The sequence below is a fragment of the Aphis gossypii genome, chromosome 1, assembly GCF_020184175.1.
Source record: "Aphis gossypii isolate Hap1 chromosome 1, ASM2018417v2, whole genome shotgun sequence".
In the NCBI taxonomy this organism is placed as follows: Eukaryota; Metazoa; Arthropoda; class Insecta; order Hemiptera; family Aphididae; genus Aphis; species Aphis gossypii.
In genome coordinates this window covers 26,048,146-26,288,213 of record NC_065530.1, presented here as the reverse complement: position 1 = coordinate 26,288,213, position 240,068 = coordinate 26,048,146, and the positions used below count along the sequence as shown (strand labels likewise).

Sequence of the window (240,068 nt, the reverse complement as noted above, 5' to 3'; positions counted from 1 at the left end):
TTTGTCCAAAGACAAATACCTAATATTTATTTTTAAAATATAATTATATATTTAATTATACAATAAATACAGATATTTTAAACCCGTAATAGGTATGTATATAGTATATATAAAGTTTTAATTATTATTTTAAAAAACTGTTTTGTTTTAAACAAACAAAGAGTAAACCTATTACCTATTTATATTTACTATAGCTCAAATCTGAAAAATATTTATAATACCTAAGTGATATAAAATGGTACTTAATCATTAATAATAATGGTTTTATAAATACTTAATACTTATAAATTATATCGCAAATTCCTATAATAAAACAATTTTACAACCAAATTAATTTTTTACCTAAATTAACCTGGAACAGTGTCTATAGGCCTACAAACTTATAAGCCGTGTCTGTATGTGGTCGTAGAGGAGAGAAAAGCCCAACATTTATAAAATATTGTCATACAACTACTATATTTTGAGTTTCCTTGAAAAAAAAATAACAATATATTTTGTATTTACTAATTAGTCATACATTAAATAATATTTAAGTAAATAATAAAATTTTATAGTATAATCATTACTCATTAGTTATTAAGCAAATTTTATACTTAAAACTGAAATGTGTATATTTATACCGATTAAATTTATTTGTCTTTTATAAGTTTGTATTATAATTGTTGACATCAACACAAAACATACACTAATGAGTATTTTCGATTTAAACTTCATTCAACGTTACACTAATGTCACTTAAAATTAGTCTTTTTAAGTACTTGAGTAAAATTATTCAAAAACTTTTTAAATACACACTCAAATAGGCATTTTAAATACTTTTGAATAAAGTACTTAGACAAGGTATTTAAAAAAAAATTATCAAAGTATCTGTGCCTGTTTAAAATATATTACTAATTTTTAAAAACGTGTTCTTTACAGTTCATATATTTTATTAAATAAGAATCTTTTCTTTTCTTTTTTTTTTTATTGAACTTAAAATTTAACAAAAAGAAATTTCCGCTTCAATGACTAGGGCCATTAGGGTTTTATTTTACATTTACAAAAAAGGAATTAATTAATTTTATACAATTTAAGTATATATATATATTAAATATATTTATTTTAATAGATTTTAAGCAATTTGTATCTTATAAAGTTGTATAACAATATTGTTAGTTTTTTTTTTATAATAATTTCAATATTTTGGATGTTTTGAAAATATTAATTGTGTTTGTTTCATTTTCAGGGTTTGGACCTAGACTTGTTCCGAATGTATAATACATTATATTGAAAATATACATATATTTGCACTCAAATATTTTTTAACTGAGTAATCGAGTACATATTTTAAATGCTTTTCAAAATAAGTTCCTGAACTTGAATACTTTCATAAAATATCTTTCACAAGACTGCTTAAAACCAATAATGTTTTTATAAAAATATAATAATATTCACTTACAAAAACTGATCAAAATAATACCCAATGATTTAAATAAATTTAAAAAAGACAATCTAATGTTAAGGATATAATATGATATTATTATTATTATATTATACAGTCGAGTCTCGATAACTCGAAAACCTCGATAATTCGAATTTCTTTTTGTCCCTATGGAGTTCTTATACACTTAATGCAATATTTGTAACTCGAAAAATACATAAGTCGAATTAATTTTTACCTCTCTTGATATTCGAGTTATCGAGACTCGACTGTATTATACTTTTCGATTATCCCGACTACCACGAGTCTCAATCCCATTATCTTGACTACCTCCTCAAAGTCTCGACTAACATGAATTTGTCATTTATATAATTAATATAATGCATATTATAATATAACCCTTAATAGGTATCACAATATAATCGCGACTACCTTTCTTTTTACGAAATAATTTTAAAAAATGAACTAAAAATTATTAAAACTATAGTAGGTACAAAAACTAGAAATAACATTCAAAATTAGTAACTAACTAGAGTAGAAAAATATTCAGCCATTCAATTTAAAACACTTATAAATGGATTATCGTGCTTTTGACACCACATGAATTTAACCAAATAACTATCTTAGAAAGTGAGAATTAGGGGCCAGAGTTGCTCCTCCTCGCTTGCTCGGAAATTCAAAACGAAAATATCCCTCAATTTGCTATACAACACCACCCAAGGTAGGTCACAGCTGGCCATAGGGCATAGGCACGGGTTAATCCGTGGTCACATGGTTAAAAGACGATGTCCATCATTCTGCTAACAGCGGTTCAGCGGTTGGTATAATAATTATTAAATATTAGTTATTTTGTTAGGTAGTAGAGCGATTGACTGAAGACGGCTGTTAGACCAGTAGAAGTCGCGGCATCCGCCGGTAGATAGTATAACCGAAAAGTACCTATTGCTTTATTTTATCATACTTTTGTAAATTTAATACATATTTTTTAATAATAACAAAATAAAAATGTATTTAAATTTTAATGATAACCTACATTGTATTATTATTATATAAATAGATTATGTTTAGATTAGTTTTTTAAGATCTTCGAATTTATTGAGTATAGGCCCTATACTCAACTATGCTATATTTAACCCTAAACCATAGGGTTCTTAAAAATAATACTTCAGGGGTATTTGATGTACAAGTCTGACATGAAATATATAAATATATAAATATATATTAATACATAATATAAATAAATAAATGGAAACATATTTATTATTTATACTATCAATATATACATAGGTAATGCGCGTGCGTGTGTGCATCGATTGATATATTTATACGTATACGCAATTATGCAATAAATTTCCCAACACTTATTAATTAGATAGTTAATAATCTAAAATATAAATTTATGCCTTTAAAACGTTTAATTACGTTTAATATTATATCATTTATTAAACAATTATAGTATTGCAATTATTCAGTGAAAACTATGACTAAACATGATTCATATACATAAATATTACTATATACAAATTAAAAATGTACGTAATTATTTTTAATTTATTAAATATTTGTTTGATGCTGTATTATCGCTGTCTATATTTTTTATAATTATAATTGACCTTGATTGATCTCAAGTAATTAGAAACCCATTACTATTGAGTATTGATAATATATTATTAAATTTATTTTGAAATAAATCATTCAATAGTGGCATCATCTATGGTTTATTTAATATTATGTTATCAATAGGTCATCCATTAACTCAATTCAAAGTTTAAATCTAGTTCAATACTTCATTTTAATTAAAAAATAATAATAATTTACAGACAACCTATTAAAATTAAACACTAAAGGTATCTATTGTCTGATTGTCTGTATAGTTAACTTAAATCGTTAAAAAATGGTAAGTTAAAAACTTTCCACATTTAGTTAATAATTTTTTTATATTGTAGTATTTGGTTACCTTACCTACATAAAATATTTTATGATATTTTGTCATAATTATTATTTGAATCAATAGTATTAGAACATAAATACTAAATATTTTAGTAGGAATAAAAGGTAAATATTTATTACATTATAATTTTTATCGGATATTATAATACACTTAATTACTCATGCAGTCATACGTATTTAGAATATATATATTATATAATAATTATATATTGTATCGTTTTATACAATTGTGTTTTGAAGTTTCTTTAACTTTATAAAACATTTGACCTACATTGTATTTTTAAAAGATCATATTTATATAAATGATTATATTAGGTATACCACTATTGTTAAGGAGCAGGGGCGGCACCAGACATTTATTTCTGGGGGAGGAGCAGGATCCGGGCAAAAAAATTTTCGGCGGGGCAAATATATATTTGTATATTATTATTTATTGCTCTATACTTGGATTTTCCATAATACTTTTATTAATGGGATTGATATTTTGGTTTATCAGCTGTTAAAGGAATTTAGTGTAATCATATAAATTAGACATTAATGTAAAAGAGAGTAAACTGAGAAAAATAAATTTTAAATAATAATAATAATAATAATAATAATAATATGATTGCGAATAGACTTATGTAAAACTTTAAATACTATTATAGTGTTGAAAAATAAGGTTTTAACATTTTACACTCAATTTATTAATTATTATGAATATGATTTTGATTCTTAATAATTTGAAAATTGTCTATGAAGTATGAATCTGAATACTTTTTTACTATTCACCCAAGATTTATTAAAATTTAGATTTTAGAAGGTAGGTATATAAATAACTATAGCAATACTTCCAGCTTAACTCTTCTCCTAGTCTAAAAATCAAATGTCTGTTTTTACTATGTGGTTACAGCAGTATATGCCTACTATATATATATATATATATATATATATAGTATCATCTAATCAAATAAATCATGATTACCAATATATTATCCAATATATAATTATATTAAAAATAAATTTTGTGAACTATAAATCATGAAATTATCTAGTATAATAAGAAGTACAAATAAAACTATGTATAATAATAATGAAATTTAAAAATATGTTATAAATTAATATTCTTTATTAGTTATTAGTACAATCATTGCAACATATTCATATTTGAGTAGGTACTTGTGGATCATTTATTTAAAATAATATAAAACCGAAATCCATGCTGTATTTGCTTAAAATAAAAAGTAAAAATTCAGTTAGGTACTGTCTCTATAACTTAAATGTCTTAATTGGTTTAATGATCCTTATAAATTATAATGAATATTATATTATTACAATGATATTATTTGATTTATCAAAATTCAATGATTGTGAATAATTGTGGTGTAAATATACTTATAAGTTATAAAGTTATAAAGCATTTATTTAAAGCACCTGTATTTAAACGTTTTCATGAATATTTTATCTAAAATTTCAAATGATTATTACAATATGTTGCAACATAATACTTAAAGTTGGTGTTATAAATTATCCATTGCAGATGTATTTTTACTTGCATGTAGAATAAATTAATCAATATAGTTTTAATGAACAAATTACACAATTATTGTAACAGTGTTAAATGGGTATTTTAAATTTAATAGGTAGTCATACAGAAAGGAATATACCGTGTGCTATATACTAGTAGGTATATCTACTGGCAATTACCAGTTAACATGGAACAATTCATTAATTAAGTAAATGATAATAACAAAATACTAGTTAAATAAAATTAAGATTAAAATATATGTACAATATACGCTAACCAATATTGGCGAATTATGACTTGAAACTTCAAAGATATAGGAGTGTAGAAAATAATAAAATGATATTATATTTCAACGCAAATGCAACACCTGCTATGTTAGTTTATTTAAATATAATTTGAAATATTTATGATTAATTACTATTGGTCGATTATTCGTACTAAAATAATTGTAGGAAATTCTACATAATTTACAGTTTACCAGCGCTCATTAACTTAATATTTATTATTAATAAATAATTAAAAATGAAATGAAATAATAATGAAATGAATTAGGTATGTATTATATGTATCGTGTATAAAAATTATTAAAAGTATTTTAAAGTTTAGTTTTAGACGTTTTAGTACATACTAATTATTCAATCAATATATATTGTCAATATATTATAAATTGTTTTTTTCAACATTTTACTAATTAAGTCTATACTCTATAGATATACATGTATACATTTTCTCCTAGTAAAATTGTAAAAATATTGATGGTTTAAAATTAATAATTTAAGTGCAATTGTACAATAAATCACCAATATAAGGAGCAATAACAGCTAAAATTATAAACTTATGAGTTATGACATATTATTGGTTTTTATCATGATGCCCAAAATAAAACTATTTTCTGAAGGTAACTATCTATTTTAATATACTAATGCCGGATTGCATGAATAATCATTCAAAACATAATGAAACAATAGTAATGAGGTCCCTTAAATATGATTTAATGGGGCTCATGATTGATCCATTAGATTTTTTTGAACCATTAAATAATAAATCAATTTTTTATACAGTTTTGTATATATTATATACCTATTTTGGAAATCAGAAATAAAATGTATATTTTATTTTAAATTTTATATATCTATATAGAACGATTGCATGGTAAGAGTAATTTTTATGATTAAAAAAAAGTAATTTATTAAATAAAATTTATTTCTCAATTATTAGTCGTATTTTTTGATTTGAACCGTTCTTATTAGAGTAAGCGAGTTATTAGTAATTATACTTATAACTTTATAAGTCTTACAATAAATATAATTTGACATTTGTTTTACTTATTTTTTCTAATATCCGATTAGGTTGGGACATGCGAGTTTAAAAAGCATTACATAACACCTTTCCCGTTGTTAGAATTTAAACACATTGCCACTTTTGACGTTCGAATTTCTCGGTAATTTTCGAGAAAATTTCGAAGAACTGTAATACATTGTATGAGATAATAATGTGAAATAATTATTTATAGCCTACACGTGATAGACACAGTCTACTACTAAAAAAATACCCGCTATAATCAGTGAGTATACCTATATAAATTAACAAAATAATAGTAGATCGCAAAAGAATTATTTAGTTAAATAAATATTATATAAACAATAAAGCAATATATTTAAGACAACTGATTACTTTTAGAAGTGTAAGGAGTAGGGAAAATATAATATCAAATTAGCAATGGGATATACACAATATACAATAAAAAAGAACTATGATAACTAAAATCTGTGACTATAGTAAGGAAACAATTAATTTTTCAATTTTACGTACGTATGTAGGTGGTATAGACTATGGTACTCTGTTACAGGTAATTTAACGAATATCGAATTGTAAGTTAAAATTATATAATATCATTAGTGAAACATAAATTTATAGAAGTTTTACTAAGAATTTGTCTAGTCTAGTTCCTAGAATAATAAAAAAAAATCATAAAAAATGACAGTAAAATAATTTACGGGTGAACATCCGTTTTTAACGATATAGCATACAAAAATTTGGGATTTTTTTCTATAATAAATGTAAAAATCTTAAAAACTAAAAATGTTCCACTTATAATTTATAAATCATAACATTACTAATCATTACAGCTGTATAAAACAATTTATATTTACATCATACAAATAATTAAACAAATTTATCTTAATGCTGCAGTGCCTAATAAACTATAAAAATTAACAAATACAATTTTAAAACTCAAATCTTATAGTTTAAATATAAAAAGGTAAGTAATTTATTTATATTTTATGTTTTTAATAATTAAAAAATAAAATAAGAAGGAGATTTAGGAGCATAATAAATTAAAAGTCTTTTAAAACCTTAATAACCAAAGCAATAAACATGCATTTGTTTCAAATTTTGGCACAGAGACAAAATCAGATTAAAAAAAAAAAAAATCAGGGAACACCTTCTACTTCATATTAGATGTCTAGTTCAATTATTGTAGGTACCATTTCACTGAGTTTAGGTCACTAAGTGTATTAGATGGGATGTGTAAAATTTGAAAAGAATTCATCTATACGATGAAAAATGTTTTTGAGCGAAAATCTAAATATTTTGATATAATTTACATTGTTCATAGTAAACAATAGTATACAAATCGTTGAAAAAAGTTTCCAGTACATACGATATACAAATCATATTTTTTTGTATTGCAACAAAATAACTAAAAACCTTATTTTTTGCTTAAACATCCAATTATGTCAAAATTTGAACTTAAAATGTACATTAAATAAAATTATACATAAGTAATATACTAATATGTATTTTTAAGGTTTTTAACTTCAAATTAATTTGAAAATGTTTGTGAGTTTATTGAATTCTGTTTAAATAGCTATAAGAATAACTTATGTGAGATCGTGTATTACATTATCAAGCTTCTTGATCGATCATAAAAATGTGTATCAAAACTTCAAAGGAGATTTAAATAATTGGAAATATTAATTGCTTAGTTATAAAGATAAATATTATACTAAATATTTTGTAAATTTTATTTTGAATAGAGGTAATAGCGATCAGAAGAATATTTCAAGTTTCTACGATAAATAAATTTAAATAATTTGAATAATAAAAATCGATAGAGAACAAATCGTTATCATATATTATCTATGGGTTTGAAATTTGAATATCCCATGTTGACAAAATTTTTTATTGTACACATAAAAAGTATTATTATTTTTCTATGGTTTCAGTTAGAAACAAAATACACGTTATTGTAAAAACAACGCATACAATGGTCAGCTTAAAATCTAAAATGTTATTTTCAATCTAAAAATTATCAATTTTTTTTTTTTAAAGTTGTTTAAATAATTATATTTCCAGTTTTTAATTAGAACATTATCTTCTGAAGTTTTGAAGCTCAATAAAACAACATTAATTGATTTTATTATTACTATTTTTTAACTAGTTTAAATTAGTTAACTTTATAAATTTATTTACTGCAATTATTTATCATTAATTTTTCATTATGATATACAAGACACTACTTTTTCAAGGAGCATTAAATAGGCAATTACTATATCACCTAAAGTATACGGTACTTTGCTACCAGTAATAGTAGTTATTACAAAAATCAAATATTTTGGAAAATAAAGTTTTATGTTTTTGTTTCTTTCTAAAATAACTAAATATTTCAAGTATACCTTTTAATTAAAATCGATGGGAAATCACTCCAAAAATTAAAAAAAAACTGTTAATTATGGAATCATTAAATTATTTTTAAAATTTTTCTAATAATAAAAAAGTTACTCTCTAGCATTACCCACTTATTAATATTAATTAACATACAATTATGAAATGTAGCATCGTAAATTTTGCATTTTTAATAGAAAATGCAGGTAACTACAGTAACCAAATATCCAAATAAATGTAATATATTTATGAATTATTAAACAATAATTAATAGTAATAATTATTAAGATGTTTTTTATAGTTACTTTTTTATGTTTTTTTATAATATTTTCCATGACAATAAGTGAAATTGTTATTCTTTAATATATCAATAGATATTGCAATATAATTAAAAACTATTATGGTGTATTATTAATATAGGAGAAAATTCAGTAAAAGCATTGTTATTATTTATTTATCAATATTTAATCAAAATCTCATTTTTGATATTTTTATAGTTACTGCTCTTTTTCAATAACAGTTGTTATTTTAGTTTATAGCAATGTACTTATACAAAACGAATATTGTAATTTATTATTGCTGAGTATCTTTTAAACTTGCTACTCGCTATAGCAAAGTAGCTAGTCAAATTAGGTATACACACAAAAATATTTTAGCTCTGATTCTGTTTAAACAGTATATAAATAAGTACTGAAAAAGAGAAAAAACATAATTTTGTTACAATTTACTATTTATTAATTTCAAAAAATATATTTGAGTTCGTTTTTTAGATTTGTTTGGAAATAGATTTCCTATTTTATTTTTAATTAACATAGTAAGTATACTTGTATAGTTTAACGCATATTAAGTGTATATTTTTCTTTAGACATTCTTAACTTGACTAATATTTAAAATAGTCACGAAGTGAAAAAATATAAACAAATTTCTGAGCAAACATAAAAAATAAGCGTATTATACAAATTCAAATCGAATTGCTGGAACTGACGGAAGTCAATTTATTTTTCTAGTCTAATGTCTTAACTCTATAAATACATGAAAAATACAGGTTTCTCATGCCTACTTAATATAATAGGAAAATCAAAGTTACCTTCTTAAAGAACCAACAAGTCTTAGATAACATTTTCAAATGATATAATGTATAGGGTCAAATAATCAATATTATTGAAATTATTGAAGCGCTACCTACACTCTTATTAGAAACAATGATATCAGATGAAACTATAAAATAAAACAATCTATATCACTATATAACCAATGTATATTTGTCGCTTCACGTGGAAATAAAAAATAACTTTTTAGATTATTCTATCTTTTTGGGCCTCTTCATCGCTCATCGATCGGCAATACAATTTTATCTTTTATCGTAGTTATATCTCCGCACGTTCGCACACTTGATTACCTTTAACGTGCACCTACTTATGCCCAATTATAAAGCGTTTGACATAGTTATAGACTCATTGTATTGAAATTTGAAGGTTCGTGGTATAGATGCGTCATATATGTTTGTTTTTTAGTCCCTACTTAAAAAAAATTCGATAGTATCTACAAACAATTACAGTGCACTCGTGACTCGTGTCTCGTTTAATAATTATTAAACGTGCTATTCTCGTTTGTCATACTTGAGTACAATACATGTATATAATTCCTAATTCCAGGAATCTATAAATTTAATTCCGATAGTTGAGTCACAGCTTGATATGTCTTTCATTCATTCAACCTCTTAATAATAATTCATTAAAACGATTAAACGAACTGTTATAAAAACAACAATCAAACATTAATTATCGGTTTATAAAAAAAATACCTCTAATTCCATTCTTTACGCACGTCATTAGACATCAACACCTAATCTTTCGACTCTAACCACGAGGAAACATTTGTAACAATAGGTTTTACATCAAGTAGTTTATGTACATAATATATTTGCTATATTTTAATACTATAATATAAGTATTTATTATCATTTTTCACTAATCCAAACAATAATCAAACGTGGTAGGAAACCATTTTTTTTTTTGGAGCATAAATATTATAGTACAACACGCATCATAATCACATTGATGATTAAAAACAATGACATTTGTGAAAAAATATTTTATCTTTATAAACATAATATATGTATTTATTTAATTAGCTATAAGTGATACTACACAGTAGTTTAACAATGCCAATAACTTAAAAAAATTCAAATACAAACATGAACATTGCCTTTTCAACTAAAAAAAATGTATATGTAGTATCTACTGATTGTAATTTAACAGTGAAAATCTAATAACTGTCTTATTACATTAACAACTATAGTTATCATACTGTATTATTATAGTGTTATAATACCTAAGTAGTCTCAGAATCTCTTATTACATTATATTATGCATTGTTAATTAAACTACCTACTTATTCATTTTAAATATTTGCTTTATTTAATATGAATTATCAATAATTATAATCAAAGATTATAGAATAAATGGACTTTACCCTTTCACTAAATTATAATTAATATATAATACATAGCTAGATAGACAGATAGTAGATTAACGTAGACATGTAATATATTGGTCCGTGTTTAAGACCAGACGTTGGAAAGACCTATATTTTATACTTGTATGGTTTAGTTCGAAACATGAAAATACATGTACGTTCCGGTCGAAACGGATGATTGTTCTTTGATATTATCATACACATATAATTACATAAAATATACGTAATATTATGTTATGTTACGATATTGTTAACTAAAATAAAGTAATTAAATTTTGAATAGGTACCTACCGGCTACCTCCAACCTAAATAATCATATTATCTATAAAAATTATACTTAAACAGAAGCATAATTTGGTGATGCGAAGACAAGGTAAATGTCCACCTTGTTTGATTTAAAAAACTAAATCTAGACAGATTTTTGATGAAAACCATAATTACAGATTATTATAGTTTTTGGAATATTTAATAGGTATTGAGTTGGTACTAGCCACTAGGAAATTATTGCCACAATAATAATTAACATTTAATTTTTTTTAGTTTGAATATATTATAAACACGTGTGCAACATGTTACATGTTCCTTTTAGGTATACTTGTACGATTTTATTCAAGTACTAAGAAGTGTGTATGTCTGTTGTGTGAGTTACATAATTATAAAATATTAATTACCAATTGTATTGTTATTATTATTATTACACATTTGCAAAAAATTGTACATAAATATGTACAACAATTTATTGTGCTATAGTCTATAATCCTATAATATAAATGTATTTATTTTTTTATTTTATACCTCAATTTACTTTTTTCATTCCGACGGTATTTTTATCAGTTGTACAATTTAAATTATATAAACCTATGAAAGTAGGTGTTTTATAATTTTCATTTTTTCAGTACCTACCATTTTTTTTTTGTAGCAGTTAGTAGGTACATTAGTACATAATATATAATATTAATTTTGTGGCTTTTTTTTTTTGGGGGGGGGGGGGGCTGAACTCTACAAAAAAATCTGAAATGACAGTAGGCACTTACATAGATAGGTACCTAAGTATTATTGTTGTTTAGCTCCCTGAGTGTTTTTTTTAAATTTAATTTGGCTATTTTGTCATGATAATACATATAAAATTATTAAGATTTGTAATATTGTAATAAGATGAAATGTAGAAACCAGGTTGCGAGCGAAGAGATTTATTCCAATTAAGTACATACCTTTGTACCTACCTATGTAATATGAGTTAGACAAAGCTATGGCAGCCTTCTCTATTACAAAAATATTACCTCATTGTATTTAAATCAGAACTAAGTACTCGCTCTTAGCGACGCTCTATAATATAGTTTCATATCGTAAGTACACAATATTTTCTTATTTAATCTACCTAGATAATATGTGAATTTATGATAAACGCGACTTAATGCGTGGATAAGTATAGGTACCTACCTACCTACATAATGCGTCGTCACTTTATCTCAGACAAATCTTTATGTTGTCGCAATACAAGACTACATGACTTATTATACGTTTTATTTATTTATTGAAAAATAAAATTTATGACATTAATCTAAAGTATAACATGTATTTGTTTTTTTAAGTAAAAATAATTTTTGTTTAAGTATTGCTTTAATTTATTGTATTATTACCTTTATCAATTAACTGTTGTTTATGAATTTAAAATACAGAAAATCAGTAAATGTATTAATATTTAATATAATATTAAATATATTATGTTCAACCATCGCAACACATTACATCATTGCAAAGCTGTTGTAAATGAGGACCGAAGTGGTAGTTTATGACATGATCATAATATAACTAGTATAAGGGGGGCTAATACTTTGGTGAGACCTTTTTACACAAAACAATATCTGAGTAAATTTGTTCGCATTATGGCTCCTTTCAACTTATCCAGAGTTATGACCCCCCTTTTGGACCTTATTGATTTAGCCCTGACTGTAACATCCACAAGTTTCAACTATATCTGTACTAGTTGTGGTACTTTAGTTACAGCTAATATGGTATGTCTACGAGAAAATATTATTTCTATTCCCTTATCGCGTTGATGTGTTAATGTAAATATGTAATATACAATATTATAAAACATTATAAATATTGACGCGGTGTGACATAAAATTAACTGGAAAGTGGAAACAGTAAAAACAGTCTCTAAAAATGTGTCAACTCAACACGTATGCAAATAAAATACGCAGTTGGAACTGGGATCTCTGCCCATGTGCAGAATTGTACCGATACATACTTGATTTTACACGAAATAGATTAATTAATAAATTTATACACGGAACCCACTCATACCGTTCTATGGTTGGTAATTTGTTTTTGGTAAAAATTAATACAACCTATCCGTATATCTACTTTCGTAGGTAGCCAGGTAGGTACTTAAAAAAAAAAATAATAAATTATATTAAATTATATTATATAATAGTAATACCTACATAAAATGTAACCTTAGAAAATATTCCGTCAAAAACTTTTTTGCAATTCAGTATTTTATCATAAATTAAAATTAAACGTATCTTTACAGGGGACCTTCACATCTTGAATCTACTCAATAGCTAATGACGAAGTGCGCTTGAATTTTAAAATAGGTACATGGGGAGAGGGGGTACCGGGTAATACTCCCCGGAAAAAAATGTACCTATACGATATTTTTAATTCCTTTCATTATTCATTCTTATGGCATACATCACCCTTGCAAATTTACGATAACCTCCCCGGGATAGAAGGTCTGAAATAAACACTGGCAGAGAGACTTCTCCGGTTTTTGTTGTTGTTAATAAATAATAATTTAACTGGCATTGGGATAATAATATTATATTTCATAGTTAATCATAATCCGTGGGTTTTTATCATAACCATAAGTTTCAGATTTCAACTTCCTACCTATGAAGAGACTATTAAGATTGTAGTTTTATTTCTATAGATTACACCACTGTGATAGTCATTAGTCATAACTCGTAAGTAATAAGTAAATAAACTAATAACTCATAGATACGACCAAGATACTAAGTACAATAGTACAGTACAATACAAGTACAGAACGCAATCTCTGGTGCGTTCGGCTTTGTATTATTGTATTAGTATATACTATATACCTACCTATATGTACTTAAAATTATGTAGCTCGCCCCTTTACGGTTATATTACATATATTTTCAGTTGTAATTATATGAGTTGATAATGATTATAAATCGTTGTTCAAAATGCGTTTTAGACAAATTATTACAATAATGTAGTAGAATAATATGTTGATACTTGAGTATAATCTTATCTGTACTGCCAGTCACAACACGCACGTGTAAACTATCGTTTTCTAAGTTAAAACGTATAAAAGCATACCTAAGGCTAAGGAATAAGAAGTATGCTACAATAGGGAAAATTCGTTTAAATGGATTGGCAATGCATTGCTTAATATTCACATTGGAATTAATGTAATACCTACCATCAGACCTAACCTAACCCAGTCGTTGCCTTCCCTAAAAATATTAAAAAGACATTGTTTTTATATATAATGGCATACACATAATGCCCTCCCCAAAAGTTTACTTTGCCCCGCCTGAAAATTTGGTCCGGCTACGGGCCTGCATACCAGGAGTCATGTTTTAGATCTCTTTTTCAAACAACATACAATAACTTAGCCATCTAGGCGTTTAGTGTTTACAGTTTTCCCTACAAATTGTAGGGAAAAAAACAACATAACAATAACATATTATAAACTAAATTAATACATTCTAAGGAGTGGTGTATTGTAAAAATACTAGTGAATATACGCCTTCTTCATGCTGTCAGATCTTAGGTATCAATGATATATCTCATCAATAATTAAAAAAAAAATGTTCACTTTGCTCGAATACATTCTTTTCGACCCTTGTTAGTTGTTTTAACAATCAGATTAAAACTATATATTTTTCAACACTAATTGAAAAACTATTATACGACTAATATTGAGTTTCTTCCCCATGTTGCTACACGAGTTAAAAATAGATAAAATATATTTATATTGGTAGGTATCTGATACTGGGTAGGTACCTATTTCAAATTTTTGTGGTTTGATGACAAAATTGATCCTTAAAATTTTTTTTTAATAATTGGCTAATAATATTATATACTAAGATTAAATGGTAAATTCTATGTAAGAAATGAAAATTACAAAAAAAATTAGAACATTTAGTTTTCATTAAATTTTAACTGTACTTTATTTGATACTTTTTATTAAATCCTAAATATTGTGTTTACAAAATCAATATGAAAAATGTTGCCCCCTCCCCCCCCCAAAAAAAAAATCATAGATTCACAACTGTATACTACAAGTATGATTAACATTGAAGTTTTGAGCGTCAAGAGTGTAAGTTGTGTAACATCTTCAAGTTAGAATGGATGGTTTTTTATTAATACAGAAAATACATTTTTAATTCCCAAATTTCAAAAACATAATAATATGTAGTAAATAATAATCAATAGTGGTTATGATTTTGGACACATAAAGTGAAAAGAGGTAACATACAAAACTAGAGCAATTATTATTCAATGGCAACTAGAAGGAAAGAAACCAAAAATATGATAGATTTATGACATACAGCATGAAATACCTTAAGAAATTGTAAGGATCTAGGACTGTGGAAGTTGTGTGCTGGCGCCTGGCAGTGAGGACAACAACTATTACAGAGTTATGAGGCCATATACATAGCCAATTATTGGTAATTTTAGCCTTTAGGTAAACAGTATTAAATTTAAAACTAATATTAAATTATATTATTTTAATTAATTAAAAAATATAATTATTTTACAAATTCAAAATTTTGTTTAACAATATTTACATTTATACATTAACTAATTCAGAAAACAAGTTAGCAACTAGGTCATCATCTTCACGCTGAACAATAGTTTTTGATGTTTCATTAGTTTTATCATAATTTCTTGAGTCTTGTGGGATAGTTATTAAATCTTCAATATTATTTTTAATATTCAAAGAATGCAACCAATTTCTAGGAATTTGTTTTAATGAACATTTTCTAAATATCATACAATGAATATGAGTAAGTTTTTCATATTTGATACGCCAAAATCCTAAATTGCTTAATGATATTTTCCAATTTTTCATTATTATGGAATTATATGATGCATGACTAGAATCAGGGGTTGCAATAACTAACAAACCACCTGGTTTAAGAACATTATAAGCTTTTTCACAACATTTATATCTTTGTTTTGGTAATGGAAAATATTCAAGAAATAAAGAAAATACAACTATATCAAAATTGGAAATTGGTAATGTTTGGCAAACATTATCGACAATATTTAACTCTATATCTAAAGGTACTGTAAGAAAATCACATTTAACAACATTTTCTATAGCTGGCGCTATATCAATAGGCAATACATTAAATGAAGAATACTTTTGAAAAGGATTATAACAGCTTCCTACATCAAGTAAATAAAAAGGATTTTTAGGTATACTGGTTAAATCATTAATGTCCCAAACTACATTAAATTTTTGAGCTAAAGATTTTTCTCGGATTATTTCATGTAAATAATCTTCTTGAAAATATTTTAATGTATTGTTTGAAATCCATGAGATTCTACAACTTGAAGGATCGTTTTTATTATTTGTATCCCAAAACTGTGAAGCAAGCTTGTGCATTGTATTTGAATAATTCTGAAATAAATAATATAAATAAACAAATTTTAAATGTTTAAAGTAATTTTTTGAGTAATAAATTAAATATAATAATTTAGTATTAATTTAAAGCATACAAAACAACTGTTTTACTTTTAGAAGTGAATCATCTGAGCAGTGATTCTGCCATGCTTTGTCTGCACCTATTTTCATAGAGTTTAATCTTAATTTTAGATGACAATTTTTTATGAACTCTGCATGTTGAATGTGCTCATTATCCACTGGTTTACGAGTATTTTTTTTCGTTTCTTATCATCCCTAGAACACATTTTTTTTTTCATTCAAATGTTAATGTTTGCTTTTTAAATTAGTAGACAGTGATAAATATTTACAACTTTACAAGAGGTAAAGGGGTTTATGTGTTAAAACAGATACACTATCTAACTGGGTTTATTTTTCATTATAATATCTAACAATACGAGATGCTGATTGATCATCCATTCAACTATTAGCGTATATAATATCTATAATAATTTTTAAAACTATAATATAGTCTAAATTTTATAATCACTAATGTTGTTGATTTAATTTAAATAACAGAAAATAAGAAATGAATTACAAAACATTTTTATAATGATTGTTTTTAATTAATTAGGATAAAATCTATAAAAACTAAATTATACAATTTTTAAGTTGACACAAGTATTAGATTATTTTATATTTTCATACATGGATTTTTTTCTAATATACCTCACTCCCTCATTGAATATTATTTTAATGTATACTATTTTTTTTTTAGGTATTTATCGTGAAAAATAACTAGTACAATAAAAGAATTTGATAATATAAGGTATTAATTTCATACTAATGTTATACAAACATTAAAAACAAAACAATTTGCATAAAATCAGAACAATAGAATAAATTAAATATATTTAATTCAAGATGTGGTAGAATCAGATAAGCATGTATCAAAGGGTAGAACTACATATATATATATAATAATATATTATAGACAGAGCTTTGATAATACTCTAATATAATCATAGACCTAGGTCTATGAATATAATAATAATAATAATATTACCAAGGTTCTCTAAGTAGAAGTGGTAGAACCATTTATTATAGATTAGAATAGTCAATTCACTTAACCTATTCTATAAAATAAGTTCATCACACAGTTTAATAAAATTGTTATTTGACAAATATGGGTACTGGTTAAGCAACATTATTCAAGATATCTTTAATCATAATAGGTTTAAAAATTATTATTGTGTACACAAAATATTTGTCTTAGTATGTATACTTACAGAAAAGACATGTTTAAAACACGTTATTTACTACTGTTTATCATTAAAAAGATAAAAAAAACATAAATTAATCTAGAATTATCCAAAAACAACTAGTTAACACATATTATAACAAATTAAAAAATCATAGGTATTGAATGTTGTTTGATAAAAATAAGATAGATGGTAGACAATTGTATAATAACTATGAAAAACAAAGATTCCAATTCGGTTTAAAATTTTTTTGATCTTTCGTATGAATCTATTTTGATATGTATTAAGAATGGTATTGGGAATTCAAAACCACAATTTAAGATTATTTTAAATTACGAACAGAACACAGCAGGATCGAGGAATCGAGAATTAACTTATCAACCGAATCAAGCTTCAAGATGTAACTGATGTAAGGTCGTAAAGATTTAGAATATTTACTGTTTGGATATTTAGAAAAGAAATACAATTTTCATAATATATTATAAGTGCAACTGGCAATAGCAATATCATCCAAACACAATATTATGGAGTGTCGATAACTGATAACCCCGGTGGCTGGTGCTTGATATAATTAGAGTGATAATCAGAGTATTGATATGGTTAAAATTCGTAGCTCGGTTCAGAACTTCAAGTTTTAGACTTTAGCACGCAACCACAATCCTTTAAACCTAATGCTCACAAAAAAGGTCCTCTTATTGTGGTACTCGGATACATTAAACTAAAATTATCATAAACATCATAAAAACGAGCACTTGTATACAAAACCATTTTAAAATATTTGTGGAAAGTGTTAAATCTTTTGTGGTATTGGTATGAATGGAATATTGGTAATACAATCATGTGCACGTTTCATACTTCAATCATACCGGAACGTTATCCAATGAGATTTCGCCAAGTCGTGTTTGGATAATATGCTAAAACAGTAGGATACTATTATACATGTATTTGATAAGTTTAAAATATAATATTTGTGAAATTGTGATGTGTCTTTTAACTGTGTTACAGCTTCAATAAAAATCAAAAGTATTTGTCGTTTACGATTTTTCTTTAAAGTACTAAAAAACTACAATCAAATAATTCGAACCCCGTGACTATCTATTTATCTATTTAATTTATTTATAAAAATAAGCAACTTAATATAATTCTGAATATTGTATAACAAAATCCTATTTAACAATGGATAAACACATATTGTTCGTATGTGTGTTTTTCATTGTTAATGTATTTCAAGCACAATCCCGAACATTTACTGAAGAAGATTGTCCAGGTATGTAACGGTCAATATTATTTTAAATATGATTATGTTAAAAATAATAATTTATTATTGTGTTTATGTTTATAGTTTGTGTCAGTACAATAGAAAAGTTTTCAAAAACACTTGAAGATGAAAAAAATCCAAAAAATATCGAAGAACAATTCAAAAAATATTGTTTGTCTACTAAAATTGATAAGGAAAAAAGACTGGTAAGTTCCTATGTGGCTATTTAAATAAAATATGTTTCTTTTTTTATATAAAATGAGTCAAACGTGTTTAGTATAGGGTAATCAGTTTGAAGTAATATTTTCTAAGAAAATTGAATTATTTATCTCTTAATAACATTATTTTTGGGGGAGGGATTACATTTTAGGTATAATATTATCAGTAAAGAAAACACCTTACTATGAACAACCTTTTTAAATTAAAATTAGTGTTAAGCTTGAAAACCATTTGTTTAATCACAACCTTACTGTTCCATATGCTGACTGTACATGACACTAAGATTACGAAGACTCCGTATTCTTACGCCAGAATTTGATTGTAGGAGTCAATTAATGTTAGTTATGAGAATTCTCCCAGTTTTCTCAAAGAAAATTGTATTGCCATTTATAGTAAAAATTCTCAGGTTTTAATGTCATTAATGAATAACGAGTGATTCCTTTTCTCTAGACTACGTATAGGAATTTATCACTAAAATCTGATACTTCTTGAAAATATTTAAATCGTATATTGTTTACAATTAAAGATTTTGTGTAATTTTTTCCTGTAATGTAAAAGATAAAAAAATGCTTTATCTAATTATAATTTAAAACACTTAATTTACATTATTTCATGATATATTAATCATTAATCAACATTCTAGTGTTATTACTTGGGTGGATTAGAAGATTCTGCAACTGGTATATTAAGTGAAATGTCCAAACCTTTATCGTGGTCCATGCCAGCACTTAAAATCTGTGAACGTTTGAAGAAAATGGATGCTCAAGTGTGCGATATTAAATATGGTAAGTTGAGAAAAATTTAGTTTTTATATTTATAAATCAAAAATTTTAACTACTGATAAGTTATATAGTCAATTAAGCATTAAATACAAATTTAATTTAATTTTAGACAAAGAAATCGATTGGAAGACAGTCAATTTAAAGAAAATGAAAGTGAAAGATTTGAAGAAAATATTGGATAACTGGGGAGAAATTTGTGATGGTTGCTTAGAAAAGACAGATTATATCAAAAGAGTTGAAGAATTAAAACCCTCTTTCGTCAAAGATGAGTTATAAATAACTAAATTTATTATCCCATTGTATAAATTTGATAATTTTTTTTGATACAATATTGTTTTTTGTATTGTGTTCCATAATTTATTTAAGGTATAAAATAAAGGGCTGAAGTTATTTAACAAAACCAAACAAATTGAATAAAAAACGTCTTTATTTTATTTCAACTTTAAATTAATTGCTTTTATATTTATTACACGATTAACACTTTTTTATTTTATTTTCTTATAAAATTCATTACTTAGAAAAAAATATTGATATTAAAATAGATGAGATATTGGTTCAGTCAATTTACAATACTTCCATTGGACTTTGACTAAGGCTGTTGTCTGCATGGGAAGATAACAAAGAAGACACTTCTTCATCCATTTCTTGTAGATTTGAATCTTCATTTTCGTGACAGGTAGTTTGTATTCCATTACTAGTGGTAGGTTGTTCAGAGTCGTCCCAATTAATCTTAAACCTCGTTACTCTAGGTTCAGTACCCAATATATTTCTTGTCATCTAAAGTGAATAAAATTACTTTTTAGTTTTGAAAAATACGTTATATATATAAACAGCATCACTTAGTAAACAAAAACATTTTTTCAAATAAAAAATAATAGAAACGTATAGACAATACTCAAGTTTTAAAATCAAATAAAGGACTTATGCCTCATGATTTTTATGTAATAGGTAGTGATTAAAATTATGTACATAACTTAATCCGTCCACATTATTAGAGCTTAATATTGTTTAACTGCAATTTAAATATTCAATTAATGAGTAACTAAATATGCCAACTATTTTTAGTTAAAAATTAATTGTTTATTAATTTCTATTTGAATAAATATATACTGACATTCATAATAAATTGATAAAATTACTCAAAACAAATATTAATTCCATGCGTAATTGAAATATATTAAATCACTATTTTAAAATGTAAGTTATTAATAGCATAAAGTGTACCTAGTGTTTATTGTTTTATTATTATTATTATTATTAATGTAACTGTAAATAAATCAATTTATTTAAATAACCTTTAATCCAATAATTAATATTAAATTTTTAAATCATTCAAGTATATAACAATATTTCAAATGTTAAAGAACTATACTTGCATAAAGATTAAAAATTATACATTTAAATATATTCCACTAGTAATTATTTAGTATTAATTTAAAATAAATTATTATAATTATTAAGTATCTAAACAATTTAGATTTTCTACTTGAAAATAAATTTAAGTGAAATTGAATTATTTTTTTTTAATTCTAAAATCAGTGCATGATAAAATAATAAGTTATATGTAAAATATTAGCTTATTTAAATATCAAGCACTACATTATGTTATTGATCAATCATTTAAACTAAGTAGTAGTTTACAAAATACTATAACTTATAATAATTTAATACAAAAATATAAATTTTTTAAAAAATTATTTCTAAATGCACCAAAATAGGTACATTGATTTGCCAAGGTGCTCGTCCCTATATATTTTTTATTTAATAAAACATATTATATTATAATTCTGATAAAAAAAAAGACTATAAGAATTAAAATTAAGAGAACAGGAGTCAATTTATTAGAAGTGTGCCTTCATTGATGTGTACTATATATTATTATACCTAATAATATGTAAAATACTTATATTTTTTAAACATATTAATATAAAGACCTTTTGGTCGTTTAAAGAATAGTCTTAAGATAATAATAAAAAAAAAGAAGTGTTGAGTATAATATAAACATTTCGAATAATATAGTCTCTAAGTATATTTAAAAATTATAAAAACTGAGTTTAAATAAATTTATTATTAATTTTCCAGCATTCAAAAAAAGTTATTATATATATAAACAGTGTTCTAATAACGATTACCATGAAAATTCAAAATAATTTAAAGCTTTCTTACTGTTAACTAATAGTAAAAATAAGTTAAATTTTTTATGTAATAATAATGGGTATACATTTTTAATAAATAATTATAATAATTTAAATAAAAACAAATTTGTTAACGTACTGTATATTGCATTACTGTTAGTAATAGTAAATTCAGATTTATAAAACAATAAATGTATTAATATTTGATAAGTGTACAATTATCACAACATATTAGGAAAATTTACAATGCTTGCCTACTCTTGTTTTAGATAATAGTGCGACCACTCGAAGGTTAAAGAAAAAAATGAGTTAACATGTTTGTGTTTAAAGAAAGAAATAAAAAGATAATAAAAAAGAAAATGTAGTTTAGCTAAAAGAGCATAATAATAAAATAGGAGGTAAAAGGTGTATGAGCAATTTTACCACAAACATTTTCTTAGCAGGAAAAAAGTACAGAGTACCATGAAAAATTAAAATTTCAATAATATTAAAAAGTAGTATTGAACACCAATTTAAAAAACTTCTTATTCAGAAATTTAAAAAAAAAATCTAATTTATCACAAACTTTCAGTACTTTTCTAGCATTATTTATAATGAATTCAATAATCAGAGTTCAATACAATCTAAATAATTTTTTTGTTCTAAAAAAATTAAAAAACTAACTTAACTATTTTCTAGTTATCGTTTTCCCCTATAGTGTTTTAATCGGTTTTAAAATGGTTTATTTAAAATTTTTCTTTATAAAAATTATTAGATAACAGAAAAATGTGATTAATAATCATACATAATATTTAATTGGCATTACATTATAATATATTCAATATATTAAATAATGATTTTACTAATATACAGTTTTCTTACATTTAAATTATTTTTTTAATATATATTAATTATACTATACATAAATTTAAATATTTTAAAATACATACCTTATCAAATTGAGGTGTAGCTGGAGGATTTTCTTGCAGCTCTGGATCTGTATATTCATTATTTATGAAGTATCCAACTCTAACAAATTCCTGATTTCGATAACAACAAGTTAATAATACAACAGTTACACCAACAGCATCTTCTACAGGAATTTTGGAAACATCGGGAGGATTTGCCTAAAATTATAAACATTTATGTTACATCATAGATTTAAAAAATTAAATATTAATATATGATTAATACCTCAAAAACAAACATATGTCTTCCTTCAGGAACAGGACCAACATAAATAGTATCTAATATTTGATCGTGTTCTTCACTTTCAGCAGATCCAACATAAATCATTTTCCATTCCAAATCTAAAAAAAACATAACACATGTAAAAATTCATCTGAAATAAATAGATGTATTTATTTTTTAAAAATACCTTCATTTAAATCTTCAATACACTCAAACGTCAGTTCAAATTGAAAAGGGTTTAAAAATGGAGATGGATTGTCTAAGACAACGACGTTTGACAGTTGTACTTTAGCCATTCTGTTATGTATATCTGCATAAGAAAAAACAAATATTTATATTTACCTATAGGAGTGATATAATTATTTATAATTTATTGATAATATTAAATAATATTTTTAATAATCGTTAATTTCATATTCTGAATATTGTGATAATTATATAAAAAAAATATCAATATTAATCCAACAGTTAATTACGAGGTTGATTATTAATAGGCAATTTAAGTTTAAACAAGTAGCTAGCAGATTAGTTGTGCACCAGATATCTACTTATTGAAACTAAAGATACCTAGGTACTTATTTAGAACGGCCCACCTTGGGTGAAGTGGCCTTCCCCCCTGTATTGCCGTGATACCGTCACAAAAAAAAAAAAAGAAGAGGACTAAATATGGAAAAATTGATGAAAAATACAGTTTATAGATGATACCTACTTTCAGTTTAATCTTATTTTTACATAACTCATACAAACATTTATTAGGAATTTAATTTACAGTTATACATATGGGAATTTAAGAATATATTGTTCTATATAGGTAGAGATGAGTAGCAGTGACCAATTTTGTTCTTTCTTGAACAAGGTACAAAAAAGTTTCAAATAAAAGGATTCTAATGGAAAATTATTTGGATATAGAATTTTTAATAAAAAACATTATGGATTTTTCATGAAGATATCTTGGCGCGTATTATGTAATAGTGTATAATTTGCGACCTGAATAGCTTAAGACTGTAATTCAATATATTATGAAGGACCATTCATTTTTTTTTTTTTTTTTACCAATGTTATGGAAGATTTGATTTTTTGCATTTCCCAAGAATTAATTGCAATATTTGCAGATCATTTAATTAAACAAGTATATGTATGTAAGAAGCTTAATTATGATGTTTGTATGACTCTTATCGGTGATTTTCAATTGTGTTTGGAATGTACAGGTATAATTTCAACCATGCATAAATGTATGCAATATGTATAATTATGCATATATTATAATATATATAATAGATTTCATTCCAATGCATAAATTCCATACAGAAATCTAAAATATAAGTAATAGGTATATTTACAGAATATAACATAACAATATTAAGAAATAATAAACAAAAAAAAAATAGGTACAGTAAAATACTCATAAAATATACAGAATATAAAAGATATCTTTAATAAATATCACGTACCTAAAAAGATAGTAATAAAATATAATAAATGTGATTATCAATTAAAATAATAATACTTTTAACGATGCATAAAGGCCGTTGAAAATGTTTATAATTAGATTGATAAAAAAAATATAAATCAACCATGTAAAAAAATTAACAGTGAACATTGAAAACTATTGACAAATCTCTGCTTAAAATAGTGTTAATAGGTGATAACTATTTGTACAAACATGGTTATACTTACATACTTTTAACTACCTACTTACCATAGGTATATATTGAAACTAAAATAAGTACAGAATAATTATCTAATAATTTTTCAAAATTAACATATTACGGTAAATACATTTGAAGTAATATGTTGCTTACCCTTAATTACGTCTTATATGAATAGATACTGGAATGCAATTTATCTGTAAACGTCAGATACGAATTACAATGTATAAATAAAATTAAATAATAATGATTTAAAAAATAACTATTGAATAGGTTCAAGTATAGAATTATAATACACAAACACAAAACGTTTAAATTTGTACTGCGGAAAAACACTTAATGAGTATTTTCAAGTTTCAACGGAAGACTCAAAGCACTAAGGCACACAGAAAATAACTGAAAAAGCGATTAGTAACTTCTAACTGGGTATTTGTGTACAATGTACATTACGGCAATAGAGCATTATTGCCCATAATCCATTCTGTTAACAATAAGCAAAATAATTTTTCCCTCCAATCAGCCATTTTTTTTTATCAATTAAGACAGCTGTTTTTCTTAATAAACATCAAGGACATTGTATTTATTGCAGTGATGTTCTTTGGTTATGGCGTTTATATGCCATGGTTTAAACACTGATATCATGAAGTTTGACGCTAAATCATGGGGAAATTTGAATGTGAAGTTATTTATAGTTATTAGTTATCTAAATTATTAAACTGAACTTTAAATTCTAGTTTCTTGTAGTCTTGTCTCTGTATTCTGTAAGGCATACGCGCATAATGGCCATAGCCTATTATGTGCTATTGTGTTTTCTATAAGTGCTTTTGTCTTTTTAGTTTTTTCCGTTGTTTTTTTTTTCGGGATTCATCTTAAACAGTTCTAAGACATTTTAGTCGATCAATCCGTAATCAATACCTTTATAGTATATACGTATTATAGTAGGTAAATAAAACGCGGCGCCGACCTCTGAATTCCGAATCTTCCGTTGGAATACTTGAAAATACGCTGGAAAAATATTGTTTAATTTTAGTTTAAAAATGCTCAAAATATTGAATTTTGATTTTTGAACGATTGACGCGAAGTTCGTAATGTTTGAATTGCATATTCGCATAGTGTGTAAGTGCAATCCTCTAATAGTTAAAGGTAATGGTAACGATAATAATAAAAATTATATACGATTCTCATCGATTTGATTTCTTAATCAAAAAAATAAGCTTGTTCGACATAAGTGGTTTACTATATCATTTATAAATCAATATTTTTTGTTTTGCTTTAATATCAGGTCAGGATGATACATGGAAATAAGAAAGCGGAATCTGCAGCTTACGAGATACACTTTCCATAAAAATAATACAGTATTCGGACTATTGATTCCCGACGGTTTTGTCAATATTGGCCTTTTTACTACTTAGCATTATTAAAAAAGGTACCTAAATTAATATATATAATATAATATATATATATACTTTTTTTAATTTAAATATTTATTTTTATAGGATGATCTTATTATATAATATGATATTTTTTCACATAATAATGATGTAGATGATATTTTCACATCGATGTAACATGTTAATACAAGTTAATTAACAGTAAGCAAATGATGTATGATGTGCCGTCTTCAAAAAAGAGCCCATTTATGTGGAACGTGCACAATGCCACAATGCAACTAAATTAGGATTTAGTAAGACTGTTAGACTAATAATATATCAGAAATTCAGTAGGTTGGAACAATAAATTCTAACATTTAATTAGATTTAGACATTCACATATGACATATATGTATATATATTGAAGCTTTGCAGATGAACTCCATAACCTCAATGGATATTTTAAAATTAAACTGGTAGGTAGGTACTAGGTATTCAAATAAATTGTAAAAATAAAACAAATGAAGAAAGGCTTAAACATAAGTAGGTATGTAACATGTGTAAAACTTCTCAATACAAAACAGAACTGAAAATATTAGTTATTAAAAAAAACGTATTGTATGTAATTAAACATGAATTTTGAATATTTTATTTTTATTTTTTATTACCTATTATATTTTATGTTATTATGTTATTAATAAATATATGTATATTAATTAATATTTACAACATCTTGTCATTTTATTAGAATAAACTTTTCAATTATTTTATTATAATCTTAGACACTGATTATTCAGGATTAATGATACTAGTGAGTGTGAATTGTCCTATTATTGGGTGTCAAACTGTCAAATGTCTTTGATTCAAATAATACAACTTAGGCAAAAAAAATTAATAATTATTAAAGCCCTAGGTGGCTGATTTTGAGAATTGAGAGGATGGCTAATTTTTTTAATACTTTAATTAAATTTGGTATAAGGAGGCGGTTTTTTTGTAGTTGCCCCAGGATGACAAATTCCTTAGTACAACAGTAGATGTAATCACCCATATTTTTATCCGCAGTGGAAAATATTGATGAGTCCGTGTTTTGGCGGGCAAACATGGTTATAAAAACAATAATTCAACAAATTATGATTAAAAAATCAACATTAACTAATTATTTTTTTTTTATATAGTAAATTTATCTCCATCTGAATTAACCGACTTGTGTGGTGTGTGCATAGACAATAGTATTTTATTGTATTCTTATGGAGGGGGGATGTTTACAATTGTTTAAAATTTAAAAAAAAACGCCATGATTCAAATAAGAAATTTATCAATTTTATTAATCGCAGCATATCCAGTACAAGGTCACTACCAAATATAAAAGGCGATTAAGTGATTGGTATTAAGGTGCAAATCAAGTATTAACCACTATAAAGTATAGTGAAATGAATCATTAATTAAGATACATATTACACATAGCTTAATTTGTGAATCAAACCAAATTTAATAGATATATCGATCAAGGAGTGGTTAGACTAAATTAAATAGTAGGCACCTCTACTAGAAGGACTATTTTAGGAATATGTATAAGATATTCTGTGGTGAAGTACTCTCTCCTTTTATTTTCTTAACATACCTGATACCTACATATTCTCAATTTAGTTTCACAGGAACATTTTTAAATCTTTGATTTGATTGAATGTTCCAAAATTGTATTAATATTTTGTTAGGTTTATATATTTTTAATAATTTAACTAATATTGATAACTAATAATTAAACATTAAGAATTTAATTTTTAAACAACTGTATTTCAATTAGCATAACACATAATGTAATAATAACTACAAATAATATAGTAAAATTTTTCTTTTTAATAAAATAAACAAAACATTTATTTACAAACTACCTATTTTAACTTAAATTAATAGTTGAACTTATGAAATACATAAATTTATAATCGGGTTGGTGTTTTAAATTGACCCATCAGTTTTTTATCTGGTGGTTTAGTATGAACAATATTTAATGGTGGTGTTTTTCCATAAGCATTCAGCATTTTTATTCTTTTTTGAACAGGAGAAAATTCAGATTGAGGTGTATTAGAAGTTCTCACAACAGTGACAGGTAATTCACCATAAGATCTATGCAATGCATTTCTTGATTTATTTAAACATTGCTCATTATTTATCATTGTTGTTTCTCCATGTCCGTTACAAATTTCATTAAGTTTAGTTTGACAGCTTACTAAAAAATCTTGATTCTGTAAATTGATTATTTTATTTAATATTAATCCATATATATTAAATAATCCTATATTTACAATTTATAAGTTCATAGTTTAAAGCCAGTTTTAATTAAATGACTAAAAAATTTCAAAATATTATTTATTATTTTATTTTAAATTCATTTATTAAATTAACAGTTATGAAAAAAAAACTATTAACAAATGTACTGCGGATGACATCAAATGGAGTCTATTAACGTTTGCGTGAGATGAATGAAGCCAATTTGCATCATGAACTGTGTTATTGAATCTACTACAATTTGATTAGCGTTATGATTAAGCTATTGGTTTTCTGTTAGTATTTTTTTTTAAAAGGGGTGTTTTAAATAAATATTTAAATAGAACTTAATGCATTATGGAGTCATATGCTCACATTAATAAATTATAAAATAAGTTTAACTTTTCAATATTTCATTAAACAAAATTTATAAAAAATTAATATAATCCATATTAAGCTAACCTGAAACATTTTTAACATTTTATATTATAATATTACAGGGTTGCCAGATTTTAATATCCCCAAACAGGGACATTTATCGATTTTTTATTTATTTTTTTGACACAATGCCTAGAGTAAACTTGTTTAACAAAAAATAAACCTAAGATAATGCTGATTAGATTTAGTCATTTTAGAAGATAATTGTAAAACGATACAATGTATAATATTATTAAATAATACAACATTAAATGTTATTTTCTCTTAGATTCTATTAACTAGGACAAACTGAATGACCGATCGGGACAAATAGTAAGCGTATTATATTATACAACATTTTCCCTATACATGGCTACACACCTGATATAATATAAAGTTATTTGTTTTTGTAGAATATGTACATGCAGTAATAGTTAAAAAATTTAAACATAGGTACTTATGCGGTTATATAATATTATTACATAATGAAATAAAAAATGTAATTTCTTATACTTCTTACTTCAGGCATTTTAATGAACATTTTATAATCATTAAAAATGTTTAAAATATAATCAGTCTTCGGATTTGTTGTAAATAAAGATTGCTCCGTAGTATACAACTTTGGTATAGAAGACATAGGATTGAAACCTTTAAATTGAATATTAATTCCAGATAATATACTGCCTGGGTATATCATGTCATCATATCCATATTCCTAAACAATATTCAAATAAATTCTAATTTATAAGTATAATTTTTAGTGCTGATAATTTACCTTAATATTGCCTCGGAACAAAATACTGATTATATTCATTTCTTTATCTGATACGTAGACTTCATTAAAAGCATTATTTTTATTAACATTTGATATAACAATACCAACAAAATCTAATTCACCAAATAGTGGTAAAAATGTACCAGACCAAATATTTTTAAAGCTTACTACATCACGTTTCGCATATTCATTTGTACACTCTTGAAAATTGAAACGAGTATTTTTGTTGGCTGATAATTGTAGTTCACCATTCCTAAACAAAGCATTATAAAAATTATTTAAGTTTAGTCTATACTACCATACAATATTGATTTTTTTTTAAATTATAAGTTTTCATACATAAATCCATTAGCAGTAATATGATGGAATGTACAACATTGACCTTCAGTAGATTTATTCAAAATATCAGTGACATCCTCTGATGGATTCCAAATTGTAAGTAAAGCAGCTTTAACGCCAGTAGAAGCATACTTTTTATCAACAACACGTAACTATAATTTTAAAAGTAAAATCGTGTAAATATTAAAAGTAATTAAAAGTATTCTATGATAAATGTATGTCCAAAGTTCAATAAAAAAAAAAAAAATATATATACATATAAATTATATTGTTTACCTTTATCATAGGTATTACTTTACGAGCATCTTTAAATTGATCATTAAATACTTTATTGACCCTATTTTGAAGTTCATTATAGAATCTTTCTTGCTCTGATTTTTTAAAATCTTCAAGGGCTTCTAACTTTTCTTGACTGAGCAAGGACTATAAATAAGTTTTAAGTATAATATTATGTACATTTTTATAATTTAAAGCTAAATAAATTACTTGAATTTCCAAAGGATCAGTGGAATTTTCTAAAATATTGCTCAATTCATCTATATTTAATGTATCTAAATTTTCTTTTTTCATATTCGAAATATATTTTTTTGATACACTATTAGTTTTAGAGGCCATTTCAGCAATTAATTCAGATTTTATGTTATTTGAAATTATTTCTAATGCCTTTTGTTGGTGTGCTTTATATTTTTCAGCTTCAATAATTTCCATTTTCTCATTCCTAAAAACTAAATAAATACAATTCTTAATTAAAATTATTATTAATACATTAAATTATACAAATTCAGTGGTAGGCCAAAACTGTCCACCAAATTCTTAAGTTACACTTCCTATATTCCATAATATAAAATTATTTATTAATATTTTCTAGGGAGCTTATCTGCATTTGTTTTAAATATAAATACAATAATGAATAAAATATATATTATACTAATTTGATTATAGTAATGGTTATATTATATAACAAAAATAAGATTTTATAAAGTATATATATATGCAGTCAATATAAACACAATAAGTATAAAAACAAGGAATAATATGATAATAACATTAAAAGTCTAAGTTAATTTTAAATTATTGAAATTGTATTTTAAATATATAATTATCGGTAGAAATTTAAGAGTCAACATTTAGCAAATAAACATAATCATAACTATGGGAAACCATATGACAAAATTGGAAGATGTTAAAGGAATGTAAAATATGTATGGATTGAGACAGTAATGTTGAAACATGGATAGTCATTCTAGAAATTTAATATACTTAATTTGATCAAAATGCACTTTTGAAGAAAAAAATTACTTAGACATCTCAAATTTTTTAAATATCAAGCTTAAATATTTTAATTTCTAAAATTATATTGTAATCTTGAAAGATGATGATTTATGCATTTTTATTACCTTGTCATTATGTTATATATGTAATAATCATGTAATCATTTTTGTCTCTATTATTTTAATAAATTGAGTATAAGAGGTTGTAAAAATCATCCAAAAATCATTTAGGGTACAATAAACAAACTGGCACCAGTAATTGGACACCCACCCAAGAAAAACATTTTGGCATCACTACTTTACATATTTACTTTACAAACAATATACGTACTAGATTTTGAACTTGTTTTCTTTTCAAGAAACATTATAGGATACTTTCTAAGTATTACAAGTGAAAGAGATCCTATTATTCCACCATGTGGTAGAACTGATTCCAATGTAATAGGTATAGGTAATGTAGAGTTTTTATAGAACCCTAATTTGGTATACCAACGTACTCTTCGTGTACTATTTGTCGATATCTTAAGTTTTACACCATTGTGAACCTTATATACAAACACACACAAAAAGAAAAAAAAATGAAATATTTTAATTTAAAGAAATTAAGGGTTAACAGTATTGAAATTATACAACATTATTATATTAAATGTATTAGTATGTCAATATTGAAGATTATATTCCATAATACAAATATTTAGTAATACCAATAAACTGCAGAATGAATATTATAAATACCAATTTGGTAGTATCGTAATATTCTTATAGCAGGCGCGGACCCAGAACATATTTATGGAGGGGGGGGGGTAACTTGAATAAAATTTCGCTAAAAACGCTATCGGCAAAACAATGCAGATATACATACAGATACAGTGTACACCAGAGTCTACGGAGGGGGCCATGGCCCCTTGCCCCTCCCCTGGATCCGTGTCTGTCTTATAGTTAAAGATGTTTCAGCTTATTAATACTATATGGCATAATACTAAAACAGTACCTACTAAGATGATTGGCTGTTTAAGAAATTGCTGATTAAATATTGATTAATTAATAATTGTATTTTAATAAGATGTAATTTTATAATAGAAAAAAAAAATAATATTCCCAAAAATCATAGGTAAGGACTGTAAAATATATCTGAACGTTATACAAATAATAATTTAAATAAGTAAATAAGTTCATTGAAGAAATATATGTATAATTATTTATTTGTAAAGATAAAATATTTACATCTAGAGGATCAATTCCTTCTCCAGCACCAATAAGTTCTGCATTGTATACTATAAGTTTAGTACCAACTTTTACAATGCCTTTATGTAAAAGCATATTCATTTCATAATCTATTATTCCTTGAACACTATACCAGCCATCAGTTAGTTCAATAGTATATGTTTCAGCTAAATTTGTCTAAAATATTTTAAAAATACAAAATGAGTTTTAAATAATGTATGTATTTATTAAAAAAAACTTAAATACCTAATAATAATACATTCAAAACAATTGGTAAGAGGGTATAGCGTTGCTGTACGGTAGTTATTGAGTAGAATCACTGTATAGATATGGAATATTGTTTATCAGACTATATCACTAAGTAAATTTCATGTTATGGGTTTTGATATTACAATTTATTAGCTTAAGTAATTTATTTTACTATTAGTAATATAGTGAATTGATAGGTAAGTTTTGTCAAAAAAATTGCATAAGTAAATATCATTGAGCATATAAAACATAATAATATATAAAAAAGTTTTATGTTCACAAAAAATATTTTCAAATTATAAAAAAATAATGAATATCAATTATTCATAGTTTAAATATTTAATTTGTCAAAATTTGAACTTAATATACCTAATATGTTTTTACAAATCTTATGCTTGTATAATTTTTAGATTTTTTAGTTTCAACTTGAACTACTTATAAAGCACTTTGAATTGATTTTTCAAGCCTTAGGTATAAAAATTGCACATTTTTTTCTGCAAAACAATTCATACATTTTATAGACTGACTAACTTTGTCAACATTTGAAGTTCAAATTAACAAAATTTAAAGAAAGAAGAAACATTTTTGAAACATTTAAAATTGAGTAGGTATTAAGTACTAGATAGTGTTTTTTCTATTATTATATAGTTGATAATTTTGTATATTATTAAAAAATATTATCGAAAAAAAAAAAATGTTATTAAATATGGGCGTACAATATATGTATATACAATATAATACGGGCATAGGGCGATAGGTACAAATTTGTTATGCCCCAATAGCCTGATCAATGTTACTGGGTTTCCCCCACTTTTTGACACAAATTAATACAATTGCTAGGCACAATCCAATTAAGCCCAGATTCTATTTTTATTATGGTTTACGAAATTTTTTTCGGTTTTATCATCTTTCTATTGCTATCGTCGACCATATATTTAAATGTTTTTATATACAAAAAATGAATTTTATTTTATTTAAAAAATCAACAGGAATTAGAAGTAAGTTCAAAGTTGTGATAGCGGAAAATGAGGGAAATATTTGTGCCTACATTCAATGAATCACACGAGCTGCCACTGATTGTAACCATGTTAATGGCCAATTATTTTACATATTTATAAGAATTTATATGGGCCCTTGTATTACATTTTCAAGCTGTTTGATTGAGTAAAAGATGTTTTATCTGCTGCATTTATAGAAATAAAACAAATTTTTTTTTAAATATTTCAAATATATAAATTAAATCAAAAAATCAAAATATTATGAAAAATTCATTATAATATGTACTATAAAAATTACAGATATAACAAAAAAAAAGTTTAGGTTAGAGTTAAGTTATAAAAACATTTGATGAAAAATAGTTATTTTATGAGTACATATAAATGTTGTAAGAATTAGAACTTCAAACACTCATATAAAAATTTATTTGAATATGCAGTAAATTTTCTTTTTTTCATAAAAGTAAAAATATATAAAGAACCTTCAATAAGATTTTTAAATCTTAGATATAAAAAGAAAATTTTTTATGAATTTTTAAAAACAGAATAATTTTAAACATTTTACATAAGTGTTAAATTAAATTAAATATGTTGACCATGATATAATATATATCACTAAAATATCTATATAGATTAATTTAATATTGAAAAAGGTATTGTTTTCATAAAAATATAATTGGTAAAATATTAAAAATACTTACTTTATTAACTTTTGAAACACATAAAACAATTCTTTTTGATGTAGCTTCATCTTTTTCAAGTATCTTTTTTAATGCAGATCTTTGGCATTTTTCTATTTCTCTATAATATCTATATAATAGTTGATGTATTATGTTTTTTGCTGTTAATAACCTAAAAATATTCAAATCAATTAATCTTTAGTTTAAAATAATAAAAATAGCAGTCATAATAATGACACTGGCTATAAAATTATTGAATGAAAATGTAAAAGTAAAGGTCTATTTTTTGAATGTCATTTGTCACTAAAATATAACTCAATAAATATAAAGCTTTTACATCAATATAGTCAATATGAGGATAAAAATTAAGAAAAAGTAGTAATATAAGTACTAGAATTTGTTGACATATTGAATGGACAAAAAAAATATTAATTGAAACCAATTTCTAAACAAGTGCTATCAGTGGTGTATTTTAATTAAATATCCACCATGCCTAAATACCCTTTGAGTTAAAAAAAAAAAATAGTCCAGTGTATGAGTATTTTACTCATGTTTATTTAAATATTTATATTCGAACTGCAAAAGTGAAATTAATTTTAATTGATCCAACAAAATAATTTGAGGTATATTTTTAAGCTAAGCTTACAGTTTATTTGAAATATTAAGGAATTATTTAAAATTAACCAGATTATTAAGGAATATTTTGGAAAAACTCCAAAAAATAAAGTGCAATAAAATTCATTGCTTTACGCTTAAATAATATTAGGAGATAAATCTAAGATATTATACTAGATAGTGAATACATCATGTGTTTAGAAAAATTTGGAAATTGTAAAAAAAATTAAATGAAAAAATTTATCATCAACAAAAATAACACAAATTTGAGTATATAGATAACATAGTATTATTTATAAAAATATTAAATAATAGTAGGTTTAACTTATGAATTATATGAAAAATATTAATATAATAAAAAAGCTAACATACAAGTATAGACAATATTCTTAAATTTAAGTTTAATAATTGATTAATTCACTTTAATGTTAGCTAATAACATAAGAATAGTTCTTCTAAATGCAAATTTACTATAAATAAAATAATGTTTAGTATAAATATTTTCAATAAAAAGCTAAGAAAATAAGGTTAACTTATTGACTATAATAAGTGTGATTTGGTAGAGATAGTAGATTTTTCTTTTATTAAGTTTAAAGTTATTTTTTAATAATCCATAACTTAAATAATTTCCTAAAAATGTTAAAACATAAATGTTGAGTATTGAATAAAAAGTATTTTAAGTACTTAAAATTTAGATGAGTGATAAGTGGATTTAAAATGTATGATGATAAAACTTTGACCCTAATATATTATGTTAAATCTATATATTATAAAAATGTACTTGTTTCCAAACTGATCGGGAAAAAAAATTTCAGTAGCAGCCAATTTCCATACTATAAAACGAAAATGGTTTTCTATCCATCTATTAGGAATGAGTTTGCCATCAACAAAATTGTGTAATAAAAAAAAATATTTTATATCTTGAAAATTGTACATTTTATTTTTATGACCATCAGATAATTTATAATTTCTGTAAAAAAAAATATGTCATTAGAATATTTTTAATTTAAGAGAATGCCACACCTGCATGAATCTGTCTTACATACTGCTATAAAACAAATTTACGTTCAGCGGAATTAATTTTATGCTGTAAGCATTAATAATAGACTAAGTTTACCTATTATCAAATTTAAAAATAAGAATATCTGAATATTATCTAGGTTATCGCACAGGCATATATTGATATTTTAATTTTGAAGTAAGTTATAGTTATGTAAAATATTTAAGCTTTTAAATGCCAGTAACTCATTTCAAAATTAAAATATCAATAAATGCATAAGTGATTATCTAGATAATATTCTTACTTTTAAAGTTTACTTACTCTATTATTAAAGCTAACAGTATAAAATTAATTCTGCTGAACGTAAATTTGCTATGTAGTATGTATATAAGATAGAGCAACATATTATGCAGGTGTGGTGTTCTCTTTAAACAAATGAAAATTAAAATATACTTTTCCCAATATAACTTCAAATTTGTTGCATTATCGATACCCAATTTGATTAATTCTTTTGCTATACCATTCTCAGGAAACTGAAATAATTTTCAAAGTGACTAATTAATATAATTTTATATTTATATGTGTGATTATTATAACAAAACAGGTAAAACTACTAATGGACTAAAAAAATGGTTTTAATATAATATTAAACAAAGTTCATAAAAAATATTTGTTATTTACTATAATAACTTTCATTACCTATATCTTTTGATCCTATATTTAGTAAACTGGAAATTTTCTTATTTCCTAACATCTGACACAGTCATGATATAAGTAATGAGATTGTAGGCTGTCTGTTGGATTAAATCAAAATAGTACTCGTCTAGACATTTGTTTTTAATTTTTTTTTTTCACAATTCATAAACAAGTTGGAATGTAAAAATGGAATTAATTAATTTGAACAAAAAATTACCCTCAAGTTGTATATTATAAAGGATTTTTGTTTAATTTCCACAAAGAATGTTCTAATTTTATTTATTAGGGGTGGTCAAAAAATAGCTTTATGAAGTATCTATGTTATATAAATTGTATAAATTGTATTATTATAATAATTATAAATATAATATGTATTATTGTATACATTATTTCATTATATCACTTATATCTAATCAAAAAAATTGTCAGTATATGTTCAACTGCTGCCAATCATTACACAAATAATAGATAATACTCAGAATCAAGTATATATTATTAAAAGTGGGACCTTTTACGTTGTGACTTTTATTCCACGATTCATACGTAATAAATACCTGTTTGGTTGTAGACATTTTTGGTAAGTTCCAATCAACTACTTCTGGTAATGATACTTTGGGTCCATATAATTTTTTTGACAAGTAATCATTAAATGAAATATTTAACTCATCAATTTCCCATCTTTCATTATGTACTGTTTTTTTAATCTTATAATCAATTTCATATTTATTTATAGGGCTTCCTGGACGTTTATTTCTCAGTACTGGCTTACAAACAATTTGATCTCTTTCAAATTTTTCCACTGTGTTAATTAAAGACAAATCATCTTCAAATGTATTCTCTTCTTCGTGTTTTAAAATTTCAAAACAGTTTGATTTAGTTTTTAGGTTGTTAATTGATTTTGAAGCTCTGTTCAAATTATTACAATCGTTTGGAATATCAATTGTTTTTAGTGAACTATCAAATAATTGTTTATCATCTTTATATGTTACTTGATCTTTTTGTAACAACATGTCTAATTTTTTAATAGATTTATCTTCAGCATTTAATAATTGATTAAAAATTTTAGTCTTTGAACTAGTTGTATCTTTTGTAACTGTTGATGATTCAGTTAGTTCATCTTTTAACATTGTTTGAACTTTTTGTAGGGCTGTATCTGATATTTTAATCGATTTTCCTCCTGCAGTTGAAAAACCTTTACAGGTATTGGTTTTTGTACTAGTTGTACCTTTTGGAACTGTTGATGATTCAGTTAGTTCATCTTTTAACAGTGTTTGAACTTTTTGTAAGGCTGTATCTGATATTTTAATCGATTTTCCTCCTGCAGTTGAAAAACCTTTACAGGTATTGGTTTTTGAACTAGTTGTACCTTTTGTAACTGTTGATGATTCAGTTAGTTCATCTTTTAACAGTGTTTGAACTTTTTGTAAGGCTGTATCTGATATTTTAATTGATTTTCCTCCTGCAGTTGAAAAACCTTTACAGGTATTGGTTTTTGAACTAGTTGTACCTTTTGTAACTGTTGATGATTCAGTTAGTTCATCTTTTAACAGTGTTTGAACTTTTTGTAGAGCAGTATCTGATATTTTAATCGATTTTCCTCCTGCAGTTGAAAAACCTTTACAGATATTGGTTTTTGTACTAGTTGTACCTTTTGGAACTGTTGATGATTCAGTTAGTTCATCTTTTAACAGTGTTTGAGCTTTTTGTAAGGCTGTATCTGATATTTTAATCGATTTTCCTCCTGCAGTTGAAAAACCTTTACAGGTATTGGTTTTTGTACTAGTTGTACTTTTTGGAACTGTTGATGATTCAGTTAGTTCATCTTTTAACAGTGTTTGTGCTTTTTGTAAGGCTGTATCTGATATTTTAATCGATTTTCCTCCTGCAGTTGAAAAACCTTTACAGGTATTGGTTTTTGAACTAGTTGTACCTTTTGTAACTGTTGATGATTCAGTTAGTTCATCTTTTAACAGTGTTTGTGCTTTTTGTAAGGCTGTATCTGATATTTTAATTGATTTTCCTCCTGCAGTTGAAAAACCTTTACAGGTATTGGTTTTTGAACTAGTTGTACCTTTTGTAACTGTTGATGATTCAGTTAGTTCATCTTTTAACAGTGTTTGTGCTTTTTGTAAGGCTGTATCTGATATTTTAATTGATTTTCCTCCTGCAGTTGAAAAACCTTTACAGGTATTGGTTTTTGTACTAGTTGTACCTTTTGGAACTGTTGATGATTCAGTTAGTTCATCTTTTAACAGTGTTTGAACTTTTTGTAGAGCAGTATCTGATATTTTAATCGATTTTCCTCCTGCAGTTGAAAAACCTTTACAGATATTGGTTTTTGAACTAGTTGTACCTTTTGTAACTGTTGATGATTCAGTTAGTTCATCTTTTAATAGTGTTTGAACTTTTTGTAGAGCTGTATCTGATATTTTAATTGATTTTCCTCCTGCAGTTGAAAAACCTTTACAGGTATTGGTTTTTGTACTAGTTGTACCTTTTGGAACTGTTGATGATTCAGTTAGTTCATCTTTTAACAGTGTTTGAACTTTTTGTAAGGCTGTATCTGATATTTTAATCGATTTTCCTCCTGCAGTTGAAAAACCTTTACAGGTACTGGTTTTTGTACTAGTTGTACCTTTTGTAACTGTTGATGATTCAGTTAGTTCATCTTTTAACAATGTTTGAACTTTTTGTAAGGCCTCATCTGATACTTTAATTAATTTGCCACCAGCAGTAAAAAAACCATTATATATACTATCATTTGTTATTATATCATCTGGAGTCACAATTCGAGATTCAATCAGTTCATTTTTAACAATTGATTGAAATATTTCTAACTTTTCATTTGTATTATCTAATAAGTTACATTTTTTTATATTTATTTTATCGCCAATAAAATCTATTGATGTGTTTATTACTTCATCAGAATTTTTATGGAAATGATTTTCTTTAACTTTACTGCTTAAATTAGATACATTACATGACGTATATTGTTGTGTCCATTGATCATCAAATGATTCTAATGGTTCAGTCATATCTGCTATTTCACACATCTGTGTATTTCCAATTTCATTTATATCTTCAGGATCAAAAAAGTTACACTTTGAATCACTTATATATGTGTTCAACTTATTACTTTTAGATTGTTCACTTCCATATTTAGATAAGTTAGTTTCTTTATTTTTAAGTTGATTTAGAGAGGTAAATTCTTTTTCAGAACATAATTTATTATTTGATCTAGATTCAGATAATACATTATCTTCCATACTTAATGCCCATTGTAATAATTTGTTTTCTTCCTCTGTATCTTCAAGTTTAGGTGTGCTATTGCCATAAAGAAAAAATGCTAATTTTTTTTTCTTTTTATCATTATCAACATTTATTTTTACTTCCTCGGTTAAACTATCATCCATTATTTCTGACATTTGACAAACTTGTTCTAATATGTCTAAAGAAATATTAAGTGAATCTTGATCTGTTTCCAAATTAGATATATTATTAACTGTCTTATTTTCTTCAAATAAGCATCTTTTAGCTTTTTCATTAATATTATCTTCATTTGTTTGTCTTGTATTTTCTGGTAAAATTGTTGAATTGATAATATTACTTTTGTGAGTTGTTCCAATTAAAGTTTTATTTGTTTTCCATTTGTTTAATTCGTGGTTTTTACAAAGATTTGATGAATTCTGGTATTTCAATGGATTCTATTTGAGAAAAATATAATATTATTTATTAGTAATATTTCAAAGTAAAAATATAAATAAAAGCATAAATAAATGTTTACTAATGAAAAATCAATGTCTGTATGTGATTTATGTTGATAAATATCTTTATGATTATATAAGTTTTGTTTTAATGTTGAGGTAGACATTATTGGACTGAGGCTGAAAAATAATATTAAATATTGATTATGACTAACAAGATTTATTTAGAAACAAATAATAAGAGACTATACTCTGTGACTCTGTCCAACAAGAAAACATGTCATGACCTGAACAAAATTGGTTCTAATTTGTATCACATGCAAGTGTTAATGGCAAGATATCACAAAGGGATCTAAAGAAATATTGTATTCACTTATTGGACAGAATAGATATTTTTAAAAATAGTAAATAAAAAATAATGTTACTTCATTATTATTCTTGAATCCATTTCTGATTTATTAAAATGGCGAGTATTTGGTGTTGATTGTAAATTACTTAATAAATTCAAATTTTTTAATGTTTTTGGTTGGTGGATAGTTGGAGTTGATACTGTTAAGACTTTCATTTCTTGATTTTCCTGAATTATATTCATATAAACATTATACAATAATATAAATATAATTATAATTAATTTTAATAATGATCCACAAGGTTTTTCAACTATGAGGCTTCCTCCCACAGTGTTTTTCTGTATTTAATTTCATTATTTATTTTGTAATTAAAGATTATTGTACATTATTGTAATATTCAAGTTACATATTTATTATTTTGAATCATAGAAAAAATATTCACAAAAAAGAAAACCCCAAAGAACATTATAAATTATTACCTAATATTAAAATGATAATTCTCCATATTTTCTTCTTTCAAATTGACTTCAAAGTTTAAATTATAAGAGTTTTTGTTTCTTTTTTGTTGTTAAAATTTAATTATATGTAATGGCTTAGATACAGATTGGTATGTATCCAACAATATAAATTAACTTTAATTTGCTCAAACTAGTCAAAATGTTAATATTGTTGTTTATAACTGGATAGTAAAAATTATGTGACACTCAGATTAACTTTTATTTTTTGTAGGCTATTTTTTGGGTAGGTAAAATTTTCTAACTATCATTTAGTATAAAGCTTTACATTTATACATTTTCCTAATCAGTGTAATTTTTCATGTTTTTTTTTTTTTTCATAATCTGATATTTAAATATAAAATATTTACCTAGCTAATATAGCAAACATTTAAAGTTTAGATAATGATAAATTAATTTAGAGATTTAATGTACCAATATTTTGAGGAATACTTCATTCTAAGTGTATAACACAAAATGTGGTACATTTCCATGACAGATTTAATTGTAGGTACTATTTATGATAAAAGTTCATAATAATATGCATGTTATAAATTCATAAATATTTTATGTAGGTTACATGTAATATATATATTTTTTACATCATACCTTTTTTATTGAATTTAAGTTATGAGGATTTGAAATATTTAGTATACTACAATCCTGTAAAGCTGATTTAACTGTAGGACTTTTAGCTCTTAAATTTTGTTTCATTTCATGGCTTTTATTTTGTTTTTCCATCTGTAAAATAAAATTTAAAAACTTATAGATAATAATAATTATAAATAAAATAGAGTTAATATTTATAACTTCTTTAACCCTTTATAATCTATAACCTAATATCTTCTAAATTATTAAGTACATTTTATTTTTATTTTTAAATTAGCAATACACCTGCCACATGGAAGTGCCATGAGGCATTACTTCAGGTACTAGGTAGTGATAATTATTAAGTACTTACAATTTTTAAATTACAATTTAAATAAAATTATTTCAATTTTACACTACAAATAAACTAGGCATTGAAATTACATGTATAAAAGCCACATAATAATTTGTAATCCAATCAAACTATAATTTTTTTTTTCATTTAAGAATTGGTCGTTTACAAATAACATTTTTTTTAAATAATTAATTTTACAAAATATTCATATTTTTTAACTAATAATTAACTATTGTTTTCATAGAAATAAAATTATACTAATAATTTTGTTATATTTTAATATTTAATTTACAAATTAAAATAAGTTAGAAAAAGTAATTTTTTTAACTAATAGTTTTTTTCAAGTGATCAACTTCAGTCTTAGTTACAACCTATATTTACATACTCATTTTTTCTCTCAAACTCTCATACAAATAAATATTTATAGTATCTTTATTTTTTTCAAAAAAAAAAAAATCACGGTCAATTATACAAAACTAATTCCAAATTTTCAAATTATCTCTCATAAGATTTTATTTTAAAAATTAATTAGATGCAGAATTTCAATGTAACTCAGTAGTTCTCAACCGGGGTGACACGAAAAGCAACGAGAAAAGGAAAAAAAAATATTATTATAGCTATTCATATTAAAAGGACATTGTCCCCGCATGTGTTGTCTCTGTCTTACACACGTATGACATAGCAAATTTTTTTTCGCTGTTTTCAAAAGTATGCTGTTAGTTTTGATATTAGAGTGAATTGACCTATTGTATAATTTAAAGGTAAGATGATTATGTAGGGCCCCACGTAGCCTTTTATTGATACTATTATTTTTAAGTAACTTATAATCAGGTTAAAATGTAGAGTTTCAAAAAGGTCATAACTTACTTAAAATAATAATATGAATAAAAGGCTACGTGGGACCCTAGATAATAATCTTGCCTTTAAATTATATAATAGGTCAATTCACTCTAATATCAAAACTAATAGCAAACTTTTGAAACTGGTGAATAAAAATTTGCTATATCGTATGTATGTGAGACGAAGACAACACATACAGGTACGACATCCTCTTAATATCAACGTTTTTATGTACTGTATTTTTTTTTTTTAAATAATAGGAGAATTTTTAGATATAAAACTAAGATTCTTTATTATTTTGATGTAGGGTAACACAGTGTTTAATTCTAATGGTTAAAGGTGACATGAATAAAAAAAGGTTGAGAACTACTAACTGATGTAACTAGTAACCAAGCAGTTACTAATTTATTGTAACTTATCAAATGAATTATTCATCACTAGTGTCACTATAGCCAAGTAGGTACTTAATATATTTGTCATTTTTATTTATACACTATACACATAAGGTTAGTAGTATCTGTACAGAATCTATATTAAAAACAATTACCTACCTTATTGAAATTATTTATGAATTATAACTTATAAGTAAATTATACAACAGCTACTATATTATATTATGTTTTTCTTTAAGTATTTAGGACTAATGACTATAAATAAAACATTTAAAAATGATTTGTAATTTTACTCTTTAACATTATCCTTAATAAATATTTACGTAATATTTATTAATTTTTTTATGACTTTGAAATATTGAGAGCTAGATAGACTTCTGAGTAATAAGAAATGAGAACTGAAATTGATCTAGTCTTTAAATTTAAATGTTTAGTATTAAAATTTGGTATTTACTATTTACTATTTACTATTAAGAATTGTAGTTGTCACAGACTTTAATTTAAATTCAATTCTGTGATAGTAGTGATAGTACTAACGTAAATCGAGATAAGCATGATGTAGAGAAGATAAGGAGACACCACTTGTAAATATTCCGGTCACAAATTATCCCGGCAGTTTGGTAGTACAATTAATGTCTCGTGCAGGTAGCGCCACCATTCGCCCAAAAGCTGGTTTTTATAATATTGTCTTAGAAGATACATCTTAAGAGTTAGGACTTAGACCATAGACGGCATAGACATATTAATATGTCTATGTCTTAGACCTATCTTCTAAGACCGTGGTGAATACTTTGTTTTTAATGTAAAATATCAAAAATTATATATATTTTTGTTGTTTTTGATATAATTACTTCAAAATTTAAAATACTAACCACGAAAGAATTATTTGTAATTATTCTATTCAATTAGATAACATTTAAAATAGTTTCAATTAAGGAAGTTTTATTATATAGTTATATATTTTAACAATATTACATACACAATTATAAGAGTAGACTGCTTCGCTAAATTTTTTGTTTTTTATTTTTTTCTCGTTTTGCTTTTTCTGCATCATATACAAAAAATATTCATAATTGTAAATAAAAAATAATTATATTTTTGGTTAACACATTTTTATGTTCATCATATCCAATTAAGATAATATTAAATTTGTCTGTCCTTAACTCATCTAATATTAAAAATAATAACATTTTTTGTACCTATTTAGTTTTTACAATAAGTGAGCAAATGGCATCTTCTATTATATATATTGTATCTTCTCTACATCATGCTTAATATTTAATTTTTTTTGTTATTATGTATTATATAGGTACCTGTATAAATAGAATAAATTATGATTTTTTATTTGGGTGTACTTGGGTCAGTAGGTAGTAGTATATTTGAGTTTTTATTAACACTCTAAACTCGTACCTTATACAGTTATACTTATTGTTGGTAAGAATTATTACTAATTTCATTTTTGTACATAATATAAGTGACAATGAATAAATAAACATATAAATATCATACGATAATGAATAAACAATAAATATGCATTTTATTTAAATCAATAAATTTGTACGATATAGCTACATAGTACAATTATAGTACATACCTAACATATTATAATATTATTACAATTTTTACATAATAATTGGTATATGATTCCAAAACATTAGTTTATTTTAATAATCTATACAATATAACATAAAATATATTTTGTTGACATGCAGATTATTGACATTTGTACAGCAATTAATAGATTTAAATAAAATTTAAATGTAAATCTCTATTACGACTCGTATATAAGTCGTATAGAGGGTGGTGTACTCTGGTGTTAAATTCTGAACTACCAAACTGCCGCGTTTTTTTGCGTCAATGATACGCACCCATGGACATTACAGTTATCCACGGTCTTAGAAGATCTTCTAATGAGAGTACTCTAATCTTTTTTCTATGACTCTTATGTTCATGATTGTACTATTAAAAGATACATAGACCTATTAACTAGTTAAATAACTTAGTTAATAGGTCTATGGAAAGATACGGGAGTGGTGTCACCTTATCTTCTCTACATTGTAGCCCCGATTTATGCGTTTATTCCATGAAAATTATTCTGCCTGTTATCTCGGGGCCAAACTGTACTAGCTCCGGTCCTAACTCCTAATGCGTTTCTGTGTACTGTGTTATGTGTTGTATAATAAATAATATAAATTAAAATTGTTAAATAGTAAATACCTACACCTATATTTAGTAGGTATAGAAAAGAACATAATCATAATATAGTTAAATGATATTTTGTGCATGCCTACAACTTTGTAATAAAATAAAAAAACTGAAGTGTGAAGGTACCTATTGTCGATTTAGATGTGCTTCGTATTGTGAATTGCAATCCATACTTAACGAAATCTAATTTTTTTATGTATATAATTTTGTTCTAATACATTCTTGAAATAAGACAACACTTCAAATAAAAATGTTTTTCTTATAATATATCCGTCATCGGACTAAGTTGAATTATGTCAAATTTTTCATTGTTCAATTGTACATTTATTTATGTAAGTATATATTAAAAAAAATATGTAGATAATAAATTTTTTGTACATGGGAATTTATTAGGGCTGGGCCATCATTCATTCTTTATATTTAATTAAAATTAATGTTAGTGATGGTAAAAATTATTATTCATTATGATTTGGACTAGTAGTTCTTAACCGGTGTTTCACAGTAGACAAACGATCCACAAATTTTAAGAAAGAATTCCACCAAAATTTGAAAATCGTTATTAAGAAGGTTTTTAATTTTTTCATTATGATTATGTTATATTTTATTGACTGTAAATTGTTATTTGTCTATGTAATTTTAAATATATTATTCAATTTAAATAATATAAACATAACTGCGGTATTATTTTATGGCTGTAGTTAGCAAAAATCTTAGAAAATTATGAGTTATTCTGAGTTATTCAGAGCACCTAGGTTAAGAACTATTGGTATAAACAATAAAATAGAAAAACTTTTTTTAAGAAGACGTTATACCTGCATGTGTAAAACGTAATAATAGAAAATTTGTGCGGAATCCATTATTTGTTGTTACCTTTAGTATTAGAGTTAACTTATGTATTATTAAACTTAAAAGTAAGAATATTATTCTGTGATTTTGTTGATATTTTTATTTTAAAGTTTTAATATTTTACTTAGGTAGCTAAAACTTCTTAAAAATAAAAGCCTATATGATACCTTAGATAGTATTTTACCTTTCACTTTGATAACATAGATATTATATTGACTAATATTATAGTCAACAGCATAAAATGGATTTTACTGTTTACAAATTTACTATATTTTATGTTCGTAAGATTGGGGACAACACATGTGAGTATATCATCCTCTTAATAGAAAATAGTAAATGTGTAAGTAGGTACTGATTATATATTTTTAAATTCATATAGGTAGGTAGATACTAGGTAATATTAAATCAATAAATACTTAATAAGCAGGGCTCAAATTTTATGACTGATTATAGACTGATATCTAAACCTAGTTAAGTAACTAGAAAATATTATTTCCAGTGAAGTTAATACATTTTATATTATTATATAACAATTATATCTTACATCAGCGGTTCTCAAACTGTGAGGCGCGCCTCCCTTAGGAGGCGCAAGCCGTGTTATTTTGTCATAACAAAAAAAATATTTATATATTTAAATACTATAAATTTGTTATTTATTTATTCATGGGAGGCGCAATTATTTTATTTTATTTTTAGGGTGGCGTAAACTAAAAAAGTTTGGGAACCGCTGTCTTATATAGTTATATGTGTATATATTTAAAACTTATATAACACATAAATCAATAATAAATAATAAATATATATAATTATAAATTAATTTTTTTATTCTCTAAATACTTATAAACTATTTGAGTGGTTTTAATAAAAGTTTTGTTAATAGATTTTTAAACAATTGAGGAGCGGTTTTAGCTAATTTTTCAATCTACAAGTTGCTATAGAGTGAATTATTCATAAACTTAGTTTAAGTGATCAAAAATTATATGTTTTTAGTTTTTAAATAGTTGGCATTGGTTACAGATTAAAATTGGTAAAAACATGACGTTTAAAATATTTAAAATTTTAAAATTAAATACTAGTGATCAAATTTACAAATATTACTATTTTTGATTAATTGTAATCATGATTTATTTTTTTAATTCTGATCATATTTTTGATTTAAACATTTAGAGAAATACAAACTGTAATAATAAAATATTGGGTTTACGTCAGCTTTTAACTTATAAGCATTTGTTGAATCAATTTCCAAATTTTTGAGCTAATATAAAAAAACTATCTAAAATTAAGAAGTAAAAAATAATTAATCTTTGTGATTGTGTTAATATTATATACTTCAACTGAAAAACGATAAAAAGATAAATTAATTTTAATCTAGAAATAATAGGGTAATATAGCTAGTACTTTATAAAAATGATCTTTGTTAACAGTTGAACTATTTAGGGTTTTACTTTAATGAAGTTTGATATCTGTATCATCATGAGTACTATATGTTTAAAAATATACTATTTTTGTTTAAATCTATTTATATTTAAATACTGAGAATAAAATTTGAACTATCCGGATTTCTAAATCTTAGTAATGAAAACAAATTAAATCTTTATTAATAGATTTCTTCATCATATTGTAAATGTTCTAAAAGTATATTAAAATAAATAATAACCTACTAAAAAATACATTTCTATATTTATAGAAATTGGCAAATAAATTCTACATTATTAAGGAAGTTTTATTTTAAAATCAAATAAAACTTAAAATACTAGTTATTTAATTTTTAATTTAAATATCCAGATATTTCCATATCTATCATTTGTACTTATGTTTATAAATGGTTAGTATCTATAAAAATAGTAATAGTAATTTAAAACTATATTGTTCAAATTTTTTATTAATAATTTGTAGTTGTTTCTATAAAACTAGGAGATAATAATTCAATAATTGTTTGTTAAATATACAAAGTAATATAGGTAAATATAAATTATTTGTTGTATTCACATAATACAAAATAACAAAAATAATGTAATACCTAAATGAAATTGGTCCATTTTAGTTATAGTCCATTGAACTGATTAAAACAGTATTCATTGACAATCTTTATTTCAAATAAAACAGTTGAAAATTGTTTTTATTTTTACTTAACTACTGTAGTATACATTTTTTTTTCACTCTTAGTATATATATATTATTTGTTGTTTCTTAGTATGACATAAAGTATTTTTTGACTTAACATATACTATAGCAATAGTTTTAAAAAAGTTCTTAACATAAAATAAAAATGTTTATATAGTATTTACCCTACCAACACTATATTTTTTTAAATTATTTATGTTTAATAATTCAAGCATAATTTTTTAATAGTTATTAAAATAGCAGTCTAATAGTCCAGCGGTTCCTAAACTGAGGCGGGCATCCTTTAAGAGGCGTGGGCTGTGTGGTAAATAATGATATTTTTAAATCAACAATAATCTCGCATACTAATTATATTCTAAGATTATACTTAGTTCGGTAATTTTTATAAAGTTACTACATCCAGCCAGCGTTTGACCTCATTGTTCACATTAAGATTAAATATTAATATTAATAGTTATTGTTTTTTTTTCATAAAAATTAAAAATGTTGTTATTGTTGATTTATTTTGTCATAACAATAAAAATGTTTGTATATTTGAATAGTATAAATTTTTTATTTATTTATTTATGAGAGGAGCAATTCATTTTTTTTATTTGTAGCTTGGCGTTGGCTAAAAAAAGTTTGGGAACTGCTGTAATAGTCTATACTTTATTCTTTCTCTGATTATGCTCAAAAATATATATGTATAATACTTTAAAATTTAGATAAATTTCTTTATATTTTATCACTAAGTGTACATTATTTAGCAGCCAAGTGGACTACAGTTCATTTAAACTAAAATTAATATTTTATATTTAGTAGAGTATTAAATTTATATTCATACCTTTATTAACCATATAGAATATAATGTGAAGTATAAATATTGGCTAAGTTCAAACCCAGCCCTAATTTAAAATTGAAATATAATTAAATGTGATAGGTATTTGTTCTATGAGAAATTATTTTTTAAATTTAAAATTATATAGTGATCTATATTATAAAAATAACGTACTATATATCTAGTGCTAAATGGAATCAGTAAACATCGAAACTAAAGATGACATTTTGCAAAGACATAGAAATGAGAAAAAAGACATGCAATGTAAGATTCAATCAATGAAGAAGTCGGTAGCAAAGGGTGATCGGAAAAAGAAGAAAGAAGTTGCTGAGCAAACAGCAGAAATTGAAGCCAAATTAAAGCATAAACATTTAGAAGAATTAAGTACATTTACAGAGGAAAATGAAGAACCTTCTCTGATTAAAAGTTTACAAGAAGTTAAAATTAATGATACTACTACTAAAGTTAGTAGAGCTGAAAAACGGCGATCAAAAAAAATCACTCAATTGAAGGAGAGACAAGCATTAATTGAAGAACATGATATTCAAAACATTGGTGGTACACGACATATAGAAACTCAAACTTTAGTTAAGAAACTCAAAAATCTGGGTTTTGTTATTTTTGATATTCCTTCAGATGGTAATTGCTTATACAGTGCTATTGTACACCAGCTTAAAGAAGTATGTGGACAAACTTTTACTGTATCTGAAATTCGACTTAAAACTTCTGACTTTATCAAATGCAACAAAGATGACTTTATCCCTTATTTAAGTCATCCAGATACTGGAGAAATGTTAACAGATCAACAATTTATTGAATATTGCTATCAAGTAGCAAATTCAGTTCAATGGGGTGGTGAAATTGAACTAAGAGCTTTATCCCATATATTCAAAATACCAATCAAAGTAATTCAAGCTGAAGGATCTGATATCACTATTGGAATAGAGTATACTAGTTGTAATAAAGTATTAACATTAGTGTTTCATCGGCATATGTATGGTTTAGGTGAACATTATAATTCTGTATGCTCAATTTAGTGTATTCATGTTGTATACTGAATGTTTCTAATATTGATTAAATATATAATTCATTTGAAAATTAATTGCATTTGTTAATCTAAAATTATTCTTATTCTATATTTAAAAAAATTATTTATTTTTATACTGATAAACACAAGGTTATATAATAAATTATCAGTATTTACTGCATACTAAGTGAAATTTATATATCTACAGTATGTCATAAAGATGACAATTTTACATTAAAATTATATTTAAATATCATTATTCTTGTGATACACTGTCTATATAGGTATGTGTATATATATAATCAAAAGTTATGTTAATATTTTATATATTAAACATGTATGTACAATGTACATCGATAACATTATAGTTATGTATAGATGTATAATACATATTTGATTTTAATGATTATCAGGAATGAAGTGAGAGTATGTAGAAAATTATTCACTAATATTCATAAAAAATCTAGATAACTGATGTGATTTTCTTGATCAGAAATATAAAATAATGAAGTATGAAATGTTTTAATTTGGGAATAAATACCATTTTAAAAGTTTAATCCCAATAATCTTTGTTAGTATTTTTGCAAGATAAATAGACTTTTAAACTATTAATATCAAATTAGTGGATTCTGAAAATTGCGGAATCAAAATCCTCAGAATAAAATCTATCGAAGAAGAAAATATTCCAATAATATTTTTAAAATATTGACTAAAACAAAATTACTACTTTTATGGCATATATATATATATATATATATATATACTTATAATTATTGATGTATAAAATTAAGTACTTTATAAGTCTTGTAATTATTAAATTTAAAATAAAGTATAGAAAACATAGCTATATTTTATGGTGAAAATAAACACCTATTAAATAAAATTTAACTTATTTTTAAAAGAATATGGTATATCATAAAAACTAAATAGAGTTTGTTAATTTTATAGAATTTTTTATCACAAAGAACTCTAAAACACCTCCCTTTCTGATAATATTTTTATTGAGTGAGAATTTTTTTTCAATTTCCGGGTCTGTGTACAGTGAAAATTATGCAAAATATTGTATAGAATGTAAAAATTATCTGCAATTTAAAATACTAAACTTAAAATTTCTTATTTATAACTTTATAAGTAATAAGTACCTGTTAAATTAAATATACTTAATACTTGATAATCAATATTTCTTAATATCATTAAAAAAATAAAAAATAAACTCAGATTTTAAATCTGAAAGTATTTAATATTTTCAAATCTAATTTATATTATAATTATTTATGAAGTAAAATTAAAAAAGACTATACATTTTTAATAATTTTACAAATTTGAAAATGTTTTCTATTAGTATATTTAAGTGTATTTTTTAAAATTAGTTTTGAATACTTATAGTTTTATGTAAATTTATATATTTTACAGATCTTAAAAAAAAAATCAGTATTTATAGTAGAAAATAACTTATTAAACATTTTTAATCAAAAATAAACTGTTTACCTACCTATATACTTTGTATTCCTTTTATGTTTAAGACTTATGTTGTGTAACTAGTATAATCAATATTTTGTAGTTATGCTTAACATTCTAGTTAGGAAACAAAAGAAAATTATTTGTTTTTCAGCTTTTAGTGTTGATATTAGTGTCGTCTACAAGTTCTTACCAGAACATTCTTCTACACTCAATCACTGGTATTGTTTCAAAGAATAATTTTTCATATTATACACTACAAAACAGAGGATATATTTCTATTATATTAATATCAGAGTAAGTGGTTCTTAACATGTTATACTAATATATTAGTATATTAAAATATATTTATTTTAATTTAGAGAAGGGGACGCTGATTTGTACGTATCACAGCCTCATATTTCACATCATCCTACTTTTGATCCAGATACATATTGCCTTCAATCTACTACATGTGGAATTGATATTCTTCATATACCTAAATGGTAATATTAACAATAAATACCTCATTTCATATGTATGTTAAGTTTGTAAATAGGATTGTAACTTAGTATGTTTAAAAATTATTTTTCTGAATTGTGTTTAACTTCTTGACAAACAATGCTTATTATAAATGTTTTTTTCAATGTTTGATCATGGGGAGCCATGTTGATGTAAATATAAGTATTAATGTTTTTTTCTTATTGTATAAAGTTTTATATTGTACCAATATATTTATCATACGCTTATTTATGACACATATCTTTTCACTAAAATTGTTGTCATAAAAATGAGAAATTTCTGATTTTTATTTTTTCCTTTTCCCAATCATAATCTGTTCCTATGAACTACATATTGTTAATTTGCTATTTTAAGTGAAAAGTAAGCAAAAAAACTAACGTGTTTTTATTTCTTCTATGTAAGTAAAAAACAATTAATTAACAACAATTATAAATTAAATTTTAAATTAGTGATTAATTTAGAGTAATAAAAATTATAAATAATTTATTTTTAAAGTTTTGTATAAAAAAATAAATCATTTCTTTAGATTATGCAATTCAATAATTTAAAACTGAATGAATTTTAATAATTTGCCAAGGCATTTATATTTAAATATTTAGTTCAAATTAATAGTTATATTCATAATTTTTTTATTTTTAATACTATTATAAATTGTATTAGCATCATTTTATAAATTAACAAGATTTATTTAAATTAATTGTATAATTTCAGAAGTTAGAATCTTAAATACAATTCAAATATAGATGTATATCATTATATTTTATTAATTTAATAAGTATTAAAAGGCATTAAATAATTAGTCAAATATCCTTTTATATTTTCTTAAAATATAAGATTTTATTAATTGAAATATAACAAATAAAATATCAAAATCTCATGTAACATTACCAAGTATTTGGGATCAATAGAATGTATTGTTATTATTTAATATAGTATTTTTTCTTGTTTCATAATAAATATCTTTGATAATAAAATACTTTTATTTTTTCATCTATTTTTATAAAATGTACATTAGTAATTAAATATAAATTTAATTAACTTATTTTTTACTTATTAAATTTATTTATTATAGGTTTAAGCGACCCATTTATCTTGGTATTTATGGTCACCCTTCTTATGAAATTACCAGCTATACATTAGACATAATTCAAAATTCAAACCCTGGTGAAGAATTTAACTTGAATTTGTTTGAATCAGAAGAAGGAAACGAAACTCAATCAATAAATAATGATGAAGACAATGATGTAAGAAATTAAATTGAATTAAATGTCTGTTGTATTATTTCAAAAAAAAAAAAACAACTATTGTAAATACTTGTTAAGATAAATTTTAATAATATTTCATATGTTTCATTAGAAATCAAAAATTTAATTTAATTAAAAAAAAAAATAGTTTTTGTTGTAAAATGTTCTTACTGAGTACTTAGTACAAATAATATATTAATTATTATCATTATTATTTAAGGAAATTAATGAAAAGGCTGAACAGGTGATCGATTTATTTGGTATACCTTTACAATCAATTTGGAATTTTATTAGTATCATCATACAAGTATTATTTTTATGAACATTAATAACTAAACAAAATGCTTCCTTATGAAAATCAAATGTTTCTGGATGTTTTACATGAGGATGGCCTAGTAATATGTGCTAAGTAAATTTAACATATGTTTTATATTTAATAATACAAATATATTATTTAATTATAAAATATTTGTGTAGGGGCCTTGGATTAGAAACTGTGATATTGAACATAATTAAAGTGTTCTGTGACCCTGGTAACTTAGTATTAGTTATTGGTTCATCTAGTCCTGAAGAAGATTTTTGGATTACTCAATTAAAAAAAGATGGTATTAAACCATTACCAAAAATATTATCTGCTGACACTTCAATAGCTGAAAGGTATTTCATTTATATATTATAACATTGATATACATTTATTTCATATCATTTTATATTAATTTTTTAGAGAAAAAATTTATCTTCAAGGTGGAGTATTATTTGTATCATCCAGAATATTAGTTGTGGATCTTTTAAAACATAGAATTCCTACGCCTCAAATAACTGGAATTTTGGTTTGCCGAGCTCATAATATTTTAGAATCTTGTCAAGAAGCATTTGCTTTAAGATTGTATCGTATGGAAAACAAAGTATATAAGTATAATTATGTATTAAGCTAGTAATTTTGGACTAAAATCACTGCACTTTTATTAATAGTTTAAAAACCAATTAACTGTTATTACTGTAATAATATTTATTTTAATACTCTTACTTAATTACAATATTATTGCATTTTAATATGCAAGTTTAATATCTTAGTAATTGATTAAAGGAATATTGTAGAAAAAAAATTGCATATTAAAGCATACATTAATATTATTTACTTATTGATTATTTTTTCCATATTTTTTAAATTTCTAAGAGAATATAATGTGAACATTTGAAGATTTTTTAGAGAGTATTAGCATCATATTGTATTTGTTTTAAGATAATATAAATCTGGGTATCTGGCCCTTACTTATAATTCGTTTTTAGAATAAAATGATTGAAAAATTAAATGTGGACATGTGGTTATGGTAACCCCTTAAATTCTAGGTAGTTTTATTATTCTTTATATTTATTGCTTAGCAAAAAAGCTGACTAAATTTGAGTATATTTGAATATCAAAAATTATTTTATAACTTACTAGAGCTTAGAAGCTTTATAAGTTGCATATTTTTCTGTACCTATGTTCTTAATTTATAGCAGACTAAACAATAAATCCTTTTAATCAATGATAAGTTCAAAAACACTAATTTAAAATACATATTTTTGCAAATTTTTAGGAAAAAATTATTTATTTATTTATTTTAATAAAATTGATGTTTCCTTCCTTCTAATATCTATAGTTTGACAGTGTAGTTTTCTCATGTCGGTTAATTTTTAAATATAATGTTATATAACTACATGTTATAAATATTTAAATTTTTTTGTATACTTATTACTCAGTACATTATCTTAAAATGAATACATTTTTTGCATATTTAATATTTTTTAATGGGTATGTTGTTATTTTTAGTTTCTATCATTTTCCGGCTATATTAACATTTAAATGTAAATTTTAATGATTTTTTTTCAGACTGGATTTATTAAAGCTTTTTCAGCTTCCTCGCAAACATTCACTTATGGGTTTACTAAAATTGAAAGAATTATGAAAACTTTGTTTGTTCCTAAATTATATCTTTGGCCCAGATTTCATCTTGCTGTTAAGTCAAGTTTAGATAAAATAAATGTAATATTTCAAAATTCTATTATAATTGATTATTTTTGATTTTTAATTTATTTATAATTTTAGCCTGAAGTCATTGAGTTACATGTAGAATTAACACCTGCAATGATGGAAATCCAAACATCTTTACTTGATCTTATAAATTATTCAATTAAAGAATTAAAGAGACTTAATCCTTCAGTGGGTATTTTTTCTGTTAAAGTTTTATTTTATTATTTTAATAGATACTTTTCACTTAATATTATTTTATGTATAGCTTGACACTGAAGAAATTACTGTTGAAAATAGTTTATCAAAATGTTTTCATAAAATATTACAAACACAATTAAACCCAATATGGCATAGATTAAGTAGCACAACAAAGCAATTAGTTTCTGACCTTAAACTTTTACGAAATTTAATGATGTAAGTGTACAAATATAAATATATATTCCAGGAATATTATTTTATATTATTTCTATCTATTTTTAAAATGATATGTTATTATTTTAAAAAATTTTGTTTACATTTTCATTATTTATATTAAAAATTGTTATTTAATATGCATGTTTTAGATCTGTCACATCATTAGATTCTGTTCGATTTCAATCCATGTTATCTAATTATTCTTCTGTTGATTATGTACATCGTAGTTCAGGATGGTTGTTACTTGATGCTGCAGAAACATTATTTATTACTGCTAAACGCCGTTTATTTAATTCTAAAAAAGGTATTTTACAATTTATTAATAAATGTTATTACCTACTGAATATTATTTTATTTAGAAATTTGTCCAGAACATAATCCCAAATGGGGAGGATTGACAGAAATTTTAAAAGAAATTGGACAAAGTTCAAAAGATAATGGTGAAATTGTATTAGTACTTGTACAATCTGCAAAAACATGTTGCCAGTTAAAAAATGTAATAGAATTAGTATTTATTTTTTACCAAATATATCATTAGTACAGTATACAAAATATTATGATTATAATGGATGACTTGATGTTTATATAGTTACTCGTCCAAGGAGCAGATGCTTTACTTTTAAATTTGTATAAAACACATATTAAAGATAAGCCAATAATATCCACACAAAAGGATACAACTAATGAAGAATTGGAAGTAAATGAAAATTCAAATAATGATGAGGAATTGGATGAAAATGATTTAAATAACTGTTTCACTTTAACTCAAAGTAAAAATGAAGATGGATTGACATTCACCGAATGTGCTAATGAAACTCAGGTATACAATAATTTTATTTTATTATTTTTTTTCTATATTGTTCATCTATTCAAATAAATAGTATGAAAAATGCCAAACTTATTAATTATTAATTTAATTATGTAATGCATACTTAACACATATTATATGATAAATATTTTTATTTTTATTTATTTAATAATATATTTTATGTATGAATAATTTGTATATGATTTACAATAAATTATCATCATAATAAAAAATATTATTTGTTTTAGAATGAAACGTTAAAAGAACCAATAATAGTATTACAGCAGTATAAAAAAGATGGAGATTTTTTATCTCTTCCTCGCACACTTAGAGAGTTACAACCTAAGTATATTGTTATGTATGATGCAAATATGACGGCAGTTAGACAAATTGAAGTAAAACTTATTATTTTTAGTATAATTATATTATTTTGATAAATAAATATTATTTTATAGGTTTTTCAAAATTCTGATGCAAAATATAAGTTAGTTGTTTATTTTTTAATATTTGGAGGATCCACCGAAGAACAAGCTTATTTAACAACTCTCAGAAGAGAAAAATTACTTTTTGATTTTCTAATCAAAGAAAAAGCAGTATGTGTGATTTAAATACTAAATATATTACATTATTATTATTATTATTCTACTCTGTTATATTTTTATTACTTTTATTTTAAATTTAGGTAATGGTTATTCCCAAAGGTCAAGATGGCAAAGATGAAGATTGTCCTGAACTAACTCGTGATTTAGGTGTTCATCCTTCAGAAATGTTGGATGATGATGATAAATCATATAAACCAGATGAAAAGCATATTAAAAAAGATACACCTAAAGTTATTGTTGATATGCGGGAATTTAGATCTGATTTGCCTGTGTTACTTCATCGCCGTGGCATTGACATAGATCCAGTCACTTTACAAGTAATTTATATCATGAAAATATTACATTTTTTTTTTGTGTATCAATTTAAATATTTTGTTTAGGTTGGTGATTACATTTTGACACCAGAAATGTGTGTAGAACGAAAAAGTATTGATGATTTGATTGGTTCTTTAAAATCTGGTAGATTATATCATCAAGCATTAATGATGTGTCGTTATTATACAAAGCCAATATTACTTATTGAGTTTGATCAAAACAAACCTTTTGATTTACAGGTAATTTTCTTTCTTTGTTATGTTTATATACTTAAATTATTAAACGGAATGATAAATGTATTGATTTTACCGTGATGTATGTTTTTTTATCTGTTTTCCCGTTTTTGTTCTGTAAAACTTTTCAATTTTTAACATAGAATAATTTCCAGTAGTAAATTAAATCTAGTTGGTACTTTTGGAAATTCAAAAATAAAATTTTCCAGTATTTTTCTTCATAAAGAGAAACAATTAAAAAAATTAGGAAAAACAAGAATTTTTACAATAAACCACTTTTTGAAAAAATTGATTTCTTCACTTTGTTATAATTTAAGAACGAATAATCACAGAAACTTGAAATATTCAGTGTTTATATTATAATTTTCTATGTATGATGTAATATATAAAGTATTTTTATTCTGAGTTATTTATAGATTTTAAAATGTCAATAAAAAAATTTAACTTCATCAAAATGTTTAAAAATGTATTGTAAGGTATAGGAACCTTATGTTGTATTAATAAAAAATAAAGTCGAACATAAATCCACAAACAATTTTTATTGGAATTTGAAGTTAGAATTAAAAAAATTGTTTTTAAATCACTAATAATATGATAAAATATATTACAAAACCATAAAAAAATACTGATTATATTTAACTTATAGGCCATGTGTTATCAATGGTAAACGGACGTTTTTCCCCCTCCGTTTCATCACCATAAAAAAAACCAGTTCATGGATGTTTCGTCACCAGCAATTATTAATCATCTTATTCACTTTTATGACATTTTGTGTTGACTTAATATTATATTGTATGATTATTGATTATGTATTTGTATATTTTGTAGTATTGTCATTTAAACATCTAATTGTCTTTAGATTATCAAAGTATGCCGTGGACCGAACGTCCTATGGCTTATAAATTGTTGTGAAAAAACTTTCTTTCTTAATAATTGCTAGGGACGAAACGTCCACTATTCGTTATCAACATATTAAGTATCTATATTAGACATAATAAGTTTTGAATGTCCCCAAAGATTTATTGTAAATTATAATTTGTAATGTTATAAACTATATTATTTTTATATTTATATCTAAATAAAATAATCTTAATATGTAAATAATAACTAAATTCAAGTATATTTTTCAGGGAAGATTTTATCTTAGCAAAGATATGACAACCAGTCATCGAAATGACATTACTTCTAAGTTGCAACTGTTAACTTTACATTTTCCAAAGCTTCGATTAGTATGGTCTCCTAGTCCTTTTGCTACAGCAGAACTTTTTCAAGAACTTAAGGTCATTTTTAGTGTCAAATTAAATATTTGTAATTTTAATTAAATTTATATTTTGTTTATCATGAGGAATAACTTATTTAATAATTTAAAATATTACCTTTGTCAACTCAGTTATTTAATTAGTGAATTTATTAGAGATCCGTAGTTTTATATATTTACTTATATTAATTGTTTTTATATAGGAAGGAAAAAGTCAGCCAATATCATCAGAAGCTGGTGCAGTTGGTTTAGAGGCCGGACAAAATTTTGATGAGGAAATATATAATGCAATTATTAAGGTTAATAATAAAAATAATAATTTATAATTATTAAACAAGTTAGGTTATGTAAATTGTATATTATAATATTGGTTATGATTTTTGATCAAGTATCCATCTATTGTTAGTATATACTTAATTTTTTTTAATCGACTCATTTGTTTATTTCACATACTTACTTTAATATACATATTAATGGTAGTGATTCCAAATTCAGTACTCTCGAAAATTAATATTTCCAGAAGCAACTAAAACAAATAATGTTGTTAGGTTTGAAGTACTTAATTAAAGAAATTAAATTTAATATAGACAATTTAAAATTTTAATTTAAAAGTTAAGATATTTATGTTGTTATTATAACTTTCTAAAATCTCAATTTCACTTTAGATGATGTAAATCAAATTGCTCCTTTTACCATTAAATTATTTAACTGGTACCTAATGTAGAAAATAGGGTATTTTACTAGCTGCTTTTTACTTTACTTGCTTCAATATTTTAATTTATAATAGATAAAAATTATATCATTTTATATAATTTATTAATAAGTAATATATTTATAAAAATTTAAAATTGTTTTTAGGATTTCATGAGTAAATTACCTGGTGTAACTACTCAAAATATATTAAACTTATTGAATAAAGGACAGTCACTTACACATATGTTGAAAATGTCATTACAAGAATTAAAAACAATCACTGGTAACTCTCAAGATGCAGAAACTTTGTACAATGCACTTCATAAAAAACTAAAATCAACTAATGAACAATCTAGTGCTAAACCTCAATCGAATAAAGGTTTTCGTGCAACAATGAATAAAAAACGATTTAAACATACAAATTCAAAATAGTCAAACAAATATGTATTTCTTATGCTTATATTTATCTATCTTTAATAAAAAAATTAAATTATAATATATCATACATCAACATTTTGTACATTTATTTAGAAAAAAGCTATAATTTGTTTATTTTTTTTTTCTATAACAATTGGTTAAGTATTTATTTAATAGCTACATAACTTTTAGTAGTGCCACATATTTGTATTATTTGTTGATATTATATTATGATATGTATATCTTAACATCTAAAAATACTGATTATAATATTATAATTCATTTTTTTCTTACCTTTTTTATTTCTTTAAAACTGCGACTGCCATCGGCGCAAAAATAGTAGAAGAGACTTGATAGGCTAATCCTCTTAACTGTTTCCCCCTTCCACAAACTAAAAAAAAAAAATTATATTTATAACATTTTTAATACTAGAAAATCTTTAAAATAGTCCAGTTCGAATCTAGAGCTCCAACTTCTTCCTCCCACTAAATTTTGAAGTATTTACCCCTATGGTAAATGTATGTATTTATAAGATATTGAGTATGACGTTTGATAATTTTTAAAATATCATTGATTTTTATATTCAATAAGCTCAATATTGTTGGTTATATTTTAAATATTTTTTTCTACACAATTACTTAAACTCATTATTAGACTAATGACTGTAGATGATAAATCTAAGTAATTTATAGTATTTATAATTTATATAGGTGTGTGGTTTGTCTATTAGCCATTAGTTTTTTTTTTATTTTTGGACAAAAAGCTTTTAAATTTAATACAATATTCCTCTTAAATGTTTCATGTCTTATTTAAAAATATTAAGAATACATACCTACTCCTAAAGTCTAATATATTTTTATACATATTTAATGTTAGAATTTTTGAAAATTATTTTCTTAATATTTATTGGAACATTTTATATCAAAATAATTGTTAGATACTTCTATTTGTTCCAATAAGTTTTTCTTACAATGTCTGTACCAAAACGTTTTGTTAAAATTCAATGAACTTCTTTTCTTATGGATAAATTATTACAAAAACGTCTTTCTTCACATTCCCTGAGTACCTTGGTTTAAACACAGAATAGATTAAATCACATTTGTCTCAACGAATATTTGTTCCGATAATCCGATGACTATTTGGAACAAGTATTTATTGGAATTAATATTCGTGTAACATAGTCATGAATGTTGCAGTGCTTAGCACTTACTAGTTATTACCATGACAAATTAAAAATATATATGGCTATGCTTGGTACTTAGACGAATAAAAATAAATAGAACTTTTTAACTTTTACTCGTGGGTACTTTACACAAATTGCATTAATTTGTCCATGGTTTTTCAATTTTTCTTCCATTGAAATCATAAACTTTGCTCTATCTCTCTCTAACAATGCATCACATTGATTGGTAGGAGGGGTGGTGTATGGGGAGGGGCTGTTCATACTTCATATCGTTATAGATCAGTTTGTGTTTATTACGTATGACGTCACCTAAACCAGAACCGCGAATATGTTAGTACCTTGTGCACTTTATTTTATAGTTTATGGAAGGGGTTTGAGGACCGTTTATCGTTTATGACATAAAAAACAACAATATATTTATTGAATTGTTTACTATAATAATAAATAATACTATTTAGTATTTAGTATTATTATACACCTAGTGTGTTGTTGTCTTTTAATTTATTATTTTACTTGTCAAAAATGTGTTATTCATATTGACTTAGGTATTTAGAGATATCATTGTCAGATTGTTCGTAATTTATATTTTGTTTGGTATATTTATAATGATCAATTATATATATATATATATTTTTTAGAACAAATTACTGAAATTGATTAACAATAAAATTATTAATTTTTCATCATAAATCGTTCATTGACTAGTTTGTACTTTATAGTTCGTATGCAGTTTATGCTGGTTAATTATTTATAGTCCTGTTGGATATAGTAATGTGACTGTTTTATTCGATATTATATTTTATGTTTATGTTGCACTGAATCTAAATATCTGCAAAAATGACTTGGGGTTTTGTTACTTGTGGTCCCAATGAGGCTCTTGTTATATCAGGTAATTTAAATATTTTTCAATTAATTGTATTTTGTTTGATTTTGTTATTTTATTATAATTTATATTTATTATTATTCTTTTATTAATTTATATAGTACCTAAATTTAGTGCTTATGGCTGCTTTTTTATTGATACTTTAAACATAATGTTAGTTTAAGATATGTTAATGTAGATACTTCAATTTAAGTTATATGAACAATAAAATACATTAAACCTTAATACTCTTTATTTACCCAACACATTAATTTTTTTAAACATGAGAATTATTTGAGATAAATATTGCAGATTAAAAATTAATGGATGTATGTGATTGCATAGAGTATAGAAATAGACCATTGTTAAAAGTATTTATTGTGTAGTTTTGGTTTTAGTGAGAACTTATACAATGGCATGGAGAAAAGGATGATAGGAATCATAAAAAAAAAAAGTTTTTTGTAATAGAACATAGTAGTAGTATACTGAACAATATTCAAACCTGAGGCAAACTACCATAGGCGCCGCCAGGAATTTAATCAGGGGGGTGCATTTTCCATAGTAGGTATACGGTGATTTCTAATTCTAATAATATGTATTATATACTATTAGCAATTATTTTATATTATATTATTATTGTTTGATATTATAAATATTATATTATAAAATATCATTCAATTTTTTAAATTTTTTTTTGAAAAGCCAGGGGGATGCAAATGCATCCCCTTGCAACCCCCTCGCGGCGCTCATGCAAACTACTAATTGATAATGCACTCACTGCTTTTAATTTATTTATAATTATTTTACTCAATTGTATACATATTATTATTATAAACATTTTATTACCTATATTAAATCCATCACTTACTATCCACCTAATCATTTTGTCTTGTGGAAATTGCCTTTAAAAAGCCTACTTTGGCACTGTATTGCAATATAGGACTTAAAACTAAAAAAATTGAAATAACAATTTATTTTTGTTTTTAGGATTTTGTTATGGTAAACCAAATTTGGTACCTGGTGGAAGAGCATTTGTTTGGCCCGTTATACAATATTGCCAGAGGTAAATATATTATTTATGTACATTTTATCTTTAGAAAAATATTTTTTGTCATGTACTCATGTCTTATAGGGCGAGTATTGGATGAAAAGTATGAATGAAATTAGTTACTATACAATACATTTATAGATAATACATAACATAATATTAAATTAAATTATTAAGATTTTAATTAAATATAAATGAAAATAAAGTGTTTTATTATATATAAAGTAAATTAAGTACATTAAAACATTAAGTAATTAAAGTATATTAGCTGAGTCTAAAAAATAATAATCTATATAATAAATCAAGAGTTCTCAACTTTTTGAGGTACATTTCATACTATTTTTTGACATCATGCACCTTTACTATAATAATATTGAATTATGTTTAATACACAAAAATTCCCAACAGTAATTTATAAATTATGGAAGATAACGTAACAATTAGTAATATATATATACATATTAAGGTCGTAATTAAATATAAATAAAAAAAAACTTGTTCATACCTCTCTTAGCTTTTTCTATTGATTTATTATTTTTTATTATTAAAATTTTGAAAGGATATTTATCTGCATCACGAGGTGACTTACGTCAAAATGTTATTTATTGATAAATATTAACATACATAGGTAATATATACCTAAATTCTCTTTACATCTCCCAACCACATATATATTTTTTATTATTATACTTATAGTTTGAGAATATTCATAAATTTATATTTATACCTTCTTTCAAAAACTCTGAGCATGCCACTGATTCTTCTATAGGAATAAAACTGTTAACTATAAAAAATGAATACATTTCCCCATTTATTCTTACTGAATGGACAAAAACTCTTTGACAAAATTTTCCAATTTATCCAGTATCCACATTCAATACTAAACATACATTTTCTATAGGTATTATTATAATTAATTTGCTAATATATAAATCTTAGTTTAGATAGTGTACAAAGATGAGAATATATTAGTTAATGTATTACTAATTTTTCAATGTATTTACTCAATTTTCAATTTAATGTAATGGTAATTGATATGTTATGATTTTAATATTGTTATGTGCTGATTGCTTTATTAATTCATTTTAAATATTTTTAGAATTTGTTTGAACACTATGACAATACAAGTTGATAGTCCCAAGGTATATACTATCCAAGGTGTGCCTTTATCTGTCACTGGTATAGCTCAGGTAATGTATATTTTTTTATTTTTATTATTTTTTTAGTTACTAGCATAAACTATTATAAGTTAAAAATTAAAACAAACAGTCCATAACAATTAAAATGTAGAAATACAATATAGATTATTAGGTAATAATAATATACAATTTATTAAAAATGTGCTGTGTGTGTGATTTTGTGTCGTACTATTTTTTTCTGATTTTACCAACAATGCCGAAAGAAGAAGTTTCCTATTTTTTATTTGAACTAAAATGTTTAAAAAGTCTTAATAAATTATGGATGCTTAGAAGATTTTAATTTTGAAAATGTTTGTTTTGTTAAATACTTAATTTTATTATCAGTAATATAATTGATTGAATTAAATTTTACCGAAAACATTGCATTGAAAATGTTTTTGCGTGTAAAATATAATAATATACATTAAATCAAACATTAATATACAAAATTTCAAGTATTTAAAAATTACAACAAAATAATTAAAATTGTTATTTTTCATTTAATTATCTAATTACAACCAAGTATGAACTAAAAATATTTATAAAAAAAATTACTAAGGTTTTGACTTAATAAAGTAAGATGTTTCTTTTTAATATAAGTGTACTTAAATCATTAATTACTTAAATGTTTTTAGGTAAAAATACAAGGGCAAAATGAAGAAATGCTTTTAACAGCGTGTGAGCAGTTTTTGGGTAAACCCAAAGAAGAGATACATGAAATTGCTTTGCATACTCTTGAAGGTCATCAAAGAGCAATCATGGGTTCTATGACTGTAGAGGTTTGTTTATTTAATTATGTCTATTAATTTTATATAAATAGAATATATGAAATAGAAATTATTTTTGCATTTATTATTCCAGGAAATTTATAAAGATCGTAAAAAATTTAGCAAACAAGTATTTGAAGTCGCTTCTTCAGATTTAGTTAACATGGGTATAACGGTTGTGTCATATACAATAAAAGATATAAGAGATGAAGAGGTAAGATATATTTACTTTTTAAATATTTTTTATAGTAATTTCAGTAGTAGATTTTAATTGTGTATACTGTTTTTAATATTAAGTATATTTTGTTTTTGTTTCTCAAAATACAAAATGTATATTTTTATTTATTCCTTAGACAAGAAAATATTTTGTGGTATATTCAAATTATTTATATTTAAAACATGTATCAGTAAATATTTTTAAACACAGAAATATATTTTTGATCATCAATATATTATATTATTACTATTTTATATTAATCACTTATTACTAAGTCTAACTTGAATGATGTAACAATGGCCTGTACTTATTTTATACACTATTTTTAGTTTTTATTGAATTGAATTTTTAATTAATTACTATATTTAGGGTTATCTTAAAGCACTTGGGTTGGCAAGAACTGCGGAAGTTAAACGTGATGCTCGTATAGGAGAAGCAGAAGCAAAAAGAGAAACAACGATTAAAGAAGCTATGGCAGAAGAAGAAAGGATGGCAGCCAAGTAATACCTTTTTTATATAATTATAATATTTTGGTAGTTTAATAAATTGTTAAAATATTATTCAATTTTTTTTGTTTTACAGGTTGATCAATGATACAGAAATAGCAAAAGCTCAAAGAGATTTTGAACTTAAAAAAGCAGCATATGATGTAGAAATTCAAACAAAGGTATAATATGTGTTACAATATATCAATTATAAATATATCAGTGATGGGAAAGAACGTGTTCATATTGTGCGAACTTTACATGAACGAGTTCAATTTTCAAGAAATGAATTAGAACGTGAACTAAGTTCTTATTTATTATGATTTTTAAAGTTTTGGGTTTGCTCATTGACAATTTAATTTTCATGGAACATAGTTATATAATTATATTTACATTTATAAAATAAATAATTTAATAATAATAATATTATAATGTATTAAATGAAATTTAAATATTTTAGAAAGCTGAAGCAGAATTAGCTTTTGAACTTCAAGCTGCAAAAACAAAGCAACGCATAAAAGAGGAACAAATGCAAATTGATGTTGTGGAAAGAACACAACAAATTGCTGTCCAAGAACAAGAAATTCAAAGGCGAGAACGTGAATTAGAAGCTACCATAAGAAGACCAGCTGAAGCTGAGAAATTCCGGTAATATAATGTTTCAACTTAAAATGTTAGTTGCAATTTAATTAGAAAGATGAAATATAAGATTTTTCAAGATATTTTTTTTAAATTTATTTTTGGGATACCAACATTTTGAAATTTTTATGTAGTTTCTTTTATTGTTTAAAATGTCAGTACAATCATAGATAATTGAATTAGGAATTTTTTTATTTTTAATATAACAGTATTTTTTAATTACTCAGTTATATTTATATTTTATGAGAGAGAGGTTAGTACTGATTAAAACTTAAATAAAATTTTGACAATAATTGGTGACTACACTCGAGGATACAGTAAATATTGGCATTAATATAGGTATTTTTGTTTATATGTTTAGCTTATTAGTTTATTGAATTTTATTTGATATGTTAACTATTCTTTATATATTTTAAATATTACCAATTAAGATGTTTTAAATTACTTATTAACCTAGTTTTGTTAATGAAAATAGATTAGAGAAATTGGCTCAAGCAAATAGAACTCGAATTATACTGGAAGCTGAAGCTGAGGCTGAGACACTCAGACTTAAGGGAGAAGCAGAATCATTTGCTATCCAAGCAAAAGCCAAAGCTGATGCAGAACAAGCAATGAAAAAAGCAGAAGCATGGAGAGAATATAAAAAAGCTGCTATTATTAATATGGTTCTCGAAGCATTACCAAAGGTGAATATGTTACATTCTGAAATAAATTTCACATAAATAATTAAATAATTCTCATATAAAGTTATATTTTTTTTTATATTTAATTTTAGCTTGCTGCTGAAGTTGCAGCTCCTTTTGAAAATACCAAAAAAGTTACAATGGTGGCTAGTGGTGATGGGGATGTTGGGGCTGTTAGATTGACAAATGAAATTATTCAAATTGTTAATAAAGTGCCTGAAATGGTAACTACTTTAACTGGAGTTAAAATAAATGATGTCATGTAAGTTTTTTGGAATTAAGTAAAATAAAAATATTAAAATTGTCATTACTCATGTGTAAATTATTAATTTAATTTAATTAATCATTTGAAATAGATTTTTTAGACATATCAAAATTTGTATTAAATATGAATACACATAAATAATATGTTTAAATATATATTATATTTATTATATTCAGTTTATGATGTATAATTTTAAATTTAAAAATAACATCTTCCAAAAAAATTTAAATCAAACTTTAGTTTTGTGAATTTAATTATTTAAATCAAAAAAAATAATAATACATTAATTTATTATATTTTAAACCTAATTGTATAACCATAATATTAATATATGTATTTATATTTATTTATTTATTTTATCTTGTAACAGGAATATGTAAGAAAATGGGCTGGAAATTCGATCAATTTATTAGTATCATTGTTTTTTTTTTATGCTTATCTTTAATTGTCTTCCAATGCTCATCAAGTAAATAAAAAATATTATTATTTATCCTTTATAATTAATCAATTGCTTAATGTTTTACATTATGGTATGCAAAAATACCCTTTATATTCATTTTCCTTATTTCATTACTATATTTTAACGATCAATCATTAATTATTATTTCTATTATTATTAGTTTTTAACAATTTTACATTATATATTATTCTTCCAATAAAACATAGAATTAGTTAATTTGCTATAAAAAAATGTCTGATGCTTTTTTATTGCTTTTGATAAAATTTTAACAGGTTACGGTACAAAATGTCTTACAATTTTGTTTTGCTTAAAGCTACTAGTAATACCAATAAAATAAGTTATAATGCATTAAAATTGTACATTTTTATATATTTAAAATAAAAAAATATTTAATATTATTTATTGATCGTTTTATTTATTTAACTGTTGTTTTGTTTTGTTTTTTTTTTCGTGAAGTTTGTTGATTCCAAGAGTTATTATTATCATATTTTTATCAAATACTTGACTGCATTATGTATGCTTATATATCCACAATTGTCAACTTTGTTAGTCAGTGGGTATAATATAAATTGCTTGAACATTCTATACCTGATTACAGTGGCTAAATGTATCAAGTATCTAGTAAATTATTAAATAAAAAAGAAATCATATTTTAAAATAAACATTTTATTATTTTACCTTATAAGTTTACAATATTAAGAAAAATTTATATAAAAAATAAAAAATTGCAATTTTAATTTAAGTTTTTTTTTTTAACATTTAATGAATTTATTTTAAAGCTTACTACTTAAACGCTAAAGAATTTTTTAATTTTCCTACTGAATTATATCATTATAATTTTGAACATTCCATTTTAAACTTTCTATAGTTAGACAATAATAATATAACTTTTTATACTAAATAATATTACTACAATACTATATTTTGTTATTGAAAGTTAAAACCAGTACTTAACTTATTTTGAATAAATAACTATTTTATAGTTACCATCAAAATATTAGATAGAGTAACAATTGTAAATCTGTTCCATTAATACATAATTTTTTTACTGGTTCTAAAGAGATTACATAAATGTATTAGCATACAATTATCGAATTATTTGCTTTAATGTTGTTTCAAGTTGCAGCAATTCTCACAATATAGACAACGCACAGTAGTCAGTGTTACTAAAATACTGAACTCAAAAATATTTTCAGAAGAGATTTTTTTTTACTGTATTAATTAATATAATTAATGTATAAAACCTGCAATACTTAATATATTGCGACAATTTTCCGAGATATGTTGCATAAAAATGATGACACGGCGTCCTGGATAGATAAATTTAATACATTATAAGTTTAATTCAATTTTTCGGTAAGTATATTGATATTCTAATTCCTGATAGTGACTTATAATAATTTTTAAGTGAGTTATGACAAGTTATATATGTATATGAAAAATTGCGATTTTCTAATGATCAAAACTCTTCAAATTTAAAGTACCTTTATCGTAAGAAACCGACATACAATGACAGATAGTGTTTTTATTTTTAAGGATACTATTATAGGTTAATTTAACCTAATATAAAGCTGATAACAGAAGATTAGTTGCGCTGAATGCAATTTCACTAATCCCTATGTTGTAGATTATAGAATGACCGAGATAATATATGATCCCACGTCCTCCTTGTGCATTTTATTATTTCATATTTTATGAATACAGCTACGTGCACAGTGGTTGGTTAGGGGTGATATCTCTTCGTTGACTTTTTTTGTTGCTGAACTTCAGAGAGCAATTATTTGTTAGATATTAGAGCTGTTTTAAAGTCATTACTTTTGACGATTCAACATACCTATGTCCTACATGTATGTACACATTTATAAACTATTTTTGTTTTTGAATAACCACAGTTCATTTATATGTACTATTATATAATATTGTATTATATATCCCCCCATTGAATGTTCCTAGCTATGCCACTGTATGAATATATTATCATTCGATGTGATTTTATTCAAGTACACCATTGTCCTATAGTTATAGATATTCTATAAAGTATATCGTATATGGATTTCAGTTTTGTACCAATTTTCATTGATATTAGGTAAACTTAAATTCACATTTACTTTTACTTAAGTTTTAAGTTTAATATCAATGTATTTTTTTGTGGTTATTATAAGCTTTTATTAAGCTACTATATTATTTGATACGAGCTTAGAGAAAATCATAAGATAAGAAGTTAGTTCTTGGTTCATGGAGCAAATTCAAAAGTAAAAAATATTGATAACGTTTGATTTTGATAACGGTATAATTTCGTCTGTCCCTGTTTGTCCGTTTTTTTAGCGGCAGAGTAAACGTATGATCGTTTTATTTTTAATTTTTCTGTAGCTTTCGCTAAACCGTTCGTGTTGCGTGTCGTTTAGATTTTTATGACGACATGTTATACCTATATAAGTCCGTATTGTTTTCGAATATGCGTAAATATCGCAACGTATTTCCTTGCAAGAGCTGCAGCTATTATGAGCTGAATACGTCGATTTATGATTGGAAGCTAATAGTCAAGTATAGAGTGATTTACCAAGTGACCGCTCATCCCTATCAAATGAAACACGTGTGGACAATAAAATATTTTGTAAGAAAAATGTTATGCTTTCTAAAATTCACTTTAAAAAATCTTATTTCATAGGAAACTATTGAAAATAATACCTACTACTGGGTACCTACTCATTATATTCACAGATTCAAAAATGTTTATTTTTATAAAATAATACCTTTAAAGCCATTTAATTTAGATAATATTGAAGTAATAAATATACCATTATAAAAATTTAACTTTGTTATTAAAAAATAAAGGGATACATTCATACAAATACGAACTTCACAAAAAATAACAAGTAATTTGATGTTTAAAATGGCGTTTTGTAAAAACTTATTGTCCAAGTTATTTTAGAATGTTTGTAATTTTTAATAACTGAAAAGTACATCATAACTACGTGGTCAAGCAGTTAGTTTTGCTTGTAAACATGGAGTAACATAAGTTATATTGGAGTTAATTTTTTTTCATCCCGTTCAATAAATGTATACATTTTATAATAAATAGTATTCTTATTTTAAGGGCAATTATATTATGGCATCCATATAACGTAAAAAACTAGGGGACATTTATTTAAGCGTAAATTGCACACCTGCCGTATATATAACTCTGTTTAATTTGGAGTATAATAGGTAATTATTAATAATATAGGACAGGTAGGTGCAAGTTACAACACGTAGGTATAGATAATATCGTGGTGGCCTATCCGGGATTATAAATGGTCATTTTACCTGGTTGTATATAATAGTGCGTAGGGAAATTTAATGACCTCAATAATGTATATTTTCATTATAGGTTCAGACGTACAGTGCGAATTTGAAGTTACAATAATTAGTAATTCGGTTTCTATAAATTAATAGATAAAAATAAAAATGATGGAGACGAAATTTTGAATGTAATAAGACCCACAATTAAAATGGTCGTGTGTACTTATAAAGAAAACGTACCTACAAGCGTCAAAGTGTAGGTGATACAGACTATATATATATAGTACTATATATAACTATATAATTTGTAAGCAATGATTATTAACATCAAATTAAATTAACGCAGCAAATTAATTATATTTTTTTCCACCAGTTAATGCGTCATTGTGATAAGTTCCGACAGTTCGGTGTAAAAATAAATGAAGACAATGATATTAACATTATATTTTTTTTATTACACTCTAATAAGTTTCTGAAGTGATCAATGGGAAGAGCGTTATCATCCCCTGGACAGCCGCTGACAATCAATTGGGATGCGTCGTGCATGTGAGTGATAATAATTATTAAAGCACGTAGGTGTTATACAATAATAACGGTACTATAGATATATACAGTCGAGTGCTGGAATTAAGGGGATAGATGACGCAGTGACCGCTTCTTCTTGCTTATTGGTCCGTTTAAAATTTTATTTTTATATGCTTTTATTGATTATATTCTGTTAGGTTAGGTTAGAATTGTTTCAACTTTAATACAATATTATGGGTTTGAATTATTTATTTAATTTCGAACATAGGGTTTAGTCATTACTTATCTTAGTTTTGTGTATGAATTATTTTTATTTTAGATTTTTAATAGAACGAAGTGTGTTGCATACCTACCTCATTGTTAATACGTACTTTTTTGATTATGAATAATATATACATGGAACTAGGTACCTACTACATACATTGTTGCTACAATGTTATGTAACTCGAGGTTTTTTAAAACGTAGGAAAAAATTCGAAGTAATAGGTACATTGCAAGAATCGCGAATTCGGAATTTGATCATTTTTGTGTAAGCATGAGTTTTCGAGGCTTAAAAGTAATATGTTAAATAAAATAAAATCAAACTCAGCTATTCTCATGACTTGAAGTTACAATAAATAATATAGTATGTGTACTTAGTTTAGCTGTCGGCGGTGGCTGTACATTGCTAATTTAGTGGTGTGATTTTTTTTTCGGGGGAAAAAAAGTAATAATCAAAACAAAAACAACATCACACAACATAGTAGTGGTCATGCGATCGCGTCGTTAAAATCGGGTACGAAAAAAGGAAACGTTTGTCACGTGACCTGCGGGGAAACCGCCGATTTTCCCGCTACTATAGTCTCGGTGTAGTCAGTTTTCCCGTCCGCTATAGCCGTGCAACACGCGCGCCGCGGTACACTCGTCGTCGTGTTCTCGTCGCGTGCAAACAGTCGTTCGTCCGTATGAAATGGGATATTTAAGAGTGTAAAAATTAAAAAAATATTTTAACTCGGAAACCAAATAATCTATTGGTCAGCGATCACGGTACAATAATAATAATCACTGCCTATTTTGATTTCGTAACTATAAAGCGCGAGAGAAACATTAAAATATTAATACTCAAACTTATAAGCGTTTGCGAGATTTCGGAATGTTTGTTGCATACCCTTAATTGTAGTGTCTCGTAGTATAGTCTCGTGCGCGAAATCGTATGGCTTACGGGGCCACGTAGACTGCGAGGCTACAGTCCAGTGGTGGTCGTGGTGGCCACGTAAAGGTAAAAATATAAATTTGATTAATCGTTTTTGTGCATGGTAGCGTGACAGGTTAATTCATATATAGGGACCATTATGAAAGGAGTGATAGCAATTAAAATATCTAATTTATAAATTTAGATTACCACCCTTGGGATGTTTAGAACGCATAGACCTCATGTTTAAGCTATATGTTAAGACTAAACAAATAACACGAAGTATACTAAGGATAGGTATGCACTAAGCAATAAAATAATTGAAAATAAATGAATTTTATGTTTTTGTTAAGTTTTATGTTTACGTGTGTATTTATGGAGTTTTTGGTGAAATATCAACACAATACCAATCGAAAATATTGTGTATCTTATAAAAAATATATGCAAATTACTCTATGTAATTACTCTAAAATCAACATTCTTACAATAGTTATTATACTTAATGTGCTATTAAAGCATGTACTTATCTAGTTAAGTTATAATTTAGCGGAAGAGTATGATTAAACAACAATTTGAATAAACCAAGTTTACTTTAAGTATTATTTAAAATTTAAATTGCAGTTGAACATATTTTATCTTCTCGATTTAAAGCTAGACGTGTAACCCCATATAATCAATTTATGGACGTTTGAAATTGTTTTATCAGGGAAAACCTACTTATTTATTGACTTTTGTATTTTAAATTCCAGGATGGTATTTAGTTTATTTTTTAACAAGTTTTGAATACTACTTGTAAAAAACAATCTTAAATACAATAACGGACTTCCAGAATAATATTAAAAAAGTGTACTACAATCCTTAACTTTACCACGAATAGACCTGTGAAATGAGGTCTTTTTTTAAAGATTTTACAAACAGGTGAGGTAAGAAGGCTAAAAATCAAAAGATCTCCAGTTTTCTCGGATTCATTACCCATTTTTAATTATGCCGCTGTCGTATATTATATTATGTTCTTTACTCGTATAATAATACTTGCAATAATCGAGAATCTAGGATTTATATTTTTTTTTCTATTATAGTATAAAATGACAGTATAGTATATATAAGTAAAACTTGAGGTCTCTTAACAAGACAAAAACCTTTATTATATATATAATTTTGATATCTGACCAAGCTGAAACATTAACACTTATTATTAATACTTCCTTGGACCTTGATAGGTATTACTAAGGGTATGAAATTAATTCTCGCGTTTTATGAAATAAGTAGTCAAATTTCGATAATTTTTATTTATTGAATTATGTAAACTTTATAAAGTTTTTACTTGATTCTGATTTAAAAAGTCAATTATTAAAAATTGTAATAAATGTCTAAAATCTAAATAACCACAATTATTATTTTGATTTTGAAATGTATTTTTCTGTCATTATTTAAAATTAATCCTTAGATTTTTGCAAAAATCAGAGTTCAATGCGATTAGAATAAGGTTTTTATCTGATCATAATCCCATCATTCTATGATGCATGCGAATTTTAACTGTATAATTGTTTTTGTTTATGATCGTTGAAATGGGAGATTGATGATTATTTATTTTTTCATATGGCTATCGTTCAATACAGTTATAAATTAATCCAATAAGTCGTTTTGACACCATTAATATGAGTTTAATTCAAATTAATCTTTATACGTTTATTCTTATTTCTTTTGTATCTATAACGTTTAGTTGGTCTGTCAAATTAAAACGACGAAAAAGATTTAAATATTTATTACGCCAATAAAAAAACAGGTGTATCACTGTATCGTTGTTATTAATAATATAAATCTACTATTTTATGGTCATATTTTTACTACATCTTTTGTATAGCTTCTACTCATAGGTTATTACTGCGTTTATAAATATTGTTATTTAATATTTTAAAGGTACCTATACTTTTTATTAATTTTTAGTAGGTAAGTATAGTAGTTATAGGTTATATAAACTTAAAATGACTTTTTTTCGGAGTTATAACCATGCTATTTATTTATTGATTACTATAATTTATTGATCCTAGTTTTATAATATACTAAATATGCATAATAATCTGTTGCGGAATAAATTCATTTTATAAGTTCAAAAATTCGTTAAAACGTTCCGAAAACAAAAATATCATTTTTTAATTTTATTGGTTTTTGAACGCAATCTTTGGTTAGAGTTCAGATGAAATGTTTCATATACCTAACAGTAATAGGTATTTTTCAATAATATTGATTGTATATAGTTTTTAAAAATAATAAACCGTATTGTATAGTTTTAAGTTTACTTTATTTTTATATTGTTGATTTGAATTATTATTTTTCTTAAACGTGTATTTTGATTTTCAATAATTTATAATAAATTAAACAGTATTTAACAACTTCTTTTTTGAATAGGTACTTATTATGTATTTTACTTTTACTTTTTATAATTGTTTACTATGCTAGGTAATTATAAAGCTTATCTAGATATAAAGCTATATCAAGAAATATAATTTTTTTTTACACCTTACAGTCAAATATGTTTGAGAAAATCACCCCGTAATTCGATTTTGAATGATAATTTATATGCAATAATAAAAACTGATATTAGAAGTCAGCTTATAGAGATATTATTTTTTGATAATTGTATATGTTATATGTCTGTTTTTGATGTGCACAGTATATTAACCTCAATTGACCTCAATTTAATTGAACAACTGCACGTTTTTAATTTCAGAATCATAATATTTTACCCAAGCTTGAGAAAAAAATGCTATACTATTTTTGGATATCACAAAAGTTGTATAGTCTTATGATTTTTGTATAGTTATTTACCTAATAATTTAAAAATTAAATTTTGTTAGTTTTTTGATTATTCACTTTTTAACGATAAGGTCCTATGTTATTTTATGTACTTTATCTACGTGTAAAAAAGTATGTTTTCCCCTAATTTTTTGATTAGGAGTATTCTAAGAGTTTCATAATTAAGTCTTGGTATAATTGTAGTTGATGATTTAATACAATTGCCAATTGAAAACTTTTAGTATGATAATTTGTAAGCTTATGATTTAATTTATAATGCACGTTGAAGGAATACTATTAAAAAACAATTTAAATTTAAGGCAAAGCAAATCCATACATAAAAGTTAAGTATTTTAATTTAAAAAATAATCATAGAGACTCAATATTTGATAGTTATTAACATTATTGATTTATAGACGTAGGGTTATATATTTTAACAATTTTTGAGTTAAATATAAAATATTTTCAGATGGTTCATCTTTGTTTTCAACACAGTGAAACAACCACTTCAGAGGTCTACTCTGTAACTCTTGTATTAGATGTTGTTTCAACTAACTAATAAATAAAAAGGTATTTTAATTTGAAAAACAATGGAGGGGCTAATGTTTTGTTTCTATATCAGATATACCTACGTTTTTTTTAATAGCTCTCTAAAATGAAATTGAAATTATGCCGCCCTCATATATTTTATTTGATGTGGCCGGTTTTGAACAAAATAAATCAGATTTTCTAACAAACCTTGCAAGACGAACGAATATCTACAGGATTAAAATATGTATGTACATAATAAAATATTATGTGGACGCGTATGTATGGATACTATTGCTGTAGTACGTATTACAATGAATTAATAAAAGTATAAGAATATTTATTATCTGGGTCGATGTAAAATATCATACGGTATGACTTAGATTTTCTAAAACTAATGGCCTTTACAGTTTACACTAATTAGACAATATATTAAATTGTAATTCCTTACAAACTATATAACGAGTATAGTCGAGTTAAACGAAAGTTGTTAACAAGCGTTTGTTTATCATAAGTTCTTGTGGAGATTTACTGCGATGTATCATTGCGGATGTAGCAATCTTAAATACGACGCCGACGTCACAATATCAAGATTTGCTATCTGCTTTTATGTAGTATCTCTCGCCATACTCGTGACAAATCATTTATATACACCAGGTTTAAATTATACATCCAGTGATTAAACACGTTAATACGAATTGATCATAAATATAGCTGTGAAGCGTCTTCGCGGGTAAATGTAAATAATTTATCCGGGAACGAAATAGAACAAACAATATATTCGATTTTCAACAACTATTTTTGTTTTTATTATTTTTTATATTCATTATTATATTTTTTCGTAGTCATATAAACCACAATAAAAATAGTACTTGGTCCAAAATAGAACAATTTACCATAAAAAAAAAAAGGCTACATGAAGTAGTAGGAAGTGAGATAATGTGTAACTTGTATAGAGTAATAATTTCAAGATTTGTTTAACGTAACGAAAGACCTAAACGAGAACATTGTATAATTGATTTTGAGTTTTTTATAATAGAGTAAACCAATATATTTTCTAAGATAGCAGTAATATTTATTTCCTTAACAATTTGCTAAAATTGTCAAAATAAAAATATTGCAATGCTAGTGAATGCAAATGTGCAGTGGAGAGCAATACTCATTGTCATGTGGAAAAATATGTGGTAAAATACAATTTATCAGTGGTAACTTGAAATGCATCGAATGCTCTTATAGTTTATGTGTTTTCCCCGAACAAAGACCTCAGAGGATAATAATAAAATCTTGTGAGTTTCTGACACTATTATTGGCAATATAATATATGACAGTTCTTGCTGCAGCTAGGTCTCTATAGTGAAGTTACGTGGACGATGTGAGCGCGTTGTATTATTGATGTGTGGCGTCATTTAGGACTCGATTTCGAAGGTTGGAAAAAACGTATATCATAGGTTTATAAGTATTATATAGTACACACAAATACACACACACACATATACACAACGGAATTAATATATATGATATACACTGAGTAAACTTTTTCGTGCGATTCTTTGACATTCTTCATTTTGTTTGTATTTTGCACCATGAGCATATAGATTGATATATTTTTTACTCTTAACCCTCGATTATCAAAGACCAATTGGTTATTTTATAGAAACGATTGTAGTCCCGAGTCGTTTTAACTTCTTATATATATTATAGATGTACTGGAAAACCATAACAATATTTATTTTTGGATTCGCCAAACTAAGGTATATTTAATTAATTTTTATACACACACCTAGTATTACTTAATTTCGAATTGTTCTGTAAAAATACTATTAAAATAATAATAAGTACTCTGAAGGTAAAAAATTCTGTATCAAATTTAGAAAATAATTTTTTTTTTACATTCAGAAAAACAAATATTTTTTTTGTTTGTATAGAGTTGCTATTAGTTACAAATTACAATGTAATCATTGCATAAATTAAAAATTTAAGCTTAAACTTTTATAAACCATTAAAATGACTGTTAAAAATATGTTAAGTTTAAATTTAACAGATTTTTAAGACAGGGTAAATTTACGGGCATTTCATTTTTCGTGAGCAATGTTCATGTATTCCGTGATATTTATTTTATTATGTTATATTGGTCAGTATTAAAACGATTTAATTTTTAATGATTTGAAAGTAATGCTTTTTAAAAAATTACAAGTACCTACATACCTGTGATATGACAATTTTTACAGAAAATGTTTATAAATATACAGATTTGAAAATTTTATGAAAATAAATATCTACCTAAAAAGTTTTGTAGTACAATATTGTAACTGAAGTATTTGAACAACTATAAGCGTGTCTGGATATAATTGTTATAGTACTGAGCAGTAATAATTATAAGGAACGTGAGTTTATAATTATAAAAAGTAAACATTTTATGGAAGAAAATAATTTCATTTCTACTTATGTTTAACAGACGGTAACGAAATTTACCTTAACTACCGTCATATATAACATGTACCTAAACTAATAAGTCTTCGGGGATTTTTATGCCGGAATGGAACACGCAGACCACGTTACTTAATTATCATACTGAATATATTGCTTTACCGGTTTCTTTACTGTACTGATAGGATTATAATCGTACACAATTTTTATAATACAATACTATGATTGTGTTTGAGTAATGTTATTAGTAACTAGGTATCTATATTCTTTATATAGTATTTTATTATGTATAATCACCATAAATACTAGTACTAGCTCAGGTACCGATCGATATTTTTTTAAGGTGCTGAGCACCCCATAAAATGTATTATTAAATATGGTTAATAGTTAGTACATTTTTTCTTACTCTTTCGAAAAACAAACTAATTAAAACATTTTTTTTTTAATTTAAGGAATAAATGTAAACGTACAATACGTCCGTGGTTAAGTCTAAGACGTTAGGTACTGCATTTTAAAGATATTTAAAAGTTACTACCAAATCCAAGATAGTGCTTATTATACTAGTTAACATAATATTAACACAGTTGTAGATTTACATCATTTTTGGTTGAACAACGAATTGTGGTATGGAGATCGTCCAACTAAAATTGAAGATAGTACTATCTCCAGACTCCAATCGTGGGTCCAATTTTATCGAATTGCTGTAATTCTTATTATTGATTTTGTATAGTGTAAAGAAATGATCTATAATGTAAATGTACAATGAACTTAATTTATTAAATATTAATATGTAGCGTTCATATTGTTTACACGCACAATATCCAATTTTTTGAAGTCAAAACAAATTAAAATTAATGACACTTATAGATGTTTTAAAATTGAAGTGTTCATGTAATAAGTTTTCAAAAATGAATAATCTTATCAAAATTATAGTGATTAACCCGGTTTTTTCTTGTACCTACTGCAGAGTGCAGAAATATCATTTTCAGTACTGTGGCGATTAAAAACGTTTTCGAGGTCAAAAATATTATTTTAGAATTGTTTGAATGATCTAGTAATACTGCATTCCATGATAGGAATGAAGACGTGGATCTTTAAAAAAATTAACAATTTTGTTCATTAATACGAAAATTCGTCGAAATATATTGTCCTCATAAACTGATCTTGTTAAGTTTTGTTTTATTGTTTTTCATTCTTAATGCATCTTATTGTCATAGATTAAGTTTATATGTATATTCTTATATATGTAACTGTTAAATATATATAGTTAATTCAAATAAGTTAATTAAGCTATTCCATTAATTTTCTTACGGTTTATAAAAACTATCAATATTAATGAGGTAATAACTAATATGTAAATAATTATATATTATATATTATTATTATTTATCAAGCATGAATGGTTAAAAACTTAACACAATTATATTTATGTTACTAATTTTAATTAATACTAATACTAATTTTCAACTTATAATTTTTTTAAATCTTGACACCCATAGTTTATAAGATATGAACAACAATATGAAGGTAAAAAAATAGCTCGAAATACCGGATCTTATTTACCTAATTAAATTATCTTTGTAAATTTCAGGATTATGTACTAACCCTTCATAATTGTTATTATTATATTATACCCGTTGATTAAATAAAAGTAGGCACTTGTATAATTAATCAATGTTATACCCAACTGTATTTTCTGATAATTTATTTAATATTAGGCAGGTATATAGATTCATTATATTTAACATTATTTTTCACTTGAAAGTTAAAAATAATATTAGTGGATATTCATTTATTCTACAAATTATTCATTTATTTTTATTTTAAAAATTATGCAGTTAATTTTTAAACGTTTATTAAGTCAAAAGGTTATGGTGTTGTAAATTTGACTACATTGAATATTTTTTAATAACCACCCATACAATAATTAATAATTATGATATAAGTAATTATCCAAAACTCTAGGTCTGGAGACTCGAAATTTTCATAGATTATTAATTTAAGCATTAATGCATAATAATGTTTAATAAGTAAGATAAGAAACAGTTGCCAGGTAGGTTCGGGCATACGTATCATTTATTATTCACCTTGGAATTTGATGCAAAATAGTGGTTTATATTATTTATACAAATATCAAAAGCTATGATAAAATAAATAAGAGAGTTTGTAAAATTGTTAGGTATACCTTTGTAAAATGTCCAGTCAATATTTTATGTTTAAACTTAATTATAATAAATTCTTTAGATTTGAACTCATTAAAAATATGTATCAAATCAACATTTCTGAACCCCGTGATATTATTAAAAAAAACACGATAAGAAGTAAACAACCTAAAATTAATAAAAATGTCTGTAAAACTATTTTTGAAAATGTACTTTATCTTTACTACATTACATTGTAGTACTATATTGAAATACATATTAATATTAATTAATTACTTTAATAGTTTAATTGAGCTTATACCTGATATATCGATATATAGATTACATAATATTTTCGAAATCAACTTTGATGTGAGCAGTCATTCATTAATGACACTAACGGTTGACTTTTATTTATTTTTTGTTTACTGATTTTTATAGGTAGATCATAAAATACTAATATTTATATAAGGTGTATTCGTCATTATTATTTTTAACCTACCTATATTTAATGTTTACATAATATGTTGTTTAATATTTATGCAGTAAATAAAATGAATTATTTATAATGAATTTAGTTCTGAGTAGGTACTTAGTATAGGTATTTTATCATTTTTGGGATTAATAAATTAAAATTGAACAAAACATTGTAAAATTAATGTTATTAAAATTACTGGATTTATTAGGTATTTAACTTTGAAGAATGTATTTATTTTATGATTTATTATTGTAATATGATTTTGGCTCAACATGTTGATTAATATATACCAATATAATATATAATTGCAATTTCATTATTTTTTTTCGTTTTATTATAATATAGGTATTTAAAAACAAGTAAAAACAACTTATTATTGTGTGTTAGGTATATTATATTTTCCACTATTAAGCTAATCATATATATTTTATTTTTATTATTAAATTTGCATGATGAAAATGTTATTTTTATTTTTTTTTTTGGTAAAAGTTCATGATTTTTACTTAAATGTATATATTGTATACTTGCTCAATGTTTATAAAGAAAAATCGTGCGGTGAATTAATTATGTCCTGGCTTATTAACATAAAAAAATATTCATACAGTGTCGTGTATACATTTAAACAATATTATGTTATATAAAGGGTAAAACTAAGGAGTCCATACTCCATAGTCCCATTTGATTTGTATACATTATATCTGCACGCGTGAATTGTATCACAAGGTTTACATCAATTGTTCTTTATACTGTTATATTGTTATAGGTAGGTACTGTACATATTTTACAGGGTGATCATAAAGTACGCTTACTCTCATTTTTTTAAGTTAATTAATTTTATGTACTAAGAATAATTGCATAAAAAATATAAGTATTTGAAAATAAGGTATACATAAAAATTCCTTAAATCAGAATTTTATTAAATGCGACCCGTGATGTTGATTAGTTATTACATATTTTAAGATGTGTACTATCGTCATCGAGTAGGCCTTCTAAATTGTAATTGATGTGTTAAATTTGAATTCAATAATAAATAATTGTTTTTTATGAAAAATAATTCTTAGTGAAGATGGCTGTCAACCCATATCAATATATATATATAGAAATTTGTGATTATGACAAATTTTCGTTAAAATTTTATTTTTAAATTCTCTTAAAAAATGGACATGTCTTTGCTCTAAACTTTTTAATTCTTTTGTAAACAAAATGTATAAGAGATGTTTTTTGAAAACACATTTTTAAGTATTTATAACCCATAATCTAAACACGAGGGTGATAATGCTTGGTGAATTCAACTACATTGTATTATGCTTATACTTCCCAAATTCTGATTATATATTATAATTTGATACATTTTATGATTTTAGTTTTGACAACTTAACGTTTTAATATACCTATTATACATTATGTCATTCTAACTACTATAAAATATTGTTATTTAATTTACAGACATTTTTCTGATATTTTAATAAAATATACTATATGAATAAACTGAATAGTCGTATTACTTCTAAAAAATTGGTAATTATAAAAGTCCTTTATTATTAAATTTATGATTAAATATATAAAATTAATAAAATGTGAAATGTCATAATGTAAAGATCTTTTTGTTTAAAAATAAGATATCTACCTATATTAATTATAATAAAGAATTTAGAAGTATACAATAACTATCGTGTTATATTATGTTGTTATTGTTGGTAAAAGTTGACTCAATTATGTTTTTAATAGAATGAATAAAACAGAGTGAATATCATTATCATTATATCATTATTTATGTGAATAGTGGTGTGCAAGGGTAATGCTAATGCATCATATACGTATGTATATAAGGTGAAAATTTTGTCATATGTTTCTGTTTCAACTGATTCTGAATCTTTGATTCAGATGTTTTATTCAAAGATACCATCGCCTTTAAAAGTCTAAAATAAAAAAAAAAAAAAACATTGATTTATAACTTCTGTAAACATTTATTTTTTTTACACAACTGATTGCCAAAAAACGCTTGAATGGATTTATCAAATTATTTAGTTAGGCGCTAAAAAAATGTATCAGTAATATTTATATTGAACGAAAAGAAATACGCTGGGTTAAAATGATTTTGTAAAAATATTTTGAGGTAGGTGCTTTAGATTTTTACCATCAAAATATTTTTTAAAACAACGAAGGTGCTTATTAGTACTGTTTAAAATAAGTTTTTCGTTTTAAAAATATATTTGTTAGTTTCGTGGATTAAAAATGATGTTTTAAAAAATGTGTTAAAGTCATTTAGATACTTTTACGCTATAGGAAATATATTATTTTATATTTTTGTTTCGTTCGTGTTTTGTAATAACTTTTGTTGTAATATAGTTACCAATTTACCGTTGGTTATTTATTTTTAGTAAATTAATCATTATAAATTAACACACACACACATATTATATATACTCAATAAGTCATTAAATTTATGCGATTTCAAAATGTTGATTGTTTTTGAGTGTTGTTAAGGTTGAAAGTTTCAAAAATAGTTGAAACGTTTCTATAAATGGGTTTATACAATGTGTTGGAGTAGTATTTAATATTGATTAGAAAACAATCAAATGTTTATTGATGCAAAGATTGATTTTATAGAATGTATATAAATTTAGTGTAAAAATTAGAAGGTTATATATTATATATATAATTACAAACGTATATATTAATTATTAACGATACAATTTTAATTCTAATAATAAATAGTAAATACTAGATGATCGTAATAAAAACTAGTTCTCTTTTTATTAACAATTTATGTATAATTATTATTATTGTATTTAGATAGGTGTTTATTATAGACAATTATAAAAAATCAGCAGTAAAATTCAACAATATTATATAGTTAGCTATATATTTTATATTAGCTATGTACCTATTTTTATTAGTAGTTTTATAAGTAACTAGCTATTTTAAAAAACATTGAATGAGATTTTGTAGTAATGCGGTTTAAATTGGAGTATAGAGTTATGTATGTATGTATGTACGCATGATAAAAGAGTTGTTTTACGTAATCAGTGATCACTTAAGACTTAATTTATTCGTATTTATGGAAAAAATGTATAGTTTTATACTTATGATTTATGACCATAATATTATAGTTCATACGTCATACATACATAGTGATTACTGATTATAATTAACAAAAACGATATAGAATTGGAAAAAATCTATCTAAAGTCAAAATTGATTTTCGTAACTTTTTTCTATAGAGGTAGTTGTTAATCATTCTTAAATATTTAAAACATAATAATATGTTAATGTCAAGTGAAAGAGTCTATTGCTTAGGATAACCTATTAAGTATGAACGAATAAGCAATTGAATATGATAATGGGAGATTTAGGGGATATGATTATGCCATAAAACAAAACAACTGTAAAAACAACGAAATTCACAAAAACTATGCATATTGCCTAATCATGTTGAGACTAAATAAAACATGTTTAATTAACACGAGCTATTAAGTCTTTAAACTTCTGGCGTTTCATGAAAATTTGTATTTTTTGATTACCTAACTATTATATGAAAAATAGAAATACAAACTGAATAATTCAGACCTTTAAAATAATATTTTGAAATTATATATATAAAATAGTTTAAATAAACTTTAAAATGAATCAAAATTAAATTATTAATTAATAATAATGAATAACAATTATTTTATAATTTCATATGACTTTTGTATTAATAAATTATATTATTGGCTACTAAATATGAAATAATCGTATCTATATATATTTGCATAACATGATTAATATTTATGAGAATGAAAATTTTAATTTGTATTCCTACAAAGAGTAAAACAATATTGCATATTGTATGATTGTTAAATCAACTGTCAAAAACATTTGATGATTTTAATTATAGCCTGTTATATATTTTTTAAAACGGGCATGAGATATAACACAGATAGAAGGAGTACATGGTATTCAATAATAGGTGTCTGTATTTGTTAATAAGAACTGATATATTTATTAGTTGAATGTTCAATGATAATATTTTTATTCTTTTTGTTGATAGTTAATAATAATTATAACTTATGATAGTTAGTATACGGCTATTAGTTACACTTTTAATTTACATTTATTTTTAAATTTTGTTTAAAAATCGATTTTCTCCATCAAGTGATAGCTCTTGCCTCTTATAATCTGATTTAATATTATGTTTGGTTTTCTCTAAAGTTTTCTACTGTCATTTACTTAACATATAGGTTTTTATACATTTTGATATCATCATATGATGATTGATAACATTTTTCCATTGTTAGTTGTTCTAGTTATTTAATTGCTTTTAATATCCGTGTATCTGTGAATCTACATAAATAATAAAATTGTTTAGTTTCGATGTTATTCATTTCTGTTCATTTGATTTTTGTTGCAATATCATACAGAATAAAATTATTGCAAATTAATTCTTTATTGAGAGTATTCTGTGAGTCAATGAATATTTTATATTTTATGTTTCTCAACAACACTATGGTCTGCATTGCCGGCTGTTAATACAAGTAGTATTTTATTGGTAAACACTATTGAGAAATCTTCTATATCGTTGGTTTTAGAAGTGATTATATAAACTTTGGTAGTCTATAGTGTTTTTAGCGTACATGATATATTAGAAGTAACTTTTGTAAATTGTGTCAGAAAATGTCTATTGTTTAGTTAAGGCACATGTTTATTTAAGTATAAACAAGTTCATTAGATTTCTGAAATTTATTCTGTGATTACTATATGGTAAAATTTATTGAATTTTCATCCATCAGTCGTTTTAGTTACCTATTATTTTTGAGGGGTAAGGTTTATTATTGTTTCTAGCTAATGTCGGAAACAGGAAAATGGTTTATGTATAGCGAAATGCGCCGAAATGTATAATTTTTTTTTATTCATGGTATTGTTTTTTTAGCTTGAATAATAGAATAATAATTTTTTCACATTTTTGATTAAATAAAAATCATAACATCTACTTAACATTTTATCGCAAAAATTATGACTAAGGTTAAATTATAAGTTGTAAAGATTCAACATAAAAGTATAACATATAATTGCTTTTATACTAAAATATATAATATATTTATTTAAAAATATTTTATTTATACATTGTTGAATTGAATAAATATTTATATTTGAATACCCAATATTTGCACATAAATACACGTATTTGTATTATTACTTAGCTCATTAGCTCATAACTGGATTTAAAAAATAATTTTAATTTAATAGAGTATTTCATTTATGTACACAAAATACTATTAGAAATATTTACTTATAAGTTAACATAATTAAGATGAAATTTGATATGAAAGAAAATTTAAATATTATGATGTATATATTGTTATAATATTGATTTCGTTTATTCAGTTTATGTGATGTATTTTTTCAATGTACTGTGAACATTGATGTCATTGTATACGAAATTTGATTTTTAATATATTATATACATATATATATATATACCTATATACGTTATACGTACATAGATATTTTTATACATAATGCATAATTCAATTAGGAGGATTTCATGTCTCAACATGTGGTGTCTTCATGTTACAAATGTACAGCTTAGTAAACTTGTATTTATGTTCTTGGTTTTAATATTTAAGTGCATTGATTAATTTTGGAATTTAAGGTAAGAAAATAATATATTTTTACGATTTTTAAATTTTCCTATTAGATTAAAATATTTTTAAATTGTAGTATGTCACATTGATACTAATATTTTGATACCTACATAAAATAAATAGTGTTTTTACTTTTAAGTCTGATGACACGTCAATTTATATATATACTAATATTAAAACTAACAGCATACAATTGGAACTGCTGAACACAAATTTTCCAAGTTTTACACATGAAAAACGGAGGCAATACACATAAATGTCGTCTTAATTGTCAACCTTTACTTCGTATTATATCCAAATAAATATAAATATAAGGTGATTGTAACAATGATCGTTGTGGTCATTTATTGCTAAAATGTTAATGTACCAATCATAGTACTGAACATTTCCATAATTGCGCACTAAACATCTATCAGAAAACAAAATAGTTGTTTGACGGGTAATCAATGTAGGAAACGGTGTTAAATCAACATTGGCGTTAACATGTGACGAGGTGCAAAGCGGGGTCAAATTTAACATTAGTGGTGGCCGCGTATTGTCGTTTTAATTAACGTTTCGACATGATTTTCTTACGGCCGTCATAACCGTCATTGCCATACAGGGGCGTCGTTGCTTCTCTGTATTTAACTTAAATGCGCGTGTGTGTGTGTTTGTATGTTTGGTGTATAACACGAATACGAATACATGACATTAGTAGGAACAAGAATGAGAGGGGTGACAAGGGAGGTATGTGGTAATGGTGATGAGTTAGGTATGATGATGGGGATGAAAGAGACCAGAGAAATGGAAAGGAAATAAAATATAAATTTAGATAGTATATAAGATAAATGGTTGATTAATGAAGAAACACTAAGAAAGGTACACAGATATCAAACATAATTAATTATATAATTTTCTAACAATGATCTATATTCTATATTATAATATGCGTATCTCTAAGCGTTAAAAGTGTTCTTTTATTTAGTCCAAAAAGTGTTTCGGTACATCTTTATTTTGAATACATAATAATATATAATGTTCATTTAATAAATTTAAAAAAAAAATATTTTATAAATCTAGCTTTACTATTAACGCATTGTATAGATATGAATTAGTTAGTGAAAAAAATTGAATTAGTGTAATATACAACATTTGAATTTATTGTAATAAATACATTTTTATTATTTTGTAAAATGTTTATATCTATTTCATGAGTTATAGTTATATTATTTATAATAAGAATTTTGAATAGCCTTAACATTTTTTTTTATAATCTTCATCTTTTTATAGCAAACATGGAAAATGTTTAATTATTTTAGGTGAAATCAATATTATTATTTTTTTTTTATAGAGATTCGACTGATATTGAAAAAAAAATATGTTAAGGATTTAATCTTTTTCTATGAATATGTCGATGATCTAGTGCTAGTAACTTTTATTCAATAATGTAGTATACTGGATGACACTGCAATTTGTTTAACAGCAGGGAAGTGACACAATAAAATGAAAAATTAATGAAATAAAGTGTTGGACTTTTGACCTCTTTATAAACATAAATAAAATTAATATCAGTATATTGTATTATATTAAATGATTAATTCATGCACTTTTAGTTGTAGGATAAATAGCAAACAACATTTAGTTCTATGCATAAAATAATCCTAGTATAAAAATCATTAAAAATATAAGTAATAACATTTACAGATAAACTCAGAAAATTATTCATTTTAATTTTAAATGTATTATATAATTCTATACATTTTCAGATGATAGGCATTTTACATCCAATGTATAGAGGTACAAGTAGAGTATTTAACAGAAATCTATATAACATAATATTATATTATATAGTCCATAGAATAATATAAGATGGATATTATGTTATAAAAAAATAACACGAAAATATAATATAGTTTGATGTTTTAATTTCTATTGATTAATTTAATGTATAACATGCCTATGAAAAAGTTTTAAATGTCATCAAATTTTATACTTAAGTTATAAATTGGAGTACAATGTACGAAAAATACTTATATACATAATAATATATGTATATTATACAATGCATACATACAACACTATTATTAACACATAACATATTTAAAGTTTTTGGTTTTTTAATGACTGTTTTTAATAAAAATTATTGAAGAGGATAAACAGGTCATTTCTGCTCATGACAGCTTTTGATTGCCACTAATATCATTAATTTGAGTAAATTAACACCTTCTGTATAGGTACTTATTACTGGAGCGAGTTGTTCAGAGTTATTATTAAATTTAAGTTTTACTCAATATTGTATTATACGGTCAATATTATTTTAGTACAACAATTTTCTTGATTTTAAAATTTTGATAAATAATTCATAAGCTAGTTAATTTTTTTTTAAAGCTTCATATTAAGGTAACAAATACTAAACTTTTAAAAGACACTTAAAAAAACTCATACAATAAAAATACATTAGCTATATAGATATGGTTATAAATAATGATAAACAATTTATAAAACTTTAAGCTTGATAGTTTAATAATCCAGATAATTTAAGTTTCTATTATTTTAGATCCCGAGCAAAATCAAAAATGTACGTTTAAAAATGAATTATTTGTTCTGCAGAAACTTTTTGAGTTATAAAAAAGTATGGTTGGCAATCGAGTTTAATTTGTATTTTAAAGTTTAGATACAAATTCTGTTTTATTTAAAGGAATAATATACATTTCTTTAATTTTTTGGAAGTTTTCCTTACACTTAGGAATACCAATGAAAAAATAAAAATAAATCTCATTCGAGACTAAATACAATTTCTAATCGATTGAAAGTATAACACAAGAGTTGTAGCAATTGGTTTTCTCTATAATTTTTAATATAATTTTTTTTTTTATATCTACAACTTTGAAAATTGTTCTTTTTTTAAGTACCTAAAGATTAAATATGTAATGTATTAAAAATAGTTCATTTCCGATGTGTATCATGTTAATTGTGTTGATTCAAATTTGGATTTATGCTACTATCACACAAACAAATTAATATAATTTATAAAAAATAATAATAATTAGGTACTCTTAGAAATATCATCATATTTTATTATTGTACAATATGAATAATTTATAAATATATTGAATGTAAAGCTAATTCATTTCTGCTTTAAATAGGTAGAAACCTTTTACTACAATATTAGATTTATACCACAGGAACAAAAAATGTAACTTTTTAATGGTGAATATACCTTATAAATGATTATTTTTCGATATCCATTAATTATGATATCCTTTTATTATTAATACCTATACATAGTTTAAATAGATTTATATATATATTATATTATATAAATTTTTGATATTTGTAACCACAAGACTATATAAATACTGGAATTAATTAATTTATCATTGTAAATAAGAGCAACATATTTTTGACTAAATTTTTTTTTTAAGTTTGTATGCATGTTTCAGATGACACTTTTGCATTTTTATGTTATAATTTATATAATTAATAATCACTAATCACCAAACCTAGCTTTTTAAACAAATTTTATATTTATTTTTATACCATGATAAAATACTAATCTTAGTCTGTTTATTTTTGTTTGAAATTAGGTCACGTATTGTGCACCTTATTTGAACGGTGTAGATGCCATAATGCTTCAGAGATCTCCATCATCAAGGAAGCGGCGTTCCGCTAACAATGACTCACGCCGAACTAGTGTGGCGTTTAATTTGGAATGTCAGTCAACGAGACTCGCAGAAGGAGGAAGGCAACAAACTCAGCAGTCACCACAACATAGAAGAGCTAGTATAGCAGCTACATCACCTTCTGATGGATTTGAAATGCGGCAAAGAACTAGAGTATCACCGGAGGAGGAGTTTTTTGAATATACATATAAACGAAGTCCCAGACCGAGTTTTGTATCTGAATCTAAAGTACAATATATTGATAAGAGCCCTAGAAATAGTTTGGTTCCAGATATGTCAAGGAGTCCCCGAACAAGTTTGGTACCATCAGATCATCGAAAACCTCCACGATTATTACCAGATGAGCAACAAGACTCATATACACGGTCTAGTCCTTCAAGACTTGAAGTTGATATCAACCGGAGTCCTAGGCATAGTTTAACATGTGAGCATCCAGATCCAAGAAGTCCTAGAAGTCCGAGAGGTAGTATGGTGCCAGAGGATGATTATTCGGAATTACGGTCTGGACTGCGATTAGACGTGGAGAGTTTCAACCGAAGTCCAAGATCAAGTACTGCCGGCTTAGATCCGTCTAGAAGTCCAAAAAACAGTTTGGTGCCAGACTCAAGTCGATCACCTAGAGGAAGTATTGCTTACGATTTAAATCGAAGTCCTAGGGGTAGTTTGGCAGTAACACCAGATACCAATCGGAGTCCTAGAGGTAGCTTGATACCAGATCCCGGAAAAAGTCCTCGAGGTAGTGTAGTATCAGAAGGTGCATATAATATGAGTCGCTCAGCTAGAAGCAGTATACCGATGGCCGAATCAGCATCTCTGGGAAGAACGCCAAGAGGAAGCATAGGTTCGGTGTCGTGCGTCCATTTTGATCCACAGTTAAAGTCAACCAGGAATTCAACTGAACCAGGTAAGTTATAAAACAATGTATGCGTAATTTGGGGGGCTAAGGAGTGCTTAGTACTCTCAAATTGTTTCATGTATTTTAATAGAATCATGTATCCACAACCATAAGATAACATCATGAAAAAAAAAATAGTGGATCTTTAGCAACCCTAGTTTTTTCATTGAAATTTGACCCTATAATATAAAAAAATATAAAAAAAACGATTTTATTTCAAATCAATCTAATAAAAACTATTGTTTGGCAAAGTTAGGAAGTAACTAAACTAATAATTAAATATACATTATAATTGAAATTATACGTAATTAGAGTACATATAATATTCATCACATACGATATATTTTATGACACAGTTATTTTTTCGTTATAAATAGAAATGGGTGTCTATAATTAGTATTATACCATTAGATTGATGATATTAATAAAACCTTTAAGGTTTTTTTCTTTTCATTCAAATATTTTAGTTGAAATTTGAAAATAAAAAAGATTAATATTCTAATATTTTGCAAGAAATAGTAATGATAAAAATAAATAATTTTTGTATGAAAAAATAATTCACAAATATTGTAATGTAATATTGAAATGTATTGTAATATACGCTTTTTACTTGATTCAAAATAAATACAATATTGAAGAAATTTAATGTTCTTTATTTAATTTAATTTTTATAAGCATTCGGGATTAGACTCGATCATTATATCTATCAACTACCAGCATCTCCATAACTCACAAATATATCTCTAGTTGACATGGTTATTTTGACACACGGCTTCTGTTCTATATAATAATTAAATATTTCCGTTTTAATTGACTAGATAAATAGTATATTTTAATACTTAACGACTTCCTTTGTATAATTTTCATTACGAATACAATCTATTTTGAAGTCATCCAACATTCAGGAGTTCAAACGCCACAACGTCATAAGCAATATACGCTAAGCGAATTGTACGGTACCTATGAATAAACGTTGATATCTACTTTTAGGAATTTGAATATTTTAATACGTAAAGATTTCTTTTCATATTGAACAATGAATAACATATACCTACTTAGGTTTTCAAAACTAACAAGAGAAATTTTTTATGTTAAAATTTAAGTTGCTGATTTGTTGGTTTTAATTCTGATTTTAAAAAATTAATTAAATGTTGAAATAATAAGTTCTTGTTTTTCCATACAAAGAAATATTTTTTTTTACCAACTTTAAATTAAATTACATTAAATTTAGAATATAAGATAGGTATAAAAGTATAAAAAATATAAGGTAATGATAATTTTAAAGTAAAAGGTCTGGGATTTTATTTAAAAAATAAAAACTTAAAATAGTTTTAAATGTTTAATATTACATGAAGTCTACATATATCTCTTAGCTACATAGAAAAATATGTTCAATTAATAAGATTTAGCAATTCAAACATTTAAGAAATATAATAATCTGAAATAAAGAGTATGTCAAGTTTACCAATCAATATTATAAAAAATATATTTTATGTATACTGACAAGAGCCAGTAATTGCAGTAAGCATGTGTACGTTAAAATAGGTAATATTTATAATGAAATGAGCATAGTTCTTTGTTCGATTTAATTAAACAAATAAAAAGCATTTAAAATAGAATTGTGGTATATTTTGTGTGTTTATAATATCTGATAGTTTTGTATTGATATTATGCCCATTTCATGGTTGGACGATTTACCGGAGTGGTAGGCAGTAGGCACGTGTGTATTCAAATAGAAGTCCTTACCACAATGACATCCGTTCACGTGGCTTCATGTTTGAATTTTATATGCATCGACTTGTTTCTGTTAGGGGAGCTTATAAGAAATTTTTTATTAGATAATAAGCCCCTTTAAAATGAAATTAAAAGGAAACCGGAAGTGAGTAATGGCAAAATACAATGAAAATGCGTTATAGCCATGTTTTAATCGGTTATTCGTAGGAAATAATTTTCAACGGTTTATCTCTGAGCACGTGTGATATACACATATTACTTTAGATTAAATCACATGACCGGGTTATATTCTTTTTTTACTAGAGATTAAATATATTATTATCCACCACAAAAATGAAAGATTTTGAACTTTACTAGACTTTAAAATCAATTCATCAGAATAGTTTCAAGGAAGTTTTAAAATAAATAATTTCTACGACACGACTGTCATGCTTGATAAGGCGGAGTGAAGAGGTTTTTCGCTTCCGCTAGGTATTTTCAAATGTATTGATTTTATCTGGCAATAAGACATTTGGATTATTTGAAAATACTGTTATAATATATAATATTGTTTTCTTTTTATAAACCTTATTCACAACGCTATACTAAAAGATTACGTAACTTTATTAAATAAACTAATATATCATTATATAGGATAAAAGGATATTAAGTAAGGTAATTTGAAACTTAAAATATAAATATTATTTACGGTTAAAAAATATTTTTTATTTATTTATTTTTTAACATTTTAAGTTATCAATTGCGTAATTATTTGCTAATTTTATAATTCCTAATATTTAAATTTTATATTTTATTTTCTTTTATTAAATTGTTCTTTAATTTCATCAATTTTTTGTTCAATGTTGGTGTTGGTGTTGGTATTTTCTAAAGTGTTGTTCTGGCATTAGTGACATCTGAATAAGATTTATTTTACTGTTGTATAAGTTCCTCAAGTTGGGCATGTGGTATTAACATTTTATACAATTTAAAACTTGTATTTCTTAGTCACTAATTACTAGTTGCTTAATATAAAATAAAAAATATTAATTGTTGAATAGATAGTTGCTTTTAGATTACGTTCACAAAAGCATGTTAGTAAACTAAATTCGAACGTGATAGTTATCGATTTCTAAAAATTTATTATACTGTGTTTAAAAAGTTGTGAAGCTTATACAGTTTATTCAATACAACCTATTCAAGTTGAAATTTCCATACTTACAATTATAATGTTATTTTTGTTAGAAAGTTATAATCAAAATGTACAATTTAGGTCACTTAGAAAAAAATCGATCTTTAAGTGAGAAAGGTTAAAAGTATTCTTGTTTATAAATAATAAATGTTTTTTTTTTTTTATAAAATAATTCAACTTTCTGTATTTATAATTTCAAAGTAAAACTAATTTACAACTAAATGAATAATTAGATATCTTTGTGCTTTTAAAATATAATTATTTGGTTTATAAATACAATCAATACTATCTATTACGTAAAATAAACAATTTTTTTAAAGGTAATTATATTACTAAAGAAAATGTTTTAGATGACTTAAATCATATTTTAAGTTCTATTTCAAATGTTATAATAAACAAAAACCGATAAAATATAGCTAGTGTTATTTTTTAATTTATTTAGTTTAGGTATAAACTATAAAATATATAATGAGTTAATTATACTTTTGACTTTTCCAGAAGTTAGATTAAAAATCGAATTAACGATAAGTAATATGATGTGTAAGAATTTATTAGATTTAAAGAAATTTTAAGAAGGTCGTTTAAAAATTTGTACTAAAAAAGCTTAAGTAGAAAACATAAACATTTCTAACACTTGACTACTATGATTTTTATAGAATAAGTTCGAGCGGTATCAGATAGTTACAATAGGCTATGCGTAGTTCGACTGAAATAAATAAAAACTAGGTTGTACTTGAAAAACTTTAATAATGTATTCAGTAAATATGAACTTTAATATTGAAACTTGAAATGCAATTGTAGTTAATGTATAAAAGAAGTAAATCTTCTCAAAGTTTAAAGTTGAACTGAATAAAAACATATTACAAAAGTATGCCAAAGAATCATATCTATTTAATATAAAATTGAACGAAAGTAAACAGTTTATTGAACTAAATCAATTAACAATTTTGTAAGTATTAAAACTTTTTATTTTTATTTTTGATTTAGTATGTTACTATAAATTTTAGTCACAGAAATTGAGTGTTAAAACAAAAAACAGGAGGAATATTGAGCTAATGTTATCTTATAATTAACAATACAAATTAAATTTGTTTGAAGTTATAATTATTTCTTTTATTATTTTAGATTTTGAGTGAGGTGATACATGAATTAATTTATATATTTTTTTGTATCTGCCATCCTTTTTTAAATTAGTAATAATACTAGGTTTCTCATAAATTATTGGTATTGTAATTAAAAAATATTGAATAGTCACAATTTCTTTTTTATAAGCGTTTGTGGTTTATATTCTGATTACATTGAATATTTAAACATATAACAACGATTTTATTATGTTACAATAAAAAATATATTAATCGTTGGTATACTTGAAACGTTTTACCATAACATGTTTATTATTTTATTATATATAATATACACAGTGAAACTTTCAAAATATTTAGGATAATCTTAAGCTATTTATACAACAAACATATTTACACTGTTTTATGTTATTCATATAAAAATAATATATGATAAAATATTATAATTTGTTAAAATTAGTCTAGTCAACCGTATTTCTAATAGAAAAATAAATTACTAATAAATTGTAATATATATAATTAATGAAAAATCCCTTTGAAATATATACTTACAGACTGTTTCCATTAAGAATTAGTTCGTATACAATGATTTATCATTAAATTCAATTTTAACACATTCAATACTTACTCAATGACGAGTAAGTTTATTCAAAACCTACACTATCCCTACTTCTCAGTTTTTTATTTGTTTGCAATTTCACTGGCGTCTGTACTGCTAGTAAATAGTAAACTATAATATAATCTACAATATTCAAAGAATAATTAGTATTAGTAAATTCTACATAAACAATTAAATTAGGGTAAAAATGATTAAATTAAATATTAATATAAAACGTACAAAGATCAATCAGCATTAATGGTATTAATTTTATCACAATAATTTTAGGTAATTATGTACATAAAATTCAATAAACCTACCAATATATTTATACATTTATATAATAGTATGTATACTATATTATAGTATTTATATATTATACATTGAAGTTTAAAAAATGGCTTTAATTTAATTTTATAACAGAAAAATCAATGGCTTTTCTATAACAAATCTTGTCAGTTTTTACTTTTTACCGTAACCGTGCCAATTTGTTTTTGTCTACTCTACAATATATTTTTTTCTCAAGGTTTTGTGGTTTACAATCATTTTTATACGTTATTTGGCACTGATTTTCAAAGATTTTCTCGCCAATTTCTTTCTTTTAGAGAACAGAATTAGTTAACATTGTATGAAACTCTAAATAAATTGTAAGGTGTAACATGAGGGTATTGCAATTTATTTTATTAAGCTATACACCTATTACATTTTTATATAATCTATGATGATTTAATAAAAAATAAATGTTATATCATTAATTATACATTATTAAACTTATGTTTTTGATGTTGTTAAATAACGTCAAATAGTTATGAAATAATTATATTTTACTTAAATATAATAATTATGTTCTATTAATATAGGTATGTTAATCTAAAATTATCGTACTAACTTACTATTTATTAATATTATTGTAAAAAAATGGAATAAAACTCATTTCAATATCGCATACGCTTTTTGGATGATATTGTTCGTTTATAATATATTGTGTTTATTTTGATTCACGTTTCAATGTTTAATGATATTATTTTACATAACGATTGAATATTGGTAACTAAAATAAAATGCATAATTTAAAATTAATTTTCTACATCGCAATGCTGTTGAAAAAAAGTTATAAACATACAAAGTTTGATTAACATTTTGTAGTAAAATAAATACTACACAAAAAACACTAATTTCTAATATTAATACTTTTTTTACAAGTCAAATAAATATTTTTTAATCATCTCTTTCGTTCATTATCCATTAGTTATTTATTTTCCTAGTTGCTTTTTACTATAATATGAACAATAATTGTCTTCCAAGATTATTATTTGATATTATAGTATTATACACAATTTTTAATTCTTTAATAATAATATGATTATAGTCGAGTGGAACTTATAATGATGTTCGTCCTTAACTATTAACTAAAGAAAATTCATAAATTATATTATTATTATTCATTGAGATTATTGAACTGTAAGCTATGTAGGTGTATAAGAAAGGGTGTCATTAAATAATAAATAATATTATCAGAAAAACCATATAACCGTTTCAATGTTTTTTTTTTCATAGTCATTCAAAAGTCTTTGATTATAATTTAATTCTGTTGAATGAATGTTTCAACCGTTGAATATTATATAAACACAACCATGTATTTTTCGACTGTAAGTTTTGAGAGTGAATTTTAAGTATAAAACCTTTTTGTTGAACTAATAAAAAATCGTAAACTTTATTACACATAAAAATCTTCATTCGACAACTAAAGAAGACGACACTTAAACTTTTCATCAAAAGTCAAAGAAAGTGACAAAAGTTGCGGTGCAATAATATTTTATTTTTATTTCACTTACATAGTTGCACCAAAATAATTGTATTATTATTACTTTTTATAATTAAATTTATTTACTCTTAAATATGTATTATTAATCATTCATATTTATAGTATAATAAATATATTTGTAAAACATACTGTCATACTTAACCATTTAAAATTAATGTCATACCTTTATTATACTCGAACTATTAGGTAGGTAGGCAGGTACTTATATAAACATAAGTCATCTTTTGAATGTGACACATGTTTTATGTTCATTTAGTGTTTTGGACATAAACAATCAAATGGTATTATGTTTTGTTGTAGCAAAGTTTTATCTTATCCAGAGTAATTTAAATTTAAAATCAGTAGAATAAGTTTTAAACGACATACATTTTTTAAAGAGATTTCTTAAATTATTATATATTTAATAAACTTAAACAAAATTTTTTAAAAAAAATAACTTGCAAAAGTAAAGTGTAGTAATAATAAATATTTGAAAAAAGTAAACTTATTTATGTATTTCGTTATTAAATACAATATTTCATCCGACTTAAAAGTTTAAACATATATAGAAAGTAGTGCAAAACATGTTATACTTTTGCTATACAAAGTATTAAAGCACACAATTTTACATATTGTAGTTTATTTAGTTATGATCATAGTTTATATTTTATGGTTAGTTAGATGTGGCAGTGCTCTCGTTGATCTTACACAACTATACACTAGAGAGTAAACTATAAACTTTGGTTCACCTAACCAAACATTTAACATACCTAGTACCTGTCCATAAAATAAATGGAACTAGACCAATATTTTTGGAGGTGCTCCAATCGTAACGAATTCCTAGATCTTAGACTCTGTAGACACAGTATTTATATTGTCTATAATTTCAGCTGTATATTTTATGTACTATATTTTAATACTAGTAAAATATTTACAGCTTAACAAAATAAAATTGTTACATCTTTTGGTTATAAAAAACTGGTTTTTGTTTCACGTTTTTTATTCAATATGTTATATTTATTTGAATTTATTTGAATTACTGCTAATTCAGGCCGATGCGGTTTACTTTCTTGATTACAGAAATAATTAATCTTATTACAATTAATTTTATTTATTTGATGTTTTTTAAGTCTCACTGATTTGAATTAGGCTAAATAACTTGAAACAGAAGAATCTAGAGACACAATTTATTTTTTAGTATTATTTATTTATTTTTTTAAAAGAATACTAATTGAAACGTTGGAAATGTATACGGTGTAAATATTTTGTCTGAAAAAGTTTGGAATGTATTAATATACTAGTCAATGAAGAATGAATATCAAATAAAAACAAAAAAATAAATAAATCAAGTGAGCCGCGTTAAAAAAATTGGCAATGGCATATTTAATTGTATTTAATAATATTTAAAATTCAGTTACCAAGTTTATTTATATTTTATTACTTGTTAATGTTGCATAGTATTTATGGAGTGACAATCAATTTATTATTAGTTCATGTTTGTATGTGTATACAATGCCATACCTGCCATATAATAATTTATGTATACATTTAATAAAATTAATTTATTGTTTTACTAAAAAGCTAATATTTTACATTATAATATAAGTACTTATATCCAGTAACAATAATGGTATTTATAAGTAAATCTCGTTTTAGTAATTTAAGTACAGTTTTTTAAGTATTACTTTTATGTGTCTTAAAAGTCAATATTTTGTACATAAAATTATTATCTATTACCCAATTAACATTATTTGTGAAACATTATGTTCAATAGTGTATCAGTAAAATTAATTAATTTATAATATAAAATTCAACGTGGTATGTAGTTATGAGTATAATGCTTACCTAGATCTTATTCCATTTAAAAATGGAATGATTTGTTAAAAACATACTTTTCGTATTAACTCAGTGTAAATATATCAAAGCTATAATTTATTCACTCCAGTGACTCGACTGAACTAATTTAATAATAAAAACTTTTAGTGTATTTATATCAATTGATTAAAGTGGGTTCACTTTTTTTTCATTTACAAAATTACGTCGTCGAAAAAATACAGCATTATGTATTTTAATATATTAAATATATTATAATATATTTATTTATTTTATATGCATTTTAATACAGGTATTAACTAGAACGAATATTTTAAAATTACTGAAAAAATAACAATTTTTTGATATTGAGTTTAAAGTCAACTACAAAAATCAAATTTTAGCCAATCGATTCTACAATATTTAGTACCTACCTACATAATCATTTTATTATTGTGATGCGTAATATTTTACCACAATAATCCGAATAACCAGGATAATATATTTTTAATTTTTTTCGTAGAATATTCTTGTTTTCTTAGTATTTTATAAATTTAATGACGACTATTTTGTTAGAAATAATATTTTTTATTCTTTTCTACGTAAAGAAAAATGGTTTTAATTAAATCACCGTGTTGCTTAAATTAACTTTTGGTGCTCATTTTTCTTTTCATATTTGCATGTTTATACGTCATATTATTCTTAATTCCAATTTATATATGAAGTATAATAATAAATATGTTTAAAGTTGACATTTACATATTTTCACAAAGACTAATGACGACGAAAATTAATAATGAATTTCATTCAAAATAAAAATGAGTTAGATTATTCTATTCAAGTATTCAAGAATTTCTTGCAATAATGTAATAAGACATATACGATGTTGTAATTTTTATACATTTACTGAATTCCAACAACTTGTTTGCATGGATTTCAAATTCTACTATAAAGTAGATTATATAATAGCATTTATAAATGTTTTGCAGAATTCGAGATTTTTGAAACATTAAATAAGTTATTTTACAATATTATATTAATAAAATTATCAAAATATTTATTTTTAAACGTACTTAAACTTATACAACAATCCTGATAAAAAAAAATAACATAGTACTTTTTACCAGAGTAATAGGCATTAGACATGCATATATACATACAGGTATATATATTTAATTTAAAAATAAGAAAAGAATTAGCATTTGTATTTTATAAAAAATGAGAAAATTATATGTTGTAAAAAAAAAAAAAATAAATAACAATATGAGGTGATGTGATAGAAGGGAGCATCTATAGCAAGACTACTTTTAAGATAAAAATTTGGAGTTTAGATATTTGACAATGTTCTGGTAATAATGTGACAAGATTGTAAGTAAGATGATTTAGATGTTATGGTTGTTTCATAAATTTGTTCATAGTATTTATATGGAAATTATAGCCAGTCTGTGGATGTTGATGTAGTGATGTAGTGTGTGTGTGGCTGACTACGTAACGAGGTACCCTTAGCTATGAGATGAAGGTGTATGGACTAGAATAATTGTTCGGACCAGATATTTGTCAGTGTTGCCAGACGGTGGGGACACTGATTCCCCCTGCGCCCGCGTCTCCCAAGACCTAATTGTCATGGCACTGGTCGTTAAAAACCACGTTGTTGTCGCCATTGTCGTAGCGTTGTTGTGTGCGTGCTCCGGCTCTCCGTCGCCCTTTTCTTTTCTTTTGTGGTGCCGCGTAGCACGTGTGGCTTGCCTTCTAGGTATTTTGTACAGGCGTTGCATAATGCCGTCTGTTATACCCAAGGCAGCCCTTATACCGTTGTCTCGCGTGTGTAGCCTTATTATATTATACTACGCCGCGTCGTTGGGTCGCGCGGGTCTGTAGCCCTATTATATTATACTACGTCGCGTTGTTGTGTCGCGCGGGTCGTAGCCGTCCGCCGTTGCCTGTTACCGGAACATAAGCGCCTGTTTTTTTGTTCGCCGCTATTTCGGTAATACGTAGTGATTTGTGACTGGTATCCGTTCGGAGCGAGCGCCGATCTGCTGAGTCCACTGACGTGAAAGTGGTGAACAGGTCGCCTTTGGGATAAATACGACGACCAGGTCAGATGTATCTTACCCCCTTTCTTTAATATTATATTGTTTGTTGATAACAATTGTTATCAAATCTTATCAATCTTATTATTATCATATTCGTGATACTGTATATTTTGTTATTATTATAATCATTACACTGCATATGTAATTTTGTTTAGGACTAACATAGTTATTTAAGTTCTCTTATGTTATATACATATGTTATTATTATTTTATTGTTTGAAAATGTCTATTAATACAGTCCACTAGTTTTTAAATATCTAGTTGTTATTTTAATACCTATATTACCTAGCATCCAGCTTTTTAAATTTAGTTGAGTTATACCGTGTTAACTTTAACCGGATTTCGCACTAAACATTTGGACCTTCGATCCGGATAATTTTATGTAATTTTTAATTAATTAATTTCTCCGTCTTGTCTTGCTTGCTCTTTTATTCCTTAAAAACCGGTTAATATGGGAAGGCCTAAGCGTCAAGACTCGGACAATGTTGAAAATAAACGGTCGTTAATTCGTGCTCGTGCATCGCGGGATGCATCGTTACGGTCAATTAAGAAAATAAATACTATAGGCGAGGAAGCTAAAATGAATGTCGAACTTCGCGCATTGTTTGAAGCTCATTACTTGTCATTGAAACGGTTCACTGATCAATTTGAGTTAGCACAACAAGCAGTATTAAATGCTCTTGTTGATTCGGATAATGTAGGCGAGTTTGAAACGGTTGATTCTGAAGTCACTGACGCTATGGAAGAGATATGTGCAAATATTCAACTCATTGCTACTGGCTTCCATAACGCTTCGGTTAATGTTGTTGCTACTAATAATGTTTCTACTGGTGCAAGACAAATAGCTCAGCCTGTTGTGCTCCCAAAAATTGAATTACCAAAATTTGATGGTAATGTACTTGATTGGGTATCATTTCGGGACATGTTTCAATCACTAGTTCATGACAACCCTGATATTTCCAACATTCAACGTTATCATTTTTTAATTCTAAGCTTGTCCGGTCCAGCGCTAGCAGTGGTGAAAGCCATTCCGTTGACGGCTGATAATTATGTCATAGCTTGGGACGCATTAAAACAATCATTTGAGAATCAACGGTTAATAGCTTCTGCACATATTGATAAACTATTTTCATTTGTGCCTTTGAAGAAAGAATCATTGTCGTCACTATCTTCATTTGTTCACGTATTTACCGAAAATGTCTCGGCTATTAAAGCACTTGGTGTTCAAGATTTGGCTGGTTTTATCTTGTTTCACATCGGGGCCCGGGTAATTGATACAGAGACCAGGAGACTTTTCGAAGCTAGCATCGAACAAAGTGAAGTACCTAGTTTAGATATGCTATTAAAATTTGTAGAAAAGAGATGCAAAATCTTAGAAAATATTGGAACCTCAGTTGGAACTAACGAAAAACAGGATAACACCTTTAAAGGTAATAATAAGAAGACACAAGGTGGGCTTCCTGGCAAAACTTCATTGACAATTTCAACTTCATCTACTGCATCAAAGTGTCCATTCTGTCAACATGAACATCAAATTCATCGTTGTTTCTCATTTAAGCGCAAACCAGTTACGGCGCGGCGTAAGTTTGTGAGTGACAACAGTTTATGTTTTATATGCTTAAAACTTGGACATAATGCTAGCTCTTGTACTACCGTTTTTACATGCAAGAAATGTGAAGGTCGTCATAACACACTGTTACATCTGGAAAGTTTTGGTGTAACGAATAACAGTGAGGTGACGCAGAAGGAAAATACAATTGTTCAGGCCACTACGTCCGAACCAGTTGAAAATAATACTGTATTCGCAGGTACTATATCAACACAAACAACTGTAGTATTAGGGACTGCCGTTATTCGGGTACAAGATAACGCAGGTGCTATGCATCAGATCAGAATTTTATTAGATAGTGGGTCACAAGTTTCAGCTATCACAGCGGATTGTGCCAACAGACTCGGTCTCAAATGTAGCAAAAGTCACGTAAAAGTGGTTGGCCTTTCTCAACAACCAGTTTCCAAGGTTAAAGGAGTTACTCAGTGTGATTTTTTCCCTCTTCAGTCAGAGCAACCATGTTTTAAGGCAGACAATGTTATCATATTATCCCAAATCACTGGATTAATACCAACATGTTCACTTCCTGTCACCGTTCGCACACGCTATCAACACCTAGTACTAGCCGATCCAGAATTTGATCGTCCCGGTACCGTTGACATGCTGATAGGTGGTGATTTATATCCGATGATTTTGCAACCTAGAACTGACATTATTCATACACCTGGATTACCTTCAGCAATGCACACAAACCTTGGTTGGATAATTGTTGGTTCATTGAAGGATTCTACTCCATTATCTCTCACGTCATTAACGATTAGTACGGTACCAGTTATGAATGAGACTTTGCAACAATTTTGCAGGATTGAAGAGCCGATAGTTCAAACACAGTCCACAACAGAAGACGAACGATGCGAAGAGTGGTTTTGCAAAACAGTGTCACGGGACACATCAGGCAGGTTTTGTGTTGCTCTCCCTTTTCGATCTACAATTAACGTACAATGTAATTCAAAGCAAGATTTGATTACACCAAGTGGTCTTGGTTCCTCGCGTACCATGGCATTAAACCGGTTGCTTAATATTGAACGCCGCTTAGCTAAAGACCCTGAACTATATTCCGCGTATCGTTGTTTCATGAATGAATATCTTTTATTAGGTCACATACGCGCAGCTGATAAACCAGAAAAATATTTTATCCCGCATCACGCAGTAGTCAAACGGAAAAACGGTAAGATGAAAATTCGGGTAGTATTTGATGCGTCGGCTAAGTCGTCATCTGGGTTTGTATTGAACGACTGCTTGGCAACCGGGTCAAAATTACAGAGTAATATTACGGATATACTACTTCAAAGTCGTTTTTACAAATATTTATTCATTGCCGACATTGAAAAGATGTACGGGCAGATCCGAGTCAATGATGCAGATTGTGCGTATCAACATTTACTTTGGAGAAATTCGCCCAATGAGGAAGTCAAAGAATACGAACTATGTGCAATAACGTACGGTGTCAATGCAGCTCCATATTTGGTAATCAGATGTTTACGCCAATTAGATTCAGATTGCGGAAATGAATTTCCTCTGGCAAAAAATCTGTTAGTTACATCTACATATGTTGACGATATTGTGGCAGGAGCTGATACAGAAAGGGTTGTGCTAGAACTTCAACGTCAATTAATATCCTTATTACGTAAAGGAGGGTTCAATCTAAGGAAATGGGCCAGCAATTGTGACGCAATATTAAAAGGTATACCTGCTGAAGATCGCGCAATGGACCCATCTTTTGACTTAAAGATGACCAATCAGTGAAAGTACTGGGTTTGCATTGGAGTACTAATTCGGATATCTTAGGGTATCATATTAATATCAACCAAGTCAACCCAATTAAGCGCTCAATACTTTCAGCAATTGCTCGTCTATATGATCCAGTTGGCACGTTGGGACCCGTGATATTTTGGGCCAAGCGCGTTCTGCAAGAGCTATGCATAGAAAAGTTAGATTGGGATGAGCCGCCTCCGCCTGATATCATCAATAAATGGCAAGATTTTACAACGGAGTTACCTGCATTATCGTCATTGTCGCTTTGTCGATTCATTAACGTACTCTCATCAAAAACCATACGATTATTGGGTTTTGCGGATGTCTCTAAAAAGGGAATCATCCGCGTCGTTGGAAGATTGAAGCGTGCATTCTTGGATGAAGATGCAAAACATCCAATCCTTCTGCCTCAAAAGGTTCGTCTGACGGAGCTTATCAACACACCATCACGACCACCCATGTCCTGGCAGATCGGTCGAATCGTTCAAGTCCATCCAGGTGCGGATGACATTACGCGTGTGGCAACTGTCAAAACACGTGAGGGAACTTTGACCCTACCTGTGGTCAAGTTGGTGAAACTTCCGATTGATCCAAGACCCTAAAGGCACCCATTACCGATATCCTTATCTTCTTCCTTTTTGTTTTTATTTTACCTTGTTATTATATTATTATGCATTGTAATTATTATTAGTATTATTATTTTTATTAGTATTCAATTTATGTTTCTTCGAAGACCATGTCTACAAGGACCTGCAGTGCAAGAAAGTTTGAAAGCTCATCGCTTTCAAAGGCGGGAGGATGTTCGGACCAGATATTTGTCAGTGTTGCCAGACGGTGGGGACACTGATTCCCCCTGCGCCCGCGTCTCCCAAGACCTAATTGTCATGGCACTGGTCGTTAAAAACCACGTTGTTGTCGCCATTGTCGTAGCGTTGTTGTGTGCGTGCTCCGGCTCTCCGTCGCCCTTTTCTTTTCTTTTGTGGTGCCGCGTAGCACGTGTGGCTTGCCTTCTAGGTATTTTGTACAGGCGTTGCATAATGCCGTCTGTTATACCCAAGGCAGCCCTTATACCGTTGTCTCGCGTGTGTAGCCTTATTATATTATACTACGCCGCGTCGTTGGGTCGCGCGGGTCTGTAGCCCTATTATATTATACTACGTCGCGTTGTTGTGTCGCGCGGGTCGTAGCCGTCCGCCGTTGCCTGTTACCGGAACATAAGCGCCTGTTTTTTTGTTCGCCGCTATTTCGGTAATACGTAGTGATTTGTGACTGGTATCCGTTCGGAGCGAGCGCCGATCTGCTGAGTCCACTGACGTGAAAGTGGTGAACAGGTCGCCTTTGGGATAAATACGACGACCAGGTCAGATGTATCTTACCCCCTTTCTTTAATATTATATTGTTTGTTGATAACAATTGTTATCAAATCTTATCAATCTTATTATTATCATATTCGTGATACTGTATATTTTGTTATTATTATAATCATTACACTGCATATGTAATTTTGTTTAGGACTAACATAGTTATTTAAGTTCTCTTATGTTATATACATATGTTATTATTATTTTATTGTTTGAAAATGTCTATTAATACAGTCCACTAGTTTTTAAATATCTAGTTGTTATTTTAATACCTATATTACCTAGCATCCAGCTTTTTAAATTTAGTTGAGTTATACCGTGTTAACTTTAACCGGATTTCGCACTAAACAATAATTGTATTAATTTTTACTTAGATATTTTGGGCGATGTCAAAAATCTAAGAAAGAAGTGACTCAGACGGTTAAAAACATTTTTGAAATTAGTTTGAGCTAATTTACCAGATGACTATAAATTGAAATATGAATTAATGTTAACATCAGAATGTTTTAAATTTGTATCTAACTGAATTGATTTTGCACGAGATATATATAGATTTTTGTCCTTAATAAAATCCTGTTAAATCTCTAATTTCCTTATTGCATAGGTACCCAACTTGAAGGTTTATTATAGGAATCCGAAAAATGAGGTTTCCACGCGGTAGATACATTTTTCGGATGATTAAAGTATGATTTTGCATGACTGGAGTCTGGGCAATGTCCAATGGACCACGGATGCATTTTACCGATTCATGATTATCGGAGTTTTTTAATTTTAACTTAGAGTGATAAAGTAGTGTGATGTTAAATGTTAAAAATATATCATTTTTTTATTTTTGGTGACCTCCGAATAAACAAAAAACAGGAGATGTGATTGTGTTGTAAAAAATGTGTTGCTTTTTAAGGTATTTGAAAAAAGGCTTTAAGTTCTTTTTTGATTTAATTTATTGCGTTTTATGACAGATTTATTATTATAATATTGTGAAGATAGAGTATCTTGATTTAGTTATGTATATGAAAATTGACTTTACTAGTTTGGCGAATTTAAACGACAGTTTTGTGAGATGCTGCTAAGCTAGTGAATAATTTAATACCATTAATAGAACTTTTGCATTTAAAAGTTCTGCTTGAGTTAATTCTTCGTTATCATCCCGAAAAGTGTAATATCACTGTTGGTATTTTATATTGTAAAGAGATCAATATGTATCAATATGTATGGTCTATTTGGTCACTCTAGTCAATAGATTTCAAGATTAACAAAAATTAATTTTGTGAAATAAATTTGTTGTTGTATTTTTTTGATTTCTTAATTAAGAACGTGAGATAAGGAGTTATATGAGTAGTGAGTTAACTATTTAATAGGGGTGTCATTGGTGACATATTTAGCTTACTAAATGAGAAAAAAGTTTTTAAATTACTTTCTCGAATTCAAAAAATTAAGAAGAACTATTAGGATATTATTTTTTCAGGTCAATCATTTCATGTGAATAAGGCATATTATAATAAAATAAATATTATTAAAATGAAGTATTAGTACCTAATATTATTACCTTATCTCTATGCAGTATTTAAATAGAATATTTCGAAACATTGACATTTAAGACTAGTTATTTAAATGAAAACTTTTTCAAATAATAATTTTTTTAAATATTATTCTTATAATTTTATGTTTAAATTCAAATTGTGAAGTCTATTGTTTTTAATCGTCGTTATTTATGATCACTTGTCGATGTTTACTGGATTTTAACTCTCTCATCGTTTGTTTTTTGTTTTTATGTCAATAGTTAAAGCGAAAAAATAAAACAATGAATAAGAAATGTTTTACTGTTTATAATTATTTTTAATCACATATTTTAAAACTGTCTTGCTTTTTTAAGGCATTATTTGTTTCAATATTTAATAAGTGACATTTATATTGTATTATATTAAGTAGATACCCAAAAATTAGTTACCTAATCAAAAAATAAAATACTTATTTTTTTTTAAATAGAATTCTATTGTCTATGTTTAAGCTTTTAAGTTTTATATTGTATACCTATAAGATTAACCTAACCTAAAGACATTTGAAATAATAGCTATATTTTATAATGTTATATATGAAAATTAATAATTTTAATATAGCTCAAAATATAATTAACGCATATTTATTCAGTTACTCTAGATTAGAAATAGTATTATAAAGAAGTATAAATTAAAGCTGTAACTTATATAATATTTGAACGAATACAAATATTTTTAATATTAATACATTTTATATATGATATTATGGGTTGACAATTCAGTATGTAACTTAATATTTATATTTCTATAAATAATTCGTTAAAACTAACTTAAAATGCCTCTAGAACATTGCGTGACTAGATTTTATTTAGGTAGGGCGTAAAACAGTGAACGTTAAAATTTAGGATGCTATAGTTAAGCTAATTAAAGATCAATATTATTAATATAAGTAATTTTAATAACATATTTGTTTATACCATTAAACACATAATAAATTAAGAATCCTAGAATTCATTATATATATTGAAGATATACGTTTTTAACTTTAGAATTTTTGTTATTTTGTAATTTTATAATTATTGTACTTTTGTAGTGATTAAATGTTTGAATAATTAAAAAAAAAATTGTATTTATAAAAAGAACAATACCTATTTAGAATGTTGAGCATGTCATTATTTTTAGATTAGTTAAAATAATATACATGTTATAATGCTTTGGTAAAAGATGCCCAATAGAATACGAGCATTATCTTCAAAAAATTTCCAATAAATGTATGATACATTTTTTTGAAATACGTATATTACTAAAAATATTTCAAAACCGTTTGTATTATTTCTTAGTTTTATTTAAGTAAATTTATAACATTTTTATTTTTTTTATTTTTATTTTAAAATTAATTACAAAATTTACTTTTATAATATTCTTTTTGTAAATTGTAGTTTAAAAAATTGTAAATCAATTTTTTTTTTTTTATAATGAGTTATGAAAGTGTTCAAAATTACATATCATGTGTTATTATATTAATATCACCAACGTACATTTTACATTTTATTATTTTACTACTTTTACATATTGTTTAATGTATAACAAATTATTAATATTTAAAATATTGTGATTATTTAAAATCAAATTATGCAGATTAAATGAACTAAGTTAATACATATTGAAAATATGATTTAATAAATCATTTCATGAAAAATGTACAGATAAATACATTTCATAATCACTTTAGACTTTAGTTCATTAAGCTTAGTACCATACATTACTTTGTATGCATTATCCAACTAAATGTTATGTGAATTTGAAATATTGATATCTAGTGTTAATGCGAGTAACGCTAGATGGCTTATACAAGTGGTTAACAGCTCAATACTCACAATGAAAATTGTACCTTTAATTATTTCTAGAATTTTTGTTTTTACAATAAATATAATTTATATCAGCTTTATATAAAAAAAAAAATAGTTTTTATTTTTATTTTTTTGTAAAGATATAATTTAACTCTAAAATAGTACTACATTTTATTATTGTTTTTGTTTTTAAGTTGATTATATTTTAGAATTTAATTTTATCTTTATTAACAGTCGAAATTGTAGGTACTGTTGCTGTTTCTGTTTATATTTTTTAGTGCATTCATTTCATCTTCAATTCATCATAATATGTACACATCGTCAGATGTACATATTGTTATATAATTTTATACACCATTTTGTCTTAACATAATCATTAACACTCTTTTCATAGGAAACCGCATTAAAATTATGTGTTATACAAAAACTTGTGTCATACATAAATTGATAAAAAGCAAATTAATTTGACAATTTTATATATCTATAAATAAAATAAAAATAATTTGATATATATATAATTCTGCTAAAAAATGTTAACATATAATATTGTTGGTGAAAAAATAAACTATAGTCTCTACAGTTATTTATTTTTGAACTATAATAAAAACAAAATCAATTGGTCAAACTGATTTCGAAATTAAGTTCCCATTTTTCCTTAATCCCTTCTTTTTTTTGTTTTTATCAATAAATCGTTAGGTTTTATTTCATAAGAAATTCTATATTGCTACCAGAAACTATTCTCGAAATTTAAGATTGAAATATTTCACCAAAAGGTAATGATATACAAAAAACAAAAACAAATATATATTGTTATAAAATCAATACATTGTCGCTCCATAAAGAATCTAGAACTAAGACATAACTAATAAAATAATAATCACTAACCATTGATTGACATCTAAAGTATACAAAATATATTCAATTTATAATAGTTACCGTGTTATCAAATATAAAATCATTTATAGTATTTTTTATAAATATTCCAAAGCTCACTCAAAATCTTAATCTACATTAAGGTTATCTGGTTATGTATATGATCTTAAGATTTAAAATGTAGGTATATCTTATAACTTATAAGCGTTATATTTGTTAAATAATACTATTTATATAAATAAAATTAAAATTTACAATTAAATTTTTATACGCTATTTATATATCAATCAAATAATTTATATATATATATAGTAAATAATTTGATGGTTTTATTTTTATTTTTAGGAAATGGATCTCCAAAAGGAACTCTGAAAGATACTCAAAGAAGTTCTTCACCGTATAAGAATACACAATATACACAAAAACAGATGTTTCCCGACGAATCAAGAAGAGCTAGTAGTAGTGTTAGTCAAGTAAGAATTCTTTTTTTTTTCAATTCAAATAACATTAGTTAGTTATATAATTTCTTATAGTTACTTAGTATAATCATATGCAAATAAATAAAAGCGTGGCCAATTAAATAAATTCAATATATAGGATTAGATATATATCTGAATTCGACAATTAGATAATCTGATTTATTTAATAATCATTTAAAATTTATTTATATATTTAATGTACATAAAAAAATATAATTTAATTCATGATAAATGTATACATTTCATGTAATTATTTTAATCACTTAACCCTCGTATTCCTTATGTCATATTTATATTAAGTAATAATATTTTCATTACAATACTTTGTATTGTATAGGTTTTGAACTTAAAAAAAATTTAAATCATTGTACATTTAAATATAATGGTGATTAGTATCTAAGAAGATTTTATATTCTATATTCTATATTCTATAATTTATATTATATACGGTTAGTTATTTATATTTACCTCTCTAACCTATCAAAGATGATTTATGATCACTTTGATGCAATAATTAATGTTTTATGAATTATGATTGATAAAATTGATCTATTATATTTTTTACTAAAAGATTCTAAAAAGATTAATTACATTGAATTTAAGGTATAAGTGTATTAAATAACATAATTTTCATTTTGAATATTAAAATAACTATTTTCACAAAATTAATTTATCTTTATTTCTGGATAGAAGTTTTTTTTATGAAATAAATGTAAAAATAATGTTTTTTAAACGGTCGTTTAATGTCACGGTAAAATGTCATTAACCTTAAATGTCTTAAAGAAACTTAGTTTCTATGACTTTCGACTGCTGAGTAGTTTAATAATCATTGTAAGCAACATGTCACATTCAATCTTTCTATAGTCTTATCAATTTAACAGTTTCTTTTAGGTTTATTTCAAATATGTTGATATTTTAGATCTTGTTACCATAATACATTTTGAAAACTATTATTGTTGAATTTAAATTTATACATATTTATACTTATAAATAAAATATAATAAACAGTGTATTAAATTCTGATTTAGTATCGTTGCTATCGCAAAAGTACACATTAGGTGAATAACTATGGAAAATAATTTATACATAATAATGCTGGGGTAACTTAGTTATCTTTTTCAAAGCTTCAAATTAAAGGTACAAGAATAGACGATAAACTGTGTAGTATAAATGTTTTAGATCAACAATTTTTATAAAATCTGAATCAAATTGGTAAATACACACTATTATTAAACCCACAATTATTTATATGCACGAGTCAGGATAATCCAAATATAACCCTTTTTGCTTTATCCTTATAGTATTGTATAAATTATGTTTTATTATACTGATTTTGTTTAATTTAATTTAATTGTTTTATGTTTTTTACTTTTTTCAATTTAAAAAATTAAGTTTATTCTTACACATTATTATTATTATTCATAAATCATTATTTTATTCCTATTGTAATAGAATGGTAATAACTAATTTCTATAGTATTTAGGAATTACCATATAATATAAAAAATGATTCTGAGGAAAAGGTGGTTTGTTAGCCTTTATCATTAAGTATATTTTATGATATAGCTATTTAAGTTATTTATTTTGCTATTAGTATTATTGTAGGTTAATTTAATTTTTACCTTAAACAATGCATTTATTGTTTAATTAGTATTATTTATTAATTATTATAGAAATATTTTTATATTTATTGAAAATTGTTTCAATTGTTTTTTGAATTCTACAAAAATATTAAAATATTTTTGAGAAGAACTGTAGTTATTTGATAGGTGAATACTCAATGTCGTAAATATTTTAGCTTCCAACGCTCATAAAAAAATAATGAGACTTTCTGGTAAACTTTCTTTTTATTATAAGAAGAAAAACTTATGAAGAATCTTGTATTAAAATTTGAAATCTTAGATATAAAAAGAAAATTGTCAATGTTTTTAATTGGTACTTATAAGAAACCTCGGATTAAATGTTCAAGCTTCTTGACATTTTATCAACATTTATAGAAAATAAAATTGATAATTTTAAATCTTTATAAATAGTTCAAAATAAGAAAATTTTTTTAGAAAATTCTGATATAAATATATGGTAAAAAATTCAAGTAGGAATGTACAGTTATTAGTTCTTGAGATGGACACTAAAATAAGATAATTGACTTTGTCCAAAATCTAGTTATAAGTAAAAATGCACGTATTTCTTTAATTTATTTTTTTGATTATTTTAAAAAATATTAGGAATAGAAAATAAATGATATCATACATTTTCTAGGTAGGTAAACGTCTTTTAATTTTATTACATAATGAGTTAATATAGGTATTAACTTAGGGAATGTTTTATAATTAAACTATATTCTCCATATTATGATTTTTTTGAGTACATTTATTTTTTATATGTGTTATAAATTGTTAAACATTTAAAATTTAATTGTTATTTAGAATAATAATTAAAATTATTCATTAGGTATATATTATATATTATTATTATTTATTTCGTATTTTAAATATTTTAATAATTCAAAAAGTTTTAAACGATATTTTAATCGATATTGTATTAGATTGAAATATTATTATTTTCTAAATGTATACTGTAAATAAAATTGAATGTATTTAATATAGTGCTGTTGTAGCTGATATCATGTTTTTCATGATGTGTTTCAGGTTTCCGGCGACGAGAGGAAACGCTTGTGCGAGCATGTTAAGCCTTGCGACAGTGGCCTAACCGTCTATGGTTCATTGACATATCAATTGAACCATGCCAATATGGAGTCGACAGGCATATTCGATTTTATCTTAAAAGCATTGAGTATTATTCACAGAACTGGTGAGTTTTATGAGCTTTCAAATAATCAAAACTGTAGTAGGTACTGGTTCAAATTATAATTTTTGTTTTTTGGTTATTATTTTAAGATATAGCTTAAAATTATTATTATACTTTAGGTTCATCGATATAATTGTATAATGTACTGTAAAAGAAACTGCATATTGTTCTACTTTAGACACTGAAACTATTAAGATAAAAATATTGTGTTTTTGAAACTACGCCAATTAATAAAATGATAAAAACGTTAAAATTTTGATCGTATTATGCATTGTGGCATTTAATATTTATCTATGATTTAATAATTGTGTTAATAAAATTGTCGAGTATTTTCACAAAGTTTAGTACTATTAGAGATAATGTAATATTTTTATTTTTGAAATTTTTAATAGTTCAATATTATGGTTTATAAATCAATCGATCATATGAATAAAATAAAATATTAAAACTTACATAGAAATTTAATACCCAGTAAAACCTCCTAACGATTTCATATTAACATTAAACATGTTATAATGTTCTTATCTTTATGCTTTGTAATAGGTGAATTCTCTGTAATGTTAAAAATGACAGAGTAAATGGATTACTCTGAACATAACGTTTTCTATGTTATGTACCTATAATTAAAGCAAAGGCAACATATTATGCGGTTATATAACATAATATTTGAATTATTTTTTTTAAACTTATTTAATGATAATTCCTCATATGAATAAAATTCTTAAGTTGTAATTAAAAATATATTAACCGTAGAGACTTTAAAGTCTTTTGCTGTAGTCATTACATATTTTATTATTTCTATATTATACAATGACATTTTCAAATTATTTAGGTTTTTACAGTTATTTATACCATAATATGTTGGTTAGGTTAAAAACTAAAAAGTAACAATTGCATTATGTGATATGATATTATTATTTACAATAATACGCATTATAATTATGATGTATGCAATGTTTCTGTAAGAAATTAGTGTAACACATATTATTATTTATAAAAATAAAAATAAATAATTTTTTTAATTTAAATAAGTTATAAAATATACTTGGAAATAAATGCTGACAAACCATTTCTATTCAGTATATTTTTTTGTATGTAATAATAATCATGGAATTCATATTTAACACAACTATTGAAACACAATTTATTATGAAGTACCATCAATTTTTATTGTACATCAGAGTTACGTACTTCCCCTATTTCTTTTACATTTTTTTTTTTTTTTTATTAATGGCTATGTATACTTATAAAATACAGTCTATAATACGTACAAGATATTGTATATCGTGGATTAAAGTTTTTGCTTTAAAATTATTTTTTGTTACTTGAATAAGAAGACACTTATATGATAACTAATATAACTAGTATGATAACTTAATAGTAAAATAAGAATACCTAATCAACTTAGTTTTTAATTTGTTTACCATAACATGATATATTACAATTACACAATTCAATGAATCCCCTCTTATTTATTAAAACAAATCTTATCAATATTTTTTATTGTTGCACTTAATAATGAATTAATTTAAAAGGATTTTATATTTTTTATGATGTTTAAAAACTTATTTTTAGTAAAAAAAAAAAAATATGGTGGTATTCTCAATAATAATTGGTGTCGTGTTTACCTAAAATATTATTCCTGAGTTAGGTAGGTACCTAGTTAGTTTTATAAGGATTTATTTTGAATGTATCACGCATGTTATATACATAAGTACTTAGTACTTATTATACTACAGTATCACGATGACGTATTTTGATTATCGTTTAAAAATCTATTTATATAATCGAAATCTATGCTTAATAAAATGCATGAGTGGTTTTTAATGATATTTTTATTGAGACATAATATTCACGTACTAGCTAAACCTATTTACTAAAAAAAGTTCTTTTAAGGTTTTCTATCGTAAAATAATATTTATTATAAATCCTAGTTTAAACCATTAATTATGCAATCGTACTTATTTCATACTCAAAATTATATGCATTTTATTAGATTTGGATTGGCTCAACATTTCTTATTTTAAACTTTGACAATATTATTGATTGTTTTGTTTGTTGAATTTGTTCTAAATTAGATAAAAATAAAATGTTTATATAATATAGATAATTTTAACTTTTATCTACCTATTTATAATAATTTACTTTTAATAGTTTCAATTTGATAAGTAATTATAGTTTTAGCTTACTTTTTTGAAATATACGTATTTTATTTAAGAGTTTTTATATTGCACATTGTTTTTAGCCTTTTAGGTAATGTGTAGTATGATAATATATCAAACAGTTTTTAACGTAACTGAAATTATACAGTCAAAAATGTCTGCATTTAAAAATTGTAACTTGAATTTATTTACATGAATAACAATTTTTGATAAAATATGCAATAAATAAAAAAATAATTAATTTTAAAAGATAATTATATTTTTATTTATACTAATAAAATTACTCACAAATGTAAAATAAAATCTAATATTTTAAATTTGATTAGATAATACATATATCTATTTATTTTTTAAGTTTAAAAGTATGATTATTTTAAAACTAGACAAAAAAAAATTTCATACAAAAAATAAATTTAGTTTTAGAAATTTAAAACAGTATTAATTAATTTTATATGAATGGATTAAAATGATTTTACCATAAACGTATACGTCATAATATAATCAAATATTATGTATTGCATACATTTTTAAAAAAATTTTAGAAAGTGAAAAATCCTATTTAAATGTAAGTCAACACTAGATAATCATACTGTAAACTTTTTTTTATCATTATTTTTAAATGCTTAAAAATTAAATTGAAAGCTGCTAAATATTTAATTGCTTGAACTTTTTATCTAGAGTTCAGTAGTTTAATGTAGAAAGAATAAAATATTATATTTATTACAAATAACAAATCAAGAAGTTTTAAAACTCTTGATTGAAACTTATTATTTAAGTATTATTAGCTTTAATCTTGTGGATGTATTAAGTTAAATTAATTTCTGAAACTATATTTTCTAATTTTATTTAAATTTGATCTCGGGGACACATTTAAATATATTAATTGTTATTTGTGTTAATATATTTCGTTTTCATTTAAGATGTTATAGTTTAGCGCAATATTAATTTTTTAGTTTCTGGAAAGGATCGATAAATATATTAATTTTACTATGATTTGTACTTTTTTCTTTTGTGTATTAGTACACAATAAATTGTTGATAAAATACTTCGATTTTACAAAAATAGGGGTTGTTTTAGACATGAAATTGGATTTAATTTTTAATTTAAGAGAAAATAAACTAACAAATTCCTAGTATTCACAAAAACAAACAAAAAATTAAGGAAAAACAGTTATTTTTACGCTAATCTAATTTTCAACAAAATCGGTTTTGTTTTAATTTTTAATATTACTCGAAAACAAATAACCATAGGGTATTTCAAATTTTTACTAAATGTTTGTATTATTATCGTACAATAATATTTACAAAATATTTCGACTGTTTTGAGCTATTATAATAGTTATGAACATATGTACATATAGGTAAGACATTTAACATTTTGTATATATAATTGTCGATTAAAAATTATCACTATTCAATTATTACTCATTAATTGTTAATTTTTAAATTGAAAAATATCGAAAAAATAGTCACAATCTTTTTTTATAAGCATTTGAAATTAGAATTTTGACGAAATTCATAAAAACTTAAAAATTATAAATTATTTTGTAGTTATAAATTCATAAACATTTTTGTTTTTAAACCTGCAATTTAAAAATATAATAAAAAGTTCTTTATTAGTTATTCGAAAATTCAAAATTTTTATGTGAAAAAAAAATTCTACCGGAAAACAAAATTAATTTTTTATAAGCATATCAAGTTCAAATATTTAAAACATTCAATATTCACTCGTAAAATAATTATTTATCCTTAAACAAATTTAAGACGTTATTGTTGTAAAAAAAAAAAAAACAAAATAATAATAATAATTATAACAATGAATCCTTAAGATTTTCACCAAATATTTATATTATTATAAATTATTTTTATTTATGATTTTCATTATAATATAATTTTATTATTATCTATATATTACTGTCTTACGGTATTTAGTATTTACAGATATACATAGATGATTTTGATTTATATAACTATATAATATGATATAAATATAATATAATATTACGTCTTCCATAGAGTAAATAAAGATTATAATAATTAGGTACCTCTTAATAATAAATACAATGTTTTTGGAAAACATTATATACATATAATAATAAAAAGTAAAATAAATAGCTTTAATTGCTAAGGTATACTTGAAGTTATAGGCAGAAAAGTTAATAATAATAACATAATATGGTATATAATTATAATATATTATTGAATTTATCAAATATAAATAGCATAATAAATAACGAAAAATACTAGTTTAGTTTAATTTGAAAAGACGACTTGAATCCAAATTTAACACACTCATTATTGTGATCTCTCTCGACATCGAGCAGTCATGATACTACACTTGAAACTTACTGCATAATAGAATGGTTGATCTCCAAGATTTTGTTAGATATAAACTATTTCCACTCAAACAATAAATGATTTATTTTGGTTTATACTATATAAATAATAAATGATTAAATTAAAAACAAAGTTTTTTTGTGTGCACAAATAATGTTATTTATATTGTAATAACGTCTTTATTAATGGTACTCAAATTTCAAATGCTATAAAATTCTAAATATCTCGGATTAACCCTAAATAAAAGGCTGATCTGGACACGATGTATTGAATCTTAAAGAGTAATCTTAAATCTACGATTACGCCTATTTAAAAATTTAATTAATAACAACAAATATTCAAACATCAATACTAAACTTATTATTTATAAATTCTTTATAAATCTATTTATAAATCTATATTGACATATTATGACCTGCAACTATAGGAAAATGCAATGAAGTCTAATATAAATAAAATACAAACTTTTCAGAATTTAGCATTACGTTAATTGCTAAATGCTCTCCTTATGTCTCTAACCATGATTTTCATTCATATCTTAAAATACCTATAATAGTGTGCGATAAATCTTTATTATCAAAAAAAAAAAAATAAATAAATAAATAATAAATAATAACAAAATTCTTTAAAAATTACAATGATAGGATACTTGGATAAAAAGGAGGAAAAGAGAACCTATGGCGTTCATGAGAATTGAACTATTATAATGGCTACCTAACTATTTACATTACCACAACCGATCTTGGGTGGTCGAGTGTAGTGTTGGACATAGGTTGCAGGCGTGTGACGGCCGTGACCAACTGATGGTGACGACGCGATTGCAATGGACTGCGAGAACGGATGGTGTGATGTCGATTTCCGATTTACGTATAAAATACTAAAAAAAATATATGAATAATTAAATTGATAGAAATGCCACTTGTATCTGTTTACATTTCATTAGTATGTTAATTTGTGAAAAATGTAAATAGTTTCTAATATTTGCTCCATATGTGGATATTTTGAGGGTAAAGGTTTTCACGATGCTTCCAAGTCTTCTCTTTACAAAATGTATTCTACCTATAAAAATAATAATATAACTTATAATATTAATCGATTTATGACATTAAAATAAACATATAACTACTTACCTATTATTTATTTATTACATGTTTCGGAAAAAACATTAAGATATTAATTTGAGGTTGAAGCCTGTTCAATTTTGATAATGGGTAAAAATATCAAGACCCCTTTTCATATAATAGGTATTCGATAAATTATAACAAGTAATAATTTGTACAATTGCTTAAAATTTAATTTTTTACTAAGAATATTATTGGTGGTTTGCTAGTTAGTTACTAAAATTAACTCAAGAACTTAAATTACATAATAATATTGTTATAAACTACTTAATTTTATAAAAACAATAAAATATTGAATGTGTGTAGTGCAGTCTGCAGTATGATTTTTGTGAATATTAGTTTATATTTATGATATGTTATAATAGTATTTTATTATTTAAGGTTTATAATTTCATAAATTGATCATTTTAAAATGATATTAAAATTGATTAGACATTAAAATGGTTATTATTCAAAAATTGTTTTCAAATACTTATAAAACAATACTATTTTAAGTCGTCAAATAAATATTCTTAATGCTCTATTTAAGAAGTATTCAAATATGTATTTTAAAAATAATTTTAAATGTTTATTTCAGTTTATGTTTTTTAGTAAAAAAAAAAAAAAAATTAGGCACCTGTCCTATAATCTACAAGAATATCGAGTTGTTGAATAGCATGGACTTACTACACTTAAGCAACACGATTGTCCTTTTGTTTTACTGGGTTCAAAAATCGCTGACTGACAATCTATGTACAAAAACTCAAAAGTACTCTCTAGGTTATTTCATCTTATAAACACTGTTAGGTATAAGGAGTAGGTACAAAAACTGTACTACATATTCACTTGTGATAAAAGCAATAACTCTTCAAGTCCATTCAACAAAGTGAACTCGAAATTTGTAAGAAAATAATTTTTAGTAAGTTTTATTATTGTGTTTTTCGTTCCCTTTATTTTTATTTTTCGTTCAGATTAATTTTGATGACCGTGCATTCCCATCACGTTTGTCACAACAGGTCTCATCTACTGAAGTCACGTACTCGAAATTTCAAACTTTTACCGTGTAAAGCGTTTAAATAAAATTTGACCAAATCCTATAACCTGCTCGCATGTTCGCATGAGTTTTCTGTTGGACCCTATAGACACTATTACTCACTGGTAATCTGCTTGTTTGTCCACACACTGGATTTTTTGTCAGTGATTTTACATTGATATCGAAAACTGAGTTAAAATACATACAGCTTCCATGAACCATTTAGTTTGTAGTTTACGTGACAAGGTTCTCCTGTAGAATAATATTATCCATATACTATAAGTACAATAAAGTTTACGACGTGACAATACCAGGCTAACCATTTGATTTAATTGTATTTAATCAAATACAAATAAAAAAAAAAACTTTTATCAATTATTATAACAGTACTAACTACTAAATAAATATTAATTTACAATAATAATAATAATAATAATATTAAATAATAATTAACTCTTACCTATAAACATAAATGAGAGGTGCTAGCGTATTTCCAAAATACTGATTTTTTATGAGAAGTGATTTATTACGTCTTCTTTTCTAAAATCAATATAAATCAACTAAATATAATGTATAATGATTAATAACTGAATTAATGAATACTAAAACGTACAACTTCTATTTATTTTATGATAATAGCATATTTTGAAACAAATTATTTTTGGAAAAACCTTATTAATTTTTAATTATTAAAATGTATTTAAAACCAAAAATATTGAAATGCAAACTTTATTAATTTTAATATTATTTTTATGTATTAAAAAGCATACTGAATTTGATAAATATTTATTATTACATTTTTAAATATATAGTCATTAAATGAGTTTAATTGATTAAAATATTATTAGTAAGTATATTTTATTCAATATGTAATATTAATAATTAATAATGATCTTCTCTATAAATAATATCTTAATTATTTTCAATATTATTAAATTAATTTTTGAAAAATGTCTTTATAAAATATTTTAGCACAAGATTGTATTTAAAAAATGAAATACCTAGTTAATTTAAATTAATTTTAACTAATTTAATATGATTTTGTTTGTTCAAAAATTAGCTTGGCTAATATATTCATGGTTGGTATTTCTCTTTTTAACTTAAACTTTAGTTCGAATTTTAGTACCTATTATGTATGTGTTTAACCAGTATACAAAATAAATTAAAATTATATTGGTTCATACATTAAATTAAACTCAATAACTTACTGGTATATATTTTACACGTTTAATTTAAAGTATATGTTAGGTAGTACTTCACTAGTTTTATTATTACTTACTAAGATATTTATAATTGCAAGTTCTCTCATATTTTCAAATCTTTTTTTTTTATATTCATATTTTATAGAAAAAGATCAATATTATAAAGTTAATGGATGTATTAATATTCAAAATAGATTTCTGTTTACATTAGAAAGGGAAAACATTTTGTTTAAAAAAAAAAAACAACACAACGCAGTTGTAGAAAAAATATTTGTAGTAACTACACGGTCAATAAAAAGTAAAAAAAAATTTTTTTTTAATATCTAAGAAATTTTTAAGATGAGTTGATTTTTAAGCTATTTGATAATATTATGTATTATAAATTTATAAGATTTTAATTTAAAACGATTAAGACCTATCAAAAATTTAAGATTATACCTAACCTAACATAATATTACTATTCTAATATAACTAATTAAAACACAAAAATTATGTCAAGAAGTTAAGTGTTTTGGTATAATTTATAAAAATATTTTGTTATGGTTAATAATTGCATAGTGCTTATCTATTTAACATAGATTATAATGACAACATTGCTATAAAATATAAATAAGTATATTTTGATTATTTTAACACTATTTTTTTTTATCTAGGTATGGAAAATGTTTTTTATTTTGATCAATATTTTTAAATGTAAATATGACTAGAAAATTGTACTTTTGGCCTGTTCTGACAATTTCAACGGATTTCTCGATATTTTTTCCATATCTGACTCACTTTTATGAATGTTGGATATAGTACGTTTTAGATTTTCACTCTTTAAATACTGTTAACAAATCTCAGTAATAATAAATAATAATTTATAAGCTTAGTAACAATTAATAAAAAATAAGTTACTCATAATATTTTGCTTTAGTAATCTTAAACGTCTTAAACCAACATAATATTATATGATTTATAAGGCTCTTTAAAATGTTAAGAAAATAATAATTATAAGTTACCTGGATTAAGGTTAATACTATTATAAATGTTATATATTATACGTTCAAAATGAAATGTAAATATACACGCACGTAAGCAATTAATGTACTTATTAAATAGTAGTTTAATTAAAAAGTATAAATCACATTTCATATTTTTAAGTCTCTTAGTATTACATTATTATATGTAAAATGTAGAAACTAATTTTATTAATATTATTAATCTTGTTGACATCTCATACTTATCTTATTCATTTATGCAGACTCATGAAAAAAATCTAAAAAAATCAACATTTGTGTATAAAAGTTGGTATAATATAAATATTAATTTAGTAAGTTTGTATTGTTTACATTTATAATGCAGATTGCATTTTATGAAAACATACTATGGTTCAAAGATAATTATTAATTACTGAATCTATAAACTCTATTTATATTAGTTCTTATTTATAATTTTAATTATCGCGTTATAAATCTATTATCAGCGAGAAAAATTACTTTTGATAAACCAAAAGATAGGAACGGTATATTTAATTCATAATTTTTTGTATTATATAATTTTAGTTGATGACAGCTTAAATTTTAAATAATTTTCATGAATAAATATAACACTACACAAATCTTTGTTTTTAGTTCGATTGTAAATCTATTATAATAATTTAATGAAATTTAAGTGTGTTCATGATTATAGAAGGCATGTTAAACGAAAATTAACTATTAAGTCTTACTTCCTCTTAGAATAAAATGTGTAAATGAAAAAAAAAATAATTGAAGTCATGAAAATCAAGGGTATCTTCCTTATCTCGATCATGTAAGTTGATGTGATTGTTTGTGCGTATTTGCCACTAAAAAATTAAGATTTTTAAGCTTTTTGTAATTAATATTACAATATCATATTATTTATTGTACACATCATCAAAAAAATAAAACCATAATCCTTTTCAAAATGTATTTCTAGTTCGTCAGATATAGTTATAGGTATATGAATGTGTATAATTAGTTTTCATAATTTTCTCTCATATAATAACTAAATACTTAGGATAAAATGATAAATATGTTAAATTTTTGTAATTTTTTAGGTTGAGGAATGTTGCATACCGTATATTATAAGCATACCGTATGCTTATAATTATTACTATGCACGTATAATTGTAGTACTAAAATGTTTTAAGAATATATATGGCTTTCAAGAATAATTAAAGGTTAATTTTTTCCAAATAATTAAGTTGGTAGAATTTAAAATGAAACAAATATATCTATTTTGGTTTTTACTAACTTGATAAATAATTTTTCATAAATTATACGAATAAATAATTCTTTTAATATCGTGGATCAATATACTAGTAATATTAAGATATTCTTAAGATATTAAATACGTGTAGTTAATTAGTTATTATTTATATATTATAATAGTTAAAAGTCATAAGTAATATATATATATATTTTTTTTTTAATGAAGTTTTTTATATTATTAAATTATGAAAAAAAAAAAATCAAAAAATATTTAACTTTTTTAATGAGTTAGATACTTAAACGAATCACCTTGTACATAATATTATACTAAATGGTTCTCGCTTTTAATATAAGAACAACATAAACATGAAACATAGCTTAAAAATCACCTTTTAAAGTACCTACATATTATGTGTTCAATTAATTTCTCCACGGTACTTTTTGTTTGTTTTATTGTTCCAAAGATAGAAAAAAAGAACAAAAAAAAAAAAAAACACTGCTATAAAACCAATATATTTAAGTATTTCAAAATGCAGGTGAAATAAACCGAATAATGAATTATTTGATTGTACCGAAATACAATTATGGTAAGTATGATAAAGAAACTTAAATATTTTATATTTACATTAAGTATGGCGTTTCTCTCTAAACGCATTTCAAGGTGACAACAATGGCAAAACACTTATTGTCGACTATATAATATATATGTTAAATATAGTTGAAATATTACTTCTGTTAGTAATGTTTATTTAAGGAAAATATAATATGATTTTTTAAACAATATTATATAAATAAATACCCAAAATATTTAATAATAGAATAAGAAAATACATTATACAATTTACCAATATACTGTTGAGTGCGAAGTGCTATGATGTTTTTTTTTACAAAAGGGGTAGCATATAAAATATTTTATAAAATTAATTATCGTAATATAATACACTTTAAGTTATAGTTTGCTATTTTTTACTTAATTTTAACTTATATTACAAACTTAATTTTTATACAGTTATAAATCTTTATTTTTCAGATCTATATTATGTATGGCCTTATTATATTTGTATATTATGGTATATAATATAATATATGATTAATTGTGAATAAATTATATACATTTATAATCATTTTACTAAATAAAATTTCTAGAAAGAAACTTAGGTAGTCATTTAGACATATTTTTTTATTTGAAAAAAATTTATTTAATATGTTGAATTTTTTTTTGTAATATTATTTATAACTACGTTTTCCATCTAAATTGGATAAGATTAAAATATTTACAAAAATTAATAACAATCATAGATCGATGCATCTAAACGTTATATGATATAAACTACAAATAATATTTTCAATTTTAAAACATTTTTAGTGAATGAAAATATTCACATCATATGCGAATCACAAATTGTTATTGTGTTCCGGTATTATATGATTGTTGGTTATAAAGAGCATAAAACACCTACAGATTTATAAAATGTATCGATTTCAGTGACAAAAATGTAGGTCGGTTTGAACTGTTAATAATATGATATATATTTCCAACTATGGCGTTTTATTGATTAAAGGTGCTAATACATTATTATTTCAAGAATTAACATATTATAACAATACCGTAGACAAATAATAATTTAAATTCAAATATTAAGTTGCTATATTTAATCTAAAGTTTAATTTATTTTTAGATTAACAATAATTAAAAACAAAAGTAAATAAATTCTATTGTATTTATTATATTAATTTAAAAAATAATTATTGTTTTCATGTCTTTCTACTTTTAATGATTAATGTTAATGATAATTCATTATGCCGTTTGCTGAAGTCGTGCAATGAGTTAATAAAATTTGATTTTAATTCTGGTCCAGCTTCTAAACTGAAAATGTATATTTTTTTATTGAATATTATACATATCTATATACTTTTGTTGATTGTTTTTGTTAAAATTGTGTATAAAATTCACATCTTTTACCCTTTGCTGATGTTTAAACTATAAATAAATAAATTTCATTTTTGCTCTTTAGTTTATCATTACTATAAATTATTGGATTAAGTATTATTTTCAATAAAGAATGTTAAAATAATCAATAACACTTATAATAATGGATGAGTATTAATGTATTATTTATTTTACACGATAGTTAGAAAATATTATTACTAAAACATTTTTTTTTTTTATAACAAATTGACTTATTAATTGTTTGACCAATTTTGATTGTTATTATACGCTACTTATTGATATTTATATATGAAAAATAAGAAAAGTAATAATTTTCAGAAAACTTTGATTTTGATAATATGAAATGAATCTATTCTATTTTATGTGTGCATTCATTTTAATATTTAATAAATAAAAAATTGGTTGATAAAAATTACAACTGTATTTAATAATGTGATAATTATAATATTCAAATCAAATCGATAAAATACACTAAAGCATTAAGAAATAGAATGAGTTAAAATATTTCATGAACTTGGGTATCTTAAGTATTATTTGTTTTTTAAGAACAAGTATACAACAATCGTATCCATTACGTTGTACAACACACGAACTTTAAAGTTAATGATTATTATAAAACGTCTAAATTGTGAACAGTTCGAAAAAAGAAAATATTGTTGAATACTTGTAAGTAAAAAAAAACTAGTATTGTCTATACAATTGTTTCTTGAAATGTGTTATATAATTTTTTCTTTATTTATAATCTGAACAATTATTTTAATGTCTCTCTATAAATCTGTCCTAACTCAAGATTAATTGGCGCTAGCAAAGATTTTAGAAGTTCCCACGAGATTGTGTGTTATATTACAATTCTCACAGAGAGCTGTCGTATTTTATTGGTTTCTCTGGTAAATTTACCTGAAAAGGATTTCAAACTATTGAACCACGAATTCACCGGACTAGAGGACAATAAAGATCACTTGTGAGCCTCTCGAAGAAATAGCTCCCTACTATTTGTGTCTTATTACCTTTATTGAAAAAAAATACAATTTATGGGAATTCTATTCTTTTGTATATAATGTTTTATTGTATTTTTAAGTACTGTTACATAATGAAATGAAAATAAGTAATAAGTAAACGCATTATAGTATTATTCAATGTTGAGTATTTTATTTATATTTCTGATATAATAATCATCATACAAATAAAACACACTAAACGTCTAAATGTAATTCTAAATCTAAATACTAGGAATAAAAGTAATAGGATTACAAACTCAAGAAACTAATGTTAATACAAATGAAATATATTAGTAATATCTATATTTTAAGGGTAAGTACATTAATTAGATTTAATCACGCATTGTGATTAGTTTTGACATAGAATTTCATTGATTAACATTACGATTTACGAATATATTATATTCATTAGTTGGGTATTCTTAACGAGGAAGTCTTCAAATTACATTATCAATATCGTGAACTGTTGAATTTTAAAGCTTTTGACTGCTCAATTATAATAATGGATTTATAATTTTTATGATTTCAGTGATAATGACGGTAATTTTGTCCATTTTCACGGTGGTGCCTTTAATTATGTTCGTTGTTGGTAAGTTTTGTACTATATAGTATACTTTTAATTAAAACAAATATTATTTAATCCCATTATACAAATGCATGCATTTAATGAATTAGTTATAAAAACTAAGTTTGAAGTATAATTTTCTATGTATACCTATACAACTAATTAAAGTAAATTTAATGTATATTTTAATAATTTTTATGTTTATGGAATATTGCGGTCTGAACGAAAAACCTAAACTCTCTGTACAGTTTTTCAAAAAATTTGGTTGTAGGTAGTATAATAAGCAAGTCTTATTGAAGATTTATAAATTATAAAATTTTTATCATTGTATTTAACTAATAATGGTTAATTATTTTCATTATATTTTTTAAAACATCAGTCGTTATTTAATAATAACTACCTATTGAGCTATAATAATAACACTTTATTTATATAATATTATTGTTTTATATATGGAAGGTAATTAAATTAATATAATATTAAATATTTTTATATTCACTTAATTATTTCTACAAATCATAACTGAATATCTGTATATGTAGAAGTTGAACAGTTGTACAATTTAGTCAACTTCGAAATTGTATACTTTAATGTTTTACGCATGATATTTATGTAACAAAAACAATATATGATGGGGTGTAACTTTTATCTTTTAATAAGAACATTCCAGTTTATTTATAAAACACAAATTATACATATATAATATATATAAATGATAACAAAAAATATTTTATGTATGTATTTATAGTATTTTTTAGTTAATCATTTAAATTCATATTATTAATTTTTGAGTTTATATTACTATGATGTATAGACTAAATCAATAATTAATGTTAATCAAAATATTATCTTCTGATAAAAGCATAAAAATTATATATTTTTAATTTAAAACTAATAAATTAATGCAAATCAAAGAAGCAAAAGACAGCAAGATCAATACATGCATTTTTAATATATATTTTTGTTTAACTGTTTTAAATATTAGTAACAAAATAAAAACAAACAAAAAGACTAAAGTAGTTTAATTCGCAGGGTCGTGTCAGTCGACATTAAAATTTTTATTTACTTAATAAAGATTATTAAATACTAAATTGTTTGATTTAATCAAAATTTAGTTACAAAGCAAAGATTAAAAAATGAGTTTTCATCTGTCATAATATGAGTTTAAAAAGTATAAACTAAAGCAGGCAAGCCATAGTTTCTAAAAATGATAAAATTAATTGAAATCTGTTTTGGACGGGCGTCTTATACCTACGACACAAAGTGATATAAGTAATAAAATATATTATACTAAAAGCTTAGTAATTTATTATTATGTGGATTTTCTATAACATATTAATAATTAACGCGGTCGATTTCAATTAAAAAATGAATTAAATAAGTATTTACACGCTTAAAATTAAATTTATGTGTCTTAAATGACTGATTTTATATATAATTAGATTTGAATGTATACTATAGTTTGATTGATTCACTTTTCCGTTTTTTAATTTATTTTATGGCATACAATTTCGAAACACTTTAGAGGTCATTGATGAATAACTGTTTAAATATTGGTTACAAGTGTGAATTTTATAAAATAAAAATAAGGAACCATCAACTCTGTCATTTTTTGTGTTCAATGTTGTAGACAATTCATTCAATCCTTCGTTGTTGCATTATAAATTTGTTATGTGCATACTAGGAATGTCTAAACAAAAAAATAATAATAACTTTGTAGTATAAAGTCAGTAAGTGAATTATGCAATAGCAATTTTCTTGTTTTTGTTTTTTATTTTATTACACAATTCCTCGGCTCTCTGAATAGTATGTTTTTACAGTTAATACTAAGGAAAACTAGGAATTGCAATATTGATGGAATTTCACTGAATCTCAGATAAATTATAATTTCCCGAGAAGTTACTGGTAACTATTATTTTTTGATCTTCTATTATACTCAAATTTACTCTAAATAAAAAATTAAAATGATACGAATAATAAACATGTAGTTTACCAAAATTATTATTCAATTTCGTTTTGTAGCCGAGAATAAATTAAACCAAAGTTTAATATTATTCTATAAATTCTAAATTCTGAAAAATTCGATGCATATTGAGTTGTCAGTTGAAAAAAAATGGAAAATATACTCCATTTACAGTTAGAAATTACTTGTTTGAAAATCAATTAACAGAAAGCCAGAACACTGATTATCTTACACCGAAAAATTAAAACACTTGATTTATTGTTAAAACTGAAAGTTTAAATAACAAAACAAAATATTGTTGTACACGTATTATTAATTATATAATATTTATATATACAATATATATAGCTTTTTAATATGCTTTATTCAGTCACTACAATTATAAAGTAATAAAGAAAGTAGTGCTTATTTAGGAAAAAATATATCTTGCCCAATAAATAATAGTAACAAACCCCGATTAAGACTTTTCAAACATTAATAATTAACATCCATTTAACATAAAAATTAATTGAATAATGTAATGTTATAATATACTATATACTAGTATATACTAGCCATATACTATATGGCTTATTAAAATTATTAATCATTTTTCAAAATATTAATTATTGGAAGGAGCTGTTAACGAGATAAAATAAAGGAAGACACTCTGTATAATACATACATTAATTTATGGATACTACCTATTTGTATCGCATTAATTGATTGAATTCTTTGTTTTTTATATCGTGCGTGTACTTTTTAACCATAATTTTTGTTTCAAACGATAGTTAGCTATTTGGACAATAAGTATAGTTTACAATAATAATGATATCAGCGAGAAATTTCGGCAGAGTAACCGTCATGCGCGATAGACACTAATTTTGTAGTATAATAGTCTCGTCGTTTTTCGGTGAAATATTTTATAGTATTACCCATTTCCCGATTTAATCTAATTTGAATACAATTTGAAGAAGTGCATCACACACACACACACACTAACCGGATAAAACAAGAAAAACGCGTAATATCACATATATTATATTATTATTATCTGCCGGCTAGCAAATTTATTACACCTTTACTACAACTATACTAATATTATGTCTCGTCTTATTCCAATGATATTAGCTATTTTTATCAACCCAAACCAATCGAACCGAACCGTGAGTTTGGAACTATATATAATATTATACACACGTGAGTCATAATAGGTCGGGTCAAAGAATATCGATCGTTTCGCGACATAATCATTATAATCACTCTGACATGACACGACTGCACGAATTATATACCTACCTCGTAAAGTTTAAATATATTAGTTACATACCACGTGCAATATTGCACATGCACGTCGCACCGTAGTAACAAAAATCGTTATTATAATATTTAAATAATTATATTGTCATTGTCGTAACGCGACGTTTGACGATGGCGCTCGTCGTCGTCGTCGGCGGCGGCTTTTTTTTTCGACTTTTTCGACTTTTTTCGACTTGTTGCAGGCGTGGAGTTCGTTCGCGACTGTCCGCGGGAACCGCACATACCGGTGTACATGATCGTGGGCGGCATATTCGGCTTGATCAAAATGGTGTGGCTGCTGTGCCGACAGGTCAAGTCGCTGCGGTACAACAAGCGCCGGCGGCCGGACATGGGCACGCGGGAGGACATGGTGTCGTCGATGGGGTCGCGCATAGCGTCCGTCGGGCTGGCCGCGTTCCTGGCCGGTTGGTTCGCGCTGGGCAACTATTGGATACTGTCCGTGTACTGGCCCGAATCGGAGCCGACGTCGCTGTACGAGCCCAACGGCTGGTGCAACAGGACGCTGTACGTCACCAGCCTCGTGCACCTGGCCCTGGTGTACGCGGCCGGCGCGCTGGTGCTGGCCACCGTCGTGGCCGTGCTGGTGTTCCAACAGTGCGCGTTCCGGTTCAAATAGCATACGGCCACCACGGCGCTGTGCGGTTGCGCCCACGGCCACCACGGCAGCCGCCGCATGACCATCACCGGCATACTGCCGTACAGCGCCATACACATCAGCGTCACCAGGCCCGTCGACGACGTGGCCCTGTAGTCGGCCGGTGCGCCCGACACCGACACCGACGAGATCGCGATCATCGTCGTCGGCCGCCGACTACTCGACCGCCGACGCCTCGGACGACGGTCGTCATCGACGGCGGTCGCGACTCTGCGCGGCTGCAGCTGCAGTCGTGTACGAAATACAATAGAGGTACCATTAGGCGCACTCGGCTACTCGGGGCGCCGCGTTGTAAGTAGAGGAATGCGTACTCACGACGTGTATACGACGTAGGTAATATCGTGCGACGTCGAATGCATTTACCGTTTTCGAATACAACAATCCGGACTATTTTGTCGGCCGTGTTTGTCGGGGGGGGGGGACCCCCCCAAAAAATGACTTCTAATTCGCATAAGGCGTTATCATGTCATTAGATTTAAATAATAACGACGAGTGGCAAATACGACTGGGATTATTGTATTTGGAATCAAAACCCATTTACGGTTAGATGTAGGTATATTATTATAAACATGTATTATATTATTTATTACGATACCTAATTATTTTAAAAGTATTATTAATTATTTTACCCGTAAAAACGTAGAACAACTCTTGTGTACGGTTTGGGCGCTGCAGTGAGGATCTGGCCGCGATCGATCAGCATTCGCAGTTTTAGGCTAAAATTATGAGAGACGCCTGTTAATCGAATAGATTACGGTTGAGAAATCTACAAAGATTATAATTGTACAATGTTGTGCACTTGCGTGTATAGTGTAACGTTTGCTGGCAAGTATCATTCGTAACGGTGTCCTTTGTATTCAACATATTAAATACGATCGTCGCGTCACGCGTCGTTACGCAAAGCCATTTCGTACACATCCATATTATTATTATTATTTACCCAAGTACGGTGTTTATGTCATGTGCGCCACTGAGTTGTTTCGCTCATTGTCAAATATGACTATTATGTTATCTTACAGACTCTGATATCACAAAGACGCCCGTTTACCTATATCATTTAAAACGTATATTTTATAATATTTATCTCCTCCGCATTATAGAATATTTATATTATATTTATCGCCCGTGTTTGTTCCCGTATAAGTATAACTTCCTATTTTTTTTCCTGATTTATATTTTTGAATTATAATTTTGAGCGATTATTATTGCAATATTGACTTATACTTATTATGATTTCTCATTAATATAACGGTATATTTAAACTTTAGCAGACCCTGTTCCGTAAAAGTCAATTGTAAATATTTTAAAAGTAGAATTACTTATTTTCGTTATTCAAATACTTAAGTTAGTTTTAAAGTTTATGCAGGTGATGGGTAGAGGAGTATAATACATAGTAGGATGGCGGATAATAATATAATATGTACAATAAACATGGTGAGATACCAACTTTAACTGTAATTTAACGAATTCACGTCACGGTAAACGTCGTTTTCCATTCCTTGCTTCGCTCAGAATGCATTTTTTCAAATCCAGAACCGTATCGTTTGACACCTATATAATAATAATGTACTAACCCTTGATCCTCGTGCCTGTTTTACTGCTCACGGGGCAATGCTTACTGAGAAAACTAACTTCTTACTATTCCTACATCGTGCGCTAGTTTACCTGTTATTGTGTTTAAATATATTATCATGTGTTCACATGTGCGTATGCTATTTTGTTAGCTGTTCTCGTTCGTTTTGCTCCTTTATTGTTATTGTTATTTTTATCGTATAAATTGACGTTTTAATTATTGAAACCGTTTCGCCATTTTGAAGTCCTTAATGTTGTACTTAAAAGTTTGGTGCCTAACACGTGTTAAACGATCTGAAACACTTAAAAAATGTTTAAATGCGTTTCGTCGTTCAACCAATAATTTGATTTCTCTTTGCATTTATATTATTTAACACACTTCGATTGATAATTTTATTATTATAATATATAATTGTATGCGTAATAATGCATTTTAACATTAACACGATGTAATATTCATAATTTTTCAATTAATCAATATTGAAATATTAATTCTAATAATATTTAAGACATATTATAGAAAAACTTCGATGTGCCCATTATAATATAAATACTACCTATACATATTATATTATCTATTTCATTAAAAACTAAAAAAAAAACTATATCTATGGTTCTCTCTACTATTGTTATGATTGTAATAAAATTATTGTGTCTTTCGACGTATTATATTAAATATATGTACTAACCATACACTATTGTTACAGTTCAGTCTATAGGAAATATGCATTATTGGATATAATATGCTTAAGCTTACAGTATTTACACTTTTAAAAAGGGAAAAATAATAGCAAAATCATCTAATACCTATACAAGTCTTTTGTAGTCATAAAGACTCAATGATTTGCTTTAAAATTTTTATGTTTGTATAACATTGTATAGTGAAGTTAATCATATTAGTTTATTCATAATTATTATACCTGAACTAAGTCGTTTGGAGAAATATACTTGTTCGTAGATATATCGTATAAAATTAAATATAGGTTAACATAAGCTGTCATTAAATTTTAATTTTTTCACCGCTTTTGTAAATTTTGATTATGATATCATAAAATGGTTCAAGTTAGCAGTCAATAGGTATTGCACTTTACGTTTGAATTTGGTAAAAGTTTTTAAAATTAATTATAACTGCGTGTCAAGCGTGATTTGAATAATGGTAAGTCAATATCATATGAAATGTATTCTGTGAACTTAAATTTAATCACGCATAAATGTATCACAATAATAATTGTTCTACGATGCGGTTATTTTATTAAATTTTCGTTTTGAATGTTTTTGCAAAGTCTCGAAATGTTATTATCTCGTGTAATATGTCCGTATTCATACATTACGCACACTGAGCAATCATTGATTATAAATCGTATTATTATTTTCATGAATTTAATCAACAGAAATAATTCAGTTAGAATTCTCTTAAGACTTAAATTATTATTCTACTCGTTTAACGAGTATTCGCATAAATGCAAAATAGATATAAATCACTCTGATTTATGACCATTGGTATCAATGACTAAAAGATTTTAAGTGTTTGGACGTGAGTACGTGACATGAGTTAAGTTGAGAACGACAATGGTGGAAGATGTTGGGATTTAGTACTTTAATGTAAACATTAGGTCCTATGGGTTACCTACCCGTTAAAATTGTTTATACCGTCTAAATACATTATTTTAGTCCGGAGATTTAGATTGATCTAAGTTTTTTAACAAATTAGAGGACGCTACTCTCACATGTATTATCTACGTATTATAAACATACAACAAAGCAATTTTCGTTCAAATATTATTAGCTTTAATATTAGAGTTAATTGATCTATTATCAGTTCGAAATGAGAGCATTATATATGAGTAAGCGTTGGTTTTTTTCGATGTTTAAATTTTTAATTTTTAATGTGAATATGACAAATTGAAAATGTTTATTTCTTGAATAATAATTAACGATTGAGGACAGATAATATTTTTACCTTTGTAGAAAAATTATTAGTTCTACTGAATGAAAGTTTGTCAAGTTATATGTTTGTATGGTGGAAACAATATAATATGTAACGGTGACGTCCTCTTAACGTACTTTTTTATGATAAATAAATAACAATACATTTAGCGTTAAATAATTTTCATTATTTTCATAACATTATACAATATCTACATCATCTTGAATGTATGTATAGTGATCACCAATTTTAAATTATGAGTGTAGAAACATGCTATAACATGGACCATATAGTGATTGGAAATTCGTTTTAATTTATTCGTCAAATTTGATATAAAAAAAAAATATATATATATATATATATAATTAATGGTTAAAATATTCTACTAAAAAAAAAAAAAAAAAACATTAGAATTTTGTTTCCGATCAAATAAAAATGTCGTGATAAATAAATAAAACTTTTTTTTTCATTATTTTTTATGTTTGTAATGAATCATAATGATAAATCATTATTGAATATTACAAACAAAATTAAAATTTGGTGTATAGTTAAAAAACTGTTAATGGTATTTTATGTTTGAAATATAATATTATAGTTTTCAATAATTAAACATTGAAATTATATTAAAATCGTTTAAAATAAATTGTTATAACCATATTATTATATTATATTACTATATAGGCATATAACGGAATCCAATTAATTCATTCAAATTGTTTATTGAAGACGAGTAAATCTATTGCCAAGAACTCTGTTAAGGATAATGTATTATGTTTATCACATAAAGTTCTATTCTTGCTCTTGAAAATGAAAATAGGTTTCATTATAAAATTGTAATCAGCGAAAACATATACTACAGTGATTTTCAACCAAAATAGTATCGTTTATAAAAATAAAACCGAGACTGTAATAATTGCAGGTTATAGGTACATAATATGTAAAAATAAGACATTAACATTGAACGCCGGAAGAAAGTCTTGAAATTGATATTATTTCACATCATTGTATCTATTATTATCTTTGAAAAGATTGAAATTTTATAACCAAATAATCCAATTCCCAAATATCTTGTCCGTCCGTTAATGCTTAAGTTCATGTTTTTTATTTGTGTTTTCTATAAAAACATTTCCTTACCTAAAGCGTGACAATGATTTTATTTATTCACTATATACCGGTGTTTAAATTTGAAATTAACTCGGTCGCTCTCCCAGTGTCGATCGACACTAACAATGAATTATTGTCCAAATGTAAACGACAAATCCCTGTATTTTGTTGTCCCCTTGGGTTTTTGGTGTTTTTAACAATTCGTTTCAATTTTCTCTCAAGAGCCTCCCTGCTCGTGTTTACACCGTATACAATTTTATACAAACTGAAAGACAATATGTGAAATTAAAAATGAATCATTCAGTAGTGTCAACACAACAGTGAAAACCCAAAAATTTAGTATTTATAAATTATAATTAAAAGTGGTAAAGTATTATTGAATAGGATTTTAATACTTTCAAATAAAATTTAAAAATTAATTAAAAAGCTGTAATTACCATTTATTTATATTTATACGCATTTGATCTTCCTATAACATGAATAGTTTTTTAAATCACGTCTTATTTCTTTATTAAAGTCAAATATAATATAATTTATTTCAAACATTTTCTTACACGACCATGTGCATTAAATAATTTTTAGATTTGAAGATTTCTATTGAATTATTATTGGTATTTACCTATAATATGAAACTTGAGGTTTATGTTTAAATTTATCTGTTTCATACAGATTACACAATTAACAATATTATGAATGCTGGGACCAAAATAGAAGAATTTGTAAAATTCAATTGCGTCTTTGTAGAATAATCTCTACGTATTAAATAACATTTCCTAAACCAATACTTACCATATCATACTAAACAATATCAAATACATGTGATAATCTAATTTTTTCCTTTTAAGTTCTACTTTTTTTGGCATATACATTATTCTATACCTATGTTTGTTAATAAATATTTTAAATTAAATTATGTTTACTTTTACTTAATATACTTCAATACAACAGAATTTCAGCCTATAATTGCATCATGAACATTTGTTTGTTTCAATTTTAATCATAAGTACCGTCTTGTTTCCTTAAGAAACTATTGTCTAAGTTACCTAATATTCTTAATATATTTTCTATAAATTTAATATGATTACAACACAACGTGTTAAATTTATAAGAAACGCCTATAAAATAAAATCTAATAATTTAATATTTTTAATGCCTTATATTATTTTATAAATTATTATATTTTTTGTTCAAACACATTATTTTAAAATTCATAATAAGAGATTTCAACCAATTGTATGTGATTTTCTGTACTACGGTTTTTATGATTATAAAATTTGAAGATATTGTATAATGAATAACAAAGGTTATAACATAAGCACTCTTATAACATTAAAGATCTTCGTACGAACTTTTATAAAAATGAAATCATTAATATTAAGCAGTACACCATATTGATTTTTTTTATTTTTGTGCAACCGTAACCTAATTTTTGTTTAATATACAGTTTTATAATCATTATTTACTATATATACAAATATTTTAATATCGCCATAAATATTTACTGAAATGGGTAGTTAAAAAAAAAAAATAAAATAAACTATCAATCATTTTTTTGGTGTATTTTTAGACGTTTTAATGTTATAAATATAAATATTGTACTTGATGAACCTCTACAATTTAATAAATATTAAAATACTCGTACAAAATATCGTCTATACGTTATCCAATAGGTACTTCTTTTCATAAATTATATTTTAATATCACATAATATTTGATTTAGTATTATTGTCAAGAACCAAATTCATAATTCCCATAGAAAAATGACTTTGAATAATATATTATATAAATACCTACTTGGTATTTAAAACATATTATACTAATATTTACTAACTAATTATTTACTTTATTAATAGAATTCAGTTTTCATCTTAAGATCTAAGCTGAAAACGATGGTGAAGTTGTAAAAATGAATATCTGCCTACATTTCAAGTTATTGCTGTAATGTAACTAAGAGTATAGATTTTCTAAATACCTAATAATTAATGTAAAGTCTAATGATGATTTAAACGTTTGCAAATCGTCGCTATATACTCTTTATTAATATAGCCAGTTTAACAATATGGATTGAAAACTTTTTTAGACTAGATTCATGTAGGATAAAATTCTGGATAAAAAGGAATAGGTATAATATACCTATTTCTTTTATAACCTATTATAACAATTAAGTTTATAATTTTTTTTATATTCATGTGTACATTAAACTAATATTGGCTCTAAATGAAAAGATATAATACAAAAACCGAGTATGAACGTTTTTAATTGATAATCAAAAAGTAATACGTTTCAACTAACAAAATATGCATAATTTACCATTGTTATAGTACTAAAAAATACAGATAATAATAATAATGCAATTATAAAAAATCTTTAAGTTTTCTGTAAGCTAAAACTAAAATCCCTATACATATATTACATTAAATACAATTTCGTATATTATACCATAAAATCAAAATAAGTTTCTTAGCTAAAAAAAATATAGTAAGCAATTGACTTTTCTCATGTAATATTAATTCATAGATATAATTTAGAGTAAAGTAAATCAATTTTAAGTTTTAAATAATAATTATTATTTTTGAATCGAAAAAAGTTTGATTTTGAGTCCAGTGAAATCAAATCATAAATTAACCTGACTTTAATTATTTAAAAAAAAACAAAAATAGATTTCATTTTCTTATAATTACTTCTCATATATTTTTTTTTTTTTTTAGAATTAATAAGAAGAAAATAATAAGTCTTTTTTTTAAGGTTAATTTTAAAAAAGGTTGCTGAATAGACGTTATTGAAATCAGGTTATTTGAAATGTTTATGTCTTGCAGGTTAAGTTAGTTTTAAAGTCAAATATTTATGAAATTCTTTTGATATTGTAAATATAAATGTGTGTATAATCAACAGATGGATTTTCTGAATGATCTGTTTAAAAAAGTCAATCATAGTATACAATATAATTTAAAATGTTGCGTAGGTACCTAACATGAAGTTTAATATGGTTTTAAATACTAATACACAAGTATTGGTCCAAGTAAAATTTTACATGATAAAACGACGTTACCAAAATGTTTTATTAGCAATTATATTCAACAATAATGACTATTGAAACAAATAATTTATATTTACCAACAAATTGTGCATATATTTAATAAAAAAACGAATAAAATACCTTGGGTTGTATTAAATGATATTATACAACAATCATATTATTATAAATACATTCATGATGAATATAAATGATTTATTTCATACACTAAAAGAAAATCAAACTATTTTAGATATAGTCTCGAGATGGTCAATTTATACTTAAGTATTTTATATTAATGTTACAGATTAATCTGTAAAATAATTTAAAAAATATAAATGGGTAATTTATTTAATTGTTAAGATAAATAAATAATGATTTGTTATTGTAGAAAAGCATTATAGGTAAGTACTTTAACCATGTGTGTATTATTTAAACATAATTAATTAATAATTACCTATATTTATTTGTATTTTTATGTTTCATATAATATAATTCCAGGATTTAAGTTTTTTCTTGTTATTAATTTCATAAGTTTCAGTTAATTTATCTTTAATACGATTTTACTGTTATTATTTTGTCGTCAAAACTTGATTATTATTTTTTGCAGATAAATGTTTTTATTTAGAGAATTGTAATAACATCTAAAAAAAACACCAAACACAATTTAAGGAATCAAACTTTATATTAATATATAAAAATTATTTATAGGTATAGTATTATTATTAATTACGTGGCTATAAATGGCTATATTTATGTTATAAAATCTATATTTTAATTGATGATTTATGTCTATTACAAATTATCTAAAATATTTTATCAAAAAGTAAGATATTGTATACCACTAAACTATTACTATACTTAGCTTAAAATATTATAATATTACGTTTTAATAGTTGTGTATTTTATGTGAAAAAAATATAACACTGAATTGTTTTATTTTATCTTGTTTTTATTTAGAAATACTATTGTCGGTGAACAACAGTCAAAATCTCATGTCTTGTAACTTAAAAATTAATAGTATTAACTATTAATATCTATAAGGGTTCTGTATTATTGTCACAAAAGAATTTTATTAAGCACACAACTACAGAATCTAAAAGTTCAGATTCATTGAAGCACAACCTGGTAAGTATAAATATTAAATATTTTGGGAAAATTATAAACAAGAAAAATATTTTCTATACTTAAAAAATGTACGATTTATCAAAAAGTAAAACTTTGATTGAAATGTAGTCAATTTTTAAGACGTAACAGACAGACACTTAAAATTGTATTCAGATCGATTTATTTATACGGTGGTAAAAGCTTCTGAAGCAATAATAATAATATATAGTATTATAGTAATTTATCTTAAAATGAATTTACTAAATGAAAAGGTCAATAATTTTAATGAACATTTAGGCTTAGGTTTGAATTCCACAATGACACTCAAATCCTCTTTATAAATCCTAGAACTTAAAAGATTTTGAAGTATATACTCGTGTATGGGTATTATTAAAAAAAAAAAAAAAAACACAGTACATTGATCACACTTTTATTGTAAAAAGAAGTTAGTTTTTAATTTTATAAATAAAAAAAGCATTTTCAATTAATTAAAATTAAATATTATACCATATTTTAACATTATTTTCTAGCATCCAATAAAATACCACACAATGATTGCATAAAAATAAAAATAAAGTTATAAATGATGATTTGGTGATGGTCAATAATTAAATAATTAAAAGTGTAAAATATTGTTACAAAATTATATAATTTTCAAATAATTCCCTCATAGTAAAACATACATGTTTAGTGAATTTTATGAAATGTTAAAGTTGGTTTATTTGCTTAAAAACGCCTAGCTACGATATGTGTAATACAAACAATCGAAATAAAATGTAATAGTTCAAAAGCTCTATAGGATACATGGACTCAGTTAGGTTAAATGCCAAAGGTTAGGTTTTTTCTTTTAAAAAAAGAAAAAAATAATAATTGTAGAATCAATACGTTTTTCGCTTCACTAGAACTTTTTAAAAACATTTACGAGCATTATTGATTATGATGCAGTTTACTATATTTAGAAGTTTTATAAAATAGCTAGTGTTAAATGTACATAGGTTAAATAAATACTGTTTATTTTTTTTTTATTTTATGATTAAATTTATTTAAAATTGGTCGAACGTTATTGGACTAAAATCATTAAATTAAATACAATTTTTTTTTTGAAAAGATTTTCAAGATTGTACAAAGTGAATATTAAATTAAGTTGTTTAATTTATGTTTAACAGTTTTATTAGGCTTTTAAAACTTATTGTTAACTTTAAAATATCTTATAAGCTAATCAAAAAAAAAAAAAAATGTTTATAACTTAAAGAAAGTTTAATAATATTATGTTCTAACAATCTGACTAGTAACTAATTAGTACTTATTAATACTAAAGCACTCTTCAAACTGTATAATATTATATAAAGGTTAAAGAAAATTCTAATACATTTTTAGTAAGTACCTAGGGAGTACCTATTTTGTCGAACAATAAAATTAAATGAAGTTATAGGACATAGTACGTTATAAGTAAAAAAAATAAAAAAAAAACAACAAACAGCTATTGTTAAGAGAATACCGAACCACATGTGTTGTTACCTTTAATAATATTAGACTACATTAGAGTAAATTTACCTATTATCAAACAATTTAAATGTTCTAATATTATCTACAGAAACTCGCAGAAATGTATTGATATTTTAATTATAAATCAGCTTTGAGCATTTTAAAACGAAATATTCTATACCTATTATAGCTATAAATTACTTTAAAATGAAAATATCAACAACAAAATAAAAACCTACGAATTATCCAATATAAAATTCTTTCCTTAAAGTTTGATAATAAGTTAATCCACTTTAATATTAAAGCTAACATTACAACAAAATGGTTAGTTGGACGTAAATTGTCTATGTATAATAATATGATGTACTTTGAAAGACCATTATTGTCTGTGTATTGTCTTTACAACAGAGGTTCCCAAACTGTGGGTCGCGACCCAAAAGTGGGTCGCGATTATACTTTTGGTGGGTCGCGCTATATTTTTAAATAATATTTAATATTTAATTACATAAATTATATACTAATATATTATACTTTTTTTCGTAACTACATAAAATTTTTGTTGTATGGTAAAAAAAAAAAAAAAAGGTCATTCTTTGATATTGTGGGTCGTCATATTTTAAAAAATTTTCAAATTGGGTCGTACAATAAAAAGTTTGGGAACCTCTGCTTTACAATACATGCTGATTTAGCGTTCTCTTAATATAAACAAAAAAAACTGATATTAACAATTTTTAACTACACTTCAGATTTATAATAAAAAAATTTAAAAATGTATAAGTGCAGAAGACTGTTAGAATGGAAATTTTTTCGTATTGTATTATTATCACAATATAATTTAAAAGATATATAATGTTTTTTTATAATAATTTTTTTAAAAGGTCAAGTAGTGTTAATATTTGAATTAAATGTTAATATATATAAATGTTTTTAAAAACAGAAAAAGTAATTTAATGTTATAATTATGTAATTATGTCTATAAATATAATATATTACATTGATGGTATTACATATTATATTGGATCACTTGGTTAACATTTTAAAAAGTCTTTACTGACTTGAATGACTTAAATGTTTCCGCATGGGTTATGGGGCCGGCTTGAGTAGCCTGTATTGTTGTATATTTAAACCACAATGCATGGAAGAAAATAAATATATTTCCAGCTACTCGATTTAAATGTTAAAAACTATTTTAATTTTTTATATGTTTTCTTAGAAATTAATTTTTTATAAATCTCATGATTATGCTAAATACAAATCAAGTTAGGTATATTTTATGAATAGAAGAAAATGTATTATGCTTTACACTATATTAACTAAAATAAATAAAATATGAATTATTTTTTCGAGTTAAAATAAAAACAGGCTAATGAACTAAAATATGTTTTTAAAATTTATATTGGCTAATCTAAACAATTTAAATTTTTCTTTGTCTTCTGAACTTTGGTACTTTTTATAGTTATACCATAGCAAAAATATTTTTGTTCGTGTTCTTTGATATGCGCATTTGCTTGTTGTTGAACGTGGCGGCGGTGGTGCCGTGCTGGAGAGACGCTCACACTAATATTCGCGTTTACTACTCACACAGCTGCAATACGTTAATACAAGCGTTAAAATAATTGCCAATCGATTACTTCTTAGAAATGGTGCCCTTCCAACTCTTTTAAGTGAAGCATTTTATTAACAATAAAATACTGATTGATAAAAACCAATTTAATAATAATTAATTTAGACATAAATGTAATTTGTTTTACTTGTTTAATCCTTGAAAATTTGAGTATAAAAAATATACTTGCATGATAAAGCCTATTTAATAGTATTCATAGTATTTATTTTGTATGAATAGTATACGGCATCAACATAGGATATAAAATATTTATATATGACAATTATTTAATACATAAATTATGCATATAATATTGTTTATATGTATAAGTATTTTTTAATAAATAATTTTAATATAATTAATTAATAATAAAACAATTTTAATTATAAATACGAATATTCATAAAAAAAAATTATTTTAGTATTGATTTGTGCATTATTGTGTTCGTTAAATTATTTTTATGAATACTAAAAATCCACAAGAAATTATCTTAAAAATTATTTCAATTAATTCAAGCCGATGCTTCGACATTATTCAACATCAGTTAATATTAATAAATGTGCCACTAGAAACTATAACAGCTATCCAGGCGACATTATTAAAGGTTACACGTCAAACTCAACGACCACAAAAACCCACTTTTATCCTACATGCTTTCAATCACCCTTCCTACAAACCTCTTTCTCCGTACATTCAGACAAAATTGGAGTACAGATTTTTTTTATTATGAACTCTGAAAACCACTACGATACTTGTTACGTATATTCTAATAGGTAAATTATTCGTACTGTCTTTTTTATAATTTAAAATAAAATTATGATATAAATTACATAACATTGAATTTTAAAACACAATAATTATGATAACAATTAATGAATACATTTAAAAAAGTGGGTATCGATGTGCTGTATATTAGGTGTCGTGTGGTTCACTATTATAATAATTATATAGGAGTATTAAATTTGAATCCAATGATAGGTATGATTGTATACGAAAAACGATTCTGAACGGAGGTGATTTTTCAGCCAAGGATGACTAGTAATTTTTAACTACAACAAAAATCTAAAATTATTTGATAGTAAATCGTTATTTAACGAGTGAACACAAATTTAAACTTGGGATGCAATTTTTTTAATTGGCCAACATTCAAGTTCTTTTATAATTATTGTAGACCAAACTTATGAAAAATCTTGAATTAAATTTACAACTCTTAGCTACTTAAATAAACATTTGTATGAATTATACCTACAAAATAATTTTAAAATATTCATGAATTCGATAAAATTTTGTCAAAATTTGAACTTCAAATGTTATTAAAAAAAAAGTGCCAATGTATTCTTATAATTTTTGAATAATTGAAAAAATAAGAATAACTTATGAGGAACTTTGTATTAAATTTTCAAGTATTTTTATTCGGCCAAAAAAATTTTATGAATACTTATAAAAAAAAAATAAACAAAAACGAATATTTCAAATGCCTAAAAATAGCATAAAAAAGTGAAATATAACCTATCTAAAGAAAATGCCAATCTTAATAACTGATGAAATTTTCAAGTTTCTTCGTCTTATACTTTTTGAATAATAACAAATATTTAAAATCGTTCGAAGATAAATCGTTATCGTTACGCAATTTCGTAAAAATTTAAAATTCAAACGCACTTAAAATTTTTCCTATAATGATGCTTCGACTTTTCTCTATAGCTCCTTGAAGGAAAACTTATAAAAAATCTAGTGTTGAATTTTTTATTCTTAGATATAAACACAAAAATTTTTATGATTTTTCAACTACAAAATTACTTGCAAATATTCACGATTTTGACATATTTCGTAAAAAAATGAAATTTAAACGCTTATAACGAAAATTGTGATTAACGATATTTGTTTTTTTTTTAATTACAATAAGACAACTAATAATGAATCTTTTATTCAATTTTCAATTTTTTTTGGTCATCCAAAATCAATACTTAAGAAAAAACTCTCAAAAACATTTCTGTTGTCTATAAATAACTCAAAAGTGATAAGTTTTTGAGTTACAACCATACAAAAAAATCGATTTGGTAGAAAACTGGTTTTGCTTAAAAATTCCTGTTTTTCTCGATTTTTTTTGAAAACTGTTATAAAATGTTTACTTTTTACCTGTATAATACACCAACGATATTCATTTTGTCATCGGAAAACACCTCCGAAGTTTGAAATTGAAGCATTATTTCGACAAGTTATGCTGTACACACACAAACAAAAAAAAAAACAAATATCATTGTAAAATAAATACATTCATCATTTCATTCAGAATCTTAAAAGTGTAATAAAAATACATTTGCCCATTGATACCTATATTATAATATTGTCGACTATGTAAATTAAAATAATTATTTAATAAAAAAATAAGTGCTAAATAAGACAATACATGCACAAATCTATTAAATAATTAATTATGTTTATAATTTAATGTATATAAAAGTATTTATTTTATTATTATGTACCTAAGTACCTACAATTTTGATTTATTATTGTTCCGATTCATACATTAATTATACTAAGTATAAGTATAGCATAAGGTAAAGTTTAAAAAGAACATATAATACGTTAATTTAGTCCATTTTATGTAAAGTAATTAAAAAATTTCATAAACATTATTATTATTAATATGTTCTACGAGAATAAATTGATTAAATTATTTTTATACATTATAGGCACATTATAATTAATATTAAATATTATTGCAATGTGTTTTTTTCTAAATTAGTAAAACAAAATCATCATTCAACTTACATTAAGAAAGTTACATGACGAAATTAAGATTTGGTTAGGTTAGGTTTTGTTAGGTTTTCTTTGTTTTAATTTTGCTACTTATGGAATTGAAATTTAGCAATAATTTATTTTAAGTGCATATTATATTTTATATATTATGTTTCTATTTACATAGTATGTGAACACATATGTATTATAGTTTTTAATGGTGACTTAGAAATTTTAAGTATTTTAACTTTTGAACAAATGACTAATGCTTAAGAAATACATTTAACAAGTTTTCACTCTATCTTTATTATAGTACACCGATGTACATTAACCTTTGTTTTATACTCGGTTTTTAACTTAAAAGACTATCAATTTCTGAATATTTTCGTTTTACTTTTTACTAATCTGGATAGTATGTATCTTTATAAAAATTATGATATCAGTATGAAATAAAAAGAAATTTGATGTCGGGAAATGTCAGAGGTAAAATAATTGTTATACGATTCAGAGTGGTTGTTTTGAGAATTTAATTCGTTTCCGCGACGTTTGGCTTTGAGCCAATATGTCACGCTACAGAATCTTCGCCCTCTTTATATTTTATTTTTTTTAAGTGGCTCGTTTTCTTTTGTTTTGGTGTATTTTTTTTTTTTGTTCAAGTCTCTCTCTCTCTCTCTCTCTCTCTCGCTGTGAAACATAAAGAGACTGTGCCACGTAGTTGTTGAAGATTTTTATCACAAGGATTTTGCAATGGCCATAGGCAATAGGCATGTTTCATTGTCGTCTCCGCGGCATCGTTTCAATCTGCTGCGATTATTTATACTGTCATACGACTTGACGTTTACAGTTTAGACATTCGTAGTGAAAAGTACAAAGGAAAATAAGGACACATTGAATAGTCTGTAATAAAAAAAATAAAAAATAAATGGATACCTTCAGTTTTTGGGTGTCGGTGTGTCGCAGTATTGGTATCGTATACGAATACAGTGTAAAACCATTACACTGTCGCTGCAGCGTGATTTGGTTTAGATATTTAGGACCAAATGAACTTTATTTTAAGTAGTCAGATGAATATATGGATAGTTTAAAATTTAATTGTTTGTACTGTATACAGGAAAATATTTTAAACTTAATGGTTTCAAATTCTCAATATTATGTAGGTATAGGTAGTTATTGTGTGTACGATGTGTATATCTTATGCGTTACTAAGTTTTGTTAAACGTGAAGAAGAGCACTTATAACTTTCTAAAGTACAAGTTTTTTTAAATTTTTACTAAATGTTTAAACGATTTACTCCAAAAATTTAGATATTTTTGTATCTTTTAAATTCAATTTAATATGGGAAAATAATTAATAACTATAACATTTTATTTTTAGGCAAGAATAAAATAACTAACAATAATGATGCTTGTATAATAAAAATTACTAAAAAAAATGTATTATTACAATATTTATTACACATTATTTTTTAATATAATATTTTAAGGTTGGGTATTAACTATTAAATTAGTTGAAATATTATAATATTATTATAATGTTTATACAAATCTAAAAGTTGCATACTATTTTTTTTTATTGATCTAAATAGCATTGGAATTTAAGGCCATTTTAGTTTAAATTATAAATATATATTATAAAATATGTTTAGCTTTTATTAATATTCATAGATTAGTTTCCTTTCAGAAGTTTATAATATTTATGTTTTAAAAAATCCGGTTGTAATATACTCTTCTTATCTATTGTGGTATAATATGATGTTTATTTCTTGTAATTTAATATTTTTGGCGTAATAATTATAATACCTGTGTACTTAAAAATTCAATCAACTTCTCCATAGTTATGTGCTGTGACTTTGTGACCTATTTTAAGATGATTTATAATGGTTTAGTTATTCTTTGTTTGGCCTCAGTTTTACCACACTAGGATATTATTTGATTATTGTTTTAAGTTTGGTATTTTATATATTTTTTTTTTCTTAAAATTTGTGGTTTTGTATACATTTTATACTTCCATCATAAAAACTAATTGTTCCTTTGTCTTTTTTGTTACATATTATGATATATATTGTTGATTTAGGTTTTAATGGTACCTAGTATTTAGTAAAATATGATAGTTATGATAGTATTTATAAATAAAATTTACATTTGTTCATTTCAGGTAAAAATTAAAAATATCCAAGTTATTTTATTACTTTAGAAGTTTCGGTTTATAATTATAATTTTTTTATTGTAAAAATTAAAATTAATACTATCTAGTCGGAGATTAAAAGTTTAAAATACGTCTTTTATTAAAAAAAAAAAAAAAAAATGTTTCATCAACATAACATAAATTAAATATTATATTGATTTTTCGGAAGAATTATTTATTTTTGAATAATGTTTACTAGAAATTGAATACGTACATACACTGTTATACTAAGAATGTAATTAGTTGATAAAATAATTACTAAATGATTAAATATAATGTAGATCACATTATCATAATAACAGAGACGTATCACATGTATCCTGTTGTTATAAAAACTAAACTTAAATATATTTTTCTTTTAATATTTAATTTTAAATTAAAAATTAGTTCCTATTTGTTACAAATTGATTGATTAACAAAGATGTTATATGAAAAAGTATTTAATTACCTAATTAAATTATATGAAGCTATTTTATAATAATAGGAAGTTATCGCACTAAAAATATTTTTTTAAAGCTTAATTATACGTTTATATTTGATGAGATAATTAGTCGTTAACTTCCACTTTTGTTATTTTTCATTCTGAATTAAGTTTTTAGTTTAAATTATTTTTATCTTTATTTTTTGTGACTATTTTTTTTACTACGTTCTGCAATCGAATATTAGTGTATCGTTCAATTACTGTCACTTTACTTACACTGAGCGTTTGATGCTTAATTTATAAAAACAAAATTTATTTTCTCTAGTCCCAAATGTCCATGTATAAGTTATATATTTCTATTTAAATAGTGTAGTAAAATATCTTTTTTATTTGACGTCCGAAATATAAAATAACTAAACGACTTTTGGCTGAATAGTACTTTTATAGTATTAGTCTCGTGTGTATAAAACATTAGCAACGTATAACACAACTACAGTAAATGGAGCATTTAATAACCTCTGCAGTTCTCCACCCCTCTCGACCACGGCCAATCTGGTCGTTTAAAAGCCCAGCCGAACCACAACAATATAATAATTCGAATTGCTCTTGTTTGCAGACCATAAATATTGTTGTCAGTGACACCACCGGATTTGTCTGTGGGGACAAATGTTTATCCGAATAAACATACGAAACCCTAATGGCCCGAAGAATAGGTATTACGATGAGTTTTTACACGATTATAGCTAGTGGCTATTTGTATCTGTGGCATTCACGTAGTTAGTACTATGTACCTATAAAACGTACCCGCGGCCATGTTTCTGAACTAAACCGGATCACCTTCCCTCGGAAAACAACGCTCCGGGGTAACGCCCTCTTTCCACAACTGGTTCTATAGTCCATACGCTCAGTAAAAAGGGTGTCTCCGTTCATAGGATTATTTGATCCTATACATATGTATTGTATTGTTTATGATTTATATTTTCTAAGGTTTTAATACGATTTGTTCAATTTCTTTGTGCTATTATTAAATATAATTTGAAAAAAATTTAGTCTTAGCGATAATTAGTTAAAAAACCAAAAATCCGACATCAGGAAAATACTACTATTTTCTTCCTTAGACTCTAAACTGTAAACATAAATTGAGATGTTTACTTTCTAGGAGACGATGCTCAATATTCTAAAAATATATTATGCATACGACTCTGTTGCTCAGTACCATAAGCCCGAGAAATATAAATGTAATTATTAACGACGCCACGACGATGATTAATAGAAATGGTGCTTTATAGTGTATCAAACACATTTAAATGATAATTAATGCGTTCTCAAAGTGAAATACTGTAATAATTGTAGTTAGACATCGTTAGAGAAAGGTATACGTTTTTACTCATTTATTTACATTTATATTTAGGTAGTATAAAAAATGTCAACGACCAAAGTTGATACCTTATTTATTGAACGTCTGTATAATACTTATTCTAACCTTTTAAAATAATGGTGTTTAAGGCTGGTATATCCACGAAACTACAAGTTTAATTTTTCCTGCCTTATTTCTACGATGAATTCATAATTTATTAATAAGTAACTTATTAATTAAAATCCTATTTTGTGAAAGTGCTATGGAAATTTATTGAGAATATGATATGCAATAAATTGTGCATTTATTTTGATTCTTTCTACATGCTTATGTTTTGTCATTGGAATAGTAGATACTTATTTGTTGTTCATATTTAAACCAAAGTATACATAATGCATACAACTTAATATAATGTAAGAAGTAACTGTATATTTTATATAGTTTTAAGAGAAAATTATCAAATTAACATATAACAATTAATAGGCAGGATATACATTTGAACTTTCCAAACAGTCTATATTTAATATCTTTTAAGTATTAATGGAGTGAGTGATGAATATATTGATTTTATATTAATGCATTTTATGGTTTTATACTGTCATTAAACTTAAAATAGTAGTAAAAATGCTTAAAACCTCGTAGATGCTTTTTGGTAGAAAATTAAATTTAGTTAGTAAGTTAGGGGCAAAAAATTAAAAATAACTAGTAATTTTCAAAATTTAGATTTATTTTAGGCTATTATTTTATAATATCATCTTAAACACGTCATTCTAATAAGGTAAATTTTTATTGACTTTTAAGGTTATAATAATTTAAAAGTTAATAACAATAATATATGTATATTATAATATAAAAATTTATGCAAATATGTTTTAACTAAAAAATTGTTCCTAACCCAACCTACCGTATTTCAAATAGAAAAAAATACTTATTGTAATATAAATAATTTTATCATTAAATAATAAATATCATTAGACATAGAGCCATAGAGTCTGTCACATGCGCCATTTTCATTTGGAATTTATCACACCAAATACTATTTTCAGTGACCTACTCTACTAATACCGAAGACAAGTTGAAATTATAATCACAATTTCAGTAAATAAAATAAAATATTATTGAACACACGTATCTAATATATTATATTGTGAACGATTCCTGCCCAAGAAATGCCTTCGCAATAAAGACGCACGGACACGTACCTACCAATAGAAATATATTAAAACAAGAAGATTGTGACAAAGTTAGTAGTTACAATCGTGCGTTGTACACGAGTCAGTTTGACACGCCTATAGTTTCAAAAGCTTGAAAGTTTTTGTAAAAAACTTGGGATAAGGTTTTTATAGACCACATGTATACTACCACGTATGATTTCCAAAAGTTAGTGTAAAATGTGGAACAAGTTGCAAATTAAATTTTGTTCTAAATAATTTTTAGTGTCCTAATTGCCAAAAAGTTTCCACTGACTCAGTTTGAAAACTCAACCAATCATATATTACTAACTTTTAACCTTTATAATAATAATAATAATAATAATATAATAATAAATAACAATATTATTAAGTATCAAATATTTCATATTATGTAATCTGATCGGTTATACAACTATGCGTTTTGGTATTTATTAATAATAAACCATAACGTGTTATGAAGTACATAATATAGTTTCGATATATTGATATAAACTTATAAAATGTAAAAATTAAATAGGTCAACCATATATTTTAGTGGTGATGTAGTTGGTTTATTATTTAAAATAATAATAATTTAAATTTAGATGTAAAGTGTATAACACCACAGTAACATTCAAGTATAAAAACATTAAATAATACACGATACATTCGAATATAAAAACATATTAAAAAAAAAAAAAATTAATCTGCTAATCATAATAATATTAATCCACTTAAATAAAAAATAAAAAAAGAAACACAATTTACTGGATATTTAAATTTAATAATAACGTCGTAATTATTGTATAATTATATACAATTACTTTTTATTATCTTTTATAATACAAAGTATAAAATAGGATTTTATTTATTTATTTTAATAAAAAATAATTCAACACTTAACGGTTATTTAACTCACATTTTCATGACTTGTGTTATTATGTTTCATTTTTAAATTATTTGTTATAAATTAATTTAAAAATTATAAATTTTTTTTTATTAAAATAAATAGTTTTATTTAACTAAATGTACGTACAATCAAAAATACTGTCAAAATAAGTATGGTCACAATAATTTAACCGTCAAAACTAATACTTTGTTTAAAATTAAAAACAGGTCGCCGCATTTTAGTGTCAAGTGTTTGAATAATTACGTGCATTAATAATTGATATACTATAAACCGAAAACAGATGATGGTGGGCATGACAATTGACTATTATAATTATCCTTGACCCTTTCATTTCGAGTAGGGCCCGGTTGCAAATTAGATTTGAAATCAATATTGATATTTTAGTAAATATTTACAACGTTATTCGTTCCTACCAATATATTAATACACATGAGTACCTATATACATTTATACTATTGGTTGCCATGATGACGCTATTACTGAGCTACACAATAAATTATTTTTATGTATTTTATCATGAAATATAATATATTAAGAATAATCTTAGACATAATTTAAAATTCACTAACTACTTAATAATATATAAATATATATATTATATTATATTACAACAATAAAATGTTTTATATACTACTCGTAGAAACGAGTACGTGAATTGAATGTGAATTGTTATAGGTAACTTAAGAAAATAATTATCTGTATAATTAAAAAAATAATTAAATTCGAATTGACAAAAGCGGATTATTTAAGATATACCTACCTACATTTTAGCACGCGATCTGTACGTTTCTTTTTCATTTTTTTGAACAAGGCTTAGGTTGATGGATTACTTTAAAAGTTTCACATATCCTTACTATAAATTGGAAATTGGACGCAGATGGTATTTTTATTAAGGTAGTATTTTTCAATAAAACTGAGAAAAAAAGTGCAGTTATCCAGTATTTTAATTAAGATTAAGGATATTAATAATCATAGATATTTCAATTTTCAAAACGAATACTAAAAATAGCATTTTATAAAAATCTGTTAAAATGTTTTAAACTATCAATGATGATGTTATTTTACATATAAATAAGTTGTTTCAAATAATTATTGTTATTTTTTTCCATACATGGAAATATATGGAATAGAATATACCTTTAATTATATATTATTTCAAAAGATTCCATTAAAATCAAATACAATTTAATTAATATTGAAACTTTAATTGGTACAGAGTCAACTACACCTTTAAAGGTATATTTAAAACTACAGTTCTTGTTTTTTTTTTTTTTTTTTATATGAATGCTTGCAATTTTAAATACATCATAAATATTAAATACAGTAGGTGTACAGTCAGTACACCTACTGTATTTAAGTATCTACTCAGTTTAAAATCATTTTCCGAATGTGATGATTATTATCATTGCTTTCAAATTATAAATGACAATATTATAATACGACATCACTATCCTTTACTGAAGTAGGTACGCGCGAAAAGCATAATATAATACAAATGCTCAATACCCACTCAGCAGTCTACCCGTTTAATTTATAACGCATGTATTATTGATGTAATGTATGAATATAAAACAATGTGAAATAATATTATCTTTTCATTAATAATTTTAATCCATTAAATTTGGTATTTAATAAAGTAAAACTTTAATATTTTCTCGTGCATAATAATATTATATTATAATGTATTATTATTATTGTTTATTAAGTGATTAGTTATTAATTATTAACTATATAATATTAAAACATATTACTAACGAAATGTTATTATTTTTATTTCAGTTACTCTTTTGTTAATTATTTTTAAACGATGCTTTTGCATCAAAGCGAAGAGAAAAAAATCGTTCGCATTCATGTAAACCTGCATTTTTTTCAGTTTATATAAAAATATCGATTCAATATGTTTTCAGCCGAGTTTTTAACTTGGTTACACAGCGGAAGTATTAAATTCGAAACATTTGACAAACGGATCAAAGGGATAAGATAGAATGTATATTTGTGTATTTAATATTATAATATGTATTACTTTATACTTAAGCCGGACAAATTCGTAGAATACCTACAGAATATTATAGGTAGCCTCTCCTACATAATAATTTGCATCTATAATAGTGACATAGTAGATATGCGTTCAGAATGGTTTATGAATGAAATGCCAACGTACACGTATCAGTATATTCCCGACTTATAGTGTTAGTATAAGCCGCACAGGTCACCATTATAAATGTATTTTCGATGATACCACTTTCGGCATTTGCGGAAGACCGGCAACATTATAATAATTATTATTATCAATTAGACAATGGCAAATGTCATCTAAAACCGATTATCTTTTCTACGTGGTTGATCGGACAGCCATCACCGTAGACGAATAATACATTATTAGTATTTACCCTCAAAGTATCTTTGTATTAATATAGTATACATATTCTAATAGTTCACATTCACATTAGACGGAATATATTATTAGCAATACTATGAATATTTATGCTGGGAATAAGGTAACATTATATGTAGGTATATTATTTTGTTACCTGTTGGTTGTTACCTATCAACGATCAAATATATAGTGTATCGATGCTTAATATAAATTTTGGTAGATCAAAAATATTGTACTTTACATTATTTGACTTGGTTTTTATAAAATTAAAATAAGTGTTAGACGTGAAAGTGGTCTTACTCTAACACTCAAGAATATATCTAAAATGTAGTGATTCGAACCCCTTATTATTCTTTCTCTGTACGACTTAAAAGAACAACCCTCGTAAAAAAAAAAAAATGTTTTTTTTTTTAACTTTTCAAGTGTTTTATAATGACAAGTCTCAAATTAAGATTCTACTACTACTAGTAGTAGCATTTCAGAGTAATACCAACAAGTGTTGTTGGAATTGAATAGTGCCAAGGTTTGCCATTAAAATATAATCGTTTCGTGCGTTTTAACTTTAGATTTTGGTTAATAATTCCTAGAATTGAGAAAATTTCTCGGTTGCTAAAGTAAAAAATGAAGTTGTCTCATGATGAAGTTCATGTGGATTTGTTGTCTGTTGTTATATACTTACTAATTTATTCTTATTATAAGGGTCGTAGGGTCTGCAACAATATATACGAAACGTACCTACATAATTCATTTTACTGTAGTGTCAAAAAAATATTTTATTACAACATTACAAAATACAATTAAAATAACACGTATACCATTGTTATATTTAGATTCGTCAACTTTTGTCATTCTTGTATCCACCGGCAACATAATTAAGTTAATCCATTCTTAAAAAAAAAAAAATGGAACATATTATTTTAGTTTTATCTCGTCTATTTTTTAAAGTACCCGTGTAAGCACAAACGTTGTTAATAGGTCGTGTTGTCTACCCTAAATTCTGTCACGGCATAGCAGCCGCAAAGCGGTATATCCTATAAGAACTGCGATGGTGTCGTAATAATAATAATAATAATAATAATAATAAATCTAATATTTCCATCTTTGAATTGCGAAAAAGAAAATCGATCTCAATTCCAGCGTGCGTCTTACGGGTCAATAGCGTACCGGCCGGCTGGTCCAGGGGTAGGGTCAGCGGGTTGCCGGCAAGGGTGTGGCGGGTGGTAGTGCGGCGAGGAAACGAAAATCACTTTTAAACGGGAAATTATCTGACAATTTTGCGCGCGATGACGGCCAATTAGCAGAGTACTATTATAGCTTCTAGCGGTGGCGTGTGCGTGTGCGTGCGTGCGTGTATTTGACGTCGGTTGTAAAAACCTTCGTGGTTGTTGTCGTCGTCGTCGTCGTCGGGAATTTTACACCCTCACATTAGCGTATATTTATATATATATACACATCACACACGCACGTATACACAGCACACACACGGACACGGACACACATACATGCGCGCGCACAGCCCGAAGCTGAAGCGTTAAATCCATTATATGGCCACTGCGTTATTTACACCCAACCCTTATTCGGGCGACGTCTGTATACACACAAACACACGCATGTATATAATATAAAATATATATAGCTTTATTATTATTGTTATTATCATTACCGCCGTCGGATATTACTTTACTGCGCCAGCCGATATTTACCGACCAGATCCGCCATCGTCACAATGAACCACTCGTGATGTGCGCCGCGTATTATACGTATTATTGTTGTCCGTCGGACGAAAAAAAAAAAAAAACGGTCTGCGCCCGGAAAAAATATATAATATTATACGTATAGCATTGTACGTGGAGTCGCGACACGCGCCTTGTAATTATGCGGCCACGTGACCGACGTGCACGTCGGACATATGGTGGGTGCGCGCCGTGCGAGTGTGTGTCTGTGCCGATGGCAGGCCATCATCATTAATAATAATAATAAAATAACGCGTTGTATATTATATACGTGCGCGTATTGTACACAAGTATTATATATATTTTATAAATGTAGAGAAAACGACATAAATACTCGAATTTTAGGCCGTCCCGCCACCTCCCCAATCGTCGAAATCACTACCCCCCGCGAAAATAAACACGTATACCACGTATATAATAGTCGCACTGCACACACGCGCGCGTATCGACGGTTTATTCGTGTTTCCGGCCGCGAATGTGCACAATGAAATCTAAACACTTATGTAGGATATTAATATATTACGGTATTGCATTTTATTTTTATTCACCGAGTGATGATGTATCCAGCTACGCGTCATTTACATACGCGCGGCGTAAATCGCGAATCGCGAAAAAACGCATTATATTATAAACGATTGTGATTAATCGCCCGAAAATGGCAATAGTATAAAAGCGACTACAATTCATTAATTATGAATCATTATGTAACGTGGAGAACTGTGTTGATTTTATTTCGGTAATATGCATGATTAGCCCCACCCCCTACCATCTATAACATTTTTGGCACCGGTCCTGTGTAAAATAAATGGTGTACTAATATATATATATATATATATATATAAGATAAAACAATTTTAGAGCTTAAAAAGTAGACAACATTATGTATCTGTTTTACTTTCTACTAAGATACATGTTTAATACCTATTTATGAATATTAGAATGTTATTAAATAACCGTAGTTCGTCGCTTTGCATACGCTTAAATAAAGACAATAATTGTGTGCAAACAGATATAGTGTATAAACCACACAATAACATGGTCTTACAAGTACGATAAATTTGCTTCAACAACTACTGAACATTTATCATTATTTATTATAATATTTAGGTACAGACACAATTGATTTTATATAGAAAGAAATGTGTTTATTTTAATATTATTTATTAAGTTATTTATATGATATGATGTATGATTTTTTTACAGTTGTATACACAGTTGAACGTTTATTTGTAATTTTTGTGCTGTCCCATCGAGAATCCCTTCGAGAAGAGAGTGCCCCAAGACTAAGGCTTTCACTAGCCCCCCCCCCTCTTTGACGCGTTCCATTCATGGTAATTAATTATTATAATTTAACGATAAGAATTCATCATTTTAGTATTAAAATATTTGTATCTTTATGGATAAAATGTGTCAAGAAATGTTTAAAACATTGTATTATGTATAAAATAAAATGTAGACGTTGTATTCACATATTATATATGATGATAATATAATATAACATACTAACCTACTCGTGTTTTTTAAATTACGAAGAATTAAAAACATCTTAAGCTAATAATGTATAACACACTGATTTTAATTAAAATGATTTACAATATTATATTATACTGTTTCAAAAACAAAAATCTATGTACCATAGACATACGCTGCAGTTACTAAAAATCGAAATCGAAACTTTTTGATGTCATTCTTTAGTACTCATGAAATCACAGTTTTACATCTTATAAAACTCTAAAAAAATATAAAGAACTTGATCGTGGATAAAAACATTATTAACGACACTTATGTGTACCGAGAAATCTTTGTAGAAGGTCCAAATAATACGCATAGTGTAGAGACGATTGAACAGTGATAGAACTATAATATACTAGAAAGCATATTATAAGATTAGCCTAAAAGTGGCACTCACTTCGAATTCAATATTATGTTTTCAACGATTTCATTCAAGTACTTTTTGAAACTGTAGGTATAAATTCTAACTGATTAAATTGTATTGCTCGAGGTTTATCGGTGACATCGCTCAACAAAGGGCACAGTAGCATTTTTCCTTTTTTTTTTTATCATCCTTTTAATAATGGGTACCTACCGTTTTTGTTGATGACTCGATATAGATTTCGAAGTATAATATAACCAGCAAGATAATATCTATTATCATTATTACTATTATTATTTTTTTATTACTCTTTCCTGAAAAACAGCCAATGACGACTATTGCATTGACGACGACGACGCGACGACGATTTCGAAGATTTTCTGATAGTAATATTGCAGTCTATGCAATGGGCACCGGAGGCTTTGTTTTGCACGGAAAGGAAGGGTTGTGGGAAACAAACAAAAAAATACAAACACAAAAAGCTTCATTATACCTACCCTAGTGGATGGATCGTAAAAAAAATATCTAATGCTGACGCAGTCAGTGTTATATTAATGCATATATACATATTGTATAATAATAATATATAGGTACTAGTGTGCTGTATCATACACTAAATGTAATGACGTGCACGGTTGCGGTTTTGTTGCGATGTATGTATTATATACACATACGCTGTCAGATGCTGCGGGCCGATAATATGAAGGGATGAAATTAATCGTGTTTGAAAGGAGGCCCCCAGGTAAACACGAAAATAATAATATAATGTCTCGTCGGCCAGGTTTTTTGGCGTTTTATTCCTACCGATCACCTACCGCCGTCTGTCGACAATAGATGGATGGATAGAAACGTTTTCAGGGAGGTAAATTCGAGTGTTAACTAAAGTAAAAAATGTTTCTATGCACGTTTTATACACATTATTATATATGTGCATCGCATACTTATATGCACACACGTCAGAGATTGTTTGCCAAGAGGGCTTATAACCTATGCCATTACTCGCGCAGTCCACAACCCTTCTATATACATCATCGTCCCAATACTGAACAGTGTAAACTGTAAAGTATATAATAATAATATAGTAGCGCCGTCGAGCCGAGTTTCGTTTTAAATGACGTGAGCACACTATACAGACTTACAATAAATTGGTCTACAGGGGAGACACGGATAAATACATTGCTCATGACAAGACCCAATAAACAATATTATATTATATAATATTAGCATTTTATTAGTATTTGCAATCACGTTCGTCCGGTTTTGTGTACAAAAATATATTTTATTTTAAGATAATAAACAAATTATATACGTATTGAGTATCTATATTTGTTTGTCCACAAAAACTTTAGAAGCTTTGTTCCGATGAAACAAAAATATAATTGAATCTAAAATTACTACGGTCAAAATAATATGATATCATATATTTTTATTATTTTACTTCCTGACTCCTACGTGACAGAACCATCTTTGGCTCTTGATTCAAGAATGGGGGTGGATTTTTAAAATATTAAAATTTATATCCCATCTGTCATATACATATAAATATCAACTGAATTTTAGTGTACAAAACAAAACTGAATTTATAAAAAAAATCACATATCACACGATGTTTTTGATACTAATATTATTAGTTAGAAGAGCAATTAATACATATTTTTGTGTTAATAATTGAATAATAATAATATATTTCCAAACTAATCTCAAATGAATTTGAAAATATTTAGCTTAGCCTTAAATTAAAAAATTAAAATACACTGTTCATGCATTAACAATATAATAAATTATATTGCAATTTTAAATGTAACATAATAGTAAGTAGTATATTACATTAAATAGTAGGTTGATAAATTACATTTACATACTAGTAGTTAACATGAAATCCTTATAATTAAATTTAAAATTAATTTTATTTGAAAATACAAATTAATAATTAAGTACTTATAGTTGAAAAATAAAATATATTTATTCATTTTTCATAATTTATGACAAAGAATTTATCATTAAACATTTATTAATTTGTATAGAACATAATTTATTATAATAGTTGTTTTAACTTCAAGGAATTATCTCTAATAACCTCTGATAAAAAAAAAAAAACTTATCGAAATATTTTTTAATACTTGACATTTACTCTTTACTAAAAATTTATTCATCAAATAACATGTATTTTAAATACATTTATAACTTCCTTAAATATCAATAAGTTTTATAATTATTATGTAAAATACTAAAGATTATTTGTACAGGTTAATCATTTTTAGATTTTGATCATAGTAGCTATCGTTATTATTGTTTTAAAATTTGAACATTGACAATTTACTTATAAAACTTTGTTGATAAATGTTAAAAGATTTATGAACTAAAGAACATTTTAAAGAATAAAATAAGGTCTATTAATTTATTATGTCAAACATAAAAAAAATAAATAGAATACATTAAGAAGCTTATGTTTATACTTTAAGATGAGGTTTTAAACTTAATAATAAAATACAACTGATAGCGAATGGCACGGTACTCTCTTAATTTTATAAATTGAAGAAGATTAAATTCGTTTTGAATTATAACAGCAGAGGAAAATAATTTGGACACCAAATTTTGATGAAGCACATATTTAGAAGCTTATCGCAGTACTGAAAAAATTATATTTATTTTATGGAATAAAAAAATAAGAATACTAAATTAAGTCAATATTTTTTTAAAGAATTATCCAACCGAAACGTTTTATTTATGTAAATTTTCAAGAAAATGAAAAAAAAAATAATTTAGTTATTACTATAGTTTTTAATATCAACATATATCAATTTAAAAAATACTTAAAAATCAAAGAATTTTAAATTAACTATTTATACTAAATGAATTACGTAAGAATAATTATAAAGTATTAGTGGACTGTTTATAGTGTACTTTAAATTTAATTTTTATTGGATCATGTATATATTGTCATATTATTATATCGATTCATGTGTTATTAAAAGAAAAAGAAAAATTTTGACATTCATTCATGTAAATTACAAATGTTAAAATACTTACTCAATATAACTATCATGGTATCGCGAGGAAATTTTAAATTTGTTATTAATATATTTAATTAAAGGTAAAAAAATATAGCTTCCTAGTTCCTGCAAACAACTTTTGTTTTTAATTTTAATTTTTTTTTTAGATAAGTTTCTTGCTTATAATCATTACATTAGTAATATCATAAGTACATGATACTTGTATGATGTGTCGTAAAAATATTTTATGATTTTTATCATTTAATTTAAAACCAAATTTATGTGTACAACATGATGTCCAGGACTGTATTAAATGTTTAATAAATTAGATGTATTATGCATATTTTAATGGATATAGTCATAAAAGACGATAGTTTTTATGTTGTTTTTAATTTAATGGATCACAGAGTGTATTCAAACCACGTAGCAATATCTATTTTCTAGGATTATACCTTTTTCTATATGGTATCATAAAAAAAAATTTGCGAATTGGAATATTTTTAGAGAAGGCTTGTAAATCATGTTCCTTGAATAGTTTTGATATCTGATGAGTCCTAGTAGAGAAATAAATTAAATCTATTTCTGTAGTTGTATAGTTTTTTTTTATTCCATTTATAGTTTATTTTATTCCCTCAACAGTAATAAAATGTATGTATGCAACTAAAGGTATTTTTTTATTCATCCCTAAATTTGACAGAATTTTTATTCTGAGTGTTATAAAATATATTCAGAGCTTGCAGCATTTAAAGCTTGCAGATTTTTAAATGTATTTTTATGAAACTTAAATTAGTTAAAATCTAGTTAAGTCTTAAATATTTTATCAAGCACTAATTAGTTAACTTATTACTTTTTTGAAAAAATAAATAATTAATACAAAAAATAACTGGTAATTTTAGTTGAAAAGTATCCCGTTTACATTTAAAAATAAATATATATAAAAAAAGTATATCCTTAAAATATATGTCAATTAATTAAAATGAACTCAAATTTAGTCTTTTTTATAAATAAATAAATATAGAAATAGTTAAAACACTTTTTAAAATTTTTATTTACGTATTTATGTGTAATATTTATGTAATTATAATAAAATAAGATTATAAAATATTGAGAGTTAAATAATCAGATTTTTTTCTAATGTGAAAATTTAGTTAAAAATGGAGTTGATAGAAATAATCAAATTTACTCGTTACAGAAAAGTAAAACATCGAACATAAATTGAAGATTTTTTAATGCCATTACAACATATCTCGGTTTGGTTGTACAATAAACCTACATTTACTAATTAGATTTTTTGGTACCCGAGTCATGAGCCATGTGTGACTTTTTCAACCGTAAAAGCCCGCTTTAATCAAATTAACCATATAATTGTGTAAATAGTTCATCTAGTGCTTACCTTATGTCTTCGAGAACATTTTCACCCCTTTCACGTTCACACAACATACCTCTGAAATACGTTACTCGGAAATCCGATACGAATAGAGTTTCAAGCTAAAAGCAAACATCGAGCTGCTTCTAATCATCGGCAAACAGTGTTATCGTACGGTTTCATTCGGTGATTACTGATTCCATTGCAAGTTTTTGCGATTTTCAACTAAAATAGTATAGTAATCTTACTAACAATTCCATACGTTTTTTAAAACAGTACAATAATACAAGAACATACAACTAGCTAGCTTAATGTATAGTTCGGTGTAAAAAAATAGTCCCTTCCTACGTTTTTTGACACTTTGGATACAGGACAATCGTATTTTTATGGAAAAGAATTAGGTAGGTATAGCTTGTACGTCGTTATTATTTGTTGGTATCTCTTTCTCTGTCTCACTCCTCTTTCACTAGAAAATAATTAATTCCACTCGTAGCCGTTCTCGTGTCGTCGTTTGTATGTCATTTTAATAAAATGTATACCTAATAATACGCTGCGGGGTCATTGTTGTCGACGCATTGTACAAGGGGTGCGTGCGGACGATGACGATAATCGGTCGGTGAGGATGACACTAATAAAAACCGGTCATCTCGCGAAGAGTGTCGCGCGATCTATTATGCACACCGGGCTCAAGCCGCCACCGCCACTGGTATCTAATATTATATTATATTATGATTGTATGTATCATCGTAGGATTTCGTCACGCAAATTTCGTTGAGCAACTATAATAATAACAATAATAACCTAACCCTACATCATATTATAGCGGCGACGCTGTTTTCTGGTGCCGGTAGTCGGCGGCGGCAGTAGCGGCAAAAAGACCCAGGGGCGCAATAATATTGAACGTTTTCGAGTGCCGCTGCGGCGTGTATAATTGCTTGTTACCGCTTTTCGAGTACTGCTACTGCTACTACAACGGCAAGTAACTCTCCGTCGCCCGATGGACCCCTGCTGCAGCAGCAACCCGCGAAAACATTCACTTCGATCCCCCTCGGAAGCCACACCGGCCCGCGTATTTGTAAATAATTCACGATAATTTCACACTTGTCACGGGGTGAGCAGCTTTTTTTTTCGGTTTCGATTTTTTTTTTCCTTTGGTTTTTATCCATCCCATTCCGTTTTATTTCATTTCCTTTTATTACATTATATCATTATATTATGTACCGCCGTCGTCCCATTATTTGTCACCCGTCCTACGCTACATGCGTACAATATATTACAATATACAGTCGTCGACTGCAACTCGAATCGGTGTTATATTATGTGTGCGCCAGCGATTACCCGCTGAGATTTTCTGGTCAACGTCTCCGCACACGTACACACGCACGTCGCACAAAACACGTGCACTTAGGTCCACGGAAAACGCCTTTGGCACGCCTCGTTTGGCACGCACAATGTAAACGCCGTAACATCGCCACAGTACCATTACCATCTCCGCCACTCCGTTGCGGTCACGGTTTTAAGTTATTTTGAGGTTTTTTTTTTCCGTTAAACAGTCTCAACACTCCCCTCACGCAGACTACCGCCTATCTATAATATTTAGGCTTACTCTCACCCCAGCGCGTTCCTACGCTGGCCTCTCATCGGGAGATTTCCCGTGTAAACCGCAATAAAATATTTGTCTCGAGCACGCTCGTCGTTCGACGGCCGAATCGAACCAACCACGCTGCACTCGAAACGCGTCCTGTATAGGTACCTAACACGCCACGACGTATTTATTGTTCGTGTTATGGTTGTGTACGCATAATATATTACATAATATAAGTAGTATTGGCTACAGTCGTTATGAGTTCTTTGTGTTACCGATTTTATTTCAAACTTAAATTCGCACGAACACGGAAAAACTCGAGTCGTCTCCCTAAATATTCGATCGCTTAAATTTAACACGAGTTGGGTGCTGCGCGGTATTATTTTATCTTAATGTTGTTGATCGCTAAGTAACCGGAAAACATGCTTTATTTTATCAATGGTGAAATTACCCTGTTAAGCTCTATGAAATATGTGTTTTTAAAAATGTTCCCTAATTTAAACTATACTATTATGAAAATATTAACTTATAAACAGAAAAATAGATTTTTAAGCTATGTACTCGTATGTTAAGTCAATTTTATGAAAAAAAAAAAAACAATTATTTTTTAGAGCTTTCCATTACCACACAGACATGACTTAATATCGTACAAATTTACAATACTACATAGATTTATAAAAACTCTACAGATTGAACTATAAAAATATTAAAATAGAATACAAATAAAAATTCCATAAAATACACAATCACTTAAATATGAACATTGTAGGTACCTATATTGGTTTAAAATTTTAATTTAATTTTTAAAATATTTCATTATAGATAGTTTTAAATTATGATAAAGTTTAATGAAAATTATAGGTATATAATAGTTATTGTAAAATTAAATTGTAATATAATATTTTTGGGTTTAGGTATTACAAATTGATAATTAAATAATTTAATGTAGTAATAATTGCATTTATGTAAATACAATTTTACAAATGAAAATAAATTATTGCATGTAAAAATAAATTTAATTTTAAATTAAAATGGGTATCTAAGCAAACAAAACATTTTAATAAATAAAATTCCTATAGTTGAAACATGAAATCCAAATACTATTTTATTTACTAACTGTATTTTGCCTGGATGAAAACAAAATGGTAAATTGGGTCAAAATAGGTGAATTTAAATTAATTTATATTTTGTGATATGGGTTTCGTCTGAAAATTTTACCTTTATAGTGTACGGGTAAATGACTTTTGTTAGCCAGTAACACCTTTTCACAAATTACGAGTATTTTGAACAGACTACAAAATATTATATTAACGGCTATAATTGCATATGCATAATAACACTATTATGTTTTAAAATTTATTTCTTAGTTATATATAAATGTGATAAATGCATAAAAACTTAGATAGGTACTTGTCAGTTGTCAGTTGCGAATAGAAAAGTTAAAAGTGTTTGAAAGCTATATATACTGTAGATAAATTAATATATAAAAAGAAAATGTGATAGCGTAAGTCTTCTGGAAATACGATTTATTGAACAATACCACACACTGCTGCTAGCGTACATAAGCTATATTTCTATACTTCTATATACAGTTACTTAATGGTGAACTAAACGGATTGTATAGAATTTAGGAATGTAAGTAATATACCTATATATTCGGTATATTATAATACATACATACTATACAGCATGATTCACTAAGCATGTTCAAAGATTTTTTTGAATTTTTAAATACACTCAAAGATCATATTCTCAAATTCATGAGATTTTTTGTAATACTTAAGAAATATGGTATGAAAATAAAATATTCTGTTTTTTTAAAATGATTATCTCCATAATTATAGTGTAAACTATTTAGTGTATATTTTTATTAAAATGTTAATCGTAATAAAATAATAATTTGTAGTTTTTGAGTAATTTAACTTTTTTTACTATGGATCAGTTCATGATGATGAGCTTGAAAATGTGAGGACCATAGTAATTTGAAAATTATAATAATAATGAATATCAGTCTATAAATATTTATAAATTGTAAAAAATGATCCAAGTATAATAAATACTAAATCTAATATCATATATATTCAATATTTTTGTAAAATCATCTTTAAGAATTATACTTATTCTTAGTATACAGTATTATAATTAAATTAGAAGCACAAAAATCATAAAAACAATTATCTACTGAATAATTTTGAGTAAAAAGGGAATTGTTTGAAAAATATATCACTCCAGGAAAAAAAATTAGATTGAGTACGCTTGGAAAATCACTCTGTATATGTACATATAGTATTATTTATGCATAAACCTTCTTAGCAGTCTAAACTCACGGAATCGCAATCTCGAATAAGACGATAAAGAATTTAAAGACATAACCGGTGAAACACAGGTATACACTGTGCTGTAAAAACTTCATAAGGATATTCGTCGAATACGTTTGGTGGTTCTTTAAGTGTTAGAACGCAATTTTAAAGTAGGATTTATTTTTTAAGTAGCTGTATATAGTTTATTTTTATTTTAATCCATGTCGTACTCGTAAACCACACCATTTTACTACTACAGATCAATAATTTATGGTTTTTTTTTATTTATATTAAAATAATCAGTGATAATTTAAACCTTAGTTATAACTACACAGTGTCATACACACATTTTATTGGCATTATTTTCATTTTAAATTCTTACAAATGAAAAAATCAAGATTTTTATGAAGTATAAACCCGTTCTTTTAGATAAATTACAATCAAAGTTTTTTTACTTTTTCAACGTTATACGTCATATGAATTCATTATTTCTAATTGCTATGAATGCAACTTTGTACTTTTACTTCTAACTTTTTGTTCTTGCAGTCATTCTTCATATTAACTATAGTAAATAATAATATATTTTATAAAAAACCGATTTTTATAGTATTATATTGTGTTTAAACAATACACTTAGATAGGTTACAACTAATGTCGATTAAATTACATAATTTAATTGTAATTGTTTACTATAACGCCTACACAGTACACGCATAGCGAATTTCATTAAAGTATATTATCTAATATGCACCTATCAGTTATCGTGTCACACGCACATTTGACGTATTAACATTTGTTTCTAATATTCAAAGCATTATGTTCGTTTTGATTGTTTGGAAAATGTTCAGTCGACTAACAATTAAGTTATAATATTCTATTATTCTCGTCTGCCGTTTGGGGAATCCGTAAAATGTCGTGTCATGTTGTGGCAACGCTGCAACGGATAGTTCTTATAACAATAGGATTAATGTATCGAAACCAACATTTTATGCAAATTCCATTTCTTTATAATATTGTTTTATGTGCATATATTAATATTTAATGTAAATAAATAATACATCAATATATAAAAAATTGTGTTATCGTGGTATAACAGGGTACTTATAAAGCCGTTAAAATTAAATAAATAAATACTGTTAACAATGTTCGATGAATAATTTTTTATGGTGATTCACTATTTAAAAATTATAAAAATACAGTCATAAATACACCAATAATAATTACAATTCAATACACAGACAATTTAATAAATATCAAAGTGATCATCAAGGATGACGGATCAGATATATTTTTAGTTTTTTATAACTATGATGCAATTGAAGTTTCAACTATAATTATATTATGCTTTCGTTTGATCCTGATATCGAAACCTATCGTACTATATTATATTATGAATAACAGGACTACCTAAGGTCATCTTTCAAGTAATTTCTGTTTGTTATTGAATAGCAGCCAATAGGTTTTGTTAATATTTCTTATTTTATTTACAACACCGTTGTTTAATCATTAAAAAACATTGTAAAGGAATTATTTCTGTCTAAGACCCAATGAGTTTGGCTCCTTTTTCTTCTAATTTTAATGACAAAGGTTGACTGTGAAACCAAGCTTCGTCCAAAACGGCCTCTGGATCGTTTTCCAAAGCTGGATGCGCAGTGTTCGGAAGAGCCACGTTGTAGCCTGGGAACCAATTGGGAGCTGTAGACCCCCTAAGTACAGCTGTCGATTGATAGGGTTCTCGAGTTTCCAACAGCATGTCGCGGGGCGCCTCTTGGTCGTCGGTAATCTGTTTGTCTGGAAAACTACCACCAAGCAATACCTGCAAATCGTCAACATTATCTATTGCCGTCGCTTCCGCCACGGCCACATTCAGCCTGGGAATAATACTGTCCAGGCGTGAACCTGTTTCCATTTCCGGATCTTTCACGTTGACGATGGTTGGAGGTGACAAAGGTACGACCATTTCCTGCACATTAAATTAATTATCATTGTGAATATTTGTATGCATGATGCGTATGATGCGATGTGTGTGTTAACGTGAATCGCCTTACTTCGGTTGATATTGCTGCTGTAGGACCAAGTGCAACGAGAGGAGCCTCGAGATTACCTCTAGAAAAAAGGTGTTCGTATACTTTGATTGGATCCGTCTTCATGCTTAGTCCGTTCTCAATTGATTTCATTATATACGCTAAATATTGCGGATCAACATTGTTTTCCTTAAATTTTGGTTTGGTAATATTACCATATGAATAAATAATATTTAACTCGATCTACAGTGCATTAAATAATTGTGAAATAAATTCCTTACGGGGTCCTCTCGGTTTTCTTTGGATGTGGCGTCGTACATGTCGATTATTTTCTTTTTCGGTCTTCGTTCATCAAGTATCGTGATGCCACCCAAAAGTTCAGACAACTCAATATCTTTGTTTTCTGCTTCGACCAACTTTTGTACGGTTTGTAAAGTTACTTTACATTTTTCAGCGGGACATGGACATGGGCAACAAGGTGTAGAACGCGTGGCTTTGGAGGGTTCAGCAATCGGTTTGGGTGGATTTCCGTAGCATCGACAATCATCAATTTTATTTCCCTGATTAATATATAACATCAAAAGTATGATTTATTTCATTTTTTAAATAATTTATACTCACAGTTTCCATCTTTATTATTTGTTTTAATTTTTTTTATAAAAATATATAATAGACTGAATGTTTATATATATTTATTTAAATTCGATTTCGGATAATCAATATTTGTTTTAAACAATATTACTTCTGAAACTAATGAGAAATATAATAATATGTAAATTGTTTTTTTTTAATAATAAAAGTAGATGTCAGATAAATATATTTTAACTCCATCGCAACCAAATAAAATTATAAAAAAAATAATTTTCAAACCAGTGTATTAGTGTATAAATAGTTAATGGACTGTTTCTACCTATTGTTCGACTAAAATACCACAAACACATTGTATGTTAAAAATAATTTGATAATACGTGGAAAATTAGAAAAATGCATGAAAATAAAACATTGACAAATACACAATCATTTAAAATAATTTGTCATTAATGACTATCAGCTTTTAAACGTATTTTTAAATTATTTCTTTTAACACGTTTATTATTTGAATTACAATTGACAGTGAAAAAAATCAAAAGTCTGTACATAGCACGAAAATAATAAAGCTATATTATAATAAAATTAATTGAATTTATAAGTTTATATTATTATCACATAATTTTTTTATTATTATTAATATTATTGGTCCTGAAACTATAAAATGTCTGATTCGACTACTATGACTGTTAGCATTATATCAAGTATTACATTTCATTTAAGAATAAAAAAGAAAACAAATTTAACTTGAAATTAAATAGTTAAATATTTATATATATTTCAATAGTTATTGGCTATATCAGATTTAATATTTCAATTACTTTAAAGATTTAAATTGTGTTTGTTTTATTATTTGTGTTTGGGCCTAAACTTGTTCCAATCCGGTGTCTATGCTGACTGCTGAGTTTCTCTATTTTTTTTTTCATATTTTCTGCACTCTTTAAATATGTGTTTGATAGTAAGTGTGGTGCACTGGTGCCGCATGATTTGCACATTAGTGAATCATCCTTTGCCAAATATCTATGTGTTAGCTTTGCGTGGACTTAATTCTGGCCTAATTTAATTTCTTTTCATGTGTGGTACTCATATTTTGGTTTCTACTTAACTTACAATTGTTCACATAAAATCATCATTTTAAAAAACCAACAATTTTAAATATTAATAATATGTTAATTGTATATAACATATAAGATATATCTTATAATATGAATGCATTTATATGTATTTCTGTTACAAATCTTAAGTAAAACTATAAGATTTTATTATGTATCCACCTATTTACATTTATAATAATATATATATATATAACTATCCATTGATAGGACCTTTAAAAATATATGATTATTTTAAGAATAAATTAAAAAAATATAAAAAAGCCTTGGAGCTTAAATATTCCCACAATTCAGATATTATGTTATCAGTCCACGTATTACAATAATATATTTAAAACAATACTATGTGTTCATCAAATTATGAATAAATTTGTAGTTACAGAAAATATTTTTTGAGCGCAATATACATTTACACGTCTTCTTATCCGATGACGGTCCATGCACATTTTTTCAACGATTGATTTAATACTAATAATATTGTATTATTTAGAAAAATTTTCTTATCGTATTCTTAAAATGTTATAACTATTATATTTTTATTTTTGGGTGTACTTTTATAAACATTTAGTACAGTCCGTGTTCACGTATTTATACAACGATAAACTTAAATCGTGTCGTTTCCGTTTTATCGAACCGACTTGTTCAAGTTTTTCGTTCGCATAGCTACACACAAATACATTTCCTAGTAGGATTTTAGTCTAAGTAACCTTTTTCCATTGCGTTTAAGACCATAAAGCGTGTAATTCTCAGTTCGTCAGTCGACGTTTTTATACTCTAAACATCACGCAATGTTAAAACGTCGTCATTTGTATTTACTTAATTCCAGGTATTTCAGGTATTTGCATTCCATTTGTCATCACTTGGTATTCATGGTTGTCGTTATTGATGTTATCCTCAGGTATAGCGCATCATAAAGAACGGAAATACGTGAGCAGGTTTTGGTAAGTGTATTAACCAAGGGACATCCATGGAGCAGGGTAAACAGGGCCTTCGTCCTGGTCCCATTTATACTTTTTGACTTATTTATACTACCTACATAATATGAAATATATATTAAATAATTTTCAACTGTATATTATATAGAAATATTTCAACCTGATTATGATTATTCAACATCTACGTTGAATAATTTAGTGTTGAGATACATTTTGGATTATTGAATTGGAAATAATGGTTATTAAGATAATGTTATATTCGCTTGTATAATCTCCGTCTTATAAATGTATAACTTAGCAAATTGTACGACTAGAATAATATATTTAATTAGATTATTTTAAATATTAATCTAAATATTCATGTCATAAAATGCTTAGGTGAAATTATTGTCTAAAAAAGAAGGACTCTCGTGGGTTTTTTCGATATTCTAATTTTAAATTAAACAACGATAGTACGTTTAAAATAATACTCATAACTTTCAACTGTTTTATCTGGAAATAAAAAATTTTGATGAGTATTGAAACGTAATATATATATCACTTATTACAATTTTATAAAATTTACTTGATTAGGTACAATAAAATACGGCTAATAAGATTAAGTAGTTGGATATTAAAAAAGAAAAATTGAACATTTTAACTATTCAAAATTAAATTTACATCAAAAAATAAATATAATTTAATCTTTAATTAAGTAAAACTAAATAACTAAGTATAAGCTCAATAAATTCTACATTATCATTTAGATATATGTATATTATACAAGTATAATTTTTGAATTAAAATATAATGAAAAGTTTGTGAAAGATTTGAGATTCGTAAGAAATTATCGTGGAAAATAATTAATTGTGTGAGTTGTCGGAATAAACTTTTTTATTTATATAATCGTAAATCTTTTTGTCGATTTGAAGATACCTAAGATTTGCGTATGTCTAAAAATAATAAATGACTATCGGTGATCCATCGGTTATCCTGTCACAAAAACAGTTTTTTAAACTTGGATTTCAATGAATTTAAAATAACTCATTGATTAAAGAAAACAGAATGATCTGTAAACAAATAGACTATATTGTATTCACAGTTTATATAAATGTGTCATGAATATAATGGCATAGCCACTTTTGAGTTTAAAATGTTTTAATGTTCTGCAAACTCCAGTTTTTAAGACTATTTGATCATTATCTACAATTTTTCCCTGAACAATAAAATTTTTATACAACAATTATAATATTATGCAACATTTCAATGTTTTTTTGTTTTTATATGACATACATTTTTATTGAGCAGTCAAATCATACATTCTTAATTTTTAGTGCAATTAAATTATAGTAAATAAAAATATAATAGTTTTAATTATATTAATGATTTTATTATAAAATTTTATTTTTAATTGTGAAAATGAAAGTAATATGGTCTATACAGATTCAGATATAGATCTTAAAAATACCATAAGTTTACTAATAATTGAATAATTTAGTGTTTTTTACTATGATTGTTATTAGGATTAGGAATAACTTATTGATACTTAATAATGATATTAACATAGAGAGTTAAAATGTTATTTGTACGATACATCTTTCTAAAGCAAAACTTAATGTTCTAATATTTATTCACATACTCGTAGTACAAAGATTTCCGGGAACCAACCAAGAGTGTCTCCTAAGTATTCTATACAGGAATACAAAAATATAATTCTATGAAACATATATTTATCATCTTATATTATATCAATATCTAAATATATGAAATATCAATTACTATTTTATTTTTACTTTTTTTAAGAAACATATCATAACAATTTCTGAACTGCTCTAATTAACTAATAAAGAAGTAAATTGATAGCTGGTTAAGATATTGTACTGAAATCAATAAACAAAGACTTTTAAAAGTCAACGAATTGGAGTAAATTTAATTTCCTCATAATGATGAAGAACAGATAAGTAATTTTTTTAAATATTTTATGTTTTTGATTACTTTTTCTTAAGTTTTTTTAAGTGATAAGTATTAGTTGTTATGAATAATAAATAGAAATTTTTATCAAAATTATGAAATACGTTCTAGAAATGTTTATTTATTTAATAATTGTTAACGGATAGCTAAAATAAAATAGTAATCCAATATTCTATGATAAAACATCTGTATCGCTAAATATTATACACCTAATTAATAACATTAAAATTATATGTTTTCGTTACTAAGGCACTTAAGACATGAGGCAAACGAATATGAAAGGTAAGTCAAAGAAAAATGGTAGTAATAATAGTGTAAAAAATATTATTGTTTTCATTCCAATTAAAGAGCTATGATATTTAAAAAAAATAGTGTCTGGTAATTTCTAAAATAAGTTCCTGTTTATATCTATTAGGAATCATAGTTAATTTATATTGGGATTATTGATTCACCCCATTTGGGTATTTTAATACGTGAACGTCACAAACATAAAGAGCTCATGAGGAAACTTCCAGGGCTCCTATAGAAGATCCTATTGGTATCTCAAAGTAGATATACTCTCTGTGCTGTGAAAATAATAATGTCGCCTGTACTTGATACAATGATACATTTAATAAAATGTAAATTTATTAAAATTATATTTTATATATTATATAAAATGAAATAATAATATGTATATAATATATTTAATTCCTTTTATATATTTATAATATAATATATAAGTCTAAGAAAGGGAGAGTAGTATATCATTATAAACATGTTTTTCTTGCTATATTATTTAACAATTGTATGTTTATGTAGTATAACATAACATGTATTTCTTAATTAAAGTTAAAACGCATTTAGTTCATAATGTTTTCATTTATAACCTGGTGTAATACTCTTATTGTAAATAGTAAATTGCATTGTAACTCATACTATATTATTTTTATCTAAATTGGTACATAGGAAACGTATTAAAATAGTTCAAATTCAAAATGCCTATATCCTTTATATGTAATGAAAATCATTTTCGACATTATAACCTTGTATAGTACTTATAGGTACTCAAAAAATGTTGTTATTATTCTTAATGTAAATTATATTGAACTTATAGATTATAATATGTTTAATGACATTTTATCATAATGCATGTATTCAAATGAGTAAAAAATATAAAAAAAAAAATTAAAAAAAAAAACATAAAAATTCATTAAACACAAATCATTATTGTATATTATTTAAATAGCTTTCAAATAAAACATTTAATGAGTGTGATGGTGATTAAAGAATAAATAGATAGATATATATACAGTATACATAAAAAATACTATAATTGTCATTTCTTTGATCTGTTGATGGTGTATATTATTCTCAGTGAACATATTTATTTAGTATAATAGTATGTAGGGGTATCTATTTGTTTCTTTGTTAATGCTTAAAATGATAAATTTTTTATTTTATGTAATAGTTTTTTATTATGAACCAAATTTTAGATTTACTATAATATATTATTATACCTTTATTATTCAATACACAATATTTACTATTTATGATATTTACACCATGGGTTTCAATTTATAACTTATAAGAGTATTTTTTAATTTAATTTTTGTTTTAATGTGTACAAAATAAAATTTTAAATGTATTTATGACTGACGATTTTTAAAAGAAATAAATATTTATCAACACTATAGTATTGTATATTATGAGAATAATATTTACAATAAAATTGTATGCAAGTCATTGATGTGGCATCCCCACATGGGTAATTAAATTAATAAAATGCATTCTAACGGTTGGTAAATGGGCACAATGCGCCTAGTTAGAGTGATGTTGAATTTTAAATGAATAATTATTATAGTGCTCGTATACGGGGGAAGCCGAATAATATGTATAATATATATTCAACGAGCACCCCTAAAGTAAAACGTACAAAAATTGCTTGTACAAAGAAATGTCAATTGTTAAACAACCCCAAGGAATTCAACCTATTGAAACGGCGATGTTTAATTAAAACTTTGAAACGTTTAAATGCATTCGAAACGATATGGTGACGTCAACGTGGAAAAAATACTGTGACTAAAAGAACTGTGAAGTTGTCATTAAAAGGCTTATGTTTGTTTAATAAAGAATTTGAAACGGGATTTATTGACCGTGAAGACTGCAGCTGCAAAAATCTATTTTGTAATCGCGTGTATTGTCAATTAAAAAATATACTAGCTGTATCGGATGCTCAACTACTAATTTTCCATGTATATTCAGTATATTATGCTGTCCGCCTTAAAATATGATTGCAATATAAATAAATGTTAATAAATTGAATTATATATGTAATAAACACGGTAGAGTGAGCTTAGCATACATATTTGAAATACTTTATGTTACACTGAAAATAACAGTATTTGTCGCTTCTGCTATAATATTAAAACAATAATACTTAGTTAAGACTCAGTTTATATTTTATGATAGATACTTATGCAAACTATTATATTTACCCGAGTATAATATTTATTTTTATTCAATCAATATAAATTGCGTAAGTATATAATATGTTTGTATTTAACATAAAAAATTACTGATTGGATTTTTTTATATTATTTACATAATAAAATTATAACGGTAACCGGTAGGCATAGGCGCCCGGAAGGGGGAGAGGAAAGGGGGGGGGCAAATCCCCCCTCCTTGGCTTTTTAAAATTATGTTTTGAATTGAATGTTTACAGATAAATTACTATTTATTATAATATAATAATATCTAATATATAATAATATAATTATATTATAACAAATCCTAACATTGCCTAACCTAACCCCCTCCTAAAAAAATTTCTGCGGGCGCCTATGCCGGTAGGTGAGTTTGAGTTGTAGAATACACATTATTTGCACATAAAGAGATATTTCAATAAACCATTTATATTTAAGTTTATTCTTACATAATAATACCTAATACATAATATTCACTGGGATCACAATTTGTGATACAAAAATTATTACATATTGTTGTTTACAAGAATTATACTATGTAATGTACATTAAATGTATGACCAGTGGTCTCGCTGTTTAAGTATACAGAACAAACGTAAAAGTGGTTGGAATAAACTGTAGTACTTGGTGTTGCATCAAACAACTTGTTTGTTATTTCGTTTATGAAATAAATAGTGAACAACAACATATCCAAAAAATATAACTCTATAGGTAAGTAGTAATAATAAATGAATAATTAGTAATAATTGTTATTAGTTGGATTGTAAATTAGTATTTTATAATATTTATTATTTTAAATTATTGACTAACCACGCGAGTTTGTAATGCAGTAAATACTATATAATTATATAATTGGATTAGTAATAAGATGTGTCAATGCTAATGAGTTGTTTAAATTAATACTATAATTTTAGAAATTTGATGTAGTAACTAAAATAAATTCATTTCGTTTTGAATAAAAACAGCATTTCTTAAAAATAAATTTTGTTTGAAATAACTTATATTCAGTAAAAATGTTAACGTAATTAATATATTTATAGATGAAAAAACACGATATCATACTATTTTTTAATATTGAATGTGTCAAGCGCTTCGTTATTTCAACTGAAAAAAAAAATTACAATATTAATAATAAAATTAACTGTCTTGACGTTGAAGTTAAAATTTACGGACCTTATAATCAGTACGTAATGATTAAAGTGCAGCGTTCGTAGTACAGCTGTACTGCTTTTAATCAAACATTCATGCATATATACGGCTTAAAATACATAATATAGCTTTGGAAATGATCACGACGATGATATATACAGATGTATACTATATACACGCCGAGTACCTAATATTATTACACACTTAAACTCGGCAAAACAAATAATATCCTACATTAATATCTCGTCGTTGGACGTGATGTGTTCGTGTGTGTTTAAGTTACCCGAAATACGTTGTATAAATATTGCGAGAACGAGTCTCGGGCGCCGAGTCGGACGTCACGAATGCTTAAATAATGCTCATCATACTTAGAGTGTATTTAGTAAATTGGTATACGACGGGCAAACGATACACAATACATGCGACTGTGAATTAATTGTACGACGTAGTCACTCAATAACTGGGCGATAATTTTTTTTCTCCGTTTATTTTTCAGCCACCCTTTGGCGGGTAGCGGGTCGGTGCGCGTGCGAGCGTGGGGATGATTTGCAGAAATTTACATTCTCAAATTACCTCTTGATCGAACAACAATATAATGTTATGGCGACTGACGCGGGGAACACTCGATGACTGGGGGGGGGGGGGTACTGTACAATATGCAAATTTCCTATAAAGCAGCCGCGGCACATATTATAGCCTACGATCCCCGGCGGCGGGGTGTGTGCTCGCGTGTGAGGCGGATAGACGAGCGAGAGTATACGTTAGGTATATATACGCGCTGTACGGGACGGGCTGAAATAAGCTCGCGTGGAGGACTACGACCACGGCAGCCGAATGAATTAATACGACTACGCGATGTGGTGTACTACTGTGCCGGAAAGAGACAGACACACCGCCGCCGATATAATCGACGTCACCGTGACTCATCGCGAAATCTCGTTATAAACACACCTGCGCCGTGTGCCCATATATATCCTATAACCGGCGGCCAATTCGCACACTGCGTTAACTATTAAACCATACATACGTGTATAATAACACTGTGGTAATATGCAAAATGTGTGCACACACACACACACACACACACACACACACACACACACACACACACACACACGATGTATTAATATATTATATTAAACATACATCATATTTTGTGATATTGAATAAGGCGTACGTTAGCGGTGTGCCGAGTACCGACGACGCTGCCTTCCCCGTAAAGTTTTTCCGCGTTTAAACGTATATCATTAAAATAATAATTATGTTATTGCAGTTGCACCGCACCACGATAGAAGTAGAATATTGGCTACAGGCGCAATGCATAATATTCAACAAATTCAAACAAAACGCAGCGCCTTCGGAGCAGCGAATTACTGACGACGAACTTATAAAACAAACTTACACACATCGTGTCGAGAGTTAGCCGGGGATTCATTTTAGGTTTTAATGACGTTTGTCGAATAAAATATTGAGGATTCATAAATTTCATTATTCTCAGAACACTCTTGTAGACGATATTATTTTATGCCGTACGAATGTTCGATTATATTAAATCCGTTTTTTTTTCATTAATTTAATTTGAGATAATCAGTTAGTGTTTTTTGTTTGCAATGATAATTAAAAATGCAAAATAATTTTAAGTTTACACATTTTAAGGAATTAGGTGCACAGAACTCATATTAAAATATTATTTAATGTTAACGATTACTGCAATTGCCGTTTTATAGATAAATAAAAAACAGAGATATTTTGATACATTCGTATATCAATGAAATCACCAAAAAATAAAAAAAATAAAAAAATACTAGAACTCTAAGATTCGAGTTTACAAAAAAAAAATATTTCTATTAGAAATATGGCCTCTGGGAAACGTACTTTGAACCATGGGTACTATAGTACTTATATACAAGTACACCAGTAAATTTATACCACAATAAATAATTGTGATTCTTTGTAGTTTGTAATACTCACCAGTTACTACGACCATAACAATAACGTTAATCGATTTACTGATGTATTTACTACATTGTTGTTGTATTATTGTGGTTCAAAATATTTGCAATATCATTCACCAATCGAATGCTCAATTTTTTCTCCCTTATCATTATAATTTATCAAACAAACAGTTATTATTTTTACTATATTCTATTTTAATATAATAAATAATAGTAATTTAATGTCATATATGAAAATAATATATTATACTAGTTGGACTCCAACTAAGATTTTTCAAACATGTATTTAATATATATGATGTATATTATTTAAGCAGTGTTGTAAATAAGATAGTTTTGGCAGTGAACACTGAACAGAGTTTATTTTTATTTCAAAAAATTATATAATCATACTGTCAATGACTTTTTATTACCAATTCAAGACAATTTATTTATCAAACCATTTGGCAACGCAATTCTATAGGCCATTTTAATAAAGTAAACATAATAAAAAAAATAAGCAAACTTCTTATGAATAATTCAATAAATAAATAGTGTTAGTAATAGTAATAATACATTGACGTTTTGGGCAAGGGTGATGAAAGTATTCACCATTTTTTCGATTGAAAACTAATTGATACTTTTAAGCTAAAGGTTTTTCTATTAACCTGGCAATTTTCATAAGTATATTATTCTAAATAAATGACACAAACAAATGTTGAATAATTGATGCGTTAATCTTAAACCGAGTTTCGCTTAGAGTTATTTAAAAATGTTATATTAAAACTCTATAGCAAAGTTTATCAGATATTAAAAATCAGAACATAATATTTGATAGTATATTTTACTTCACTTATAAACCTACTGATTTTCTTTTAAGTATAGTGATCAAAGGGCCGCCATCTTCACATCTATTATAAGTTATTAAAATTATTTAATGAAATTCAATGGAGATGATATAAACAATACCTATATTTTGTTAGATAGTGGTGAATTAACGTTTTCACTAAGAAATTACATTTATATTAAGCTAAGAGTTACTAAATTTCATCATGTGTTGTATAATAGCGTTTGTATAATATATCTTTGCTGGTTTAATAAAAACATTTTTATATTAATATATACCAAGTACATGGGTTACAAATACATTTTATGATAATATCTATAAAATATATTATTATGCATCATGCTCTAATAAAAAATATCATTTTTTATGATAGATTTTATTTCAATAAAAACATTAAGATTTAATCAAATTAAATTCTGTCAAAACGTTGGATTGTTATTCACAGTACAGCTCAGTAATAATAGATCAGAATAGTTAACAGCTGAACACGGTGTATTGTTAATTTAATATAAGTAATTTTATGAAATTCTGAATGAGAAATATGTTATGAAAACAAATCGGGTTCTTATTTCAACGGAAAATGCTATTAGAAATAATATGTGTATATTCAGAGACTACTAACTACACACAAAATATACATACAAGTTGAAAAGAAGAGCCTTTAGGGTATAATAATATTATGTATTACACGGAAAAATCACGTACTTATAGAAGTAAGGACTTTTTTGATATAGAGCATGTATACTCTTGGTCGATCACTCTGTATAAAATGATAGAATGAGTTCTATAATATTATAATAATAGAGAAGAGATTTTCATTGTATTGACAATTCCTCACGTCTTAGATTTCTTTGAAAGTTTCGAAAAGTTTTTATACAAGAATGTACATAATATTATTTGTACTAAAATATATTATAATCATACATTTTTTAGACTTACTGTTTGACTTTAAGTTACCTAATTAATTTAATTATGAAAATTACTATTTTCTGCACCATTGTTATCATTATTATCGATAAAGTGAAAGTAATTTTAATTTTACTACTTCATAACGTGTTTTTACAAATTAAAGATAATGTTATTAAATAACTATAATTTTAATATTTGCTATTAATTTTATTTAAATAATATTATAATATTACGCATTTATCTTGAGCAAAACTAAGACTGTTACTCTTTGGGAATTATTACAGAAATGATTTATCACAGATATATAAAAATACTAGATAGACGACTCCCTATTCCTACAATGGAAAAATTATGAAGCCTACAAAATGGCGGAAATTCTCTTATCTAAGAGGTGAATGTTTACAAAATATATATTATGATAAAGTGATAAACCGTAATAATGTTATGGCGGGAAACAAAACTATTAAAAATCTATTAATAATATATAATTATAATAAATATAATTATTATCTTAAATTATATTATTATTTTAGTTAATTAATAATATTATTTATTATAATAAACGAGAAATACAATGCAGATAAACATGTTTAATTAAAAAGTTTAAAGCTTATCCAATACACACATGCTTGAATTTGGTTGATCTGAGTTCATTTAATAAATTAACTAAATATAAAAATAAACGTTTATGTTCCTAAGTCATACTTCAACATAATAATGTAAACAAAGAGAAAGAACAAATAATTTAATTTAATATAAAAGAAAATAAACTAGGTGAAGGCTGGAATTTACTTGTATTAACTCTAAACATAGGGTGTAATTAAATCTGCAGCTCATACGTTTGACTAAAAGTTAAAATCTTAAACTCATGATTCATTAAATTAGTAAAATTCAATTTGCTTTTATTAAGAATGATTTGAATTTTTAGTTGTTACCCATGCCAAAATACAAATATTATAACCTATATGAATAAATCAATGATGCAAGACCAAAATAAATAATTATAATTATAATACCTAACATATTAAGGATAATATATGATATATAGATTGCTATATTATACATATTTTTATTATCATACCAATCTTTTAAAATATGATGCACAATGATTAGCTCTCTTAAACAAGTAGGCATCTAATTAATACATTTTAGTTTTTTATAGTAATGTGCCATAAGTAGTATTCTTTTTACAAAATGGTTTATTTTTGCTGTGTTTGGCAGTGCAACAGAAAAAGAGTTGCAAATAATGGTATCCATTTTTTTTCGTACGTATCATTTTGAAAATTGTTTAAATAGAATGTATAGGTACATTATCTTTTGATTTTTAGTTTTCCTTTCTAAATAAAGAAATAACAAAAAACTGGATAGATGCAATATAAATAAAAGAATTTGTTCCTACAAAATATAGCAGAGTATGCAGTAAACATTTCACTCACTCAGATTTTAAAAATATTAGGGGGCAAAGTTTACACTTAAAAACTGATGTAGTTCCATCAGTTTTTTCTTCTAAAAATTGTTTGAATTGCAAAAAATGTTTAATGTATACATAAACATTAAAATATATTTACTTCATTATATCTTACTTTGAACAATATAAACACATAAGAAAATAGTATTTCAAAAAGTAGGTAGGTACTTATTAATAATTTATATAACTGTTTAATGAGTCTAAAGTTAATAATATGAGTTATAAAAATTAAAAATCATGATCTTAGAATGTCTATTGTCTAATATTCATATGATAAATATTAAATTGATAACAATGATATTCTGTATCAATGTTGTGAATATGTAAACATTTACCTCTTAGATAAGAGAATTTCGGCCATTTTGTGGGCTTCAAAATCATTTCTAAGTCGGCTATCTAGTATTTTTATATATCTGTGTGATTTATATACTATTTATCAATTTTTAATTATTAAAAACTTACAATAGGGGTACCTACACTGATTATTTTATCTATGTATTAATTTATTAAAATATTAATAAATATACTTGTATTTATGTTCTGTTATTTTGTATAGAAACAAGATGATATTTAAAAGTAAACTTGTTTACTTTAAAAGTGTTAACGTTTTCAAAAATATGTAAATATTTTTAAATCATTTGAAATCAAATGAAAAAAAAACCCGTTTTTGAAAAAAATATAATTATAATTTCAATCCTTACAAAAAAAAATAAAATGTTGAATGAATAGCTATTAAATAATTATAATTTATAAGTTATAAATAATCAACTTCTTGTTTGAATTTTAATATTTAAGTATTACAATTATTAAAAAATATTTCGCTTTGGGATGTATCATTTAAAATGTAAATCGCTATTCAAAATAGCAATGTCTTAAAAATATACTAAAATATGTTGGTATGTAATATCTTTAAATTATGTAAGAAAGGTATTTCCAAAAACTTTGTTTTATTAGTTATTACTTTTATTGAAAGCAAATGTTACTCTTTATTTGTTTGAATAGAATATTATAAACATAGTATTTTAAAACGTGTGTACCGATTATAAACAAACAAAATAATTTTAATTATAATAATATATAATATTATACCCTCAACGCTGTGTTTTAATAGTCATTACTAGAATCGTATATTTTAGCGAAAACAATAAAACATGTAAGATCTAATATTAGAGAACACTGTTTCCATTCAATTAAATACTCCACATGCTATAGTGAAAATGAACTCTTCGGGGAATTCACTTGATGGGAATAAATGTAAATAAAATCTCTATTATGTAATATTATATAATGCACATTATTATACATATACATATATTATACAAAAATAACGTTTGCATTTTCATTTTGTTTCATAAATTAAACAATGAAATTATTTTTTCTTACAATTTTCTATAATGATTTATAATTGATTTTTAATAATTTAAATTTATTAATTTTATGAAACTTCATTTATGCAAACGTTTATGTGCCAGTGTTCTGCAATTGGTAGTTGGTACACAATAGGAAAAATATATACATCGAATCCAATAAAAAATAAAAATAATAATTTTTTGTTGAAATAACAAACAGAAATTATTTACATTTATTAGCATAAAATTATGGTCGTCTACATCTGTAATTCGTTGAACTATCGACCTGAAATTGAAAATACACGGTTTTTAATCAGTTTAATTAAGGCAATCAACACAAACAGTGTCTTTTATATTCCTCTCTACTCCATCCTCTTGTGAAATGGTTAAAGACTTACAGTATCAATAATGTATCATTAATATAGGTGGTTATAAATTATAACTATGCTCAACAATACTTATAAAATATTGAATTAGCTAAGAAAATTACTTTATTATAATTATAGTTGAGTATCTACTCATTCATTTTTGATGACATTCAGTTAGATTATAAAATTGTATAACTATATTATTTAATATTGTAGAATACAACGATCAGAGTTTTTACTGTTTTAGTCATTTATTAGATTCAGAAAATTCACATTATAGAATGGTTCAGGTAAAATGTTTTGATTGTTTAAATTACTATTGAGTACGAACATTGTGTAAGATCAGATGGTATTTACATATATATTTATTAGCTTAGATTAATTGTGTATAATATAGTATAAATTGTTTTTTCATATTTTACTCAACTTTGAAATTAAACTATGATGGACTGGAACATACAAGAACGTCTAATAAATATTCTAAGACTTCAAACATATAGACTTCATTACACTGCATTGCATCAATTCTCATGCTCACAGTTAATGGGGTCACACTTAATGCACATCAATAAAATGTGTTGTGTAAATCGTGGTGAGAATGACTCCCTGCGATGAGTGCATAAATGACTGAAGTACTTTGGATCAATGTGTGTTGGAAATATAATGGCAGCGTTGAGGTTTGTTAATTGTTATTTATTTGAACCTTTTCGAACAAAAGACGAACTGGTGATCCATCAAGTTCAAGAGTGCGTTAGTACGTTACAAATCATTCAAATATTCATATGTTCTGTCTAACTTCTAAGAGTTCACCCATTCTGAACTCACACTAAAGTTTTTGTTTATATTTGATCAGCGTAATATTAATTAATTTTTAAGTTAAAAATATCAATTTTTTTTTTTTTAATTTATTTTGTTGTCACAATTTTTTTTATTGCTCCGTTGCTTCGTATCAATATTTCGTCAGATATAATCCAAGGTATTAATATATATATATATGTATACCTAATATAAATGTATATTATGTATTTTTATCGAAAGGAGCAAATTCAAATATTTAAAATATTAATTTTATAATTTATACCAATAAAATTAAAAATATAAGATATGCATGTCATTTTATTAAAATATTAAAAAGCAAAACTATTAAATATAGTTTAAAATGTATGGTGGTTGAGAAAAAAAATATATATAAATAAAATTATGACATCATAATGTAAGTTATCGACTTTTATATATTGTTATATTTAACTTCTAACGTATAATTTAGTGTATTATAATATAAATTATAATGTTAACTTATTTAAAAAACTTACTGTTGTCATAAAAATATATTAATAAATAAATCGAACAGTTATCGATAATGTTATGTTTTAAATAGAATTGAATTCAACTGTTGCCAAGGTCAGAATATGTATTTACCTAAGAAACATAGTTTATAGAAAATACAGTAAACATGACCATAAACATTGCAAATGGACAATACTAATTTACAACTATTGAGATTCGGAATAAAAATGTAATAAAAAAGTAAAAACATTATTTCATAAACTAAATGTATCTTTTTTATTCAACAGAATTTGATAAGTTGTAATTTATTAAAATTTGGTAACGTAACAATATGTTAGATTCTTACACTACCCCAACGTTAATTAATAAAATATGGAACATCGTACTGCTTGTTTTACAACAAAGCCCATACAAATTTATTAATCGTTTACCGCATGTGCCTCATTAAATTGCTCACGTATTGTTGACATGTTGTTGTAAACATACGAGAAACATCTAACAAGAACACTGAACAACAGCAACAAGACAAAAGCAATAATAATCTAGCATAAGTGCCTTGCGACACGCCACTTAAAATCCAGGGGCACTGCTACTTTCAGGTGAACCTTATGAGTTATGACGTATGTAATTCAAATGCAGTTACTTTTGTAGTGTTTTAAAAAGACCATCAGGAAAATTGAGAGTACAATTAAATATTAATTAACATAATAATATTAATTTCCTACCACTATTATACACCTTTTTATGTACTGACTTAGGGAAAAATCACAAACATCAGAATATACAACTAACCTAATCTAACTTTAAACCTAACCTAATCTATGGCGTTTAAGAAAGATTATTTATTTACAAACAAATCATAAATATAATGTTAATAATAATAATGATCATTAAATATAATAAGAGTATTATATTATATTATATATAATATGTATTGTACAAGTATAAGTTATCCAATACAAATATACAAATTCATAACTGATAAATCGTTCTTCTATTATGATAATATATTTGTCATAGACTAGTATTCAAAAATGTTTCAACACAATTATTGGTACCTACATTATACAATATATAACGCATTTTGGTTTGCTCGAGTGGCTTACCTCAATCTTAAAGATGTACTTCATAGAGTTCCTGTAAAACCAAAAATTTCAAACGTGCGTCGATGTGACTGTGGTTTGTGAGCGACCTTTTTCGTACTTAGAGCTTTCATAACCAAGTACTACTTTTTTTCTGACCCTCCCCCCAACCGCCTCTTACTTATAAATGTCAACATTTTATTATCAAGAAGCATGGTCACAGCACACTGGATACTGTTTGTAGTTTACGATTCGTAGAAATATAATAACAATACGAATAAACAAGAGTTTTCCTAGAAAATTACAATATTTGTTAAAAAAAAAATTACAAACGCAAATATGACTATAAAAAAACATAATCCGTAAATTGGATTCATGGAATTTTGTATAAACTCGTTTCTAAGATATATTATTGCACTACAGAACACTTTACACATTCACGTAAACTGTTTGATCGAAAATCGATCGCGAAAGGCATGGCGGACGAGATTAAAAAGGATGACTACGACCGCATTTTGTTCAAACTATATAACTAACCAACGACGCAAAAATCGTCCAATTGTGAATAAGTACAATATTAATATAATATTTTAATTTGATCAGCATAATAAAGGAATTATAGCAAATTGGACGGAGTGTCTAACGATGATAAAAACTGTCGATGGCCACAAAAATCTATCACGATCACGAGTAATGTAAGTCATAAGGATAACTACTGGTAGAAGAAAGCGGCAAGGTGGCTGGCTACCTTGACTGTAGTATAATATCAGTAACCATGATCCACATCGTGCACTTATATCAATTTAAACCAGATTCCCAGCAATGTTGTCCACCGGGCGCCGGATCGTATCTAAAAGTTGAACTTGACCATAGGTTAGTGATATCGTGATAACCAACCGTAAATTAGAATATTATAAAAACCACACTACACGTATATATGATATAACAACAATCTCGGTCTTACGATACAATCGCGAGTGGGTAACCGCGATAATTTCCGTGTCGTTAGTCAGTCAGAGGAAAACGCGGTTGTCGCTGACCTTTTACTCCACGTTCTCATCCTTTTAGGATTTCGTGATGTGACTTACAAAGTTTATTTATAGTGCAGACTACCGACAATATCAAACAATTCGTTATAGTCATTGTCAGCTGTTGTCAGTCAGTGCAATATATTATACGATAAATATTCGGGCATAAAATATTATACTACGAGATTCGGTACCAAATATTGATTTCAAACGACACTGTACTATTGCAAAAAGCTTATCGTTTCCTCTTCCTACACTCGCAGAAACTATGTGTTAGTATTTCGTTTCGTGGAAGTATTGTTTATTTTTACTCCATTTCATTGCTTTCAAGCATGGTTTGAATTAAGTAACTTCCAATCCACATTTCTGCCGATGCAATTAATACGGATCCCTCCATTATATCGTGCCGTGTAGAGCTAAATATTATATTATTTATGTATAGGTAAAGTGTAATATCAATATTTTGTTACTTGTGGACGTGTCCGTATTCCCTCAAAAATGATAATATTTCCTCCACAAAAAAAAGGTTAACTTCCTTCAAATATTATTTTTTTTTTAGATTAAAATTATGTCCATTTATTCTAATTATTTAGCCAATATTTTTGTCGGTGTTAGTGTAGTTGTACTGTTGTGTACCGTAATAAAGGGTTAAGGAAAGTAAAGATACGATCACATAATATTCATTTTATCTGTCTTTCCAATACTATAATATATTCAATACCTATTAATTACCTTTTCTTTAAACAGGTTATTACTGAAATTCCTTTAATTTATAATTATAAAATAATATAATTTTTAATAATAATCATAGGTATATTTTTATATTGTTATTATTATTTTTTTTTTAACGGTCGTATTACCTATTGTATAAATTAATTCGGAATAACATGGTATAGCGTGAATTTGCGAGAAATTGAAAATACATGATTAAAACCTATGTGTAATTTGATACATATATAGAAAGCAGTAATATCGAATGGCAATGAAATCATTGTCAAATATGATTTGGAAGGCAAATTTTCCACAAAGAAACTAAGCTACACCATATTTTTTCTACTACTATTACTATTGGAGACTAAATTTGTACCACGTAAAAACATTTTCTCAACGTTGAGATCGGGATTTGAAATCCTGGCTTACCTGTTTTTGTTTAGGGTTTCAGTATTTTTATTTAATTTAAAACGTGTGATACTTATCTTAGATTTTTTTTTTTTAATTTCATAAAGTATATTATTGATTATTTTCATTAAAAATATTTGTCCTATAATCGTTAAGTGAACGTGTATATTAAATACGTATTTGGATTTTCTATGCACATACTATAAAAATATCATTATAAGATACAGTAATGTAATATTCTGCTGTAATGGACCAATGATAAACTTTGATGAGACTCCGTCATGATTTAGTCATGGCGTTCTATGAGTGTAAGTAAGCTTACAATTGTCACAATCACAACTTTTGTAAATATATTAATGTATATTAAGTTTCAAATAAACATTAATTTATTAGTGTTTCTTTGACATATTTTCTATATTCAGGACGACAAACGATTATATAATATTAATTTATCTATAAATTACCATTTACTTTGAACACGCTATCTATTAATACGATATTCAGATGACATATTATAAGTGCACTATCGAGTAGTTATTGTTAATTATTTGATTATTTACGCTTATAATTTTCAGCAACACATACGAGTTCCTTTAGGATATTTTAACAAGTGATATTTAACATGTACCTACTTGTTTGTTAGATTTATATTCAAGTGAACTATAAAAATGTTAAGTTATTCTCTTTTTATTTTTAACAGAAGCTTTTATTCATTACCCTTTAGTTATAAAATATCTTTATTTACATTACGTGGGCTTTCTATTAAGTTGATATTTTGACATCGTTGACAAAGTATGGTAGTAGCAGGGGTATAAGACTAGACGGATCGTGACCAGGTGCGTGCTTGGGTTAAGTGCCATAGAAAAATAAAACAAGTCATTTTCAAGGTGCAAAACGTTCGTGCAAAATTCCTATTTGAAATCGGAAAGCAGTAACTTTACTCCAGTGATACGGTGACATTTGCTATAAGTACTCGTATTAATACGGTAAAGGGTTTAAATAATTGGATACCAGCTGGTATAAATAAATTCGAGACTCATTAAACGATACGTCGTTTATGCACTATGAAGCAAATACACATAGTACTACAACAGGCGAATGATTTTCATATTGATCCTCTGAGTTATTGTAGAGAATAATTTTTAGGGTTATAAGAGAAAAAGTAAAATAGTCATAAAAGTGGGCGTACTTATCCTCTTAAAAAAAAACAACAAAACAAAACAAAAAAAAAAAACATCTGCTACACCAACAGCGTATTAATCTGATTGATTTCAATTCATGTTTTTGATGTAATATAACGTTTCGATGCACTCCATTAAGTCAGTTGTGCTTGGAAAATTGATTTTGTCTGTTTAATTCACTTACAACATGATTTATCTTTCTATATTGTTATTTTACAGTAATAACCAAATATTATTGTCCTAAAAATAATTATTGTATCGTATTTTAAAGTTTTTATGATAACTAACTTAAAAAAACATCATTAATTGGATAAAAAAAGATTATAAATGTAAATTAAAATATAAATATTGTATTTTTAATATTTTTAAAATACAAATATTTAAATATTAAACAGGTTTTTAACAAATTATCCTTAAATTTAATAACTTACGATGATGAGCATTGATATGGGCAGATAGGAAAAATTATCATTAAAAAGTAACATAATATATTTATATATACTATTATTATTCATTAATTCATTGTTGTTCACTAATAAAGATTAAAATGAATAATTGTGTAATATACCGAATCCCTATATATTTAACACACATAACATATATTGTCAATAATTTATGGGTTTTAAAGCAATGTTTTAATTTGTAGAGAAATATTGCTTCAGAAATAATTTTTTTGAACTGTTTAGCGATAGAATTATTCCATAAAGTATTATTATTGACAATAAACATAAGATCAATAGCTCTTTCGTTATTTATTAATGCAAATATAAAACACTTTTAAAATTTTATTTCAGAGTAAATCTTTAATGTAAAAGTTTTACTTCTACTACAATACCCGACCTACATTTCATTTACGAATAATATTAATAATATGTAAGACGTAAGTGTATTATGAATATTTATTTTTATTAATATATAATGTTTTCATTTTTTTATAATTTTTATCATAATTATATACATATATATACATATATATTATACAGCTTACAATATTTTTACAGCGGGTACACTGTTTGGTATATAGTTTATATTGTACAAAGGTAAATTATACAAAGAATAAGTTTGTGTGCTTCAACTAATGACGTCGCAATAAATAACACTAAGTTTTGACCCAAAACCATGTATAGGTATTATATGCCAACGACGTATCTATTATTTTTTCATGACAGACTTGAATTTTATATGATGAGTTGTAAAACTTGAGTTGATGTTAAGTACGAGTACTCATGATTGGTTTTGTGATTTTTAGCGTTTTATTTTTTTTTTTAATTTGCAATGATTTTTTAGATAATATAAAATAATAATGCAACCAATATAATACATATTATATACTTAATATAATAATACGTATATTTATTAGTAATAAATTATTACTTTAAATCAATAATTCATAATCTTAGACTAACTATGTCTGACTTTGGTTATGTCAACCAAAATAAAATAATTACCAATTTTTAAGTAATTTATAAATTTCAATAGAAATAGTAAACACAAGTAACGTTATGAATTCGGTTAAAATAATAACGTATTTTAAATTTAAAATTGTTCTAACTTTCTAAAACTAAACGTCGATTGATAAATTCAAATCAAAAAATTAGATAACTACTGAATTTAGAATATATAATTTTAATCTCAATAAAATATTAATTTTAATTTTTTAAACATAATCTCACAGTTGATAAGATGTTTTATTTTAGTATTTCATATTTTCATCCCTGTACCTTCCAAATTTCAACATAGTTTAGTTTGTATAAGTAAACTCTTTTAAAGCTTTTTAGTCTTATAGTAAATCTAACTTTTAAACTTTTTTTCACGAACCTGTTTACATATTCATTTCAAACTTTTTTTTTATATAATCTTCTGCTATATTTACTGTTTATTTATACTTTATTTGTTCTTTCTTAATAAACACTTTTATACGAAATATTATGTTAGTACTTTATTTTTTGTTACAGCACATACTTACACTATTTATTTATTATAATTATTTTATAAATAATAATTTTTTTACCACCATTATTAGATTTTATCATCATTTTCATAATTATTCTTTTCTTTTAATTTTACAATACGACTATTTATTATTATTATTATTTTATTTGGAACTGTATAAAAGAATAACACTATATTATTATTGAAAGTTTGAATGTTCAATAAATATATTGATACAATATTATGCAATATCATTGTTAATAAAACACATTTATATATTTTTGATAACAATATGTTGCATTGCTGATTGAAATATAAAACTTATTATGAAACAAAAATCTGTGAAGTAAATAATTATAACACGCGTAATGGTGAAAAGTATTGAATCCCTATAAATATCATTTATTAAATTACGAAAAATAACTAAGACCGTTTTTTTTTTTGTTTAAATATCAAATTTCATAAATAATTTTAATAAAAAATAAAAAATGTGGAACTCACTCTGCTATATATTAGGTGTCAAATGTATTTTTTTGTTAAGTAAGGTAACCTACTATAATAGATATGTTGAATTTGAATTCAATGATAAATCGTTGTATATGAAAAACAATTCTTATCAGAGATTGTTATTAGTTTATAGTTCAAAGATATTTTATTATGTAAGTAACTTATTTATCTCTTTATTATTTGATAAGTAGAACTATTTTTTTTAAATCTATTTATGCAAATTACTTGTTCTATACAAAAATTGTTATAATGTTTTTTCATAAATAATTAATTATACTAAGTTGAAAAAATAAAAATAAAATTCTTACTTTTAAAGTTGATAATATTTCAATTTTAAAGCTGTCTAATATTATTAAATATTGTATAATATAGTTAACATAACAAAATTGGAACTGCTGAACACAAACTTGTTTGCTAACCTGACGGATACAACGCGTATGACTATAAAATTATCTTTAAAAATAAAATTATATTAATGTTAACATTATATTACGCGTACATTGTACTTTTTTTATAAGCAGTTATATACCTTCTGATGGTGTTTATTCTTTATGATAATATATATTATATACCTACATATTTATAATATATATAATACTTTGAATTGTAATTGAATGAAAACAGTTTGAATTATTGATAATAATTTATTTTTAACATGGCATCATATTATGTACCTATTGACCCTAATAGACGATGTGTATATTTTTGGAATTGAAATTAGAATTCATGCTGTGCATTGTGCACAAAGCTATAAGATGATGACAACTCTGTTAACAAGATTAATTTGTATCTACTCCTCTCAAATAGTGGTTAATGGTTTAAGTCAATTAATGTAACAACAGTATACGGGTTAAAAAACTAGTGTAATATAAAAAATAATACATAAAATATTAATAAAAATAATAACAGTTAAAGCTACAAATTAAATTATAGATGATAACAAGGTCATGTTTAGCCCTTAACGTATTTTCAAAATGCATTATAATATTATTTATTATTTTAATAACATAAATTAATAAACTAATTTTTACGCATGTATTATGTATAATACATATATTATGTTAATAAAAATATTAAATTTCATAAACTAAAACATAAACTCTTCATACAATATTGATTTGTAAAATTGTTCTAAAAAACGTTATTACTCATTGAAGAATATTGTTACTAAAGGGTTTAACAAGGGTATAAATATCCAAGAAATATATGGGTGGGTTCGTTTTATTTTCAAAAGTAAGATCGCTTTCCTCGGTCCATTAAAAAAAAAAAAATATTAAATTATCAAATATTATGTTAAGGCTCCAGTGTTTTATACCATATTATAAAATGGGCGACTAACAGTTGATAACATCGTAACGTTTTACTTTATAAGTTTGATTAAGCCAAATTAAGATACGTACAAAATGTGTAAAACGTACATACGGGTATAATATACCTACGTACACATAAGATATATTGTGTATCGGTAAAGTTATCACCAATCACTATAATTGGTGGTTCTATGGTTGTGTAAAATAGACATACAAATATTCGAAATCTGGGTTATTTTACTATATTTTTATTATCAAACTGTACATTGACCAGTGACAATCGTGTTGAATGCGTTTTATGATATTATTATATTTCTCTCAAGTTTCAATTTTTAACACTCCTGAAATTGTAATATTTATAGAATGTTCCCATGGAAAATCTTAAATAATTCGCAAAAATTAAAAATATTTTTAACGTAAAATATAAACAAAATCAAAAGATAGATTATCACATTATCGATATTGTTGTTTAACTGCACGCTTAACAGTAATACACACAAATATAACTGAACAAATAGTTACTGATGAATCACACAATTATTTATTTTATTTATATGAAATATAAACATTATTTTATTCTTAATTCCTTATTGAAGGAAAATGAACAGTAAATGAAAACAGCATCTCATTTTTGAAGAAAATGGCTTAGGCCAAATTTATTATTCTTGAAGAAAATATATGTACCTATTTTCTATAGTAAAAGTTTTTTAAAAAGTTTTTAAAGATAAATATCTCTTTATACTATGTGATTGTATCTTATTTTTTTTAAACATTATTAAAAATTAATAATAATTAATTTATTTGAGTTATAAAAATTACATTTTATGATATGACTTCAATACATAAGTTAACTGCATTTTGCATCCATGTTCATATATGTATACTAAACTGAGATAATATATAGTTAAGATTTACATTAATTCAAAATATACACTGGAATAATACTTTGTCAAAATGATTAAAAAAAAATTAGATTTAACATTTATATTAATTATGTCAATTCTTTGACATAATAAATAATTACATGTGTTTTACATTTTAAAAGGTAATTTGTTTGATCACAATTAATATAAGTATGCAATCAATTTAAGTAGGTGTACTTAGTAACTACATAATAAATCCCAGAATAATATCGAGATTTTCTTCGTTTACCTAACTTTAAGTGCACTTTATTCTTCAATAAATTACATAGTCCAGCCTACGAATATATGCATTGTATAATTTATATGAATTGCTTTGGTGGCTCTCTATACATTAATGTCTTATGTAGCTATAAATAAGTATTTCACTATAGGATAAAGTTTCCAATTATACTAGATATATTAATACAATTTCGTTTTGGAATGTTAACATTGATGAACAAGTTCTAAAGTAGAACTTAAAGTAGATGCTTTCTAGTGAAAGCATTATATAATATTATGTTAAAATTGTTATACGAATAAGAAAAACTTTTTCGAAGTAATAATAGTAGGTATAATAATATTACATTCTTCTTACGCATAATGTACGCTCGGGAGTTTGATAAGCTAGTCAGTGATTTCGATATTTTTTTATTCAAATTAATTACTTATAAATCTTTTACTGAAAATTAATATTGGCATAAATTTCTTACACATTATAGTTACCTATTCACTATACATAATAATTATAATATACAGGTGCATACAATAAATTAATTTTATAAGCATTAAATTTACATAATTTGTTTCGAGATAATCATTCCTATGGTGAATAGGATATAGTTAATATTAATAAACATTATTATTTGTTGTATACAAATTGGTTTAGTTTTTTTAAGTGTTTGAAATTTTAACAAACATTGTTAAAATCTTAAATAATTTCATATAATTTTGTAGTTGTAAAGTAAATTCATAAGTAGGTATAATTTACAAGGTATCTAGTACGATGTACCTTAGTTTTTGAAATTTATTTTTCACAACTAATTAACTTGTCGTTTTCTTATGAAGTTTACGAGAAGTTTAAAATTTAAAATATATAGGTATTAATAATATTATATATAATTATAATATTGAAAATATTATAGTATAGTAGTTAATTACGTCATTAAAGATAGAAAACATTGTTTCATAATATATTTTATCCACCTAATAGAATTGAAAATGTTTATTAAAACTTGAAAATTTGTTTAGTCTTTCCTGGTTTATCCTTAGAAGTTTCAAATAGGAAATTACTATTTTTTGTAAAATTATTATCTGCATTTAATTGTATAGGTATATACTAAGTTCATATTTTTATACACCGACTTATTTGGTATTACATTTTTATTTTCAAGGGTTGTTATCCTTCGTCGAGGGACATCAACGAATGTGTAATTATTATTTTCAACCAACAATGTCCCGGGAGACAACGATGAAACCGTTTTTCCAAGACGATTTACAACGCAGAATTGTGTTGGGAATTGTGGTACAAAGATCCATTTGCTCGGATATTTTAACATATCTTGTATTTGACAGTGATCAATTATAAAGCGATGCAAAATTTATTTTAAACAGAAATAATCATAGGATAAAACAAGTTTTGAGTCCTTTAAAAATATATGTGATATAAATATAATGCATAATTATTATATTATAACGGTATGTTATGTATAAGAGATTGTATAATAGTATAGATTTTAAAAACATAAAATTGATAGTTTATAATATTTTATTACTTAATGTATACGAGTACAGAGTATTAAATATATTATATTATCTAAATCTCAGATTAAATTTTGTAATGAGTTAGAAAAGTTTGTTAAATTTTAAGTCAAGTTACGTCAGTTTATAAATGTTTCTGTTTTGTTGTCACTTAGACTAGTAATATTATATTATCATTGTTTGTGTTTCAGATATATGAAAGATATATTTTATATTAAACCATTAAATAATATATCATGTTGTATTATTATTTTAGTAGGTATTATACAAATAACGACCAAATTTTAGTTAAATTATGTTATTTTAAATTACCAATCATATTTTAGCATGCCAACTCACTGTCAAGTTAATACTTTTTATATATTGCCATACGTATTTTTGGAACTTTTATTGTTTCATTCTCCCTAATCCTTATTTTTTTATTTAGAATTAGAATATCTATAAAAAATTCATACATTTTAAAAATAAGTCAATTTACAATATTATGCTGGCTAATATTGTTGGAACTCAAGAATTATTATAGGTTATAATATTATTTTTACATAATACTGTATACATTTTTTTTATCTTATACAACTTTGAATTTTCATTATAGTGTGAACTACTTGTCAGACATATTATATTTTTTTAAGAAATCAATACATTAAAAAATAAATAATTACAAAACATTTTATCTTTTAGGAATGTTAATGATAAAACTAAAATCAAGATTGTTGAAAAATAGTTTAAAACTTTTGAAGAAAATACCTCTTTTTACATAGTTTTCGAGTTACATTATTTCAGTAAAATTATTGTTGATCTTAAGTAAAACAAACTCAAGTTAGTAAGGCAAAAAGTCAAACAATTTGCATTTACCTTTTTGTAACTAAATATACATTCAATAATTATTTTGATTTAATTCCTCAAAACAAGTATTAACATTTAATTGTGTATTTATATCAGGATAAGTGGAGTAATCTCATTTAGAATTAAAATTAACAAATTTAAATGTTAAATACAAAGTTAAGTTTTTTCTATTTTAAAATCCAATTAATATCCAAGAATTATATCAGCAAGTATAATTTCTTTTCAATTTTCAATTTTAGAAATCGGTCTAGTTTATTACTTTTAGACTAATATTATTATTATAGCAGCTTTTAGTATAATAAATATTAAATATACTATAGAAAAACTGTATGCAACACTTTTATAATGAAAAATCGAATTTTCTCTGCCTATTGTTATTTTTTTTATTCTTATCATAAATCTCTTATTAACTTTGTGTAACATAAAAATAAAATACTTAAAAAATGTGTATTTATTATTTTATACTTTTCTTTTCAATGTTTATTTAATATAATATAATTTATAATATGAAATTTCATGAGTAATTTCGAACATTTTATTTTTTGAGTTTTACCTCATATGCTATTTCATTAATACTCCATTCATATATTATTTAGAGTTAAATAATTTATAACTTCAATACCTATAACATATTACACAATACATAAAACCATTATCTATTCTATAATTATATTTATTAACAATCTTATTTTAAACTACCTAACTTAATATGTTTTAACTCCAAAATGAGTATCTACTTAATATTATAAATTACCAATATAACCATTACATTTGTTTAAGTATAAATCTCAACCAAAAACAGGGTGGTCAAGTGGGTAAAGCTCTGCTGTTCAGTAGGTATCAAGTGGACCTCATATTATTTTTAAAATATAATTAACAAAATTGATTATGTCAAAGTATTATGTACCTAATTATTTATTTAACAGGATATTTTGTCGATTTTTGTGAACATTCCTAGGAATTTTTTGCTTTTGAACCACATAGAACTAAAAATCTCTTTTATTATCAGAAACCATATTCAAAGTTAAATATTAAAGCACTTTTATTACTCTAAAAGGTGAAAAAATCACATCAATGTAAAATCAATCACTCATTATTCCATTCATAATTATTCATAAGATTGTTATAAATAAAGTCAAAGCTCATTCCATTAATACAAATTATAAAGTATAGTTTCAATAGTTTTAAATTAATTTGAATTATAATGATATTATAATGATCGGTTGTATTGATTTAAATTGTTGCATACAACCTACACGGTAATCATTTATTTGAAACGTTATTATTTTCGTGGTAACAAGTATGTCGTCGGTGTTTGGACGTATGGTAATTTTAACGAGCAACCATAGCAAACCGAAGCATACTGAAAATAATTTTGCGAGTAATCTAATATTCAGACGAGACGAGTTGACATTCTCGGGGTTGACCGTCGTGACCCTTGGGACGTATGACGTTTTAGGGTAGGTAGGTATACCTTTCTCATTTGATTCCCAAGCTCTAACAAATCCTAATTCGATTAAAGGCGTGGATTTTGATGGCGTTTGAACGGAAACGAGAAAACTCCAAACAAACGATGGTTGAACACGATAATAGTAATTAACAATATAACATAATTCGTTTTATAATGTTGAAAATGCTTTTTTATAATACTCGTGGGTGCAAATATTTATTATTTTGATTCAAAATGTGAATTGTACAATACTACCTGCGATCGTTCAAAACAATAAACAAAAAAAAAAAAATAGTACATTTTATAACAACATTACGTACCTACTTAAAGTATATTAATTATTAATTTATAAAATTACAAATGATAAACAATTTGGTTGGTCGTTTACATGCGCATTAACTTTGACGCCGCTACATGTTAAAGTATCAAATTTCGACGTGTAAATCAGTTTGCTGTACGACACAGTGTCACACAATAATAAATACCTACCTAATAGTGTATTGTATACATCATCATATATAAGCTGTACGTTAAGCGACGGAAGAGAAAATACAAAATCGATGAGGTCGATGGGGAGAAAAATAAATAAATAGAAACTATGGGCATAAATATTTATTACGTGACCGGTGTGCGGGGTCGGGTGCAATAAAACAACCACACGCGGCGGTGGGCAATTTTCGAGTGTGTACGGTGTCCGTGTATATAATAATAATATAAAGCCGCGGACGGACGTGAAAATCCCCACAGAAAATGAACATGGTTTAACGAAGAATCGCATAAATCAAACGTCCTTTATACGTTTGTGCGTATCAGTATAATATGTATATATGCATAGTGTCTACGTATTATATCGTATACCTATGTAGTATGTAAAATAACCTTTGCGGCCGGTTTACGTGGACTACCGCTGTCGTCTACCGCCACTGACGTACCCGCAAAAACGACGACACACCGATAGTATTATTATTAATATATTATATATTGTATTATATAACAGGCGAGTCGGTCAAACTGTGTCACGTGGGTTGGCGTATTGGAGCTACTGCCACAACGGATGTACTGCGTCAGTACCTATTATTTCGATATACGTGATTCCTGCAACCACCGCACAGTCGTCCTTTTTCCGAAAAGGGTATCTTCTAAACTATATTATTGTTTACCCCATTCGCATCAAACAAAACCCTTTACGACGTTTTTATTGGTTTTCAGAACGGACCACGGGGTAACTCGTACATTATATTTACTCGTATTATTGGATATATATATATATATATATACCTACATATTTTGTGTAGGTACAGCAAGTCCCACAGCTTACGTTTTTCTCCTCTCCATAATACGTGTTTATAATTTATTATAGTATTACACTATTACCTGATATTATATTATATACTGAAAATATAAAACAGTAATTTAACAACGTGTCGGAAATTTGTAAGTAATCATTTATCACTATTCGGAGTGCCTAAAAAAAGTAGTAGATAAATAGCTACTTAAATCAACTTTGTTGAAGTCATAATTATAAATAAAAACCAAGAATTATAATATTCATTATTTTATAGTTGTAGATGTCAGTCTGTTGAATATACATATACTGTTGAATTTTTACAATATAAATATTATAAATATAATAAATTCATGTTTAATAATAGCTCAATTTAACCTAATATGTAATAACAAATCTAACTACGAAAGATTGGTTTTCTGCTTATAAAGTTGTACGTACTTCATAGAGTATAAATAAATATTGCATTAACATCCACTTAATCAATATTATACATTTGTAATGATGAATACCCATAGATAATAAGAAAAATAACAAATAGCCTAAATATTTTTAACTTAGAGCAGTCGTGAATCTTAGCGATGTTAATAAAAAAAACCATATATTTTTGAGATTTTTAGGTTTTTGTAAGAAGTATCCAATGAAAACTTTGTGAGGAACCATGTATTAAATGTGTAACTAAAAAATAATAATCAAACTTTTGTAATTTTGACAAATATTTTCATAATCTAAACTTAACTTAAATCAACCATGAATTTGTTTGTGATTTTATATAAATGAAAAAAGAGAAAATTTTAAAATTTTTATTAATATCACAAATTGTAATTTGAAGCACTTTAATTATTCCTCAAGATTACAAAAAATTGAATTGAATTTTTTTTTAAATTTTATTTTCATTCATACAAAAACAATATATAAATATACTATTACACTAATTTAGTGAAATAGATATACTCGTATTATCACTAATGCACATTTTTAAATAGTAGACGTCTCCAAATAGTATATTTTAAATTTTTTTCGGAAACAAAGAACAAAATTAATAAATACCGAATCCTCTGATTTCTGAATAACAAGCGTTCACTCACCGCTCCATCCAAATTAAAAAAATAATGTATAAGATTTTTGCTCATTCGTTTCACTAGTGTAATCTATAAGTATGTATGCTGCTTTAAAATTTAAGACCAATAACGAATCAAGAAAACACAATGTTATTGGTAATTACATTTTTAAGTTTAAGTATATGATACTGAAGTTTTTTGAAAAGGTAGCAATTCAATATTTTTTTAACAAAGCTTATTTTTTATTTACATTACCTTATCAAAAATATATTTGGACAAGTATTAAATAGGTAACAAATTATTTCTTTAGATTTTGTATATTATCAACAATGACAAACTTTATTACAACTCTTATTAAAATATTAAAAAAAAAATTAGTATACAATACAAAAAAAAAAACAATTACAAATATAAATATATTAATCATGATAATTTAGTAAGCGTAATATCTATTAAACTATATTATAATCTATTTAGTTCAAACCTCGCGTATCAATTGTGTCTTATTTCATTGACACTGCCAAAGCCATTGCCGACTATTACTGGTTTAGGATAACGCACAGGACACGGAAAATCCTGTTATTATTTCACCAATAATTAAATTCGTTAGATTTTGAGCGACTTAGTCATTTCGCGTTCACCGCGAACGGTTGAAAAATAAATTCGTGTTACGATATTACAGTGGTTGATCGATGTCATTCGACCGCCACTCTTAATCACAGCCATTGCCCTTAAATTAGTGTTTGTACTTGCCACAGCGAACTATTATAGTTTGTTCGCCTACCCTCGAGTCTAGTCAAACCGACCACAACGGCCATCACCATCGCCGCTATCGGTATCGTTTTGCCGACAACCGGAAGTGTTACCGACCGCCGTGGATGACTGGTGACATGATTTCGAACAGTTGCAGCACGATGTGCCTGGCTTGATTGATGACGCAGGTCCATCTTCTTTCTTGTGCTTAACCCGTCTGTTTTGGAACCAAATTTTCACCTGTTTCTCGGACAACCGTAGACAGTTGGCAATCTCGATGCGCCTCAATCGCGACAAATACATATTGCTGGAGAATTCTCGTTCCAATTCTAGTAGCTGGTTACTAGTGAACGCTGTCCGGATCCTTTTCGAACTTCCGGAATCTGTATCGCTTTCGCCATTGTCTCGTAGTGAGTCTTCAGTCACAATACATTCTAGACAAAAACAAAAAACAGAAATATGAGGTTCGATATTTTTTTCAAAAAGTTATAGTCACAAAGTAATAAATCCGAATTAATATTGGCAACAATAATTGTATATGGTCGTGTATAAAGTTAAAAAGCGCGTCTTGAACTATTTACATATGATTGAATTTAATAATTTATCAAGTAGATATATCATTATCAATACTAGACATTAGAAAAGTAAACATTTTTTATAAATAAGATTTTTAAAAAATTATAAGATAATAATAATAATATATTGGGAAACATTATATAAGTATTATTTATTCTAAATTATGTTTAGAAAAAAAATAAAATAAAAGTATAATTAAATTTAAATAAAGAAGTTTGGAGAAAAAAAATGTTTGTGGCTATATAAAATCCTCTTTTATTAACATATTATATTATTATTATTATTAGATTTATTGAAAAGAAATTACTTTTTTTAATCTGCAATCATTAGCAAGTAATAATTAATAAGCCGTCTAAAGTAATCTCTAAAGTAAAGTCGACTAGGTTTTTTCTTCTTTACGAACATTTTTAATAATATTGTTCAAAAATAGTATTATTAAATATTGTATTTAAAATGTAAACAATGTTTAAAATATTTTAAAACCTACGAAACAATTAAAGGTATATTATGTACCTACCACCAAACACTTGTAATTAAAAACTCATGAGCGACAAATTGAATTTTAAAATAATTTAAAAAATGTAAATTGATATCAACTAAATTAAATTATACGTCTCATTCAATAATATAATAAGATCGTATTAAAAGATTATGAAAATATTTTTCGTTTTAAATTTCTTTACCAGAACTTTTAAACAACACTGTTTCTATAGTGGTAACTTATAATAGAATTAAAAAACCTAATCTTCTTGGTTTCAGTAAATACGTGTTTATTATATATTAAAACTTACCCGAGTCGTAAGCCATCATTTCGTTCGCGGTTCTCTTTTTCGCCGTAGTTTTAGCGTGTTGCGATCTATTCTTCTGGCCCGCGCTTGTGGCTACAACAGGAACGGGTTTAACGACAGTTGGCGATACCTGCTTCTGGTGGTGATGCTGTTGCTGTTGGTGGTCTTTGCCGAATGCACCGCCACCACCTGCATTGCTACTGCCACCAACCGGATAACCGAAAAACCGCGGATTAGTAGCTGGTGGAAATACAACAGGCGTCGGAGATTGGTATCCGTAGACCGCGGCCGCCGCTGCAGTCCTATTCAAGAACTGAATGTACTCGTTAAGTTGTGGGTGATAAGATACGGAGGCTGCGGATACGGACGCTGCAGCAGCGGCAGCAGCAACGGCGGCGGTAGTGGAAGGACGTTTGACGCTTCCTATGAGCGTGTCGATCAAAAAAGACCGAGACATGGTCTTCTTGGTAGAAGTCATCGTCACTGGCCAACGAGGACCGTCCATCGTGGCTGTGGTGGTAAGGACTTGAAACCGATGGTTACCGATCACACTCACGTGACCCAACGTCGAGACTTTTACAAACGAAGAAGCGACGGAAATATAATATTTTAATACGGTTGTAATAAAATAATAATAATAACAATTTGATAATACGATTAGCAGGCAGTTAAGTACGTATAACTACGTAATAAATGTATACGGGTTTGCGCGCGCGAACACGACGACGTCCAGCGTTGAGGTCTTCGTCAGCGGGGTTGTGTGGTGACTGACTGTCTACCGGAGATCTGCGTCGCACCAACCCCACCGACCATCCTCGAGGGTCGTCCCCACTACCAAACCATGATCCGTCTGTCAGGCACCGCCTACCGATGTCTTGTACGGTACGACCCTTATTTTTCAACCCTCGAGAGGGTGCTTCGAGTGCATCGTGTCTGTGTGTGCGTATGTATCGCCTCTACCGCTGTATACAATGGTGTGTTTATTGACTGTTTTTAAAAACCCATCCCGCTAATTGTCCGTCTGTATACAATTATATATCTGTCCGGCGACCGAAAATCAATCCACTCGACCAATCCCCACTCCCTGTGAGTTTCCTGGTAAACAAATATCCGCATCGGCACCCGTTTTATTAATCATGCCTCGATAACTTCCGTCGCCAACGATCTGTGTTCTTTTACCGACTCGCTAATATCAGTAATCCACGATGCACCAGACGCAAAAACGTCATTCATCGTAACTGTCGACCACTTATGATGAATAACAATACATTTGAATGAATTCTGCTTGTGAATACAAGGACGAAAATTTATATGAGATGGCATTTGTAAACACGTAGATAGTGTTTATGGACATTAATGCGTTTGTCATAAAAATATAAACTCCTGCTTATGCATATACATATCTACGAATTACATACATTACTTTACATAAATAATCACGATGGACGAGATTAAAGCTGTTATATGCATCAAGTCGTAGTTTTAGTTTAGTCATATATACGTATACGATAATATTTTACACTGTGTTTTTCCGTGTTTTACCTGCTAAATGCGATGTTCTACCTCCTATCTGTGGGCCGTGTCGTTATCTCTTCTCAAACATTGCTATTTATATACAATACAAACTACAAATGTCTAAACATATCGTTTTTTACTCATTTTTTTTTTTAACTCAACATGATGACAATTCGGAAAAAGAAACTAATATTCTTATAATTTGTATTGTTATATATTATTTTCATTATTCAACAGTTTGTCGTTTTTGAAGACACCATACATTTTTAATTTCGTATTCCGAAAAACATAGTTTTGAATATTTAAAATGAGTTGTTGATTAATTATATAGCTCTATAACTATTTAAGGTTTAGACGAACTACGAAAAGTGATATAAGAGTACCCAACAAAATTTTAGTCCACTCATATGCGCATATATTTTTTAATATATAATATAAATATTTAACTCTTTAACTAGGTATTCTTTGGGAAATCGGAGGAAGTTTTAAAATATTTATACTTCCAATCGAACCGAAAAAAATAAAAATAAATGATAAATATATAAAATTGTAAAAAATATTATTCAATTTTTTTTTGCAATGACATTAAATTATGAAAAATTATACTTTCAAAAGAGTTAAAAGTTTTGAAATAATATAAGTGTAGACACTTAAATTAATAATAACCTTGTGTATAATATATATATTATATGTTTAATAAACACATTATATTTAGTGTCAACACTTAACACTTTTTCGGGAATATTAAATTTAGTACTGCAGTGAATGTCCCATAAATAATAATGCAATTTAATAGATTAAATATTAAAATAAAAATTCAACGATAAAATCACAGTTTAACATTGCACGACTTCAGTGACAGCGTTAATATAATGATATTATTATTTAACTTTTACAGTGCTTAACTGATGCCCTATTAATTTGAGCTGATTTTCTTAGAATTTTAAAATGAATGGAAACTGTAGAACGATTGTTTAATTCTCGGTAAATAAAATATTTTGAAAATTGAATACATACAAATAAAGTTAAAACCCGAATTATATAATATTAAAGTAGCTTATTTATTTATGGAAAAAAAAGTGTTTTTACTGTTAAAATTTATCATAGTGAGTATAATATAATACTGTGTTTTATTATTGTGTACATCAGTATATTATAATTATATTAACTGCTTGATATAAACTAAACAATTGAAATTAAAAGCATGTGCGTAATAGCAATTAAATTAAATACCCATTAAAAAGTAACACCATTTTATTTTTGTTAAACATAAAATAATAAGGTAGTTTTTTTTTACATTTTTAATCATTTTTTTCAATTGTATTTAGGTACACAGAAACAGTTTTATTAAGTCTTAATGAAAAAATTAAGACATTTTTGAATTAATAATATATATATTTTAATTACACAATTTTCTTTAAGGTACACATTTACCTAATTAAAAGTCTATTTTTTTGAAAATCATCATTTATTAAAACGTATACCAGCATTATTACTGTGTGTCTACATAATATTTTTTATTATTTATTGAATATATTATCACTTATTATAAAATTTATTTGCTTAATAATTAAACTACTTGATATCTATGTAGTCATCATGGGTATCTAAAAACTAAAACCAATCATGAAAAAAATTTTATATTCTGAAAATGAAACCAATAAATTTATTTGAAAATATTAATTATTCCGGTTAGGACTAAACTGAAATTTATATAAATTTGCATTTGATGATTTTAATTTTTTTTCTTTGACTTCTGGTACATATTTGTTTTTAAATCTTCAATAATTCTTACAAAAAAAAGAAGTACACTTTTCTTTAAATTTATTAGTTTTATTTTTAATATTAATGTATCGGATGTTCGAATTAAAATTTTTAATTTCAGTTGATCATATTCACAAAAAATGATGTACAATGATGTTGTTAAATAAATAAAATAGTATTTTGATGAAAATTATTTGATAATAATACACAGCCTGTGGGTACAATTACCCATTGCACAATATTATGCTTCCTAGTTCGTACCGTCAATTAAATTGAGCTTTAGTTAATAACCCAGCTCACTTAATAGGTACTTAGTTTTATTTAAACTATTCTATCTTTATGTTTATAATTGTTATATTATGTTAACTTATATAACTTTGTAATTTTTGTCATTTACCATAAAATACATAAAAAATTAAATTAAAATATATCTCAAGAGTATAAAATAAAAAGTTTTGTTTTAAACAGAATATATATTATTATCTATTACGGAGGATATTTTTCGTAGAATGCATTATTTAAGTAGTTTTATTAAACATAGGCTTTATTGCTATACCCTTAAGCTATAATATTCTTTATAAACTGTTGGTAAATTAAAAGATAAGTTTATATTTTCTAAATATTATTAGTAGGTGTATCTTAAGTAACATAGGGAAAACTATTAACTAGTCTTTTTCTAAAGAGTAATCTACTGTAAAAAAGGAAGAAATTACGCAATATACGTTCGCTGTGAGCTATTTAAAGAGGATTTTATATAATCGTGGAATTTGAGCCGCGCTGAAGCACATCCAAGTACGTTTTTAAATGTTTCGATTATTTAAACCATTTGGTTTAACGGATTGGACCTGACTGTATTTGAATAATTATAGTCGAAATTTGGGACGATTATCGCAAGCCTAGGGAAACAATAATAACAATAATACTAATTTAGGCAAAATAACAGGGATTGGTGTAAGCACAACTATTAATTTATATCTCGCTTAGGACTTAGGGGTATCCAATGCGTTGTGTATTCCGACCTAATTAAAATAGTCATAATATTCGTAGTTTGTAATTACAGACACATGTAATATTAATTATTGTTAGTATTTTTTTTTTATTTATGTATGTACATCAACATCCAAGTTATTAACTTTAACTAAATCTAAGGGATTATAATTTACATAAGTTCATGCATTAATATAGATATAAAGCAGCTTTATGCAGTTTGATCGACTTATTAGTACTTATAATTTAATATTATAATGTATTAGTATAAATTATTTACTCATAATACAAATTAAAAATTATTAAAATATCTCAGGAGTCAGGATAAATAATGAGTTAGATACAGCTATTTCAAACAATTTCAATGTTATTAGTGATGACAGCCCGACCACCCATTCTAAATTTTGATCGGGACTTTGCCCCGGTCTTATACATGTTCAAATCGCCTCTAATAAAGCTATACAAAGTATTAGTATAATAAGCTCAAATTAAATAGTATAATTCCGATAGATGTAAAATTGTTGTTAGCAAAGTGATGGTTTCTGGAATGGGCGCAAGAAATTCATCGGGTTTGTATTGAGTTCATTGTGGAATCCTTGGTATTCGTGACATTTGGTGAAAACTCACTTGATTGCATCTGGTATGGTGCATGAGTCACAAAGATGTTGATCTTATTTAACCAGATAAGTACTTCAATACTTGTGGGTATTGTTAGTGTTATTACTATCTCTAGTATTAGAAATCATCAAACAAATAATATACAGCATAAATAGCGCCATGGTTGCGCTGAATTTACTATATTTCAAATTATAAAACTAATATCACATGGATTCTAAAGTTTAATACAAGCACACATGAATTCGTTAACTGTAGGTGTTAATGTTTGATTAACAAGGTTAATACATTTTCCAATACTATTCTATTGTTGTCAATACTTCTAAATTCTTAGGAATTTACTAATAAACGAGTAATAGCAATATATAATAGTCATAGCAGTGTTGATAAACTAACCTTTTTATGTCAGATTATTTTAAACGACGGTTTTATATTATCTATTTCTCACGTTAATATTATTATGAAAATTGCGTGGATAATGGTCGCCCATTATCGAGTTCTTTCCGATACCATCTTTAGTTTCCACTACCCTCTCCAATCGAACGAAAAAATACGATGACAGAGTTGGTCGTTATTACGATTACCATTTAGACGGGTAACTGTAGTATGCACTACATAATAAATAATGTGTCTAATAATAATATTATATAATTTTACATATTCTGCAGCCGCCAAAGGATGAATATAAAATCGTTTACGTTATTACAACTGTTACCCCTTCACGGTACGACTGGTTATTATTATTATCTATTTTTTTTTCATCGATCATGTGTGTTTATTGGACGAAACCGTCTGTGCAAGGGCGGAGTAACCGGCACTAGGGATAGTATACTGCCGCCGCGGGAAATAAAAAAGGGTAACGAACGACTGTGCTGGGACGAAGGGATAAGCGATAACAATACGAATCGTTTAATCGTCTGTCATATCCGGTTCTAAACGTTGACGATAATATAATATTGTACGAGTGAGTAGTTTATGGAATAGGTTGATGGCAATAATTATTATATTGAGAGTCAAGCGATGTTCTCGACAAAATAAGTGATGAATTCTAGTTTAAATGATAAAAACAAAAAAAATAAATTAATCAAATGACGTATCAAACACGTTTACCGAAATATTTTTTTAACAAACTAAAAAATCAAAATCGTTAATTAAATGACGCCGTAAATTCATTCGACTAATTAAATTTAATCACAATTTTATATATTTATACATTATAAAATTAATTCAAACATAAACACGAAACCATGTATGTATATTATATACTATAGCTTTCATTTTTTTTAGTTGGAAATTTCAATTTCTATAATATTTTTTTTTTAATTAAAAAAAAATTAAAATGATTTATTCAATATTTTCAAAAGAATAAAAACTGAAACAGCTATACTGTAAAAATATAAATAATATAGTTTATAATAAAAATAATATCTTGATGTTATTTAATTATTATTACAACTTGAATTACAATATACAAATATTTACCAAAATACATGATTTAACAAAATAATATTTATACTACCAGAATTAATTTGTAAACACATTAAGAGCCTCTTTATAATTAATATGTCTCTATGCCAGATTATTTTAATGACAACCAAAGAGCATTACTACATTAGCATACAAAGTAACAATAAAATATACATGTAGGTAGGTAAACTTAAATAAATAATACTGTTTGACAAAATTATTAATATGAATATATGATATGGTTTCCTCGATATATGTTGGTTTTATAATTTTATATTTTTTTTTTTTTTTGAACACTATGTTTGCACGAGTGACGTGTTGGAAGGATATAATATTTCCCATAATGAAAAAGCAACATTATTTTCTGGGCTTATAGAACATTGTATGGCATATGAGAAAATTATGTTTGGACAACAATAACAAACGGCCGTGGTTTATCATGTTTATGTATGTTTATTAAATTGTGTACGAGGTGAGAACACTACACATACGTGTGCAAATGGTTTGAGCACCACGGGTTTGGGCAGAAAAGAATTCAATGATAATATTACACGTATTCAAATAACATACCTATACGAATCACTGTTTTGTCGATCGAAAAGAAAAAAATTTCACAGGGTTATCGAATTGCGGATAGAACATTTTAAATTGATGCCGTGGAAAACGGATGGTGCCGTCATATGTAAGAATAGAAAATTCAAAAATAATCGAAATACGATGTGAAAATATGTCCTGTGCAGTATTGTAGGTGGTGGAAATAGATTACCCATGGAGCGACATCACTTGAAAACTAACACAAAAAAATGTATCAAAAGTGCTGGACACGAGAGATGTAACATATCGCATTCATGTTTTATGTATCAAATAACTTTTGTCTAGACGTTTCTCTGTATATTTTGTTAACGATATTGTACCTTTTTATTTTTCCTTGTTTTTTCATCCTTTTACGTATGTGGTTTATGGATGCCTGAATCTAATGGTTTGTACAAAATAACGTAATCAACGCGGTGAAAAAATATATTTATATCTAAATTCAATTTACTATTTTTATTATTGATTGAAACGTTTGATGATACAGATAACAGTATTATTGCTGCAATTCTACACACGATAGATTACCTACTATTATAATTATATAGTGTCGTCAATATTGTATTAATTTTCCGTTTCTTCATACTTCATTTTATTAATATAATATTATAATTATTTACTCCACACAATTTTTTAGAGATATTGAACAAATTACCTAGGCACTGAACTTGTGATAGTGTAATGTACTTATGTACTAAGTATATCGTTATGCTAAAAAGTTATGATTATTACACTACACTCGATAACACTAGTCACTAATCATTGTTATCAACTTTATTTTTATAGTATAAAATACAAAGTAAGTATACTTACTATATTACTATATAACTGTATTATAAGATACGTATAATAAAGTACATTTCATAAAAAGAAAAGAAAACTATTTCATTTTTAACTATCGATTCAGACTAAAATACTTTATTTTGGTAGGTAGTTACACTGGCATTTGTTTTGGCAATTGACTATGTTTACCATAAAAAATCTACTGTCAATAATGTTTTATTGTCTTTAAGCAATACATTTTTAAAAATAAATAAAAATTATAAAGAAGAAAATTCACAATAATATGATTTGAGTTAATATAATTGGATGACATGAAACATGATATCGAACAAAGCATTTTTTTAATTAAAATTGCAATCATTTAATAATTTTAATATGAAATTTATAATTTATCATAAGCGCACATACACACAGTAGTACCTATTATATATTTCCAATTAATCTGCTTATATATTCCTATTGTATATAATATTACCTTTGTAATATTATCCATTATTTCATAACTAACTCGCATATTCACACAAATAGTAATCAAATATGAATTTGAGAAATAATTAATATACAAGATTATATCCTTCAGTTTAAAGTACTATAAAAAGAAAAAAATTACTTTTGAATTCTTAAATGATTTATAAAATGTTGATAAATTACTATAGCTATGAATTTTCATCGCTTTTTTTTTAAACATGTCTCTATTATATCACGTAAAATACACGTAAATATATTTCAAAAATTAATAAATGCGAAAATTCAATAAGAATTCACAATAAAACTTAAAATTTCTATACTTACATTAACAATATTATTGTATTTGACTGCTTTAAATTAGTCAATATTAAACATAGAAAACGATTAAATTATTCATTTGAGAAAGGTTTTGGAAAATTAATCGATTTATGAAAAATATGAATATTAATGTCATATTATTGTTTAATTGGATGTATCGATTATTTTCTTTGCATAGCAATTTCAAAATAAAATCAAGTTTTCTTTAAACATACATTATTTCAAATATATAAATTAATAAAAAAACTCAAAGTAGTCATCATACTCCAAAATCAAAAGTAGACTAGAAAAAAATACTTGTCACTATTCAATAGCCACAGACGGTCATCGTCGTCGTCCATCATAGACCGTCGAGTCGTCAACAGCCGTGTTTGAACGTCAACGTTTATCTGCGAAAAATGGACGTATATCCACGGCCTTTTGAGATTGCCGGTGGCTATAGACCGTTTGAAACTGGCATAATGGTATCAGTTATCGGTAAAAATACCCACGGAAAAAATACCCCATGGGAAATATCCAATAAAAATATACAAAATCATACTAATAAAATTGTCTCCCATCCTCGTTGTAAATAAGAAGTTGAATATAGGTACATTACTCTATAGTTGTATCCTATAATCAGATAATTAATAATTATAAACGAATTTTCTCTCAAAGTTTTCAATTTGTAAATCGTCGTGATGTTTAAAACTATCTATACAAATTTTATTACCATTAAATTAATTCAAAAAACACTTAGGTACACGTTTTAACTGCGCAACACATTGCATTACTTAATATTAAAGATAATATTCATACTTATCTTTAAATCGTTTAGCCGACCGGAAAGCGGAATATCCCAGGCTGGTTGTCCGCAATTTATGTACATTTTAAAATTCAAATATACCCGGGACGCAATTTACGTATGTTTTAAAAGAACACGGTCCATAATTTACATAGTATATGATTATGACCTTTTTTGGAGAGCGAAATTCACCATCTCCGATAATTTTCTCTGGTATTTTTTACCGGGTATTTTTTTCATGGGTATTTCATTATCGACTAATTTTTTCTAAATCTTTTCAAGTCCGAGTTCATCTTGCTTGTGTCAGACTGACAATAAATGGAGAATATGAGGCTTGATATTAATTTCAAAATCGGTTTTAAGTATTGAAAAAATTTTTTATTACATATCAAAATTAAAATTAAAATCAATAATTATTAGTCAAAGCACTCAATTGTTCATTCATACAAAATTGCTATTAGCCTAAATGACAAATAATACAGAATAACTATTTTATTATTTTTAAGTTATAACTAATGGGCAATGGCACCAATGCACCATTTACAAACAAAAACAAATATTTGATTTTCGTGAGCTGAAATAAAATGTATGTAATATGAGCTATCCTACAGAGGATGAAATAATAAGCTACAAACCCTAATCGATTCTTAAAAAATCTATTGATATAACTTTTATAAAAAACCCGTCCAATAATTTTGAGTCTTTAGCGGATAATGAAAAATATTAATTTATATACATACTATTAGTATAATACAAATATATATTGTGTATTTATTTTTAAATAAAATATAGAACAGTGAACATGGAAAGCTCGTGATTTGAATGTATGGATTTAAATTTAACTATGCACACAAATATTACAAGTCATCACTGTTTTGTAAAATCTTGTACCACATATATTCATGTAGATGACAATAATACTTCAAATCGTTTTATGGGTATTTTTATCATTTCTGTTTAATATTCAATTTTGTAGTTTTTAGCATATTTTACCTTAAAACAGTTTTAATGAATTACTATTAAACACAACTATTAAAATAAGAGCTACCTCCTCGTAGTGACTCTTGGACAATTATACTTTTTTCAAGTAGATCTCAAATGATAGTTTAGGATGCACTATATTTAACAAAAAACTAAATAACTTCTCAACAGACAACGAACGAAACAATTTACGTCGGCGCCATTCCTCACATTACCACATACGTCACAAATGACACTGTAGTCTGTAATGCACTAATGCGCAGCAAAGGAATGAAGTTAAAGTAATTATTGTATCATTTAACATTTTGTTAGATATAGATGGTGGCTGGCAGTACGCGCACCGATATATATATTGGTAAGTAAATATGAAGTGGTACCAGGACTAATAACCAGAGGGTACAAGTGAAAAAAAGTTATTTATAACAATCTAAAACCTATTTTTTAATTGATGTGAATGATAAATTATTATATGTTTTTATCATAACAATTTTTTGTCTGAGAGAAACATATAAATCTACAATGATATGGCATTTCATTGAGTAATATTGTATTATAAAGGTTTATATAATATTATGTTCAGTAAAATCACTAATTTCTTTTAATGCATAATGTTTATGTAATTTAATGATTTTACTGAATTTCAATAATAATTAAATAATTTGAATAATACATAAGTAGTACTACTACAGAGGTACCTATCATGCAAGGCAAATTATTATTGTATTTTGATTTTTGTTTTACATTTTGTTGTTGTCTATAATAATAAGGTTTTCACAGGGAAGTTAATCGATACACTGCGTGCGTGCAAAAACTCCGAACGGGCGGAGGGGGGGGAGGAGAAACAAAAACGGCTATAATCCTATACTAAAAATAAGCCGTGGAAAACTATATGGAGAAAATATTACCGACAAACGTACGAACGAGCGACAGCAGCTAAAAACTCGCAGACAAATAATTTTCTCCGTTCACCCTCTCGTCCACGATATTGTAAAATACCTACACACAAAAATACATAGGTATTATAGTGTTATCATAATAGGAACCTCTTTGGGTCGATCGTCACGGCCCGACCGCCATTCGAGTGCCTTTGACATTCACCGCACAGCCGCCGCGAGTGTACACACTGGGTGTCAGGTATTTAGCGCCCCTTATACGAGATAGTGCACACACACGTACACACACACACACACATACACACGCACATTTATAATATGTATAATGTGAGTACATGTATTTCGATTTATATATAATAGCAGGTATAAACGCTACCGTTGGCGGTGTCGGCACTCGTTTGTACATAATGCACGCATTGATAAAATTTAATATAATAATATGTAGAGCTGTGCGTGTAATATGACAGCGCGGCGATGACGTACGTACGAATGGACATGATATTTTTTTGTTACCGCGCAAAGATATACAGAGTGATTCACCGAGCACGATCTACACGGTTTTTTTTTTTATATTTTAATAATGATTTTATTGAAATAATTCTAATTTTCGAAATTTTTAAATAATACTTAAACACCACGTTTTCAAATTCTTGCCGGAATGTTTAGTACCGCTCCTCTTCCCCCCTCCCACCAATTTTCTCTACTTTTGTAAAATATTTAGCAGATAACCTCCTCTCTGATAAAGTTGTTGTATCAAAATTAAAATACAAGCCAATAGTTATTGAGGATTCGTAAGGTAACAGTGTTATGAGTTTAGAAGACATGGAGACTATAGAAATGCGAAAATTTTTCTATTTTTTTTTTCGATGGATATTTATCCATCAACACTTATTTTAAAGACTATTATTTTTAGTATAGATATTTTAATAACTAAAAAATCACTCATTTTAAGTTATAAATGAAGTTCATACAATACAAATTATCAAAACAATTATTAATTTCATAATGTAGAGTAAAAACTAGGTTCTCATTTTAAAAACAAAAGTTTGAATTACCATTATAACACTATTCAAGTTGTACAATAAATGTCAAGAATTTAAAAATATAGTTTTTACACTCAAAAATTCCAAAAGTCAAAATTTCAATACATGTATTATTAAAAGATATAACGGCACTCATTTTCTTCACTCTATGATCATGCTTAGAGAATTGCCCTGTATATATAATTTCTAGCGAGGTACGTTGGAGTTGTGAAAAAAAAATCAAATCAAATCCATCTGTTCCCGTTTTGGCGGTGGCGGCTGCGGTTTCCATCCGTCTGTCCGCACAAAAGTGTTGTTAAGTCATTTTCGCGTCCGTCTTCTGGCGCGATGAATGGCTGCCAATTGAACAGCACATAGTTGCCGACGACGCCACCACATTTCTCAATGGGATATCACTCTCGAGTGTCAGAGCTGCGAGTGGTTCACAATTTATACATATACCATTTATTATTTAAACATATATATAGGTATATATAGGTATATGTATAAATACCTATATGTTTTTATTGTGTGTATGTTTCGAAGAGTTGGTCGTATATTTTTCTTCTCACCTACACCTCATTCATTCGATTCACATATATTTATATAATATCACGCCCTACTGCCAGCAGAGCCCCAAAACTGTTTTCGTTTTAGAATTTTAATATAATTATTGTTCTTATAAATAAACATAGTATAGGTAAATAAGTTAAAACCTACATTAATTTTCAACGTACAATACTTAATGTATTAATTTATCTTTTAATCTAAAACAATACTTTAAATGTTATGTTAAGTAGGTATCTACATAATTTATTATTTTTGAAAATAACGATTAGCTTACTAAAAATTGTTGATGAATTTTTAAGGATTCATAGTTTTCTTTTCCATTCACATACATAAAATATTTTACTAAGCCAAAGGAAATTAGTGAAAATATTAATAATATATATATAAAATATTAATTTTATAAACTAACGTTTATTTTTAAATATAATATTAATACAGCTAAACATCCAGTAGAGTGCCATTTAATTTTAAACATTTAGTTTTTTAGATGTAAAAATATTCGCTTCTATTTTGTTTTTTATGGTTTAAATAAAATTTGATTGAAATATATATACATCCCATTTTAGAACTGCACAACGTTGTTTATTATATTAGTGACATTAATTTAAAATGACTGGGCTCATATTTTTACTCCAAAACTTTATCCATTGGCAGACTTTATAATGTCTATAGTCGTCAAAAATAAATATTAAATATCTTCTATCACTTTATCAACGCAACTTTGACAAATGCATGAGGGAATACTTGGACTATTGCGGGTTTGTCCTATACTTTTTTATATAATAAGAAAATCGTATTTGTTCAATTTGATTTCATTTAAAGTACTGTCTCATGCGTTATGATTTTGCAAAATTGACGAACTACAAACATTTTTATTATAAATCAATAGATTAATGTGTAAATGTTCCTACATAATAACATTTAAATTTTATTGAAACGAGCAAATTGTAAAATCTTAGTATTAAGTTACCAACAATTTTTGACCTAAATATTATTATAAATCTTTCTTAAACTATACTAGGTGTTTGTATTAATTTTAAATTCTAAGTATATCAAAGAATTTATCAATTTTACAATAGCGTTTTTACTATTTTGTTTTGCATGAATAGAAAGAATTTTCAAAAGCGTTCATGTAAGCGTATGGCCTTCGAAAATTCATGTCTCTGAAAATCAAGTGTAATATTGGTACATGCAATTTTTAAGTAGCCATTTTTTATTCTTTTAAAAAAGGAATTGAACGCCAAACTAAAATACATAAATTATAATATAATATTGATACATATTTTTAATTCTTTTTAGTATATTTACTAGTACTAAAAAAAATTGTTATTGTAATTGGAAGAAGAAAATATATAGTCTGAATAATTCATTATGAAAATCTTGATTTTGTTTCTATTTGATTTAATGTAAATTAATAATTTAATAACGATAATCAGAAAATTATTCAGTATTTAGATGTTCATCTTAAAAAGAACTTCAATATTAACAGATATTATTTTATTGAATTGTACAACCATAGTCGTTAGAATTTAATATTCAAATCAATAGGCGCGTAATAATGAACGATTTAAGCTTATCTATATGATGAACCATTAATGATCGTATAACGAATCACTACCCTTGAATATTGCTTGAAATTGTATGTAGCAACATGTATATAAATCCAGTTTATCACTCACGTCGTATCACAACAATATTAAACAATTGCATAAATACCACAATGAAAATTCCTATTTATTCATATTTATGAAAGATGTATAATAAATCAAAAATATATTTTCTTAAACAGAAGTAAAAAATTCAGTTTTTATAGTCTTATAGCTATTTTATTTTGTGCGCATTATATTTTAAGTCATTAAAAAAAAAAAAAAAAAAAAAAACAGTTAAATAAATACCATTTATGTTGGTATAATACATTACAATGTTATAACTTAAAGTTAACACCAGATTGTCCTTCGCCTGTAGATATTAATACAATTTGTATTTTAAAATATTAAATACAATTCATTTTATGCTCATGAAGTTCATAACAAAATAATATACATTATAATGTACACAGACATAAAAAAAAATAATAATGTTAAGAGTCAGACGGTCATCGTAAAATGAAATGGTTTTTTTTCTAGAATACTATTGCATTTTGTCATTTTCTTTAAATTAATCCCAAGTTGAATGAATTTGTATTTATTATAGTCTAGATAAATACTCATTGCAGTATACTTAAATTAAAACCTATTTTGATTGCATTTTCATCATACTTCATTCCATGAATTAAAAAATACATTAGTTTGAAATAAATATATTTTTATTATTAAAATTGTATACTCTTTACATTAAAAACATTAAAAGAAATCAACACAATGTCTGATTTAAAATAGTTTCATAATTATTAAATCAATCAAATTTTTTATTAAGAAAATCCGGGTCATTGATATAACAATTGTAAGTATATAAAATTTAAGTATCAATTTAATTTAAATTGTTTCAAAACTATACTAATTACTAACCATTTTATATTTTAGTACATTAATGAAATATTCTTCTTCTCTTTCTTCTTTTTTTTTTTTTAACAAACTGTTCTAATTTTTTAAAATTAATCAAGTATAATAAATGATAAATAATGTGATATTCAAAGGAAGTAATATGCAAATGTACGTAGGTATACAAAAATTCAAAACAAAATGTATTTTAATTTATATCTACCTGTTATTCTAACTCAGTCATCTGACTGTAGTCTAAACTATCATCCTTTAAATCGTTTACAGTTTGATTGAATTATAATATACATTAAGTATAAACATAAATACCAAAAAAAAATATATATAAATAATCTATTATTATTCATGATATTAAAAAAGATTCAATTTGACATTTCTATGCAAGAATTTATGTACCATGGTCTTAACATTGACAAAAAGAATAAGTTCCGTTTTTTATGTAGGAGGATGAAGTATTAGTGCAGGTAAAACGAAAAAAGTTTATTTATACATAGCATTACATTATTATATCTGTTGTACATAAACTACATAACTGAGATGAAACTAACTTTTTCACCGTGATGATAAAATATTAGAAAAAAAGTAAATAAAAATTCAAAAATATATTATGTATCTTATTCACTCACATAATATTTTTTTAATTTAATATGAATTAAACATCTGTGGTTGCATCATAAAACTGTATACTACCCAATGTGCGAATGATGTAAAAAAATTCAATTTCCATTTAAAATCCACTCACCGTGGAAAATATTATGATTACACATTTTAGTGTTTCTATAGTTGATAAAACACAGTAAATAGTATTGACATTATGTTCATTGTATGCTTTTTATGCTTCTTTAACGTCGATTGTGTTCGTTAATCGCATGATATAGCCAAATGCAACGTTGCTTTTTAGATGAGGGAAACTTCACGGTAATCTTCACATACAATATTGACACAACTATGAACTGCTGAAGACGTTTATTGGACAAACACTATTCCTACGTTGTTTGTTTAAAATAATGGATAAACAATAACGTTTGCGCATCATAATATCCACACATCGTTTGTTCCGAACTGGAATACTACCGTTTACATAATTCAATATACATTTCCTACATCTTTGTTGCCTTCAATTTTCAAATTTGTAACTTTACTTTTTTGATGATAATAATTAAATAATAAATGTATTATAAAGAACAAATAGTATAGGTAGTTAATAAAAGTAAAATGGATTCATTTGCACTAAAAATGTCTCAATATGTATAAAAAATATTTAATTTATAATTGTTCAATAATTATAATTGTTATCATAGACATTTAAATCATTTAATAAATATTTATAGCATTATAGCTATCATGGTAACTACATAATCTATATAGACTTATAATACCAATTAATTTCAATAATAATAGAAAAAAATAGAAAACCAAAATTCAAATAATAATTCTTTCGGATTCTGAGCATGGACTAATGAATGAATTGTAGAATTAAGTAAATTTGATAATTTATTTTTTAATTAATAGAGGGTAATATTTTACAGGCCGCATCGATCTCTGTTTTTTAATATTTTAATCTCAAACTTTATAATCTGTCTTCAAAAATAATACAATTTTAAGCAATTATTTGTATAAATTATATTTTACTATTATTTGGAATAAAATAAAAATCGGAGTTCGATGCAGCTTGTAGAAAGTCTTCTTCTCTCAAATAAAAATATAGTAACCGAAATCTGACAATTCTACAAGGCCTGAGAATTATTCCTGTGACGTCATTTTTTTCAATATAATATACCCTATCGACACCCCTTAAATAAGTATCGGGTAGTAAATTAGTGAAAAAAGTATTATAATTAATGTGGTTACTAAAATACAAAATTTAATTTTCAAATTTTATAGAATTGTGAAAAATTTAAAAATCTGGCCCCTTAACAAAATTTGTCAAAATCTCAAAAAATTTCAAATTATTTTATAATTAAAAATTAATAAAACGTTTGTTTTATATTTAAGCATTCAAAATTTAACAACAGCTTTATTACTAGTAATTCATATAAAACTATAAATCTAAAAAATATATAAATACAATTACTTTTGATAGACATCTTAAAATTAAATTACTTATTTAAACGATACATAACGATGTTTATTATATTTTGTAATAATTTAAAAACATTATTCTCGGAATTTTAAAAGTTTTACGTACAAGTATATTACAAGATATTATCTATTTATATTAGGAATCGATGTTTAAGTTTTAATAATTTTACAGGAAAACAATATTTAATTTCGAGTTGTATAATTTGGTATAATATGTTATAAGTACTAATAAAAAAAGTTCATTCAATATTCTTGCAAAAAATGATATTAACCTACCGTAATGCTAAAAATAACATAAACGACTTTAATTGATATATCAAAAATATATATTAAGAAGTATACTAGCTGGTATTGGCTGACAGATTGTTTCTGCTCAGAATCATTTTTCGTATACAATGATTTATTATTGAATACAAAATTAACACATCCATAATTTATAGTACCCACTTGATATCTAATATACTATATACAGCAGAGTGGTATCTATTTGTCTATCTTTCTTCTTTTTTTTTTCGAGGGGGAATCTTTTAAATTTCTAAAAACACCTAGATTTGCATTAAACGACTAAATATGCAATTCATATCAAAAATATTTCCATAAAAGAACAAACATCAAAAGATCGAAGTATGAAAAAATATGCATTGAAATAGGTATTTCATACTTTCAATTTCTATTTCACACGATACATTTTGCACTTACTTAGCATGTAATCGTATTATCTTCTTGAAGAATAAATAAATAAATAAAATAAATAATACGGTCAACTAGAATAAAATTCAACCGCATATAAATACGTATCTATTGAGTATCAAAAATTGATAAAAAAATGTTTTAAGTTAAGTATGTGTTGTTATTAATATATAAATGCAGAATAATATGCATCTATATTTAATTTTAATTTTAAAGTACCTATAACTTATTAAAAGAGTTTTATTTTATTGAACACAAAAGCTTTGTCAATAGACACAACAATAAAAATTACAAATTTATTATATGATAATCCTTACATAATAATACTTATATTCAAATAGGTACAGACGATGAAAAGTTTAATACAAAAATCTTACTTTGTTTCTAATTGTATTCGTTATTATTGCGTATGTATAATGCATAATATAAATTAAAAGTTGCAATTAATTTTGATTTATACAAATAAAATGTCCATTTTATACGCTGAAGTTAAAAGTTTAACATTTCCAAGTATTTTTCGGAAGTAAAGAAATTAATTTGTTGTTGAAACTGTCTTGTAAGTTTTTAGTCGTTCTCAGACCAGACATCCTACTACCTACACAAAACTATAGTTTATGTATCACTTCCACAGACAGTTAGGCGTATAACTTTAAAATCGTTTACGAATCTAATAGTTCAAGAACATTTATAAAAGACCACCAGAGAAGTATAGACATAATTTCAAGGCAAGCAGAACGTCAATAAGAACACTAAGACCCTTAGCATTCGTCAATTTAACACGGTAAGACACATTTAGACACCATAAAGATCACAGTGACTGTAACACCCATGTACACACATACTCGCTCACACATACTACAGTGAAACACAGTATACACGTGTTTATCACGGTTCACGGTCCAGTGGTAGTCTTATGAATGAGCCAGCTATATAATATTCCATATAGGTACTTGGAGACTGGCAAGTCAAAATACAATAATAATAATAAAAAAAAAAACCCTGTATTATAATAAAACCAACCGAATTCGATGGCAATTTTTCAGAATGGCTAATGTCGGTGATCGATTGAGTATCGGATCCGCCCACTCTCCGTACAGCTGCTCGGTACATTACCACAATCTTGTTAACGACAATCATTAACACGGTCCGATGATTTTTTTGTCAATTTTTTTTTTTTTTACATTGCCCCTCTGTATGTATAGCTGATAATGTGACATTGTAAAGCACACCCTCAATAAGCGAAACTCGTAAGTGCGGGGACGACCGTTGGCAAGCACTCCGGAGAAATCATTATAATAATATCTATAGCTACTTCTACAACAATATAATGGTTACAAACTCATCAATCTTAAAAATACCAAGGCACTTGAGGTATTTTTTTTTAAGAATTTCACAAAACATTCGTTGGGATTTAAGTATTTACTGGATTCATTGAAGTATGTAAGTATACTACAATATAGAAAACTAATAAAAGATATATTTATTAACAATGGTCATATTGAATTCGTAAAATAAATTGTCGTTTACATACGTATTCAGTATGCATTTTTAATGTATTACGTTATTCTATGTGTAGGTTCTTTGAAGTATTAATAATTAATACGTTTTGTTTTGATTATTTATTGTTATAAAATATGATTAGAAATATAAAAATATACCTCATTAAAATAATAATTATATTATTCGTAGGAAAAGATAAAAATATTGTAGTATTTAAAATTAAAATGATGTTTAATAATTTAAGTTTTATCAAATACGATTTTATAACATACTTTTCAAACTTATTGAAACCTAAAAATAAATAATATTTTAATATCTAAACGGAGCGTTTAAACAAAGTTTGAACAAATTTAGATATTTAAATGAAGAGCATAATTTTAGTTATTTGTTATAATTTAAAAATAGTATTTGTGAGGACATGAAACTTTGATGTATATTATATTATATTTTGTAAAAACAAAAATAAATATTGATTTATTGCTATCGTTTATTTATACCATTCTATAATAATTACCAACTGGTGGGTATTGAATCAAAAGTGAATAACAATAATAATATTATAGCTATGATATAAATATATACTAAAATTACTAAATGTAAAATTAATAATGAAATAAATATAATGTTCTTGGCAAAAATCAATTTAACTTATTATCTTTCTAATACTTTAAAAATAAAATAAATTATTTAATAGTAATATAAGTATATCATAAAAATATTAAATAATATTTAAGTATATTATACTTAATAATGTAGACTTATAGATCATCTTCGCTCATAAACGTTTTTCATATTTAGAAATTAATTATTGAATTCAAATTGTTATATTCTATAGTTATCTATAAGTATAGAGGGTAGCCAAATTTTTTTTTACCGCGATCTTCTAAACATTCACTTTATTTTTGAAGATTGACTTCCACGATAAAGTTTTCATTATTAATAAGTACCTATAATTATTAAGAAACGTACTTGCATAAAGTAAATATTAACATACATAAAGTTTTATAAATTAATTACTAAATTAACATATTATTTTGTTTATTTGGGCGTTGTTGAAGTGTGATATTGCATTTCGTTGACCAATAAATTGATCGTCAAAAATAAATTCTAATCACAATTCTAAGCACACTGACACTGATATATTATATTACATTGACTTCCGTAATGATGAGATACATCTACCTACTTTACCCCTCTTTTAAAAAAATTTAAAATACACCAAAGCAAAAATATTTTATAATATGTCATTCATCGGAATTATACTTATTTAAGTCAAATCATGTGAGAGTATCTTGTATTAATAATATTCTATTTTATTATTAATTTACAGATATATTAGTAGAGTATAAAATTTCATTTTAAATTGGAAAATAATGTTTCATGACTTATGACTTGTAAATATCAAAATATTATATAAATAGATTTGCTTACTTGTATAATTTTATATTATGATTTATTTATAACATATTAATCTACGAAGGCAAACATTTTTTTAAAACACTTTTACTTAAATTGTACACCATTATTATTTGTGTAGGTACAGTTCCTTTATAGGCTTAATATATACTTATATAATATTATATATAAATAGGTAACAACTAACAATATGTTCAAGTGTTAGTGACATCAATCCACAATTAAAAATATACTTTTGCAAATACCACAACGGATCGTCTTCCGTCAGGCTCGATTTAGCCATCATTATTATTTATTAATAATATAGAATAATTTCAAAATCGTCTGTCCATTAAATAAGTATTGGATAACTAACTACTATAATCGATTCTGTTTTAAACAATATTATATTTTTTTCATGATTACAACAGTTTAAATGATTAGAACCACTTATTCATTTTATTATATAACATATATAATTTAATTTATTTTTTCCATTTATTAATTAAATATAATATTATAAATTATACTAAAATATAAAATACAGTTTATGTTAATTTTTTTTTAATAAAAGCCATAATAAAATATGTAATGTATTTTACATATTATCTTTGAGTATAAATACTAATATTTATAATCAATAATATTATGTTAATTAATTTATATTTGACTTTAACTCCTTTTAAGTAAAAAAGTTAACCTTAAATTACTGATTAATAGTAATTATTATTGTTTTTAAAATTATTAATGATTTTTGAAATTTAAAAGAAAATAAAGCAAAATATGCACGAAATATTACGGTATAAAGGTTCTATTTTCATTAGATTAAACGTATATACTTTGGATAAATAACAATAAAACAATATATTGTTGGCATATGCCAACATTAAGGTCAGGGACAAATAATAAATTGAAAGATCTTTTGTTATATTATTGCTATTCAACCAAGTTATAATGGCATCATTATTCTTAATTTTAATCCACATAGAAGACAGGTACGTTTTTTTAAGATCGTATTTGTATTTTGCGTTGACTATTGAAATATGTAAATTTGTTGACAAAATTTTACAAAAATAATCATCATCAGTCAAACATTATTTTCTATACAATATGCATGTATATACATTTATTTGATTTTATAAATTACTGACGTATTTTGTTTTGTTAGAATACATTTTTACAGTAAACAACTAAAAAGTTCTATTCGTAATAAATAAAAGAATACATTTAGTTTTGTTGTAGCTTGATAAAATTTATATAATATTATATTCTGGTTTTAATATGATTCGTTGTTGGAGTTCATTATAATAATTATTTTTAGTTATATAATAACAATTATAGGTATACTAAATTAATTTTATTTGACTGAGACACTATAGTGCCTGGTTGCAAGGAAAAATAATTAATTTAATAGTTCAAAAATAAACACTAAAATGTAATGATCCAATGATGGGCCACTAAATCATATTTAAGGGACTATTATCTATTCGTTGATTCATTAAAATATGTTAAGTGATTGTTCATGTAATTTAGTATAATAATTCAAAATTAAATGTGCGTATTATTATATTTATTCTAAGTAATAAAAAAAACTTTTATTTTATTGTGTAAATTAAAATTTTGTTTTTCGGTAGGTAATAAAGATAATTATCCGTTTGGGTAATAGGTACTCACATTTTAATAATTTGACGACTTTGTTTAGTTCTTAATAATTACAATTTAAGGTTTTAATGTTGTTTAAGCTGCCGTTTTATGACGAATCAGGTGTTATATTCTGTCCAGCATTATTTATATTTGTATATGTATATTATTATACTAATCATCATTGTCGATAACATCGACGCATCGTTTGAAATTTTTGATTTTTACATCACGTCAAGGCTACATCAAAAACAAGCCAAAGTACATTATTGTAATTATGTCGAAGATCAAAATGTTTTGTTTTATTTATTACAAGACATAGTATCGATTGAAAAAGCCCATTCTCCTGTTATGCATTTGTATAAGGATTGATAGATACTTTGCTCGTTAAATATAATACGATTAATAATAGTGCTTCAGGAATTCTTGAGTAGGTAATATATTTTTCTAAAACTTCACGATTAAATATTTTCATACTTTTTATTTTATTTTTAAAAACATGCAGTATAATGTGCTCAATACCATTTAAAGCGTCGGTGAATCGGTGAAACATTTGAGGACCGTCAGAACCTACGGAAGTTTCAGCCCCCCCCCCCTCATCTGAGTGTCCGGCTAAGGTAACTGACATTAGACTGCACGGATATAAGTGATAAGTAAAAAATTGTGTACGCTTTGAAAACGATTTTTAATATTTAATTAGATAATGAATAAAACTAAGGTTCCGAATGTAAATAATTATTAAAAAAATATACAATGTAACGCTTTGTGGACTTAATTCTTTTAACCACAAAACGATAACGTTTCTAAAATTTTACCACTGCTTTGGGTTAATTCAGCGAAATAAAAAAAAAAATCTACAAACTGTCAACAACGGGTGACGGCCTATATATACTGTATACTCCAGGCGAGTAATGTACCAAAAGAAAAAAACACTACGAACCGAAGGGGTGGATGTACATTGTACGTATATATACATATAATGAAAAAACAGCGTTATTATTATTTGTATTTTTTTATAATCATTTTTTTTTCTCATTTTAACACCCAGCACGTGCAAACCCAATAGGGTATATAATATATTATGTTTTTTTTCAATAATAAAGAAAAAAAATAGCGATTATTATTTTATTATACATAATAATATATATATATTCTTAATGTATTCTCGTATACAATGAGTTATGCTGTAGCGTATTTTTCCGCTCGTTCTTCGATAATAATAATAAAATAATAATAATAATACGCATTGTCGTGGGCAAAAAACGACGACGAACGACTATAATACTGTCCGTGGTGGCACGGTACACCTACCTCTACGCATATTGTCCGGTGTATGCCGCTCGGCGGTTAAATAGCCGTGAAATGACGCGTCCCTGGTAGACGCGTTTTACTCCGCCACCACCGCACCGGTTCGTCTCCGAAGCGAAGTCCTGACGTCCCGTCCTGGTCGGGGCGGGCAAGGGGTGCACTCGAGTGCGACAAATACCGGTGTAGCTATACACAACAGCAGTATAGATTAAATAACACAATAGTGTACACAATGGGTAACTACACACATATTCGAACTATACACCGACTTATTATTATTATTATTATAATGCACACGACGAACGAATACTCTTGGAAATTTCGTATTTTCGACAGATGAGCCAGCTCGCGCGCGCACTCTTCGACTCGTACAAACAGACGCGTTTACGTGTGTGTTAAGTGTGGCTAATGATCAAGAAAAGACACGCGTGTGTGTATTTGTGTGTCTGTGTGTGTGTGTGTGTGTGTGATATTTAAGGCATCTTGAAGTCGACGTCGTCGGCGTGATTGTCCGGGTGAAGTCAAACACTACGATTTACCGTCCTTATAAAGTATATTATATTGTATGGCTGCAGCGGCGAATTGCGAATGTGCGCAATAAAAGAAATAAATAAAGGTCGGCCGCGGCGGCGGATACTTCTTTTGCCCGTCCCCCGCGTGACTTATTGCGTGGAAAATTTCTCGTATATATTATATATATTATGTGCCGTCTACCCATCCGTATTATATTATTATATACCAGTTGCCTATATATTATAATAATATCTACCCGCCGGCCGTCCTGCACTCACGATGAATGAACGCGACGACGACGATCTTGTTGATGATACTAATAATAATGATTCATTTCGGTGTAGTGTACGCAAATGGTGGCGGTAGCTCTCGACACGTGTACAATACCCACTTGATCTGGACCATCCGAGATCGGACCCGTGTTCTATATATCAGGTCAATAGGTACGCTATACAATGACTTATAAAAGATTACAAAACACGTGTAAATTCAGTTCAAATATCATCGTGTCGAATCTTTAATTGTGGGAACGATCACAGCGACGCCGAGTTATTATAGTTGTAGGTATCATCAGGTTTACACATATTTGTTTGCCATTTTTTTTCCTAGTATAAATGTATAATATTATAATACGTAGATGTATTAGTATTTTCAAAATACTAAATACAACTAAGCACTTAATTAATTTAAATACTTTAAAATTTGTAGTTTTTCTTTTTTTTTTTATATAATTTTCGATTTATGGTTTGACAAGCTTAATAAGTACATAATAGTTAATAGGTACTAAATTTAGCTTAAAAATTGTCACTTTCCATTATTATTTTAAGAATTACAATTTTTATTTTCACAATGATATTGATTATTTTTATACTTAAAAATTTTACCATTTAGAACACACTATTAATTTAATTATTTCAAATTGGAGAAAATAACAGTCCTACCTCCCCCACCTGCTCACTTTACTTACTACAACTACGATGAATGATAATGCTACTAGTGACTTCCATAATTTATTAATCAATTGTACTATTCCTTCAATAACCTATTGGACATAGTTAAAAAACAATAACTATATTATATTTACACTACATGCAGATTGCAGATACATCGGTACATGTAGATATTTTGTTTCTACTAAATACAGTTGACATACGAATGTCGATGTCGATTAGGTTTTAGATATGAGGAGAAGAGGATTAAACTGTAGGTAAATTATAAATAATATTATGAACACATATTATGATTATTATAGGTATGAATGTACGATTATCACCAGAATTGCACTTCGTTTCTTTACTAAATTTTATAAAAAATAAATAATATTATGCTTAAAAAAAAATTCATAATATGGTGAACATCAAGAATAAAGTATTACATGACTTTGTACTATAAACATAAATTACCATCTTGAAGCTTTAAAGTTTAAATCAGTGAAAATTCAATAAACTTATTAGTTAACAATTTTAAATATATTTGTAATATTAATTAGGCACCTATTATTTATATAAAACCTTCTAAATAATAAAATATTCATAAACTATGTATTAAATCATTTAATACATCGTTCATGAGTTTCCCCTGATTAAATGTATTAAAATTGTATGGTACTATTATCATTGTTGCCATGCACGAGTAGGTATTCATATAATCTCTTTGAAATGTTAACACTAAAATATATCGTATTCATCACAATTAAATATTAATACCGATTAGAGTAATTAATCATATTAGACATTTTATTTAGTATTTCACTACATCATAACTCATAATATACCACAGCTATTACCACTATGATACTATCAATAATAATATTGATGCAATATTTGTTGATTCATTTAATAGACTTTAAGGTTTAATTGCTTTAAGCTGTCCAGAAAATTAAAACGAATCTCACTGTAATAACATTATTGAAAACATAATAGATTGTTCACTTTTTAATCATATGGCGAAAGAACTTATTAATGTCAAAAATACACACTTGTCATGAATCAATTTAATAATTTCTTAATTTGAGTATAAATTTATACGTTTATTCGACATTATAATATATGTATTTACCATCCTAGTAGACTTGCTGTTCCACTATTTTCAATTGCATTAATATGTGTAGATAATAAATGTAATAATAACTCAAACGTAATAACTGAAATATTCATTTGCATTTTTAGAGTTTAAACATAATATTACATAAGATAATATTATTGTTATAATCTACTTTGGTACTTACAATTTGAAATCATACGACGATTATACTAAAATACTAACACCCTGCCAAATGAGTTCTTTTTGTAGATTACTAAAAAAATCTACAATATCTATCTCATATTATTTTCTTTTACATTTTTACATATGTTGTCTTTAAGTAATGTTTATCAATTTATTTGTATTAAATTATAAAATTTAGTCATTTTATATAATATATAAGGTAATAAGGCATTAAACGATGGTGATTTTTAATAATATACATACTAAACCTTTATTTATATTTTTATTGAAATTTAATTACAACTTAAACAATGTTTATAAGAACTAAAAATAAGTTAAGAGTAAAAAAAGAAGAAGATACAGTTTTAAATGATTGTTCAAGAAATCACAGTTTCGATAATATATGGGACAATTAGAATTATAAAGGTCTCTGAATCAATTCCATTTCAAATATGTCTAATAGGATTTTCCAGTGAGTTATTGAAACCACTTAGCCCTTAGGTATGTGTTAAATTAATTTGTATGAAATCGGAGTTTTAATTGAAATCTCCTGTAAAATATTTGTGTGGTTGAGTATTTAAATGCATATCGAAATGCTGAGTTCTGTTGAAGCTTTGACTAATACTAAAATACCACAATAATAATATAAATAGTACCTACCTAAGTTTTTATTATAAACTTTATAATAATAAATACTTGAATAATAAATTCAGACAAATAATTTAAAAATAATCTTAGGAAAAAAGCACTCTTGTCTAACTGTCATTACTTATTTGATTTAAACAACTGTTTAAAAATAGTTAACATATGAATACACCATACGTGTTTTAACTAGAAGTGAACAAAAATCATTTAAAAATATTGGAAATTAAATCCTAATGGAAACCTTATTCGACTTTTTTTAGAACCTAAACTAGAATCACTACCGATATTTGTTTATAGAACGTTTATTGGTTAAATATTATTAATCTATTTTATTTATTTAGGTAATAATAATTAGTTTATTGAATTTAATTATAAATGTTTTCATGGATTTATAATTTTCCATTTTTAGAATCTATGAAATTTTCATAAAATGAGCAGTTTCCAGTCAATAATATTTAGATACATCAATAATTGCTATTCACACATCCGTTAATAATTGACCCATAGTCATGATTATTTCCTTTTGGTCTTTTTTTTTAAAGTATTGAGTGAGAAAGTCTAGTAACGCCGATAACTAATAAAATAATTATTAAAACTGTTATTAATACCCACCCGTATTCTATATTATACTGTATTGTTATCAAATTACGTGAAAAAATTCAACTCATTTTTTACTATTATTTTAACAATTCCTTATTATTTTATTAAATCGTCAGTTGCAATAATAAATATAACAATAAATCATATAATGTATTTATTAACACCGAAACCTCGAAGTTACTTTACATCACAATTAAATTGATATTTGTAAAAAAAATATATATAATTGTATGTATATTACCTATATATATTATGTTATAAAAATGAATAATATGAGTTACTCAGTATTCACATAGTATTAATATTATATGACTATTATAACTATTGCAGTGTCTTTGATATCTTACTAGTGTGTGACAAACAAAAGCGCCGATATCGTATTAACAATAACGTATATAATGCCATTATAATAGCACCCGGGGGAGTATAATAGGTCTATATCCGATTAACAGCATGCAGGCTTTTGTGCTAAATGGCGGATTTATGTCAAATTTTCGAAAACCGCCCAAAATATACGTTTTTATTATTATTTTGTTGTTGTCGGGGGGTGAAATGTCCAAAAATAGTATTAGCGCTTTAACGGAGAGATTGTCAATATTTTTTTGGAAATCGAACAAAGGTCCGGTTAGACTATATGCCTGCATTACGAACGCCAGCCTGTAATATATCATAATATATAGGTACGATACATATATATATATTTTTTTTTTGTATACACGAAAAGATCTTTTAAAATAAACAAAGTTTATTGGAAAGGAAAAAAAAATATCGTTAGTTTGAAGTTTGATCCAATACGTTTCAATTATAAAAGTTATATTATTAGTGCATACGATAGTATTCACGACCGTTTTCTAAGTGATATGGACTGCTATAGTTAGACAGTTGGTATATTTTAAAATATTCATTTATAATTCAATTCAAAATAAAAATAAAAACAAATACCTACGTTTTACAATTTGTCCGTGGACTTGATACAATATGGTAAACAGTAAATTTATAAAAAACACAACAATTTATAGGGGATATTTTTAAAAATTTAAATTATACCACAAAATGTACCCAAGGAAGCTATATATACCTATAGGATACACATTACTACGTATATAATCAATAACTATCTCAATATCTATATTCTATTAGGTAAAATACTAATATACATATTATAATCTATCCGAAATAATATTTAATCTTATAATAATTTATATTGAACACGCATAGATTAATGTAGGATTATTGTATATAATCACTATACATTATAGAGGCTTTGCATTATAGTATATTAACGAGATAATAATAACATATTGAACACAGACACAAGGAAATGAATTCCATTGAATACAACAATGTATTGACTGATGACTTAAAAAAAAAATATAGGACTTAATTTCTCCCTTATAATAAAGAATAAGAATTATAGTTTTTTCAAATTTAATCTCTCTATAGTATGCAGTATAAAATAAAATTAAAATTAGCATTTCAAAATAAATGGATCAATGTTAGAAATTATAAGAAATGTTTTCAAAAATTCTAGTATGGCTAGAGTTTAGTTATACATTGATAATGTTAAACAATTTTTATTACAAAAAGTTTTAAATTTTTATAAAACAAAACATTTTTTTTTCATGTATTTCAGAAACTTAATATTGTTGAACTTACACATAACTATAAATGTTTTAGCTAAAACCATAATTACTTATAAAATATCTTTCAGTTTTCATTTATATAAATACATTTTTATAGAATTATAAGTTGAAAATAAATGAACTGCATTGGAATTTAATTGTACACCAAATAGATATTGACATAAAACAATAATAAACTTGTAGTTTGTACCTATTTATTCTAAGGTATAAATAAAATTTAAAACATAGATAAAAAAAATAAAAGCGTTTGAATATATAGTTAAAATAAAATACAATGAAAAAATCAATTTATCAAAACTTTTTATAACTATTAAAGTCTGTTTTATTACATAAACTATTTTGCTTTTGAAACTCGAAAATACAAATTCAATTGGTACACTTAAATTGTTTTTTCATATTATGTCATAATCATAATGAATAAAAATTAAGTATCATACATAGACTTGCAGTTAAATATCGTTTTGCTCAAAAATGGTTAATACGTTAAAAGTAATTAGATAATGAAAAATATACTTTTGAAATTAGGATTTGAATTAGTTATGCAACATTACAAATTCAATTAAACTTATATGATTGGTGTACAATATAATAATAATAATTTTAAATTCATGTATCATCATAAAATATGTGTATTACAATTTAATAATTTAACATTTTGAACTTAAACATATTAAACGCATTATTACAATTTCGAAATTATAAGTTATTAAAACCATAATTTAAATGCCATACATATACCATAAACAATTACATATTAAAATATAACATTAAATGATTTATGTTTGTGTTCAAGTGCTTGTAAATATAACTAAGATAAATTTGGATTGTTCAATGATCAATAACAAATTATTAAGTCTCAATCCACACGATTGTAGATGCTCAACAGTTGTAGTCTTTGAGTCAATAATAATGTATAATAGCACAACGATATATTAATTATTATCATAAGTCATAAACAACCACTGCACTGCAAACTCATTAAAAAGTAATTAATTTTGATAATAATCTATTATTACTATCGTATTACTATAACTGATTATTTCGATACACAATCGTTTAAACGTCAGTAACATTTCAACGGCTTCTCTTTTGTCTGGGACTCGCCCTTCGCTACGTTTAAAATATTGCCATGGGTGTAATGTATTTTATTAACGTGTTTGCACAAAATATTAAATATACACCATAAGAATACCGTTTACATGTACAGTGTACACACCTATTGCAGTATTTTCATCGAATAGTCACTATTTTTCTTAAATACTAGGTACCGCGTCTCTACCATAGACACCATCAACGTCGTGATAAATGTGTGTGAAACATAGTTTTTATTGTTTAACACCATAGGCATGCGCGGTGGAATGATTTCCGATCCTAATACAAATAGGATTAAACGAGAGAAATGAAAGAAAATATTGAAAACGTCTATGACGGGGTACAATAAAAATATGATTCTACATCGCATTTCACAATGAGCGACGTATCTTCGGGATTGCGATGTATTTATTAAAAAGGGATTTCGGGTGCGGAACAAAGGATGTCTGATTTATGACTGCGTAAACATCGCACGAGTATAATATACTTAAATACAACCATTGCATAGGGCTCAGGCAAAGTTTGTTCTGTTCTGTTGGATCGTGGCGTTCATCCGTTGATCGCGCATCATTGCATTGTTTGCCCAGGACTCGATGTTTAAAGAATTGAAAACAAACGTTTTTACTACTTGGCCGATGAATATTTGCGTCTTTATAAGACAGCTAGTGTTCTTGCGATCTTTAGATATCGTACGTATGCCACGGCACACTATAATAGTGATTATGTTTCTCGATATAACAACGGCCATAATATAAAAATGGTCATTCTAATGAACCCTGTCCGATGTTATTTAACGTCACACACAGGATGCTAACACAAATGGGTTTTTAACGATCGAATACATGAATATATACGAGTAAATATACATAAATGAAATATATCGGTATACGTTTGTTACCCAGGTTTAATGTGGCAGGATTTTATTTCCACCAAAAACGTTTATATATATATATATAAAAAAAAATACAGATATGATTCTGCGACTTGGTTTTGAGTACGCATTTTACTTTGTTCATTGGTATCGAGCTGTATCATTGAGTTATTATTTTTAAATAAATGCCAGATGGAATTCGGAATCCAAACTACTATTGAAGCTTTCACACTTGAACACAACAACTATGACAATTCGTAATAAAGTATAAAAATAAATTTGAATTTTATGAAATAAAATATTAAAGCAATGAAAGTAATTTTTCGTTCGTTTTATGTGAACAAAAAAAAAATAAATATTTTTGATATAATAAATGATTAAATTGTGCCATTTTTAGATACTAATTTAGGTATAGTTCTCACTTTTAACCGATACCTACATTGTAACACGCAAAACTATTTTATTAAATATAAATATGATTTTTTAAACAAATAATAGGTAGTATAATTAATTTTCTTATATGACAAAAAATAATATAGGTAAAACATTTTTTTTTTTTTAAATACCAACCTTCATTCTATACAAACAGTTCAAAAATTAATAAATATAATACTTTTTTTTTGCCATCAATATTGAACAAATAATTATAGTCATAAATAATTATTGACGTTTGATTAATAAATTTCGTAAAAATCTACAAAAAGATTGTGAAAATATTTTACTCAGTCACAAATTATAATATTATAATATTATGTGTAAACTGAACTATGTTGTACAATAAAATAATGATTTATAAACAGTATTTTTATGGAAAAGTCTCCAATTCTATAGTATATTTTACTAATCATTATAAAATATAGATAAACCAAAAATATAGAAAGAATAAATTATAAATTTGTTTTACGAATTAAGGATTTAAAATTAAATATATAGGTATGTTTTATTATTGTATTGCATATTTTAAAAACTTTATAGTTGCATTGCTATTTTACTAATTTTAGTGATATTTTTATTATTTTATTGTGTTTAAAATCGGATGTATTATAGGTTTTTCATAAATTGTAGTTTTTTTAGAGAAAAATACAAGGAAAAAAAGTAAATAGGTATATACCAAATTTAGGTAGGTACTTATATTTGTGTGAATTGTATACCATAATTTGTTTGTAACATTTGAAATTTAAAATATAGTTTACCAAAACCTAATAATTTATAATTTATAATTTATAATCAATATTATAATATATTTTTAAGGCATATTATGACTCAAATTTATTTCAGTGTAAGTTCAAACCTCGTTTATAAATTATGATGATTCCAAAGAAAACATCAATTTTGATAACTATTCATTTATTATAGTCGTGCCTAACTAAAATCATTATGTAGTATTTACACATATTATACAAAACGCATTCGTATATACTTTTTTCCACTGACGTCTTTCGTGATTGGCACACTAATAATATTTAGTTATCACCCAAACATTTATCTAGGAGTGGATAATCATTGTCAAGGTTAGTATAAAATTACAATCTAGTCATTTTACAGACGAACGATTTAATTTGCGTGTTGTGTATACTCAACATGAATATTGAATAGGTATATTTTATTTTGTATACTCAGATAAAACAAAAGGTATACGTATCTACAAAAATAATTGATCAAAATTTGTCTTTTACAAATGAGTTTTTACAATTCATCGAAACGTAATATGACTGTTTGAGTTGATTACATAATATCGTTCATTTGTTCACATTCTTTCGGAAAATACAACCAAGTCAATAATTGTTTAATGTTCGTTGATTTTCAACTTAGGCACGCGATAAAAAAAATACAATTATAAGAAATAATATTTTGCAAACAGGTCATGACTGATTTGTAAATTATTGTGACCTTTTTAATAGTTTTCTAAAAAACAAACCAATTTTTGACACACCCAACAACAATAATGGAAAAGTTGTACACAATGTAGAAACAATAAATAAGCAATTATATTAAAAAAAGTATTTTTTTGTTTATTAACAGTAACACAATTAAGACAATAAATTGCATTAAAATTAATTATTATATAATTCATGAAATATGAATGGCATGACCAAAAGAACTATAACACACTTTCATTAAATAAATAAAATTAAGTAAATCATTATATAAGATATAGTTAGTGGTTCATGGTTTACTAGGTATGTTACCTAAAATTGAATAGTTGTTATTTGTTACTTCTTACTCATTTATTTCAGTTCTTAACACTAATTAGTAAGTATTCAATTATTGTGACTATAAATTAATTTAAAAAGAGAGAAAGTAGATTCTGTTGTACAGTAGATGTTAAATGTTACTCTTCATTGAGTACTCACATAATTGTAATGCGTGTGATAAATTATAGGATATAAAAAAAAGATTCTGTGTGAAGTCAGTTTGTTAACCTATATTATATTGATAAGTATAGGTGTATTATAATATACCTATTTAAATTGTTATTATAGTAATTTATTTTACTATTTTTGCAATATGCTACATCGATTTAATTTTTACTGAAAACATTGTATTATTATTATAGTATGATATTTAATTATTTTAGTTATTAGGAAAAGTACTAAGAATTAATAGTACTTTTAACATCTTAAAATAGCAACTACCTACGTGTATTTTTATATTATTAAGTTGAAAATTGAATTATTTTTTATACAATAAAAAGTGTCTCCAGAGTCCAGACACATAAAAACACAAACCTTTGTAAAATCAATACATTCTTTGCTAAGCTTAGAATCAATAAATATAAATACATATATAAGTACTTTTAATACTAATTCAAATCAATCTATTTTACTAAGAATTAAATCACTATAATTTTAATAATTATAATTGAATTATCTAATTGTTTGGTTTAAATATATTTTTACTTTATAATTAATTTAGATGCAATATGTAAATTGTAGCATACGACTATACATATCCACTTAAAAAATCTACTAAGAATATAATAAACACCTTCAACATAATATCTTAAAACTCTCCAGTAGATTTTACTAAAATTCAGATTTTATTTACTAGATCGATAGATACGTTAGAAATATTATAACACATGTAAATTTCTATAAGTTACTCGTGTTAAGATAAAAACAGAAAATTAAATCTTTAAATCCTTATAATTAAGCACTTTAAAGTGTATAGTACCAATCTAAATATCTAGTAATATACCTAGGTAGATGGTTACCTACTTATTTAAATATTATTTTACAGCAATTATTATTTTTTTTAATGTACATAAATAACTTAAATTTTACCTATAGTTTATAGTTCATTCTAATTCTAATTTATTATGTTATTTTTATACCTAACTACTCGTACATTCTATATTAGCGTTTAACAAACGGATTTTCAGATTATTGACTAGGTACAGTTAATTAACTACTGTGCATTATTTGGTTACCATTGCAACTTTACAAGAAGTCGTTAAGAAAATAATCGGTTAACTTAACGTATCAAATATACGTATCAGATGCTTACTACAGTTTATTGAAAGTATAATTATTAATATTTTAGCATATTTACATAATATTATTGTATTTTAGGGAAGAATTTAAATTGGGGCTTAGCTATTTTTTTTTTTTTTTATACTTTTATTTTAAAATAGTTATAAGCATTTGAATAATTCATTTTTTCAAATTCACGGGACTTAAATTAAAATATGATATTTTCTTGGTGCTTACACTATATAACGCTTTTGAAATAAATTTTGAATATTGTATAATAGTATAATAGTCAACAAATATAATATATCAATAAATTATATAATCGATTAAATATGCAGCGCACTCTGGTGAACAAGTAGCTCTCACTCACTGTACCGGTTTCGTTAAGAAGATACATAGGTACTTTTTGAGCACTAGGTTTAATATTACATTTTATATACATCTTATTGTATGTAATCGTTTTTATTTCAAATGCTAATATTTTATGCAATTACGAAACTATTTTAATTTTCAAACCAATATATTGGTACTTATTAGAATTGTGTATACCTATTGTACAATACAACGAAATAATATATAGAAATTAGAACGTTAAACAATTAATTTCCAATTTAACTACCTATTGTTTTCTGGGTTACAGAGTGGTCAGTGATTATAGTTGGTTGTTATAAGTAATAGTTCGCTCATCATTACAAATTGTTTTCATGCTATAGGTTTGCAATTATTTTATTCCTTCAATATTAGGTATCTATATAATATTTTGATACCTATCTGTTTATTGACTGTAGCTTTTTTTTTTACTATTCCAAAACTCAGACCATCAGTCATGTTTTTTTTTACATTAGGATATGGTACAATAAGTTTTTGGAACAAGAGTTTCCTTGAGTGGGACATGGTTTCATCGCTAAGAACCAAAGTGGTCACTGGTCACCCATCCGAAAGCTAATAGCACCGGACAGTGCTTGACCACAGTACTATTAAGTGACTGCCACAAAGTACTAACGTCACATCATGTCTCACACTGGATTTGTCAATAATATAAAGTTACTCATGTTATGTGGACATTGGCATAAAGCCATAAAAAAAAAAATAATAATAATAGGACTTCAAAAAGATCAATAATGAAAATAAATCGAAGATTTCGATAGATATTTTGATAAACAAAAATATCTTAATTCTCAATTTTACATCAGTTTGTTGTCATTACCATATTACTTATAATCAAATCATTAGATATTGTGTTATGTATAAATATATTGTATGCTTTGTATTGCTTTTTTTAAAATAAAAATTATATAAACGCAAGACATTGCAGTATGACAATAATTAGAAGCAACAGTTAATAAAAATGAGTTAAGAACTTTAAATAACAAATTTTACTAGACCAAAGTATATTTTTGAAATAAATCTAAATGATGAAAAATATAAAAATAAATTTCTAATTAAATTAGTTTACCTAACCTAAGAGAAACGAAGCGTATAAAAATGTTGGTCGGACATACATAAAATTATCTTTATGACGTAATTTACTAGAAGACTAAATGCGGTGATAGTTCTAACACGATTTAGAAAAAAATGTTTTAAAAAATATTCACCAAAAAAATATTTGCCATTTTTTTTTTCTTTAACGTTGTTTTAATATTTTAAAATTTATAATTATTTGTTATAATTCGATAAAATTATAATATTAATATTTATATATTTTTTTGCTTCTGTTAGATTATTGCAAATGTATAATTGCCACATATTCAATGGATAATAAAGGTATATTATAGGTAAGGTATGTATTATATACAACAGACCTACAAGCTACAGTATTGTTTAAGTTCATTTATGACGGTTATTTTATTGACTTGAAGCGAAGAAACTTAATCATTGGCTTAAATTATCGAACCTAACGTATGGACACGATAATTATTATTAATATTACATCTGAAACAATAATGTATTATTTTATTAAAAACACTATAGAAGTTTCAACACTTAGCTTTGGGCTAAGTTCGTGTTTCAGTTAGAACGCACCTCATCATCATGTTCATTATATTTTTAAGTGATATGGACGGATATGACGCATAACTTAATTTTATTTATTGCTTGAATATCAGGTGTAGATTATTATTGGTAATTATTTTTGTTTGTGAGATTATGGCAATATTTCACAAATTGATGACGAATTCAAAAGTTGTGTAAGTAATTAATCAAGCAGTTTATCTTGATTTTCATTGTTTTTATAGCTAATTATAATATGTATCCACCTTTAATCTGACCGTTATGACGTCATATAAAAATAAACAATATAATCA

General features: G+C 25.5%; 11 protein-coding genes and 2 long non-coding RNA genes across 58 annotated transcripts; 8 read left to right on the top strand and 5 right to left on the bottom strand.

The window, feature by feature from the left end:
- Window positions 1–15,779: 15,779 nt before the first annotated feature.
- LOC114129975 (S-adenosylmethionine sensor upstream of mTORC1) lies at window positions 15,780–18,482 on the bottom strand. Its single transcript, XM_027994847.2, has 3 exons — window positions 17,967–18,482; window positions 16,810–16,974; window positions 15,780–16,695 (listed from the first exon to the last, which is right to left on the bottom strand). The coding sequence occupies exons 2-3, from the start codon at window positions 16,867–16,869 to the stop codon at window positions 15,859–15,861; spliced, it is 897 nt and encodes a 298-aa protein (XP_027850648.2). The 5' UTR covers window positions 16,870–16,974; window positions 17,967–18,482; the 3' UTR covers window positions 15,780–15,858.
- A 409-nt stretch (window positions 18,483–18,891) lies between these two features.
- On the top strand, window positions 18,892–20,645 carry LOC114129976 (mesencephalic astrocyte-derived neurotrophic factor homolog). The gene is made up of 4 exons (XM_027994848.2): window positions 18,892–19,206; window positions 19,282–19,403; window positions 20,060–20,201; window positions 20,308–20,645. The coding sequence occupies exons 1-4, from the start codon at window positions 19,116–19,118 to the stop codon at window positions 20,472–20,474; spliced, it is 522 nt and encodes a 173-aa protein (XP_027850649.1). The 5' UTR covers window positions 18,892–19,115; the 3' UTR covers window positions 20,475–20,645.
- LOC114129978 (histone chaperone asf1) lies at window positions 20,608–25,629 on the bottom strand. Its single transcript, XM_050208699.1, has 5 exons — window positions 25,306–25,629; window positions 23,691–23,813; window positions 23,507–23,622; window positions 23,263–23,439; window positions 20,608–20,975 (listed from the first exon to the last, which is right to left on the bottom strand). Exons 2-5 carry the CDS (start codon window positions 23,797–23,799, stop codon window positions 20,763–20,765), a joined length of 615 nt encoding a protein of 204 aa, XP_050064656.1. The 5' UTR covers window positions 23,800–23,813; window positions 25,306–25,629; the 3' UTR covers window positions 20,608–20,762.
- Window positions 25,630–25,887: 258 nt separating this feature from the next.
- LOC126553563 (uncharacterized) lies at window positions 25,888–27,244 on the top strand. The gene is made up of 3 exons (XR_007606562.1): window positions 25,888–26,295; window positions 26,435–26,578; window positions 26,649–27,244. It is a non-coding gene; the product is annotated as an uncharacterized LOC126553563 (long non-coding RNA).
- A 1,115-nt stretch (window positions 27,245–28,359) lies between these two features.
- Window positions 28,360–44,237, bottom strand: LOC114129982 (breast cancer type 2 susceptibility protein-like). 46 transcript variants are annotated; one of them, XM_050211053.1, is made up of 19 exons: window positions 43,931–44,230; window positions 42,206–42,337; window positions 41,178–41,329; window positions 40,833–40,932; window positions 39,684–40,752; window positions 38,946–39,542; window positions 38,556–38,663; window positions 37,603–38,132; window positions 36,806–36,885; window positions 36,134–36,322; window positions 34,759–34,909; window positions 32,814–32,990; window positions 31,921–32,134; window positions 30,805–31,043; window positions 30,595–30,741; window positions 30,319–30,470; window positions 29,980–30,232; window positions 29,725–29,919; window positions 28,360–28,765 (listed from the first exon to the last, which is right to left on the bottom strand). In XM_050211053.1, exons 2-19 carry the CDS (start codon window positions 42,335–42,337, stop codon window positions 28,460–28,462), a joined length of 4,791 nt encoding a protein of 1,596 aa, XP_050067010.1. In that variant the 5' UTR covers window positions 43,931–44,230; the 3' UTR covers window positions 28,360–28,459. The 46 variants fall into 46 exon arrangements, with proteins under 46 accessions (XP_050067010.1, XP_050067019.1, XP_050067002.1 ...); XM_050211062.1 differs by having other exon boundaries at window positions 39,087–39,542; window positions 43,931–44,229; XM_050211045.1 differs by having other exon boundaries at window positions 37,603–38,663; window positions 39,087–39,119; window positions 39,261–39,542; window positions 43,931–44,229.
- Window positions 38,394–39,661, top strand: LOC126555932 (uncharacterized). The gene is made up of 3 exons (XR_007607020.1): window positions 38,394–38,530; window positions 38,813–38,953; window positions 39,518–39,661. It is a non-coding gene; the product is annotated as an uncharacterized LOC126555932 (long non-coding RNA).
- A 1,667-nt stretch (window positions 44,238–45,904) lies between the features above and the next one.
- On the top strand, window positions 45,905–50,865 carry LOC114129521 (deubiquitinase OTUD6B). The gene is made up of 2 exons (XM_050200292.1): window positions 45,905–46,308; window positions 49,949–50,865. Exon 2 carries the CDS (start codon window positions 49,955–49,957, stop codon window positions 50,798–50,800), a length of 846 nt encoding a protein of 281 aa, XP_050056249.1. The 5' UTR covers window positions 45,905–46,308; window positions 49,949–49,954; the 3' UTR covers window positions 50,801–50,865.
- Window positions 50,866–51,205: 340 nt separating this feature from the next.
- LOC126549398 (UPF0669 protein C6orf120 homolog) lies at window positions 51,206–54,005 on the top strand. The gene is made up of 3 exons (XM_050198477.1): window positions 51,206–51,210; window positions 52,611–52,733; window positions 53,822–54,005. Exons 1-3 carry the CDS (start codon window positions 51,206–51,208, stop codon window positions 54,003–54,005), a joined length of 312 nt encoding a protein of 103 aa, XP_050054434.1.
- Window positions 53,845–61,043, top strand: LOC114129523 (DNA repair endonuclease XPF). The gene is made up of 17 exons (XM_050200278.1): window positions 53,845–53,993; window positions 54,214–54,402; window positions 54,471–54,650; window positions 54,718–54,898; window positions 55,867–56,019; window positions 56,083–56,196; window positions 56,273–56,421; window positions 56,571–56,725; window positions 56,781–56,917; window positions 57,011–57,241; window positions 57,478–57,624; window positions 57,685–57,822; window positions 57,912–58,148; window positions 58,212–58,385; window positions 59,510–59,659; window positions 59,841–59,936; window positions 60,496–61,043. Exons 2-17 carry the CDS (start codon window positions 54,335–54,337, stop codon window positions 60,760–60,762), a joined length of 2,577 nt encoding a protein of 858 aa, XP_050056235.1. The 5' UTR covers window positions 53,845–53,993; window positions 54,214–54,334; the 3' UTR covers window positions 60,763–61,043.
- A 1,274-nt stretch (window positions 61,044–62,317) lies between these two features.
- On the top strand, window positions 62,318–68,936 carry LOC114129525 (flotillin-1). The gene is made up of 12 exons (XM_027994285.2): window positions 62,318–62,475; window positions 62,650–62,819; window positions 63,780–63,855; window positions 64,940–65,030; window positions 65,654–65,797; window positions 65,880–65,999; window positions 66,372–66,502; window positions 66,585–66,669; window positions 66,948–67,135; window positions 67,602–67,812; window positions 67,902–68,071; window positions 68,445–68,936. Exons 2-12 carry the CDS (start codon window positions 62,768–62,770, stop codon window positions 68,452–68,454), a joined length of 1,278 nt encoding a protein of 425 aa, XP_027850086.1. The 5' UTR covers window positions 62,318–62,475; window positions 62,650–62,767; the 3' UTR covers window positions 68,455–68,936.
- A 4,274-nt stretch (window positions 68,937–73,210) lies between these two features.
- LOC114129524 (uncharacterized) lies at window positions 73,211–140,622 on the top strand. The gene is made up of 6 exons (XM_050208290.1): window positions 73,211–73,599; window positions 91,076–92,075; window positions 111,650–111,777; window positions 114,431–114,593; window positions 128,115–128,174; window positions 131,595–140,622. Exons 2-6 carry the CDS (start codon window positions 91,118–91,120, stop codon window positions 132,026–132,028), a joined length of 1,743 nt encoding a protein of 580 aa, XP_050064247.1. The 5' UTR covers window positions 73,211–73,599; window positions 91,076–91,117; the 3' UTR covers window positions 132,029–140,622.
- Window positions 140,623–168,348: 27,726 nt separating this feature from the next.
- On the bottom strand, window positions 168,349–169,724 carry LOC114122390 (uncharacterized). The gene is made up of 4 exons (XM_027985039.2): window positions 169,534–169,724; window positions 169,194–169,472; window positions 168,937–169,101; window positions 168,349–168,851 (listed from the first exon to the last, which is right to left on the bottom strand). The coding sequence occupies exons 1-4, from the start codon at window positions 169,540–169,542 to the stop codon at window positions 168,426–168,428; spliced, it is 879 nt and encodes a 292-aa protein (XP_027840840.1). The 5' UTR covers window positions 169,543–169,724; the 3' UTR covers window positions 168,349–168,425.
- Window positions 169,725–200,969: 31,245 nt separating this feature from the next.
- Window positions 200,970–203,657, bottom strand: LOC114122399 (homeobox protein Hox-D4-like). The gene is made up of 2 exons (XM_027985051.2): window positions 202,855–203,657; window positions 200,970–201,921 (listed from the first exon to the last, which is right to left on the bottom strand). Exons 1-2 carry the CDS (start codon window positions 203,354–203,356, stop codon window positions 201,527–201,529), a joined length of 897 nt encoding a protein of 298 aa, XP_027840852.2. The 5' UTR covers window positions 203,357–203,657; the 3' UTR covers window positions 200,970–201,526.
- Between the last annotated feature and the right edge of the window lie 36,411 nt (window positions 203,658–240,068).

Bases quoted from the DNA above. Each gene is read 5' to 3' on its own strand.
- LOC114129975 (XM_027994847.2), bottom strand. From the start codon at position 16,869: ATGAAAATAGGTGCAGACAAAGCATGGCAGAATCACTGCTCAGATGAT. The intron at 16,696-16,809 runs GTAAAACAGTTG...TATTTATTTCAG, and splicing joins CAGATGATTCACTTCTAAAA to AATTATTCAAATACAATGCA.
- LOC114129976 (XM_027994848.2), top strand. From the start codon at position 19,116: ATGGATAAACACATATTGTTCGTATGTGTGTTTTTCATTGTTAATGTA. The intron at 19,207-19,281 runs GTATGTAACGGT...TTATGTTTATAG, and splicing joins TACTGAAGAAGATTGTCCAG to TTTGTGTCAGTACAATAGAA. The intron at 19,404-20,059 runs GTAAGTTCCTAT...TCAACATTCTAG, and splicing joins TTGATAAGGAAAAAAGACTG to TGTTATTACTTGGGTGGATT.
- LOC114129978 (XM_050208699.1), bottom strand. From the start codon at position 23,799: ATGGCTAAAGTACAACTGTCAAACGTCGTTGTCTTAGACAATCCATCT. The intron at 23,623-23,690 runs GTATTTTTAAAA...TGTTTTTTTTAG, and splicing joins TATTGAAGATTTAAATGAAG to ATTTGGAATGGAAAATGATT. The intron at 20,976-23,262 runs GTATGTATTTTA...TATTCACTTTAG, and splicing joins CTACACCTCAATTTGATAAG to ATGACAAGAAATATATTGGG.
- LOC114129982 (XM_050211017.1), bottom strand. From the start codon at position 42,337: ATGGAAAAACAAAATAAAAGCCATGAAATGAAACAAAATTTAAGAGCT. The intron at 41,330-42,205 runs GTATGATGTAAA...AATATAATTCAG, and splicing joins ACTTAAATTCAATAAAAAAG to GAAAATCAAGAAATGAAAGT. The intron at 34,910-36,133 runs GTACATTTTTAT...GAATATTTTTAG, and splicing joins CCCGATCAGTTTGGAAACAA to GTTATTAACAGCAAAAAACA.
- LOC114129521 (XM_050200292.1), top strand. From the start codon at position 49,955: ATGGAATCAGTAAACATCGAAACTAAAGATGACATTTTGCAAAGACAT.
- LOC126549398 (XM_050198477.1), top strand. The intron at 52,734-53,821 runs GTAATATTAACA...TATTTATTATAG, and splicing joins ATTCTTCATATACCTAAATG to GTTTAAGCGACCCATTTATC.
- LOC114129523 (XM_050200278.1), top strand. From the start codon at position 54,335: ATGCTTCCTTATGAAAATCAAATGTTTCTGGATGTTTTACATGAGGAT. The intron at 57,242-57,477 runs GTATACAATAAT...TATTTGTTTTAG, and splicing joins AATGTGCTAATGAAACTCAG to AATGAAACGTTAAAAGAACC. The intron at 57,625-57,684 runs GTAAAACTTATT...ATTATTTTATAG, and splicing joins CGGCAGTTAGACAAATTGAA to GTTTTTCAAAATTCTGATGC.
- LOC114129525 (XM_027994285.2), top strand. From the start codon at position 62,768: ATGACTTGGGGTTTTGTTACTTGTGGTCCCAATGAGGCTCTTGTTATA. The intron at 65,798-65,879 runs GTTTGTTTATTT...TTATTATTCCAG, and splicing joins TGGGTTCTATGACTGTAGAG to GAAATTTATAAAGATCGTAA. The intron at 67,136-67,601 runs GTAATATAATGT...TAATGAAAATAG, and splicing joins GCTGAAGCTGAGAAATTCCG to ATTAGAGAAATTGGCTCAAG.
- LOC114129524 (XM_050208290.1), top strand. From the start codon at position 91,118: ATGCTTCAGAGATCTCCATCATCAAGGAAGCGGCGTTCCGCTAACAAT. The intron at 111,778-114,430 runs GTAAGAATTCTT...GATGTGTTTCAG, and splicing joins CTAGTAGTAGTGTTAGTCAA to GTTTCCGGCGACGAGAGGAA. The intron at 114,594-128,114 runs GTGAGTTTTATG...TTATGATTTCAG, and splicing joins GAGTATTATTCACAGAACTG to TGATAATGACGGTAATTTTG.
- LOC114122390 (XM_027985039.2), bottom strand. The intron at 169,102-169,193 runs GTAAGGAATTTA...CCAAAATTTAAG, and splicing joins AAGAAAACCGAGAGGACCCC to GAAAACAATGTTGATCCGCA. The intron at 168,852-168,936 runs GTAAGGCGATTC...TTTAATGTGCAG, and splicing joins CAGCAGCAATATCAACCGAA to GAAATGGTCGTACCTTTGTC.
- LOC114122399 (XM_027985051.2), bottom strand. From the start codon at position 203,356: ATGGACGGTCCTCGTTGGCCAGTGACGATGACTTCTACCAAGAAGACC. The intron at 201,922-202,854 runs GTAAGTTTTAAT...GTTTTTGTCTAG, and splicing joins AATGATGGCTTACGACTCGG to AATGTATTGTGACTGAAGAC.